General features: G+C 39.4%; 10 protein-coding genes across 11 annotated transcripts; 6 read left to right on the forward strand and 4 right to left on the reverse strand.

The window, feature by feature from the left end:
- The first annotated feature begins 823 nt into the window (after positions 1–823).
- On the forward strand, positions 824–21,167 carry LOC117816566 (cAMP-specific 3',5'-cyclic phosphodiesterase 4C-like). The gene is made up of 17 exons (XM_034688898.1): positions 824–1,127; positions 2,071–2,848; positions 4,229–4,363; positions 7,029–7,156; positions 7,286–7,468; positions 7,563–7,602; positions 7,702–7,772; positions 8,169–8,331; positions 10,201–10,294; positions 10,410–10,567; positions 12,385–12,483; positions 14,595–14,759; positions 15,526–15,625; positions 15,740–15,894; positions 16,195–16,317; positions 16,414–16,596; positions 19,133–21,167. The coding sequence occupies exons 2-17, from the start codon at positions 2,807–2,809 to the stop codon at positions 20,057–20,059; spliced, it is 2,766 nt and encodes a 921-aa protein (XP_034544789.1). The 5' UTR covers positions 824–1,127; positions 2,071–2,806; the 3' UTR covers positions 20,060–21,167.
- A 2,517-nt stretch (positions 21,168–23,684) lies between these two features.
- Positions 23,685–40,009, reverse strand: LOC117815902 (ADP-ribosylation factor-binding protein GGA2-like). The gene is made up of 16 exons (XM_034687919.1): positions 39,657–40,009; positions 37,790–37,874; positions 37,337–37,412; positions 36,643–36,741; positions 33,953–34,076; positions 31,931–32,031; positions 31,768–31,848; positions 31,531–31,668; positions 30,740–30,956; positions 30,461–30,640; positions 30,308–30,375; positions 30,121–30,233; positions 28,273–28,433; positions 25,123–25,292; positions 24,787–24,897; positions 23,685–24,539 (listed from the first exon to the last, which is right to left on the reverse strand). Exons 1-16 carry the CDS (start codon positions 39,814–39,816, stop codon positions 24,432–24,434), a joined length of 1,992 nt encoding a protein of 663 aa, XP_034543810.1. The 5' UTR covers positions 39,817–40,009; the 3' UTR covers positions 23,685–24,431.
- Positions 40,010–41,254: 1,245 nt separating this feature from the next.
- Positions 41,255–49,161, reverse strand: ears2 (glutamyl-tRNA synthetase 2, mitochondrial). Its single transcript, XM_034687920.1, has 10 exons — positions 48,764–49,161; positions 47,340–47,495; positions 47,047–47,236; positions 46,807–46,957; positions 45,773–46,094; positions 45,533–45,641; positions 45,096–45,249; positions 44,395–44,525; positions 44,168–44,303; positions 41,255–41,646 (listed from the first exon to the last, which is right to left on the reverse strand). Exons 1-10 carry the CDS (start codon positions 48,915–48,917, stop codon positions 41,551–41,553), a joined length of 1,599 nt encoding a protein of 532 aa, XP_034543811.1. The 5' UTR covers positions 48,918–49,161; the 3' UTR covers positions 41,255–41,550.
- A 3,410-nt stretch (positions 49,162–52,571) lies between these two features.
- LOC117815584 lies at positions 52,572–100,897 on the forward strand. The gene is made up of 65 exons (XM_034687389.1): positions 52,572–52,804; positions 57,908–58,005; positions 59,373–59,394; positions 59,525–59,561; positions 62,738–62,860; positions 63,176–63,375; positions 63,464–63,567; positions 64,983–65,095; positions 65,197–65,448; positions 66,485–66,559; positions 66,656–66,897; positions 67,402–67,483; positions 67,613–67,756; positions 69,798–70,000; positions 70,089–70,198; positions 70,741–70,859; positions 70,959–71,129; positions 71,212–71,243; positions 71,425–71,522; positions 71,653–71,675; positions 71,798–71,819; positions 72,400–72,427; positions 72,718–72,796; positions 72,892–73,044; positions 73,197–73,402; positions 73,589–73,683; positions 73,808–73,926; positions 74,961–75,125; positions 75,210–75,241; positions 75,334–75,431; positions 76,473–76,495; positions 76,584–76,605; positions 76,863–76,890; positions 76,996–77,080; positions 77,366–77,512; positions 77,590–77,801; positions 77,897–78,000; positions 79,448–79,566; positions 79,672–79,827; positions 80,805–81,019; positions 81,131–81,216; positions 82,358–82,488; positions 82,574–82,699; positions 82,786–82,976; positions 83,067–83,155; positions 84,829–84,956; positions 85,109–85,236; positions 85,563–85,680; positions 87,470–87,688; positions 87,805–87,975; positions 89,333–89,482; positions 89,562–89,626; positions 89,766–89,895; positions 90,059–90,144; positions 90,235–90,364; positions 91,490–91,680; positions 91,864–91,954; positions 93,318–93,447; positions 93,527–93,714; positions 93,851–94,015; positions 94,102–94,238; positions 96,196–96,338; positions 96,438–96,532; positions 96,999–97,698; positions 99,804–100,897. Exons 2-65 carry the CDS (start codon positions 57,954–57,956, stop codon positions 99,893–99,895), a joined length of 8,190 nt encoding a protein of 2,729 aa, XP_034543280.1. The 5' UTR covers positions 52,572–52,804; positions 57,908–57,953; the 3' UTR covers positions 99,896–100,897.
- A 2,142-nt stretch (positions 100,898–103,039) lies between these two features.
- On the reverse strand, positions 103,040–106,055 carry LOC117816379 (lipopolysaccharide-induced tumor necrosis factor-alpha factor homolog). Its single transcript, XM_034688606.1, has 4 exons — positions 105,942–106,055; positions 105,574–105,603; positions 105,333–105,465; positions 103,040–103,446 (listed from the first exon to the last, which is right to left on the reverse strand). The coding sequence occupies exons 2-4, from the start codon at positions 105,596–105,598 to the stop codon at positions 103,338–103,340; spliced, it is 267 nt and encodes an 88-aa protein (XP_034544497.1). The 5' UTR covers positions 105,599–105,603; positions 105,942–106,055; the 3' UTR covers positions 103,040–103,337.
- A 3,698-nt stretch (positions 106,056–109,753) lies between these two features.
- txndc11 (thioredoxin domain containing 11) lies at positions 109,754–126,216 on the reverse strand. Its single transcript, XM_034688115.1, is given in 14 exon segments — positions 109,754–110,313; positions 110,315–110,825; positions 112,403–112,483; positions 112,587–112,699; positions 112,872–113,029; positions 116,111–116,810; positions 118,420–118,623; positions 118,760–118,872; positions 119,775–119,868; positions 119,957–120,086; positions 121,805–121,902; positions 122,992–123,111; positions 123,272–123,368; positions 125,886–126,216. Coding segments are annotated over 14 exon segments (2,640 nt in total). The 5' UTR covers positions 126,011–126,216; the 3' UTR covers positions 109,754–110,217.
- A 1,580-nt stretch (positions 126,217–127,796) lies between these two features.
- LOC117815585 lies at positions 127,797–163,347 on the forward strand. Its single transcript, XM_034687390.1, has 25 exons — positions 127,797–127,961; positions 129,629–129,803; positions 129,911–130,374; positions 130,571–130,775; positions 131,133–131,185; positions 132,441–132,588; positions 132,683–132,748; positions 132,849–132,950; positions 133,046–133,132; positions 134,009–134,086; positions 134,455–134,697; positions 136,338–137,122; positions 140,649–141,010; positions 142,768–142,851; positions 143,147–143,281; positions 143,457–143,643; positions 143,785–143,941; positions 145,694–145,963; positions 146,102–146,284; positions 146,475–146,585; positions 152,338–152,457; positions 154,308–155,260; positions 158,483–158,663; positions 158,774–158,911; positions 161,777–163,347. The coding sequence occupies exons 1-25, from the start codon at positions 127,953–127,955 to the stop codon at positions 162,478–162,480; spliced, it is 6,000 nt and encodes a 1,999-aa protein (XP_034543281.1). The 5' UTR covers positions 127,797–127,952; the 3' UTR covers positions 162,481–163,347.
- LOC117815325 (zinc finger protein 391-like) lies at positions 140,698–146,980 on the forward strand. Its single transcript, XM_034686976.1, has 8 exons — positions 140,698–141,010; positions 142,516–142,620; positions 142,768–142,851; positions 143,147–143,281; positions 143,457–143,643; positions 143,785–143,941; positions 145,694–145,963; positions 146,102–146,980. Exons 1-8 carry the CDS (start codon positions 140,772–140,774, stop codon positions 146,728–146,730), a joined length of 1,806 nt encoding a protein of 601 aa, XP_034542867.1. The 5' UTR covers positions 140,698–140,771; the 3' UTR covers positions 146,731–146,980.
- Positions 163,348–166,301: 2,954 nt separating the features above from the next.
- Positions 166,302–190,235, forward strand: si:ch73-12o23.1 (lysosomal alpha-glucosidase). The gene is made up of 21 exons (XM_034688143.1): positions 166,302–166,502; positions 170,637–170,760; positions 172,732–173,307; positions 174,259–174,404; positions 174,502–174,667; positions 177,209–177,305; positions 177,869–177,988; positions 178,870–178,988; positions 179,074–179,205; positions 179,286–179,396; positions 181,006–181,119; positions 181,207–181,291; positions 181,572–181,689; positions 181,802–181,935; positions 183,898–184,049; positions 184,828–184,976; positions 185,066–185,207; positions 185,314–185,412; positions 186,849–187,013; positions 187,320–187,466; positions 188,887–190,235. The coding sequence occupies exons 2-21, from the start codon at positions 170,665–170,667 to the stop codon at positions 188,947–188,949; spliced, it is 2,931 nt and encodes a 976-aa protein (XP_034544034.1). The 5' UTR covers positions 166,302–166,502; positions 170,637–170,664; the 3' UTR covers positions 188,950–190,235.
- An 11,016-nt stretch (positions 190,236–201,251) lies between these two features.
- LOC117816238 (MICAL-like protein 2) lies at positions 201,252–227,504 on the forward strand. 2 transcript variants are annotated; one of them, XM_034688423.1, is made up of 17 exons: positions 201,252–201,700; positions 206,770–206,818; positions 209,650–209,791; positions 209,892–210,073; positions 210,293–210,420; positions 211,901–212,675; positions 212,748–213,334; positions 213,431–213,630; positions 216,302–216,356; positions 216,913–217,016; positions 217,229–217,293; positions 218,509–218,632; positions 218,755–218,857; positions 220,497–220,570; positions 220,653–220,767; positions 222,678–222,724; positions 225,654–225,730. In XM_034688423.1, the coding sequence occupies exons 1-17, from the start codon at positions 201,558–201,560 to the stop codon at positions 225,728–225,730; spliced, it is 2,970 nt and encodes a 989-aa protein (XP_034544314.1). In that variant the 5' UTR covers positions 201,252–201,557. The 2 variants fall into 2 exon arrangements, with proteins under 2 accessions (XP_034544314.1, XP_034544313.1); XM_034688422.1 differs by having other exon boundaries at positions 201,253–201,700; positions 211,901–213,334; positions 225,654–227,504.
- The last annotated feature ends 31,034 nt before the right edge of the window (positions 227,505–258,538 follow it).

Below are 258,538 nucleotides of genomic sequence, written 5' to 3' on the forward strand. Positions count from 1 at the left end.
TTCCTGTGAACTTAGCTGCACCTCTTACATCTTTGCAGTGTTTTCGTCATGCTTCCTTTTAACTGTGAAATGTATCATTCATTGTGAATCTTTGCTGTAAGATGTGTAAAATAAGGCTGTTTTGTCAGCATGCTTTAAATGAACCGACCTGACACCGAACCCCTGCATCAATCACAGACATTAAAAATGACTGTCTTGTCATCGATGCTCTTGTTTGCTTTTGTAGATCATAAAAGGCATCACTGTTCATTTCAATCTGTTTCCTAAGCAGTCAAAAACTCCTCACAGGAGCTTTAAGACTCAGACTAAAGTACAGGAAGCAGCAAACTCAAACGCCTTTTGTCCTCAAGTCCAGTTCTGACCTTTAACCAAACGACCGTCTTGTTTGTCTTTAATGCAGCAAATGTATCAAGTCAAAAAGCTTGTTCCTCTTTGCCGTCCAGTTTTGTGTCCCTTTCTCCCAGTTTGTTATTGATTTTAAGGAGAGGAGAAGCATGATTCCTGTATCTGGGCTTCTAATGGATAAAAGTACCGCATGTCCTTGAATGACTGTTTGAGGACATGGGGGGGGGAAAAGCAGAGTGAGTAACAGGAACCATGGATCCCAACCATGTGTTGTTTTATTTAATATGACCGAGGTGTTCCCTTATAAATGTGCTCTCTGTGTGGGTGTGAATAATGGAGAGAATCACCCCTGACTATCAGAGCACAGAATTGGCGTGTGGCTGCTAATAAGAGGCAAAATTTAAAAAAAAAAAAGGAAGAGGAGAGAGGAGGAGCAGGAGGCTGTTGTATGGGATTAATGGACACAGTGTGCGTCTGTGTGGAGGAGGGAGGGGAGGGGAGATGGGCTTCTCCACGGAGGCTGTTTTGGTGGAGGTGGTGGGGGGTGACTGGGGGAGACCACTGTGGCAGGAGAGAGGGAGGAGAAGAGAGGAGAGACAGAGAGAGAGAGAGAGAGAGAGAGGGAGGGAGGGAGGCTGGTGAAGCCGCGGATATTCATGAAGACGGCAAGTGTTTTTTCTCTCGCCGTGGTGACACACGGCTCGTCTGCAGAGAGAAGGAGACGGGTGAAAGCAAGAAGACAAGGCCCTGCCCATCTTTCCATTGATCTTGAGGCGATCAAGGTGAGTGTGTTTTTATTCTTACATGCTGCAGCCGGACCTCAGAGCGTGTATGTGTGTCTGTCTGACACATATCTCACGCAGTGTGTGTGCAAACAGGCGTGCTGGCAGGGCTGTCCTCATGTATGCATGGATTCACTGTCTCTTCCTCTGATATAAATATATATGTTTGGATGTTTGGTAACAGAAGAGGAGGCTGGTAGTTAAGCAGCATATTGATGCATTGCTGCTTGGTTTTATAAGCTGCTTTATCAGGAGTGGAGGTGGTCCTGGTGGCAGCCATATGTGCTCAAATTCTTAATTGCCTGTGTGTATATATGTCACTGTGTCACATTTGTTGATTCCTCCACACAGCTTTTCTTTGGCAGAGCATGTATGCAGACTGGGGTGAGAGTGCTTTCATTGAGTGGGTGTGTTCTTGTTCATGACCCCTGCTAAAAGTCGTCTCCACTCCACTATGTGTCTGTTTACCAGCTCAATCAGAAACACTCTGATATGCTGAATCTGTCCTGTCCAATGGAATTAGGTCATCTCGGACTGCTCACAGTAATTATATAACATCAGACAGCTTTGGTGTTGCAGTATCTGCTCAGAATTAGCAACAATGTAGGTACAAGCTCCTGCAATGCCAAAATATTTGATAAGGGCTGCCTCCTGTAGAGTCGGCCAATCAGATGTCAGGATGTGAGTCAACAAATTTTGTTTTTTCTTATGAGTGTATCGTTGTTCTTTTATGCGTAAGAAAACAAAGGCGCTTGTTCCTCAAAAAATTGCAGAGCCAGGTTTCATTACAGGTGGGATTGTGTTTACATGAGGTAGATATTTTTCTTTTTTTAACGATGCCCCAAAAATAATTCGTTACATAAAAGCAGGACAGAGAGTTCTGAAAGAAGATGACTCAGAAAATTAGCTAATCATTCTTGTTTTTGTTTTTTTCTTTCAACAGGGGATCTACACCAAAGACGGATTTGAGGATTCATCCCAGCATATCAGATCTGGAGTCTGACATGGGAACTCCTCTCTATGCAGAATTTGGATCCGATTGATCAATCACACGATGGGAAACTGATCTGAGACAGAGGAGACTCGGAGCAAATCTATCGCCAACCTGGAGCTGGATTATTAGAAGGATAAGGTGCCAAATTTGGAAATGTCAGGCCAACAAACCTCCAAGCTGGATAAGCATTTTGGGAGACTTGGTGAAAGGTTTTCTTCAGCCGTGACATCATGAACTCCAACTGGGATACCCCTTTGGCTCATCAGGCCAAAACGAGACAACATGCAGGCAGATTCATTATCTCCTGGAAACTCGTAGCTCATGATAAAATGGAGTGAAACTTTCATTTTTATCTCCTTTCTTCCAAAATACGTCAGATCCAAACAAAGGTCATCGTCCTCAGACTGTACCTGGAGCCTCTGTGGGGCACTCAAATGCATTGATAGCACTTTAGCGTCAGGTTTGGACGCCTGCTTTCCGCCGCCTGAGGACCGAGGTGTGGACAGAGTAAGAGGGGAGGGCTGTCTACTTGCTGAGTCAGCACCAATGGGGGCCGGTTGTGACCCGGTCTGACCCCGGTTTGGCCTTGCAGTGACCTTTGACCTCTCCGGTCCTGGCTCTCCACCTGCTCTGCTGCCTGGGTTCCGGAACGCTCCGCCCTGGGGCCCAGAACGAGCCAATCAGGATGAAGAAGAGCCGCAGCGTGCTGTCTGTGACTGGAGAAGAGGTGAGAATGGGGAATATAAACAACCAGGGGGTGTACACACAAAAATCAAATCACTGTGGGGGTAGATCGAGGCAGAGCAGATTCCGCTCAGTGAGCGTTTTCCTGAATCCTTGCAAAACACAGAAACCTCGTGACTTTCACACATCCAAGGCTCCCTTTGTTCTTGTTGTCAAGGTCTGAGGACGCACTCAGAAGTCAGAGTGGTCAGTCTGTCTGCTCCAGCCTCCACTCACTTAGGCTGCGCAATCCATTGCAATATTATTATAATCCAAATATGAGCATTTACAATCAACACATTGCAAAAATCTGATTTTATCTCAACAAAGAAGAGAAAAATATGTTAAAGGAAGTGGCGTGTTTTCACTCAGCGTGCAAACATTTAACCTGTTGGACTGAGATGATGCTTTCACAACACTGATGCTGTGAAGCTAGTTATCAGCTACCCTCAGAATAATTGATGCTAATTTAGTGGACTTGTTTTTTAGGAGGGACGTGTTGCACACACAGGTACAGTGTGAAACACGAACAACAGCAGAAAGGCACAGAGGCTGTGAGTCATAGCAAGTATGCACTCCAAAATATTTATTTAACAGCCCATAATTAGTGCAGTGTCAGGGTAACCACACATCTCATACCGTGCAGGACTTACACACAGTCAGTGTGAAGGCATTCGATGATAGCCCTCTATGTAAATGAACCCCAGCTCGATACGTCCTCTATGTAAACGAGCTATTTTATGATGAAGCTAACATCTCGGCTAAAGGACATCATACCGCACATTATTCTTTTATTCATGACGCTGAGTGGATACCAATATGTTTGTGTATGTTTTTTGTGCATACTGTATGTGTGTGTATGCGTGTGTGTGTGTGTGTGTGGATGTGAGCATCTCTCCACATCTGGGTCTGGACAACATCAAACGCAGCATGGAAGCAACACGGCACTGTTGCCTAGCAACTGCTACCATTCCCCTAGTGTTTTGTTGCTACGGTACTGCAGTGCAGATCAGCCTCTAAGAGCTCGGTCTGTAGAGGCCTTATCCCAGACACACTCACACACAGACACACACACACATGTAGCCAAACACACACCCACAGCCAGGCGCACACACACACACACAGTCGGACACGCGCGTGCACAGTCACACGTGCGTGCAAACACACACACACACACACATTTATGATTTGTAGTTTTTGTGGAGGTTTGGTTCCTGGTCAGGAGTCAACATGGTTTGGTAAACACATTAAATGACAGCTGTGTGAAGCAAGTTTCTCTCATCGTGAATCTTTATTTTAAGACACATAATGACATTTTTATATTAAATTAAAGCTGAAAAAAGGTGTTTTATGTGTTTAACCTTCCCTCCCCCCTGTCTGTCAGGGTAATGACACAGATATAACAGGTGCTGGGGAGAAGGCGGAGTCATCCCGCTACAGCCGATCTTACACGTCTGGGGCCACACTGGGGGCTGAGCTACGCAGAGGGAGGAGCAGAAGACTGTCATCTAGTCTCCAGGTACTTAAAGGAAGCAGGGATGCAGGGATTCAGGGATGCATTAACCAGCTTTGGGATGCTGGGGTTAAAGATTGCTGTGGATCCACATTAATGCCTAACAGCCAACCTCCTATGAATGTTGTAATGTCAATCAATCACTCTTTATTTATAAAGCACCAAATCACAACATCTCAAGACGCTTTTACAAACAGAGCGGGTCTAGACTGTACTGCTACCATGCTACCTATGTTGAATAATTAACAAAGACCCAACATCAAGACAGGATACGATCCAGTCCCCTCTTACAGACAGGACTCAGTCTGATCTCATCTTAATCCAGCATGAGCAGAGCACTTTGCAGCATTTAGCAAGTTACAGCAGCAAGGACAAACTTCCTTTAACAGGCAGAAACCTCCAGCAGGACCAGACTCATGTTAGACACACATCTGCTGAGGCCGTGTTGGGGCTGGACAGAGGGATAGAGGAGGGGAAGAGAGGGGGGATGATAGTGGTGAGGCGGATAGTAGTAGTTGTAGCAGCTGAAATCTGACACGTCCACAGCAGCAGGCCATCTACAGCAGCAACTTAGAGGAACCTACGAGACAAGGGAGCTCAGGGACTCCAGAAAGGTCTATGGTTAGTAACTTTAATGGGACAGGGAGACTTAAAGTAAGGGAGGGGCAGAGAGAGGGGATCCCAGTGTGGCAGTCTGGGCCTATAGCAGCATAACTAAGAGCTGGTCCAAGCCTGAGCCAGCTCTAACTATAAGCTTTATCAAAAAGGAAAGTTTTAAGACTACTCTTTAAAGTAGAGAGGGTGTCTGCATCCCCGACCCTGACTGGTACAGTTGCAAGAAAAAGTATGTGAACCTTTTGGAATTACCTGGATTTCTTCATTAATTAGTCATAAAATGTGCTCTGATCTTCATCAAAGTCCCAAAAATAGACAAACACAGTCTGCTTAAACTAATACCACAAAAATAATGATATGTTTTCATGTTTTTATTGACCACACCATGTAAACATTCACAGTGCACGGTGGAAAAAGTATGTGAACCCCCAGGCTAAGGACTTGCAATAATGCAATAATCAATCTCGTTCACCTTTAGTTTTATTCATGGTTCAACATTTCTAAACACACTCAGTCTTAAAGTGTAACAAAGCAAACCAACCCGCCTTAAAACAAAGCGTTACTTAAAGAACTGGAGAACTTACTGGTGGACAGTTACTTTCATAATGGTCTGTCATTTAAAGACACTCTTGTTATGTCTGTAATCTTCGTTGATTTCAGGGTGCATGATGTCCACTTGTTCCTTATTTAAGTCCTTCTTTACCTCTCTTAACCTTTAAACACTAGCCCTAAAATTAGTAAGACCATCACTAACGCCAGGTGTTAATATACCCAATAAAAAGTACTTGTCATCAAAATATTAAAAAAATATTACAATAAATGACAAATTAAAGTAGTGTTCTTTTATTTTAAACTGTGCCATGTCTAACAAAATGAAAAAATGTATCATGGGGGGGGGGGGCCTATAAAAATGCTCCAAAATTCCTGGAAATTTGAATTTGGGACCAAAAATTTTTAAAACAAAAAATGATGAAACTGGAAACTTTGGTGTTGGGTCCACCCATTCCTGGGACATTTTAGACTTCCCTGGTGAAGGCACAGTCTCCTTGACACTCAAACAGCTGCAGGAGAGAGAAACAAAAAAGGGTGAAAACCACCCGAACACGTGCCTGTAGGAAAAAGCAGGTTTTGGAGTGAGGAAACACCCACGCCTTCAAAGACGTCAAAGACGATGCTGAAGCTACCCAGGGACCCATGACACTCAGACAAACACAACACAATGAAAATCATGTAAATGTGTTTGCTCGGGTGAAAATCACCAGGCAATAGTGTTCTAGGGTTAATCTGATATCCCAATACATTGTGAAGCTTTTTTACCACTTCACTTTTAATGTTGGCAATATGTAGCTGAAGTGTTGATGTCTTGTTCCTTCTACTGCTAAATGATTGTTGGAAACTAATAGCTGCCTAGTAATTCAGGACAAATACACAGGCCTTGTAGCTCACCCGGTTTAGCAACACCAACAAGACTGAGTCCCATTGCAGTGACCTAAGTTTGATTCAAACTCAAGATCCTCGTATGTATGTCATCTACTTTCCATCTCCATACCTTTGTGTTTTATCTTCAGCTCTTTCGGATCTCTCCATAGAGGCAGGAGTAAATCTCACTAAAGGAAAAAAAACAAAATTCGTTATGTGCTAATTGTATTAAAAATTATGCTGCAGCCTGCAAAGCAATGGGTAGCTGTCTCTTCATCTCCCTCTATCCCTCTTTCAACCCCAACACGGTCTCTAACATGTGTCTGGTCCTGCTGGTGGTTTCTGCCTGTTAAGGGAAGTTCATCCTTGCCACTGTAACTTGCTAAATGCTGCAAAGTGCTCTGCTCATGGTGGATTAAGATGAGATCAGACTGAGTTCTGTCTGTAAGATGGGACTGGATCTGATCCTGTCTTGTTGTTGGGTCTTTGTTAATGATATGACATAGAGTACAGTCTAGACCTGCTGTTGGAAAGAGTCTTTAGATAACTTTTGTTGTGATTTGGTGCTGTATAAATAAAGATTGATTGATTGATTGAGGTGACAGGTACCTATCCAACCCTTTTTCTGACTCTACAGGTGCCCTGCTGGCTCCGCCCTCGAGACCGAACTCGTTCACCAGAGATCCTGAACAATGTGTCCCGTCCAACAACTCTCCCCCTCCGCATCCCACCGCGCATCTCCATCACACAAGCAGACTCTGACAGGTTTAAACACACATTTCAACAATCTGGTTTTTAAAATATCCTCCTAATGTCTCGCAGGTCAATTTGCAGGAAGTTTAATTTTAGTCCTCTTTAACAATCAAATGTTTCCTCTTCTTCTTTTTCCTCTAGTTATGAAACAGAAAATGGCGTGTCACCGGGTCACACCCCGCTGGGTTCTCAGAGTCCAGGCCTCACATTGCACACCTCCTTCCCCCAGGGCCAGAGGAGAGAGTCCTTCCTCTATCGGTCTGACTCAGACTACGACATGTCACCCAAGACGGTCTCACGTAACTCATCCCTGGCCAGCGAAGGGTAAGACTCATGTAGAAAGACCAAATGCATGAGGAAGAGTGTGGTTATTTTTAGTGTTAGAAATATGGCTGTCATCTCTCTTCAACTCTCTCAGGCACACAGGAGAGGACTTCATTGTCACACCTTTTGCTCAAGTGAGTCTTGGTTAGCACACTTCATCCTTTACTGAAGTCTCCTCTCAGTGCATTCTGATGTTTCTGAGGCTGCTCTGCACATTTCTTTTGATTCTTTAGGTTCTGGCAAGTCTGCGATCAGTACGGAGCAACTTCACCGTTCTTGCCAACGTCTCCACACCAACAGTCAAGTAAGTACGAACCAATTATCATAAAGTTTCAGTGACGCACGTGTAGTGTTACATTAGCTGTGTATCTAACCAGAAAACTAAAAACATCTACTTCAAATACTGATTCTCACCTTTATGCAATGAAATTACCTTGAACACTCAGAACATATCCAAAGGTGTGAAGGAGGATTTATTGAAAACATGACATGTTAATTAAACTGTTGCTTCAAGAGGATGACAAAAGTAAGCATTACTTTGGGTTTGGTGTATGCAACCCAACCAACAGCTAGATACACAGCGCAGAAAAACATGACACTCAAAGCAATCAAAGATCATAATATGAAAAACTGAAACACACAGAGTCAAAAGTGTTTGCCTCAGATCGGTCTAACACTCTGAACAAAAATGTGTCCTCAGGAGGTCTCCTCTGGGTGGGGTATGTGTCAGTCCCAGGGCGTCACTTTCAGACCAGCAGTACCAGCAGCTCGCCCTGGACACACTGGAGGAGCTGGACTGGTGTTTGGACCAGCTGGAGACCATTCAGACGCATCGCTCTGTCAGTGAGATGGCCTCTAATAAGGTACGGAGATGACACTGAGCCAACCCATGTGATGAACACATCTGCAGGCTTGTATTGGTTTAACACTAAACCTTTCATACAGAAATGACAGTTTCTTTTTACGGATTCATGCACTTTTTTCTTGAAGTAAGTTAATCTTTCAGTATTTACCCATCATTAGGAGTAGCTACTTCAAGCTGGGGTTGGTAGTCAGACTTGAATACACTTTTTGTTATACTAGTTAAAATGATCTTTATGTCCTGATGGCAATCAATACATAATGTGTTCTTAAAAAAGAGTGGGAAAAAAAGCCACTATCTACAGCCAGAGTAAACCTGGGAAAACACCAACCAATCCCTGCCATCAGGAGCCAAATTATAAAACCAATCAAATCCTGTCCTGCCGTTCTGCCCGCTTCCTGAGCGTACATTTAATGTTTCTTTGTGTTTTCAACTTTCACTATGATAATGTTTTGGTGTTTTCTTACCGCTGAGTGAGACATGAGTTGACGTAGTGCAAAACACAAACAATGTGCTGAGGACCGGTTTTGAATCAGTCGCGATCATATGTTCGCGAATCAGCGGCGCTCGTGCATGTGAGTGGAGCGTCGTTTTGGAGGAGCCCCGAGAGGAGGGGGGGGGGGAGTTAGACGGAGTCCTGAGGACATGCTACATTCAAATTCATGCTAGTTTTCCATGACTACCAACCCTACATTTGACATCATCGTATGTCTTTAGCTGTTTTCAGTCCAAACTGTCTTGGTGCTAAAGTATCTACTGTTTACTTCTCTGGATATCCATGTCAAGCTGGACTCCCACTGAAAAGAGAATTCTTGTTTCACAAGGAAATGTAACACCATTCCACCCACATAAAAACACTGTGACCTCGCCGTCTACAGGCTAATCGATACACTGGATCTTTCAGCCCATGTTCTCATCAGATGTTGGCCTTTCACTGATATATTGGGGGGGTAGAGCTTTCTCTGTCGCCACCCCCAACCTCTGGAACGCCTTACTACTAAACATTCAACCTGTCCACTTTCAAAACACTCACTAAAATCCACCTATTTTAGAACTGCTTTTAATGTATGATTGCTTTTAAATGTATTTTATGCTTTTCATTCAAGTTTTTATTAATCTGTTGTTTTATATGGTGTTTTTATCCACTATGCAGCGTCTTTAAGTACTCAGAAAAGCGCTTAATCAAATGTATTTATTATTATTATTATTATTATTATTATTATTAGTAGTAGTACTATTTTTTTGTTTTTTTGAGTTATTTTTTGGGGCATTTTTGCCTTTTATTTTGATAGGACAGCTGAAGGGAGACAGGAAATGCGAGGAGTAGAGAGTGGTGGAAGACATGCAGCAAATGTTCAAGGCAGGGTGTTGAACCTGTGACCGCTGCAACTAGGACTATAGCCTCTGTATGTGGGGCACACGCTTAGACCGCTAGGCCAATGATGTCCCATATGGGTATTAGTTTATACATTTTTGAACATTCTGCTAAATCAAAACCATTTGTTACATAAGGTGAAGTTTGTCCAGCAGAGTGTGCTCAGATTCCATAGTTTACAACCCTCAGCACTATCTGCAGCCCGTGTCTGACTCTAGTCTGTTTAATATCCTTTGATGGAGTTATTTATTTGAAGGCAGCCTACGTCATACTTTTGCACAGCTTTTGCAGGATCATATCAGAGTTAATGCACAATCTATTTAGACCATCTTTGCAATAGGTTTATGGTTTCATGTCACTGAGACTTTAAATCCTGAATCTCCAGATATTAAATGAGTTGTAGTTTATTATTTTGGAATATACAACTGTACCTAAAACTAAAGAGATCAGAACCTCATTAACTCTCATCCCTGTTTTGCTCTCATTCTGCCACAGTTTAAGAGGATGCTGAACCGGGAGCTGTCCCACCTGTCGGAGATGAGTCGCTCTGGTAACCAGGTGTCTGAATACATCTCCAGCACCTTCATGGGTGAGAAGAACCAGATTCCTGATTTCTGTCTCCATCACATTCACGAAACCCTTTCGCCAAATGAAAACGACAAACCTTTCTATGCATGTGTTTTTGTTTGTCCATCAATCTTCAGACAAGCAGAACGAGGTGGAGATCCCGTCTCCGACCCTGAAAGACAAACCGATGAGTCACATCAGCGGAGTGAGGAAACTGTCTCACAGCTCCAGCCTCTCCAGCACTTCCATGCCTCGCTTCGGTGTCAACACAGACCACGAGGATGAGCTAGCCAAGGTCTTGTTGTTTGCTCGTTTTTCACTGAGTCACTCAAAAACAAGTTGAGCAAATCAATCCCTGATCAGACTTTGACCAAGCTCTGTTAACATTGATGATATCTGTATAATCTTGTGCACACAGCATACACAAAATATCATCTTTTAGGATTTAGGAGCTCCTTGAGATTTATACATTGGTCGCTTCCTGCAGCGAATACCAGCCATTCACTGCTGAGGCTCTTTCAGTGTCACATTTACAGAAAAGTTAAAAGTATCCTGGGGGAAGTGCATTTGGTCAAAAATAAAAAGAAGCTATGTGCATGATCATTTCATCAAGAGAAACAAGAGTTTAAAAGTGTTAAAGCTTTTCTGTTTCTATCTCTGTGAGGCAATTTGAGGACACAGTCCCGACTGCCTGGACTTCTTTAATACGTCGACACTTTATATTTCCTTGTTTGTGTTAGATCATTATTTTAGTTAATAGGACTAGACCTCAACTTAACTCAACTCAACTCATTTTTATTTATATTACACTTTTCATACATTCAAACATGCAGCCCAAAGTGCTTCACAAAAGAACAAAGAGACAGAAAATATCAGCAATAGATAAAATGATGCAAGGCTAAAACAAGATGGAAATTATTACAATAAAATTAATTCAATAAAATCAGATAAATACCGTTACATAAAATAAAATAAAATGAGATAAATACCATAAAATAAAACAAAATCATTACAATAAAACAAATAAAATAAAATCAGATAAATACCATAAAATGGAATAAAATAATTACATTAAAACAAATAAAATAAAATCTGATAAATAACATAAAATGAAATAAAATCATTACAATAAAATGAATTCAATAAAATCAGATAAATACCATTAAATAAAATAAAATAAAATCATTACAATAAAACAAATAAAATGAAATAAAATCAGATAAATACCATAAAATAAAACAAAATCATTGCAATAAAACAAATAAAATAAAATCTGATAAATACCATAAAATTAAATAAAATAATTCCTAAATGATAGTATACAATAAATATGAAAATGATACAAAAACAATGGTATAATTGTAATGATGGAAATAATGCAGTCCCTAATGCAGGCTAAAAATACGTTTCTAGAAAGGTAAGTCTTAAGTTTACTTTTAAAAACACCCAGAGAGCTTGTTGTTTCAGTGTCCAGAGGTAGAGAGATCCACAGTTTAGGGGCATAAAAACAGAAAGCTCTCTGGCCGGCACTTGTGAGGGACACAAGAGGAACATTTAAAAGCGAAGCATTCAAGGACCTCAGTGGTCCTGCTGGAACATAAAATGATAACCTCACAATAATTTTGAAAACAAAACTATATTCTTCAATCATCAACCTTTAGTTACTTTTGTTTTATAAAAGGTCACATCACAATCAAATGAATTCCAAATACGTTCTCTTATATTGTTTTGTCCTTACCAAAGTCTGAACCCTTCATGCTTTTAGTTTATTGTTACAAAACCCGAAAGAAATCCTCTAAATATTCTTCATCCATACTTTCTGTTGACAAAGGGTTCATCTGATTGTCCACTGTGAGTTAATTGCTGATTGGCTTGATCAGTTTATGATCAGATCACCAGATTAACTCAGCCAGAGAGCTATAATCAATGTCATTTGTAAATATTGGTTCATTGTTTAATTCAATGTGACTTAAAAACGCCCTCTGGGCAACAACACTGCTGGTTGTGTCAGAATAATGAGCAGCATGTTAGAGTTATATTTTGTGTGTTTTAAATGTTTCTGACGCATTAAATAACACAATGTTTGTCTTTGTGTTTGTCGTGTTTGTACAGGAATTGGAGGATCTAGATAAGTGGAGTTTTAACATATTCAGAGTAGCCGAATTCTCCAACAACAGACCTCTCAGCTGCATCATGTATGCCATCTTCCAGGTAAACAAAGAGAGCGTGAGCGAGTGGGAGTGTTTGTTGTCTGTGGGATTGTTCTCACGTAAAGTGTCTGTTGGCTTGTTTACATTGTATTTTACCATCAGCGTTTGTTTATTTGTTTGTGTGGCACAGTTTGCACCTTGCAATAACTTGGATGAGAAGCATGTGGAAGCTCAGGTGTGAATGTGAGACTGAATGGCTGGGGCCACATTCATAGGAAGTCTGAATGGCCCCTTTTGTTATAATTTAACTCTTCTTTTATGTTTTATGTGAACCTTTTGGTTCTTTTGGTATTTGTGTTAGTCCAAGCATGTGAAGAATGTAGTGTGCCCATCAGAATGAGCGCTGGTACAAAATGGTGGGACAAGAAATCTGTACCCCATATTGTTTGAGAAAGGGACTGTGTATTTTATTTTTTAAGTCAGTATGACATCAAAACAAAGCAGAGATACAGGTGATATGAATCACTATCGACATAGCCTAGACAAGATTAGAGCAGGCAGGTGGCATCTCTTCACGTCTGAGTTTCCTGTTTATTGTCTGAGTATGCCAATATTTCAACAGGCTTTAGCTCTATACAGGAAAGCTGTGGATGTGAAGTAAAAGAGGCTGAACACAGTGGACATACTCTAATCCCCAAACCAAGCCACAGTCAGCTGATGACTATTCAGCTTTAGCAACTGATCTCTTTAAACAGATGTCTGCATGGTACTGCAGCAGTCTGCTCTTGGATGCTGTTTCTCAACTCCAACTCTACCTTCCTGCTCTAGTGCCGTAACATCTCTCGCCTGCGTCCGTCTTTCTCCCCCAACGGTACTGTTATTTTGGTTCACACTAGGGATGCACCGATCCTACATTTTAGGTCCTGATACCGATATCGATACCGATATCGATACCTGGGCTTTGGTACCTGTCAATATCGATACTAGCCGATCTGTTGAAACATTAGCGCTGCACATGTTGCAAGTTTTTGGTGGAGCTGTTAGCAAAAGAAGCGTGACATGCACCTAACCTGCAGAGCCTCCTAGTTATCTTCCATCATGCCCCGCCGGACAAAAATGCACAGACCGGCCGGTGCTGATGAAGTAGGAGACGCACATGGCTGTTGTAAACACAGAAAAGCATAGACCTGAGATGAAAAGATCTGCCAATCTCCCTTTTTGAGTCCAATCTGTCTGATATCCGATATCAGGATCGGATCAGTGCATCCCTAGTTCACACCCTGGTCACCTCCCGCCTAGACTTCTGCAACTGCCTTCTTTTTAATTTACCAGACAAATCCATCCATAAACTTCAGCCGATTCAAAATTCCGCTGCCTGTATCCTCACCAGAACACCCCTCCGCCAGCCCACATCACACCTGTCCTGCAGCAGCTCCATTGGCTTCCCATCAAACACTGCATCATCTTTAAGATTCTGTTTCTCACTTTCAAGGCCATCAACAACCTCGCTCCTCAGGAACAACCTCCTCCATACAAAAATACCCACCTATAGTCTCAGGTCCTCCTCTTCCACCCAACTGACCCTCCAACCTGCCCGCTTGACCACCATGGGGTGGAGAGCCTTCAGCCGCTCGGCCCCAAAATTCCACCTCTCCAACCACTCCCACCACTTTCAAATCCCGCCTCAAAACTCACCTTTTCCTGCCAAGCGTACTCACTTAAATCCATCTTTATGGGACTCATTATTATTGTATTGTTATTCTGTTGTATTTATGTATTTATGTATGTATGTATTTATTTATTTATTTATTGTTGAGTGTTGTTTCTACTATTGGTATGTTGTAAGGTGACCTGAGTGTCCAGAAAGGCACCTCTAAATAAAATGTATTATTATTATTATTGTTGTTAGTTGCCCGTCTAAACAGTGGCAACACACAGAAGAGGAAGTCCTTTATCACTACCTCCTGGCTGCACTAGAAGCTCCGAATAGTCAGCGTCTTCTCCCAGAGGCTGAATTATCTTGAGATGACAGCAGATGTGTTCCCAGATTGAATTTGAACAGACTCCGAGTTGTCCACTTGTGATCAGATCTCCCTGGACGCTGGTTAAATACCAGGTGTAAACAGGACCTGTGCGTCAATTCTGTTTCCTCTCCTCCCTACCCCCCCTCAGGAGCGAGAGCTGTTGAAGACGTTTCGGATCCCAGTCGACACCTTTGTCACTTATGTGATGACCCTTGAGGACCATTACCATGGAAATGTAGCGTACCACAACAGCCTCCATGCTGCCGATGTCACCCAGTCCACACACGTCCTCCTCTCAACCCCTGCTCTTGATGTATGTTGACAACCACACGCTCACTTACTGCCTCATAGGGTTGCAAAGGGAAGGACATTTTTTAGTAAATTTTTCATGGGAAGTTAAGCTGGGGAGTTTGGGAAATATTCCAAATTGGAAACTTTCCATGGGAATTATGGGAATTTATGGGAATTGAGGGTAATTTAATGGAAAGGTATCATATCCAAGCATTAATATTTGTTTTGTTATAAGCAGACATCCATCCAAAATAATCCAATTAAAACAGATTTATTTGTAAGTAGAACTTTATCAAGTGTTAAATATTTTATTGAACAATCCTTTCAATAAACAAAAACATGAATGTTGAGTTAAATATTACTCATCCCCCTGACCCCACCCATTCAGAAATGAACAAAAATACAATCCCAACAAAGTCCCATTCAAAATGTTAAATGAAAAGAGCCCCTCTCCCTCCAATAAAAAGTCACATTCAACATGTAAATAAAAAAGCATCTTCCCTGAAGCTTCTCAAGCCTATAGCCTCTGCAAGATTCTAGAAATCATCTGTGCATGTAATGAAGGAACGCACAGTGCATGTAGGGGGCTTGGTCTCAATAGCCCTGCAGTAAGCAGTGTGCTATGTGCGTGTGATTGAGGAATAGCAGAGATATTCATATATTTTCTTCAGATATAAAATTAAATAGAGATGAAAAAGTAAGACATTTGAGAGTTTAAGACCTGTCCTGTTTTCTCTGTTTGTCTCTGATCTTTCTTCCTCCTCCGCTGCCCTTCTCACCCCTCTCAGGCCGTCTTCACAGACCTGGAGGTCCTCGCTGCTCTGTTTGCTGCAGCTATCCACGATGTAGACCACCCAGGAGTCTCCAACCAGTTTCTTATCAACACAAGTGAGTGCAAACACACACACACACACACACACACACACACTCACTCAAAAAAAACCCCTGACATGTATCCAGATATTTGCACAAACCTCTCCTGCTCTCCTCCTCCATGCTCAGACTCAGAGCTGGCCCTCATGTACAATGATGAGTCGGTTTTGGAGAACCATCACCTCGCTGTGGGCTTCAAGCTTCTGCACCAGGAGAACTGTGACATCTTCCAGAACCTCACCAAGAGACAGCGCCAGAGCCTTCGCAAGCTCGTCATCGATATGGTCAGGATACATCGTAGACAAAATATACACAAATTTTTTTTTATGTTTATTTATATTTTTGGGGCTTTTATGCCTTTATTTGGAGACGTGACTGCTGCGACAAGGACTATAGCGTCTGTACATGGGGCGCATGCTCAAACTACTAGGCCAACAGCGCCCTGGTCTTGATTTTGATAAGCAATGAACCTAAAGCCTGTTTTGTTCCTTTACTTTGACGTCTGCAGCTTTTTATTTGTCAGAGATTGTGTTTGATGTTCATGCTTGTTTTTTTAATGCCTGTCTTTCTGTCTCTGTCTGCAGGTGTTGGCCACAGACATGTCCAAACATATGACCCTGCTAGCTGACCTCAAGACCATGGTGGAGACCAAAAAGGTGACCAGCTCAGGTGTGCTGCTTCTGGACCATTACACAGAACGAATACAGGTAAGAGCTCCTCTACACACGCCAGTGCGGCTGCTCAGTCTAGATATAAACTTGTGAACTTTGCATTGTTTGATTCACTGTATGATTCATGTGAAGGTGCTGAGGAACATGGTGCACTGTGCAGACCTGAGCAACCCCACCAAGCAGCTGCTGTTATACCGACAGTGGACAGAGAGGATCATGGAGGAGTTCTTCAGACAGGGAGACAAAGAGCGAGAGAGAGGGATGGAGATCAGCGCCATGTGTGACAAACACACAGCTTCTGTGGAGAAGAGTCAGGTAACACTCCCCTGCTCTCATCTGACTGTCACTGTTAATAACCTGAATCAGACTAATGAGCTGGACATTAGAGGAGCTCTGTCTGATCACAGAATGGATCTCTGGTCCTTCAGAGAGCAGTGTGAGAAGATTCTGGCAGGGAGAACTACACTTTCAAAACCTGTTTGATAACGCTCAAACCTTTGAGTGTGCGGTGAGACGGCTGAGTGTGTCTGATTGTTTTCGAGGCCATCGTTGGCATCACTCACAAACACCGCAAAGTGTAGTTGTGTGTAGCAGTGTGGGTAAACATGAAGAGACACCACAGAGAGGCTGTGTTGGTAAAATAGAGCAGCAGTCAAACATAGATCCTCTTTAACATGAACTGAGAGACAGTTTGAAAATATCTGTGCTAAACATTTCCAGTTGGGAATTTTATGAAGTTTATTTTGGACCACAGAGGTCAAGGGTCATGCCAGGCGCTCGCTGTATTTGGGTGCAGCAATGCTTTGAACAAAGGTTGATGTCACCACTGGTACATGCTTACTGGAAGTTAAAGATGCTAGTGTCTGTTGATATAACTTTTACAATCTCCACAGAAAAGTAATTTGAACAGAACTATAACCTGCATATTGTGGTCATGGCTAGACTACAATGCCTTCAAAGAGGGACATGAATGTCAAACAGATGCATGGCAATAATCTGAGATCTGTTGTGACATGCTTCAGTGTTTTTTTTAGTGGTAGGATGATTCAAACTTGGATCAACGTGCCGGACTTTCAGTGTCTCCTAAAATGAAAACACCATCACTTTTCAAGGATAAGCTTTTCTTTACAGATCCTTCACTTTGTTCCAAAATTCTATTTTCTATCCTTTTTTTCTCTTACAATATATTTTCTAACATGTTAGAGTTTAAAATACTTTAAAGGAGCAGTTCCATATTCTCAGAAGCGTGTTTATTCTTGCAGAAAGCTGTAACAAGATCATTCTTTCATCTCTGTCTGGTAGCATTGAGACTAAAACAGTGGTAAACAGCGGGCCCACCTCTGCCATTAATAAACAACATCTGAAATAAAAAAGCAAAATGTTTTAACAGGGTAGGTCAAGGGAAGTGCAGGACTGTGTCATGACTTCTTCCAGTAGCTGACTGACTACTCATTTAAATTTTCAAACTGATGGATCGAATACATTTGTGAGCTCTAAATCAGGGGTTCCTAAATTGTGGGTTGGGACCCCCTGGAGGGTCACGAAACACCAATGGGGGGTCGTGAGATGTCTTCTAGAATGTTTGTTTTTTAAAGTTATCTAATAATAGTTCATTTTACCCATTACAGTCAATAATATGGACAAAAATAGTAGCTAAACTTGAAATAAAACCTTGAAAATATAAAATGTAATGAGTTTTCAGCCTTTCTTTTTGCCAGATGACTCCTAAGTTTAGGGTTAGGGAACAGTTAATTATCAAAAGCATCAGTAGCAGTAGGTTCATTCATAAAGGCACAGGAAACACAGCCACATGCTCATATAGGTAGGGTCATTTTCTGCAGACCAGCTACATGAAGCCACATTAAATCACTTTGAGGGACAGTGGGGGTCGCAAGTCTTTGGCATCTATATTTTGGGGGTCGCAGGCTGAAAGGTTTGGGAACCCCTGCTCTAAATGAGCTGGTATTTGGACTTTGTTTCCTTTGGACTAGTCCATTCTCCAAAGCTTGATCCATAAGGCAACTGGACTGGTAGAAATTCTTGAAGCCGTTTCACCTCTCCTCCGAAAGGCTTCTTCAGTTCTGACCAGACTGGGGAAGAGCTCGAAAATATAAGCCTCTAACAGTCGTGGGTGTGTCAAGGTAGACATTAAAAGGTCCTAAGTAGGGACACACCCATGACTCTTGTAGGCTTATATTTTCTAGCTCTTCCCCAGTCTGGTCAGAACTGAAGAAGCCTTTTGGAGGAGAGGTGAAACGTCTTCAAGAATTTCTACCAGTCCAGTTGCCTTACGGATCAAGCTTTGGATTACCATGACCTGGATGACTGAGAACCTTCACAAACTAGTCCATTCTGTTCCCCCGTTTCTAGTCTTTGTGCGAAGCTAACTGGCTGTTGGTAAGAGCTTTCTATAAACACCATAGCAGAAAGTGTTGGACGTTTTCTCATCTAACTCAGGAAAAACAGGAAAAGGATTTGCCTGTTTCCCAAGTAGCAACCTCCAGTGATTCAAAATGAAGCCAAAGCAAAAGTGCAAAAAAACTGCAGTTCACTGAGCGTCCACTTGAGGCCTAAAGCAAAGGAACCCCTGACCTATTAACCCAATCTGAAAGGCTGTATTAGCAGCACAGTTAAACATGTCCATAGTCTGGTTTTGGTCTCTATGATTTAATATTCTATTCCTAAAAACTGTACTGGAGGTGATTTTTTAAAAATTCATTGATTTTTATTTCAGTAAGATGAAGAGTTTTGCACAATCAGGGGTGAGGCTGATTGTGCAGCCTTTGGGTTGTATGTTAGCTCTTCACAAACCTATAGGTGATGTCACAGAGACTATGTTATTCTCTTCTAGGTGGGTTTTATCGACTACATCGTCCATCCTCTGTGGGAGACGTGGGCCGACCTCGTCCACCCGGACGCCCAGGAGCTGCTGGACACGCTGGAGGAGAACAGAGAGTGGTATCTGAACACCATGCCCCAGTCCCCCTCGCCTCCCCCGGACAGACACCTGCAGCACGACCGCTTCCAGTTTGAGCTCACCCTGGAGGACCTCGAACACAACAACCACAACCACATACATCTGAGGAGCGGCAACTCGACGGACGGCATGAAAGATATCTGCGACGACGAAGATGACGACGAAACTGAAGAGGGAACAAAAGAAGACAAAGAAGAGGAAAGAGAGGAGGAGCAGAACCATGTAGAAAATGAGACAGAAGACGAGGAGAATCACAACAGTGAACAGAATGGAGTGGAAGATGAGGAGGAGAGTGGAGAAAAAGAGGGAGAAGAAGAGGGTGAGGAGGGCAAGGAGAATGCAGAGGAGGAAGAACAAGTAGAAGAAGATGACGCAGAGAAAGGAGAGGAGGAGAATGATGCAGTGGAGGATGAGGAGACAAAAGAAGAGCAGACAGAGGAGGAAGAAAACCAGGATGGAGAACAAGAGCAGGAGGAGGGTGAAGGTGCTGAAAATGAGGAGGCAAAGGAGGAGGAAGATGAAGAACAGGAAAAGGTAGAGGAGATAGTAGAAGAAGATGAAAACAAGGAGGGAGAGGAAGAGGAGGCAGCAGAGACAGAGGATAATGTAGAAGAGGAGGAAGTGGAGGCAGAAATGGAGGACATAGCTGAGGAAGAGGAGGTAGGAGAAACAGAAGATGCTGGAGAGGAGGAAGAGAAAGAAGAAGTGGAAGAAGCAGAAGAGGAGGTGCCTGCTGAGGATGAAGCTGCAGACGAGGGTGCAGAAGAAGAAGAACAAGAAGAAGAAGAAGAGGAAAGTTAGTCTGAAATAAAAACAGGAATTATCAGGGTCAGGGAGGAAAAAATAAGAAGAACAAAAATGGAGACAGAAAAGCTTTGAAAGTTTGTACGCCTGTCACGGAGGACGATAAAAAGAACCAGAGATGCACTTCTTCTTCTTCTAGACTACAAACGTCTCAAACTTCACACTCTGCAGAGGAACACAAGACGGACAGTTCAGCACTGGACACAAATACAAAAAACTTTGCCGGAGTGTTTCCGCGTCCTAATCAGCAGGTAGTGACAAAAAGACAAAGAGTCTTCATCACCAAGTATCTGTACATCCATCACTGCCGTACGGGAATAAACTAGGGGATAAAAAAGGAGGGGGAACCTGTTTTATCGATCTTTTTGTAGCTCCTGAAAATCGAAAAAAAATATCCTGAAACATGCAAATAAGTGCTACCCATCATCTCTGTGTCACCGTGTTGTTTATGACAAACACAAAACATCGACCAACAACTGTTGGAGGAAACTTCCTCTGTCAGAAAAAAATGCAAAAAGTCTGGAAAAGTGTAGTTTGTTGTCTTATATTTAATACAAGAACCCTCTGGCGTTCTGGTCTAAGAACACTTTAACCTCCACGCGTACTAACCTTGAAGCAAAAATGCTGGATTTCTTGGAATAGAAAACACTTCTAAGTAATATCTGCGGGAGGTGGGAACATTTTGCAGTCCAGATCAAGTCGTGGACCCTGTTCTAGTGTCGATGTCGGTCCATGTTTGAGAAAAAAAACACAATAAATAACACCCAGTATTCATCCCATTTTACTGTTTTCACACCTCTCCCAGAGCGTGACTTTGATTCCTGGGTGAATCGTGCCAAACTGTCCCACGACCAGCACTGAGCAGTCCAGCCGCCCTTAAACAAAAGGAGGCCACTTGTTCGTGAAGCAATGAACTGTGGGACCAGGGTTTAACGGGTGTGATGGTCTTCCACTAATTCCATGATTTTTTTTTTTGTTTAATTTTTGTAAAAAAAAAAAGGAAAAAAAAGGTATTTGGCACTTTATCTAACACCCCTGTGACATATCTGTACATAATAAACATGTATTTTAATCTGCTGATGTCATATAATAAATATGATCAATGAAATTGATGGATTTGTTCTTAATGCCAGGTCTCTGACATCTTTGTGTTTCATTCATCAGGATAAGAAGTGCTTCAGTTATTTATTATTTTTGGGTCCTTCATTTCAGATTTAGACTTAATGTATTTCCCATTTTAAAGCTAGGGTTGATAGTCACGGAAAACTAGCACGAATTTGAATGTAGCATTTCCTCAGGACTCCATCTAACCCCTCCCCTTGGAGCTCCTCCAAAACGACTCCCCAGCTCACATGTACGAGCGCCGCTGATTCGTGACCATATGACAAAACCGGCCCTCAGCACATCATTCATGTTTTGCACTACATCAACTCATGTCTCACTCAGCGGTAAGAAAACACCAAAACATTATCATAGTGAAAGTTAAAAACACAAACAAACATGAAATGTACGAGCAGGAGGCGGGCAGAACAGCAGGACAGGATTTGATTGGTTTCATAATTTTGCTCCTGATGGCAGGGATTGGTTGGTGTTTTCCCAGGTTTACTCCGGCTGTAGATAGCTCTTTTTTAAGAACACATTATGTATTGATTGCCATCGGGACATAAAGATCATTTTAACCAGTATAACAAAAAGAGTATCTAAATCTGACTACCAACCCCAGCTTTAACCAGATTGACAAAATCAATTAGCAGCATTTCAGTTCATTAAGTCAGTAACTCAGAAAATGTCAGACATTCTTTGGTCCCTGCTTTTGTATGAGATTTTTTCTCCTAACCCTTCTGATTAAAGAAATGTGAGGAAGGTCAAGTTCAGGTATTTTGACATTTTGTAAACGTACCTGTGAAAAGAACGATTACTTTCTAACAAAATATGGAGAAAACAGAGTCACTAGAGTTTAGTCTCTGTGCAGGCTACATGTAACCATATCAAGTGTTCAATGAATACTATATTGCATAGGTCACTAACTGGCGGACTGGGGTCCGGGTCCGGACAGAGAAGCCGTCCCAAACGGACCCGGACCTACAGCCAAAACAGAAGTTCTGATTTAAAATCTGATGGGCGCTTCTTTTTTAACCGGAGCAGCTTTTTTACCACTCAGATCTGAAGTGAGTCCTTAATGATTGGGACCCCTGACTACCACCGGTTTGGGAGTTTTAGTTTAACACCTCAGAGAGTGTTTATTGATTTAAGTTTGTCATCAGTTATTATGATTTTTTTTTTTTTCTCCTCTGATTTAAATTGATCTCCTTAGTTAAGAGATCTGATGAAAAATAACTTCAAATTTTACTGGAATGTAAGCTCCTTTCAGGGATTTGAATTCATTTTTTTGTTATTTTTATATCAATAATATTGTGTTTCCTTTTTCATAATTTAATTTCCGGCACAAACGGTCAACATATTCACAAGAATGCAGGAATTAAGTTTTAGATCCTCAAAATTTTCTGGGAGAGGACGTTGGCAACCCTGGTTTAAATATTTTTTTTCAAAAGTTTTTGAATGGTACTGAATTCATTTAAGTTGACAGTCAGGTATTGGTTACATGCAGATAGAGTATATCACACTAAATAGTTAGACATTATGATCTTTCGGACCTTTGCCTCAAGAAAGTTTTCCTAACTGGACCTCACCTTAGTTAAATACCCCTGCTATATTGTCTATATAATAAGCACTTCTAAGAAATGTTCATTTTCTCTGTCATTGGCAGGAGATTAAATGACTCCTCATGAGGAACCATTGAGAAGATGTCCAAAGCTCTAATCTCATAAAATATAATACATCCAAAAAATGACTAAGAGTTATTTTGGAATCTGATAATCAATACGTCCATTTTTGAAGAAAAAATATCAGAAAATTTCAGCAGTGACTTCCAACAAACTTAATTTGACAGACTGCTGCTCCTCTTAATGGATTCACATTCAAGGAAACTCAATATCTTCAAGTTTTGAAGGAACAAAGTTTAGTTGCGTTCTTTAGATATTGAAAAATAAGTGTAGTTAATTTATTAATTTGACCCTCCTGTTATGTTCGTTTCTCTGGAACAGCAATAATGTTCCTTGGTCAATTTGACCCGGGGCATATTGAATTATCCAAAAGTATCAGAACCCAAAAAAATCCCAACACAAATTTTTTTGTCTAATTTTTAACTCCATTACTAACCATTTAAATCAAGATTTAGTCCATTGGTGTTCTTTAATTCTCACAGATCATGGTTCAATGAGGATAACTCACTTGTTTTTAATTAAAATTAATGTTAAAACTTTTTTAATGTACATTGGAAAGCCCTAAATATAAATATAATAGGTTTACATGACATAGATTTATGAAGTGATGTTGATAAATTAACACGACACCTCTTCTGTCGCATGCTGCCAAGATTTTTATGATGCATTTAGCTGGTTTGGAAGGCAAATATTGCCTAAAATAGACTTTAAAAAGGGTCAATTTGACCCACAACCTAACAGGAGGGTTAACTTAAAGAATAACTTCACTCGTTCAGATTCATCATTCAGACTCAAAGGGTCAGAGTTAGCTCTTCTGATTGAACCAGGCCACTAAAAGGTGAATATTATGAAAACTTTATTCATTTTTTGAATTGGAGACCAGGAAATTTGAGTTTCTGGTGTTACAGATTGTGCTTATATTTGTTTATGACATTTAGTAGAGCAGTACAGCATTTGGATTGTCAGACAGCAGAGGATGAGCAACTAAGAAAAAAACTTGCATTCACATGCGGCAAATCCAAACCTTTGAAGCCTTCTCACATGCACACATACATTCCTTAAGGCGTCTTCGTTCTTAAAATAAATACACTTAAAAACATTTTTTAAATCTTGAGGCACTTTTGGAGTCCTGAATGTCACCAATGCACAAAAAGGAAATAAATACTCACTTCCACATGCAGGTGTCAAAGCAGCAACATGTCGGCGTACGTACACAGTGTATAAGAAAAGAACTTGGCTCTCCAACGTTCCAGAGGAAGCAACAGCAAAACAAGGACGTTAAACAACAGCAGAGTTATGACCTCTTGATCAAGTGCATCAGGTGTGTGCCGAACCTACAAATGAAGTTTTTTAAGAGAACTATAACACTTCAAAGATGTTTCACCATAACTGCAAAATCTGAAAAAAAGAGCCGACTCTACATTTCTTGGCTTGGTTCTTTGTCACTTTGTGAGAATCCACTGCAGCACAGTCACGCTTCCAACCAGCTTTCAGGGCAAGTTTTCCATCTCTCTGCTTCTTTTTTTTTAAGGTTCAGCTCCAGAGTATTGTTCATTATTTTTCAACCCATGTCCTCAAAACTTTTACTAGCCAGTCAAAGACGTCCAGTCAGGAAAGTTGTCAATCTCTCCGGTCTCGCTCAGCTGCTGGGCTCCTTGTGTCAGAGTCAACTTGTAGCGTAGACGCAGCTTTCGCTAAGATCAAGAGAGAAAGAAATCAGATGTGGAGAAAGATGGAGAAAGAGAATGAATATTTAATCTTGTATGCAAAGGCTAGCATTGCTGCTGGTCTATTTGAATATTGATTTAAGCTCTAATGATGTAATGATTTTCCAATACAAGCACAGACGTGTATTTTTTTCTGCCACAAATGCCGTGAAATACAAAGTGACTTCAATCACTAATATGCTGTTGTTTTCATATCAACACCATCCAGACTCACCCTCTGAGGATTTGCCATTAAGAGGACCTGGGAGAGGGAAGGAGGAGGCTGGAGAGGGTTGTAAGGAGGAAGATCTGTACCTGAGGCAGGCTGAAGTTTTACTGACATGTTCTGCAGAGGAGAGGAAGTGGAAAGAAATTAAGCAGACGATAAAACTAGATAGTCAACTCATTAATTAAAACAGGCCAGTTATTAGTTTCGTTCAACAATAGACGATAAAAGATGGATGAAACAACAGCTCCAATAAAGAGAGGCAAAAAAATGTGGACATCCCTAACTGGCTGACTACAATGTAGGTCATAAAACCAACCTCCTTTATTCTAAAACATGTAGTACCTTTTGGACAGCAGCTTGAAACATGAAGTCTTTCACAGCGAGGGAAGATGTGTTCACTGTAGAAATGACAAACACAGCAACATCTGGATGACCCGGAGGAGAGTCTTTGGCAAAATGAAGGGAAACATGGATCCCACTCTGATTGTATAAAGTGATGGACTCAAGATGACCTGCAGACAAACAAGAACAAAGACATTTAAAGATAACGTACAATCAGTTACAATCAGTTACAACTCATTACAATACCAGTGCTGTATGATATACGACACGGCATGACACGACACAAATGGAGCGACGCCTGCGAGCTAGTTCAGGCAGACAACTCGAGCTGCAATGCCATACACGTCACATGTCCCACTCTCTTATCCATCATCCAATCCTGCCCTCTGCCTCTCAAATTGGTGGTCTTTTAAACTGGGAAAAAATCTCCCATCTCTCCCTCTGTCTCTCTCAACGCCTCTGCTGCTGCATGCCATTGCTGATATTTTCTTCTTCCCTGCCGCCTCCCCAGCTTCCACCTGCAGGCTCCGGGGGTGTTTAGTATGTTTTGCTCATCACTCCTCAAGTCTGCATGTAAACTTATCTGCAGGGAGTGATGAGGCCGGAGCCTGGGCGCCAAACATGAATATGTATTTGCTGCTACAATAAACAATTTAAACGTGAGTTGTCTGACTGAACTCAACATCATAATGTAGAGGTTGGTAATCACAAATCATCCTCAGTATTTCTCCCATATGGAGTTCCGCAGGGTTCTGTTCTTGGACCCCTGCTGTTTTCAATTTACATGCTACCACTCGGTCATATTATCAAAAAACACAATATTAATCACCATTTCTATGCTGATGACACGCAGTTATATTTCTCATTTGACAGTAAAGATACAATTCAATTAAGCAACCTTCACATGTGCATTTTCAGATATTGATAACTGGATGGCAACCATTTTTTTTTACAATGCAACTCAGAAAAATCTGAGATAATTATTATAGGTCCAGACTTACACCAACATAACATTTCAGCCCATCTTGGTCCACTTCCATTTAGTATTACTGACTCCTGTAGAAACCTCGGTATCATCACATACATTCCGTTGTCCAACCAGCTTTTTTCAATTAAGAAAACTGTCAAAAATTTGGTCATTTTTATCCACCAAAAACCTCGAAACAGTAATTCATGCTTTTATTTCATCCAGGTTAGATTTCTTGCAATTCACTTTACTCCTGTGTCTCACAAAATAACCTCAATAAACTTCAACTAATCCAGAATGCCGCAGTCAGACTCATAACCAGGTCCAGCAGAAGAGAACACATCACACTCATTTTAAAATCGCTTCACTGGCTCCTAGTCCATTTCAGAATCCATCCATCCATTATCTTGACCGCTTATCCCATTAGGGGTCCATTTCAGAATCGATTTTTAAAATGATGGTGTTGACTTTTAAAGCTCGTAGGGGGTCAGCTCCAGACTACAGACTCCCTACAAGCCATCATGTAACCTCAGATCCTCCGGTAGGTCTTTACTAACTATTCCACGCTCAAACATAAAAACAAAAGGCGATGGAGCATTTTCTGTTCAGGCCCATAAGCTGTGGAATGACCTGCTGGAGGAGATCCGGGGAAGCTAACACACTGTCGTCTTTTAAGTCGCTTTTAAAACGCACTATTTAAGACTTGCTTTTTATTGATTTTATGGTTTATTGCTTTGATCCTTGTTTTAATTATACTGCTGAATTATGATACTGTATGTTCTTAAAGCTGGGGTTGGTAGTCTCGGAAAACTAGCATGAATTTGAATGTCGCTTTTCCTCATGACTCCGTCTAACCCCTCCCCTCCTCCCCTCGGAGCTCCTCCAAAACGACGCCCCCCCGCTCACATGCACGAGCGCCGCTGATTCTCGACCATATGATCGTGACTGATTCAAAACCGGTCCTCACCAAAACATTCTCAAAGTGAAAGTTAAAAACACAAACAAACATGGCTGCTGTTAGTACTCACAACTGTCATGCTAGCATTATCCAGTTGTACCAGTGACACGATATCAGGAGAAAAGTTATAACACATATAAAACTGTAACAACTCTACTGTTTGTTAAACGTGTTCAGTGTAGATGCTCTTAATTCCTACAGTGTTGACCGTCAGTGAAGGCATCAGGAGAGGTGTAGAGTGTGAGAGTGGGAGAGAGGAGAGGAGAAGTTCTTCATTCTTTCAAACATTGATTGTTGTTTTGTTGGTTGGCGTGATCACGGCCGACAGTGACCGGTTATTAAAACTCAACGTGTTCACGAATCGGCTCGTCATCACTACAGCGTCCGGACGGACGCTACAATACATCTACATTTTCTGTAGGACTTACTGAACGTCATTAATTATTCTGCTTGTTGGTGAGAGCTTTTTAGACTCTGATCCGGACTACAGTCCTGAGCAAAGCACCTCATCAGGTCAGAGGGGACAGGCCCGAGGACGAGCGAGAGGGGCAGTAAATAGAGTCAGGGGAAGTAGACGCAGGAGACGGGGACTCAGAGGAGTGCACGCCGGGGAAATGTACGCGCAGGAGGAGGGCAGAACGGCTGGACGGGATTTGATTGGTTTAAAATTTGGGGAGCCAAAAAACGGTGATTGGTTGGTGTTTTCCCAGGTTTACTCTGGCTGTAGATAGCAGTTTTTTTTCACTCTTTTTTAAGAACACATCATGTATTGATTACCATCAGGACATAAAGATCATTTTAACCAGTAAGACAAAAAGTGTATCTAAATCTGATTACCAACCCCAGCTTTAACTACTGCGTTCTGCTTTTTAAAATTGTGTGTAAAGTGCTTTGTAATTTGTTTTAAAAAAGCACTATATAAATAAAGTTATTATTATCATATTACATATTATTGTCCACTGAAGGAACTTGGTCTTTGGCTCGTGCTGAATATAGCTGCTTAGACAGTATTATTAATAATGTAACTATAAAAAACAAAAGCATAAAAACTGTGGCACATTGCATATTTTCTGGATAATAAAACAACATTTTGTAGAGAAATTAACACTCATTCAGGGAGAGAATACGCACATTACAGATGAATGGGTGTGATTGGTACTAATAACACCACAACCCAAAGATAAACCATTTGTGTCTCCTTCTAAATGACATTCTGAGAACTCACTGGGCTTGATGGTCTCCACTGGGACAAAGAGGTTTTTCAAGATGTGTGGAGGACAGGACCTCTCCTCTTGTTTCACAGAGGATCCCAACACCTGGTGGAATTTTTCCTCCCCATTGGAGAGCGATTCAGAGCCTGGAAACTGATGATTGTTAGAAGGTGACCTGATGGAAGAAAAAAACAGAGTGCCCTTTGAACTAACGGGATAAAAATAGCAGCGAGGAAACATCACAGTGGAGCGCAGTACAGACTCACTATCGAGGAATTAAAAGGTAGAAAACCGACGCCTCCCAGGAGCCTTTAATGACGTCAACCCAGAGAACAAAGACATTTTATTTTAACACATCTGAAAGTCTACAGCTGATAATTATACTTATCAAAGATGTAAGATCATCTAAATAAAGACAACAGTGATTCTTTAACTGTAATCATGCTTCAAGGTGTCATTATATTAAACTCAGTGTCCGCCTCTCTGTTAGGTTTCACGCTTATCTAAGAAACTAGTCTCTCTTTGTGTTCTCCTCATTAGGGAGTTGTGGGATCTTCAATCAAAAAAACAGCTGTATTATGTCTCCCCCTTGTGGCTCTTAGAAACATAGATTATGACTTTAAAGCTAACTACAGTCATGGACCAAAGTATTGGCACCCATAGGCGTTTCTAGCCCACTTTTAGGGAATTGATTATATTACACACAGTGGACAAAGGAATTTCAAGATCTCTGGAGCAGTGGCGGTTCTGGGGAGGGGCCAACAGGGGCCAGTGCCCCAGTAAAACTGAACCTGGACCCCCCTGTGGCCCCCCATCCACACCAAAATAATATTACACAATAAAAAAGGCTCCGGTATTGTGCCGATGTTACAGGCGGAACACATGCTAAATGGACTTGCACTTATATAGCACTTTTCTAGTCTTTCTGACCACTCAAAGCGCTTTTACACTACTCGTCAAATTCACCCATTCATACCCATTCACTCACTGACGGTAGAGGCTGCTACAGTGAGGGACCATCAGTGTTAGCTAATCTCATTCGTTCACATTCACACACCACTGAACAACAAAGGGAGCAATTTAGGGTTCAGTGTCTTGCTCAAGGACACTGGGATCGAACCGCCAACCTTCTAATTAATAGACGACCGACTCTACCCATTGAGCCACAGCCGCCACATGCCTCATGTTGAGTGTAAACAGCCAAACAGCTGCTGTCAGTCTGCATTCTGATCTAGTACACAGTAGTACATATGTCTAGTATATAGGGATGCACTGATGTTTTGCCAGTTTGTTCTCAGCCGGTCCTCGCCCTTCTCAGTCTCTTTTGTCAGGGTTGAATGTGTCCCTCTGACAACACCCTTGGCCCCAGCCTGCCCCCCCATTAAAATTGGTCTAGCTTCTTAAGTCCTCAGACAATTCTCGCTTTCTTTCTCTCCTCCATGCTTGGCACACAACACAAAGGTTGAGTCAACTTTTATACGTTCTAACTGGCTTCAGGTGTGGTTTCTATATTGCCAGCACCTGTTACCTGCCACAGGTGAGTTTGAATGAGCACCACATGCTGGAAATAAAATGATTTACCCACAGTTTTAAAAGGGTGCCAATGATTTTATCTGGCTCTTTTTTGAGTTTTGTGTAAAATTATGTCAATTTTGGCTTTTATCTTCTGTTTCTTTGTGTTGTTCCAATGCACATAAAAGCAATAAACATATGTATACCAAAAACATTTGTAATTGCAACAATTTCTGGGAGAAATGGTGAATTTCCTCGAAAAATTCCAGGGGTGCTAATACTTTCGTCCATGACTGTAGTTTCATTCAGGATTTCACTGATCTGTTCTCTTATCTTTTCCACATTCTTACCAGATGTTTGTCCCATTCGTTGTTGTACTGCTCCCTCCACATCCACGAGCTCTCAACACCACGCCCTCTCCTCCATTCTTCTCCAAATTCTTCACATGAAAGTCTCCATCAAGCTAAGAATAAAGGATAACTTGTGTTAAATGTTTGCACATATGCACACAGTTTCCTCTTTGTAGACCGGTCCTACCTGCATCAGTTCTTCAAAGTACGATCTTGAAGTCTCTTGAGGCCGTTTTGACACCTGATTATCTAACCCTGAAATTACAAGTTGTTAAACTATGAGAGAAATGAATCACTGTGGGTGTGAACAAACCAGAGGCTGGAGAAAATGCAGTCCTACCTGATCCATTGAAGTCCTGGTCAGCTGATGAGGTGAAGACACTTTCCAAAATGGAGGAGAATATTGGTGAAGAGGATTCGAAAGACGGAGGGGAATCAGCTTTTCTGTGAGTCTTCGGAGAGTCCAGAGCCGACAGGTCGATGAGGTGGTAGCTTTTTATCTCTCTGGGACTCTTTGGAGCTGGAGGAAGAAGAAGAGAGAGGATGAAATTCCGGAAGAACAGAGCGCTCCAAACTAAAGGTCAAGGTGCTTTCTACTGGGAGGAAAATAAGGGCCTACCATTATTTTTACCCTCTGCTTCCTCCTCACTTCGACTTCTTTCTCTTCCGCTTCCATTACACTCTTTCTTCCCCACTTGTTCTTTGTAGGTATTTACTACAAGCGTAAGCTCGTCGTTGGCCTTCAGGATCTCTGCAAGAGCTGCGTCATCGTCTGTGGTGTCACTGGCGAGGCGGAACAGGCTGGGCCTCAGTCGATCACAGCGCTCATACAGAGCCTACGACAAGGAGGGGAATAAAACCTGAGTTGCACTTCCTTCCCACACATGATCCTCTAATATCATGGGAAATACAAGAGTACACCTCAGAAAATATAAATGGAAATATGGGGCCTAAATATTATTTTCTTGCCTTAAATTTTCACAATAAAAGTCCCAATGTTGTAAAAGACAGTACCTTATATCCTCAACTAAACAGAGGGGTAAAAACAGGACTTTGATAAACTCATATTTTAAGTGTCATATTATTTATTTATTAGTTTAATTGACAGAGGCCATGCAAAACAAAAAAAAAACTGTCAAGCCAGAGTTAGCTATAAGCTAATTTTCAGCTGTGGACCCAGGGCAGGAAGATGCATGCAGTAGTACACTGCAGAAATTCATAGCAAACAACATCCAAATATAAATCAGTCGTCACATCTAAAGTGTTGGAAAAGTACTTTTACAAAGAACTCAGATGGTGAGTGCATCTTGAACACATTTGCAGTTCGCCAGTTGAGCAACAGATGAACAAGAATCCTTAGACAGGACCACAATCCAAAACTGTTCGGTGTCTGTGTGAAATCCTGAATACCTTTGTGTCATCGCTCTGCTGTAATGAGCTCCCAGTGATCGTGTGCTGGTGCAGCATCTCTCTGAGCTGTTCGGCGCTGCTTGTCACCTCCTTCAGAGTTGATTCACGCTTTGACGTTTTCTCTACTTTCTCCTGCTCCTGAAACTCACAGAGCACAAACAGAAACCACATTAATACAGTACTTGTACTTTGCACAAACTGCTTGTATCACAGAAACACCTCCGCAGCACTCCTCACCTCCTTCATTGTGCTTTTAATGAGTCTGTTGGCAGTTTCCAGGTCTTCAGGGCGGGTACTCTTCAGTAATCTGGCCAAAAGCTGGTGATACAGAAACACATTTTAGCATGGAGAAACCTAAAGTTGCATGAGCACACGTCCTGTTTTTGGCACAGTCACACACCGTGGCCTTGTCCTCCTGGTCAAAAACAGACTCTGTGGTTCTCTGTGGAGGAGGCGCCATGATAAGTTTCCCTGGCAGTTTGGGGTCTTTCTTCACAATACCTAAAATAACAAACACAAAGTTAGAGATGACCTCTAGACACACATTTTTATATATTCTATAAGCCACATAAGTATCTGGCAGGTATATGGTGAGTGCGGTTAGAATTACATGATACTTGTTAGCTTGTAACTGGCAGTAACAAGCACAGCTTAAGTTGTTGAGAAGGAAAATATCATCTGCTGTGATGATAAAGTGTTAGGTGGCAGATTGGAAGGAAAGCCCCAGGGTCCAATTTAAATCCAAACACAGAACACTCGACTGTGTTTGCTGTTAAAACTTTTATGTTGCTAACACTAATAACACTAGTTTTCTGGCCTGACTAGTCTGCACCTGTCTGCGCGGGAGGTTTCAGGTTACTTTGCCAGCACTTGTATTGTGTACACCAATTGTCTTGTTTGTTGCACAAATTAAATGTAACTTGTTTGGGGGGTAAATGTGGATCTCAGAGATTAGAGAAGTACATGTATGTCTTCCCCTTCAGCAGAGATGTCTAAAAACACTTCTCTTGTGGAAAACACTGCATAGTAAATACGTGTCAGTGAAGTTACATTTATCAAGCAAAGATGAACAATTTCTCACCTTTTTATATCTGTGAACTGAATTTGTTTGTCTGGGCGGTACCGCAGAGGCTTAATGTGTTAGCTTTGCCTCAAGAGTCTGATTGATCTAAAGAGTGACTTTGAGTTTAAGAACGTACACTACCAGTCAAAAGTTTGGAAACACCTTCTCATTCAACAGTTTTGATTTATTTGAATTATTTTCAACACTGCAGATTAATACTAAAGGCATCACAACTATAAAAGAACATATATGGAATTATTTAATGAACAAAAAAGTGTTAAACAAAGCAGAATATGTTTTATATTTTAGATTATGTAAAGTAGCCCCCTTTTTCCTTCATGACAGCTTTGCACACTCTTGGTATTCTCTCAGTCTGCTTCATGAAGTGGTCTCCTGGAATGGTTTCTAATTAACATGAGCCTTGTCAAGAGTTCATTTGTAGAATAACTTGCCTTCTTAATGTGTTTGAGACCATCAGTTGTGTTGTTCAGAGGTAGGGTTAGTACACAATGGATAGCCCTATTTGACTACTGTTGTAATCCAGATTATGGCAAAACCAGATTATTTCATAGTTTTAATGTCTTCAGTATTAATCTTGTTATGCTGCTATAGGCCTAGACTGCTGGGGGAACTGGCGCACTGACACACTGGGATCCTAGTTCACTCCCTTCCCCCCAACCCCTTCATCACTTACTTTAACTCTGCCTGTCCCATTAAAGTTACTAACCATAGACCTTTCTGGAGTCCCTGAGCTCCATTGTCTCGTAGGTCCCTCTGAGCTGCCGTAGACGTATTCCTGTTGTGGACGTTCTGGACTCCAGCTGATACGGACGTGCTGGACTCCAGCGGCAACAGCTTCTACTACTCGTCTCATCACTATCAACTCTCTCTCTTACTCCCCTCTATCTGTCTTTCCAGACCCAACTCGGTCGAGGCATTATGGCTGTCTAACATGAGTCTGGTTCTAGCTGGAGGTTTCTGCCTGTTAAAAGGAAGTTTCTCCTTGCCACTGTAACTAGCTAAATACTGCGATGTGCAATGCTCATGGTGGATTAAGGTGGGGTCAGACTGAGTCTTACCCTATCTTGAAGTTGGGTCTCTGTTCATAATTTGACATAGAGTGGTCTAGACCTATGTTTGTAAAAGCGTCTTGAGATAACGTTTGTTGTGATTTGGCACTATACAAATAAAGATTGATTGATTGATCTACAATGTTGAAAATAATTAAAATAAATAAAAAACATTGCACGAGAAGGTGTGTCCAAACTTTTGACTGGTAGTGTATATTTTAGTTTTGCATATCCTATAAAGAAAGAAACCAGGCACAGTGTTGATGTTGTGTGTTTGTTGCATATATACCTTGTTTCTTGAGCATGGAGTAGGCTTCCTGAATCTTTGGTTCATCTTTAAGCCAAAGAGTCCAGCCATAGAGGACCTCCGTCACTCTGTCTTTCACCTTCTGTGGGGTCCACGCACCAAAGTACTGCTCAGGGAAAAACAACCAGGTCAGTGATGATTGCCATTATTTTACCAAATTACTCTTTCATCAACTTTTCTCTTTTCTGTAGGTTTTGTGCTTCATTTATTTTTAAAGTTCCCACACTATTGATTTTGTTCTGTATTCGCCTATACAACACCAGACCTGCCAACACTCCTGATTTAGGCTGTAGTCTATCTCTTTTGAACTTATTCTCCCGCTGTACTCCCGAGTTGTTATTTATCCCGATAATCTCCCTATTTCACGTTGATATCAATCAAATGAGTGTCCTTAAACTTCTTTGGGGGTGGTGTTGCATGCTCATTGATTTAAAGCAGGGGTTCTCAGACTTTTTGGGGTCAGGGACCCCTTACAGGTGAGAACATTTTCCAAGGACCCCCTCATAATTGTCACATAGATTAAGCACATGCTTACTACCATTCTCACTCTTAGATGCCCTTGGAACTATTTGTATTGTAAAACTGACTTGAGCCCAGATTGTCTTATTTATTCATGTGATTCTATCGTTTTTATTGGTTGACTGTTTTCTGATATGCTTTTTAAATGGAACCTTTAGCACTTTTATCATTTTATCATATCTATTCATTTTACCATTTTTAGTGTTAGATTAGTTTTAGGATACTTTTTTGTATGTTTTGCACATTAAGTAGATTGTTCTGTCTGAAGTCTATCTTGTAATTTTGTATCGACCTAACATCTCACTGGCTGCAAAACAAGTTTACCTAAGGGTACAAATAAAGTAACCTGAACCTGAACCTGAACTTAGCAATCTAAATACTTCAGACCTGTTCCATAGTGATAAACAAAAAACACTTCACCATCTGTGTTTTCTGGCGGATGTATTCCTCGCTCTTTCACTGAAAAAGGTTTTTAATTTTGTCCTTATATTCTGGGTGATCAGATGTGGCTTTAGCTTGGCTGGCTTCATAGCTTTGTTTGCTAGCACCTGAAGACATGACGCATTTTGGTCTCCCGTCACCGTTCTCAATAAAACCAAACTCTATACCTGTCGGCATATTGTCTTAATTTAGCTAGCTTGGGCTTAGCATCACTTGACGATGTGAACTGATTTAGAAATGGCTCCATGCTCGCAAGCTTGCAAGCAAAGCTAAGTAGTAGCAGGAACAGTTGTGATGGAGTGAAGTGTGAATGAGTGATATGTGACAGATTGATATGTGTCACAATCATATCAGTTTCTATCTGCCCAAAGTCAACTAGGGTGGGAGTAATGGGCACAATATTCTGGTGTCATTGGTGCAAATGGTCCTCATCTATATATATGCTGTTTTTAATGACACAGCACAATTTTATTATTTATTATAAGTGTATTCTAATTCTAATTCACGGACCCCCACGCTACGGTTCGCGGACCCCCAGGGGTCCTAGGACCCCACTTTGAGAACCACTGATTTAAAGGACCCAGATCAATGACTTTAAAAACACATGGAGGTGTAGATTAATGTTACAGAGACTCCTGCATTGAAATAATACTATAGTGGTATTAACATCAAAATATGGTGTCAACGCAATCCACTCTACCTGGAATAGGTGTGTTACTCCTCATTGCAGTGGCTCACTCTACTCTCACTCTTCAACATGTTTATGAATTTTGTCATATTTGTAAGACATGGATTTTTTTAGATTTTGTTTTCATTTCCATATTGTACTGCAAACCTTGGAATTAAGATACATTTAAAGTATTTCACTTACATATCCATTTATTAAATGTATTAATCTGCAGTTCAGGGTCATATATGGACGGAGTTACTGGGTATAGGCAGATTTTAAGATACTCCAGAAAATCTCCCTCTTTTTTTCACAGTCCAATGTTGCCAGGTATGACAACATGATTTGTTTTTGTACATGCTAGGCACAAGGGGCTATTCTAGGATCGGATGTTTAGGGGTGCTGAGTCGGGCAAGATAAATTTCACTGTTTTGTACATTTTAATGCAATTTCATTCCCACATTTGTGAAAGAAAAGTATAACACTTTTTTGGAAAGTCTGTGACTAAACCATCAAATCTGATAAAGGTTATTTAAATGCTGAGCCACAGCAAAAGAGAAATGGATTGGAATCATAAAAGAAACATGGTAACCCTAATGTCTTAGGAAAGACAACTCATTTTGATACAGCAGCTCCTCAACATATACATAAACAGTACGTATGTTTCTTGGAGTAAACCAGCCCCCTATAGTGAGTACCAAATATTGACATTGGAGTTATTTTTTGGACTTTCATTTGAAATGCAATGCACAAAATGTAAAACGCGGTGGAGCTGCTGCATTTTTATTATTAAAATATTATGTTTCAACTAAGTACTTCATGGTTTTGAAACTTTTCTAGCTTGTTGGACATACAGTAAAAAAAATGTTACTCCCTCAAATTTTAGGGGTGCTGGGATTCAATTTAGAGGTGCTTCAGCACCCCCAAAAATGGGCTAGAAACGCCTCTGCTAGGCACTCAGGCTTACTCACAATTGTTGCCTTTGTTTTGGGTGTAGCACATGCACAAAGCATTAGGACACCTCCCTCTCTGTGATCGTTATTACCTTTGGTGTCAAGACTTTGATGAGCTCATTGAGAAATCGAAACTTGGCAGCCTCACTGTGGAACTTCTTCCCGCAGTTATTCATACAAGCCTCCAGGAGCTGGAAAGCACCAAGAATATACATCCTTACAAACAGAAGCTTTTCAAAGAAGTGAAAGTGAAAGAAAACGTATTTTACGCTCAGGAAACACAAAAGATAGAGAGAGGTTTGGTGTCTCACTGAGAGTTTGCGGTTACCCACTTTTCATTATCACATGACATGAAGCACATGAATCACGTCGAGCTTCTCTTATTTTAATTTGAAAGCTATCACAGCAGCTTCATGTGTGGATGACAAACAACATGGTGTCACAGAGGATTTGAATGCAGATTCAATTCATCATGTAATTTTCAGCATGTGAGGAGAGTTAGTCACGTATAACATTTACAGGAAAGCCTTCTCCACGGTGTCTAAACAGAGATGTTTCTTCAATGAATGCATCATGGCACTGATTAAAAACATGTGTATACTGTGTGACAACTCTAACACCAAACTACATTGTCTTTATGCAAATGACTTGTGAAAGGTTACAAGACCACTTCAATTAACAAGCCAAGAAATATCTGCTGTTTTCTGCTACATGGAAAATTTAACAACAGATCAAAATATAAAGCGTGTATTATCAGTGTATGACATGTAGAGAGGTGAGACTTACAGTGAGAGCTTGCAGAGACTCGTTCTCCTGTGGTGACTGTATTTTATGAGCGAGAAGACGGATGGCTACCTGTGGGCTGAGAGCAGAAAAATAAGATTTAGTCTCATTAAATATTCCTGAGGAGAGCTTGAGCAAAGATGATGTTACTGCTAACACTAAAAGAAACATTATTCACATAGCCTCTAGAAGTTGTAACACTTCAGTTAAGGTGCTGCTGCGTTTCTCCCGCTTCTTGTATAACATCGAAGTGGGAAGCTGAGATCGCAACATGGAAATGAAGCAACGCTTTCTCAACGTTTGCATGAAAGTAACTTCTAGAAGAAAACTTTGGCAAGGGTTACAAGTCAAAAGTTGATCTGAAAATCCAAGCAAGCATCTTGACAACAAACAACAGAGGTAAAAAACAAAACAAAAACATGTTTGATCAGGTTGCAAACAGTTTGATCTGCTTACCCATCAGTCTCCTTGTTGACGAGCTCATAGAAGCTCTGGATGCAGCCCCATCGCTCCTCTTTATTGTTTGGGTCTGTGGCCTGACCTGGCAACAACATCAGAGGAACTTTTATCAGATGAACCAAAACTATTTTATTAAATGTCAAACTTGAACAAATAAGACCTAAATATTAATATACATTTTTAAAAAAGTCAAGAACTGAAACTAGGGAACACAGACATTCACTGAAACACCTGACAACACTGTCTGTTTCATATGAAGAACACTTGTAAGGTGTGGAAATGAGATTATAATATTAGTTGCATTATAATGGAAAAAGCACTTCCTCATCTTTGCATTTATCATTTTTGGACGGTTAATTTATATTTTGAGGGACCAAAAGTTCGTTTGAACACAAAAAAGTCATTAAATAGTGCGTCTTGATTTTATCTACAGTTCAACATCATCAGACTTTTAAAACGCATCTTAAGACACACTTCTTTGTCATGGCTTTTGACCATCTCATGTAATTTGTTGTTATTTTGTCTGCTTCATTACCGTCTTATTTATTACACATTGTATTTGTCTGGTCGATATTGAAACTCTTTGAAGCACTTTGTGATTATGCTCTATGAAAGGTGCTATACTAAATAAAGTTTACTTAATTACTTACTCTCTCCCTCACTCACCACATTCAAAACCCATCTATTTAGAAAGGCTTTCAATGTATAATTGATTTTAAACAATGTCTCTGTGTTTTTATGTATCTACTCTAATTGCATATCTATTTACCGACTGAGCGCCCCTGAACATTGCTCTGGGACTTTTTTTCCACAAAGTGAGAAAATAGATAACTTGCTGTTTGCATAATCCGGTTAAGATTCATCAAGACTTGTTAGTGCACTATAAGATGATCCACTAACTACTAACACTAGCACTAAACCCCTGCAAACAACACTGTCCAGCAAACTGTTCATGCTGGAGCTAAGGGGTCAAAAATAATCAGCTTTACCTTCTTCATGATTACAATCTCTCTGTTCTTTTGATGTAAACATTACACTCTGTGTCAGGTGAATGGGTAACCTGTGTGTTTGGTGTGTTTGCAGCAGGTTTCAGTGCTTAAAGAGTAAAATATTCAGCCCACTATGAGACTCATCATGGTGAAAAATACAACTTGCTGTTTTTGTAGAAAGATAGTTCATTAAATGTGAACATTTTCAGAATGTACTTGTACTTTTTTTGCACAAAAACAAAGGGAAAAAAATTGAGGTGTCTTTATTCATAGATTATTATGTTATGATTTTACTAGTCCGGCCCACTTCAGATCAACTTGGGCTGTATGTGGCCCCTGAACTGAAAGGAGTTTGATGCCCCTGGTTTAAACTGAAGACCATTACTTATACATTTAGTGTTTTACAGCTCAGTGAGCTCACCTATTCCCTTTTTTTAGTATTTATCAAATTGAAGCTTTTATCCTACACACTGTATCTTTATTTACCTTCTCTCTGCTACGTTTTCAATCACAAAGAACCTCAAAAATGAACCAAAAGATGAAGAAATTCAACTTTTCTCTCTTTTCTTGCCACCATGCGCGCGCGCACCAGTAGGAGCGTAGACACAACATGCCTCTCGAGCGTTCGTCAAGCACGCGCACGGTGTCACTAACTTCCTGTTCTGAGCAAAACTTTCTGCACAATATCAAACTTATGTTATTTCTGTGACATTTAATGGACTTATTTAAAAGTATCTTGCAAATATGAACCTTTGTGACAGAAACACAGCCCACGAGACAGCTGTGGATGTGACGCAAACAGCGCAGTGCTCGGTAAACAAACACAAGCGGATAAAAACAACAAACAAACATGTCTGTCTCGCTCCTTTACTTACTGCACAGTAACTCCAGAGTTGCCTGATTGTCACCGGTCGCCATTGCCGTCAGTCCTCTGAGATGGTTAGTCGCTGCTCTCTCTCTCTGTGTGTGTGTGAGTGTGTGTGTGTCTGTGTCGGGTGAAGCGGAGGTGCCAAACTGCTGTGTCTGTGGCGACATGTGACACTCACGCCCAGTCACACTCCTGACACACCAAAAACTGTATTACACACCCCCTCCCCTCACTCAACACATCAGCAGAACTCTAGAAAGATTAATAAAAGGGAGGCATTAAGTTCTTTATCAAAGGAAATGATCGAATTAAAAACACTTCAAAGTTATTGAAAATAATAAGATAAGATATTACTTCAGTTGTTGCAGCAACCCAGACATTAGTACAATCAAGAAAAAGTTCCAAATAGTAAAATAAAATAAGTAAAAATAAAAAAAGATACATAAAGATAGAATACAATTTGGATATTCACAAATGTTACAAATGCATTAAATAGCAGTAATTACAGGCAGTATTAAAATGACAGGTTGACATGCTATGATTATGGTTGGTGTTTCGTGTCTCCAAGCCGCATGACATGAATGTCAGAGGTCATGGACAGGAACACTAATAAAAATAAACTTAAAACCCTCAAATACAAACAATTGCAAGGACTTTGGGGTCTAAAAGGTGGAGTGGAGGTGTAAAGCTCCACAGCCAGCCACTAAGTCTACTACAAAGAGTGCACAAACTAAGGAAATGGCCTAAACCAACTGTAATCTGCAAAAAACTCTCCTGAGAAATCAATCCTCTCTTTTAATTATCCTGTTGCCACCCTCCTTCCCTTCACAATACATCCACAAGCATACACACTGTCTCACAACACCCTCTTCAAACAAAACCCAGTGAAAACAACTGAAGGTGTTGTCTTCTCTGTTGCACAGACCTAACTGAGGGAAAGGAGCTCCTTTTATTGAGCAGCCAGGCTGATGAGCTCAAGCTGGGTGCAATGAGGGCAGGTGCTCTTAATAATAGACTCGTTAGGAGCCCTGGAGGTCACAGACTACCTCCATCTGTAACAGTTGGTAATGACAGATTAAGCAGTATAATAAATAAATATGTGTATATAATATGACAGTAGGTTATAGTAAACAACAATAATGTAATATAACATGGGCGGGTCAGTGGTCATTGTGGTGCAGTCTGTGGCCTCCAATACTGTTTAACAGTCTGATGGCGGTGGGCACAAAGGAGCGTACCATGGTGGGATGATGCGTTGTAATAAGCTTTTTCATGTTTTTATTCCCTTTCAATAGAGGCAAAAATTGTAATTTTCCACCACTTCTTTAAGTGGCTGCTTTACTTTCTTTGCAGGTTTGGAGTTTATTCAACCCTTCTATTATCCTTGGGGTCAATTTGACCCCCATTTAGTGTTTAATTAATGATTGACTTCATTTTTTTGGCTTCACATTTCATGACGTTTGCTAATTTAACAGGGACAACTAGGCAAACATGAAATTAACATGCTGTGTTTTGTCATTACACATTTAGTCATGTTGATTTCAGCAAAAGTGACAAAGAGCTGACATGATTTGTGTTTAAGTTGTTTTTTTTAATATAGTTTTTATTCAAATGTCGACACATCTGTGTTTAGTTCGTTAAGCGTTATTAACTGAAAAAATAACATTTGCATAAAAAGTCCAAGGTACTTTCCATCCTTGGCTCTGTCACCTGTTCCTATCACAGAAATAAATACAGAAGACTTTCTTTTTTTTTTTTTTTTTTTTACAAAATATTTGTTTTAATTCAAGTATTTTATTTTAAGCATATACAGTTCATTTTAAATGCATCACAGCATAACCATCTCTCAACAAACAGGACAGGTCTTGTCTGAATCAGGCTCCCATCAGTCTCTCCAGTCTTTAACTCGTCTCTGGAGGCAGCAGAAGTTTCTGGAATCGATGGCTGGTCTCGACAGGCCCCAAAGACACCATCATCTCTGCTACGCTGGGCCCCTGCTGCAAGCCAGAGAACAGAGGAAGTCATGCAATTAAAACAGACAGTAAGAAAACAGACAGTAGCCCCTCTAAAAACGCAATCAGCACCTTCTTCCTCTTTTCTGCTTTGAATATCTGCAGGGTTACTGTGGTGGATGAGTCAATGAGGGCCTTAGTCACTACTGATATTTTAAACATGCTCATTTTCAATTTTAGCAAAGTCATACGAGGGACAGAAATAGCTCATAGAGGGTCACATACACTGTAACAGTCCAGCAAGAATTTCCTCATTCTGGATTTTGAACAGTGCAGCAACATAAAATGGCATAATTTGCTGCATGTGACTCTGTTCTTAAAAATGCAGAAATGAAATTAAACCACAATTGAACTGTAACAATGAAAGAAGACAGTCACAACTTGGTTCCCAAACCTTAATAATGATATTTTGCGGTATCACAAAATGATAACTGATCACGCATGTGAAAATATGTTAACTCACTCTGACCCCCATCAAACTACTCTGCAATGCAACACTGAGACCACAGAAAGATGATTTTAAAGCCTATCTGGGTTCAGAACTCAGGACTTTGTAGTTTCTTACTAAATCTGTATTATCTGAATTTCCTTTCATCTCCTCCTCCCATGTTGATATAATTTAGACATCTAACGATACTTTAGTTTACTCTTTGTATTCTGTCAAGTTACTACAGCTGACAAGGGCTGTGGTGGAGAGATGCACACAGAAGAAGCTAGAGGCCATTCTAAATTACACAGATCATCCACTTCACAACTTCTCCGTGGACCAGAGAAACAGCGGCAGTGGACGGCTCATCTCTCTGCGCTGCAGGACTGAGAGATACAGAAAAAATCATTCATCCCTGCAGCCATTAGGCTTCATAACTATCTAGCCAATGGGAGAGGAGCTGACAGACATCTGAATTACTCGTTTTAAGGGATTTTTATAATTTCATCTGCCAGACACCTGCATTTCCCTTCGGGGATTAATAAAGTACATTCTATTCTATTCTATACCATTCTATTTTAGCATGCTGCTTCCTGTTATAGCCCTTTCAAAGTAAAGTTTTTTGGACAATGTAACACGTGGGGACTTTTGTTGAGAAGAGTTTGTGGAAAGGTGATTTAATGACTAAAGCAGCTTAACTACTATTAGCGGCGGCCGTCAGGAGTTATAATATTTTCAGTTGTTTGTTTGGCCTCAAGTCACAGCCACAGTCATCAATCCTACTCATCTTGGACTGTAAACAACCAAGTTTTAACCAAGTGGCAGCCTCCGGTCTCAAAATATGAAGCCCATGCGGAAGTGTTATAAACTGCAATTCATCGAGAATCCACTTGAAGCTGGCTGCAGAAACACCGGAAACCACATACACACCCATTCAAAAAAGACAATCTTTACAGTGTTAATAGACATGTTTACAGCCTGGTTCAAAAAACGGCTTGGCTCTACATAGCTAATCTCTCTATCGGCACACACTCTACAGGGGGTGAATTTTTTTCTGACTTGACTCCCGGACAGGAACACATAGCTGTTGGCTAGGAGGCTCACACTCTGCCTCTTCACGTCACACTATGCTTGGTTGAGTTCCCCATTTCCAATACGGCTGCCGCCACCAACTGGCTTCAAAACGGCTCTCAGGAATAGATGGGTGACGTCACGGATACTACGTCCATTATTTACACATTCTAGGGTTTTAACACACTTTCAAGCAGATACAGCTGTGGTAACAGATGAAAGTCCCTGCCATGCAAAGTCATAGCAGGGACAGACATAGCTCATAAAGGGTCACATACACTGTAACAGTCCAGCAAGAATCTCCTGATTCTGTATTCTGAACTGTACAGCAAAATAAAATGACATGATTTGCTGCATGTGACTTTATTCTTAAATATGCAGAAATGAAACCACAATTGAGCTGCAAAATTGAAAGAAGACAGCCACAACTTCCTCTAAAGGAACCAAACATGTTATAGTTCAGATGGTGAGGTAGAAAAGACAAAGCCTATTCAATCATGCAAATCATTGTTGACTTAGTGAGTTTGAGTGTGACCGGTCGCAGCTATCTTACACCAGATATGAGAGGTAGCTGAATTCATCAGTGTCATTTATTCTATTCATCTACAAAAGTGAATACAAGCCATACAATTAGCAGAGACCCCCCTATAAGAAATCTTCAAGAAGTTGAATAAGATGTTATTTAATGTCTGTATGTAGTTTGCTTGTGTTGCCAGGATCATTGCTCAGTGACAACAATATTCAGAAAGGACAAAATGTGCCCAGAATGTAGGGCAGGCCTGCAGATGATGTATTTGTTACATTTGAGGGCAGTAAAGATTGTAGCAGGTTGGAATCTTGTCAGTCAGTCAACCACAGGCGGAAACATGTGACTCAAACTGAAGACAAGGCTGTGGGTTAATGTTAGCTTGAAGTTATTTTCAACTCCTCCTCTCTGTCTGACATGGAAGCTGCACAGGTTGTAATACCATCAGTCATAACAAAAGCCAACATGATGTGTTCACGTACCTGCAGACCACTGAGAACCAGACGTAGCAGCTTCATCACTTCTCTGTACTTTGTGGTTTTTGTCTGTTTGGCCACAGTCTTCAGATCTTTACTGAGTTGATCCAATGACAGCTCCTCGCCTTGTTGAGACACTAATCTTTAACGCACAGACAGGAATAATCAACACTCTGCAAAAACATGGCTGTTAAAGTGGAATAGTAGAATGTATAGTTATTAAAACTACATACTTCAGCACTAATGACGCAATGTGCTGAGCCTCTTTGGTGAGTGCTGCCACCTGCTGGTTGGATAAGGAAGGACGCACCCAAAGGTAAGAGTAGGAAGGACCTACAAGCTCTTTAAGGAAGGATATGTGACCCTGTAAACAGAAGAGAAGAAAACAGTTGAAGTACTATAGAAATAAAAGTAGAGGCCACACTGATTTACCATTAGCTTGTCACCTGTCAGGATGAAACCCACAAAAAGCACTTTACTTTACTGACTGAATGCACTTTCTTCTTTATGGTTTTATCATGATTCTAATACTATGTTTTATGTGATTTTGTGTCCTTAAATGTTTAAGCCTGTCTTTTTTTTTAAAATATGCACTGTCATGCTGGTGAGAAACAGCGTTTCGTTTCACTATGTATGCAAATCCGAAAAGAAATGACAATAAAGTGAATCTTCAGAAAAAAGGTACCTAAGTTAGCTTAACTTTTGAGATTTGAGTATTCAAATTTCTCAACTAGATTGTTTATAGAAGGAACACAAAAATGTCAAAGTCACTCCATTCTAACAATATTTAACACACAGTAAGTAACATGTCTTGACTAAGCTAAGCTCAGTGAACCCCAGCTGTCAAAGTAAACAATCTTTAGGCACCATAGATTTAGCGTGCAAGTATGTTTAAAACATAGTTTGAATGCATGGTTATATATACATTTGTTACCTTGCGCAGATGCAGCACTCGTCTAATATAATCCTCATGCAGAACTTCTTCATCCTGGATCTCTGCTGAATATGCTTTATGGATCTGTCCCTGCAGATCTTTGATCAGCAAACAGCACTGCTCCTCATCTTCAATACGGTGCTGCAGGTGAATTCTGACACAATTAGGGAGCATCATTAGACAAGAAAATGTGGGCTTCTTAACATATTTATTTGTGCAGTGGGGACTTGTTGTCTGCACCCTGTTTCATAATGATTTATTGACTCTAACTGTAAGGATATTTCACCCTTTATAAAAAGTACTGAATCAACAGCAGCTGATATGTTTAGAAAGGGGAAACTATGAAAAGCTAAACGAATAAATAAACAAACTCCTGTTATTTTGGAAAATATGGTACAATTGAAAACAAGACAAAGACAAGAGGAGTCCTGACTCACCTGTTGAACTCTGGTAGTTTGTCCAAGTCTAACAGAGCAGAGTGTGTTGTGATCTTTGATGGATTGAACTCAGAGATCAGGTCATCTATCCTTCGACCCATCTGATTGGCTGAAAAACAACAAGGACATCTCAGTGTTTTCTAACTACAAAGCTTGTCCAATCCCTGTTTTAGGATGCAAAATATAGTATTTGTATTAACTTTCAACATATCCCTTTCTACTGTGTCCTGGCCCACTCACTGTTAAATCCAGATCCACAGTTGGTTGTGATATCCAGCAGAGCTTCAGGCAGGACTCCGTCCCTCTGGAAGCTCTGAATGAAAATATCTCCCTGCCGTTTGGACAGCTTAGTGCCGTCTTTGTTCATCAGAAGAGGCAGGTGTCCGAAAGTGGGTGGCTTCCACCCGAGAGCTTTGTACATGAGGAGGTGTTTGGAGGTGGAGATGAGCCACTCAGACCCCCGCAGCACGTGGCTGATGTTCATGTGGTGATCATCTACTATGTTAGCAAGGTGATAGGTGGGGAAACCATCTGCCTTTATCACTACAGGGTCCCCCTCCACCTAATCAAAGAAGACAGAGTTTGACAAACACAAAGAAGATGCTTTTCTGTCATTATGTCTTTTTAGGTTTAAGAAACAGAAAAAATGTGAAGACAATAAAAAAAATCTCTGGGGGATGATGTGCAAAGAAGCAATTTTAGTTTAGTTTTTAAAACAAAAACTTATTTTAGACCATGTTTGCTTCTTCTGAGACTTTGGATTTAAACAAATTCCCTATTTAATGGCAATAAATAAATAAATAAATAAATACATGAAAAAGTCAATAAATGAATAAAATAAATGCGTTAAAATAAAATCAAGTAAAATCAAATTAAATGTTATTAGAATAAATTCAATTATATGTGATATAAAAACTATGATTAATATGATTTATTATTCTTTTATCTGTTTTTTGAAGATACCCTAACTTTGATGGTGGAATATTTATTTATTCTATTATTTATTTTTCTATTTATTTCTGTCTAAATCTAAATGTTTGACCAACAATTGTTTCTGATAATCTTTCTACTGTAAAGAGCACTGTTATTGTTTTGTTTCTTTTGTAAAAATGTAAAAAAATATCAATAAAGAAAAAAAAAATTCAACACAGTATGTGGCTTGCTGATAAAGGGGGTACTGATTGTCCTCACACCTTAAACAAAGTGCAACTCCATTCCAACACCATTAAAGTAGACTCTACTAAACCAAATGAGAAAATCAGTACACATCTGACCTGGGCAACCTCATGATGATTCCAACCAAAGACCATATCCTGAAATGGCTCGACACCTTCTTCCAGACGAAACCTGATCACATGTGGAACACTCTGAGCCAGTTTCTCCTGGACCTGCTGGGCCTTCAGGTGACGACACCTGTTGTCATACCTGAGAAGAGACACAGAGACAGAATGTCTTAAAGCTGATCAAAACATCTTGAAGTCAGGCTGAATGAAAAGTTGTCTTGATATCGCCACCTTGGTGTCTGTCCACTCCTTAAGGCCTCCTTTTTGAGCAGGTCAAGTCTCTGAGGGCTGCAGAAACAGTAGTAGGCGTGTTCACTCTCCACAAGCTGCTGGGCGGTCTGTCTGTAGAGGTCAAGTCTTTGAGACTGCATGTAAGGACCAGCGGACCCACCATGGCGTGGACTCTCATCTGGAGGTATACCTAGAGGTAATGGCCAGTTTAAGTAAGATATGATCTGTTATTACTATTTTTATATGGATCTATGCACTCAATAAGCTTCATGGACCACAGTGATGTGTCTTACCAGCCCACTCCAGCATGTCCTCTATGGACTCGGCAGCTCCTGGGACCAGCCTGCTCTGATCTGTGTCCTCCAGTCGCAGAATGAACGAGCCTCCATACTTTTTGGCAAAGATGTAATTGTAGAGAGCAGTTCGAAGGCCTCCCAGGTGTAAGAAACCTGCAGCACAGAACAACATGTTGCTGTTTTATCTTGTTATGGCTATTAGTCCTTGTGCTTTAAGTCATTTCATGTTATGTATATACATTTATGTGATTCTGTCACCTAAAGCAAACCAAATTTTTCCAATGTCTTTTGTTTTTTTTAATACAATAATTTAATTCAATTCAATTCTTAAACATGTTTCTTCTCAGCTCATAAAGTACAATTCGATAAAGGCCTGTTATGTGTTTCTGTCTTGTACTCCCCCTTGGGGAAAGATGCCGAAGTTTTAATTCATGCTTTTATCACAAGCCGCATTGACTACAGCAACTCTCTTTTTACTGGTTTGCCCAAAAAGTCTCTCAAGAAACTGCAGCTTGTTCAAAATGCTGCTGCCAGAGTTTTAACACGATAAAAGAAAACTGATCACATAGCCCCTCTTTAAAACTCTGCACTGGTTCCCTGTCTCTTTTAGAATTAAAGTTCTTTTACCTGTTTTTAAAGCTTTTAACAGCCTTGCTCCTCCATACATCACTCATCTCCTGTCATTTTATGTTCCAGCACGATCACTGAGGTCCTCGAATGCTTCCCTTTTAAATGTTTCTCACACAAGCACCAGCCAGAGAGCTTTCTGTTGTTACGCCCCTAAGCTGTGGAACTCTCTGCCTCTGGACATCAGAACAGCGGGCTCTCTGGGGTTTTTAAAAGTAAACTTAACACTTACCTTTTTAATTTAACTTTTAATTTGGAGTCATTTATTTGAAGCCCTGGACTGCATTATTATTTTTATTACTTGAATTGTTATTTTAATCATTACTTTAACATTTATTTATCTTATTTAATTAATTATTTATGTATCTATTTATTTATTGTATTCATCTAATCTTGTTAATGCTACCTTATTTTTTAACTTTTCTTTCCACTATTACTTATTTTATTAATTTTACTGTATTGATTCTATTTTATTTTTAAGTATTTTATTTATAATCATGCCTTTTATAATTTTACCATTGCTGTTGTTTCCTGTCTCTGTTATTCTGTGAAGCACTTTGGGCTGCATGCTTATATGTATGAAAGGTGCTATGTAAATAAAGTTGAGTTGAGATGAATTGGTCAAAACGTACAGCTTAATCCATAACCTGCTTGTCTGTAGTGTAAAGCAAATATAGTTAAACATGCTGTTTAGAGTCCTTTGAAAGTACATTCAGTACTCAGAGTCTGCAGTTCTTAGCTGCCTCCTGGTTTGCAATACATTTGAAGGGAAAGCATTAAGGGGAGGACCTTACCTGTCGGACTGGGTGCAAACCGGACCCTCACGTCCCCATGAACCGTGGAGCAGCATCTCTGGACAGAGGCGTTCAGCTGGAGTTTAACCTGCGTGTTCCTGACCGCTGACAGACCCTGAACGCACCTCTGAGGTAATAATAATAATAACCTCATCTTATCTGTTCCAGAGGAGGGGAGCAGTCCGGCTTAGTAAAGTTTACTTACATTCAACAAAGCTGCATTTTAATTAAATACAGACAGACTACACCAATAAACGTGAATATTTAAATAAGCCCCTCATAATAATGTTTTCACTCAGCTGTAGTTTGGGTCAAATGTGACTCCATTCAGTTTCTTCTTCGTCGCAAGCGGAAGAGGAATTGAGCACCCTCCAAGCGCACACTGCCACCTAGTGGAGGGGAGGAACACAATCAAAGCCAAAAACTACTTCTTCTTCTTCTTTGTAGCTTATTGGCCTGTGTCAAACCAGCTTATAGGTGCTTTACCGCCACCAACTGGACTGGAGTGTGGAACAGGAGATTTTCAGGCAGGTAAAGAATTAAATTAAATCAGATAATCAAACAAAAGAAACAAACAAAACAAAATAAATAAATAAATAAAACAAACAAACCAGAACAAAACAAAACAAAACAAAACAAAACAAAACAAAACAAAACAAAACAAAACAAAACAAATAAACATAAATAAATAAATAAATAAATAAACATATATTTTTTAAATAAACCACAATAACTTATAAACTTAATAATCCCATTGCTTTCAGCCACTACGCTCCCAAACTATGGAACAGCCTGCCAGAGAATCTGAGAGACGCTGATAGACATATTAAGTCTTAAATGTAAACTAAAAACGTATTTATTCTTCTTTTATGTAGGGTTTAACAATTTTATTACCTACTTTTTACTATAATATTGATCTAAATGTTGCTTTATTATTTTAGTAATTTTAACTGTTATCTTATTCTATTTTATGTATTAATTAATTCATGTATTTAATTTCTATTTATCTACTCAGTTTTATTGATATTTTTAGCCTTAGTTTTTTTTTTCAACTCTTATCCTTACCCCCCCCTTTTTTTTTAAATCTACTTATTTTAACTATTTGTATTCTTAATTTTGATGCTTTAACTTATTTTAATTACACATATTTTATTTTTGGTGTGCATTGGTCTCTATTTTATCTTATTTTATTTTATTTTATTTTATTTTATTTTATTTTATTTTATTTTATGTTGTTCCTATTTCTAATTTGTATTATTGCTATTTTTCTTATTATTATTATCTTCCTCTGATATATCTTGCCTTTGTTTTATTTCTGCTTCTTTCTTGTTGTTCAATCGCTGCAAAGCACTTTGGGTTGCATTTGATTTGTATGAAAGGTGCTATATTAATAATGCTTGATTGATTGATTGATTGATTGATTGATTGATTGTTGATTTTACCTGCTGCTTTCCCTAACAACCCTGCTAATGAAATGTGATCATGCTTTGATCGCTTCAAAAATCGCAAAAAGTCATTCCTCATGACACGATATCCTATGCAATCAAGTAAAACATGTTCCACTGTTTCAGGTTGATTACAATGCGTGCATTTCCCCGTTGGGTCATGTGCAACGTGTGGTTGAGACCTGTGGGACCTATTCATAAATACCTATCCAATAAAATACGTTTCATTCTCATGTGAGTGATAATACTTTCTTCCCTCCATTTCCCTCTCACCATCCTTCTGTCACCGACTTCTTTTTGATTGTTGTGTAGGTGCCTTCTTGTGTCCACATTATCCCAGTGCTCTTGCCATACTGACTGTGCATATTTATTGATACATGTTTTGGCTTCATTTTTACTTAACAGAACTAGGAGGTCTATTTGTTTCTTCCTTAGTGTTTGTTTTGCCAAAATGTCACCCTGTTCATTACCCTCAACCCCAACATGAGCAGGAACCCACACAACCAAAAGCAAAACTGTGGTGTTACTTCATTTTGTACATAAATTGCTTGATATTTATTCGATTATTTTAATATACTATATAGGATTCATGCCATGTCTTTTTAATTATTTGTTGAAAATAAGATAGATTTTCCTAGATATAGGCTATATGTAGACTCTGATCCGTAGGTAAGGTTTGTCAAGGAGCAAAGCAGAAGAAACATAAAAGACATATAGCTGAAAAAAAGAAAATCCCAGAGAGTAATGAGGCAGGTAAACAAATGGAATATTTGTGATTGGTTTGTAACTCACAAGCAGGCAGTCAGAGACGCATCCCAGCAACTCCTGAGCTGTCAAACTCAAGTAAAACCAACACACTTAAAAAAACAAGCAGTAGGTGGCAGGAGACACCACTTGAAGTAGTCCAGCATTAGTCAGATTACTAGTGGAGGAACACCATCAAAACCAAAACTGTGATGTGACTTAATTTTCTACATAAATTGCTTGATAAAATTATATTATTTTAATATATTATATCGGATTCACGCCACTTCTTATCGAACACTTTGCCAGATATAAGTGCATTTCCTAAAATAAAAAGCTCTTCATTAACTTAACCCTCCTGTTATGTCCGTTTCTCTGGAACAGCAATAATGTACCTGGGTCAATTTGACCCAGGGCATATTCAATTATCCAAAAGTGTCAGAACCCCACAAAATCCCAATACACATTTTTTTTAAACTCTAATTTTTAACTCCATTACTAACCATTTAAATCAAGATTTAGTCCATTGGTGTTGTTAAATTCTCACAGATCATGGTTCAATGAGGATAACTCACTCCTTTTTCATTTAAATTCATGTTAAAACTTTTTTAATGTACATTGGAAAGCCCTAAATATAAATACAATAGTTTTACATGACATAGATTTTTGTTTATTTTATTTTAAATTTTGAATCTTTTCATTTTTATGAAGTGATGTTGATAAAGTAACATGACTCCTCTTCTGTCACATGCTGCCCAGATTTTTATGCTGCATTTAGCTGGTTTGGAAGGCATGTAATGCGTAAAATAGACTTTTAAACGGCTTAATTTGACCCACAACATAACAGGAGGGTTAAAAACAAAATCTTGTGTGTTTGAAGTGAACATCTTAAAAGTTGTGTACGAATCCTGAAAAACTTATAAAACATCAGATTTATAACCTAGCACGACTCACTCATAACTTTGAAGTTAAAGTCAAAAGAAGTTAAAGTTATTTATATCTACTCTAGCTGTTTTTCCACTGAACTGTCAGAGTATGTCACCTGTCATGCTGAGTGAATCACTGATGTGATGGTGAATTTCTTTTTTTTCCGTACTCTGAATGAAAACCAGTTCAACCTGATCCGTGCCTGCTTTGTCATGATGTGCTTGTGCATGTGTTTGTGTACATGCACGTGAATACCAAAGCCTCAGCTCCCCTCTCACCCAGTGTTCAAAGTCTGTCACTCCTATGTTCAAAGTGCATATTACACAATTACTTCTGGTCAATTTGAGTTTTATTTCAGAAATTTATTTCACCAATAATTTATAATAAAAAATCTCTGTTTCCATCAGACTGTTCAACCTGTATTTTGTCCTCTAGGTTGCGGTGTATCTTTTGCTTGAGTTACCTTAAATAGCTTCACAATAAAGTCCAAATCAATCCATACTAATATAACTTATATACATGTTTTACCTGCACAGTGTGAGACTTTTGTGGCTTCTTCCTGGTACACAACATTAGTGTAACCTGCTAAACATGATTTGTGTGTAACTTTATACTTTCTGTCTCCTTTTCTTTTCTGTCCCCTCTTTCACACAGGTTATTATGTACAAAAAAACTGACTCTGATCATATAAACACTACATATACATTACAAAGACATTTACAGAACAAGCCTGAAGCAGTAAAGCCGGCCATGTCCTGCCTCTTTGTTGTTGCGTGGAGAAGTCAGCCCTCATCACCTGTGTTCTCGTCGTCACAAGACAACACACCCTTCAGGAGTCTACTGCTGCACCTGTGTCTCAGGTATCAGGAGAGAGGGAGTTAAACGCTCACACTTTACAGCATCTGAAGGACTACAGATTGATTTGGTGAGTTGTTCAGCTTTGATTTTATGTCATTTTATCATTTTATTTACTGGCTAAGTGTGTCAGCTGAACCTGGAAGAGCCCTTTGTTTAATTTAACCCCTGTTTGTGTTTGTCATTGATGGATCTAATCTTGTTGTTTCATATTTACTCTTATTTAACGGCAAAGAAGGAGACAAAGGGTCTTGATATATGAATGGTAGGACATAAAATGAAAGGTGAACACGATAAGGTTTGAAATAACTGAATGAAAACAACTATATGGTCATTTTTGTTGTGCGGTGTACCTTTGGCAACAATATGCCGTTCAGGGATTTGAGCTGTGGGAATAATAAATGCTGCCTTGTTAAACTGGGTTACAGCATTTTGAGCTCAGAGTGAGCTAAACTAAAAAGAAGTTTTCTTACCACAGAAGAATATCTAATAGAAAAGTGAGAGCAATAATAACAAAATGCAGTGAAGGAGAAAACCCAGCAGGAAAATTAGTTGCTTCAGACTGCAGTGGATGAATTAAAAAAAAACATTATTTTAATAAAAACAAAAAAAGACATCATGTAAAAGTATTTATTCACCCTGGATGACAAGAAGTAACACATCTAGATTACAAAGAGAATAAAATCTACAAAGAACTTCCTCTGCAAGTTGCTTTTCCCAGGAGTGTTAGTATTATTAAAGTTCAAGCTGCATTGTTATAGTGTGATCTTTTTTGTTCTTTTGGGCTTTTAATGCCTTTAGTAAGAGGATAGGACAGTGGATACAGTAGGGTACATGAGGCAAAGGCCACTGGTTGGATTTAAACCTGGGACTGCTGCTGTGAGGACTGAAGCCTCAGCACAGGGGGGAGCATGATTAAACCATGGAGCCATTACTTTTTTAATAATTGCTATATATGCTCGTTTGCTTTAAACTGTTTTGCACTGTCTACTTTGCTGCTGTAACACTTAAATGTCCCCTTTGTGGGACGAATAAAGGATTATCTTATCTTATCTTGTCAGACCACCACCGCACAATCATTTATATTTATATCACTGAAAACTGAAGCTTCTACACTGAGAAAAATCTAAACTAAGCAGGTGTTTGTGTCTTATTTCGAGAAAAAAATGTCTAATTATACTTAATAAAAGCCTCATTCACTTTACAAGTCCCAAAAAAATATGCCCCATTTTAAGATATTACAAACCAAAAATAAGGCCTGGATTGCTTGTAATGAGTAATAAGAATCTGCAAATGAAATCAAAAAGTTTTCTTGTCAAGTTTCTTGAAATAAGAATGTCTTAATTCAAGAAACTTAACAAGCAATTTTTTCTTATTAAAATAAGACATGTTTCTGGACTTGTCAGGTGAGTGTCTGATATGACAATTTCACAAAAAGTAAGACACAAACACCTCTGAGATTAAATTTTTTTGCAGTGTATACAATACTTAGAGATCATAGTTAATTGGATGTCATTATATGTAATCAAAACCCTTTTCACAGTAACAGATACAGTTGTGCTGTTTACATACCCTGGCAGAACTTGTGATTTTTTTTGGGCATTTTTCAGAGAATATGAATATAATAGAAAAACTTTTTTTTTCACTCATGGTTAGTGGTTGGGTGAAGCCATTTATTATCAAACAACTGTGTTTACTCTTTTTAGATCTTAATGACAACAGAAACTACCCAAGGAATCATAAATTATGCCAGGGTATGTAAACTTATGAGCACAACTATAGTTACTTTTCATGTCAAATAAAAACATGTATTGAAGTATAAAGTATTCCCTCTGAAAGGTAGTGAAACACACACAGACACAAAGTACCCAGAAACTGAACCTTACCACAGATTTGGAGAACATTTTCTTTGTAATGTGTTACTTTATGTGTTATTTCTCACTTAAATCAGAAGAAAAGTAACTGACTTTAAAGTTAACCATTAAAAATATAGGAAAAAAAATCTATTAATCACAGATACAACAACATATTTAATAACCTGCAGTTCAACTAACCCAGTCTAATTCTGATTTGATTAATTTTAAATCAATATGAAGATGTTTCTACATTTTGTGATTGTGTGAGGACATTCAGAAATCCCTCTTAGTTAATATAAGTTCACCTCTTCTTATAGAACATGGACTTAAAGAAAAGAAAATGAAAGGAGTAAACGTTTTTTCATGTGTTGACCGTCATTTAACCAGCCTTATTGTGCAAACATCTTCAAATATTTTCACTCTCCTTCAGCTTTTGAAAGCATGAATTAGTCACAAAGAACCTGAATAGAGTTTCCACGTCACATGCCAGTACAAAGATTGTGGAGGAGAGACAATCCTGATCAAACACTTCAACAAAGTGTGAACTCTTTCGCAAACATCTGTGTCGCAATGTGCAGCTCTGAACCAAGGGACGGAAGTCATGACAGAGAACTGATGTGTGTGTGTGATAGTAGTCATCATGCTGTGTGACATGAATATGTTCACACAGTCATAGTCAATGTATTGATTAATTATCAATAACCTATTTCAAATACTGTTGTTCATGAGGGATTAAAGGACTATGTGAAGGCTAATGTGAGAGTAACAAATGCAATGAGAATCAAATAATGACTCTGGAGCTCTCACAGCTTCACAGACTCTTTTTGTACAGTTAGGACAGAGGTGTCAAACATGCGGCCAGTGGGCCAAAACCGGCCCGCCAGAGGTTCCAATCCGGCCCGCTGAACGACTTTGTAAAGTGAATAAATTACAGAGAAGACATTAACTGCCATTTTTCAATACAAGTAACTACTATTTTAAATTTGCCCTTAGGGGGTCGCATACAATCAAAGTGCTGACTTGGCGCACCTGAACAATGCTTTTTTTCCGGGACTTTTTTTCTCAATGTGAAAAATTACTTGCTGTTCGCATAATCCGGTTGAGATTCATAAAGACTTTTTAGAGCACTATAAGATGATCCACTAACTACTAACACTAGCACTACACCCCTGCAAACAACACTGTCCAGCAAACTGTTCATGCTGGACCTGAGGGGTCCAGAATAATCAACTTTACCTTCTTCATTATTATAATCTATCTGTTCTTTTGCTGTAAACATTACACACTGCGTTAGGTGTATGGGTAACCTGTGTGTTTGGTGTGTTTGCAGCAGGTTTCAGTGCTTAAAGAGTAAAATATTGAGCCCACTATGAGACTCATCATGGTGAAAAATACAACAGCTGTTTCTGTAGAAAGATTGTTCATTAAATGTGAACATTTTCAGAATGTACTTGAACTTTTTTGCACTAAAACAGATGGAGACATTTGAAGTTTTCATCATTTTTAGGTTATTAAGTTATGATTTTACTGGTCCGGCCCACTTCAGATCAACTTGGGCTGTATGTGGCCCCTGAACTGAAAGGAGTTTGACGCCCCTGAGTTAGGATCATCATTTTTGTTTGTTTGTTTGTTTTTTGGCTCTCATCAGCTCTGTTGAGACCTGCAGCAGGCAGCTAAGTTTGGATAAATACAGCAAACCTCTTCTCCAGCACCAGACAAATACAGATAAAGTTAATAACATATTTGTGAAGATGACGCTGGCTCGTTATCTAGATCAAGCTTGCTAACAAGCCACATGTGGATGAATCTGACAAGATTTAGTGTGTCCCATCATTGCATAAATAGAGCATAGATAGCAGAGTTTAAAAATGCGAAACAGCTGCTTATGAAGGTATCTTTATCAGATAATGTTACCTCAAATTATTGAGATTTGACATGTTAGACATCAGTACTTTCGAGGAATGCAGAACAACACAACATGCTCATTGGCCACATATTTGTGATAAGGTTCAGTGTGACAGCGTTGGTTATATTAATCTAATAACAGCTGAATTGAATCCTCACAGACTTCTTATAGCTCCAACTTTTAATAGATTCATTAAGCACATATTTTTTAATCTCTGCCAATGCAACGGATTAAACAAAGCTTGTACTGCATTAGCTTGCCAGCCAGTAGAGAAATGTTAAATAAAAGATCATTTATTCATCATCTGGTGGTGAATCACAAAGTGTCATCTACAGGTCACTCAGAGGGACATTACAGATTACAACAATATTCTTGATCCTCTTCTGAAGTGTATCTCAGTCCTCTGTGCGGCCAGTGGATCGTTGTAAAGTATCCGCTCTCATAAAGGGAGACTCTTCGTGAAGTAAAGACTAGCGTAGACAAAGTTTAAGTTTGTCACGACTGTTAGAGCAGCTGAGGTTCTTCCTGATGTCATGTACTCTGCTGTCAGAGTAGCATTACACAGAAACTATCAGTGAAAGTATGTTCATGTTTTCACTGTAACAGAAGCTGACAAACAGGAGTTCATAAAACCAAAAACATGAGAGATATAACTATCAATGTTCAAAGCTAGGAAGAAGGAATTTGAATGTTTAGTTACAGCTTTACATAATACCTGCCAGACTACTTTTTATTTCCTTGATTGTGATCATTTCTAATACTGACTCTATATCACATTGACCGACATGTTGAAAATCAGCCATCAATGAAGGGTTAAGTAGAAATATCTTGTTGTCTTTGTTCTGGTAAAATTTAAACAACCATGTATATTTCTGGCAAGGTTATGTGCTCTGTTTTCTTTGTGTTGTTTCTAGTTGAATGGTGTTGAGTTCCAGCATTCTTTCCATTGATACATCTATTGTTTCTTTATCTTTGCCCGCTATGTTAAAGGTCGCTGTATTCTACCAAGTGCAAAACCTCAAGCAGACACACCCTGATTCCTATCTGCCAACAGATCAACAGATTTAATGATCATTTTAACCAGAAGACTAAACAGCAATGACAGACACTGGTTTGGTCAAAGTAAAACTGTGTTAAAATACAATGACCGTCTCGTGCACAATAATGAGCTTTAACAGATTATAATTTATAGAAAGACAAACACGTTCTGCCTCTTTGATAATGACATATCATCAATCATCTTATGTCGTACTTACTGTTCTCATACCAAAATGTTTGCTGATGTAGTGCTTTTGTTCCTGTTTGAGTTTACCTTAAAAGAAAGGTAACCACAGTTCAAATCTAGTGTGATATAGGCTTTAAGATGTGTTTTTGTGTAATGTCTGACTGTTTTCTCTGACTCTCTCCCCAGTGGATTTCATCATAAAGCCCTCTCGCCCCATGAGACTCGTCACATCATGAGATCACGTAACCTATTCCTGCTGGTCTACTTTCTGTGGAGCTGCTCCGGTAAGAGCACATTTTGTATCTTTTCTCTATTGTGAATGAAGTCAAAGAGCAAGTCGGCCCTAAAAGGACAATGCTGGTGATATTTGATATATAAAGAGATTAAGACTGTCAATTGACACCTCTTGGTATCAAATGTATTCAAAGCCATTTTTTACCAGAGCCTGTTCCCTATTATGAAGTCAGAGTTTTGGCAGGGCACAGCCTCATGTTGTGAGAGATGTTTGGTAATTAAGACAGGTTTGACTTCTAATCAAGTGGCAACCTCCAGTGTTGAGAAATGAAGCCAATGTGGAAGTGCAATAAACTGCAGTTCCTCCCATGTCCACCTGAGGCGAGAAATCCCCATTAATACTGATGATAAAATGTTAACAATCTTGTTCAAAAACAGTTTTGGTCTCAATTTCTTTATTAGTACACTCTACACAATTCTATTTATAACTCATCTACTTTGAATATATTAAGACTGAGATATTAAGAGTTAAGCAAAGATTTGACCTGGCATGGCTGAGATGATGTATAGGTGGAAAGTAGCTGTTTCCCAGGAGGCTCATGGTCTGCCTCAGCTCCACCTCTTTGAATGAAAGTCAGACTGAGTCAGCATTTCCAAAAATGGCGACCACCATCATATGGCTGAGAACCACTCCTCAGAAACTAACTGATGACATCACTAAGACTATACCTCCATGTTTTATGCAGTCAATACCCCTAACCCAGATAGCAAAATCGGTCTGGCCCGGTTCTGGCCCACAATACACTTAGACTCGGCCAACATACCGCAAAGCAGGACAGCCCTTAAGTGGCCCAGATATAGTTTGCCAGAGACGGCCCACACATGTACCAGCTTGATCACAAGCTCAACCTTAATCGGCCCAGATGCGGCATTGACAGTTCTGGGCCACATAAACCAAGCAACAATCGGGCAAGATGTGGCATGCCATCATATACAATGCCATCATTGCCAGACCTGGTCCTCATCCAGTTGATATACCACTTGCCCTGCCAGCAGTCAGCCAGCCAGCAGTGCCGGCTTGACGCCAGATCTGGCCCAGACCTATCAGACCAATTTTGCTATGTGGGAATTTGATGAGTTGTACCCACACCAACATAGCAAACTATATCCGGGCCGCTTAAGGGCCATCATTCTTTGCGGTATGTTGGCCGAGTCTAAGTATATTGTGGGCCATAACCGGGCCAGACCAATTTTGCTATGTGGGTAGCCTACCTAATTGCAGCAAAAGGTACCGATGACTTCTGATCTCTATTTTACATCAAAGTATGTGATAGAACTGCCTCTTAATTTGTCCAAATCTAGTGTTATATTCTGTTGTCAGCTCTAATCCTGAGCTTTGTCTTCTTTTGTTTTCCAGCAGAGGCATCGAGTTCACAAAGGTAAGATCAGGCTGGAGAGAAATGTCATAAAGGAGTTATTTTCCACTTCCTTTGATGTCTGCATGTTTGTTTGTCAATGAACCGTGTCTTCTTACTCTTGATTTGTTGTTTTCGCTGATTTAATCTACAGAAAGAAACTCTGCACTTCAAATGAAACATGTGGTCAGGTGAGTGAGTCCTAATCTGCACGTAGAAACGTGTTCTTTAAAATGTGACGTCTGTATGAAACAACTGATTACAGCTACTGAACTTTTCATCCTTGATGTTTTGCCAGAGCCATGTTTTTAGCGGACTAAAATGCATGTAGAAAAGACCAATCAGTGTGAAAGAGCAATACAAAAAGACCAGCTGTGTATACCTGACCTTGGCCTCTAACCTGCCCAAACATTTCAATTAGTGGTCCCAAATTAATTTCACATTTATTTAAGTCAACATTTTTCTACTTATTCAGCTCTCCCGTTTCTGACTCTTAAGACCAGCCTGAGATGGAAAATATAATTTCTGCCACAGTGTCAACAGGCAGAAGAGAAATGTCCCAGACGCTTTTAATCAGATTGATTTGATCGACATGTGTCCCATCCCAATGCTAAATGAGTTGACATCATACATTGATTATATCTGTGATGCAGTGCAGTTTTGTAATAGCAGTCTTGGATGGACAAACAGCAGAGGGCGGTCACCCTTATGCAAAGCACGCATCATTTACCAGGCTGCCATGAAACCCTGCCTGTTGCTTCGCCCTCAGGACTCACATGCCAAGAGTTGGCACGTGTTTTGTGTTCAGTTTTCCATCTCAGGTGGATGAACTAAACCTGGTCAGAGATCATCCAAATATCTGGTGTTGAATAGGTGTGGCCACTTTTGACAACTCAAACATTTAAGCGTTTACACGGAAGTCGTTGAACATGACATTAGGCAATTAGACATGTGTTTCAGACTTTAACGCATGTCAAGGGAAGAAAGAGACTTGCTACTTGCTGAAATATAATAAAGGTAGATTAATAACCGGACATTTTAACTCATCATAGCAGGAAAAGCATGGGTGAAATGAATACCACTGATGTTAGCTCTGTTTGATTTAAGTGAGTATCACAAAGGCATGTAGAAGAGCCTGAAACTGATAGTGTTCTCATGTGAAGTTAAAGCTTAATGTATCACCTGCTTTGACATTTTTGATTGACAGCTTTTAAAAAAAAAAACCCTATTAATTGTTTTTCCCACGAGACACTTTCTCTGAACTTAAGCACTAAACATGCCATTCAAAAATGTTTCTCAAAGTTAATCTGATTTCAGGTTAATAATCAGGTTTCCCATTTTGTGCCTCTCAGATTATCTCTCTATTATTTGTACCATGGTCTATGTGAAAGTTGAAATTAATTTAGTTGCATGTTTTAATTAAAAATGTGTTGACATAGCTAGGCTAACTTAATAAATAACCTCAATGTGTTATTTTTTTACTAGTTAAGTAGCTAACTAACAAAGTTAGCTTTATTTAAAAGCAGCATTGCTTGTTAGCTGATAAACTAACTCCATTTAGCTTGTGTTTGTACATAAAGTCAACAGTAAACTGTATTGATATACATAATATAAACAGTTAACAATATAAACAATAATCTATTGTAAATAAAATACAGCTGAGACAGCCAGGTTTATAACCAGAGAGTGAATGGTAAACTTCTTGTATTGCTAACCGGTTGAGTTAGCTTTCTTCATAAAGAAAGTTACTTGTTAGCCAGCTAACATATTTAACAAACCACATTTATTAGACTTTTATCTGACTATTATTTACTAACCTTTCACTGAGAATAAGATTTACACCTGTACTGAGTTCTGTATGTTGTCTGTATATTCAAAATTGTTAGGTCAAAAAGCAGCTAAAATCTAGCCTGTTTGGTTGCAGATTAATGCTTAATGACATATCAAATATTTGCTCTGAAGGGTAGGTTCTCTGGAGTGCAGGTCTGCTGATGTGAAGTAAATGAACCCACATAAGCTCAGGACTGCTCCTAAAAGTGTAGCTGATTTTGCTGCCCCCTTTGTGGACCTGTTTATTCCTATGGTACTTGAACTTGGAGTGTACCGACAACAAGCCTTCATTTTTCCATATAAGCTGGAAACCAACTGATAGATATTTTTCCCACTTTGAAAATATTAGTTTATAAATGCTTAAAATGTCTAAATCCAGAATGCTTAGAGTCTGATTTTTTTAAATACCAATGCTCTAGAGTGGATCCTAATGATAATAAGATAAGATAAGATGCTCCTTTATTCGTCCCACAACGGGGAAATTCATGGAGTTACAGCAGCAAACAAAAAGGTGTACAGTACAAGAATTTCAACAAGAATATACATGGAAAAGAAATGTTCATCAAGGAACAAGATAAGAGATTCCTTTATTCATTCACAACAGGGAAATTTAAAGTGTTACTGCAGCAAAAGACAGTGCAAAACAGTATAGAGTAAACAAGAGCATATGAAATAGTAATTATTAAAAGATGATTAGCAATCAAAAAAAAGTAAATTAGCATATGATACCATAAGAAAGGTGCACAAAGGTAACATAGGTGAATAAAAAACAACATATAGAACTCAGAAGCTTTGTAAAAAAATGTATTGCACAAGTTAGGAAAGGGATGGAGTGAGATGAAGTAATAATTGCACATTCATAAACATACGGGGGAAATATTGCACTTGAGTCCGTTTTGGTGAGATTATTGATTATAAAGTACTTGGATGTTTTCCCTAAATGTACCCCTAGCCTAGCACTAAACAAAAAGGCGCACAAACTGAGTCCTAATCAAGCTGTCCGGCAAAACAGAAACAAACTAACACAAGCAAAAGAACCAGTCTACAGTGATTCCCTGGAAAACATATGTAACAACAGACCACAAACTGCCTTTGCTGACTGTTTACATGCTGATAGGATTTATTGATGTGTTATTATGAAGCTGACTTACATAGATCTTCATGGGCAGTGATTTTGCATTTCTGTGAAAACTGAAAAAGCGAAAAGTGGTTTATGTCCGGAACACATTTGGATCCATAAATTAATACTGTAGTTCTGTCGGGGGGCCTTCTAGAGTCATTTGAGGACAGTTATTTGCCAGAGTGTTGATCACATCAAGCCAATACTGAGCCAAAGGATTTAATCCAACAACAATTTAACATGAAATCAAACAAACAAAGAAACCTCTAGATGAATTTGGCCAGATGTTATGACCTATCATATCACCTAATAATTTAATGCATTCATGAAGTTTCTTATTTGTAATAGATCAAATATAAAATTGGTCGGAAAAGACTTCTTGTTTATTTCAATTTCTCTTTTTCCATTCATTTCAAGGAGCCGAATTCCACCTCACACTTTCTCCAGTGTGTGGGATTGCCAGAGACAGACACAGGAAAAGACCACTTGCACAGGCTGAAAGGAATGCTTGAAGCGACTATGGATATATACACCTTCATGGTACGTCTGAAAGTTAAAACAGGTTGACAGGAATGTTTTCAGGAGACACACAACACAAGGAATGTTGTCTCAAATACCAACCTGACCAGTTGGTTTTGAAACGCTGTTCTTGTTTTTTTCTCTCATGGGGTCACATTTAAAATTAGCAGACTGTGATAGATGAGTCGTGTGGGTAATATTCCTTTACTGTTTGCTTTTGACTTATCAGCCTTACAGCAATACACTTTCACCCACATGACATTAATACCTTACGACATCTTTCTACCACTCCCTCATTCCGTTCTTTTATTCACATACTCATCACCTTAATCACAGAGATCCAGCATGTCAGGAGTGCCGCTTCTCAGCCTGCAGGGAGCGCTGGAATTAAACCCCCTAGCAGACCCTTATGAGAACAAAGACCTGGTCAACATGTGGTTGGAGGTCAAGATGAAGCCGCTGTTGAAATCCATCAGCAAACACTTCCTGTCCTGCCTGAGTACTAAGAACTTCAGCTGCTCCACCTACCAGACTGTGTATGTCCTCCCTCTGTCTATTTGTTTATTTCTGTAACCTTTAAGTTTAAACAACTACTCACACCACCGTCTCTCTCTTTTCATGCAGGGTGCATGAGCTCAGCCAATATTACTCTGAGATGGAGCCAGTCAGACAAAAGTGGATCTACACATTCTTCATGTACCCGTTTCTATCTGGACCCAGAGTGGCTGGTAAAGTTTCTATTCATTACAACTAAGCAGCAACCTCAGGGGTTGAAATGAAACCATTCAAGCAGTGCCAGAAAATGTAATCGCTTACTACCTGGCCCATTGCTTTACTCAAGACAACTATACATGAATTAACTTTTATAGCACATAAATTTTGAATATATTAAGATAAAGATATGCAAAGATTCGCATAATAAGGGGTATTGTTGAGTTGACAGACAGATGGGAACACTGTGAATGAAGGGTATTGTAGGGTTAAGCCAGAAGGCCTTAGCTACTCCTCTTTGTCAGTTTTGATATATATATCAAATAATTTTAATCAAAGAAAGTAATTAATAAGATATAAATGCAAATGCAATGGAAATAATGATAATAAAAGTATGTATAGAAGACAAAATAAGCTATGTAGAAAAGAAATACATGGTTGAAGTACCCGGAGATCGGGAAGAGGGCACTCTGGGTGGTCTGTCTGGAGTCTGGCTATGGTAGATGTATGTATGATACAGCATTTTGATCCAGGTTCACATCAGTGTCTTGTCTGACCCTGCCGGGATTCTATTTTGCATAGCCAGCCGCTAACCATACATTAATCCATACATGACCTAACCTATCATATCATATTTTATCATATCACATTGTATCCACTTGTATCTACTCATATCTATTTGTATCGTATGATATCATAGCTATTTGGTTCGTATTGTATAATAGCTATTTAATAATTATAATAATGATTTTATTTGTAGAGCACTTTTCAAAAACCAAGTTACAAAGTGCTTCACTCTAAATGAATAAAAATCTTTAAAATACATTTCTTGAAATAAAATAAAACCAATTTAAATAAAATTCAGATAAAATCAGGAAAGGCTCCAGGATAAAAGTATGTTTTCAGAAGAGATTTAAAAGAGCTCACTGTCTCAGCAGACCTGATTTCCTCAGGAAGATGGTTCCAGAGTGTCGGACCCCTCACTGCGAACGACCTGTCCCCTCTATGTGTATCATATTGAATCGTATCATAGCTATTTTTTAATGTAATCTATTATATCATCTCTTGTCATAGCTATTTGTAATGTATCATATTGTCTCACTATAGCTATTTGTATGGTATGGTATGGTATGGTATGGTATGGTATGGTATGGTATCCTACATGGGCAGTAACTCATTACCTACTTATTTTTTAGCTGGCACACAACTCATAACTTTCAGTCTCATAGGGTTAAGAGCTGAGGTGCTTTATATGACCACAAACCTGAGCTATCTGTTGTTTTAAACTCCTTTTTTGTATTTAATTTTAAGTTCAATGTCCGAGATGCTTGCCAAATCCTTAACTGAAACATTCAAGAGGTCTAGATTTCTTGACATGCAACATGATCTATCACTTTCTGATGAGTGCATGTTTGAATATGTTTGTGAATAGGTTGTGTGAGTAGGGAGGAGGGCAGCGAGGAGTGGTTAATGAAGAATTTTGGCGCCTTCAAAGCCATGGCCAGAATGGAGGACCTTTCCAAACTCAACATGGTCTTCAGTGGAGTGAGTACACTTGAGTTCAACTTTAAGTGCTGAAATCAAGTGACACATTTAATGACTTTCCTTTTGTGGCTTATGCTTCATTGTTTTTTTTTCTCCTACAGCTTGAGGTTCTTCACCTGCTGTCTCAAGCGCAGAAGGCAGATTTGCTTCTTCAGCCTGAGGTTGCAAGTTTGGACAATGGCACGCTCACCCTGATCTTCCACAGTTTAATGACGGGGGGCCCCGGTCCTCACCCAACAGCTCCTCCTGGATGGGGCAACAACTGGACGACTCCTGGATACCCTCCCAGCTATGCTCCAAAACCCACACATGATGCTTACCGACCACCATCCCCACAACACCAACTCAGAGAGGTACTGTGATGTAGCATGGATGTTTGAACTTTTGTATGGACTGTTTTGTATTTGTTGTTTAGTTCTGGATTTCAAAAGCACATCAAGAGGCAGGGTTAGCTAAGGCAACAAAAGTGTTGTGTCTGTAAAAACTTTAAAAATGTGCAAATTTGTAGGTGCTACTTTAACTTTAATGCTGTATAAATCAATCATCCAACTCCTGAGTCAGTATTTCATACACAACAACTAACCCCCTCCCCCCAAAAAACCTAAACCACAATATACTATTTTTTTTATTATGGTCATTATATCATAAAAATAACCAGTAAAAGCTCATAATGCTGTATCATGTTGGCATATTGTTATTTGCCAACATGTTTTTGCCAAAGATCAAATCTGTTGGAAAACAGCAATGGGTAGAGGTATGGAAGAAAAGTTTGAAAAAGAAGGAAAATAAGGTGAAAATTAGCCTTGATCATTAAAAAACCCTGATGGTTAGCGCCTATTATTATACAAATATGTAATTATCAACTATTTGTTAACCAATATATCATATTACCTTAATGTAAATGATGATGATAAGTCAGTGTTGTATTCATATTAATTTAGTCAAATTAATGGAGGTACGTAAAACACTAAATGTGCGACAAAGAACTGTTTTTGGAGTTTAATAATAATAATAATAATAATAATAATACATTTTATTTATAAAAGCGCTTTAAAGATTCTCCAAGACACTTTACAAGAAAATAAATTATAAAATAGAAAAGCAAAGGAAAACAGTGTAAAAAAGAAAAGAAAAGCAAGACAGGTGGTGGTGAGTGTGGGAGAGAATCTGAGGTGTTGGGGGAGAGAGTTCCAGAGGGTGGGGGCAGCGACTGAGAAGGCCCTGTCCCCCCAGGTTCGGTGCTTTGGTTGGTGAGAGGGGTGAGGAGGTTGAAATTGGTGGAGCAGAGGTTGCGGAGGGACTATATGGCTGCAGAAAGAAAGTTTAAGAAGTTTAAACAACAGAGTGCATCTAACTTTGGACTAATTACACCTTTTATCACTCTTACAGGTTGCACAGGGGTTCATGGCTGTCTTCAAACCCATCGGAAGCTTCGTTCATGACTTTGTCTCTGTGGTACATGAGGTATGAGCCTTCACACTAACTCATATTAGAAACACATGCTCACACAGTACACCTGCTGAAATATGAAATGACCCCTGGCCTGTTGTGTTTTTCCAGAGACACGAGTCACACATGACAAGTACCACCCTGACTCAGTTCCTGCTAAACTGGACTCTGGGTGAGCTGGCAGACATTTACAGGACAGAAGAAATGCCCCTTCTTCCACCAAGTCCAGAGTTTGACGTCACAAATGTAGAGGACTGGTACCAGCAGATCGTGATGCCGCTGTTACTGAGGTTCCTGCCAGACGGAGACTACCTGGAACACCACAGCATCAAAATGGCCTTCCATGAAGTCTTGTATGTCACTTTACATGTTTTATAAGAATCCCAAACTATTGCATTTTCTACATTTTATTTGGAGTTTGGAAGAAAAGATCTAGGTCGTAGAATTCTTTGTTCATAATTTGAAACAGTTTCCACCAAGAGGAAAGCTGAGATATACCCACAACATGCTAAGAGTCAAATACAAAAGTGATGACAGCAAATATTAGCAGCTAGCAAGTGAATCAAGAGGACTATCTTGAAGCTAAACAGCCTCATAAGTTTCTCAAAAGCTGGTTGAGACCAAAACAGAGTTAAAAGGAGAATACAATGTATTTACCTTCATCAGTTGATCAGATACAAACATGAATTGAATTAATGCTAATGTCACTTAATTTCCTGTATCTGTGAAACATCTCAGCCCAAGTTATATCACAAAGCTTAGTTGTTTCAAGGTTTAATAAATGTAGCTTTAGCTAGCGAAGGTCAAACGACTCCAATCTGTGTGTTTTGAGTTTACGTTTGTGTCTTTGTGCGTAGCTACCTGGACCACGGCATGAACAATGACACCTCTGAGGTCCCAGATGTCTGCAGCATCACCCTTGATAGGAGCCCTTGTGGGGTGAGGGTTCATGGGTTTTGATTGTTTAATAATTAGTGTAAACATTTACATTTTTATTTGAATTGATTTAAATCTTTGGTGTGAAATATCTGTGTTTTAAGAGCTTCTCATTGTCCCATGTCCTACCAGCTGACTGATGCAGTGGAAAATGTGGCCCACATTATGCAATGTGCCGCCCGTACCCACTTTGATCTGTCAGAGAAGACGATCGAGAGCTTGATGGTGGAGCTGTTAAAACGTCTGAACTCACTGATCAAAGAGTTGTCCAAAGCTGTGAGTATTATCAAACTTATAAAAAAAATAGAAGTTTCCAAAAATATCCTGAACTTTTTGAATTTTTTTTCTTCAAATCATGTCACAAAGTGTGCCTGGAAATACACAGCTGTTCCACCTGTCAACTTTTAGCTGCATCCTTGTACTCACTTCCCACTGGCTGGATTATTGTAGTGAACCAGATTCATGCTGGATGGCAGCCAGAGAGCCTTGGGGCTTAACACTGTAACCTCAACCTGTCAATCAAAGGTTACAGAATAGGTAAATTTAAAGTTTGTGTAAGAGACAAAAATAAAAACTGCCTTTAAACTTTTATAAATAACTATGAAAGAACTCAAACATAAAAATGGAAATATTCAGACATATCATATCTTCCTCATTTATACAGATTCTGATACCTTTAATTATGTATTGGCCTATACCGACCCCCCAATAGTATCCCTCACATACATTTGTTCTTCCAATATTATCACTTAAAATAAAAATAATAACAGCTTAAAACTGCTGACCCTGAATGGACATATGATAATATGATACAACTATTGTTGTACGGCTTGGGGAAGTTCACTGAATTGATCCCTAGCCAAAGAAAACAAGCTAACCTAAAACTGAGCTAAGCTAGCTTAGACGGCAGCACAGCTAACGCCACTTCTGATATCCTGTGTTTGCCAAAGAGAAGTTGAGAAGCCCTGTTTTTTATGGAACTGCTTAAATAAGTAATAGTCCCCATCTTTGACCTTCACCGTCTACAAATTAATATTTTTGTCTTTCAAAACACTCACAACTTACTCCCTGCAAGCTTTCAAGATTCATTTCAGTTTAACTCTTAGATCCATCTTTACCAAACAAGGTCTGCAAACAAACTCCCACCAGCTCTCTTGCGGACAACCTTTTCTCAGTTTTCCATCAGATACAGAGGCCCTCACTTTTGGAACAGTTTACCTGGTCACATAACAAGTAATACACATTTCAACTCATTCAAGAAACAAACCATACACTTTCTATTAGGTGTGTTAAGTAATACAACATGATACAACTTTTTAAGGCTAATTTACAAACACATACTCTCCCTACTTTCCTAACTTATAAATAAATGTTTTGATTTTTTGTTTTTTTGTTTTAACTTTCCCTTCTTTCCTTTTCATCGTTGTTTTGATTATTAATCCCTCTTATTAATCTTTTTTTGTTTTGTATGTAGATATTCTGTTCTACATTAATACTTTGTCTTTGTCTTGATTGTTTTCTTTGGAGGGCCGCTCGACAAGCCTGTTAGGGTTTTTTTTTGGCTCCTCCTGCACATAACATGTTAGTGGTTAGTTGTATTATTGAATTTACCTGTTATATCTTGGCTCGTGTTATTGAACAGCAATGTTTTGTTTTGTTCTTTTATATGTGCAATAAATAAAGCATTTTTTTTATTGATATAAATTATCTTTCACATTGTCATTATCACATTTAATTAAAAAAATAGCAACAGAAAAATGTGTGATGACAGAAACATTGTTTGCTAAGATCTGCTAGCTTGTACTAATGTTAGTAGCTGGTCAGCTAATGCTCCGTTTGATTTCCCATGTCTATGTTTTGAAATGGTTCTGTAACTTTTTTTTTTTTTTTTACACATTTAGAGACTTATATATAATAATTGTGATTGGAAAACCTTGACTGTGAACACTTTAGTTGCTGACTAATGTATTTTGTTCCCCTGGCACTTTTGTTTGTTAATGTCACCCTATTGACCTCCAGTCAGTTCTTTGGTCTCAGACACTGGTTGATGTACGCAGCAGAGTATTTTTGCTGTGTAAGCTTCTATTTTGAAGAAATGTGTGTACTGGGTGACCCTTTTGGCTACATCAGACGCATTTCAGGCACTGGCACCAGTTTTGGGAAACCCTACCTTGAAATTTAAACTAGTAAGAACTATTTGACCGATGGGAAGTCTGTGTGCCTCAAATTCTAACTCGTACCCTCTAACTTTTTTTGATGAAATCCACTCTGTGTATGAAAAAGCAACAGCAATGTTTTCTTACTTTTATCCCTGTAGAACTTCCATGATTTGGCAAAAGATTTCCATGAGATCTTCCGCCAGCCAGAGTCTCCAGCTCTGACCCAGGAACACCTGAATGACCCAGAGTTCATCAAGCTCTGGTTCCAGCTCAAACTGATGCCCCTCCTGCCCGAAGTACCCACAGGCCTCCTGTCCTGCCTCAGCACCAAAAACTTCTCCTGCCCAGTTTTCCAGACCATGTGAGTTCACAGGTTTGAGGAGATGTTGAGTTACTCTCACACACTTTGTTTGGTGTTATAATGTGACTTCTCTTTTATTTTTACATAGTGTGGCAGCACTCAGCGACGAAATGAGTTTCATGCATGCTGATCCAATGTACAGTCACAACATCTATGAGCACTTCATCTTCCCCTTCCTGCTGCACCACAACACCTCTGGTAAGTATTGTGAAGTAGCAACCTTTGAACACAAGCACAAGTGTGCTTTTATTGGTTAAAAAAGATAATAAGAATCTAAAACTCCTTATCATGCTACTATTGTGCAAGGAAAATACGGCTTCAGTCTTCATATTAGGCAAAAATAACCCCTGAAATGTGATAAAATCAAATATAATCAGATGATTTATGTAGTAAAAAGAAAATGCATTAAAAGTACCTGTAGGTATTGAGTGCTGGAAAATATCCCCTTTTTATTTTGTGAGATGATCAGGTAGGTGTAATCAGAATTATGGGGTTTAGTTGATTGAGGTAAAGCCTCTTGACTTCTTTATATTGTGTTTTTTTAAATCAATCTGAAACAAAGGATTATATTTTTAGCAAATTGATGCTTTGAATGTAACATTTTTATTTAAAAATGTAAACACAAAGATATGCTTTTTGTTGTGACATTCTCTTTAACATGATTAAACAATGAAGTCAAGATAAAGGTTTAACACATTGTTTCATTTAAATGAATTCACACTTGAGAGTTTATGTTTCAGACCCTCAGTGTGTTGCCTCAGCCAATGGCAGTGCAGAATGGCTGCAGGAAAACTTTGGTGACTTTTCAAGATTTGCCTCCATCACTGACTTCTACCAGCTCAACCCGATCTTCTCTGGAGTGAGTTTAGAAAACCTGAAAAGCTGAAAAAACTGACTTACTTAAAGCATTAACTTCATGTTTTTTTAAATTCTCTCATCCTGTTTGTTTCCCGTCCAGCTGGAGGTCCTCGACCTCCTGACCCCCAAACAGACTGCAGAGTTGCTGCTCTTGCCTCTTCCCACTCCACCTGAGAAAAATGTTGTCATCGACGGAGTGTTTCACTTTCTATTGGAGTCACCTGAGGAGTTACCGAGAGTCCTGCACTACCTGGTCGAGCTCGCCGAGGAGGTAACAGCTCGGTGTTAATATGATAAATACTTTTGTGAAACTTTTAACTGGATGATCGATCTCTAACTGTGACATTTCTCAGGTTGATGTACCCTGCAGAACCTACATACAGATGTGAGTAATCAAACATTGTGTTTTTACTTCAGGCTGTGTTCGTTATGTTATTTTTCATTGTTAGTTTTGCACAGCAGGAACTTTTCTGTGTATTTAAAGCAGTTAAAGAGGTTCAAGTTGACCTCTTCCAATTTTGTTTCTTGAAATGTATATATATGTTCTTTTTCCATTTGTACGTCAGTTTCGAGAAATTGTACGAGGCCATCCCATTACTGCCAACACGCTTTGAGCCTGTCACCTGGGAAACCATAAATGACCTGATAGACATCGCACCAAAAGGTCAGTCTCTTTTTCACACACACATACACACACATATAAAATGCACAGGATGACAAATAATACCAACCCACACTCACTTATTCAACCCACAGAAGTTAATGAAATGTTTTGTATGTTTCTGTTTGGACAGATTGTGTGCCCAACAACATCACGGTGAGATTTACCTCCCTTACATTTCTAAGAATCTTCTTCACCTGCATTTTTTTTATCTCATGTTCAAATTTGAATACGTTAAATGAGTGTTACTTAAAATGTGTTAAATCTGTCATTCACAGTGTCCAGTAACGCACTTCAATGGTAAGAGCTACACATCAATGTGGTGCTTTACTCCTTCATACATTACTGCAGTAGCGAAGTATAACTTAGAAACTGTATTATGCTGTAGTTTGAATAGCTGTGACTTTTTTTTTTTCAAATTTCAACCCTTTGTTACACTACCACTCTGCTGCTTATCAGAAAAAAACATGTCTTATTTCCCTCCTTACATTTCTCATAAACCTATAGAGTACCTTTTTTTTTTTACCCCAAACAAACCTAGTAGGATATATTTACATGATGCACTTACATGACATGATGGAGCTCTAACCTACTTGAATATATTTGATAGTGCACAAAAATGGCTCCAGATTGATTTACTATAACAAAAAAGCACATGTAATTGTTGGTATTTAAAGAGGGGAAAAGTCAGAAGTCAAATGTCTGTTTTCTTCCTTCTTTCCTAGCATCATTTTCAAAGCTGGAGTTTTAATTTTAAAATAGTTTATTCATACTTTAGTGTCTTATTTAGGTAAATAATTCGAGTAATTCCTCCATCACATCATTGCTGCAGGGTAACTATGTTTGTTGCTCACAAGTATTTTTTTCTGCTGTCTAACAGATGCTCTGATCTGCAGAGGATTTAACAGGTAACTCCTTTGTTTTTGATTGATATCACTAATTAAAAATGATCGTGGTGCTGTTTTGGCTCAGTTGGTGGAGCAGGCGCCCTGCACAGAGGCTACAGTCCTTGTTGCACTGGTTGAAGATCTTGCTGTTATTTGCATGCTCACACTCTATCCTAAATTTCCTGTCTCTCTTCAGCTGTCCTATCAAATAAAGGAAATGTCCAAATAATCATTTTGAAGAAAAGCATTTTAATGGCTGTTCAGAGAGTCTGTGTGTTGACTTTTTTGTTTGTCTTTCACTTATGAACCAGCTCCAACCTCCACTCTTACATGAACTCATCAATGGAAGTGTCCTGCAGCATTCCTCTGGAGGCATACGCATGTGCAAAGGTGACTGCTGAAAGTAAACAAGTCAGAATTGAAAGATTGGAAATACAAATAATAAAATACAAATGACCTCTTTCTGTGTCTCACTCTTTGTACAGCTTGAGAACTTCACCGCCCATCAGCTGGTGTCTCTCCTGAAGTGCGATCTGCCCGGGAACAGCAGCCACTCTAAAATGCTTTGGAAGATGCTGCTGACTAAACTATCCAACATCTTGGACCCAGCTCTGGACATATTGGCAAGCATGAACATGGTCAGTATCCTTTGATTCCTCTGATGGACACACGCATTTTTGACTTCTGTTCAGTATTGTTAAGGCGGATAAATCAAATGCAGCAGTCCAAAAAAAAAAGGAACACCCGGCTCTTATTCCTGGGATTTCTTTAAATCTGTATCTCTCTACAGTCCATGGTTATCCCGTCAGCCAGAGAGGTTCTGGATGTGATCGGAGAGATCAGAGTGTCGATGCTGACAGATGAGGAGCTCATGAACAGCAGCGTCATCATGAAGTGGTTCTCAAACCGCCTGAGCGCGTTCCTGCCGTTTGCCTCGCCAAGGTTTCTGGACTGTGTGAGCAACAGGAACATCAGCTGTCAGTCATACCAACTGATGTAAGTTACTGTCCACAGGCTGCCTAAACTTCAGATCCTCTTTGATACAACAAGCATGTTTGTTTACCACACCTAATCTCTTTAGTCTCTTTTTAGAGCAGAATTAAAGGTTTTTGATCATTTTTATCACCAAGCTGCGTCCAGAGAGATTTAAAAACAGACTACATTAATCCTTTTTTTTATCAGACTGCAGCAGTTCATCAAGCGTTTTGATGAGATGTCCACAAACCAACGACACGTGGTCCTGAAGGAGTTCGTCCTCCGTTTCCTGTCACATTCAGGTACTCGCTGCGCAACCTGAGTGATAACAGTGATCTCAAATTTTAAACCTTGTGTGGCTGTAAAGGTTTAAAAAAATATGTTAGTATTCACAGGTGCTTCATTGTCTTCTTGTTTTTTGTGCAGGTCCGAGCTGTGTGTCCCTCTCCAACAGCAGTAAGGTGTGGCTGATGCAGAATCTGGGACCGTTTTCTGCACTTTTGACCGTCTTTGACCTCATTGGTCTCAACCCAACCTTCAGGCCTGTAAGAATGAAATTATTTTAACATCAATAACTTGGTAACCAGGCCCATGCTTTTTTTACTATCTTGGATCAGTTGTTAAAAAGGTTCAATTTAAAATCCTCTTTCATATCCAGGATCAGGTAATCTATTTTACTTCTGTTTGGATTGAATCTCCAAATCTGGACAACCAGTGCTCTTAATAAGACAAAACCAACACAAACTAAAACTACTTTTAATTAATTATTGTACGAGGACTCAACTCAACTCAACTCAACTTTATTTATATAGCACCTTTCATACATGAAAACATGCAGTCCAAAGTGCTTCACAATAACAGTGAGACAGAAAACAACAGCAATGGTAAAATTATAAAAGGCATGATTATAAAAAATATATACTTAAAAATAAAATAAAATCAATACAGTAAAATTAATAAAATAAGCAATAGTGGAAAGAAAAGTTAAAAATAAGGTAGCGTTAACAAGATCAGGTGAATACAAGAAATAAATAGATAAATACATAATTAAATAAGATAAATATATGTTAAAGCAATGATTCAAATAATAATGGTTAAAATAATAATAATAATAAATAATAATAATAATAATAAGGACAAAATCCTTAATTTTTTTACATCCCTAATGCCAGCTCTATGTCACAGGAACAATTCAACAATCCATGAGCAAAATGAAAAAAGTAATGTCTAAGTGATGGACATGAATGTAAAAATCATGTTTTGTTTGACCAATTTATACATGTTATTATATTTTGTTACTTTATTCCAGCGTGAATCCTCTCTTCTGCCAGGATCAGATTGATCCTTACAGTTCCGATCAAAGTTACCCCAAATTGAACAACAATGTCTGGAGGTTTCATCCAGGGTTACCTGATCAAATCCAAATTCATCCTTTTGTTTTTTTTTCTGAACATCCAGATTTCAGGATTTGATCCAGCTTCATATCTTCAATGTAATCAGATTACTTTTGAACAACTTGGACCTGTTCTTTTTTTCCATCATCAATAAAAATGTGTTGTATTCTCTCCTCTCCTGTTAGCTGGAGGTCCTTTCAGTCCTGACTCCAAAGCAGATAGCAGAGCTGCTGGTGTTGGGTCTTCGTCCGGAGGAAGAACTCATCAATCTGCTTTTTGATCACCTGTCTGACTCTAACCCAGACGATTTCGTAGAGTTCCTGAGGCACCTCGTCTTCTTCATTCAAGATGTAAATTATAATCCTTCTTGTTAAGATAATTAAAACTGTGTCCTGTGTGTTGTTAGTAATAATCTTTGTTTTCTGTGTTTAAAGGGAAACCTCTCCTGTTCATCATACAGAACACTGTGAGTTCATATATCTTTATTTTGATGTTAAATAACTTCATTATATATAATTTATGAAGCTTAAAACTGTGATGTAACTCTTCCTCCTGTAGGTTCACCAGACTGGACTTGGCTCTGGGCACAGCTCACCCTGATGTAGCATCCTTCATCACATACACCAAAGTGAATTTATCCAAGCACATACCAGCAGGTGAGAGGAACAGTCCGGAAAAACACTGACCAAAACAAATTCCTTCATGTCAATGAATCAAAGTTGTGTCCTTTTAATCCATTTCTTCCAAAATATTATGAATGTTTTTTTTAACACCGTTAGTTTGTGGAGAGGGTTGGTTTGAATCTGTTTCAGCTTTGGATCGAGGCAGGACTTAAAAGGTTAAAACCATTTAGATACCTGATTATGAACATGTCCTCCATCTTATTATGTAATCAGATGTTAACTTGGTGGAGCGCTGGTTGGAGCTCACTTAGTATAGCAGGCATCCGTATACAAACGATATGATCAGTGCTGCACATGTTACCTGCTCCTACAAAAATCACCACAATGACACAAGAACACATAAATAAATAAGAAACAAATACAATAAATAGTACACATTCATACAACACACAGCAGACTCTTAAATAGAGAGCACCATAACACTGTCCCAACCCTAACAGGCTATTTACTATTTAAAATTCTGATAGAGATTGGCACAAAGGAGTTTTCAAAACGATTCAATTTACACTTGGGGACTCTGTACCGTCTTCTAGATGGTAAAAGTTCATACTCAGAGTAAAGGATGTGCAACAGGTCTACAAGTATTCTCTGAGCCTGCCCAAGAACAGACAGCTCATAAAGGGCCTGTAGGGAAGGGTTTCCAGTCTATGACCCTCATGGCAGTCTGCACCAGGCGAGAGAGTTTGGTTTTGAGCTGAACAGAGAGGTTACCGTACCATGCTGTCATCCCATACCTAATGATACTCTCCAGTACAGCCTGATAAAACAAAAATATAGCCTGCTGATTCACACCAAACACCCTGAGCCGACGTAAAACAGAGGGAATACTCCTCACTGCATTGGTCTCTGGTGTGACAGCTGGCCATGACCTTTTGATGCATGTCTACTCTTACTCTCTTCTCCCCATATTTCCTGTCTCTATTCAGCTGTCCTATCTAGCTAAACATATTTATAAATGTACATTTGACTATGCCATTTGATCTAATCAATATGTAACTTGCATTTTCTTCTCAGATTGCATCATCTACAGTGGACAGGTAATTATTTATGACGTCCTATTCCCAGTATATACTTTTTCTCATTCTGATAAAAGACTTATAACCATCTTTATTTTTTTCCCCTAAGTGCAACTTCACCATGACAAACGGTAAGATTTCTGTCTCACTTGAAAAAATGTAATGGGATACTGGTGGCGTAGTGGTCTCAGTGTGCGCCCATTGTGCAGAGGCTATAGTCCTCGTCGCAGCATTCACAGGCTCGACTCCTGACCTCCACCATTTGCTTGTGCATGTCTTCTCCCACTCTCTACTCCCTACATTTTCTGTCTCTCTCCAGCTTTCCTATCTTTCTATATAGTTTAATATTCACATTTTAATCTTCACCATTTGTCCTGTTTATTCACAGAAACGGACATCTGTGTCGGAGTGAACAGGTGGGATTTTTTATTCACTCTGAAGTGTCACTTTTCTTTAAATGATTAGTGTCTTCACATCCTGACTATAAATCTCTGTTTTTCTTTTGTATGTTAATATTTTAGCACGATGCTGCAGCTCCACCTCAGCAGCGGACAGATAAATGGACGTGTCTGCGACTTTGATCTGGAGGAATATGCATGTGCTTCGGTAAAACACAGAAACATCTCAGATCGATTTCTGCTGTGTGACCACTGTTTTGTGAAACAGTTTCAACATGAATTATTTTCTGATCTTCTTCTTCTTCTTCTTCTTCTTCTTCTTCTTCTCTTCTTCTCTTCTTCTTCTTCTTCTTCTTCTTCTTCTTCTTCTTCTTCTTCTTCTTCTTCTTCTTCTTCTTCTTCTTCTTCTTCTTCTTCTTCTTCTTCTTCTTCTTCTTCTTCTTCTTCTTCTTCTTCTTCTCCTCTTCTTCTTCTGCCCTTTTTCCTCCCACAGCTGTCAGATTTAAAAGCCGAGGATCTGACAATGTTGCTGACATGTAATCGCTCCTCTCACTCAAGTGGCTCCAGATCAATCTGGAAGCTCATCCTCTCCAAAGCCTCTCACGTGCTGGATGAAGCTCTGAATCATCTGATCAACATGGTATGAATCTGCTCTACTCCTCACTTCACCCTCTCTCCTGATCAGAATAAGACACAGACTCTTTTTTTTTCTTGCAGACTCTGGACCCCAGAAACCCTGCAGTGTCCATGATATTGGACTCCATACGAGAAATCCGATTGGACACACTCAGTCCGGCTGGCATCAATAATCCCTCCCTCATCCAGCTGTGGTTCAACCGCCGGCTCCGCCCATTCCTGCCTGCTGTGACCCCTGACTTTCTGTCCTGTCTGGTCACAAGGGGTTTGAGCTGCAGCACCTTCCAGCACCTGTAAGCAGCACATTAAGAAAGCCTCTCACACATTTCAACCACATTGATTTGAAGTGCATTCATCTTATCATCTCGTATTTTGTTTTTGAACGCAGGGTGCAGATTCTGAGCAGCCTCATGCCGCACATGTCACCATCCACGCAGATGACTGTTTACACTCACTTCATTGAGGGTTTCCTGACCATGAATGACACAGCAGGTAGGTCCCTATGGTTGTTGAGTGAAACACAAGGTGCTTGTGCTGTAAGAAATAGAAAGAAATATTTTGCTAATAATGTGCTGCTATACTACACTATACTTAAGAAAATGTTACCTACTACATTAAGGAGGGATATCCTTAACTGGCTTAAAACTGAGGACTCTTTCTCCTTAGGAATAAATATTCCCTCTCTACACCAAGCTTCTGTTTAAAAATGTATTTCATAGTTTTGAGATATCTTCCTATAAAGAGAAATGTCTGTTAAATGATAGATTTTTAATCTGTGGGTATGAGCTAAACATTATTACAGGTGTGGTTGAAATGCCTCTTAAACCTCCTGTTACCCTCAAATTTACTAACATCTTTTATCCATGGGGTCAACCTGACCCCAGCAATTTAAACCTCCAGAAACTGATTGTTACCCAGGTTTATGTGTCAGGTACTCTATGTTTTTTTTGTTGACTACCTAAATAGCTCTTTAAATAAGATATAATTCACCTTTAACAAGTTTTTTATTATTTTTTTACAATCTAAAATGTAAACAAATACATGCCGTTTTCCAACATCAACAATATTATTTCCCTTCCCTCCCGCAAACCCACCCCCCAGCTCATCAGCTGTCCGTATGATGTCTTTGAGAATCTTATATCCAGTCATTATGCATTGAGAGAGTGAGAATTCTCACCTCTGTATATGGAACAGCAGATCTCACTTACATTACATCAAACGTATTGTCACACTGGAGGGAACTGATAATATCACACAGAATCTGAAGATTGTGATAAAATATATTTCAAACATAAACACAATTTAAAGCATTCAGAAGGACTTTATTTGTTAAACAGAACATCAAACTGCTGCGAGTTTGTCATGCTCTCGTCGGCTCTGCCTTGTTTCTATGTTATCAAAACATATGACACAGCACACATCATTGAATATCTTAAGAGACATGGTGGCTGGAAATATTATATCTCAATTTAAAGGTTGGCGGTTTGATCCCAACTCCTGCAGTCACATGCAGAAGTGTCCTTGGTTATAGTGACCTCAATATCATCCAAAACAACCAAAACAAATGTGTGTAAAATGTTGATATTTCTTATGTTATATACAGCTAAAACAGCCTGGGGTCAAATTGATCCCAAGGAACACCGATGTGTAAAACAATTTTCAGGAAGTTGGAATATATCAACATTTTAACTTTACTTTTTCCCAGTTGTCCCCATTCAATTTGGAAAAGTCATGAAATATGATGTTAGTCATTCATTTAGAGACATTAAACATTGAATGGGGTCCAATTGACCCCAAGGATAATAGGAGGGTTAATGGCACTGCAGATGTGATGCACATGTTTGTTGTCAGTTCAGTTTTCTTTCTCTGCATTGAGTGAGGTTTTCTGTGCATGACCCACAGCACAGTTGAGTTTGATGCATTTGTTTTTGTGGTTCAGACCCCGGCTGCAGATTGGGTATCAACAACAGTCAAGAATGGGTGCAGAGGAACTTGGGAACTTTCGCCTCCTTTGCATCTGTCGAGGACATTCAAAGACTTTACCCCGACTTCTCACCGGTACTTCCGTTTTATTTTTCCTCTGTAACACTCCCTGTTTGATTTCTTGTTTTGTTTTTTTTGTCTTCACAATATTGTTGAACATGAGTTTGTGTTTGCATGCAGATGGAAGCTTTGGAACAGCTGTCAGTGGAACAGCTAGCCGAAGTGGCCGCCGCACCTGGACGGCTCACTTCCGCTGCGCAGGTTAACAGGGTGATGTCTCACGTCCCAGACAGGGACTTGGACACCTTTTTTGATGACTTCTCACCTGCTTTAATGGTGAGTGCTCGTCTAAAAATCAAGATGTCGGATAAGTTTTCATGTGTTTAATTTCCTTGATCGCCACCAAAAAGTCAAACAATGTTAGTCTGCGTTTCTGTGGCAGAAAAGAATCAGTATTTAAACTCTTCCTGTAAAGTGTTTTGACTTAAGTTGACACAGGAGAAGCTCCACTCTTTCAGCAAAGTAAAATCTTAGTATTTGGTTTGATAAAACATCTCAGTTAACCCTCCTGTTATGTTTGTTTCTGAGGAACAGCAATAATCTTCCTGGGTCAACTTGACCCGGGGCATATTTAATGATTCAAAAGTGTCAGAACCCAAAAATATCCCAATTTACATTTTAAAATCGTATTATTAACTCCATTACTAACCATTAAAATCAATATTTAGTGCATTGGTGTTCTTGAATTCTCACAGATCATAGTTCAATGAGGATAACTCACTCGTTTTTTATGAAAATTCATGTTAAACCTTTTTTCATGTACATTGGAAAATGATTGGGGTGAAATATGTCACACAGTCGCAAAGAAACATTTAGTATTTGACACTTCTGATCCCTTTTAGCCTCCACTTTGACTGCAGGGTCAAGTTGACCCACAAACTAGTATCTATGTAATATAAACATGCAAAGGTGGTTGCAAATGTGTGAAATTAACCATTTTTATTTTAGTTTAGTTTCATAAGGAAATAATACTTTTAACTTTTTATTTTTATTTTTGAACTTTAAAATGGGTCAATTTGACCCGCAACATAACAGGAGGGTTAAATATAAAAAAGAATCGATGTAACCATCAAAATCTTATTTATGAAAGTTCCACATTGACGTTGCTTTGCAGAAAAATACCTGTTATAGTACTTCCACTCTTATTAATAAAGGATTTCATATATGAATGTAAAAAAAAAAATACAAAGATAGCCAATTCATTTCTCTCTCTTTCCTTCCCCCCCTAATTCTTGTTTCTCTTTTCCCTGCAGGCTCATGGGAACATGTTTCCCCCTGACGCGAGGTCAGCTATGCTGCAAGTCGTGTATGATCGTGCAAATCTCTCGAGTCCCTCAGTCAGGGATTCAGAAGTGTTGGTGTGGCTCCACATCCGAATGACCCCCCTGCTGGTCAACATGCAAAGTCGCCATGTCTCACTGTACTTCTTAATAATAGCTGGAAGAAGCTGCAATGTCCAACAGCAGGGGTCAGTGCAGAGCGAGGACCTTTTCTTTAAGTGTCATTTGATTAACATCGTCTCTGGAGTTGCCGAAGAAACAAGAATGATTCATCTCTTTATGTTCTTCTTTTTTTTCAGAGTGGAGATCCTGAATCAAACAATCTCAACTTTCAGTAACATTACGCAGGAAGAGGTCCACAACCACATCATCCAGTCTCTAAGAGGTAAAAAACAAAGCCCTCTGCAGGATAACGGTCAGCACAATTACCACAATCACACCCATTTTCTTAAGAGTTAAATATGTTTTAGGAAATGGTTCTTTGCTAACAGAGGAGATGATGTTCAAAGGTACACTGTGGTTTCTTAGAGGTCTTCAGAGATCAAAAATAAGAGACCTTAACTTTGAATGAGCCAAGACTTCTAACCTGAGATCTCTTAATTGCGAGAGAGACCTATTTTTTAAAGAGCAAGATTATTTTTGTTCAACAAAAGACAGAAGTCTTGCTCTGGAAATTTAGTTTCAGAAAGGTGAAGGTGGCTAAATGAGTCTGAGTTGATAAGGAGAGTTAAAGAAAAACAATCCGACCCTGACAGTGAGAGAAAAAAAAATCGGACTTTGGTCAAAGATCATTTATGGTTTAGATATCCAGAGGATTATGTTGCAGCCATTTGGGGCATCAACTGAACCAATTCAGAGTCTTATTGCGGACCGCCTGTTTGTAATTCAGACCCTAAATGATGTTAATATTGGGCCCATGGTTAATAATCCCATTACTACTCTTTATTTATAACTCTGACTTTTGGAAATACTCAAATCAAGCCCATTCATCAGCAGTATATCAAACCTTTGGTCTTGTGCATAGATTGTATAAAAAGATGGACGACCTGACAGTTTCCCAAAAGTGAAAATGAAACAATTGGAGCTCCTCCTACTGACTGGAGGCAGTATGAGTAACAAGGCCTGCCTCCCCATGTTAACAGATGGGACATCGGTCAAAAAGAGGGCTTCTATTTTGGCTTCACTTTTGAACAGTTGCTGGTCTTATGCCAATGATCCATCAGGAAACCTTACCTCAAAAAACCATATGCGTTCACATTGCATGCCATACTAAGGTGGGATATTTAAATCCCTGTTACGCCTCATCTGCAATGCATAACACACAGAGGAGGGATGGTCGGGCAAAGTCGTTCAGCCTCTGATCATCACTTGGAGGTGGGCACAGGGGCAGAAAGGGGGGAAGATATCAGCGATGTGTGTCTGTGCATGTCTGAGTGTGTCTCCCTGTGGAGCTCCAGCTGCCTCTCGTACTTCTGTAACGCTGTAAATTCAGCCGGTCAAAAGTTTGTTTCTCTCCATCTTTCTAGGACCGAGACCTCTGGAGTGCTACAGTCAAAACACCAGCTTCTTCACTTTCCTCCAGCTTTCATTCTTACAATTCCGGTTCCCCAACCTGACCACCTTCCAGACTCTCCTCCCACACAACATGGAGCACCAGGTGTGTACTCATCAATAGTTTCAAGTGTTAGCTGAAGTGCTTGAGTTTGACAAGACTGTGACTCATATGAATGTTTCCCATCTAGCTGGTGAACTCCATATCTCCACAACAACTTGGGGAATATGTCCGTCACGAGGTTGTTGTCGACAGCAACACCGTGTTCTGTTGGCTCTTAGACGAGTACGAAGGGATAGAGCTTTTCCTTGAGACAGTATGTACCACACTTATTAACACAAACACATCAAAGTCCAAACAAATGTGAAGATATCGTAATATTTCTGTGTACATTCCTTCTAGGTGTATCTTCCAGAGGATCTGCAACGGCTCACACTGTTCTGCGTCTGGCCCAACGCTCTCCTGAACACCAACAGGACAGAGGTCGACCGCTTCTTTGACCAAAGCCTCAGCAATTACACAAACTTCCTCACGATCGATCAGATCAGCCCTGGGATCACACACAACGCCTCCTGCCTCGCCTTCCAAAAAGTGTACGTATGATGTCACAACAATTCATGAACACTATAGACAAAATGTGTTGCTTTCATACGATGTGAACTTGTTTTTGTTGTGTTGTTCAGTGTTCTAATTCTTACTCGATTCAACTTCAATGGTGCAGACTTCACAACGTCAGATGTGTTCATCACCATCAGGGATTACCTCACCACAGGTTAGTCTCCAGGATAATCCAGACTTTATCTTTGATCTCTATGTCATCCCTCTCACATGTGAATGCTTCCCATATTTTTGATTAACCCTCCTGTTATGTTGCAGGTCAAATTGACCCTTTTTAAAGTCTATTTAAGGCAATGTATGCCTTCCAAACCAGCTAAATGCAGTATAAATATCTGGGCAACATGTGGCAGAAGAGGTCTTGTGTTAATTTATCAACATCACTTCATTAAAAAAAAAAAATCAAAATGTAAAATAAAATAAACAAAAATGTATGTCATAAAAAACTATTGTATTTATATTTAGGGCTTTCCAATGTACATTTTAAAAAGTTATAACTTTAATTTAAATGAAAAACGAGAGAGTTATCCTCACTGAACCATGATCTGAGAATTAAAGAACACCAATGGACTAAATCTTGATTCAAATGGTTAGTAATGGAGTTCGAAATGTATTGATTTGAAAATGTGTATTGGGATTTTTTAGGGTTCTGACACTTTTGGATAATTGAATATACCCCGGGTCAAATTGAACCAGGAACAGTATTGCTGTTCCAGAGAAACAAACATAACAGGAGGGTTAAGTTACCTCTCTGTTATAGACTTGAATATGAAAAACATAAATACTAACTGGGGTGCCAGCGTGGCTCCACGCACTGAACCTACACTCCTTGCTGCAGCCGATGCTGGTCTAACTCCCAGCCATGACCCTTTGCTGCGTCATTCCCACACTCTCTACTCGGCACATGTTCTGTCTCCATACAGCTGTCCTATCCAATAAAGTCACCCTAAACATAACTTTAAAAAACAAGTAAAGAAAAAGTTAAATGCTTATAAAATAAATACTCCACTTTCTTTATAGAGCACGTTTCATACATACAAGCATGAAGCCCAAAGTCCTTCACAAAAGAACAGAGAGACTGAAAACAACAGAAGTGGTTAAAATAATGATAAATATTACTTACAAATAAAATAAAATAAATACGTTGAAATTAATTAATTATTCAAGAGGAGAAAGCAAAATTAAAATCAGTTCAAGTTAAACAGATCAGATAAATACAAGAAATAAATGGTGAATAAATAATAAATAACAGAGAGACAGAAAACCACAGAGATGGGTAAAATAATGAAAGACATTATTATCAATAAAATACTTAAAAAAATTGATAAAATAAGATCAACATAGTACAATTGATAAAATGAGTAAGAGTGGAAATAAAAGTTAAAATTAAGGTAGGGTTGACAAGATCAGATGAATACAGGATATAAAATAGATGAATAAATAATTAAATAAGATAAATTAATGTTAAAGCAATGATTAAAATAATAATAATGCAGTCCAGGGCTAAAAGGGAAATACAATCCAAATCCATCAACCACCACAGCCATAAATATAAATATGGTCAGGAGAATTCATCATCTTTTAAATATTCTATGGATTTCAGATTCTGATCATTATATTCCAGATTAAATTTTTTTGTAATAAAATGTTTATGATCAGTTTTCTATGTCTCTACTGTTTCTACCTGCTCATGGCAGCTGGTAACAGTAGCAGTTAAACAGCACAACTATCTGTTTCTCCACTTAAATGAGGGTCAAAAGTTTGAGATATTTTTCCTTTCCTTCACACCTTGAAATCTTCACTGTTAATATTTGTTATTTGTCTTTTCAGATTCATCCCCAAGGTGCTACGATCCCACCAACCCAGATCTGAGCTCTACAGCCTGGTTTGTGCTGTACATGGGCCCTTTCATGTCTCACCTCACTCTGCAGGATCTGGAGAATTTTGGATCTTCAGAGGTACTGAGTCCAACATGACAAAAGATAAACTGCAGCTCATTTTTTTTTGTTCACAGAGAGAAAAAATTAAGAGTTGAAATGATGGGCAGATGGATTAAAGATTTCAGACCAACCTCTACGTGTTAACATCTTCCTCTCTCCCCTCTCTCTAGGTGATCCAGCAGTTCACAGTGAACCCCGAGAACATCGCCCTCCTCCGAGAAACCCCCTTACCTGCCAATGTCACCAATTACTACATCCAGCTGATTTATCTGCAGGACATTAACTTCAACCCCTTACAGTGAGTCTATAACATGTTTACCAAATTTAGTGAGTGGAAGAAACCAAGTACCTTTACTGTAGGAGTACAAAAGTGCAAAATGAAGCATACATAAGGAGTGAGTTACATTCATTAAAACACAAATGATCATAAATATAACGACTGACAGGAAACATTTTCCAGCATGGCAGCTTTCACTGTTTAAACTTAGTGTACATTTTCCTGATGACACATATTTTACAAAGATAAAGCTTTGAATGCACTTTTACTTGTAACAGAATACTTTCAGATTGTGATGTTATGACTTATAATCCAGTAAAAAAGGACTTCTCTTTCTCTCCCTGCAGACTTCCTGCAGAAGGCTTCTGTGTTGCTCCTGGTCCAGCGTTCAGCCAGCTGACTGAAGCACAGAGTATAACAGTTCTGCACAATGTGACCAATATCTGTACAGACCTGGACCCTCAGGTAAGAAACACAGTAACAAGACTGCTTACCGTTGAGGGATGGAGTTGTTTCTTTTAGAAAGAAGTGAGGTGTAAGGTACAATATCTTTCCCAAATCGTTGTTCCATCAGACTGAAGGTGTTCAGTCAGCTGATTGGTCCTGGTAACTATGCTGGCGGTGAATCACACAATCTGATGTTTTTTTCTTATTCCAAAATTATCAGAGAGTCGTTGTCCTCTCTCAGGAGGACAACCACAGCAGGAGGAAAAGTAATGAACTAAATAATTGAGATCTTGCCGATTACTTTTTTTTTACTTCTTGATCCACCAACCGAACGCACTTATGAGGGATTACTTTTGGAAACTGAGGATCATGTCTTTGCTGCTGAACTAGTCTGAAGCATACATCTTTTGCACTGTCTTTTATTCTTAACCATAAATTTGACTGAGTCTCATTGAGACGCCACCTAGGGAATTTAACCCCAGGAAATAAACAAACACCTTAATAAATAAAAAGGCAACACAGGTTCCACAACTGAATTGAGACAGAGACGTGGTTCAAAAGAAAATGTAAATTTATTGATCATTTAAAATGAGAGTATCTGTGAAGAGAGGGGGGTTAGTGATTGCGGCAAGGAGGTAAATTAGTCAGTTGGGGGAGATTTATTTCAGTTTATTATAATATAATTGGTTTATTTTATCTTAAAAAAGACACTTCCAATCCAATGTGATTTGAAATTAGCAAAATGGGAGGGGGGAGCGAGGGGTGCCGGCAGAGGGGAGGCAGCCTAACGTCAAGGGGTGTGTTCCAGGAGTGCAACTTACCCACCACTCGTGAACTCACAGCAAACACGGCAAACTGGTGCAAACTATTGTAAACCAGTTGGTTCAAAATTAAATAAAAAGGCAAAACAAAACAAATCAATAAAGGCAAAGCAAAACAGAAGCTGATAAAGGTCAGTTAACTGGCTTCACAATGACACAAGTGGGCAGCTACCAAAGACGCCACAAGCAAAGGACCAACGGGACAACAGACACTTATCAAACCAGACACCAGTTCACCCGAGGCAGAGAAGCAGACAGGGGGCTCAGTGCTAGGAGCATGTGGCAACCAGCAGGCAAATCAGACAAAAAGGTAGCCATGTTGCCACAGGTGCTATATATATGGTCTACCTGATTAAGGGGCTGGACCAGGGGAGGAGTTGACCAACTTCTAAGAGGCTGCTTTCAAGGCCAACAATGAAAACCAAGACTAGGAGCACTGCTCCCACTACATACAGGGGGCTGAGATAGCAGAAAGCAGTACATTCTTATTAAACTTTCGACACAAACACAACCCTCTGTCGTGATTAGAAGGCATACGAAAGATGCAGGACCCAAAATGCAGACAAAAGGTTTAATAAACAAAAAGAGATAAGCTAAACTTACTGATAACAAAAAGTCCAAAAACACAAAATCCCAAAACCACAGGGAGAGTTCTGAGTACACGAGGGAGACGTACAGTGAACTAACACAAACTAATGACCGCAATTTAAAACTGGAGGACAACACACAAGGGCAGGAATTAATACTAAACCAGACACACAGGGAGTAAGAACTACAAAATAAAACAGGAAACATGATAGACTAGAAACACACATATGGAGCAAGAACAACAAAAGGATCACTAAGAAACTAAGAGACTTAAAGATAACATATCTAATACACAGAAGGTACAGAACAAGACCTGAAACACAGGTTCAAACTACAAAATAAAACTGAAAATCAAAGTCCAACTCCACTTCATAACATCTTTTGTCTTTCTTCTGTAGATTTCTGCAGCCTTGGCGGGTAACCTTGGGAATAACATTGATGCCACTAGCATTGCTGCCCTCGGCAATGAAAGCACCGGCTTGTCCACGGGTCAGATCCAGATGATAGATCCTCAGGCACTTTTAGCTTCTCTTTCCACTCTCAGTACAGTGCAGGACTGGAATCAAGGGCAGGCCCGGGCCATTATCATCGCTCTGGTGTCTTCAGGGAGAATGCAGGTAGGTTGTCAGTCGGTGCATGTCTTATTAATTAAGATTTGATTTGTGTTTTAAGCACACCATTCAGAAAAAGACTCACTTTTTTGTTGTTGTTTGTCTTTCTTTCATCCCAACAGATCAACAACGCCTCAGCATTGTTAATGCTGGGTTCTCTTGTCACGGGTATCTCCTCTGCAACTTATGGGAGCATCAGCGGCACAGAGCTTATCGCAGCTGGTCAAAGTTCTTCATTTGTGACACACTTAATCTCTGCTCCAACTACTGTCCAACATCAATTTGTAACTCAGGTATGACAGCTTGTGAGAAATAGAATCTAGTCAGTAACACACTCAACAACATAGATTTCACCATTTATTCCAAAGTGGAAATACTAGAAGCCAAGCAGCATACTATGGGTTTGCAGGGAGTGCATTGCAAAATTACCTGCAGGGGAAGAAACAAGGCATTTAGACTGCAGAGCAGGAAGCTGGGTGGTGGAGGCAAAGCTTTGCCAGCAGCAGAGGGTGGGCAGCATTGATGTGGCAAGGATCATTGAGCAAGAAGACTTTTTTAAGTGAGTGATTAGAAACAAAGAAACTACCAGCAGCCTGTCAGCTGATTACAGCAGGGCGTATGACTCCTGTGTCCTGCAGGAACTAATGCTGAGCTTCATATTTCAAGCAGGAGTGTTGGTTTTAATTATGCTTCCAAAAATCACAATTTCACCAGAGCAAATTCTTCTTTTATTCTTTTTTTCTCATAGGATGCTAATTTTTCCAATGCATGCTTATAAACTGGATGCTAACCAGATACATATTTCTTTTTGTGTGCTTTCTAGGAGACTTTAGATTTGTATCTGTTCAAAAATATAACCTGTAAACACAAAAGAGATCTAATAAATATGTTAGACATAAAAAATGTTTTTACTCATAATGAACCAAACCTATTTCAGAGTCAAATACAACTTTAAAATGATGGATGAAAACATAATATATTATACTAATCTGTAAGATATACTTTATTAGTCCCCCATTGGGGGAAATTCTTTTGTTACAGCAGCTTACAACATGGGACAGGGGAATACAACAATGTACTAATATAGTTAAAAATATAATAACAATAATAATAGCAATGATAAAAATAATGATAAAATAAAATAAAATAAGATAAAATAAAATAAGACAAAACAAAACAAAATAAAATAAAATAGAATAAAACAAAATAAAATAAAATAAAATAGGATCGAATTAAATAAGATAGAATAAAATAAAATAAAATATGGCAACTATTACAGATGTATACACACTATGTACACTTCTATCTGATAAATAGATAAGGTAAGTTATTGCACAGATAAAATTGCACCAGGTTATTTTAAAAAAACATACACAGTATGTGGTTAAAATGTAAACATGTTGAAATTAGATGTCAAGTAATATGAATATAAATAATGAATGCACATACACATGCAAAGAACTGTTCCAAATTTTACACCACAAACATGTTTTATTGAACTGCAGAGATTTATTCATTTTATCACATGGGCCTCAGTGGGGACTGACTCACTTTTGGAGTCAGCCTCTAGTGGCAACCTTGAGGAATTACAGTTTTTATCAAGAGGGAATTGAAACTCACATTTAGCTCACCTCCAATATCCCCTTACAGATCATACAAGTAAACAGCAACAGTGAGAACATCATTGAGAACGTTCCTGATGAAGTGGCCACAGAGATCCCCCGTATTCATCTGACCAGCCTCACCAGTAGCACCAAAGTGATCCAGATAGTCAACAGGAAGAAATGGAGACGGGAGCAGGTAGGGGGAATGCGACACTGAAACACGTTTGTGCTTTTTCTACACGTGTGTGTTATTTCACAATGTTTTCTTTTTCCAGGTTGAGTTGTTCTTTTCTGAAATAGCCACTGAACAATCAACTACAGAGGTGGGAGGTACAGACAAGTGAGTTCATGAGGCTGTTAGTAAAGCAAAATACACGGTCAGGAAAGACCCTGCAGGGCGGCTCTAACATTGTGTGTGTGTGTGTGTGTGTGTGTGTGTGTGTGTGTGTGTGTGTGTGTGTGTGTGTGTGTGTGTGTAGCTTGTCCTCTTCAGTGCTCCAAGGGTTCACATGTACCACAGTGGAGGGCATTCCAAAGAAGCAGATCAGGAGGCTGATCAGAGCCTGTCGGAGGAGGGGCAGTAACAGGGTCAACCTGGACGAGACACAGGTGAGACAGCAAACGTGTGTGTCTGTGTGTGTGTTTGCGCGTGTGTGTGTTATTACAATACAGCTGAGTTAAAGCGTCCTTGTATGGAGCCCACCTTGGGATCAGCTGAGTTGTAATGTTTATACAGCTGATAACAGGTGATAACATCCTGTCTCACCAACAGCTGACCTGCATGTACAACCACATTCGAGGAGAAGCAGATGCCAACAATTTCAATGAGCTCCCTCACGATATGCTGCTGTACTACGAGTGAGTTTCATTTATGTTGGAGAAATTTAAAATGAGGTTTTGTAACCGTCTTAGCAGTTTGTTAAGTATCTCCTCTCTCTTTCTCTACAGTTACACCCAGGTGCCAAGGAGCAGCTGCAGGTCGTACTTTCAAGAGCTGGCAGAGGCAGACTTCTCTGTCATCTCCTCCGCCCTTGGCTTCGTACGGACGAACCTGTTTGATAATGCCAGGACCTGCCTGGTGAGTCCCAGGACAACAAAACATCACTTTGTTTACTGACCGAAGAACCAGATTATTATGGGAAAATATATATATATGGACATAGGATTTCTTTAATGTTTTTTGGACTGTTTTCCATGCTCCATTTGTCACCAGAGGAGGCATGATTTATGACTCATGCTGCAGCCAGCCAGTAAATGGAACTTGTTTGTGTGTTTTGGCTTCACTTTTGGACAGCTGTCAGTCTATAGTATAAATGAAGAGTTAATTTGCAAAAACAGATAACTCACTTTTAAAAAAAAATCAAATTGTTTCAAAAAACATATTTTTTCTATTTCTAGCTTTAGGTATAATCAAGCAACCGAAATTCGGTGGCTTTGACTAAGTCAAAATAACATTACTAATAAGAGGTATCTTAAAAATGTAACTTTATTAAATATGTTTATCCTCCTGTTATGTTCGTTTCTCTGGAACAGCAATAATGTTCCTGGGTCAAATTGATCCAAAAGTGTCAGAACCTCAAAAAAAATCCCAGTACACATTTTTTTAAATCAAATTTTTAACTCCATTACTAACCATTTAAATTAACATTTAGTCCATTGGTGTTCTTTCATTCTCACAGATCATGGTTCAATGAGGATAACTCACTCGTTTTTCATTCAAATTAATGTTAAAACTTTTTTAATGTACATTGGAAAGCCCTGAATATAAATACACTAGTTTTACATGACATAGATTTTTGTTTATTTTATTTTTTTTTATTTTTTATGAAGTGATTTTGATAAATTAACACGACACCTCTTCTGTCACATGCTGCCCAGATTTTTATGCTGCATTTAGCTGGTTTGAGAGGCATATATTGCCTAAAATAGACTTTAAAAGGGTCAATTTGACCCACAACATAACAGGAGGGTTAAAAAGAATTTATATTTTTTGAAAATGTATAAAAACTGAGTTATTTGTTTTTGGAAATAAACTCTTCAAATACTTAAGTCACAAACATGTGATTTCAGCTCATTCAACCAAACAAAAAACTATACGTTTTTCATAAAGTTTATAATATCTGGAAATTCAAGTGGTTTTTAGTCTTCTCTTTATAGAGCATTGAATTCTGTCCTGACCTGTTTCTTTCTGTCATTTTCAAAGGGCATTACAAACACAAGCTTGACAAAGGATAACATAGCTGTGTTGGGGAACATGTGCTGTACTCTGGATGCTTCCTACATTGAGAACTCTGACCCATCCATCTTGGAACAACTGAAAGGCTGCTCAGACCTCAGTACAAGTCAAGGAGCTGCAGTCGAAACTCTTCTGCGGAGCGGGAGAACACAGTTTGGGTATGTCAGCAACAGTAAAACACCTTTACCTGACGACAAAGATAATGTACCAAAGATTTATTTTAGATCAGCAGCTTTGATATTTGATATTTTTGTATAATCCTTCACAAAAAAAAGGTTAGGAAGTGAAAAGTTAAAACATTTCAGTTTATCATCCTCTTTTTCACTCTTTATAATAAACAGAGCTCCAACAACATGGAATCAGGACACTCTGACAGGCCTCGGCATATTAAACTTGTATTTACCTTCAAGCTTCTATGATGCCTTCGACAAGGTGAGACACACAAATAAAACCCCAATTATTCCATAAGAGTTAGGACGTTGTTTAAAACATTAAAAAAAAAATACAGGTTTGATTGTTTTTTGAAATTATTTAAATCCTACTTAATTGAAAAGAATGCAACAACAACATAATATATCTTTGCTGTAGCTGAGAAAATTGATTTTCATTTTAAAGGTGACATATCATGCAAAATTGACTTTTTAATGGTTCTCTACCTGAAATATGTTTCCCTGTCTACAAACCCCCCGAGAATGAAAAAAATCCATTCTGCCCCTGTTCTGATTTCTCCACCTTTCTGTAAATGTGTGCTGAAACGAGCCGTTTCAGTTTTCAGTGTTTTTGTTACGTCACAACAACATCCGGTCTGTAAACGGATGTCAGAGCTCGGAGCTTGTTCAGCCCATAGACTGTATAAAATACAACTCAACCCCTCCTCCGTTTTTCATTCCCTGCACACGTGTGCTAACAAGGTGCTTAGGAGGGAGGCATGCTAGTTGTAGGCTGTCTTAATAAACACAAATGTCAGTTTTACTCCCCACGTCTGCAGATTTGAAGATCTAGTGGATGGTTTTTATTTTTCATGGAAAAGTGCTAGCGCTAGTTAGCATAGCCACATAGCTACATGCTCGTAGCTGTGTACCAAGACACACGTCAATATACTGACAAATAAAACAACAAGAAACACTAAATCTGTTACCAATCGTTCAGAAAGGTCCTGCTGCAGGCGCCTCTCCTCCAGGATCAGATTCTGGATCAAATTCAGAGGGTTGAAGTAACACGGGTCTGTAAGAAGCCGTGTATATTCAACCAACATGTAAACATTAGATCAACATGATGGACAGCCGAGGTCACATCCACTTCCTGAGGGGGCGTGGTCAGAGAGCTCATTCTCATTTAAAGGCACAGACACAGAAAACAGCCTGTTCTGAACAGGGCTGAAAAAGAGGGGTTTACAGGCAGACCAAAATCTGATTTCAAAGTTTTTTTTTGAGCATAAACTTTAAAGACATGTTTTGGGGACCTCTTAGACCAATATATTTTGATGAAAAAGAGCATAATATGTCACCTTTAAATTTGATGCCAGTGACAAGTTTCAAAACACTTGAGGAAGAGGCATGCAACCTTTCCAGATTTTAAGATAATTTCAAATGGATTTGACGTACGATATGTCATACAAAAGTTCAGCAATGGATTCAGAACAAATCCTAAAAATATCACACAGAAACTGTTCTATTTAAACAAGCATGAGCGTAACTAGCAGGTGATTATTGATGGTACAGGTTACTGCAGCAGCGACTGCAGTTGTGTTTTTTATTTTAAAATGTTGTGTTTTTTTTCCTTCTCCTGTGAGCAGAGAACAAAGAGGATTTTCCTTAGATTCTTCCAGAGAGTACTAAAGAGAAATAGAGTGGGCAGACAGAGGAGGAGGAGGTTCAAGCGACAAATAAGGATTTCCATTAGATCACAGTCAAAGCGCGAGTCAGGTGAGTTACTCACAGTTTGCTACTCCTCTGTTTTTCATTTTCCTTTGCTTCCTCTCTAAACTTTTTCTCTGTGTCTCAGAAATCCATTGCACTGTTGGAAACATCACCCAAGTGGCGATAAGCGACGACGCGTTCCCCATCGATTACGATGAAACACAGTTCAACATCTGCCTCAGCCCTGCTGCCGTCAAAGAAAATTTGGCTGCCATCACTGAGAAGGTCGACCTGGAAGGCTTCTCCCGGACTGTTCTAAAAAAGCTGAATGCGGTAAGAGATGGGAGCCTGTTTGCTTTGTTTGGTTTGTAGATGTTTATCTTTTAAAGGAGCATTGTGTGTTTTTCTTCTATCCCAGTTCTGATTTTGTGTTCCTCTCATGTCTTCTTGCTGATTCTCATATTAACAGGCTTATGCTGATGGCTTCATCCCAGAGAGTCAGGTTCAGCTTTTGGGCCCAGTGTCCCGTTTTGCCACTACTGATGAAATCAGCAAGTGGAATATCACTCAAATCGACACACTCGCTTTCTTGATGGACACTTCAGACGGGAACGGGGATTGGGACCCGGTGCTGGTGAGCAAACCAGTAAATGAAGGCGTGTTTTCCATGTCCGTGTAAAATTGCCTTTGTGAATGAATGTTTTGAATCTTGTCATGCAGTCGAAAACAATCATCATCAAATATCTGCGTGTGGAAGGGAACACACTGGGCAGTGCTGAGCTCAACTCCATCGGAGGACCGCATCTGTGCACGCTGGACGTAAACGTGCTGAACAATATTACCCAGCAAAGCATCAGGTAGAAGATTGGTACATTAGTGTCAGGATATATGAGTCCAGCTTCTGAAACAACGTGTTCATCATAAAACTCATATGTAGGTTTTGTTTGAGAGTTTAAGTTTCGGTTGAGTCGCCTTTAAATCATGTTGATGCTTATCCTGAATTTATTTCACTTCACCTTTTTTGCCTTTTATTAAAGGTAGGAGAAAATTCAGAATACATCCCTGGACTCAGAGTCATATATATCATGTCTCAATGCTGACTAAATAGTGCAGCTATATGTTTTTACTTTCTCCATCCCAATCTGACCGTATCAGCACTCTGAGGGAATCTCTTCAACCTTGTCACAAAGGTTAACTGGGACTTGAGGGTTAACTGAGGGAGCCCTGGTTTACCTCAGGGGTTAAATTGTACTTTACATGTACAACCAACTCTGGATTACACTCCCACCCTTGGCCAATCGCCGCTTGTCATTCCCTACTCTCATCCCTTTTTCTGATCCTGATACTCCAAATGAATGAAAAAGTATCCAATATAATCTTGAAGTCCTCTGTTACTTCAAAAATCATGTGTGTTCAGTCAGTATCTTTTATGAAGAATGAGTGCAGTAAACTTTTGTATTACAAACTAGGTGCCAAGTGGACACTAATGTGAAAAAAATATTGTGATTTCTTCTGGTTTGGGTTTAAATTATTGAAAAGGATGGATTGAAAATAACAGAAAATGATGAAATGAGAAACTAAGAAATTCAATTTTAAAAGATGATGCAAATATACTGTTCTGATCTCCAAAAGAATGACATCCAACAGCATACATGAAATGATCCTTACAGGTGCTGCCCTGAAAAAGAAGCTGAGATCTTTGCACTGCAAAAACTCCAAAATCTTACCAAGTGAAATTGTCTAATTTTTAGTCAAAATGTCTTCTCCCACTTGATTTAAGATAAACTTACTTAACAAGTAACATTTGAGCAAGATGGAGTGACTTGTTTTAAGACAATGCATCCTAAATATCTTGTAAAGTCAAACAATCTTGAAATGATCTTGTTTTGAGTTGTAATTTAGAAGAAACATTATTTATTATTATTTTACATTTCATACATTTTTCAGGCTGAGATCTTATTTGTAGAAGACGGATAATCTTGATTTAAGACAAACCCTTTACTTGATTTAGTAAATGCATTTTATTGAAGAATCTATCAGAAAACAGATCCATTGATAAAAGAAAGAAAGAAAGAAAGAAAGAAAAGTTGTTTTTTTAAGGGTGGGTTTCAGTTTTCAGGCAGTGTTTCTATAAAAATATACATCCTCAAACTACATGCACACAATGAAACACCTACTTTAGAGCATAGCTGGCTTATCTTAACAAACAACATGACTGAATATTATTATATCCAGTTCACTATGAGAAGACATTATATCTCAAAATGCTCAAATTAAACTTTGTAATCTTATTTCAAGTACAAGATGGTCTTAAACCTAGAGAAGTGCCACTATAATACAACTCAAACTAAGGTGGATATATCTCAAATGAAGAAGTTGACATGAAATTCATTAGTGCAGAAATTTTTTATGAGTGAAAAAAATACTAATTTTTAGCAGTCCTGTCTTATTCTGAGACACTAAGCTTTAAAATACTGGTAAAATATTACTTAAAATAAGTTTTCCATGCTAATTTTAAGATCACAGTTTTCTAAATATTACATCTTATTTTAAGAAATCTTACCAAGCAAATTTTAACTTGTTCTATTGGCATAATTTTTTGCTTATTTCAATGTATTCACAATTTCCTTGAAATACTTTTTTTTTTCTTGTTTTTGGAGGGGCATTTTTTCCAGTGTGAGAATCCAACATTCAAAGATCTGTTGTTTACTTGTTGATATTTCTTTGTATCCATCTCTCGATGTAAGCTGTTAGATTGTTTGTTTTTACAGTGATTATTCTCTCTCATTATCACTTTGTTTCTGTCCCCTGCAGAGACGCAAATGCTCTGACTATATCCAACTGTACCTTGGAAAAAAAGCAGACTTTGTTCAACACCGCCAGACAAGCATTTGCCACAAACACCCGAGCAACAGCTGTCACCCCCAACACCTACCAGCTCATAAAGTCATACACAGGCACGCAAACACACACTTCATACACAATCATACAGCATGCTGAGCAACCTGAATTGACATGTTTTAAGACAGACTGTATGTTCTCTTTCTGGCCTGCAGGGGGTGCTGATTTAGATTATGTCCAAGGTTTGGCAATCTCAGGTATCAACATGGACCTGGCTACCTTCACTGCTTTGGATGAGAATGTAATACAGGTCAGTGATGTGTGCACATGTGTGTTTTCCAATGATTGTAGCACGGCAAAAAAAGAGAAATGAAGAATTTATTTTGCCACATTTAAACAGAATGACGCTACAACCTTTCTTTATTATGACTGTCTTATTTAGATGGTGTAAGTTAATTTATTTACATTGTATGTGGTGCTGGATTTAAAAGGTAAATGAATGCATTACTATTTTTTAAAGTCAATTTTGAGTCACACTCCTGTATGTTATAAAGAGTATGATTAACAGTTGTTTTCTGTAATTATTATGGTCCTCACAATCTTATTTTAATTTTTTGAGACAGCAGTCATATTAAGAGAGGGGGCTAGTGTAGGAATACAGAGCCCGAAATCTAGCTAATTAGCTAGCCAGCAGTCTTTGGACCCATTGCCAAACGGGTGTGTTAATCTGAACATGGATACAAAATATACATATTTTTCTCCTCTGCTCTTTTTAGGACCTGACTGTTACTAATGTCAAAAACCTTCTTGGCACCAACTTGCCAGAACTGAAGTCTTACGAAAACCAGACAGTGGTACAGAACTGGGTTCGTAGCCAGTTCCAAACAGATATTGACACACTTGCTATTGGGCTGATAGGAGGCAGGGCTGGCTCCACCAGCTCTCCTTCCACTTCCAACCCTGCAGCCACCACCGCGGCTGGAGCCACCACCAAACCTGGTGCCACCACCACAGCTGCAGCCACCACTAAAGCTGGAGCCACCACCGCAGTTGCAGCCACCACCAAACCTGGAGCCACCACCGCGGCTGGAGCCACCACCAAACCTGGAGCCACCACCGCGGCTGGAGCCACCACCAAACCTGGAGCCACCACCGCGGCTGGAGCCACCACCAAACCTGGAGCCACCACCGCAGCTGGAGCCACCACCGCAGTTGCAGCCACCACCAAACCTGGAGCCACCACCGCGGCTGGAGCCACCACCAAACCTGGAGCCACCACTGCAGCTGGAGCCACCACTGCAGCTGGAGCCACCACCAAACCTGGAGCCACCACTGCAGCTGGAGCCACCACTGCAGCTGGAGCCACCACCAACGCTGCAGCCACCACCAACGCTGCAGCCACAACCAACGCAGCAGCCACTACCGCAGCTGCAGCCACCACCAAACCTGCAGTTGCCACCACCAACTCCACTACAGGTAAGGGTTAAAAGATTTACACTATACAAAATTGATCATCTTAAACCTTGATGTGGTTTTTAAGACACACCTCACACTCTGAGAGATATAGTGACGACCACTCAAACTTTGTATAACTTAAAGATGTTGCATTACTAAGGCCAGACAGCCTCAATTAGCAAAGAAAATGTAACATAAAAAAGGCAATTTCAAAAATGCTTAAAGCATTATTTAGTTAAAGCTGGGGAGGACTGAACAAATTAGAGACAGAAGAGACTTTGGTAGCTTTAACAATGGAGCCTTTTCTTGAATTCAATAAGACCTGTTATCTTAGCCCTAATCTTTAGCATAATGTATTAAGGTACAATCTCCGGTGTTTGTTGAAGCCCAGACAGACAGTTTGGATATTAAAAAGTTAGTTGCAAATAGAGTCATGTAAAACACTCACACAACTAAAATTCATCCTTACAGTTGTTTTTGTGTTATTAATCTTTGAATGAAAATTCACATATTTTACAATGACTTACATTTATCTTGTCCAATTTGTTTTTCCTTTCTCTGGACTCAGCTAGCTAGCTTTCTCAACACTAAGCTAAACAAGCATCCATTGTTTTTAGTTGCCATTCAATCAATACGGATCAATACAGTTTCTCCAAATCACAACATTAATGTCTAAGAATCTGAAACAACAGTAAGACGTTATAACAGGACAAACAGGGCAGTTGTGACAGCTATACAATTTTTCGCTGATCTTACTAGTAATACATTTCATTTCTAATTCAAAGCTGCTGTTGGTAGTCGTGATATAAACATCAGTTCGGAGAGATATTTGGAATGTCAACACTACCCCTCCTCACCAGATTTCCCCTACTTCTTGTGCACATTCTATGAAGAAGTAGTGCCACCTTCCCAGCCAATCAGGGCAGCGTAGTAGGGGCCGCCACTCGACCAATCAGGACAGAGGGTCGAAGAGTAGCTCTGATTGGTCCGTGATATCGGGAACAAGGGGAATAATAACATTGCTTGATACAAAAGGCTTGGGAAAACACAGAGATTTTGCCATAATCTCAAATTACTTCAATTACTGATGAACACCAATGGGTATAATTACTTTTTTTCCAAACCCAGCTCAAAATGTCACGCATTGACTACTACAACTCTCTACTGGCAGGCCTCCCCGCATGTACGGTTAAACCTCTGCAAATGATCCAGAACGCAGCAGCACGTCTGGTCTTCAATCAGCCTAAGACAGCTCATGTCACTCCCCTGCTCATTTCGCTACACTGGTTTTCAGTTGCAGCTCGCATCAGATACAAAACTCTAATCATGACTTACAAAGCAGTAACCAAAACCGCTCCAGTTTACCTGGAACCCCTCATCCAGGTCTATTGCCCTTCTCGCCCGCTACGCTCAGCCTCTGAAAAGCGTCTACTGTAGTGCTTCCAGCACATAAGGCCTCAAAATCACTAGCTCGACTCTTCTCTTGTGTTGCCCCTAAATGGTGGAATGAATTGGCCAACTCCATTCAATCTGCAGAGTCCCTCTCTACTTTCAAAAGACAGCTAAAGACCCAGCTCTTTAGGAAGCACTATGCACTTAGCTAGACTGTTCTCCACTGTTGTCCCCAGTGGCAGATCATGTCTTCCAGCTACAGTTGACTCGCACTGTCCTGCTCTACTCTGGGAATCTGTGTTCAGCTCTGGAGTGACCCAGCACTTGGTACTTTGTTCATTACTGTGGTGATGTTAATTGTTGATGATGATAACGGAAGGTCTTAAATGGTTTGGCTGCTTCATTGTAGATGTTCCTTATTTTACTAAAAAAAAATCCTTACTTACTTTTGTGCATTGCCTTTACATTGCTTGGCAGTACCTGCACCCAAATGGACTTGAAGCACTTTGTTACTCTTACTGATCTTGTTTCCTCTGGTCTAGATCTTTGCTTGTGTTGTTCTTGTTCTCATATGTACGTCGCTTTGGATAAAAGCATCTTCTAAATGACATTGTAACATTGTAAAAAAAGTACAGTTTTTTACTCCATTCCTACCAACTGCACCTTTTAAGTTGGTGAAGTAAATGAACTGACACTGTTTTCTAAAGCGAGTTTGTGTTTGTGTCTGTCTTTAGGTGGCAGTGGTGACCGCGTACGAGCAGACCCTGGCCTCTCCTTGCTTGTTCTTCTCACGCTCCTCTTCGCCTCTCAGCACATTCTCGCATGAAGAAACACAGATTGAGATTACTGAGATGTCTCCACTCACAGAAGGAAAAGTGTTAAAGAGATGATGATGATAATGAAGATGATGAAGATGATGATGGCGCAGCCCGTCAAGGTTACCTCAAATCAAAAGTAATGCTAATGCTTCCTGGGGAGAAAGTGCAATTTATGTACAACATCATAGCAGTTTATGTAAATAATGTTTTCTCCTTAATTTACAAGTATCTACACTGTGAAACCTTTTCACTGCTAACTTGAAGGCTCATTTATTCACTTGTCTTTTTCCTGCTGTCTTATTCTATTGGTAGTCCCTTTTTTTAAAACTCTTAACCCATCTGACACGACATCTTTGTTGTAGGTCATAAAATTGATGCAATTCAAGTTGTTTAACACAGAATATCGGTCAGTTGACACATCTCTTAATACTTCTTCTTATATCACATCATCCCATAAATAAGAATCTTTTTTTATTCCTCAACTAAGTTGGAAGTTTATTTGTTATTACATGCTGGAGCTAAAAGCTGCAGCAATTTTATGTTATATTATATTTTATCAAAAATGGACACACTGGACTTCCAAACATGAAACAATTAGTGGTAAAAAATAAAGGCAAAATTGTTGAATAGACCAATGAATACGAACGTGTCGTTGTTGTTCTGTGATCGACTTATTTTACTCTTAATAATCAAACATTAACTTGTGTTTTGTAAGACTTGTTTGATATTGAGCTGGATTTGTCTGAAACTATCTGGCGTACATCATGCAGTAAATGTCTGTGTTAAGAGTTTAGAAAATGTGTCTTGAGTATGGAAACTTCTTCACACTTGTAAACTACTGTGACAGAATAATGAAGGTGGAAGTTTCTGCTGTATCTGATTTCCTGTAATTGTATGTAACTATGTTTTAAGAAGCACTTATTTTAGACAGGCTTACCTTGAATAATGAACTGCATGCCTGGAGATGTATGATTCTTAATAAATGTACTTGTGTGTAGTCGCACAATCAAGACAGCTTGGTCACACTTTATTAAAATACAAGAGTTTTAACCCATAAGGACCCACGGTGACATGGGTGTCACATACACTTTAAATACCCTGAAATCTTCCTCATAGAACTTTATGCTTCACCTTAACTCATTAAGTACTTAAGTGATATATAATGAATCCTGGTGTGGTTGTCATGTGACAGTCATGTGACTGGGACAGGATGTGACTTCCCAAAAATGGTGGTGTGACTTCTAAACAAAAGTGAAGGAACTAGCTAATTTTAAAAAGCTTGTTTTTTTGATACTATAGGTAAGATCAAAGCCATTTAACAATTGTGATGCTTTAATAGTAAGTCCTGTATTATAGTTGTCCAGTTCTGATCATATTTCTTCAACAAATTAATATCAAACAAGTTGGGAAAAAATCGCTGTGACACATATGTCACATCCGGCCTTTAGACTTAAAATTTCATGAAAAATCTGATAAGATTAGATAAGATAAGATAGTCCTTTACTCGTCCCACAAGTGGGAAATTCAAGTGTCACAGTAACAAAGTAGACAGTGCAAAAAATATAAAGCAAACAAGAACCTATAAAATATCAATTATAAAAAAGTTAAAAGCAATTAAAGTTAAATTAAAATTAAAGAGGGTTAGGGTTAGGGTTAGGGTTAGGGATTAGGGTTAGGGTTAGGTGGGTTAGGGTTAGGTGGGTTAGGGTTAAGCGTTAGGGGTTAGGGTTAAGGGTTAGGGGTTAGGGTTAGGTGGGTTAGGATTAGGTGGGTTAGGGTTAGGTGGGTTAGGGTCAGGGTAAGGGTTAGGTGGGTTAGGGTTAGGATTAGGGTTAGGGTTAGGGGTTAGGTGGGTTAGGGTTAAGGGTTAGGGGTTAGGGTTAAGGGTTAGGGGTTAGGGGTTAGGGTTAGGTGGGTTAGGGTTAGGTGGGTTAGGGTCAGGATAAGGGTTAGGTGGGTTAGGGTTTGGATTAGGGTTAGGGGTTAGGATTAGGGTATAGTGGGTTAGGGTTGGGGTTAGGGTTAGGGTAAGGTGGGTTAGGGTGACCTCTGTGTCACAATAACAAAAAAAGTAATAACCCACTCAATTAATTTAGCTGTTTTAACTATTTTCTTAATTTAAAGATGTTCTGTTTTATAGTTCAAAGTACATTTGAACAATATAAACACAAAACATTTTTAAATTATGTTTATATTATATAAATAGATAACAAACATTTTTTCATATCTGTAAATCAAAATCAACATCATTTTACTAGTCCCATTTTAATGTAACTGTTTTATTCTCATTATTTTTTATTTATATTTCATTTCTAGTATGTATAAGAATACGCTCTACACTCTTTAGAAGGTACTGGAGGTCATCTTGGGAGATGATAGTGAGTCTGAGGGATGTGACAATAAATGCCCAATGTGACATATATGTCACATTTCAGATCTTGGACATTAAAAGGTAGTATTTAAAAAAAACATCAGAAATGTCATCTATGTGGTCCACTTGGCCTGTGGTATATTTCCTATAATTTTCCTTTCAGGGGAAATGGGTCCGGGTCTATATGGGTTAAATTCAAGAGAACAAGCCTTTATGAATCACATCATTTTATTTGTGCAGTGACAAAAACATCCACACCATATTTAGTAACACAAGTAGCATGAAGATACAAGTAAGTTGAAGCTTGAATTAAGGGAAAAATGCCCGCTGATCCAGTCTAACTTTGAGGGACCTTTTAAGACAGCAAAACACATCTGAATTAGAAGGATGAGTAGAAATATAAAATGTTAGTTGCAACTATTTTCTACCGTCAAATTCAGTAAAATTACATTTTTTAAATTCAACTGTAGTTAATTTAAAAAGCTGGTTCCTGTTATGAAGTGGGTTAGGAAGGAAACCGTATTGTTCAGAGCTTAGTCTGATATTTATTTACTCAATTAGACTTTCTGTTAATAAAATGACAAAATTTTAAAACTATAATAATTATCTTTATTTAAACTTGAAAATCACTGAGATCGAAGCCCTCATTTACAATGATGTTGAGCATAGAAAAGAAACATTAAAATGCATGACAAGCAAATAAAAGATAAAACCTTAAAATAATGATGATCAATTAAAAACAGACAACAATAAAAAAGTAATGTTAAAACCATCGAAAAGTAATGTTAACTCAAAGTCAGTGCAGGTGCAATCAGAGGTTAAAAAGTTTCAAACTAATTATTAAAAATGACTAAAAGAAACAAATGCATTCATTTTTAAAGTGCTTTGAAGGGAGTTCCATGCAGATTGTGCAAAAAAGCCAAAAGCAGATTTTCAAAAGAAGCTCTTCATCATTTCTCTGAGTTCAAGCTTGTCCAAATGTTTGAAAATCAAAATCCAGTGTATGAGAAAAAGGAAATCAATTATATCTTGAATTAAGCAAGTAACCAGCAAGTTTTTCTTTGGAGCCCTAATACGAGTTATAAACGTTTGTAGACGCCAAATTCATTCTTGCAGGTAGGACAGGAGTGCTTTGCATTTTTCAGCCGGTCCACACAGAATGGGATGAGGCAGCAACCTAAAACAAAGCTGGAGAGGACGGCAGGTAATGTTAGGATCATCTGCTCACACAACAAATGATTTCAAACAATATTCAATTATCTAGGCTTTAGTGGGCTAAGCTGAGATTGGTGGTGCTCTTGCTTGTAGCTGAACAGTAAATGCACACACCTTAGAGTCAGATTTCAAGTTTCATCTTTTTCCCTTTTTAAGAACAGAAAATGTGTTTCTATAAGACACTCAGAGTTCTTTTGTTCTTACACTTTCACTTGCATTTCAGCATCAGAGAGATATATAAAAGTATGATTGTTAATAAGACCTACTTTGAGGTTGTAGTCAAGTTAGAACATAGATTCAACTTCTTCTGTGCAACTTGATGGGACATTTAACACTGACCACAAACATCAAGTCAGTCAATCTTTATCATTTCTTACCATAACAACACATGGACACGTAATGTGGTTCCCTAAGAAACAAAGCTACTGATACACCCCAAATCAGTGGTTCAAATTCACTTAGACATGAGATAATAAAGCGATAAATCTACAGTACATAAACCACAACTACACTGCAAAAAATCTAAATCTTACCAAGTGAAATTGTCAAATTTTTAGTCAAAATGTCTGATCCCCCCTGATTTAAGATACATTTACTTAACAAGTAACATTTGAGCAAGATAGAGGGACTTGTTTTAAGACAATGCATCTTAAATATCTTGTTAAAGTGTAACTAAACCCCACACCACTTTTTTTTAGCTGAGAAAATATTTATATAGGGATTTAGTAGTGCTGTTAATCAATGTAGGTTTGATCCCAGTAGTTGAGCATAAAGTATTAAAATTCCTCAAATTGTGTTGAAAATGTGTGTAGAGACTGCCAACTGAGGTCGAAACCTGAATACTGCAATGGAGTTTTTCTAATGGCTGCCTGAGTTCACGGTGACATCATGTGGTACATGCATCTGTCATCGTACCCTATATAACCTACCTCACCACATTTCACAAACTCCAGCCCTGTCCAAATTTATACATTGACGTTCCAATGGCATTTTTTTTTAATTCCTTGGTAGATGCTCTCAAAGAATCTTGAAATGATCTTGTTTTGTAGTCTAATTTTGAAGAAACAAGGTTTATTTTACATTTCACACATTTTTCAAGCTGAGATCTTATTTGTAGAAGACGGATAATCTTGATTTAAGACAAACCCTTTACTTGATTTAAGTGAATGCATTTTATTGGAGAATCTATCAGAAAACAGCTCCATTAATAAAAGAAAGAAAGAAAGAAAGAAAGAAAGAAAGAAAGAAAAGTTGTTGTTTTTAAGGGTGGGTTTCAGTTTTCAGACACTGTTTCTTCTAAATCAGATAAAAATATACATCCTCAAACTACATGCACACAATGAAACACCTACTTTAGAGCATAGCTGGCTTATCCTAAAAAACAACATGACTGAATATTAGTATATCCAGCTCACTATGAGAAGACATTATATCTCAAAATGCTCAAATTAAACTTTGTCATCTTAATTCAAGTACAAGATGGTCTTAAACCTAGAGAAGTGCCGCTATAATACAACTCACATTAAGGTTGATATATCTCAAATGAAGAAGTTGACATGAAATGTATTAGTGCAAAAATCTTTTTTTGAGTGAAAAAATACTAATTGTTAACATTCCTGGTTTATTCTGAGACACTAAGCTTTAAAATACTGGTAAAATATTGCTTAAAATAAGTTTTCCCTTCTAATTTTAAGATCAGAGTTTTCTAAAAAATTACATCTTATTTTAAGAAATCTTACCAAGCCAATTTTCACTTGTTCTATTGGCAGATATATTTTTCTTGTTTTTGGATGGGCTTCTTTTTTCCAGTGTATTAATCTGGATTTACAACCATGTAAAGAAGTGTTTCTCCTCCTTACCCACAGAGAAAGAGACCTCCACAGAAAAGGTACGTGAGCAGACCAGAGGAGTAGTCCACCTTAGTGAGGACTGCCTGGTTACACTTTGGACAGAAAACCTGAACCGGACCGTCTCCCAATGGGCCGATTGTGACTTGATGATATGAGGACATAGAAGGGATCAGAATCAGGTTACAGGATTAGGAACAAACACCTGGTTTCTGGTTGTAAGTGATTAACAACAGAGACTGTGCAGACTCACCAACAGGCACTTGTGAGTTGGCCATTGTTCCTATGAACCAATCATATTAAAGATGTACGTTAATACAGCTGCATCATGTAAGACGAATTCATGATGCAGAAATGATAACATTTAATAAGTTTGGTGCCTTTTAAATAACTAATAGTGATTACAAATGCAGCTTCTCAGTTCAGTGATAGTCACTTTTTAAATAAAACATTATTTTAAAACATTTGGAAAGTTATCCTGAATGTGAACTTTAAAAAAAGTCCTAGCATAAGAGAGATAAGAGGGTTTAAAGTTGATACTTGATGGTGAAAACAAGAAAAAAAACACTAAATGCTATAAATACTCACATAATGACCTCAAGGTATGTACAATGTACTTACAGTTCAGGTCGGAGACGGTTTGACTGAAAGGAGGAGATTTTTCCCTGTCCGACTTCAGCGTCCCTGCCAACCTTGTTTACTTCCCCACAAGTCATAAGATTGCTGAAATTGCTGTGCAGTGTTCACTGACCCAGCCCTGCAGCAAACCCAGTGAGCGAGGAGATAATTTAGAACAGCAACCTTCAACAAATGCAAGTTTGTCAGGGAACTACTCTCAGTTTGACGGTCTCTTAGATGCATCCAACTTAGAACTTGATTAGGAGTTATTCTTGTCTTATATGGGTACAAATGTGTCACTTTTGTCGTGCTGTCACAGCTTTTTTAAAATGTTACCAAAGGATAAAAGATTGATTTGTTGAACAGTTTATGCAGTTAATGTTTTTAATGAGTGACACAAATATGAATGATGAGGTGTGTTAGAAAGCAGGTAAAACATCTCTTTGTTTTAGAGTTCTGTGATGCCTGAAACTAAAGATGAATCTCCTTCAATCAGCTGAAATGAAAAGCACATGATCCTGCTGCTCCAAATTAGATCTGGTGTTTAACTCTGAACATAGTGGAACGGGTCACAGTGACACAGCGGCAATTCATGATCAGTCTGCTTGTCCTCGCAGGGTCAGATTGCTCTTTTTAAAATTCTAGTTCACAAATTCCTTGAATTGAAGTCGAACCAAACCCACATTTTTATAGCAAATAGTTTGGTTGAAAAAGTCACAATCCAGAGACAGCTTGGCTCTTAACTTTTTAAACAAAACTGATTTTTTTTATCCTTTTGTTTTACAAGTTAAAACAAAGTTGAATTATTTTTGTCTTAAAATGTTTCTGCAAAAAAAAAAAACCTTCACCTTCACAAAGCAGAAAAATCAACTTACTTTTTTAACTGAACATCCTCTGAAAGATGAGAGGATTTTACCTTAAAACTTGTCACAGGTAAATGTAATGTTACCTCTAACTATACAGAAAGCTCTGTTTCATGCATTTTCACTTTTATCATTTGGATATTGCCGTCTGACAGTCCAGGTTGAGGACCAAGGGTGAGCCTGCCTTTTCTATCAGAGCTCCTTGAGATCAGATTGGTACCTTCTGTATCCTCTTTTAAATCTCTTTATTGAAACACATTTTTATTGATGTGCTTTTTACAAGGGGATGTCACTTGAGTGTGTGTTTTGGTCCAGATGTTTTCATTCTTTTTCAGGCAGTATCATAAAAGAAAACTCAAAACTTTTTTTGTCTTGCTTTCAACTTATTTAAGTCGTATTCCATCTTTCTTAAATGATTTTTATCTATTTCAAATTTTAGTCAAATTTTAAGTATATACTGTCTTATTTCAAATGATCATAGAAACATATATATTACTTATTCACTCAATTTTTAAATTTAATTTGTATTACATTTTTATTTCTCGTCTTTTTAATTTATTGTGGATTATTTCTTTTGTTTTTTTTATTTTTAATTTATTCTACTTTATTACTCCTGTTATTATTTTTACTTATAGCGCAGGCTGTGCCTTTTGCAAGATCATCGCTGTCAATACGAATTTGTTCTTAATGACTTACCTGGTTAAATTAAGGTTAAATAAATAAATAAAAAATGTGACAATAACATTGTATGAAAAGTGCTTCACAAATAAAGTCTGATAGATAGATTGGCAGGATTTTATAATTTTATATTTCAATATTTCTGATCTTCTGGTTGTTTTTATCTTTCATCCTTTGCTAATTTTATTCCTCCAACATTGTTTTATTTCCTTTTATTTGTTGGTGGTCATAACCTTTTTATCTTCCTTTCTATCTCTGTCATTTCTTTTTTCTGTTAACTCCCTCCAGCTTTTTCTTAAACTTTTAGTCACTGTCTTCCTCACGTTTTTTTTTATTGCTTTAATCTTTTGTTGTTTTTATTCTTCCCACATTATTTTATTTACTTGTATTTGTCTTGCTCACATTTGTCTTTTAGTTTCTTTCTTCACTTTGTAACCCTGTTTTGAAAAGTGCTATATAAATACAGATGATCATATTATTTTTTGTAGACATGCTCAAAGTAGAAGCTGAAATTTGAGAAAACACATCAAACAGATTTTTCAAACAAGGTCCAATCCACTCCAGACATCAAGCTCAGGGTCACTCAGGAGAAGAATTAAATGAAAGAGTTTTAATCAGTAAAAACAGGTGCAATATTTCACATGTAAACAATTGCAGCATCTCATTCTTAATACCTGAATAGTAACAAAGAAATAATATTTTAGTGACTCAATGATTCCTGTAAGAACAGTCGACAAAAGAATTAAACCCCTTTGAAAAAACAAAAGAAAATCATTCTGATCAGTTCAAGTGCTCTTCAGAAAAGTGCCTCGTCTTTAATCAGCCTCTGCTTCATTAGTGGCCCTCTCTCTCCCCTGCAGCCAAACTCTACATCACTGACCTGAAGTCACTTAAAGGAGTTAAAGGACTGAGGGACAAACATCAAAAGCACCTCTAACCTCACCTGATGGAATATAACAACCTTTCAGATAGTGGCATTGATATTAAACTCAGTGGCATAAAGGTCTTTATTTTTTACATTTCCTGTTCCCCTCTGGGAATGCAAACTCAAAACTTTCTTTATATATAGTGTAGAAAACAGTTCATAATTCATTCTGTTTTTAGTGTCTTCCTATCCAGCAGGAGGGCTGGGACGAACTGGAGCATGAGGACATCACTTCTGATTTAAACTAAGAGCTGCAGCACAGAGGAGACTTTAACACGACCATGTTTTTCATCTGATGGTGCAATGCTACTTTTAGTTTTTGGTACAAAGTTAGATCTCATTTGTACGTGAAACGGTCGATACAGTGCGCCAACCAAGCAGCAACATGTGGTTCTAAAAATATGAGTCCAATGTGGAAGTGCTAAAAACTGCAGTTCATTGAGGATCCGCTTGAGGCTGGGTCCAGAAGTACCGGTGACCACATACACACCAATTCAAAAAAGCAGATCTTTACAGCAGAAATAAACATGTTTACAGCCTGGTACAAAAGACCAGTGTAGTCTGGATAGCTCATTTGTACGGGGGGTGAATTTTTTTCTAATGCAGCAATTACAAATATATTGAGATTACTTGTCTTCCAATGAGAGGCAGAGCTGACTTGATTGACAGGCGGGAACACTGTAGCTGTTGGCTAGGAGACTCAAAGCCCGCCTCTTTACGTCACAATCGCTTGACAGCAGCACTATGGCTGCCACCACCAATTGGTCTCAAAACAGCGCTTCAGAAACAGATGGGTGACGTCACGGATACTACGTCCATATCTTATACAGTCTATGGCGCCAACATGATGCTGGTGCAACATGGAAGAATAAGACAAGACCTGTGTGGATGTGCTGTGACTGCTTTCAGGTGAAAAGACACAGAAGAGCTTTATCTAACTCGTATGAATCAACTGTAATGTTAGAGCACGTTATCAGCTACTGAGGTACTTGTAGTTTGTGTTGGTTTTGGTGCCCCCTTGTGGACAAAGTGATACCTTTTATACAAAAATATCTCATCCTCCTTTCTTTTCAAATTACAACATTTATGGACTCTGAAGGAGAGAGAAGCAGAACGTAATATGCTGTAATGCAACCCCTTAACTAACTTAACAAGCGTCCACCAGTGCAGCTAACAGTCTGCTCTAGGATGTGATGTCTCAAAACTAACTCCAGTCCTCCTCCTCATGCAGCTGGTCGAACTGTAAGAAACTTCCACAAAGGGAAAAGGAGTCTAAGTGTTGGCTTCACTTTAAACCGGGAAAAGTTGATCATCTAGGATTGGTATCAGATCAAATCTAAATAGAAATGTACATTATACTGAATTTATTATGTAAGTAGTAGTTGTGTTTTCACTCAGCCTTTATTTGTTAATGTCATGCACAGTGGGGATGAGTAGAAAGTTTGGCTGCAGGGTCTGTGTAGTACGTTTAACTCAGGTTAAGTCTTCACAATTCAACAGATATTACTTTTTTTTGCAAGCACAGCATCAGAAATGAGGTGTTTGGATTGGACAGTTGGCACTTAATTCCCGTACTAGTGTGTTCCTCTGTGTGGATAAGCCCACTGTAATCACAGCACTTCAGAGTGTTATGTCTACCCTTGCTACTTTGCCTCCTTTGTTGTCTTTCAGTTGTTTCCTCACTTGTTTCCATACTTAGCAGCAGTTTCAGTAATTCTTCTGACAGATGGAAGCTGTCACTTCTTCCTCAATGACAAGGCTGTGGGTTCTACAAAGGCCTCATTTTAACCTCATCTCAGGTATGATACAGCCCTCAACCGTTCAGCTCTCCTTTCCCTCCCTGGCCGTCTCTCCTCTCTGCATCAGGCTCAGGATTCCCTGCAGACTTGATGTCATGAGGCCATGTGGCTGCTTTTCTGTTCTGCCTCTGTCCTCTCCACCTCTTCCTGCTCTCTGGCCTCCGTCCTGTCCTTCAGCGCCCTCAGCAGGACCCTGAGCAGAGTGTTCTCATTCAGCAGGCTTTCAGAGGTTTCAGCCAGCTCCTGAAGTCGCCTCACTGCCTCCCCGAGCTGCCGGCTCTTCTCCCGGTGCTGCTCCTCTAAGCTCAGCCTCTCCCGCTGCAGCTCTGCGTTCTGCGCTTCCAAGCTGTGGACATCAAATGTCAGTCTGCGGTTCTCCCGCCACAGCTGCGCCAGCTGTTGAGAGAGACGTTCGCGAGCGTGATGAAGCGCTTGGACCTCGCGCTGGAGAGCCAGAAACTCTGCTCGGAGGACGGCGTTCGCTCCAGGACCCGCGGCTTCACTGGGAGCGGTCACCGGTTTGTCTGCGTACTGCACTGAGCCGGAGTGCTGCAGCAGGAAGCGCAGAAGGTTTGGAAGAGTGATGGGCAGATCGTCAGGAAACTTCACGCTGAATTGTTTCCTTCAAAAAAACAAAGAGACAGAAGAGGAGGGAGTGAAAACATGTCTTCTACAACGTGTTCCAAATTATTATGCAAGTTGCATTTTTGTGAATATTTTAAAAACTATGTTAACAGTCTTTTTCAAATTTGTCAAGAAGTCAGATAGTGAATATATTTCTTCAACTATGTGGTTAAAATGATGCGTCGGCTGTATTTTTAGATACATGCAGAATCTGCAGAAATAGGCGTGCCAACTAATTATGCAAGTTGGTGATAAGAGCATATAACTTTTGAAAATTAAAAACTAGGCACCATTTTTAATGTTCCATTGATTGAAAATAATAACATTTACTACAACTGCATTCAAACTTCAACAAAAACAACAGTTTTCTTTACATTTGTATACAAAATAAAACTGTTAATGTCTTTGAAACATTTCAAATCTTAAGTGTTTCTCAAATGTCCAATATAACCTCCTTTTCTTTCAGTGAGGGTCAGAGGTCACTGGTAAACTGATTTAGTGAGGTTTCTGATGACTTCTCTGCTGACTCTGTGTGCTGCACCTTGTATGGCTTTCCAAAGAGGCTCTTTTGGGATGTATTTCTTGCCATTACTGTAAATTATCTCCTTTATTATTGACCACAAGTTCTCAGTCGGGTTGAGATCGGGTGAGCAGGCAGGCCAGTTCAAGTTATATGCTCTTATCACCAACTTTCATTATAATTTGGCACACTCATTTCTGCAGATTCTGCATTTATTTAAAAATACAGCCGACGTACTTTGAAAAGCAACATTTTAACACACAGTTGAAGAAATATATTCACTATCTGACTTCTTGACAAATTTGAAAATAACTGTTGACATAGTTTTTAAAATATTCACAAAAATGCAACTTGCATAATAATTTGGAACACGGAGTAAAATTTAATTAGAATACTGTGAAATAAATGTGTCTCAGGGGCCATGTCCAGTTAGGCGTGTTTTTGTGCTAGGGGCGCTGATGACCTCAATTCTCCCCGGCGTTTACTGTTGCTTGGTTTCATAGCACTTCTGTTTCCACAAGTAGTGACCGTTAGGTTGCTTTCATTCAATGGCATTAAACAAGAAAGTATAAAAATGTATAGATATCATGTCATAGCATTAGCAGCAGCTTTAGATATTAATTGTACCTTGAAAAAACAAGTGTGATAACTTTCTCCTCCATACGGACCTCCGCCTTTTTTGTTGACAAAGTTTATTCCAGAAGTCTCGCCCCTACTTGATTTTGATTGGTCGGTGATCAAGAAGTGACATCAATGAGAGCGGCAATGATCCCAAAAGTTAAACTGTTTTCAACTGAGAGCGCTGCAACAAAAATCAACTCACACTGAGGACGTTTTTGCACCGAGTACACTTGGTTTGAATAGAAAATAGAAAATAGGTGCTGCCAGTGAACAAGGCACCTTATTTTGTTTGCTTATACAGAAAATCTACTTCCCTCTGAAGATCACAAAGCTTATTATTTTACCAGTTTCAGGTCTCAAGAGAATTATTGTCATTGCTAAGTAAAGGTCCTGCTGTTAGTGCAAAATGAAAATGTATAAGGTGTCATTCTTACCTGTACTTGGGAAAGAGGAGAATGGAGGGAACGTGATCCACCATGAACTCCCACGGTAGATCATTACGTGCAACATTCACCCTGCAAGCAAAACGTGGGAGTGTTATTTTGTTATCATGAAAAAAAGGTTGACATAAAAACACATAACACCGCCTCAGTCACCAACACGTAGAAGCTGCTGTACCTGGCCACAGTGATGCTGCTGTTTCCCTGCAGTAATCTGGCCAGCTGGATGATGATGTGGTTGAGAGAAGAGCAGAAACCACACCACTGAGTGTAGTAGAACAGCAGAACATCCTGCAGGATAATACAGAGGTTACTTCAGATAATCTTCCAGAACATGAACCAAACTGTAAGAATATAACAGAGCTCAGAGTCCTGCTCACTCTGTCTGGGTTCTAATCTGCTTTAACAACCCGCTCACTCACCATACACTGTCCCTTCCTAGAGTCTAAAATCTTTTCCTCACCTTTTGGAGGTCCATGACGGAGGGCAGGAAGGAGGAAGTGGTCAGTTCTGTGATGAGGAGGGGTCTGCTTGTTTGCTTCTGGTGCTGCTCTTCGTCTTCTCCCACCAGATGTCTCTGCAGCAGGCTGTAAGGTGCACTGAAGTTCCTGATGAAGGCCTCTTTAATACGACACATGCACACACACAACCAAAAAACAAAGAACCGCCGTTAAGATCATACAACACAAACCTCAACCAAGACAAATACTCTTATCTGTCAATGACAACAAAAATAACAACAGTGACCTCTCTGAGGGTCTTCTTGTAAGTAGTTGAGAACACCGATATGTTTACACAAGTGCTGGAAAAAGCCAGATAGGCATTACAAACAAGTTGTGTTTGTGTGTCAGTGAATGTGTGCAGCATATCAAACAAACAAGGGAACATCCAGGACCTTTACCTGAAGGATTTATAGCATGTGAGTAATGTGAGGGCTGCAGTGTTTCACTGGAACTCTGCATTTCTGTCTCTAATGAGACTCTTGGTGTCTTACCAATATAATGTTTTTCTATTTGACGGTTAGACATGTATTCTTTTTTATTTTTGTGAAAGGACATGCTTTTCAGTTTGGAAACATGTGTGTCACTATTTAGAATATTCTACCATTTACTGTTCTGCTTTAACTTCAGATTCAGATTCAGAGAACTTTATTAATCCCAGAGGGCAATTTGGTTTGCAGTGTACCAGCTTGTGGATAAACATAATGAGAGGATGAGTGGGCACCAGGAAGGTGAAAGGTTTCCAGGAAATGTCGGAATGGAAAGGACAGAAAGCAACATGAGGACACCGGGACTGTTTAGTAGACTCAAAAGAAACAGTATTTTGCCTGGATCTTGACTTTTTGATTAGTTTGATCAGGTCACAGGGTTGGGAGTAAAGAAGAGAGGAGAGAAACAATACATAAAATACAGTGACAGAAAGTTTAAAATACCAAGTTTACTAGATAAAGCATGAGTCAGGGTTCCCACTTTTTTCCAGAGATCATTTTCCAGGACATTTTCAGTGATGATCAAGCTGGTATGACAGTCTAAATTGAGTTCCTAATTTAGTTCCTAAATAGTCTAATATGTTCCTCTCAGTGGAAGTCTACAATGAAAGACTTGCAGTCTATGGCTATCCATGAAATCATCTCTTACATGCTTAAAAATGATGGCAAATTGATTATAGAATAATGCAACCACAGATGTAAAGCACTTTATTAGTGCAACCAAGTGTCTACAACTTGAAGTTTCTGTGTCACTCTTTTTGTTCCGTTTTTTTTTTAACTATCGGGAATTTGCACTCCTACTAGCTGCAATACGGTAATTGGGCTCTCAGCCTGCAGGGAAAGTTGTGAGGCACAGACCCCCAAGCTCTCTGCCGGACTCCACTGGTCACTCTTTAACTTTATTATAGGACTCTTTGAATCAAATGTCACTCCACAAGGTTCATTTACCATAAAAGAGACAATATAGCCTACCCCCGTTTTCTGTGAATGCATGATTATGACCAAGTGAGGGAGAAAAGCCGGACCGGTCTTTTCTAGCAGTGTACACTCAGCTTTCAATTAATGAGGATGTGTTTTTTTAATCGTGCCAGGTCGCATGCAGTCATGTTGGAATAATAATAAAAATAATAATAATAATAATAATTTTCCAGGACAATCTGTGATTTTCCAGGACATTTTACTTTTTCTCCCATTTTCCAGGTGTTTTCCAGTACTGAAAAACTGGTCAACTATTTTCCAGGTTTTCCAGGTTTTCCAGGTTTTCCAGGACGCGTGGGAACCCTGATGACTGTAAAGTATACGGGGAAACTAGGGTGCACTTTCATTGAAGTGTGGGGCAGGCTGAGGATTAAGATAGCCGATTTGTTTGACCATGTGTAGGATCTAGGGATGCAAATTTCAATTTTTTTCCATGATCGATCTTTGGAAATGTTAACCATCAATTATTGATTAATCATAAAAAAAAAGGAAACATTTTCCATGTCAAAAACAATGCCAAATGTGTTTTTTCCCGGACACAATGTATATAACTGACGGTATTGAATAGCTACGGATCAGATTGAGGTGTTCAAAAAGTTAAACACACTGAATATCAACATGTGGAGCAGGCTCATAATCTCTGCAGACTTACAGTCATAAAGTGAAGGCTCAGACTTCAACAAGGGAACTGAACAGAATCATATTTTAGACTCACAGTGTCCAGTTTTCTGTCTACTCGTTCTGATTGAGAAAAATAAGCATGTGAACGCGGTCAGGTGTCAGCTGGGAGCACAACCTGGTCATAATCAGACCGGTGGCGGAGAAATTAAGCGCTCGTGGAGACCTGTCACTCAGCTGCGGCCCCCAGCTGAGCGTCTCCGCTGTGCACAACACCTTCAGTCAGCTGATTCACATCGAAACATGCTTTAAACTTTAAAACACCTCCCTGATAGCTGAACCAAATATGAGACCAATCGATAGAGATGAATCCATACTCAATTAATTGTTGACATCCCTAGTAGGATCCACTTTTAAAGAGCCCCAGTAGTCAGTTTGTTTTGAGCATCTTTTTCTGTTAGTTGACATGACAAAATAAAAAATTCATTTGAAATAAAAGTCTCATATTTTAAAGTCTGAAAGGGCCACATTGAAGCAGTACAATTCTAAATGTCCATAATAAAAAGGGAGTGATTGTTCTTATGATGCTTATCGATTGAATTGTTCCCAGGACACAACATCCTTTGAAGAAATCATCGCTCTGCTCTGAGTGGTGTCAGTTTTCTGAAAAACATCTGTCAGATACAGAATGCAAATCACTGAGAGACTAAGCCTCATTTGCAAATCCCCTCAAGTTGACAGAATGCAAAACTTCTATCTTTGGTCATGAAGTGTGTTTTACAAGACGTTGTACTCAGAGTTGTATCATGTGCAGAACAAGATAAGGTAATTGTGGCTGTCTGCTTAACTCTGGATTTTTGACGAGGACACAACCTCTCTTTTAAGCAGGTTCATGTCATCCAATCAGCTTTCTGCAATAAATGAGTGTCACTTAAAAGCTGATTTATTCGGTGTTTTTTTCACTGGTTCTGTATCTTTGCTTTTGCTTCTGCAGCTCTGTGCAGATTAAGGCTAAAATGAAAATGACAGAAAGGTGAGTCTGACGTAATGACTGATACTTAAAATCATCAACCTCTAAGTGGAGGCCACATATGGATGAAACAGAGCCCGAGTCTTACCCAGAGATTCAGTCAGAGTGTCTTCTGGCCTACGATGGAGAACATAATGAGCCTCATCCTTCAGGTTCACAATAGCTGCAAACGACCCATCACTGCTCCTGCCGCCCTGTGCACCAGTCCCCTGATGAAGAGAAGCACTTCTGTTGCGTGTTGCTCCAAGCCTCACCGCCAGAGGCCAGTTCAGAGCGACATCCAGAACATAAAACCTGAGCGTCCTGTTTGTCTGACACCAGAGCCCTGTGATGCCGTCTCCTTCCTGCAGAGGGACGGACGTGGAATGAGGCATGAGGGGAACTCTTTGAACGTCTGGCTCCTCTTTGGCTTGTGATTCGTTGTTGAGTTGAGGTTCTACTGTTCTGCAGCAGGCACTGTAGCGACTGAACGGGCTGTAGCTGTCTAAAAAGTTGATGCAAGGAAGGGAGTCTTTGATGGATAAGGGGGAAGGTAGTTGGTGCAGGCAGCAGTGTCTGAGATAAGGCTGCAACAAATCTCCTTCCTGAGCCATTAAGGGGAAGGAGCAGCGCGCAGAGGAGCTGGTCAGGCTCAGCTGTGACAGGCTGAGGCACACCTCGCAAACACTGGAGCTGGACTCGGACAGAAGAACTGACTGGCAGCATGGCGAGTGGGAGGTGAAACTTTTGTCCAAGTTGGAGTGGTTATTGTGGTCACAGGAATGATAGCGCACAGCGATGTCTGCAACCTGGAAGAGAAGGGAAAGAAAGATATCACTGTAAAAACAATACAATTGTTTATTCTTTTGCAGCATTTTGAACCAACTACAATCATTAGAACTTGAGACATTTCAATGTGTTACTTAAGTCTTTTGTTGTTTGTTGTTTGTCATTGACTAGCACAGCAAAGTCCACTAAATTATGCATAAGAGCTAAAATATGAAATACTATCTAACCCACAGCTGACGTTCAGCATCCTGTCTAACAAAGAGACTGGAGACAAAAATACAAGGACCAGTCATAATTAATGGATAAACAGACGTCTCGGTGTAAGGATAAAAAGTGGAAATACAAACCTAAGGAGCATTTAGTGATCTGCAGAAGGGATGAACGATTATGAACAGTTGGTTTTACAAGCAGGTAACATCGATATCTTGATTGCAGCACAGAAAGAACAGCAGATGACAGAGCAGATCTCACTCTGCATTTTTCATTAAGATATAAAGAAAGGAATGTGTAGCTTTCCTTTCTTATCTTGAGCATAAAACCGAAGCTGCTGTCAAATAAGACTCCCAGAATTTTAGAGACAGGCTTGTTGTCAGGCTACAAAGTTTTATATAGTAACCTGGATGGAATGGCCAAAATTCTATGTTCTCTATTTTAAATATATATTGAGCAGGGATGTTTTAAAGTGACCAACTTTGTAGTCTTTTAAATGGAAATTTTAATTCTGACTTAACAACTAGCCGAAAGGTCAGAAAAGACCCAGAAAACAGTCAAAATTGAGCACAATTTATGAAACATGGCTAACACTAGCAGAGCTAGCACCCGCAAATGTAAAAATGTATGTTTTAAGCCCTGTTTCAAAAGGTCTGAGTAGATAAAAAATGTTTATATTTGTTTTTTTTATAATATTTGATCAATTAATATTATGTTTGTTAATAATTCCAACACAAGAAGCATGTTAACAGGAAACAGTTGGGGACTTAAAACTGAGCCCTGTGGCACACCTTGGGTGAGAAACACAGTAACCAGTTTGTTATCTGGTTAGGGCAGGAGAGATTTAAGCACAGTCAGTGAATCCCACTAACGTTAGGACAACTAAGAAAGATGTCACGGTCTCTGGTCAAACTAATGTAGCTCTTGCAAAAGTTCAGACTATAAAGCAATCACAGCAGTGGTTTAACTCTCCTCTCCCTCGTTCAATAGCCCAGCTGCATGCTCCAGAGCTGTCATTGGTTAATCAGCGGTGGCTGTCATCCAATAGCTCAGATGGAGGCCCTTATCACCAGCCTATCAACTATCTGCTGTCTTTTTAAATGCGTCTCTCTCTCAAGCTAGTTCCTTCTTGCATTGATTCAGCGCACCCCTCCACCTCCCCATCTCCACCTGGTCTCTGCAAAGTCTTCAATTCCTAGAATTCATCAACCACCACCACCAGAGTCTGGACTCTAGGGAGATTTCTTCTGCTGCCAAATTCACACATCCTACGCTCACAAAATTATCCCCATGGAGTTCTTAGGCTAAAGATTTTTGTCAAGTTTCATTATTCATTCAGTTGTAATAAATAACATTTAATATTCAAATTGTGTCTCTCCTGATTGAAATCTCTACAAGGAAGTTGTGGAAGTGCCTCACCTGCTGTAGAATTGGACTAGGCTGTACGGCGAGAGGATTGTGTGGCAGGAACAGCAGCAGTGCCGGACCTTTGCTGAGCTCCTGCTGCAAGATGCGGGACTTTGTTCCCGGAGGCTGCAGCCAGTGGAGGACGGTCTCACGGTGTTCGAACACCCAGCTACAGATGGCCTCTGATGTGAAGTTACGTTCCCTTCGTGGGAAAATCTAATGAAAGAAAACATACAACACATACACACACAAAAAAAGTTTTGTTTCTGCATTATAAAAAAGCCTAAAATAAAGTACTCCAGTAAACAAGGAATGTATGCAAGATGTGTCAATGTCATGCAAACTGACTTACCAAAGAGGAGTTTAATCTTCTGTAAAGATAAACCGTCTCATCCTCTTTAAGTGAAATGGCCTCCGCAACCTGTTTGTTGGTCACGACCCCAAAACGTATAGCACCACGGAAATCTGCACCAAAGATGGAGAGAGTCAGAGCTGAAGGCTGAAACGTTTCTGTCTTTACTCGATGTATTTAAAGACACTATACACGACTGCACATTCTGCAGAGATATTAACCCCTTTTTAACCTTCATAGTACATCAATAGAGGCTGATTTATGTAGCGCCAATTCCCAACAAATGTTATCTGAAGACGCTTTAAAAACAGAGCAGGTCTAGACCGGACTCTATGTTCTATATTAACAAAGACCCAGCATTTAGCAAGTTACAGTGGCAAGGACAAACTTCCTTTAACAGGCAGAAACCTCCAGCAGGACCAGACTCATGTTAGACACACATTGCTCATGCATGGAGATATTGGCTGAAAGAACTGAAACATAATCTATAGGAAAATGAAAACAATCGAACATAAGATTTAATCTGGTTTATCTGCAATGTGATCAGAACACGGTTACTTTCTGTCATCTATGACTCAAACAAAATAACTCCATTTAAAGGGCACATATCAGTGCGCTCAGGACTCAATCTAGGAGCACAGACGTCACTATCAGATAACTTTCAGTTGAGCTTCATTCACCTTGATTAAAAAACGAAGGCAATTAGACACATTTCTCTAATTCTATATTAGTATTTAGTAATTAAAAATATAATCAAACTCAAGTATTATTTTCACGTTTCCTTTCTTAATTAAAAAAATTAGAATCTGGCTCCAACAAAATCTCCATCTCAAGCTCATTCATCACTTATTTATTACTTCTTCTATTAATACTATTTGATATTCTTAATTATTGTGTATAGGAGCAACTTTAATGATGGAATTTCCCCCCAGGAGAAATAAAGCATTTCTGAAATTTGATTGGACAAACTGAAACTTGAATGACTTGGCTTCAGTGAATCCTGATCATTCCTCACCTCTCTTCAGGGCCTGCAGGGCGGAGGACAGAAATGTGACGTATCCTGGCGGCTGAGGAGAGGAGTTAAACTGAAAGAACCCCACCACTCGAGACTACAAATACAAGAGAGACACAGAAAATGAGAAAATAAAATTCAAAGAACAGCTGTGCAAAAGACACAACCGATCAGCAACGCTTTACCTCGTGGTAGGAGAGGAACTCCTCGAGCGTGGCTCTAGATGGGAGGTAAGTGAGCGGTGTGATGACTCGGAGGATGAAGTTTTCCACATATGGAGCCACGAATGGACCTTTGTACTCAATGGGCCCAAACCTGCAGCAGCACACAATTACAAAGAATACATCAATAATGGATACATTTGATGAAATCCTACTCTAAAAGCTTCATCATAAACCTGAAGACTGGTGTGGTATCATTTAGAGAATGGATCCTCATCTTCATGAGACTTCAGAAAACCACATTTGATGACTTCATATATTTCCCCACAGCCACTTATGAAAACAGTGACACTGTACCTTACATTAGAGGATACAGAGTTTTGATATAAACTAAGATTTAGAGGTTCCAGCTTCTCTTATGAGACTTTCCCTGCTTCTTCCACCTTTTACATCATTAAAAATTGAACAGTGCTGGATTCTGAGGTGTTGTCAGACATCACCAGTATCTTTTTCTTCAGTTTACAAATGAAGCTCAGCCAGGACGGTAAATTATAAACGAAACCAGTACTGAAATTAATGGTTGTCCCGAGGGATGTGACATTTAGAAACAGAAAATTATTCCAGTTTTACTGTAAGTACCTCCATAAACACAATTAATGATCAGAATAATGTCTGCTTATCAAAGGGTTTACATTTAGCATTTCTATTCCTTTCCCCCGGGAAAATAAACACAACATATAAACACAACATAAATACACTGTTTATGCTGTATATATGTTTCTGTCTCTGTATCCTTCAGCACTAACTGTGTTCTAAAAGATGATTAACATACATAGTTTACTCACATTCTTACTTAAATAAAAACTAAATTTTTTATGCTTGTCATACAGAGCTGAGGGGATAAACGAGACAATAAAGTGAACTGAGTTAAGCTGAATGTAGGGGTCAGCACCATCAAACTAGAGACTAACAGGAGGCCCCAGCTGTGGGTGGTTTCAAGAAAACAAATGACCCCAAATAAAATTTTTTTTAAAGTTTTTCTGTCACATTTTCAACACCACTGTTAGTCAACTGTTAGTCAACAATAACAAAAAAAAACATAATGAAGGACAAGTGCTCTTGATCCCTGAGGAGATAAGGCTTGCAGAGTCAATACATCTTTTAAATCCCTTCTGAAGACTCACTTTTACAGACTTGCTTTTATGTGACCTCACATTTTTGACAGCTTCTTTGTTTTTATTTTTTATTTAACTAATTAATTTGAATGTATTATTTAACTATTTATTATTTCCTTTTTCATTTATTATTTTTATTTTTTTAATTTTTTTTTAAGTTATGTTTTTGGGGCATTTTTGCCTTTAATGACAGGACAGCTGAAGAGAGACAGGAAATGTGGGGAGTGGAGAGTGTTGGAAGACATGCAGGAAAAGGTCGACCGGCCGAGAATTGAACCGGCAACCTCTGCAACGAGGACTGAAGCCTCTATTCGTGGGGTGCTTAGACCGCTAGGCCACCCCATTATTTTATTATTTGAATGTTCTTAATCTATCCTCTTTTTTTTTCTCTGATGTGATGTCATCGTCTTCTTAAAGTCTTTTTATTTTAATTTAATGCTTCTATTAATGTCTTTATTTAGTTTTTAAAAACCTCTACAGCAATGATTTAATGGTCTACAGTTTCATCACTTTATTCTGTTATTTTCTGTTTTGCATTGTAAGAATTTCTACACTCCTCTCTCTCTGTGAAATTTTTATTCCTTCATCTGAATCCTGCCATGCTTTGTCAAAGCACTTTATAAATTTTGTTCTTGAAGGTGCTTTCTAAATAAAAGTTATTATTATTCGTGTTTTTTCTTTATTATTATTATCTCACCTTCTATAAAACAGATGGATGATGGGGTACTGGTAGAAACGGTTCTGCTTCCTGCATTTCCCCAGACTCCACCAACAGTTAACGGCCAAAAACTGCACCTGTTTGTGAGAGAGAGAGAGAGAAACAGAGTGTAACAAACAAAGCAGTTTGGGGAGCACAGACAGGATTAGTGTGTAGTGTGATTCTAAGCAAATGAGAGAGATAAGACTTGTACAGTTTCAGTTTCATTCCAAACAACCCCCAAAATCAATCAAACACACTACCTCCAACCAGGGCTCCCTGAAAACATGGTGCTCTGCCCGGAGGTGGGGAGACCAACAGTGTGTTCTGAGCCCAGAGTGTGTGTTCTTGTAGGCTGAAGGGGGTTGTCTCTTCACTTTTTTTAGACAAGTAAAACCGTGACCTACAAAGTTGTTTATTAACCTTATCTTTGCCCAGGTTATCCTCAGTTAAACCTGGAGAGACCACACAGAGTTTTAACCTCAAACAGAGACTGTTTTTATTGTATTAGACAACAAAAACAGCTGTTTCCTCCACTTAACAGCTTATGATATCTTAATGTGTTTCTGTATATACTTATTATTAATCCAATTTATATTATTTTATTTATATCTTATGTTATTCCTTCTTTCTATTAATGTTTTGACAGGAATTAAGAGCATTCTGTAGCAACTGAATTTCCCCCAGGGATAAATAAAGTATTTCTGATTCTGATTCTGATAATCTCCAAAACATCTGACAGGAAAATATGTACAACTAAACGTGCTGGGCTAAACTTGTTTTATGTAAAGGTCACTATTTGTTAAGTTTAATGTGCCAAGAACTCGGTTAGGTTTATGAAGTTGTAGTTTGGTTTTACAGGATCACAATCATCTGTTGATATTACAGCCACTGAGCTCGCCAAAGCATGCACCGCTAATCCCTGCAGAACTATGCTCAGTCTGGGAACATAACCACATCCTGTTTTTCAACAACAAGACAAATTCCTATTAAAACTCTGCGGTTCATTTTAAAAGGTTGATTTATTTTTTCCATGACTTCAACAGTTCCTTTCAACCTCAATATTTACTCAGTATCTCTTCACGGCTTCAAATTTGCCCACGATCATGTGATGGCTCGTCAGCAAAGCTTAGTGTTTGGCATTCAAACAATCCAGTGTGTTTGTCATTTACACAGGTGTACTGTACCTGTTTGGCCAGCTTCTTAGCTACCTGCTGCACCTCCTGCCTGGCAGCCATAGAGTGAGCACACCAGGGTGCATAGAAAAAGATAAGAGACACCTCTGCCACACTCCTGAGACGCTCCACCTGCAGAGAAATGTTACAAGTTGAGACTCAGCCCTGCTACCTGAGTGTGTATTTAGCATCATTTTAAGATCATCACAACCAGGCACCAGGACTAGTTTGAAGCATGCAGATCTTCGAAGAACCAAATGTTTAGCATCGTGTCTGTGTGTCTGAATCTTACCTGGTCCAGCTGACCCAAGTAAAGGTCCACTACTGGGGCCTCGGCAGAGAAGAACCGCACAGGAGGCCGAGCTGCTGCCACCACATTCTTAGCACGGCTGCAGAGCGAGAAGAATTCAGTGAAATCAACACAAATCATAGCACATCAATTTTATATTTCCTGCATCACACTTGACACTTGGGACTCTCAGGAGGAGAAAAGCTGCAGGAGGGAAGAGCCAGGGTGTGACCGAGATCACTTGTCTGCAATTTGCCTCAAATCTCAATCTTCAGCGGGCGTAACTTTCCTCTTGCAGGATCGTTGGAGGTAACTCTGTGTTCTCAAAGGCTCAAACACTTTGATTATGAAGTGCACAAAGAAAGTTAATCAACAACAGCTGTGAAAATAAGAAGTTGTGATATGTTTTGGAGAATTTTTCTGTTTTTCTCAGTTGTAGGTCTTTTTATTGTTGTACGTGTGTTTTGGACTTATGCTGAGAGAAAACCAAGAAGTATCTGATCATGTATGGCTCTTGGAACTTGGAATGAAAGCAACTTTTTTTCTGTTTCTATTAAAAATATGTATAATTATTCTTTTAAGATGAGCTTTAAAACATGTTGGAGACTCCAGCTGGTTTAACACAATGATAAATGATATTGTCATCATTAGTGATTTCCATTCCAGGGTCTGTACAACAAAAATGTGACATGATCTAAAAACACATATGCAAATCAAACAAATTTCTTCCCCGAATTCTACGTCACATCTTGTTTATCTAGAAATCAAACATCCATTGTTGCACCGCTAGGATCTGGTATTGTTCCTCTTGTCACTGAGGTCAGTCGATATGAAAATATTCCAGGAGAATCAGGCTTTGTGAGTTGTGGATGAAGTGGAAGCTGAGTCCCATTTCCTTTTTCACTGTACAAACTACAATGACCTGAGAGAGTTATTGTTTCATGAAATTCCTCATCAAAACCCTGAAATACTGTAACGTCCAGAAGAGCAAACACTGAGTGTCTGTTTAAGTTTGATGTGTTTAAAGCTTGCTCATTCTGAAGAAGATAGTCTCTTTAATTAGTGTTTATTTGATTTTTATTCCTTCTTCTGGTCCATAAAAATGAATAGACCTGCTATGTGATCTGACCCTGGACTCAGGCATATAAATGAATGTATGAATCAAAAATCAAATAAAAACTTCAAACTTTTGTTTCAGCATTCAGTTCTAGAAAAACATCTCCTTATAAGTGTTGCTCTGAATTTTAAGATTGACATGACATTTTGACTGATGACTTTTTTTTTTTTTTTCTTACAGTGGTGTCAATGTGGAAACTTTTATCCAGTGTCAATATTTCTTTAACCACCACAGAGCAGCAAGGAGGACGTGTCTGGAAACCAGCTGTTTGCTTCAGGGATTAATGTTAACCTGTGGTGGACAAAATACACGTCTTCATTACTTAAGTCAAAGTATAGATCCTCCTGGTCAAATATTACTCCAATACAAGTGAAAGTTGTTCTGTCACATTATAACTTGAGTTAAAGTCCTGGAGTACTTGCTTTTAAAAATACTTAAGTATTCAAAGTACTCAAAATATCTCATAATGTTGTATTTTCACAAAGCATAAGTGCTGTCAAGAATACATAGGAGTACATTCTGTTACATTATGTTTATTTAGAAACCATTACTTGAAATCTTTAAAAACTATACCATGGAATAAAAACAGAAACTTAGATTGAAATGTTCATCTGGAATGAAACAAATGTCACATAGCTCAACACACTCTCTCAGGTTGGACTGTGGATGTTTGTATGTTTGGGCAGAGTGGGAAACAGGGTGAACATTTCAAATGATACGTATCCTTCTTCATTTCAAAAACCTCTAACACACGCTGAAGATATGACCATGGGTGCTCAGGTAGAGAATTATAGCCATCATTACCACCTCTACATGAACTGCCTGATCTGAGTGAAACATGCTCTGTGTTTGCTCCACATTCAACCCTGGAGACGCACGATATACAGGTAGGACTAAACCACTGAGACAAACAGAACTACACAAACACATGTTACTGTCTTAGGGATCAGATTTTAGAAAAGAGAAGGAAATTCATGAGCTGACTTCAAAGCAAAAGTAGTGAGTAAGTAGAGCACTGATAGAAATGTAGTGGAGTCAAAAGTACAATGATTGTCTTCTGAATGTAGTGAAGTAAAAGTAATAAGTTCCCCAAAAATAAGACTCAAGTAAAGCACAGATACTCAAAAAATTTACATTTGCTCTGTTACTGTCCACCACTGATCATCTGTAACATTCACAGGTAAGAACACTGACATATGATGTTGTTTACTACAGATCTGTGGTTGTTATTCTGTTGTCTTCACAGAAACAACACATGGATAAAAGCCTGACACTGGAGTTAATACAATCTGTTTGAGAGGTTTAGAGTATGAGTTAATCCTTTTGTCCAATAGTACACGTCACTTTAAGATCTGCTGCACAGAATAATGAAGACCTGATAATAAGATTACTGTAAAGCTAATTTGTGATGCCAGAGAAGCATTGTTCTCTGACTCATGCAATAACTCCCATTATAATATGAACAGAATCTGTGCATGTGTACAGTTCTGACTGTTTTACCTGCATGTGAACTTGACGGCCAGTACGAGCAGGACGCCGAGCACGATAGCCCCGCAGAGAACACCCGGTCTCCGGGCCATCAGAAACAGCACCTGCCGGAGAGACCGCCGAGCCCGGCGCAGCATTACAGGCTGTCGGCGGCTCCCGGTTCCATTTATACGGCCCGGCGGCGGCTCAGCGCTTCCATCTGCCTGGAGGGGCGGGGAGGAAGAGTGGTTCGACACTGGGACGGAGCTAACCTGGATTGGACATCGGTGCTGTTGGTGTGTAAACGCGGTCAGACCAACCTTTCTTCCCCACGTACACTTTTCACTTCCGCATCAGTGAGAGGGAGAGGCGTTCACGTGCTGTCAGAGGGTTACACGGTTCTTATACTTTTGATGTCAGCACGAGAACAAACCTACAACCTGGGATTAGTGTTTTTATAAACTTACATTAAAATGAAAATTAATCAGTTAAATTAATTGACATGTTCTTATCAGTTTAAAATGAAAGTGTTTGGAGTTATTTGTTCGTTTTCTTTCTGGAGTGTTTTTGTGAGTCAGTCCCTGCCTTTGTATGAGGACAGCTGCAGATGCACTAGTTGAACACTAGAGGGAGCTCGTTCAGAGAAATGAAACCAACTTTATCTGGAGAAACAAATGAACAGAAATAAGGAAGAGAATAAGGGCCCCTGAAAAAAATAAAATAAATTAAGGTCAAATTCATTTTTTTATTAATATAATTCTGAGAAAAAAGTCAGAATTCTGAGATAAAAGTCAGAATTCCGAGATAAAAGTCAGAATTCTGAGATAAAAGTCAGAAAGTCAGAATTCTGAGATTAAAGTCAGAATTCTGAGATTAAAGTCAGAAAGTCAGAATTCTGAGATTAAAATCAGAACTCTGTCTACTTTTAGTCTAAACTGAAATTTATGGAAGTGGAATAGGGCCACTGAAAAAAAAATCAAGATGAAATTTCTTTTATTATTATCATAATTCTGAGAAAAAAGTTAGAACCATGAGATTAAAGTCAGAATTCAAAATAATAATAGTCAAAATAAAAGCCATCTGAAAATCTAAAAATGTGTAATATGTTTTGATTCAGACTGAAAGGAGAAAACCTCAAAATTCAGTTCAGACTAAAAGTAGACAGAATTCTGACTTTAATTAATTTTTTTTCAGTGGCCCTAATCCTCTTCCGTACAGAACATTACTGCGTACTAGTGTGCTAGCCATAGACTAGCACAGCTCGATCTGATGTGTCATTTCAAAAATAAAGATGACATTTGAAATTTTAGAAAATTTGGGATAATTTCAAAGTTAACCTAATTTTTTAAAATAAACTCAATATCTTTTATTTTGAAATGTCACATATAAGGGTTATAAGTGTTCATTTTTTACTTGTTTTGTTGTTTTCTTTACACTTTAGAATCTGTTGCCTTAATTAGGTAGAAAACGTAGGCTAGGCTTAAATAAGCATTTTGCTTCTGCCTTTTCAGTCATCACTTAATACATTACTGTTGCTTTGTTGAAAGTGTCTGTTCTGTGAAAGTGATTGTGTTATTATAATGACTGAATAAATTATACTACTGCATTATGTATTTTGAGATTGCATACTTTTTTCCCTACTAAATATCAGTGTTGTTACCATTTTATTAATGCTCTTTTAAAATAAGAAAACATGCAAAACATATAGCTGGATGTTTTTTTAAGTATATATGTGATGTGATTATTAGTGGAGTTGGTTAAAATCTTGTCTCATTCACCAAGTCGGTTTAGGCCGACTCTGAATGTGTGACACCCATAGACTGTATAAAATATGACAACATAATATCTCTACAATAATCAAGTAGTTGCTGTTTTATTTCAGGAGACACTTGCAGTTTCTAAAACCGTCCACTAGGTGTCGCTGTGTGCACTTCAAAAACAAATCAAAGAAGAAGAAGTGGTGGCGCAACTACCTACCTAGCAAGATCCTCGGGGTTAGTTCATGACAGCTACCCTCACCAGAACCCTCGACTGAGCTTATTTTACCCTACAGCCTGAGTCTCTGATGACCTCGTTTAAACCTGGACTCCCCATCCCACTATGTTTGAGGTAATAAACACACAAAGGGGTTATTCTGGATGAGTAACGTGCAGCTGTGACGTTTGGTTTTCATTTAGCTTAATTGTTGTAGTTTACTAGCTGCAGACACAGGTCGTTAACCTGGTCTAAATGAGTAGCTTGATCCAGGCAGGTAAACCAGGTGATGTTGTTTTTATCCTTTTTATGTCTACCATCAATACTTCTTACTAACATCATCAGAAGCGTGTGTTTGTTGGGGATTACTTTCACGAGGGCCTCTTATGTGTCCTTTTGTAGTGTTGAAGAATATATTAGATAGAGTTCACAGAGCCAGAGAGTGTATTGAAACATTTAAGTTTATTAAGGCTGTTAAAGTTCTCTATAGTTATTAGTTTCATGCATTACAGATATGCATCAGGTAACTGTATGCATCGGTAGATTGATAGAATAGAATAGAATAGAATATAATGTACATTTTTTGAGTGAGCTTGTCTCTTTAAATGTTTTTAAAAGCAGACTGAAGGCCCTTGAAGATGCTTCAGTATGTAGATGCTTTGGCTGATGACTTTTGTTCTGAAACCCATGATATGTTGTAATGTTTTAGAAGTATGTGTTGTTTGTCTGTAACTTTTCTGGAATGTTGCTGCTGCTGATCTTGGCCAGGACACACTTGAAAAAGAGATTTTTAATCTCAATGTGGTTTTCTCCTGGTTAAATAAAATAAAATAGAAATAAAAATTATTCATCCTCCAAGGGGGAAATTCAGGTGTCTGGCAGATGAAATTATAAAAAATCACATAAAACAATTAGTTCAGGTGTCTGTCAGCTCATCTCCCATTGGCTAGAGAGTTATGAAGCCTAATTGCTGCAGGGATGAAGGATTTTATGAATCTCTCAGTCCTGCAGCGCAGAGAGATGAGCCGTCCACTGCCGCTGTTTCTCTGGTCCACAAAGAAGTTGTAAAGTGGATGATCTGTGTAATTTAGAATGGTATATATAATATAATGGTATATATAATGATAGATCAGTGACACTGAGCAGAGGGATAGAATAATTTGACAACTTCATCGTGAAATAATCCCTGAAATAGTGAAAAAGAAAGGAAGGATAGAACCTCAATAAGCCCTGCACACGCATTAGGCCAAAAGACATGCTGTTCACTGAATGTAAATATTGTATATACATGCATTACTCACACAGAGGTGAATACTGAGGTACCCAACATTATTGCAGTGACTACAAAACAATGGCACGACTTGGTATCCGATAAGTAAAGTCAACATTTGAGAATGTGAGTTATGATTATTATTCATAGGAGTTTGCATCATTGGAGTTTGTAACGCACCTGTCGACCAGGTGAATACTGGGCTTCGTCAAAGTAGACATTTAGTGTAACACATCAGGACTGAAATGTGAGTCCCATCCTGGAAAATATACACATTTGTGTAACAGTGAGAATGTTTCACTTTCATTCTGTAATAAATTGCAAAAATTGTGATACCCAATCTGTTTTTATGCAGAAAGCTGTATGCTTATGTGCTAGTATAACTCTATGCATTTACAGAATTAAGAAAACATGTGTTTTAAATGATCTCTGCCAGATGAAATGTATGATTTGATGAATCGTAGGACCCCTGGGCCTCTGATGGACTCGCATCTCTGAGGTTTTGAATGTGTGTCTTTGTCTGTTTTAACAGGATCCTGACCTCCAAGATCCGTTGTCGCTGAGTCTAAATGAAAACTACAATGATCAGCATTCCCAACATCATGATTCAAGAAAAGCACAAGAAAGCCCCGAGTACAGCTGTGAGACTCCGGAGATCCACGTAGTCATCAAAGAGGAGGAGGATGGCTGGACTGTGAGTGAAAATCGTGAGTGCGACATCTTCTCAGAGATATCAGCCTCTATTACTAGTTGAGATACAGACACTTACTCAGTTGTGACTTTAACAATGTTTGTTTTTCATGTTATTGTTTAGCAGATGAGAGTTTCAGCTCAGACAGAGAGAAGGAGGATACTACCACAGACACATTTCATCCCCATCTCACTGACTCCGGCAAGGAAAGCTCTTTTTCACATGAAGGACAGAGACAGCAGAGAGGATGTTTGGTGGAGAAATGTTCAGAGGAGCTGGGTGGTCCTGCTGTCTCTGGACAGAGCCCCTCTATGAGAGAGGAGTGGCAGAGAGGCAGGCTTTTGGACAGTGAAGAGAAACCGAAGATTTCTTTCGTGCGTAGAAAAGATCCTGGAAATGTGCATCAGTGCAATAACAGCGTACCAGAGAGCACCTCCAGTGGCACGGGGAACATAAAGTCCCGTCAGCGTACACACGCAGGGGATGAATGTTGCATGAAAGACCAGAGCATGGACATGACACAAAGCACATCCAGGCCAACAGAAGCAGAACTGCACCTTACCAAACAACTAGCACCTTACCAAACAGTAAGTCAAATTATATTTAAGACTTGTCATATTAATATTAAAAAATCAGTATAAATATATGAAAATCATGTTTCTTAATATCTGTTTCTGAATATATATAATGCCTGCTCAAATCAAGATACCACTGTTCACTTAACTCCCAGTTAAAGCACAAATCTAACGCCTTTTTGACCCTGTGCTCTTTTTTTTTTTTTAGGATTCTCCTGAAAATAAGTCCCTGACGTCACATGGACTCAAGAGGATGTCAACAAACATAGAGGATCAAACTCTCCATTTGACTGTCAGGCTGCAGGCAGGGGAGGAGGAGGAGGAGGTGGAGGAGGAGGAAGGGGAGGAAGAACAAGATGAAGAAATTGGTGGTTTAATCAACTCAGATGGAGAAGTGGTTGAATGGGATTCCAGTAAGTGATTCATAACTTCTACTGCATGAAGTTATTTACTCATGAGTGGTCACTCTTGTTTATGTTAAGCCTCTCTGAGCTTTGAGTTTATTTGGGGAGATATTTTGATTCTCCAGAAATTGGAAAACAGTTTTATGTGAGTGCATCTAAACCTGATCTTTTTAAGCTCTTCTGTACGAAGCTTCATGTCTTCTGTTTACTGTTCTCATGTTGTTTAAAGTTTAAAGTTTAAAGGGCAGTCAACTTACAACCTCATTAGCAAAAGATGTATTTACTTTGTAGTTTTTAAATAATGCTGAATATCAGTTTTTATGTCAGGCTTTTCTGATCCTGAGCCAACTATGTTGACTTTTCCAGGAGACAGTCCTGATCGAGGCTCGGATTGCACAGAAAGTCCTCAGCCGAGCAAGGTGATTTGTCTTAAGACATAATTGATCAACTTTGAACTACAGAGGTTTCCTTTCAGTCCAGATTAACCTCTAGTATATAATACAGCATGTTATTAAATTTAATGTTAAAATAATGATAATATTCAACACAAAATATGTCAAATATAAAGTCCATGCAGGAAGAAACTGCAAAGAAAAGTTGAAAACTTTACTGTCTGAAAGGAACATTTGCACTATGGAGTAGTAACCTTATCAATGACTGACATTAACCCTCCTGTTATGTTCATTCCTCTGGAACAGCAATAATATTCCTGGGTCAGTTTGACCCGGGGCATATTTAATTATCCAAAAGTGTCAGAACCCCAAAAACTCCTGATACACATTTTTTTTAAATCAAATTTTTAACTCCATTACTAACCATTTAAATCAAGATTTAGTCCATTGGTGTTCTTTAATTCTCACAGATCATGGTTCAATGAGGATAACTCACTCGTTTTGCATTTAAATTAATGTTAAAACTTTTTTTTTAATATACATTGGAAAGCCCTTAAAATAAATACAATAGTTTTACATGACATAGATTTTTGTTTATTTTATTTTATATTTTGAATTTTTTATTTTTATGCAGCGATGTTGATAAATTAACACAAGACACCTCTTCTGTCACATGCTGCCCAGATTTTTATGCTGCATTTAGCTGGTTTGGAAAGCATATGTTGCCTAAGATAGACTTTAAAAAGGGTCAATTTGACCCACAACATAACAGGAGGGTTAAAGAGAGTGACTTTTTGCAGTGTTTTGGTCAAGTTCAGTAGTCAGGTGTATTTATCAGTGCACAGGCTGCAGAGTTGCAGCAGGGTAAGACCAAGGCCTGGGCTGCTCCTGCTACAAATTTAGGTCAGTGTAAGCACTGACAACACAGCTCTACTAGCAGGAGCACTCAGCTTTCACCATTATTGAAGTGTGTACTGAGGAAAATATGAACATCCATAGAAAACAGCAAAAATCCCTTTAAAATGTAGCCTCAAAATAAATAGTGAAACTAAGACTTAGTGATCTCTTCGGTCAAACTACAGGAAGGATAAACAGGCAGGGTTACTAATTGGAAACGAGCATTTCAAGACCATGCTAGTCTGTGCTGCACCAGAAAAGAAAATCAACACCTGAGTGCCAAATACGGTTTAAATGCTCTGTTAGATACCCAGGGAGAGTTTTGGGGGGTTATGTTTCTGATGTTTTTACATGAGTATTAACACAGGGTGTCATCCTGTCTCAGTCTCAGATGCAAAGCCAAAACCAGAGAGACAGCAGTAGTCCAACGCTCATCATGGAAGTTGTGTCTGTGGGGGAGGATGAAGAGGGGGAAGAAGGGGAGGCAAAAGACAGAGTAGTAAAGATGGCGTCTGTCTCGCCCTTATATCGTGGTAAATACAAGTCAAAAGAAAACAATTAAAACTGTATTTAAATCTTTGTCATGATTTAACTCCTGTGATGTCTGTTTGCACACAATGTCAACAGGAAAGAGACAGAGGAGAGAGAAGACTGCTACAGATATAACAGAGAAAGAAGTTCCCACTGCTCCTGGTGAGAATGTTTTTACAGTTTACATTCAAAATGTCAGTTTTGCACATCCTTGGCATTCAGAATTCATCATTAAATCTGTGTTTCCTTCAACATGGTGAAGTTTCTGCTGTTTGTTCCCAACTCAAAGCAAAAAGACGAGGCAGACGGAGGAGTTCAGAAGTTCCCTTGTTGTCCGTGGAAGAATTGGAGGCAGAGCCTGGAAGTAAGTGTTCTTCTTGTTTATTTTTTTAAATTGGAGATTGAATGAAACCTTATCCATATTGATGTGTTATTCTGTCATCTCTTTTTACGTCACAGTATCGAGGCGTACCCGTGGGAAAAAAAATGCCCCTATCATAGAGGAACCCGAGGAATCTGACTCAAAAACTGTCCGTGGAGTTTCTGGTAAGACTAATGAATTATGTTCAGTCTCAGAGCGAGAGCTGAGTGTAGATATCAATCTGCTTTTTGATTGCAGTGTATATATTTTATATATTCGGCGTGACAGAGACTCCTTAAACCTTTATCAAGCAATCAATCTTTATTTGTATCACACCAAATCACAACAAACGTTATCTCAAGACGCTTTTACAAGCATAGGAGGTCTAGACCACCCAATACCAAGACAGGGTAAGACTCAGTCTTACCCCACCTTAATCCACCATGAGCATTGCACCTCGCAGTTTTTAGGTAGTTACAGTGGCAAGGAGAAACATCCTTTTAACAGGCAGAAACCTCGAGCAGAACCAGACTCATGTTAGACAGACATCTGCTGAGACCGAGTTGGGTCTGGAAAGAGGGATAGAGGAGAAAAGAGAGAGAGGGAGAGGTGATAGTGATGAGACGAGTAGTAGTAGCTGTTGCCGCTGGAGTCCAGCACGTCCGTATCAGCTGGAGTTGGGAACGTCCACAGCAGGAGGACGTCTACGGCAGCTCAGAGGGACCTACGAGACAAGGGAGCTCAGGGACTCCAGAAAGGCCTATGGTTAGTAACTTTAATGGGACAGGCAGAGTTAAAGGCCACACATCCATCCTTGTCTTTTCTCTTATTTGAAGAAAAACCTCCTGTACCGGGTAGATCTGCTGAGTCTCAGCCACTCGTTTGGGTCCTAGGCCGTCGCTCCCATTTTGGAAACAGTGATTCAAACTGAAAGACACATTTCCTACCAATGAGATGTTCATGAATGTTTCTAGTCCAAATTTGGACTGCTCAGTGCAGGTCAACAGTTATATAAGTCTGATGTATTTGAGTGGATCAATAAACTACTTCTTTGTTTTCAGCAAAGCGACCATACAGAAGAAAGAAAGAACCAAAACCATCTGTTAAAGAAGAGGGAGAGAAAAGTGGACGCTCTGTGGGTAAGAACAAATGAAATGTTCCACCTGACTGTCCCTCCAGTCAGACCTGCTTCAGTGTCAGAAAAAAATAAAAAGAAGCATGGATTTGGATGTAGACAGACAACCTGTGTTATTCATTTTCTTTCATATACATGACCATGGTTGGGATATGGAGGCCGGAGATGGGCAGATCTGCATGTTTTTACACATGGAGTCAGTTTGTGATTGTGTTAAAGCCACTTTTAGAAGAAAGATGAAGCTCAGAGCTAACTGACAACACAGATATTCTATAAAGAAACAGTGTCAGATATGATATTTAGTCTGCAAACGTTTGTAAACAGTCAATGCACAGCTTCATTTGATCATTTATTCTTCTTCTGTCAACGCAGTGAAGAAGCGCCCCGGCAGAAAGATGGTTCAGTATCCAGTTGAAATACCTCCTGAGCTCCTGAAGACGCCCAAAGAGAAGCTAGAGTACCACTGCTCGGTTTGCAGCAAAGAGTTCCCCCACGCCTACAAACTGGAGCGGCACGAGCTGATTCACACGGGAGAGAAACCGTACTGTTGTTCCATCTGTGGTCGAGGGTTTAACCAGAAGGGAAATCTCAAAACCCACTACAAAGTCCACTTAGGTATGACTCAGTTCTTCTTCACTGTGCTCTTGCAGGATATTTTAACCTTCAAAACATATACTTGTAATGTTTTGTATCTATTATGATTTTAAATAAGGTGTACAAGTGTTACATCGATGATATATCAGCTTTGGAGCTCCTAAACGAAGCCTCATGATTGGCAGTAAAAAATTGGCCTGTTTATCTGCTACGTCATCATATACAGAGCCATACAAGAAAATAAGGTAAATAAAGTCTGTCAAACTTAGTCTTATTCCTAAATTAACTTATTTATTAACATTTTACCTAATGTTAAAACATGATGCACAATATCTGATTCATTTTGAAACCCATCATAACAGGATAAATCCTTGGTCTTCAAAGTTTGTCGAGCTTCGTGTTATCTCCAAACTACCTGACTGCATTGGTGATGGAAACAGATAGCAGACAGAGCAGCTCAACAGAGAGCAAAACATATGATACAGTTCATGTTTGAATAATCTTCCCGTAACTGGCAATAGGGCTGGGCGATAATTCGATAACTAATAATTTTTCTTGATATAAATATAAAAAATGTTCGATAAAAATTTGATATAAATAAACATGTATTTACATATCCCAGCCACTTAACATGGAGGGGGAGGTAATGAGCCTTAAACGCTAGATGCCACCCAACATTGGACAGAAGAAGAAGACGGCATTGAATAGCCAATCATGGCTCAGGGTGAGAGGAAGGCAGGGCTTAAAGACAGGGCTTATACCTGCCAGCTCAAGGCAGAGTTGTTGACACTGACACTGTGCTGACTCTGCGTGAACTATTAACTTAACACACTTCATTAAATAAACTTACAGGATGTGGGTAAAGGAAGAGCATGGAGACAACATCTGCAGAGCGGTGTTGTTTCCCACAGTGATGCATTCACTGCACTGTGGGAAACAACACCGCTCTACCCATAACCCTTAGTAATCTAAAAGGGGAGAGCCCAACTCAAAACAGTACTCTACTAAACTCACACACAGGAGACAATTTGATACATATTTGTTGGACATTCAAATCAAATTATGGAAACGAGCTCAATCTGAGAAAAATAAGAATCTACAAACAAAAATTTCACAAAAATCTCATTTTACATCAAAGACCTGCTCCCTGTTAGCACTGTCAGAAATGATCGATTCAAGAAGCGTATCAGAAAACTAAATCCAGATACAAACTAAAAACTGTCTGGTCTCTTCAACTTTCACTCAGGACCAAAAATCAGCATTTATATTTAAATGAAATAATGATTTGATATTGAGGTTTCCAGTTTCTGTGCTGCTCTTTCTAGTACCATCCGTTGTCGCCATCCTGCAGCTATCCGTACGATAGTCAAGTACAGCCTTGTAGCCTTGATAGATAGGACAGACCTGCTGTCCGCTACCAATTTGCTGAGACTTGCACCACCGGCCTTCCCTGGTTGCTTGTTGTCTTAAAATGAAGAGACTTTTCAGTCAAATCAACACTCCTCAATGAACAACCGTTTTCTTTAAATACATGAGCGCCATCTTCTGGGGGAAATACAGTAAGACAGTAAGTAAAGCCAAACCAAAATCCTTTAAAATGCAAAAATGAGGATTCTTGAATTGTAAAACAGGATTTGTCTGGGTTTTTTTTGTCTCCTCAGGTCGCAAAGGAGCTTTGGAGTTTGAGGATGAGGTGAACCCCACAGCGTCGGAACTCTCTGAATACTTGAAGTCCTTACCCGGAGAGTCCAGGATCAGACTGTCCCTCCGCTGTCTTGAATGTGGAAAAGAGTGTGAGAGTCAATCAGCTTTACAAGCACACCACATCACCACGCACTCGGGAACAGCTCCTGAATCAGACGCAGCCGCCGAGCAAACTGCTGAGCAGCTTCTCTTCTGTCGCCGCTGTGGCATTCAGTTCAGTGACAAAGAAAAGCTGGAAGAACATCTGAAGACCCACATCAAGGAGAAGCGCTATTCATGTCCAGACTGTGGGAAGAGATTCATCAATGAGAGCTACGTACAAGTCCACCAGCGCATACATACTGGGGAGAAACCATTCCTCTGCTCCCAGTGTGGAAGAGGCTTCCACACGGCCTCTTCTCTCAAGCTGCACGAGATGCAGCACTCCGGGGAGAGGCCGTTCGCTTGTGCCATCTGCGGGAAGTCCTTCCGTATAAACTCATACCTAACAGCACATTACCAGACTCACATTAAAGACAGGCCTTTCATCTGTAGTGTCTGTGGGAAAGGTTACTCCAGGGCAGAGGAACTGAAGGTGCACCACAGGTTGCACACTGGAGAGAGACCCTACGAGTGTGCAGAGTGTGGGAAGAGCTTCATTTACCGCCAGGGTCTGCGGCAGCATCAGCGCACACACGCCGGGAGACGCATCGGGCCGACCAGACAGCTCGGGAGACCGAAGCAGGAGGCCAGGCTGGACATCTGACAGCAGATCTATGGATACATTCTCTAATAGTCCACTGTGTTTAAAATGCACCTTTTCCTTCTCTTCTTCCCTCCATTCCTCCCACCTTAAGGCTGATTTATACTTCTGCGTCTCCCCTACGCAGCAGGGGCTGACGCGGACATGAGCCCCACATACTTGTGCGTCGGTGTGTCCGTGTCGCGCAGCAATTCTCCGCCGAAACGCCTGAGGGCAGTGCGGTCTCTCTGATAGCCGGCCGCCTGCTTCCGGTCCCGCTACGATCTGTTTACTTTTCCACAGAGTTTCAGAGCATGTTATGTTAATCTACAGCTGATACATGTTGCTGTTTATCATACAGACATGATTACATGAAGAATAGAGAGGAGGAGATGAAATACACGGCCGATGTGCGGCCGATGTCCCGGAAGTGTTGTAAATGCGGGAAAGACAAAGCCGCCGAGCGGACCAATCACAGAGCTTGCGGTCCGCGTCGGCTCTACGGGGAGTTACATTTTGGAGGAAGTGCACGTCAGCTACGTGCGTAGGCCTCGGCGTAGGTACGGGAGCTATGCGGACCCCCGGCGTAGGGCACGCCGTTGATTCAATGCAGAAGTATAAATCAGCCTTTACAGTAACAATGATTATTGTGTCTGAAGATTTGTGCTACAAAGTCAGTGTGGGTCACCAACAATACTTTGGCTAACTGTGTTGTCTTTCTTGTACTCATGTTTTGAACTTTAGTTTTTTTTATGTTTACTCTTCTTTAGTAGCCCATCTGTACAATTTCAGTGCCTTTGTATCTTGCATGCCAAATATTAATATTTAATGTCAAAAAATATGCACAATATTATTGTTATTTTTAAATTCATCACCACAAATTACAGATTTTTTTTATCAGAAAAGTGTCTGTTTTTTTCTACATGTCTGATAATACATCCTTACACTACGCAATTGAAAATGAAGAAAGCAGAGGATGTGTAACTGATAAAAGAAAATATCTGATTTTATGTGATGGCAGTCAGTCAGTGAGATGAAAAGTAGTCCTTTATTTCAAAGATTAGAACAGTGAGCAGAGTGGATGACATTTCAAAACATGGGAATGTTTGGTGAGCAAATTCTTGTTGAAGTAAGATAGTTTAGGACGAGAGCTGGAAAGGTTATGATAGTCTAACGAACTAATCAAGTTTCTGAAGCAAGGAGACAGACACAAGAGAGACGTGTCTGACACAGGATATCTGCATCATGTGTTCTACAGAGTAAGGCCTCATGAGAAAGCTCTTATCAGGTGTTTTTACTGTTAGGAGTATGGACATGCTGCTGCTGTGTGTTGAGGGGAGAGATGTGGGAGATGCTAGAAAAACACCTTCTATTATGAGTGAAGATCAAGCAACTTGTGTACGGTGCAAGGTAAACCACACTGGATCCACAATGTCCAAAAAGGAAAGTGAACAAAATCAGAGCTGAGAGCGGACTGTCAAGGCAAGGCAAGTTTATTTATAAAGCACCATTCGTACAAAGAGCAATTCAAAGTGCTTTACAGAGTTAAAAACAAAACAAAAACCAGAACAGCAAACACTTCAAACATTTGAATTTTATATGGGCCAGTTATGTTACATCTACTCTCTCTCTCTGTGTATTTATGTAACTTAACGTACATAGTAAACAGTGTTGGGTCTTATTATTTATTTAAATTAGGAGGGATTATTATAAATGATCAGCCCCCTTCGCTGCTCTGAAGTCCGTAACTTGCAGAGTCTGACTGTCCTGCCGGACACAGAATCACAACTGATCTCGTCTTAACCAAAATGAACCCTTTAATTATTCAATTAATCTCAGAACTTCTTCCATATGATTCAGACTCACACATTGAGTCTTTTTCTGTGTCGAGTCGCAGCCTGAAGCTGGCTCAGACCTCTTGACACCCCTGCAGGATGCCAGTATGCCCAACATCTAATTGTAGATCCAAAATCAGGTTAATTCCATACTGACACATTGAATCTTTTCTGTGTCGAGTCGCAGCCCGAAGCTGGCTCAGACCTCTTGACACCCCTGCAGGGTGCCCGTATGCCCAACATTTAATTGTAGGTCCAATATCAGGTTAATTCCATAATGCCATACTGTGTCAGAAAATATCCAATTTAATATTTAATTATCCAAAAGTGTCCGAACCAAAAAAAATCCCAATAAACACTTTTTAAAATCTCATTATTAACTCCATTACTAACCATTTAAATCAATATTTAGTGCAATAGTGTTCTTTAACTGTCACTCATTTTCATGAAAATTCATGTTAAAACTTTTTTAATGTACATTGGAAAGCCCTAAATATAAAACCAATAGTTGTACATGACATAGATTTTTGTTTATTTTATTTTACATTTTTATTTTCTTATGAAGTGATGTTGATAAATGAACACGAGACACCTCTTCTGTCACATGCTGCCCAGGCTTGTCTGCTGTATTTAGCTGGTATTTAGCAAAGAACCTCTGAATGCCTCTAGCCTTTCATCCACTGTGACATTAGGGCCTGGGTTAAAGAGTAGTGGAAGTTGTTCTACCCACTTGTCCCTCACTGTTCTAATGGCTGCCAGCTTGTCTCTATTTGATCCCAGCTTCTGCAGATATGTCAAATATGTGAAATTAACCATTTTCATTTTATATGTTGATTACGCTAATTAAGCAAAGCAGAAGACATTTCATACTGAAAAAATACTTGTAACAATGTTTTTTTTTAGATTTTTGAACTTTGAAATGGGTCAATTTGACCCGCAACATAACAGGAGGGTTAATTAAAATAATTTAGAGGTTTTTATTTATTCATTCATTCATTCATTCATGCATTCATTCATTCATTTATTTATTTATTCATGTATACACTTATTTATTAATTTATAAATTCATTCATTCATTTATTCATTTATTTATTTATGTATTTATGTATTTGTTCGTTCATTCATTTATTCATTCATTTATTTATTGATTCATGGATACATTTATTTATTTATGTATTTATTTCTATTTGTTCGTTCATTAATTTATTCATTCATTTATTCATGCATTTATTTATTTATTCATGCATTTATTTATTTATTCATGTACACATTTATTTATTTATTCATTCATTTATTCATTTATTTATGTATTTATTTATTTATTTGTTCGTTCATTCATTTATTCATTCATTTATTTATTCATGTATACTGTACATTTATTTATTTATGCATTTATTTATTTATTTATTTGTTCGTCCATTCATTTATTCATTCATTTATATATTTATTTATTCATTCATTTCTTCATTTCTTCATCTCTTCATTTCTTCATTTCTTCATTCATCTCTTCATTCATTCATTTGTTTATTAATTCATGTATACATTTATTTATTTATGTTTATTAATTAATTAATTAATTAATTAATTTGTTCGTTCATTCATTCATTCATTCAATCATTCATTCATTCATTCGTCCGTCCATTCATTCATTCATTCATTCATTCACTCATTTATTACTGCCTAAATCTCCTGTTCCACACTCCTGTCGGTAGGTGGCGGTAGTGCGCCTTAAAGCTGGTTTGCCAGCCTTCATTAAACCACAGAAGGTGTACAGATCTGATGCAGACCCAGCAGACAGACCCTATCCAGACTGTATAGAACAGACCTGCAGACCGATGGCGGAGATCCCGGCGGGAAAAGTTGCTATTCCAGCTTTAGCAGTAACTGCATACACAGCAAAGAAATCCAAACACTTTAAGACCTTAGCAGCAAAACAAGAAGCTAAGAAAGCGTTAGACGACAAACGATCTAAAACACGTGTGAACATCGGGAGAGTGTTTGATAAATGGAGGGAGCTGAGGGATCATATGGGTCTCAGGCTGGACTGCGAGCTGGCAGTTCTTCTCATGGACAGGTAAGCTGCAGACTTCATGCACATATATACATGTGATGTATTGGTAGGTGAAGTGTGGAGGAAGGTAACTTTTGTTTACTGTAGAAGCAGGTGATTTGTGACTGTGTTGATGTTGTTAATACTTAAGCTAAATGCTAAAAGCAGTCCCACAGCTTTGTTGTTATTACTCAGTAGTTACACAGTGTTCCTGTTATAATGCTGTTGTAGTGGATGATCAGCTGTGACTATGTTGAGTGTTGTAAACATTAAAGCTGCTGTTGGTAGGAATGGTGTAAACAACATTACAGTGTTTCTGCTGGGTTTGGAGAAAAGGTCATAACGCCCATCTGTACTCATCAGTAAGTGGAGTAATCTGAGACTATTGTGAAATCTCTGTGTTTTCCAATCCCTTTGTATCAGGCATTGTTATCATTCCCCTTGTTCCCGTTATGACAGACCAATCATAGCTAATCTCCAATCCTCTGTCCTGATTGGTTAAGAGGCGGCCCCCACTACGTCCTCTGATTGGTTGTGAGTCCGGCACTGTCATGACTGCATATGCCGATCTGTGTTGGGGGGCTAAGAGGAAATCTGGTTGGGAGGGATAGTGTTGACATTCGAGGTCTCTCTCTCAATTCAATTCAATTTTTCAATTCAATTTTGCTTTATTGGCATGAACAAAGAAATGTTATTGCCAAAGCACATAAATTCAGACAATACATTATATATACTCATAACACACTACACTCATCACATATACATTAATCACACACCATATTCATTACATATTAAATCATCACATACATATCAATCACATATTACATATATTACATATTCTATACTCATTAATGAACGATGGTGTCACCCATACAGCATATCTCAATGTCCTCACCCGATGTGGTATGCTCATAAAACCTTCACCTAAAATCAAATATTATGGGATGGTGTGTCCCTCAGGCTGTGATAGGCAGACACATATTTAGCAGTCAGAGGAGCTGCTGACCTTTCCCCCAGGAGAACTTACAGTTTCTCTTCTGGGGTTAATGTTGGGAAGTTTGGTACCATTTTAGTAATTTCCATGTGGTGGGATGGCCAGGCAGTACCACCCATGGTGACCCTTCTGGACACTCCCCTGCATGACTGTGGCTGACTGTGGATGTTTCTTCTCTCTGGTGTATTGGTCGAAAGAGTTACCCTGTTAACTGGTAACTATCAGCTGAATACGTCTGTGGTTGTAGTAGTTACACAACCATGGTTTCAAACATCCTTGTGATTACCTCTTTGTATAATATTATTATGAAATATGATATGTGACATATGTGATGCTTTATGATTCAAACTTAACAGAGAAGCAACAGCAAGGACTCTTTCTGTGTTTTAAGAGCTGTCGTGATCACGTTCAGATGAAAGTTACTAGATAACTGGGTCACTATAAACTAAAACTCAGGTATACTTTGTCAAACCCTACTTCACCATGGCATGTATGATGAAAAGCTTTAATAGCATCGCATGAATGTGTCTTGCAGTTATGAAAGAAACAAGGAAACGTCTTCACCACACGACAGTTCATCCTCTGACACAATGTCAAACCCAGCAGCATCCAGTTGTTTGGCTGGCTGTCTCTCTGACCTGTGAGTCCAACTTCTGTTTGATTGTTATTTACACTCCTTTCTGTTGTTTGTTTTCAACAAGAAGAATAACCAGGAGAGCAGCGGACGTTGAAGACATGGTTATTTTTAATCTAAACTTCATCTTCTTCTCATTATTTTCATTTTCAGAGATGATGACTCCTCTGATGCTTGTGTTGATGAGCAGGTTACCAGAGACAATAAAGACATGCGGTCACAGCGACTTGATGCAAGGTATATTTTCCAATCCAGTTACATGTATTATGATTTATGTTCGGTGAGACGTCTCTGGATTTGAACACTGATGTAAGATTTAACAAGATTCAGAATTCCTCTGAAGTGCTCCTGTTTGTGAGTTTCATTTGATATCTGTGGACATTAGGGATGGGCATTTCAAGCCAAAATACTATCCCATAATCATTGGCACCTATTTGACGATTATTCGAAAATCATTGCCCATCCCTAGTGGACATGTGCCCACTGTTATACTGGCTTAAGATGTCACTAACTTATTTTACCCCATCTGTAGCAGCCCACAGGTAGACGTCACTTTGTGCTCCAGTGACGAGACTGAATCTGTCTCATCTTTGGAGGAGGAGGGCATGGAGGGAATTGGTTGGGACAACGAAAGCGACAGCGATTATGAGCCCCCCTTTTATGTTCGGTAAATCACTCTCTGCATTTCTACTATGTCTGCAATGATCCATGCATTCAAATGTTCTCTGTTTAGTCTTCTTATGAGTCACGGGAGAGGTTAAGAGGGACATTCAGAGAACACAAGGATGTGGTGTAGCCGTTTGAAAGTGCTTTGTTTGTAACACCTGATATGTCCTCAACAGAATTGGTGGAACTCTCCGTACCAAAGCTCGCTGTCCTAAAGCTGTCCGTACGAATAAGAAACTTCCAGCTGTAGGTATGGAGGACACATCAGATTCCTCAGGTGTGCTGGACACTCACACAGTCACGTCTATGATGCCTGAAACGCTTCAGGACGTTACCATATCTGAGTCCCCTGGACCATTTCATGTAAGGGTCAAACTGAGTGGGAGGGTACTTGATAATGATTTAACCATGATTTAAATCAATCTGAGCTTAAAAGTGTACCATTAGTGTTTTACAGAGGTTAGCTACTTGATGCATTATCGTGACTGACTCTTGTTATCACAGTATCAGGAACACTTACAGCAGTGCTGTGCAGCAGAGCAGGCCTCTGAGCTTCAACTCACTTCATCAAAGGAAATGCCCTCGAGCGAGATGTTCACGGAGGTGAATCATGAAGAGCACAGAGCTGTAACACTGGAGCAGGATCAACAAACATCTACAGGTGAGAGTAATGAAGACTAGGGATGGGCATTTCAAGCCAAAATACTATTCGATAATCAATGATAATTGGCATCTATTTGAATTATTATAATACGATTATTATACGATTATTGGAATCATCCCCCCGACACACACAGATACCTGCCCATTAGCAGCCCATTTGTGTGGCAGTCGCGTTAACCAGCAGCAGGACAAGGTGCTGCTAATAGCGGCACTGACAGCGTCTGTCTCAATCTTTATGTCGGTGTTTCTCTGATGAAGCAGCGTGGCGTGTATGTTCAAAATTTTACAGCCATGCTCAGTCTCTTGAAATGCGTGTGTAGTAGTGTGAGATTCAGAAACAGAAAATCGCTGCGACTGTCGCAAATGTTTTCTTCTTCTTTTGCTATTTAATGCATGTAGTATTCCTCTTCTTCTGTTTGCTAATGCTGTTTGCAAACAGCTTTAAGTGAAATTCTTTTCTAACATGGCGGTTCAGAAGATATCAAGATTACGAGTTTTTGCCCAAATAAGGACATGACTAGGGCTGCAAAGGGGTGGAAAACTTCTGGTAAATTTCCAGAAAGTTTCCAGTAAATTTCCATGTGAAGTTGAGCTGGGGAATTTTGGAAATATTCCAAATTAGAAACTTTCCATGGGAATTATGGGAATTAACCAAGCGGCAACCTCTGGTCTAAAAAAATGTGTCCAATGCGGAAGTGTTAAAAGCTGCAGTTCATCGAGAATCCACTTGAGGCTGGCTCTGGAAGTACTGGAAGTCACATACACATGAATGGGAAAAAGACAATCTTTACAGCAGAAATAAACATGTTTACAGCCTGGTACAAAAGACGAATGTAGTCTGAATAGCTAATTTCTCAATGTCCTCTCAGTGTGAGAGGGGTGAATTTTTTTCTAACGTGGCAATTTCGAAGATATTGAGATTACTAGTCTACCAATGAGAGGCACAGCTGCCTGTGGGAACACTGCAGCTGTTGGCTAGGAGGCTCAAAGCCCGCCTCTTTACGTCACACTGGCTCGACAGAAGCAATATGGCTGCTGCTGCCGATTGGCTTCAAAACAGATGGGCGACGTCACGGATACTACGTCCATATTTTATACAGTCTATGGAATTAACTGGGGATTGAGGGTAATTTAATGGAAATGTATGATATGCAAGCATAAATATTTGTTTTGTTATAAGCAGACATCCATCCAAAATAATCCAATTAAAGCAGATGTATTTGTCAGCAGAACTTTATCAAGTGTTAAATATTCTATCAAACAATCAATCCTTTCGTTGAAGAACAAAAACATGAATGATGAGTTAAATATTACTCATCCCCCCGACCCAACCCATTCAAAACAATTCACAATAAGCTTGGTTGAGTTCAGCATTACCAATATGGCTCCCGCCGACAATTGGCTTCAAAACAACACTCAGGAACAGATGGGTGGTGTCACGGATACTACGTCCATTATTTATGCAGTCTATGATTTCAGCGCATAGTTACAATTTGGAGGTAGTGAACGTCCTGCTATGTGTGAAGGCTTCTGTGTTATATCTTCTTTACAATAAAGAGAGAGATGATGCAGCAATGTGCAAACACAGCAACATAATCATAGCATCAATGTTTTGGCTAACTGTGATCAGTGTCTCTCCTCTGTGCACTCTTCAGCAGCTAAGGGAACACCTGAAAGCTGAATGGAGAGTTAGTATATCTTACCTTACACTCAACATGTCCTCATTTTCACCTTTGTTTACCTTTTTAAGGAGACTCTTCAGAATGGCTTGATCCTGAACACACCAGCTCCCACGAGCAACCTCAGGAGAAGTCGTCTGAGGAGCAGAAACAACACCAGTTGCCTCTAAGGCCCAAGAAGACTCTCAACTGTCCGACCTGTGGAAGAGCTTTCCCTTCCAGCGGGGCTCTGCGGCGACACCTCGTGATCCACTCTGGGAAGAGACCTTACAAGTGCTTCATATGTGGGAGAGGATTCACCCAGGGAGGAAACCTCAAAACACACATGAAGACTCACAAAGGTCAGCATCAACAAGGGCAATATTTATCTTTAATTAGGTGTTTGTTTTTTAATCAGAGGCTTTTTGATTATATGAATTTATTGCAGGTGACTGTTTGAAAATAAATGACTCTGAATGTCTTGTTTTTGTTTTTCACAGGAGAGCTATCAAAGTGGGCATTGATTCAAGAGAAGAGTCCCCCTAAAGAATCTCCTCTAACAGTTCATCTCTGCGGGGAGTGTGGGATGGAATTCCCTCAGAAAGAACAACTTGAGGATCACCGACAGACTCACATAAAGCCTTACTCATGTCCTGACTGTGGCAAGACGTTCAAAAACGAGAGTTACATTAACATACACAGACGCGTTCACTCAGATTACTCACCTTTTATGTGTTCAAAGTGTGGAAAGAGCTGTTCCACTGCAGAGACTCTAAGAATGCATGAAATAACACATACTAGAGAAAGGAACTACATCTGTTGTGAGTGTGGGAAGGCCTTTTTACAAGCCTCCCACCTCAGTGTGCACCTCAGGACTCACACTGGAGAGCGGCCACATCTCTGCCCAGTTTGTGGTAAAAGCTACTCTAGATCGTTTCCTCTCAAAGTTCACCTGCGAGTTCACACCGGAGAGAAACCCTTTCGGTGCGACAAATGTGGCAAGTGCTTCTATTACTCTCAAGGTTACAAAGCTCATCTGAAGGTTCACGACAAGAAGCCAAAACCTCCGACTAAACCTCTGGGGAGACCCAAACAACAGCCGTTGTTGGACAAAGATGGGTCATGTTGAAGCCATGGCCTCGTTTCCCATCATGCTTTGCGCTGGAATGAATGTTCAGTTAGTGAGTCCTATCATGTTTTAAATGTGCAATTTTTACAGATGGTTTGTGTTGTTGACATATGTGTTACATAAAACAAAATGCCAATTAACTGCAAAATCAAGATCTTCCAAAGATCGTCTTTGGATTTGTCTGAGACTGAGGAGACTGTTTTATCTCACCTGCAGTGTGTTCCATTAAAGGTGTGACGTTGTAAAAAGATGTGCTCTGTCTCTCTTCTTTTGAATGGTGCTATGACCGAAGTTTCTATCTTCCAAAAGTAGGACATAACAATATATTTAATGACTTCAGTCAGTGGTAAACTGTGAACAGGCAGCTCCTAAATTACTTGAATTGATCTGCAGGATGTTTCCATTTTTAGCTCTGAATTTTGTATATCTTAAAGGGGTAGTGTGCAGAATTTAGCTGCATTTAGCACACTTGACTGTAGAGCTGGACAGTGGTGGACAGCAACAAAATAAATGTACTTGAGTACTGTACTTAAAGCTGCTGTTGGTAGGAATGGTGGGTTTGGAGAAAAGGTCATAATACCAATCAGTACTCATCTGTAAGTGAAGTAATTTGAGATTATGACGAAATCTCTGTGTTTCCCAATGCCTTTGTATCATGCCTTAGCATTAATTAATCAAACTGCCTTGAATGAAAATTGTAGGAACACTGTCAGAAAGGTTCTGTCCTGTTGTCCACTACAAAGGGCATATAGAATAAACTTGTGGGACACTGTTGGCCAAGCGATCTAAGTGCCAAACATACAGAGGATGCAGTCACAGAGGATGCAGTCCTCGTCGCAGGGGTCACCGGTTCAATTCCCAGCCGCAACCATTTCCTGCATGTCTTCCCCCGCTCTCTCCCCACATTTCCTGTCTCTCTTCAGCTGTCCCATCAAATAAAGGCAAAAAGCCCCCCCCCCCCCCCAAAAAAAATATAACTTTAAAAATAAAAGAATAAACTTGCAGATTTAGATCTATGTTTTTCTTTACCAAACATGTAAAAAAAGAAGGAATACAAGAAGTTACATAATATGTCGACTTTATTTCAAACTCAAAGGTCCATATCATCATAAAAGGTATACAAAAAAAACCCAGATGCGATACCTACAGTTTACATATTCATCATGGTTAAGACAAAAAGACATTTCTTCCAGTGTTTCAAGAAACAAGAAAAATACCTTGTGTCACTTAATGTATAACCCTAGGGTTAGGGTAAGGGTTGTGATTAGGTTTAGTGTTAGGGATAGGGTTGTGATTAGGGTTAGTATTAGGGTTAGGGTTATACTAAGGGTTAGGGTCAGGATTAGGATTAGGGTTAGGATTAGGGTTAGGATTAGGGTTAGGATTAGGGTTCGGGTTAGGATTAGGGTTAGGGTTAGAACCAGAACCAGAACCAAACTCAAGCAAACAGAACCAGATGGGCTGATCCGATTTCTCCTCTCAGTGAGTATTTGCCCTGTCTTTCAGAAGAACCCTAACCCTAACCCTAACCCTCTCAGAAGGAACAGATGAAGCCACAATACACAGCCTCCCCTCCATCACCTGTATCTCCTATATCCTCACCTGTGATTGGCCGCATGGCCGCAATGCTGACCATTTAAAACAAAGTTATGCTGTGAGCAGAGCTGGTGCTGAGCACCTCTCTCTCGATGCGAGCCGGCTCTTCAGACTCACTATAAAGCATCGGCTCTCAGAGCTTTTGATCATGACACATCACTAATGTGCTTAATCTGTGTTACAATTATGAGGGGGTCCTTGGACAATTTTCTCACCTGTAAGGGGTCCCTGGCTCCAAAAAGTTTGAGAACCCCTGACTTATATATATATATATAATTTGTTAACTTGTGTTGAACAAAGAAATACTGAAAACATGCAATAAAAAGTTGAATGACAAAAAAAGAAAAAGAAAGAAACAGATTCTGTGTGCATGGTGCATCATAATAATATGCACCCTGAAGCTTCGGTGCTTGTGTTTTATTTTGAAAATCCAAGCGGAAGTAGTGAAACTGCTGTGATTCGCATCAAGCAGCTAAAGCTAAAAACGGTCATCTTCAGCACCAAACGCTGATTTAACTCAAGTCATTAGTTAGTTTGTCATTGATTTGACACTGTCTGAACACAACAAGCACGAAAATGAGAGAGAAATAGATAAACTGCCAAGTCGTTTCAATAAACTCTTGTCGAAGGACTACTTTTTTCCTGAGGGAAAAAATCTTTGCTGAGGTTGGTCAAAATGTCTATTGTCTGTTGTTAAATGTTAGCTAGCTGAGTTAGCCAGCAGAGAGAGTTTACAGCTGAATTAATGTTTTCTTTTATATGTGTGAACCTGCTTTATAACGAGGCTGCTGTGTGTCGTGCATGACTAGCGGCCACAGCTTAGGGGGGCGGTTATTGTTAGCGGATTGCTTTTATCAGAGAAGGTAGTGAACGCCATGTCAGAGGCTAGCTGGCTAATAACAGCCCCCTTAAAGGAGGCAGGGTGGCCGCTGACCAGAGCCCAGAGCTGGTCACCTCACGACCGAGACATCTCCTTCAGAGGACAGACACTGCTGTTTGTGCTGCAGGGCGTGCTGGCTCCTGTTGTACTGACACTTTTAAAAATACCAACAGGTTAGTGGAGAAGGCTGATGTCTCACTTCATCCACAGTTCTGTGTGAGAGATGTCATTTAATGTGCAGAAATGAGACCAAGCTAATGCTACACAGCTAACCTCCAGGACTGAGGCATGTACTAAATGAGGAAACCTGGACAATAACAATGACTTTAAAAAATGAAGTGTGATTACTTTTAGGTCTTTTTGAATGACCCCCTGAGGGCTTGGGAGACAAATGAACCTTTATTTTGGATAGCATTAGTGGGCACTGTTAAAGCACCCCAGGCCTTCAGTACACTATCTATCTCTGAGCTCAATTTAATTCATACAAATTTACTAAACAACCAGTAATTTAACCCCCTTATAATAATAGAAATGATTAAAAAAAAGCTATCTGTATTAATTATTGAAGTATGAAAATAGAGGAAAATAAACCATATAAATGTGTGTATTTTAAGTACATAAAATGAAACATTAACAACTGTCTCTTTTTTACTTTGTGACTTAGGTCTATTTCCCTCATATATTTATACATAACAATAAAATCTCTTATTTTTAAAGCTGCTGTTGGTAGGAATGGTGTCAAAAAACTTTACTTTTTTTCTGCAAGGTTTGGAGAAAAGGTCATAATACTATTGATGCACGATATTGGATTTTTTTGCCGATATCCGATATGCCGATATTTTACAACTCGTTTAGCCGATTATCAATACCGATATTTTTTTCCACACACCTAATTGCAGGGATCATCAATTCTCTTCTGTATTGGAATTAGCGTACAGTATTATGGTGATACTCTTATCACATATGTCACGTAATATTAATTTCTTGTGCAAAATAAGAAAAATACTTAATACTTAAAACTGCATATTTATTTATGACAATTGCTTTCAAACAAAATTCATACAAAAAGATACATCCTACTTAAAACTTGGATGATGCTCTCCCTGAGACAATCATAACAATTCCCACAACCAGGGCAAATTTGGCCAATTTCACATTTAAGTACAAGACATAGTAAGTAAACCTAACCTCTGTTCACAGGGAACATGTGAAAAGTGCAGCTGTACAGTAATTAAACCCAAATTAAATAAAATGGTTTACTCTTATACAGTAAATGTGCCTAAATTAGTCGGTACATGTACCTTACAGACTGCTGCTTAAATTCAAATCTAACTTAAAACATGAGCCCAACATGTGTGAGCCCATTATTATATCAGTTAATCATATCGGCGGATATTAGCGTGTTGGCCGATATCCGTTAGTTAATTTTTTTTAAAGCCAATATCGGCCGATTCCGATAATGTGCCGATAATACCATGCATCACTACATAATACCCATCGGTACTCATCCATAAGTGGAGTAAGTTGAGACTATCGCAAAATCTCTGTGTTTTCCTATGCCTATGTATAAAGCAAAGTTATTATTCCCCTCGCTCCCGTTATGACGGACCAATCAGAGCTACTCTCCAATCCTCCGTCCTGATTGGTCGAATGGCGGCCCCACTACGTTACCCTGATTAGTTGGGAAGCCACTACTTCCTCATAGAGCGCACACAACAATCTTTTGTGGGCGGGGTTACGGGAGCATAGAGGGGAGTGGTAGTGTTGACATTTGAAGTCTCTCTCCGAACTGATGTTTATATCACGACTACCAACATCAGCTTTAACACACTTAGTTTATCTCTTAACCATTATATCGGACACTAGCCTGCATGATATGCAATTACATTGTTCAATATTGTGATATCAATGAGAAGTGTGGTAAATAAACAAATACTAAATCGTGCATTTTAGCTTCAATAACAGTTTATATGGTCCATCTGCTTTTCCTCATGTTACCTGTGTTTGCAACATGTTTTTCAAGTGACATCCGAAAAGCAGTTTCTCATCCGTAAATTATCACTCATGAATCTGAGGTTAGCTGACAGCTGGCTGAAGCTTCATTTGACATAAAAATGTGTTGAAGCATAACCATAATAAAAAAAACAACAGACCTTCATCTTACTTGTGAAATACACATGCTGAAGGAGTAAACAACGAATTCCTCTCTAAATTAAGACTTTTGTGATATGTTCATTGCAAATGCTCATATTGTGATATTGATATCACAATATGAGCATTTGACAAATAACTGTTTTTTCTTCTAAACATAAAAACTGTTTTGTCACAGTTAAGTTAAATGCATGAACTGGTAAGTAGAAAATAAAGAGGAAAATGGATTGGAAAGAGGATATTAAAGGATTCTAAATATTAAGCACTGTAAAAAAAACTTCTTTGATTTGTTATGTAAAACATGTCTCCAAAGTTCCATTTCAGTTGTTCTCATATTGGTCCTTTATTTTCAGTAAAAGCCAACTAGCACAGAAAACAAAAAATTTCAGATCAGACTTAAAGAAAAACACCCAGACAGAAAAAACAAACTAGTTCACACTCATTTAAAAAACGGAATACTGAAGTTTTAAGTTTGGTAAACTTCCTGCATATCACATCACCGCCACCAACAATCTGAATCACCAGTGTGCTACAAATGCTTGAAGTTATATCGTCAAAACCTCACCAGAAGAAGCCCAAACAGGAACTCTAGGATCAGCTAATCAATATTAGAAAATGAGTTTGCATTTCTTTGTAAGCCTCACAAAGTTGAATTTAATGCGTGTTAAAATACAAAGTCATACATCTGAGCTTAACCTGTAATAAGACTAATATTGACACATTTATCCTTATTAAACACTCTGTGTAAATATCTCAGTGATCACACCTCTACAACACTCGACTCAGGAGGCTGAGTCAACGTTTGCAGTAGTGTGATTAGGAGCTTTTATATTGAGCTCTTGTTATTAATTCACCTGTTTTATTTAGTTTCCATGTCGCTATGACTTTCCAATTTCCTCTGAGTGCTCCGTAAAGAAGTCCTGAGCATTATCGCTGGAGTTAATTCCGTTTGTTTACCTCTACCAGGCTGCAGGTTTAAGAGATGGGCTCTGAAAACCCGGAGGACCTCGGACCAGCTGTGAACCTTGCTGAGGAAGATCCGCAAGAAATCGGAGGCCTGATCAACTCTGATGGAGAAGAAGTGGATTTCTCAGATCTCAGTAAGCAGATAAACTAACAACAGAATACACACACACACACAGATATAGAAAAGTTTGTATTTTGTAACACATTCAACAGGCATTTTATAAATTTGATTATTGTAGAAACAAGTTTTTTGCAACAGTTGTGCATTCCTACCAAAGATTTGCATCGCCTGCAGTTCCTGAGTCTCTAATGTGAATGCATTAAGGTACCTGAATGCACCATATATTACAACTTGCAGCAACTAATGGATTAGATTTCAACTATTAATTGCCAACTTAGTTGATACGAATGATTGAATATAATAAATAGAATGATTGGTTGGAGTTATTCCAAACAGCAAGTCCAAGTTTTCTGATCCTCTGTCTTTTTGGAGCTTTCGGAAATATTGATTGATATTTTCACTATTGTTGAACATTTTATTGACAAAACAACTTGAAGTAAGGCGAGATAAGTTTCTTTATAAAGCACCATTCCTACAAAGAGCAATTCAAAGTGCTTTGCAGGGTTAAAAACTAAACAGTAACATTAACAGCAGTAAAATATATAACATTAAACAAACATAAGCATTAAAACATACAATGTTTTAGAATATAAGATCAAGAAAGAAAGAAATCAATTCCAATATTTCATTAAAAAAATCATTAGATGGGCGCTGGTGGCCTGAGGTCTAAGCGCCCCACATACAGAGGCTACAGTCCTCATCGCAGGGGTTGCCGGTCGATTCCCAGCCGCGACCATTTCCTGCATGTCTTCCCCTGCTCCCCTTCCCCCACATTTCCTGTCTCTCTTCAGCTGTCCTATGGAATAAAGGCAAAAAGCCCCAAAATGTATATATAAAAAAAAACATTAGAAATTATGGAAACTGCAAAAGTTTTTAATTGAAAGAAATGTTTGTTTTTATTTTAAATTTATTTGACATTTATTTAAAATTAAAATAATCACATAAGCATCTATTTTCTCACGCTTTCTCTCCAAATGCTGATTTCAATATCACAGATATCTCATGCTGACTTTTATTATATATACACTACCAGTCAAGAGTTTGGACACACCTTCTCATTCAATGTTTTTTATTTATTTATTAATTTATTTTAAGTTATATTTTTGGCCTTTTTGCCTTTATTTGAGAGGACAGCTGAAGAGAGACAGGAAATGTGGGGAGTAGAGAGCGGGGGAAGACATGCAGGAAATGGTCGACCGGCCGGGAAATGAACCGGCGACCTCTGCAACAAGGACTGTAGCCTCTGTATGTGGGGCACTTAGACCGCTAGGCCACCAGTGCCCCTGTTTTTTATTTATTTTAATTATTTTCAACATTGTAGATTAATACTGAAGACATCAAAACTATGAAATAATCTGGTTTGGCCATAATCTGGATTACAACTGTAGTCAAATAGGGCTATCCATTGTGTACTAACCCTACCTCTGAACAACACAACTGATGGTCTCAAACACATTAAGATGGCAAGTCATTCTACAAATGAACTCTTGACAAGGCTCATGTTAATTAGAAACCATTCCAGGAGACCACTTCATGAAGCAGACTGAGAGAATACCAAGAGTGTGCAAAGCTGTCATGAAGGAAAAAGGAGGCTACTTTACAGAATCTAAAATATAAACATATTCTGGTTTGTTTAACACTTTTTTGTGAATTAAATAATTCCATATGTGTTCTTTCATAGTTTTGGTGTCTTTGGTATTAATCTACAGTGTTTCAAATAGTTGAAATAATTAAAAAACATTGAATGAGAAGGTGTTTCCAAACTTCAGCATCACTCTTGGCCATGCTTCAGGATTCCAAAGTGTTCCTTAAACCGTTCAGTTTTCCTAAATAAAACACTTCCTCATCTTTCTTCTGTCACAGGAGATGGAGGTATCCCAGGCATGCTTCCTGCAGAGCCTCCCTCAAAGACATTTGTTCAAAGTGAGAATGAAAAACCCCCGACCATTCACAGCTGCTCAGTCTGCGGAAAGGACTTCCCCTATGCCTCTAAACTCCAACGCCACCTACGCACTCACTCAGGAGAGAGGCCTTTCCCCTGCTCCATGTGTGAGAAGAGATTCCCTGAGAAGGGGCTGCTCATGATTCACGAAAGGGTCCATACGGGGGAGAAGCCGTTCCCGTGCACTTTCTGTGAGAAGAGGTTTGCCAGTCAGGGGGAGCTCAGGCTGCACCGGCGGACGCACACCGGGGAGAGGCCGTACCACTGCTCTATCTGTCTGAAGAGCTTCTCTCGACACTGGCATCTGAAGACTCACTTGGAGGCGATGCACTGCGAGGTGGTAGCAGGCTTTGTGAGGAAGAAGTTCCCGTGTTCGGACTGTGAAAAAAGCTGCAACTCAGCCGCTGAGCTGAGAGACCATCAGAGGACTCACACTGGAGAGAGGCCCTACCAGTGCTCTTTCTGTGACAAAAGGTTCGCCTTGTCGGGAACACTCGTGAGGCATGAGCGGCTCCACACGGGCATCACGCCCTACCACTGCACCGACTGCGGGAAGACTTTTGCTCAGCAGTGGACCCTGACCACACACATGCGGACTCACACGGGAGAAAAACCCTACAGCTGCACGCAGTGCGATAAGTCTTTCGTCGCTCCAGGAGAGCTTCGGAGGCACACCAGGATTCACACTGGAGAGAAGCCCTACACCTGTGCGGACTGTGGGAGGCATTTCTCACTGGCAGGGACTCTGAGAAACCACAAACGATCGTGTACGCAGAATAAGAATGTCTCTGTTACAGGGGTCCTCGCAGGTGAAGTGCAAGCTGATGTTGGAGAATCATCCCAGCAGGACCACAGCAATCCGAACAGCTCTGAGGTAGGGATGACACATTTAAAGGAAAACAAACTCTCCTTCTGTAGTTGGTTGAATGTGTTTTTATCTTTATCTTAATTAGGGTTGCAAAGGGGTGGAAAATTTCCAGTAAATTTCCATGGGAAGTTAAGCTGGGGAATTTTGGAAATATGCCAAATTGGAAACTTTCCATGGGAATTTATGGGAATTAACTGGGTAATTTAATGGAAAGGTATCATATCCAAGCATGAATATTTGTTTTGTTATAAGCAGACATCCATCCAAAATAATACAATTCAAACAGATTTATTTGTAAGTAGATCTTTATCAAGTGTTAAATATTTTATTGAACAATCAATTCTTTCATTGAAGAACAAAAACATGAATGTTGAGTTAAATATCACACATCCCCTGACCCAACCCATTCAACTATTAACAAAAATGCAATCCCAACAAAGTCCCATTCAAAATGTTAAATGAAAAGAGCCCCTCTCCCTCCAAAAAAACCCCATTCAACATGCAAATAAAAAAGCATCTTCTCTTTTAACTTTTTTTATTGAGTTTTCCATAGATTTAATCATGATACATTTTTCTTGCAGCATACATTGCTGAGAAACACATACAAAACATAGATCAGCTGCTGTAGTATTTAAGGTTGCCATTCCCCTTCCATACCCCACCCTATCCCACCCATTCCCACCCCAGCCCTCCCTTCAACCCCACATCCCAGATTTTGCATAATATATAAGCAAAAAAAAGGGAAATAAGATAATTCATTACTAGAAATATAAACAACAATAATAAATAAGTAAACACACACACACACACACACACACAAATGAATAGTAATCAAGAAATTAGAAAAGGAAGAGAAATAGATAAATACAATAAAAAAAAAAGAAAGAAAAAAAACATCTTCTTTCATGAAATCTGGTTGTTTTAGTCAGGATTATGCTAAAATACATTTTCACCAACTATATTTAAGTTCCCTATTAAGAGCCAACCTTCATTTTAGTAAATTCCTGGTTTATTCCCATGGAAAGTTTCCAGCTTTGAAAATTCCTTCGAATTTTGCAACCCTCATCCTAATCAATCCTAAGTGAGCTCTCTCAATGTCAATCATCAATATCAAAAGCTGGATCTTTGACTGCAGTCCTTTTACTCTTCAACCACGCCTTTGAGTGTACATCCAGCAGTAAAACAACACCACAGAGATGACACTGTGCCTGTCTAATGCAGCTGAACTTCAAAGACACTGTGTTCACTGCCTGAGTTGTTGATGACAGGGACACTACAAACACGAGTTCACCAGCGTGTTGAATTCAGATTCTTTGTACTTCCCCCTGACTCTCAACAGCACGTTAAAACCAACATGTTTGCATGCACAGAATATTCCTGCTTCATCCTCTTCTCTGTAAGAACAGACTCTTTGCGGGCTCTTGTTTAGTTGGCCTATAAAAAGTTATACTCAGCTATCATCCAGCTGTTCATACTGTGATAACCTGAAGCTGTACAAACTCTCTGTTCGTTGGTTTGTTGACAGGAGGTAGTGCTAATGACTGTGTTTAAATGCACTTAATATAAAAAGGCAGTTTTATTCCTAAGCTCTTGTTTACATGGCTAATAAAATAATTATACTTCCATTATTCTGTTTATATACAGCTGTTTATATAACATTAACCCCAGGCCTTAGCAAACTGTCTGATCATTGGCTTGCTTGTAACACACAGAGCTGGGGAACCTTTGGCTTAGCAGTTTAAGCGCCCCATACAGAGGGTGTAGTTCTCGTCGCAGAGGTCGCAGGCCCCACTCCCGGCCCCAACCATTTGCTGCATGTCCTCCCCCGCTCTCTGCTCCCCTCATTTCCTGCCTCTTCTCAGCTGTCTAACCCTAACCCTTAAAGGCAAAAATGCCCCAAAAAACAACACTTAAAGTGAAAATAACACGTAGAGCTGCCAGATTAGAGGAAGTGTGTTTCAAACAGCTTTAAAAAATCCAACTGAAACTCATAATCTGACTGGTCTTTGTGCACCATGAGATCTGATAACCTCACCTTAATTATGTAGGTCGATCCCTGAGTGTCCATCAGAAAAAAATCACCTTTTCTGATTGGCCTATTTTGGAATATCCCCAATTTGATAGGCTGTGAACCTGTTGTACTTTATGCTGCTCATGTCATTGTTCTGCTTGAACTCATGTATTTATCTGACATCTTCATCTTCCTGTATCCCAGCCTTCTTGCTTATTTACATTATTTCTATTATACACCATCTCTAAGGTGTGAGCTTAGAGCTCCTGTAAGGAGTTTTTTTTATCTATAGTTGTGATTTCCACTGAATGAAGCCTTAGTTTTGACACTCTCAAAAATCCCTTTCTTGAATTTCCCTCAAAAAAGAACTCAACAGAACCACGCAATAAAAGTTGAAGCTGTTTACTTGGCACTATGAGGAGTTTATAACCAGCTGAGAAACAGACTGAAACTCATACTGATGCCTCTTTATGATCCTCAAAGGCAAAACAAGACCCTCCACAACAACACTGATACCTTCTCTGTTGTCATTTTAATGCCTGAAACTGCTCTGAGGGGGTAGGTGTCAGAACAGATGATTGACGTCTCGCTTTAGAAACACCCTTTTTTGGCTGTTTTCATGGCAAATAATCACATAGTGCGATATATCTAAATGTTAAAAGACAACAGGATGAGGTTATTGTCTGAAGACATTTATTTTGCATGTACAGGACAAGACATAAGAGGTATCACTTTGTCCACAAGGGGGCGCCTGAATCGATACAAGCTAAAAGTTCCTCACAGCAGCTTTAAATTAAAAATAAAACAAATACAGACAGGTGTGCATTCTCCATGTTTTTATCCACAAATCCTTCAAGAAACTAAAAGAGAGTGAGAGAGAAAGAGAGGTCAACTCTCTCCTTGCCTAACTGCCACCTCATTAATTCAAAAATGATCTTCTATGGAGATCAACGAACCTTAACAAGGGGGCGGAGTTACAGCATGCATGATTCAGCCACCCTTCCAACACATGACCTTCTATGTCACAAATCCAAATACCTTTTTAATATTATGAGAAAATACTTACAGCACAATGAGCTTTAACCTTTTATCATCTATTTATAAATATACATATATTTATCTCTATCCTTATAAATGATTACTTTGCACATGAACTTAATTATTATTACATCTCCATCACTGCCTTCAATTCTTCTTCTTCTTTTGTTGTGTTGAAGGTGTCTGACAGTCAGAGTTCGCCCTGTGTGGCTGAGCCTCATTCCTCAGAGAGTCTTAACTGTGACCAAGAAGCTCAGAGTGAAGATGACCTGAAAGAAGAAGAAGACCCTCCAGATGCCCCTTCCAGTCCGCATATGAATGTAATAGTGAAGGAGGAGGAAGAGGAGGAACCTTTGTGTGGTATGTGTACATGACACTCAACATGTTCTAGTCAGGCCCTTTATTAAAAGAAGAAAACCTGCATTCCATCATTTAATATTTCTCAGTTGTTTAAACTCTCTTTTCTTCAGTAGGGGACGCTCCTGATCCGGTTTCTACGAGTCAAGATCGCACCATGGAGGAGGAAGATGAAGAGCAGCAGGAGGAGGAGGAGAGCAACACAGACATCAGGATAACAGTGAAGGAGGAGGAAGAGGAACCTGTTAACAGTAAGGACATTTATAACAGCGCAAACATCACAAACACAACAAAGATAATGTTTGTGTCTTTATTTTCATGGTGAATAACTGCTTCTTATATTCTTTACTATATTCTTTGGCATCACGTTTAAAAACAGGTTCTTCCTCATGGGTATCTCTTCTTTTTTACAACAAAGTGGGATTTAAAAGAGAAAAAACAAACACATTTTATTTATTCAAACATCAGGTACTCTTCATCCACACAGAGCAGGATATTGTGCGTTCACTTCAGCATGTTCAGGTAGATGTTAAAGACCTCTCTTTAGTTATTTCAACCTTGAAGAAATAGCTCGCTCAGTGTTTCTCACATGATAATAACTGAACCTTGGCGATCATCTTGGGTAAATAAACGGTTGCCAAAGTATTTGCCAAGCCATTCGTGTTTATTTTTTTTAACCTGTCAGAAAGAACTGTCACCTGTGACAGTTTAATCAGTTGACTTTCTCTCTTTGCATCAGTTGAAGTGGTGCCGCTCCTGTTTGATGTAGACCTACTTAAGCTATCTGTGTTTTTAAGGCTGACACGTAACAATGATGTTATCTTATGCCAAGTGTTTCTTTTTTAAATTGATTTAATCATTTGGCTGCCGTGCAGAGCTAAAGGTGACATATCATGCAAAATCGACTTTTTAATGGTTCTCTACCTGGAATATGTTTCCCTGGCATGTCTACAAACCCCCCAAAAATGAAAAGAATCCATTCTGACCCTGTTCTGATTTCTCCACCTTTCTGTAAATGTGCGCTGAAACGAGCCGTTTCAGTTTTCAGTGTTTTTCATACGTCATAACGCCATCCGGTCTGTAACGGAAGTCAGAGCTCGGAGCTTGTTCAGCCCATAGACTGTATAAAATACAACTCAACTCCTCCTCCATTTTTCATTACCTGCACATATGTGTGCTAACAAGGAGCTTAGGAAGGAGGCATGCTAGTTGTAGGCTGTCTTAATAAACACAAAGATCGGTTTTACTCCCCACGTCTGCAGATTTGAAGATCTAGTGGATGATTTTTATTTTTCATGGAAAAGTGCTAGCGCTAGTTAGCATAGCCACATAGCTACATGTTCGTAGCTGTGTACCAAGACACACGTCGACATACTGACAAATAAAACAACAAGAAACACAAAATCTGTGACCAATCGTTCAGAAAGGTCCTGCTACAGGCGCCTCTCCGTCAGGATCAGATTCTGGATCAGATTCAGAGGGTTGAAGTAATGCGGGTCTGTGAGCAGCCGTGTATATTCAGCCAACATGTAAACATTAGATCAATATGCTGGAGAGCCAAGGACTCATCCACTTCCTGAGGGGGCGTGGTCAAAGAGAAAACAGTCTGTTCTGAGCAGGGCTGAAAAAGAGTGGTTTACAGGCAGACCAAAATCTGAAGTGTTTTTTTGCGCAATAAACTTTAAAGACATGTTTTGGGGACCTCTTAGACCAATATATATTGATTAAAAAGAGCATAATATGTCACCTTTAAAGCTGGGGTTGGTAGTCAGATTTAGATACACTGTTTGTTATACTGGTTGAAATGATCTTTATGTCCCGATGGCAATCAATACATAATATGTTATTAAAAAAAGAGTGAAAAAAAGCTATGGGGTGAGACGGAGTCCTGAGGAGATGCTACATTCAAATTCATGCTAGTTTTCTGTGGCTACCAACCCTAGACAGTATAAGATATGGTCGTAGTATCCGTGACGTCACCCATCTGTTTCTGAAGCTCTGTTTTGAGGCCAATCGTCGTCGGCAGCCATATTGCTGCTGTCGAGCGATTGTGACGTAAAGAGGCGGGCTTTGAGCCTCCTAGCCAACAGCTACAGTGTTCCCGCCTGTCAATCAAGTCAGCTGTGCCTCTCATTGGAAGACTTGTAATCTCAATATCTTTGAAATTGCTGCGTTAGAAAAAAATTCACCCCCCTCACAGTGTGTGCCGATTGAGAAATGAGCTATCCAGACTACACTGGTCTTTTGTACCAGGCTGTAAACATGTTTATTTCTGCTGTAAAGATTGGCCTTTTTTGAATTGGTGTGTATGTGGTTTCTGGTACTTCCGGAGCCAGCCTCAAGCGGATCCTCGATGAACTGCAGTTTTTAGCACTTCCACATTGGACTCATATTTTTAGACCGAAGCTTGCTGCTTGCTACCAACCCTAGCTTTAAGTGTAGGCGTAAGTGTGTAAGACAAATATTAATGTAGCAGATGTTTTAAAGGTTAGAACAGGCACAGTTGTTTGCACCTCTCAGCATATTATCTTGACCTGAATTCAAAAGCATTAACACAACACTACACTGTGTATTCACCTCAAGTGTACACACTTGCAGTAAAAACTCCATCACATGTCTGCTCCGTTAACAGCCGGCACACTTAACACAACACTGAGCAGCACTGGGGTGACATGTAGCTAGTCATCAAAAGCAAAACACCCACTCAAGAACTGTCTCATGACTGAACGTCTGCACAGATCCTCCAGCCGACAGCTTGTGACAGCAGCAGCAGAGTCTCATGCTTGTTTACAGGCTGGTGACACAGACTGTGCGCACACTGCGGTCAGTTCACTCTGTGATCTGGTGAGGGTCTGTGCTAACGTGCTTTCTGATATTTTCTGGTAGATTTGTTTTGGAAAACAAACTATGGAGGTTGATTTTTAAAGCATCAATGACCAATGAAGTAGTCTCATAACTTGTTTGACTTGCTAGACATTGTTTGTAATGCAGTGTGACTATTGCACTCACGCACCAGGCAATGGTAATAGTTAAACATTGTATAATTCAGCTTGAGTTAACATGATTTGTGTTTTTATTGAACTGTTTCTCAGTATTTGTCATGTGTGTCTCCACAGTGTCTCGGGACGTCGCCAATCACGTCACTCAAAGTGAAAACGACTCTCCCTCTCCATCCTCGCCGGATCACAAAACGCTGAACAACAATGTGAAAAAAAGCTCCTACTGCTGCGGGCTGTGTGGAAGAGACTGTCACAAGATGTCCGCTCTTCAGATCCACATGAGGATCCACTCGGGAGAGAAACCTTACCAATGCACTGTGTGTGGGAAGCAGTTCACCCAGAAAGGTCAGCTCAAAGGCCACCAGAAAGTCCACACGGGAGAGAAACCGTTCTCCTGCCCCGACTGCGGGAAGAGCTTCGCCCACTCGGGGGCCATGAACAGACACAGACTCACACACACGGGCGAGAGGCCGTACCACTGCTCTGTGTGCGACAGGAGCTTCAACCAGTCCGGACGCTTACGAGAACATGAGAAAATCCACTACGGTGAGAAGTTTGACTGTCCAGAGTGTGAAAAGAGTTTCACGCGAGCTTCAAGCCTCAAGAACCACTTCAGGCTGCACACAGGAGAGAGGCCGTACGGCTGCGACATCTGCGGGAGAGGATTCAGTCGCTCTCAGAGCCTGAGGCTCCATAGACGAAAACACGACCTGAATCAGACTGAGGAGGAGTCTGCCTTCAGTGGGAGGAACGATGACTTATCACAGAGCGACGATAACTCTCCCATTAATATGTGTATAACGGAAAGAAACGAATCATAATGTATTTATATAAACCATGAAGATATGTACCAGTAGTAGTATTTCAATACAAGTTTTAAGATGGTAAAACCTTAAGGGAACAAAGGGACTACCTCTGTCAATAAACCAGTTGACCTTAACATGGTGGCTGACAAAAAAAGGGTTAAAAAGTGAAAATATTTAACTCCCAGAGGGTTAGAGAAAGTGAATAAACAGACAGGATGAAGGTGTGGTTCAGCAACTAACAACAAAGTCTCAGACAAAACGACCAAACAAATTTGAACTACAATCTCCACCTCTGTAAAATCTTTGAAACTGTCTAGCTGATTAATTTTCAACATCATATTTACTCTCATTTAAGACTTCATTAGTTGCCTCACACTCACGTCAGTATTTATGATAGATCAAATGACTCTTTTAAGGCCTGTGATTTCACTTTCCCATCAGTATTCCTCATTTAAGCTAATCGTGTGTGTGGAAATCAAATATGTTTTTTAATCAGAGCTCATGACGGCCAAGGAGCAGTTCATTAATCAGGTCAAAGTGGAATTCATTGTTGGGACCGAAGTCATGAAACAACGGGAACATGATATTCATCAGGTTGTTTTTGTTTTTGCCTAAACCATTTTGCCTTAGTGGTGACAAGTTTGTGTGTCTTTCTCTGTTTTGTGTAGCAGTTTTTATATAACCAAATCATGAATCAGGCTCGCCTGGTTTGTGTGACTCCTAAAGGTCAGATTGTGAATAAGGGAAACACTCTCCTGAGGCTGTGATGCAAAAAGCATTAAACGTATGTATGTAGGTGGTTAGTTTGGCCTAGCACTGCCTCTGTCTTATTGTATGGGACATGTTATACTGAACAATAAAAGTGAAAGTACTAAAGAATCATTTGCTGGGAGATTAATGATTCAAGGAGCAGATGCATGAGGGGCTGATTTAGCTCAATTGATAGAGCATGCGCCCCATGTACAGAAGCTGCAGTCCTTGATTCCCTCGATTCCTGGACCTGGTATGAAGTGGTGTGACATCATCATCTGTTGCCCCACGTTTCCTGTCTGTCTCTTAATCTTTCCTATCAAATAAAGGCATAAAAGCCCCCCAAAATAATCCTAGGAATATAAAAAGGTAGATATTTTGAGAGGTATGATGTACACTACCAGTCAAAAGTTTGGACACACCTTCTCATGCAATGTTTTTTATTCATTTGAATTATTTTCAACATTGTAGATTAATTAGTGGATCACATGATGGGACTAATAGTGATATTAAAGTGGATACATGGGATAAAATGCTAATAAATTGCTGGCAAATATGACAAAGAAGTTAGCGTGACAATACCATACAGTAAAATGGAAACAAAGACCACAAGCAAACACAAGATGAAGAAAGGATGGAATAGATAGAAGGGAACTGGTAATAAAGAACTGATAATAAAATACCTTATTTTTATAAATAAATTATAGTGATAAGTGTTTAGATTTTTTGTTTATTTGAGATTCTAGTCTTTTTCTTTCAGATTTAGTAGTTAAGTTAGTGAGAACAGCCTGTAAATCCCTGTCTACACCTTATACTCAACTCCACTTGGTGGCGGTAATGAGGTATAAAGTTGTTGTCAACCACCATTAAAAACAGAGAAGAAGAAGAAGTTGTTATTGCAAATCCCACTCCTGCCAGTAATTTAGCCCCCTGGCTTTACCCTGAGGTTGAAGTGGACATGAGTGTCCTAGAAATGAAGAGAGAATGGAGAATGAATGAGGTGTAATTATTATAGTTACCTTAAAATATATACAGATGGATCCAAGAGCGCAAGTGGTTGTGTGGGAATTGGTGTGTGTATAACAGAACTTGAAATTATTTTGTCTAAAAGGCTCTCTGATCAGTTATCAGTGTATACAGCAGAAATGGTGGCAGTAATCATCAGTCTTCAGTGGGTGGAGGAGGTCAGGCCACACAGGGTGGTGGTGCACAGATTCAGTGGCAGTTCTGGAAAGCATTCACACATCAAACACTACACGAGAAGATTTACTCATTGATTTACACCCCACAGTTTGCTTGGACTTCACAGGGGTGGTGTGGATGTACAGTTCTGTTGGGTGCCAGCACATGAGGGGGTGAAAGGAAATGAGGATGCACTGGGGAGGAACATAACAGTCCAAATACCTCTTGGGACAGGGGAAGGGAAAGCAACGATTAAGAAGAAAGGAATGGAAATATGACAGAAAAGGTGGGAAGAAGACCGGAAAGGAAGGAGTTTTTACAAAATACAAAAATCAGTAATAACAAAGAACTGTAAGGAAAGGAAAAGAAGGGAGGAAATTATCATAATGAGACTCTGAGTGGGGCATACAGGGCTAAATGACACTTTGTATACATTAGGAAAAAGAAGTAATGATTGGTGTGAGAGGTGTGGAGTATGTGAGTATATGTGTATGTGTACATGTATGTATATATGTATGTATATGGATATATATGCATATCCTTAATTTGGGATAGCGATTAATTAATTTTTCACTGCCAACTGTACTACATATATAAATACTTCTGTGGGGAAATTGGTTTTGTACCTATGTGTCTGTCTGTTTGTTTGTTTTTTGTTTGTCGCTTTGTGATTATTATTTTTTATTTTTGTTATTTTTTATTCTTTTCCCATTAACTTATCTCATGCTATGCACCCCAGGTGAAGTACTGCATGTGGGGATGAACAATAGAAAGGGTGGAGTATGATAAAAAGTTTATGTATCTTTTGTGTGTGTAATTGTCAGTACAAAACTTTAAATCTGTCTATCTGTATGCTTGATTAATCTGTCTTGTTCCTTTTGTTGTTCCTTTTGTTTTGTTCTGTTTAGGTGGTCTACTTTGTTACCATCCATCCATTACATCCATTTTCTTCCGCTTATCCGGGGTCGGGTCGCGGGGGTAGCAGTCCAAGCAAATTGACCCAGACATCCCTCTCCCCAGCAACACTTTCCAGCTCCTCCTGGGGAATCCCGAGGCGTTCCCAGACCAGGCGGGAGATGTAATCCCTCCACCGCGTTCTGGGTCTACCCCGGGGCCTTCTCCCAATTAGACGTGCCCGGAACACCTCTAAAGGGAGGCATCCTTATCAGATGCCTAAACCACCTCAGCTGACTCCTTTCGACGCGGAGGAGCAGTGACTCTACTCCCAGCTCCCTCCAGATGTCCGAGCTCCTGACCCTATCTCTAGGGCCGAGCCCAGACACCCTTCGCAGAAAACTCATTTCAGCCGCTTGTATCCACGATCTTATCCTTTCGGTCATGACCCACAGCTCATGACCATTGGTGAGGGTTGGAACGTAGACCAACTGGTAAATCGAAAGCTTTACCTTCCGGCTCAGCTCCCTCTTCACCACAATGGTCCAATACAACGTCTGCATCACTGCTGACGCTGCACCAATCCGCCTGTGGATCTCACACTCCATTTTACCCCCACTCGCAAACAAGACCCCGAGATACTTAAACTCCCCCACTTGGAGCAAAGTCTCGCTCCCCACCAAGAGAGAGCAATCCACCGTTTTCTGGCAGAGAACCATGGCCTAAGACTTGGAGGTGCTAACTCTCAGTTACTTTGTAACTGTTTTGTAGAAGGAGATTCCCTTGCTGTATGTCACATTGGTGTAACACACTTGAAAAATAAAGGTATTCAAAAAATAAATAAATAAATAAATGAATTGCCTTGTTGCTGAAATGCGCTTTATAAATAAATTTCCCTTGCCTTGAGGAATTGATATGATGATACACACTCTTGTACAGTAGGTGGCGGTATGCACCTAAAAGCTGTTTGAAATCCGCCATTAACTCCAAAGAAGAAGAAGAAGTTATTGCAAAGCACATAGAACGGGAGTTGTCGAAGTTCCGAGGTTCAGTGAAGGCGCCATGAAGATAAACAGACGCACACCATGCAGACGGAGGGGTTAACAGAGACACGAATTACTCAACCAGCTCCCTGAAATAGTTTCTATTTGAAGGAAAACCTGCTTTTAATCTTAATTTCTGTGTGTCTACAAACCTGAAAGGAGGAACAGGTAAGACATGGTGTTGCCAACGCCCTTGTCAGCTAACGTTAGCTCTTGTAGGCTAAAGTTAGTCTGCTGTTAAAGTTAGCTAACACAATGTTCTCATATGTTGTGTTTCTAGAATAAATTAACTCTCTAGAGGTCTCAGAGGAGTGGTTAATGTTTTATTTTAACTCTATTTACCTTAGTTATTGCATAAGGTGGTCAAATGTCTATGTGGTGAACTTTGACATTATGATAATGTCCTATAATGTCCCAGCTAAGAAATTCACCACAACATAATGTGAGTTTAAAATGTACTAAAACACTATGTACAAGCATAGGTCTTCATAATAACTCAAGCTTTGATGGTAATAACGTTAGAGGAAATTATTGTGCTGGTTTCATACTTTGTTTTTAAGTACACAATGAGGAATATTTATAAAGCACCATTTTTCTCCAATATTATTTTTGTTGTTTTCATTTTTGCTTGCAAAACACTCACAAAAAACCCTTTAACCCCCCACCCCTGCATCTCTTCGCTTAATAGTAATAATAATAATAATAATAATAATAGTAATAATAGTAATAATAATAGCAATACATTTTATTTATAAAAGTGCTTTAAAAGTTTCGCTAAGACACTTGACAATATATATATATACATACATACATACATACATACATACATACATACATACATACATACATACATACATACATACATAGGGGAGAACAGGGTTGGTTGTTACACGGGTTGGCTCAAATTGGGGTATGGACATTGCCAGAATCAGAGCTCACCTACATAGTCTTCTCTGGAGTAAGACAGCTGAACTTGAGGTGAGAGGACTTTTTTGTGGTTTTAATGTCAAATTGTAAATATTCAGCTCCTCAGTATTTTTCTTCTCAGCTTTTAAACGATGGGTTTATAACAAAACAAGTGTTACCCTTACAAAGTGTGAGGGGAAAGCTATAGTTTAGATTTTTATTAGCTAGCTAAGTAGTTGTTAGATGGTTGTTAGCCTTGATGCTAGCAAAAAAATCTAGTTGGGGTTGGTCGTCACATTCTCTTTGGAGTTAGTTGTCACATGTAACAACCAACCCCTATGTTGGCAAAATCATGCATGGTGAAATTAGTTGGAGTGTGCAGACCCTACATTTGCCTTCACTGTAACTCAGACAGTGACTGCATGTAGCCTAGTTGAGTAGACCATTATTGTTCGGCATATTTGTTTTGTTCTTTATGTTGTTATATAGGCTGGCCTAATGATGTGTTTCCTCTTCATGCTCCTTGCTCATTTTATGTTAAAATGCAAAGTTATGTAGGCCTATCACTTGTCAGTGCAATTAAACTTTCAAATTTAATTCTGCCTTCTTGCCTTTTTAAAAAGATTTTTCCCATTGAAACACCATTGTGACAACCAACCCCATAGTGTGTGACAACCATCCCTGTGATGGGGTTGGTTGTCACAATGTGTCAGAGTGTCTTTGATAGTTAATTGCCTCTTTGTTACAATGAGTTGGAAAATGAGAGGGATACACATTTCAAGCCAACACCTTAAGCATCAATTTAAAGTAGGAATGACTATTGAAAGATGCTTTGATGATGAGCAATCATCAAAACAGTAAAAAGTGTGACAACCAACCCCGTTCTCCCCTACAATAGATAAGCAAATGAAAGCAAAGCAAAAAAAAAACAAAAAACAAAAACAGAAACAAACAAACAAAAAAAGAATCAATCAATTATACATTGAAAGCCTTTTTAAATAGGTTGGTTTTGAGCCCAGATTTAAATTTGGTGGGGAGAGAGTCTGAGGTGTTGGGGGAGAGAGTTCCAGAGGGTGGGGGCAGTGACAGAGGAGGAGGCCCTGTCCCCCCAGGTTCGGTGCTTGGGTTAGGTTAGAGGGGTGAGGAGGTTGGCATTGGTGGAACAGAGGTTGCGGGTGGGATTGTATAGCTGCAGAAGGTCGGTGAGGTAGGAGGGAGCTAGATTATGGAGGGCTTTGTAGGTGATGAGGAGGATCTTGTACTGTATTCTGGAGGTGATGGGAAGCTAATGGAGGTTCTTGAGGACTGGGGTGATGTGGTCTCTGGAGCGGGAGGGAGTGAGTGCAGCTGAGTTTTGTATGTATTGTAATTTGTTGAGGAGGGTGTTGGGTGTACCATAGAGGATGACAGAGTATGCATAAATAAAGTAAGAAAAACGAGCAAAAGAAGAGAGAAAAAAAAACATAGGCCAAAAAGAGATAATGTGTTCATGCACCTGCAAATTCCATATGTGTGTCTTTTAAAAATAAAGCATAACATTTTATAGAGGGATAAGCAGCCCGTAAATTCATGATGTAGTTAAAAAGAAGACTAGATAAATAAAAAATAATAATAGCAAAGTAAGAAAAGATTATATACATATACACATATTTATACAGTACATATATACACACATGCATACACATATATACAAACACATATGTAAAAAGAGAAGAGGTATTTCATATATTTAGACAAAGTCAAAGTTCAATTTTCAGCTAATCAACAAGCACATTGCACAAATCACTTCATTCCAAAAAATTGCACATAGGGTTCCCACAGCTTTTCACACAGTATCAGTTTTCTTTTGTGTATGTATGTTATTTTTTTCCATAGACATGCATGTTGCCATATTTTTAACCCATGTCCCCAATGCTGGGTCTTTCTGTTTTTTTTTCTCTCCAGAACAGTCCTATCAGCCGTTTTGCTTGCAGGATGCACAACTTAGTAAATGTAAATTCTTCCTTTCTCCATGAAAGGTTGAGAGGATAAACCCCTAAAATAACAGCCTTAAGTTCCATAGGAACCTGAACAAGCAGAATTTTGTGAATAATAGACATCACTTCACCCCAAACAATCTTTATCTTGTCACATTCCTTTATACACCATATATAAAGCACCATTTAAAGTGCTTTACAGTAAAAAAAACAAAAAACACACACACCAAGAGCCTAAGAGAATAATGAAATAAAGCAGGAAGAAGAAATGACAATTCAAAATATTTAAATTAAATGTAAAGACAAAAGAAATATGACATAATGTCAGCTAAATAAGACGTTAAAATTCAAAATATGATATAGGATCAATTGAAAGGTAAATAAATATATTGAATTAAAATAACTAAGTAAAAGTAGATGGAAAGTTTTTGAAGTTGAGGTAAATAAAAAAGTTTTCACATTATTCTGTCTTCTGTACATACTTTTTGTTATCATTATTTGTATTGTATTTGTATCTTATTAATTACTTCTTCTATTTATATTATTTGATATTCTTAATTATTGTGTATAGGAGCAACTTTAATGACTGAATTTCCCCCCGGGATAAATAAAGTATTTCTGAATAACAACAGGCCAATTTGCAGCAGTACTTTAATATCATTAAGAACATTAAGCAATATGATTAGAGTCTTACTTCACATGCAGTTATGAGCTTTACTCCAGCTAGTGGAAAGTATTTCCAAAAAATTGGCAGAGGAGCAGAAGGTTCAGAGTTTGGGGATGGATTTTGCAAGGCAGAAGTTGCACGCTGGCATTGATTTGAGAGTGTAAACATTGTTTACATTTCATATAGATTAGTCCTGACCTGTTGATGTGTCAGCATTGGCCTACAAGGTTCAGGGCTGACTGGAAAAGTAGAAAGCATGTGTGATATTTGAAGCACTACATTTTCAAATACATCTGGTTAGAAATGGAAATATCAACACCAGCAACTTAGACTTAATGGATCTGTATTGTTTAGATACAGTATGTTATAACCTTGTGAAAGCCTAAGAATATGATGAGTAGCTAATATGAATAATAGATTACAAACCTTATCCTAATGAAAGTGAAAATTATGTATGAGTTAAACTACGACTGAATCCCTGTGACTCTGAGTAGATTGAATTGGATTAGATTGAAGTGTGTGAAAGAAACACCCTCTTTCATTTCATTCTAATCCTCCAAATCTTTGTGTTTGGCCAAACTTCTGCTTTATGTTACTGTAACATAAAATGAAACCTTTTTAACTTTGCCCCCCCATCTCTTCTTACGTCATGTCTCCTGACAAATCCCAGCGGCAGGAAATGAAATCTGAATTTGTTGTGAACTTTGTGCTGCTGTCTCTCTGTCTCTGTCTCTTTCTCTCATGTGTGTTCAGTCTCCCTCTCTGACAAACACACACTGTCATGATGGTGTCGTACAAGCGGCTGAACCCTGAAGATATTCAGTTTTCTGGTGCACTGCTGTCAGAGGAGCCTCGTCCTGTCCGCGAGGACATTTCAGTAAGTTCATTTATTAACTTTTGACTTCTTCAGTGTCGAGGATGTTTTTGTGACTTTGAATCTGTGCTGCAGGGAACTCTGTCTTTTTCTTTAGGCTGCCTGAGATTGTGTCAGGTTGGTCCTCTTGAGAAGTAAAGGGACGAGTCAGTAGTCTGATAGTCTGATGAATAATCTGCAGCTGTTTTGGAAACAGAGCTATTGTTTGAGTTCCTTTAAATGAAAGTGCAAAGCTTTCTGATGTATTGTTTATTTTCTGTGAGGTCTCTGTTTTGGCTTGTTTATCTGACTAAATAAAACTCCTCAAGACGTCTCTATTTGCTTCAATAACCATTGATTAACTCTTTTGCAAGCTTGGTTTATTTAAAGCCATTTCAAGGTGAAAATGTAAAAGTAACAAAATTATAAATCATACACAAGGTAAGAAGTTGTTGTTTTTATTCTAATAATAATATAATAATAATAATACATTTTATTTATATAGCGCTTTTTCAAAAACTCAAAAGACACTGTACAATTGTTAAAATCAATACAAGCAAAATAAACAAATAACACAGATCAAACAAAACAACACAACAGTACAATCACAAATGAAAAGCTAACTTGAAAAGGTGAGTTTTTAAAAGAGATTTGAAAGCTGAAGGGTCAGAGCAGTTTTGTATAAGGGAGGGGAGTGAGTTCCAGAGGGTGGGGGCGGCTACTGAGAAGGCTCTGTCCCCCCAGGTTCGGTGCTTGGTTCTGTGAGGTGGGGACAGGAGGTTGGCATGTGAGGAGCGCAGGTTACAGGAAGGAGTGTGATGGTGGAGGAGGTCAGTGAGGGAGGAAGGGGCCTGGTGGTGGAGGGCTTTGTGGGTGAGGAGGAGGATTTTAAACTGTATGCGGTAGGGGACGGGGAGCCAATGACTACGGACTTAGTTTTTTCTTATGTAGTTATGCATTTACTTATTTTAAATATTACCAATTTATTTTTTTGTATTTTCACTATTGTCATTTTCTTTTTTCTCTTTTTTAAAATGTTCTATTTTAGATTTATATAATATTAATTATTATGATTATCATTCTTTTTTTCATTAATGGATGTATTTACCTATCTACTGACTTAGTGGCTAAAGCAGAGTTTACAGATATCTATTCTTCATTTGAGTATTTATTCTTAGTTTTGATTTTTTCTTGTCCTGTATATTTTAAACAAAGATTCATTCTTTCCTCTGCACACATCTCTAAAACTTTTCTGTCATCATTGAACGCCGCATTCAAGAAGACCAGTGTGACCCTACTTTATTAGTGCAGTAACACACAAAGGGCAGTCAAAATACAATGCATATCATTCATGAAATATATAACATGACAGACACAATATTAAAGATGTTTTAAATCAAAGTGGGAGACTTCACCGCAGAGAAGAAGAGTACAGTGACTGTGATCTCAGAACTTGAGGAGGACTTTGAAGATTAGATTTCCTTTCCAGCTGATTTACACATTAAATACATTTTAATGTTCTTTTTCCCTTTCTGTAATTTTATGAGATTAGTTTTGTGGCTTTTTGTGCATTTATCTAGAGGATAGGACCGTGGATAGAGTGGGACACTGGGAAGAGACTAGTGGAACATGAAGTAGTAAAGGGCAGCAGGCTGGATTTGAACCCGGGCTGCACGATTTGAGGACTATAGCCCCTGAATTGGGTGCATGATTCAACCTCTGAGCTAAACCGGCACCCCACTTGTATGAAACAGTTCCAGGCTAGAGTTATTTAATTGTAATTTCAAATAATGTGTGTTGATTTGTTATTTCTGACAGTATAAGTTTTTGTTCAAATCTTGCTTTCTCTTAATTTAATCCTCAATAGACTATTCCATCATGTGTAGCCTCGAACCCCTGATGTCTGCAGCTCACTGTGAACCCTGGCATGTCTGCGTCACTCTTTAAAAGGAGATGTTTTTTAAATCACTAAGACTATCTTGTGTTTGTTTAAAGGTGCCAGAGCAAGAGGACTCTACTCTGCTTCCCCGTCGGCCCACATGCTCCGTCACCACAGGCCTCCTGGTGCTTGGCTTCCTGCTGCTGCTCCTCTGTGGAGGCTGGCTGCTGGGCACCATGTTCTGGCTACACAGGCCGTCAAATCAAGAACCGCGTAGACCTCCAGCACCGGCTGCTTCACCAACACTGGAATACAAAGAAAAGAAAGGAGTGAACAACACTGAAGCCGCGGCCCGCCGTGTGGCGTGCTCTCTAATCCCCGAAGCGTGGAGGTTTGATTGTTACCCTGAAAGAGGCGTGGTTGTGACCCAAGACTTGTGTGAGGCAAGGGACTGTTGCTTTATCCCAGCATCCTCTGCCTCCTCCTCTGCCAGCAGCCCATCCGGGAGGAATGGTATCCCCTGGTGTTTCTATCCGCCAGATTTCCCCTCCTACTCACTTGTGTCAATAAACGACTCATCGCTGGGACAGAAAGGGAAGCTGGTGAAGGATGTGAAGACCTACTACCCCGCAGACATCCTCACTCTGGATCTGGAGATCCGTTATGAGACAGACACACGGCTACGTGTCAGGGTGAGTGAGCCTCCAGGTGTATTTAAGGCACACAGCACTGAGTTCACGTCTTTGGTGCTAGAACATAAATCTCTACACGTGTACAGAGAACTTGTGGCATCATAAAAAATCTTTCAGCTGCATGTTTGAGCCTTCTGACTCTGAATCTGAAAACTTCAGAATCAGGACTTATATCATTTATTAGTTTTATCACTCCGTAGTCCCGGAGAAGCGGAGGCTGAAGTGTAGTATGTGGAGCTCGGCTCCGGATGTCAGACGGAGCTGTTTAGTTAAACTCTTAGCTGTTTTGGGGAAAGTTAGTGAACCTGTCCTGGGGAAAGTTAGTGAACCGGTCCTGGGGAAAGTTAGTGAACCTGTCCTGGGGAAAGTTAGTGAACCGGTCCTGGGGAAAGTTAGTGAACCAGTCCTGGGGAAAGTTAGTGAACCTGTCCTGGGGAAAGTTAGTGAACCTGTCCTGGGGAAAGTTAGTGAACCTGTCCTGGGGAAAGTTAGTGAACCTGTCCTGGGGAAAGTTAGTGAACCTGTCCTGGGGAAAGTTAGTGAACCTGTCCTGGGGAATGTTAGTGAACCTGTCCTGGGGAAAGTTAGTGAACCTGTCCTGGGGAAAGTTAGTGAACCTGTCCTGGGGAAAGTTAGTGAACCTGTCCTGGGGAAAGTTAGTGAACCGGCCCTGGGGAAAGTTAGTGAACCGGTCCTGGGGAAAGTTAGTGAACAGGTCCTGGGGAAAGTTAGTGGACCAGTCAGTTGTGAGAACACCATAACTATACAGACACATCACAATGAATAGAAATCTCATCATCTCCAAAATACACAAGTGCCAACGACTGATTTTAACAATGAAAGCTCTGTTATTGTGGACAAAGGTTTCCTCTGCACACAGGATGAGTGTCAATCTAATGATCTGCTCTGTAATGTAATTAGAAACTGTTTTTTTCCTGTTCTTCCCTCCAGATCACTGACCCCTCCAGTTCTCGGTATGAAGTGCCAATCTCTGTCCCAACTGCCACCAAGAAGGCAGAAAATCCAGATTACGTAGTTGAGCTTTCAAAGACGCCGTTTGGTCTCATCGTGAAGAGAAAGTCTACAGGAACAGTTCTGTGAGTCTGATACGAAGAGGCTGTGATGGGTTAGATAAAGGACATAAATCAACGTATGCTTTCATCTCTTTAATATTCGATTTTTTCCCCCTGATAGTCTGAACACCACGGTGGCTCCTCTCCTCTATGCTGACCAGTTTCTCCAGTTCTCCACCTCCCTGCCGACTCAGTTCATTTATGGTCTGGGCGAGCACCGGTCCACCTTCCAGCACGACGTCCACTGGAACACGCTCACCATGTGGGCGAGGGATGTGCCCCCTATGGTATGGACATTATTAACGCTCACATTAACCCTGATGCCTCCACATTAAGATGGTTCAATGTTTAAAAAGGGGGATGAGATTTTGTCAACAGTTCCTCTCAGGAGCCTCAAGTGTCTCTTCAATCTTACAAAAACAACAGAGTCTGTGTCATAGAAATTCTATGCATTCCTATGGCTGTTTGAGTCTCAGAGTTGTCTCAGTGTCATGTGGACGGAGTCAAGGGTTCTCTATTTGAAGACTAGCCACAGAAGGTAATGGTTTCAGAATGAAGTGATGTATGATCTGCAGCTGTTTGTGTAGGTTTGAGTAAACCAGGAAAAGCTGAGGCCTGTATAACAAAGAGTTCAATATACCCCGGGTACCTTTTGGTGTCCTTTCCAGAGTTTCTCTGAGTGTGTTCACATGAACATGTCTGCTGCTGACAGATCGTCATCATAGATTATAAACTTGAAGAAGGCTGGAAAAGCTAAAGTCTGGATGTGAACGCCTACATTTTAGCTTAACATATCTCATTCTTGTGATTAGTTCTGACTATAACTCCTGACTAGGGATGTAAATTTCAAGTATTTTCCATGATCGATCTTTGGAAATTCAAGACACAATGTATATAACTGACAGTGTTGAATAGCTACGGATCATATTGAGGTGTTCAAAATGTTAAACACGCTATATATCAACATGTGGAGCAGGCTCATAATCTCTGCGGACATACAGTCATAAAAGTGAAGGCTAAGACTTCAACAAGAGAACTGAGCAGAAACATATTTCAGACTCACAGTATCCAGTTTTCTGACTACTTGTTTCTAGTGAGAAAAATAAGCATGTGTATGTGGTCAGGTGTCAGCTTGGAGCACAACCGAGTCATAATCAGTCGTGGAGACCTGTCACTCAGCCGCAGCCCCCAGCTGAGCGTCTCCGCTGTGCGCAACACCTTTAGTCAGCTGATTCACATCGAAACATGCTTTAAACTTAAAACACCTCCCTGATAGCTGAACCAAATATAAGACCACATGATGTTTGTTCCATGTTATAGAAAATCAAACAAAAAAATGTGTTCGAGTAAGTTCTTAACAATCAATTAATCCATTCTCGATTAATTGTTGAAATCCCTACTCCTGACTTTAACTCCAGACAGTTTTAGATGTAATGTTTCAGCTGCAGCACTGACAGTATGGAGACGACAAAGATGCATATGAAAACATGATTCAAAGCAACAGGTAGGGGTCATTTTAAATCAGATAACTACAGCTCTAGTTATTTTCAATCTCTGTTAAAGGATGACATCAGTAAAGTAGACCGTGTCCTGCTGGTCTCACTCGTCCTCTCTCGTCCTCTCTTTGATCAAGTGAATGGATCAGTCATTGGGTTTTGTTTTTAGAGGATGGTCTTGATTTATCTTTAACATGAAACAGGTGTGTAGCATAAATAACAATGGGGACCTACTGCAGTATGAAGTGAACCATCTTTGTCGTCCCAGAGTTAACCCTGAACATACCTCTCTGACTCCAAATCCATCCTCTTAGAACAGGCCCATGTCGTCTGTTTCTTCAGAAGTTTTCACAGCATAAAGAAAGCTTGAACAGATTTCTTAATGTTTGAATCATAAGACACTCAGGTGATTAATAGGATGTTCAGGAAGAAGTGTCGTGTCAGCTGGTTGCACTTCTGTGTGCTTTATTTGCACTGAAAATGAAAAGGAGAAAGAGGTGCCGATTAAGATTAGGCAAACTAGACTGACTCAGTGTGTCATGCATTTTGCAATGTGAACTGCAAGTAAATAAAAAATAAATCCACTCTCTTGCTTTTAACACCTCCTTTTCATCAATATTCCATTACTACATTTGAATGAAGTCAGTCATATTAAGATTATGCTTCAAACTTCTCTTTCTGCAGGATTATGTGGCTGATAGTTTGCCTCAAGTCTGAGAAGCCAGCATGCATACTGAAGTTTTCCATAGCATACATTCTTACATACCATATCCAGGAAGTCACATCTGTTTTTAATGAAGAAAGGCTGCGTTCACCTCAGAGGACCTGGGATTGTGCAAGCTGGATCCCTGGAGTACCTCTCTGGTGCACATAATTGAATGATTCTGTTAAACGCTGCTGAGTTGATCCTGTTGTGACGTCAGCATTTCTTGTTATGCCTGGGTGGAAATGAATAACATTCATGATTATAACACTTGTGGCTTGATATCTGCTGACTAGTTGGTTGTCCTTAGATGAAGGTCAAAGCACGAAGGGAATTAGGTTAGAATGAAAATCTGGAACAACTTTTGAAATCTTGTGTCAAAGAAAAAAATCTTTATTTCTTGGCGACAGTCAGTATGAGAGATGTTTTCCTTTTATTTATGGTATGTGAAGACTTCTTCTGGTCCGTCTGTGGGAGACTCTCAAGGGCTTTATATTACTGTGTTCAGCTGTTGCTGTTTTTAAATGTGCTCTCTGGATGTATTTGGATCAGACTGAATGTGTTTGTCATCTTTGATCATATAAGGTGTGATTGGTTGTAACACCCTCCTGTTCCTCTCTTCAATATAGGAGAAGACAAACCTGTATGGAGCTCATCCGTTCTACATGGTGATGGAGGACGGAGGGAGCGCGCACGGCCTCTTCCTGCTCAACAGCAACGCCATGGGTCAGTCTGCCAGTCGCCTTGAAAACTTTCACTTCAGGTTTCACTTTGTGCAATAACACACGACTGAGCCGAGAAAAGGAGGAGATTAATGCAGTGTTGCAACCGTCCAGATTAAAACTGTAAGCAATATTATGAAAACAGAAGTCCAAAATAGGAGTTACCATCAGGAATTTTCTGCTTCGTCAAGGCTGTGTGACCACGGTGTCAGAAAGTTTCCACTTCACAGTAGTTCACTTGGAGTTCAGGTTGTATAAGAAGAAACTGAGCTTCCGGGGATACTCATAACTCGGTCTCAGCAGATGTGTGTCTAACTAGAGTCTGGTCCTGCTGGAGGTTTCTGCCTGTTAGAGGAAGTTTGTCCTCTAACATCTTTATTGATAAAGATGAAACTTTGCTGTTGAAGTTATACTCCAGGTCTTTGAACGTGTCCTGTTTTCACCTGTTACTCTATCATTTAAAAGTGTTTCAGCAACAATCAATCAATTATTAGTCATCTTACTAGTTTAAGGTCACTCATTCTAAGTAAAACATTTGTATCTTCATTTTTCTCCCCCTCTCATCAGACGTGGCCCTGCAGCCCGCCCCTGCTCTCACCTGGCGTGCTATCGGTGGAATCCTCGACTTTTACGTTTTCCTCGGTCCTGATCCCGGTGCAGTGATCGAACAGTACGTGGAGGTCATAGGTCAGTGGATGTTTTCAGTTTGAAGTTTTTGCTTTATTATTGTGTCATGCATACAATCATATGCCCAGCCCGCATGGGCTTACAAGACACCATAAATTCGTACTGTCCAGGGTCAGAGCGCACAGCCTGATCATTCCTTGTAAGGAAACTTAAGGAGAAAATCATAACAGAATAAAAGAAAATAATAAAAATAAAAATGCACACTACTTAAAAAGACTATCTTGTCTTCTTTTCCAGGCTTTTGATACAAAATTTGCAAGTTTGAACACGTCAAAATAAAAAAAAACAATTTAGTTTTTGCACATCTGTCCACCGAAACATTTCAGGCTTTTTACAGGCAATTTGTTGAAACAATATTTCTCTGAGGTCATAATAATTTTTACAGTACAAAAGAAAATTGGACTCTGTTTCCACTTCATTCAAATCACACATCTTACAGAGTCTGAATACTGAAGTCGGTTGATTAAAAGATATCCCAGAAGAAAACAAAGACAAAAAATGAAACCCCCTTTACAGCAGATATGTGACGTTATTCTTGATGTATGCGAGCGAAAAATATCTGCACAGCCTGCTTCTTCAAATGTAGTACGACACTAAATACAGACCCAGCTGTGTAGGATGCTCTTAAAGGTTTTATCTGTAACACTCCGGACTTAGTGGTTGTTTTCTTTCATTTGTTCCTGATGTGATCCTCCTGCATCATTCCCGGCACTGGAGCAGCTTCTTCCCCCAGGCCGTATCCCTCATAAACAATCACACTGTAAACCACTAAAGACTCCTGTGACAGATCACATACATGATTTCCAGTGCAATATCTCAATAACCACGTGCAATATTGTAATTTATTCCTTTACTCTCTTCACCTCTACACATTATCATAGGCTTCCCAGCAATGCCCATCTACTGGGCCTTAGGCTACCATCTCTGCCGCTGGGGCTACAACACCAGTGATTCCACCTGGGAGGTTGTCAAGAGACTGAGGAATAATGGGATACCCCAGGTAAAAATAACCCAACAGACTATTAGTTTGTGTGTGTTTCTTAAAAGATGTCTTATTAATGATGTGTTTGTTGATGCATTTACAGGACGTCCAGTGGAACGATATCGACTACATGGAGCACGTCATGGACTTCACTATTGATTCCACAAAGTTCGCCACTCTGCCAGATCTGGTCAAAGACCTGCACGCTCACAACCAGCGCTACGTCATGATCCTGGTACACTGGAGTTTTTTTGCTCTCTTGTATGTGTTGTCTCATTTGGATGGTTTGTGTGATACGTGTGCCTCCGCCTGCAGGACCCCGGCATCAGCAGCACCCAGCCTGAGGGCACGTACTGGCCGTTCGATGAAGGGCTGAGGAGAGACGTTTTCATCAAAGATGCTGAGGGAAAAACACTCATTGGACAGGTGAGAAACTGGATCCTGAATACAGTTTCATGCACAGTTTCACAAACGAGATTATCCTCAGATAATAACAGCTTTTGCTGTTTGTGTGCGTTATTTCAATCTGAGTGGGATTAGCCAATAACTGGGGGTTTACATTCTGATAGGGCAAATCATTCAGAAGAAAGGACTCAATCCAATTATATTTAAATAAATAAAACAACAAATATGCAAAAAGAAGTTACATTTGAAGGAGGCAATGCCAGCTGCTTTACTTACAAACACAATATCCTAAAGGTCCAAGGGGCAACCTACTCCAGAGGCATAACTTTCAGGTTTGATCAGCACCAGCCTCTGTGCAGCTCTGTCGCCACGTTAAGCTCCATTTTCAGTCTGCATCAGTCCTTTGTTTTTTAACAACTGAGGCTCAAGATTTTACGCCTCTTTCTAGACATTGTTATCAAATGTAATGTTAAGTGGTAAGTCGTTCCAGAGGGTGGGGGCGGCGACTGAGAAAGCTCTGTCCCCCCAGGTTCGGCGCTTGGTGTCAGGTGTTAGGGAGAGGAGGTGGGCGTTGGAGGATCGGAGGTTATAGGAGGGGGTGTGGTGGTGGAGCAGGTCGGTGAGGTAAGAGGGGGCCTGGTTATGGAGGGCTTTGTGGGTGAGGAGGAGGATTTTAAAATGTATGCGTTGTTTGATAGGGAGCCAGTGGAGGTTTTGGAGGACAGGGGTGATGTCAATTCAGGAAACAGCTAACATCAGTTTTAGCACTTCTTTTACTTTACCTTCCAAGACACCCATCACTTAATAATAATATAATAATAACTTTATTTATATTGCAACTTTAAAAACACTTTAAACTTTACAAAGTGCTTTGACAAACAAAGCATGGTTCAAATAACACAGCAAAGATTTCAAACGACTGGGAGGAGGAACTTAAACAATGCAAAACAAAATGAAACGCAAGAGGTTAAAAGGAATACATGTCAATTAAACAGAATGAAGTAGTGGGTCAGTAGACCAGTAAATTGCTGTTGAGAGGTTTTTCAAGGATTAATAAATAAAATAAATAAATAGAAAAAAAAAAAAAAAAATGGATAAGTAAATAAAAGCATTAAAAAGACAATAAAAGAGGTTTTTCAGGATAAATTAGGAACATTTAAATAATAAATTAGAAAAATGAATATAAATTAAAACAATAATTAATCAAATACAATTTAAAACAATTAATAAGTTGGATACAATTTTTACCTAATAATAAAATTGAAGTAAAAGCGGTTAGAAAGATAAAGTCACATAAAAGCAAGTCTGTAAAAATGGGTTTTAAGAAGAGATTTAAAAGATGTCACTGACTTTGCGAGCCTTACCTCCTCAGGGAGGTCGTTCCAAAGTCGATTTATTCAAGCAACAACCACAGCTTCATCTAAATCATGAGTTTTATTTTTCACATCTTTTAATGTCGTCTCAGTTTTTGCTGCAAATTACCCAGAAAATCAAGATGAGTTAACAAAGTTCCAACATCAGTTTTAACAAAGCGTTTACAGCATCCATCCCTACTTCTCTCCTATTCACCCCCCTCCGTCAGAAAGACATCATTAAGGGGGATTTAAAAATGACATGTCTCTTCCTGCAGGTGTGGCCCGGTCTGACAGCATACCCGGATTTCTCTGATGAAGTGGCGCATGAGTGGTGGTACGACAATCTCAAGATCTTCCATGAGAAGGTGCCGTTTGATGGACTGTGGATCGTAAGTGTTGAAGAACAGACTGTAACCATTATAATCACTGCTTGCTGTGTTTCATGAAATCGTCTCAGTGACCTCTTTTGTTTTCAGGACATGAATGAGCCGTCAAATTTCCTGGACGGGTCGACAAATGGCTGCCCAGCCAACAGCCTTGAAAATCCTCCTTACACACCCGGTGAGATTAAAGCAAACACTCACAGACCTGACCTCTATTTCCCATACCTGCTCTTTCTGAATCAATGCTGCTACTCATTTTCAAAACTGGTTTGTTGATTCTGCTATTTGTTGTTATGCTCCTGCTGCCTCCTGAATATGCAGTTGAGGTTTACCTGGCTGAGTGTTCTCCTACACTTCGTATTTATGCATATTCAAAGTGGAGTTTTTGTTTGATAAGTCATATTTACAAATACTTCACAGTTTTGAACACACTTTGAACCTTGAATCCTTGCTTTCAGGTGTATTGGGAGGTACGCTGAGAGCCAAAACTTTGTGTGCCACCGCTCAGCAGAAGCAGTCAATGCACTATAATATACACAGCCTCTATGGACTAATGGAAGCTAAGGCGTCTGCAAGGTAAAGACTTGTAACAAGCAAAAGAAAAAATGCTGAATATTGTAGAGTTTTTAGAATTTAGTCCAACCGTCTTCCTTTCTTGTCTTTTACTTTATTCTGTCTTCTGTTTCAGTGCTCTGAAGCGGATCATTGCAAAGAGACCATTCATCATCTCCCGTTCCACCTTCCCCAGTCAGGGGATGTACTCTGGTCACTGGCTGGGAGACAACAGGAGCCAGTGGAAAGACCTTTACTCTTCTATAGCAGGTTTGATCATTTAGACTCAACACAGTTTTTCAGCTGAAAAGAAGTCGTGCCAGTTCTAGTAGGGATGTTAGGATGCAACTCATTTTCTTGTCATATAGAGGCACTCAAGAAAATCAGTCAAAAACTAGCCCAATTTATTTGACATGGCTAAACACTGGGGTACAGAGTCTGCAGGTAAACAATGTCAAAGTGGTTGGCCAACTGTGGCTAATGTGAGCAGAGCTAGCACCACCAGCTTTGGTCTTCCCTGCAGTGTCACAACCATAGACTGTATAGGATATGGACGCAGTATCCGTGACGTCACCCATCTGTTTCTGAAGCGTTGTTTTGAGGCCAATCATTGGTGGCCGCCATATAGCTGCTGTCAAGCGATTGTGACGTAAAGAGGCAGGCTTTGAGTCTCCTAGCCAACAGCTACAGTGTTCCCGCCTGTCAATCAAGTCAGCTGTGCCTCTCATTGGAAGACTCGTAATCTCAATATCTTCGAAATTGCCGCGTTAGAAAAAAATTCACCCCCCCCCGTACAGTGTGTGCCGATCGAGAATGAGCTATCCAGACTACACTCGTTTTTTGTACCAGGCTGTAAACATGTTCTGCTGTAAAGATCTGCTTTTTTGAATTGGTGTGTATGTGGTTTCCGGTACTTCTGAAGCCAGCCTCAAGTGGCCACTCGATGAACTGCAGTTTTTAACGAATCCGCACTACCTTCAATTCTTGTGGCCGGTGGTTGCAATGTATGAGATGTTCCATAAAATCTGGAATATAAGTTGCTATCATTTCGTTTCATTCAGCCAGCCTCAAGCGGATCCTCCATGAACTGCAGTTTTTTGCACTTCCGCATTGGACTCATATTTTAAGACCAGAGGTTTGCCGCTTGGTCACAACCCGGCTCAGAGATTGTGGCAAAAGGGGAGACAGATGCGAGTTGGCACAACAAAAAAGGTGTAAATGTCATTAACTAGAGCTACTGCACAGCCCCGGCTAGTGGCTGGAGGCTGTGCTACAGCTTAGACACGACATGTGATTAACACTAGGGGTCAACAATAATAAAAGTATACATAGTTTGTTTACATGACTAGTGATTCTGTTGTAGATTAGCAAGGGTGATTATGCTTAGCTGTTGATTAAAAGCGTGCATCCCTAAGTTCAAGTCAGTGTAATTGATTTGTCACCTTACAGCACAGTAAGTAATAAAACAAGTGTTAGCCAAACTATGCTCAACACAGGCTACCTTAAAAACAATATCTAAATCAAGAATAGACTAAAACAGAGACTTGTGTATTCTTGTCATGTTTGCTCAGAATGAAATCTGTTGTGCATTTTTTCTATTTCTACCATTTATTATTTATCAATAAAGTAATATCTTATCTTATCTTATCTTATTTAAGTTTTCATATTAACCCTGTTATTGTTTTGTATAAATATCATAACTTTGTATCGCATTGGCACAAATGTATCAAGTACTGAAAAACATTTGCTCAGACACACATTTTTTAAATCCTGTTTAATCTGGCAGAAAAAAAACCCTCTTTCCAATCTTAGTTCAGACTTTTCAAATGTTGTTGACCCAAATCAACCAAAGGGTTTTACCAACTCTGCAGAGGTTTCTGACCTCTCACGACATGAAGCCCGTGAAAACAAGCGGCTCAGCACAAAACGTCTGCCAGCCGTAGCAACCAAAGTGAACTACTCAGCAATTAGAAATATATTTAAAGAGGTTTATGAAGCATTTATGTTGCCGTATAACTGCTTATTCAAGGCTTGTGTGAATTTAAAGATGTGTAGTTTGGCTTTATTTGGCACATCGCACACACTGCTATATACTTATTCTGTCGACAACATTACAATGAAGCGTTCCAGTGCCACTTATTTTTATCTTTCCTACAGCAGTGTGTGAAAGCTTCCCTTAATTTGTTTGATAGTAGTCCTCTCTGATCACAACCTCTCTGTTGTCCCCTTCAGGTATGTTGACCTTTAACCTCCTGGGCATCCCATTAGTTGGAGCAGATATCTGTGGCTTCAGTGAGGAGCCACAAGAGGAGCTGTGTATCCGCTGGACACAGCTAGGAGCTTTCTATCCCTTCACACGCAACCACAATGCCATTGACATGATGGTAGGACCCTAATATCACCACAGATTTGTAGTACAGTTGATGCCAAAATTATTAGCCCCCCTTCTGAAATCAGATGAAACCCTTGATTTCTCCATGAACATGACCATTAACAAGTGTTTTTAGTTAAAATAAAAAATGTTCACTAAGTTTGATAAGGATATTATATCAATGCAATTAATTGAAACAAGAAAAGGTAAAAATGACACGTCAAAAATGATTAGCCCCCTGGCCATTAGTAGTCAATAGTTCACCCTTTCTGAGCCACACCTGACAACAACCTCTTCAAGTAGTTCTCCACAGGTTGGCACATGTCTCCTGAGGGATTTTGGCCCATTCTTCCAATGCAAATTAATCCAGCGGGTCCAAAGTACATGGTTTCTGAGCATGGACATTCACTTTGAGCTCCCGCCACGGATTCTCCACAGGATTTAGATCTGGGCTCTGTGCGGGCCACTCCAGGACCTTGGTTTTGGTGTCCTTTAAGAACTGTTGGACAAATGTTTACTTATGCTTTGCGTCATTGTCAAACATGCATCGGTGCTAAAAATGTATTCCAAAATTCACCAAAGCCACCAAATAGCACCGATGCATGTTTGATTATATTAAGTTTTATCAATGATGCAAACATTGGGCAGAATTTAAGGAAAATCTTCCATAATTCCTGGGGGGCTAATCATTTTGGCCTCTACTGTCGTTGTTTTCTCAACCTAGAGGTCACATACTAATGACACTCAGGGATTAAATGTATTAAAAGATGTTTGATGTGTCACATTTTCAGCCTCAGGACCCGACAGCATTCAGCCCCTTCGCTAACACAGCCATGAAACAGGCCCTGCTGCTGCGTTACTCCCTCTTCCCCGTCCTCTACACACTCTTCCATCACGCTCACATTCACGGACACACTGTGGCACGGCCGATCATGTTTGAGTGAGTACTGCTGTCTGATTTATCTTTAGCTGATCTTCTGACCGGGGTTGATGTTTGACACGCTCTGACTGACTGACTGTCATCTTCAGGTTCCCTAAAGATGTGAGAACGTACGGTATCGACAAACAGTTCCTGTGGGGGAAGAGTTTGTTGGTGACACCAGTGTTGGAGCCTGGAGTTGATTATGTGATCGGCTACTTTCCAGAGGGTCTCTGGTATGACTATTATACGGTGAGATACACGCTCATTCTTGTACAAACAGAGTGTTCAGCATTGAAGGGCAGAGGATGTGAAGAGTATTTTTAAACTTGACCTGATGTGATTGTTTGGCTCTCAGGGCGATGCTGTGCACAGTAAAGGTGAGGAGCTTCGTCTGGAAGCACCTCTTGATAAGATCAACCTGCATTTGCGTGAGGGCTCCGTTATACCAACACAGGTAAAAGGAATACACTTTTTTGTCTTAATGCAAGAAAATAGCATGAAGTATTGAAAGTTGCACATTTGACTAATAATGTTTCCAACGTCTGGAAAATGCATGTATTCATATAAACATAGAAAAATGCTTGTTTCAACATAACTCAGTGTTCTATCTTTACTTGAATTGATGTACACCGAAGAACTTTAAACATTTGATACAAAAAATCCTGTCATTGTGTTTGTTTGTTGTCTCCTGGTGTTAAACCTGGAGGAGGAGCAAAGTTAGATGAGCTGATATTGGGGGTGAAATGAAATGGGCTGCTTTCTGTCCTGCTCCTCATTACATGTAAGCTTAGTTTCATGAGCTCCATTATCTAAGAAATGTAGTATGCATAATTTCCTTTATAGTTTTTTTTGGATTTGGATTTGGAAAATCTGTATTGTCCCATAGGAGCAATTTGGTTTGCAACAATAGTCCCCACATATTATAAAGTAGTAGTAGTAGTAGAAGTAGTAGTAGTGGTAGTGGTAGTAGTAGTAGTAGTGGTAGTAGTAGCAGTGGTAGTAGTAGCAGTGGTAGTGTTTTATTCAGTCATCATACATAACACAATATTTTTACATTACAGAGACTTTCAATAAAGCAACAGTAGTGCATAGTGATGACTGAAAAGGCCTAGGCAGAAGTTTTTATTTATGCCTAGCCTACTTTATTCTTTATTCTTTATTGGGATCCCCATTAGCTTCCACAGTGTGGTTGCTAGTCTTCATGGGGTCCACACAACAAAACAAAAATAAGGAAAACAATTATTTAAAATCACACATTAACCATAAAACAAAAATGCTATAGCAGCCAATTATAAAAATCAAAATTGAAAATGCAAAATAAACAAAGTATCTGATCAAATAAATGATGAGTAGCATTAAACAACAAAATAATGGAAACAAAAACACTCATTTTTTGGCACCAAAAATTAATAAAACTGAAAGTTACATAACAATGTCTATGAGAAATTCATCAGCTCATTAAGAGCTGTTTGAACCCTGTGAATTAATTTAAATCTCCTCACCTGTTGGTCTATTCATGCTGTGTGATTTTGGGCTTTTACAGTAAAACAAGGGTTAAAACTTTAACCCCAAAGTCTACCAGTTATTCTGATTTGATTATACAATTTTAATGCACAACTCTGCACAGTAACTTTTGTGCTTTTATTTTAAATCTGTCTCATTAAATTTGAATCTGTTTTACTGTTTTTATATTAACTTTTCTTTGCTCTGATTTTAATTGGCTTGTTTTAAATGTTTATTCCAATGTGTTGTTGACACTTGTAATGATTCTTTTACGGTCTTGTGTGAAGCACCTTGAATTATCTTATTGCTGAAGTATTCTCTATAAATGAACTTGCCTTTCCTTGATTATGTTATAATAATTAATGTGATATTTTATTTCACATGCAGGCACCCAACCTGACCCTCTGGGTGAGCAGCGGTCAGCCTCTCCATCTAGTCTCCGCTCTCTCCGATGACGGTTCGGCCAGCGGAGATGTGTTCTGGGACGATGGAGAAAGCATCGACACCTATGAGAACGACAAATACGCTTACATCATCTTTAATGTCGCAAAGGTGCTCAAACTCGACTAGTTCTGCCTCAGAAGTAAAGATAGCCACCCTCAGTATCTGTCAATTGACTTTCACAGATTCAGCTTGGTGATAGTCTAAAAGAAACCACTGTAGACTTAATTTGACCTTTGTGATGAAGTTTAGGGTTCAGGATAAAGTGAGGGTGTTTTAAATGGCATTTCTTACCTAATGAAGATAACTTTTGCGGGCATGTCTAGGCTAAGGTCTTATACGTTACTACTTTTTGTGTCAGTTGCCTCATGTGTTGTTTTAACTCACACCACTCCATCTGTTCTTTCTTTTTGCTAGAATGTGATGACATCCGAGGTGCTCCACAGCAATGTGGAGGCCACATTCATCACGGTAGAGACGGCCTCATTTTACGGCGTGAAGAAGGAGCCGAGCAGAGTGTTGGTGAATACCCAGGATGCAGCGTTCACCTACAAAGCCAATCAGGTGAGGACATTAAGTCTGGTGGTCTGGTGTCTGGTGGATCAAACATAACGTACAGGACTCTACGTTTGAGAGTTCATCCACACCAAACTCTCTCATCCATGTCTTTATGGACCCTGCTTTGTGCACTGGTGCACAGTCATGTTGGAACAAGAGGGCTGTCCCCAAACTGTTCCCACAAAGTTAAGGAGCATGGAATTGTCCAAAATCACTTGGTATGCTGAAGCATTCAGGGTTCCTTTCACTGGAACTAACGGGCCAAGCCCAGCTCCTGAAAAACAACCCCCCCTTAAATAAAATGAGGATTAAAGAATACGAAAATAAAAACCACTACCAGAAAATGTATGTAGTTACTTCCATCACTGTGTGACAGTAACAGCCATTGGAGGGAATTCAACATAATGCTAAATACACTGTGTTCCAAATTATTATGCAAGTTGCATTTTTGTGAATATTTTAAAAACTATGTCAACAGTTGTTTTCAAATTTGTCAAGAAGTCAGATAGTGAATATATTTCTTCAACTGTGTGGTGAAAAGGATGCTTTTCGGCTGTATTTTTAAATAAATGCAGAATCTGCCGAAATGAGTGTGCCAAATTATTATGCAAATCATAATAATAATTCATAGAATTTATATAGCACTCTTCTTAATACTCAAAGTCGCTTAACATAGGGTGAAAATTAAAGAAAGAAAATAAAACACATAAATAAAACAAACAAAACAGGGACAGAGGTGGGGCGGGGGGAGAGGTCATGTGTGGTATGCTTTTTGGAACAGGTAGGTCTTGAGGTGGTTTTTGAAAGAGAGGAGAGAGTCAGAGTTATGGATGTATGGAGGGAGAGAGTTCCAGAGAGTGGGGGCAGCGATGGCAAAGGCTCTGCAAGTTGGTGATAGGAGCATATAACTTGAAACTAAAAACTAGGCACCAATTTAAACATTCTATTGATTGAAAATAATAATATTTACTACAACTGTATTCAAACTTCAACAAAAACAACAGTTTTCTTTACATTTGTATACAAAATAAAACTGTTAAGGCCTGTATTTCTTGCCATTGTTGTAAATTATCTTCTTTATTATTGATCACAATTTCTCAGTCGGGTTGAGATCGGGTAAGCAGGCAGGCCAGTTCATGAGGCGATCTGCATTTATTTAAAAATACAGCCGAAAAGCATCATTTTAACCACACAGTTGAAGAAATATATTCACTATCTGATTTCCTAACAAATTTGAAAACGACTGTTAACATAGTTTTCAAAATATTCACAAAAATGCAACTTGCATAATAATTTGGAACACGGTGTACAGCTAACTCAGTACGTTCACGTTGGTAAATGTGTTGCTGTAGTATGTTAGCATGTTTTGTCTGAATGGTGGAAGTCTTCTTATTGAAACTATCTTTTCCTTTACCTCTCTTTGCAGGTGTTGACAGTTAAAGATCTAGGTCTTAAACTCAGTCAGAACTTCACCATCAGCTGGATGTAACCAGTCCGGAGGGTTACTTTTCATGGATTTATTTCCTCTTTGCTCATCTAAGTCAGTGTTAAGACAGTGATGTTTTCACTCTGAGACATTGGACGCTAAAGGAAACAAGAGCTATGGTAAAATATTTATTTTTAAACCGTGTAGGAAGGGTACACCTTTTTACAGTAGGGGACTGCAGAAGTGAAAACACCTTAAAGTTCACCAAACGATCCAGCTCTCTCTTAAAGTTATTGTTCCTATGTTGTCTGATGATGAGCTTGAGTTCAGAGACAAAAACAAGCTGTCCAATAAACAGGCGAGACTCTGGAGTGATGGGATCAGGTTTGTTTCCTCCATATTTGTAGTGCTACGTTTGAAGCATACAACATACACTGACATACAGCTCGAGCACTGCTTTGAATTTCTGTGTCTTGAAAATGTCCTGATAGTAAAACGAAAGCTGAACTTTCCCAAGAATCCAACAAACAGCTTTGCTTTGGTACTTTTTTTTTTGTTTCAAATCTGCTTTAAAAAAAAAACGTCCATCAGCAGAGAGATGATGTGCAATAAGTGAAAGAGAGGATGATGTGCTTTCTTAAAATTGAGTCGCTTGAATACAGCTCAAAGTGTAATATATTTTTTGTGATTGAATGCTGATTAAAGCCTATTTTTTGCACTCATGAGTGCTGCAGTATTGTAAAGGTAGTTACAGGTGCCTTATGATTCCTGTTTGTGTGTGTTCCTGAGTGTCCCTGGGTTTGTTCCAGATGTTTGTTTATTCAGCTTTTTGTTATCAATGGTGGAAACCAGAGTTTTGCTATGCACTAAGATTACTTTAATGTAGAAGAGCAGTCAACTAGATCATCTGCGAGTGTCCTGCAAACATTTTACTGTGAATATTCACTGACAATCTGATAGTAGAATACAACTAGAGAGCCAGTAGACCCACATTATGTTTTACATGAAGATCACTGGAGATAATTAATTTAAATTCGACCTTAATGCTGTGAAAATCTGATTTGAATTGATAGCATTTCTCACAGAACACCCACTGTGAAAAGATTGCACCTCTTAAAGCAACTTTCTTTAAGCCAGAATAATTAGTTGAAGAAGTCATCGATGAATGTGTGTTGTAAACTACGTAAGAGCTCAAAGTATTTTAAAGCATGTAAAGATAATGATAGAGTATATTTTGCTGCCATTTGTGTTGAAACTGTAGCTTAATGTTTGCAACATTTCATGATGAACTCTTGTGTTTTTGTTTTTTCATTTGCTTAAATTTAAATAAACAAAGAACATGAAACGACTGAGGTTTCCTGATTTATTTCACTTTCTTTTTTTCAATCAGTATATTTATTGAGGTTTTTTTTTTTACACATTTTAGTGACAAAACAGCACATTGATGTGTGCCTCAACCAAAGCACCCACCAACATTAAACATTAAAACAAACTTCTTCTCAGACCAAAAGCCATCTTTTATGCAAATGTATGTATAAAATAAAATAACATGAAACGGTAGTACACAGTCAAAAAATAAAGATATCATATTATCTCCACAAGCTTCAGTCAAGATGTATTGAGGTTTCTATCAGAGATAACTCAATACTTCTCATCATCTGACAGCTCAATACTTTTCACCAAGGCAGTAAAGGGTCCCCATATTTTTCATCCCCATCATTTGTCTAACCCAGTATGATATACTTTGTCTGTTTATATTTTTCCAAAACATTGCAATGAATTTTTTGGCATGCAAAAGACACAGATCTATCATTACCTGGTCATTTTAAGTAAACTTATGATTATTTGGGTAAAGTCCTACAATAAAAAGCCTGGGATCCATCGGAATATCTTTTAAAACAATTTTTCTAGCGTCTTTTTAATCTCTTCCCAGAACATTTTAATCTTAGTACACTGCCAAACACAATGAAACAATGTCCCCTTCTCCTCAGAACATTTTGTGCATAAATCTGGAATATTCTTATTATATAAGTTTAATTTAACTGGTGTGATGTATGTTCTCATCTCTAAGTTGAGAATTGATTGATTGAGTGTGGACCTTAGTGCAGACTAACCCCCAGTCCTCAGCTGTTATTTAACTTTCTTATTTTGAAAAGACAACTTAAGAGAAGATTATGAAGAGAAAGAACTTTGATGCATCCCTTACCTCAGGTTAAAGTCATAAAATGGGTGCAAAAAGCAACATACTACTTTAGCCCTGTTTCAATCAACAGATTTAATTGCATCAATTTTAATTGGTTGTCCCCAACACATATATATGAAACTGAGGTGCTGGACACCCTGTGCCACTAGAGGGCATCATGTCTCCAAACTATGAGGTGTATCATTCCGGTCACTTTCTAAAAAGGCTGCAGAACTGGGATGTCAGGATTTTTTCAGGTGTGTTTTTGCCTTTATTGATCGGACAGCTGAAAAGAGGCAGTAGTACAGAGTTGGGGAAGACATGCAGCAAAGGGTTGCAGTCTGGAGTTGAACTGGTGTCTGCTGCAGACCACAGCCTCTATACATGGGGCACAGGCTTTTAACCACATGGCCAAACCAGCATTTGGCCTAGTATCAAACTCTGCAAGTATTAAACTCTGCAAGTTTAAAAGTCTGTAACTGTCCGCCAACCAGCAGTTGCAGAGTATTAAACTAAAAGAGGGTGAACAAGGGACAGCATCACTGTAATCTTCAAAATTACCATCTTATTTACATTTTTATTGTACAACAACCACTAATGTGTTACCAATTTAAGATACGTTTTCTAAACTATTTTCTGACACACCAACACGTCTTTACAGTTTGTCAAATAGTTCATCTTCTGCTCTAAAACACTTCTGCTCATTTAAGAAAACCCTGATCTCAACACTCAACACCTGGTGCATTCTTTTTTTTAAAGATATTGGCATGTTTTTCTCAAAATCTCAAACACAAGCCACTGATGGCAATACTTTCTGTGCATCAAATGTGAGATCAGTAGATGAATCAGTTCCCTTTGACTACACAAGAATAAATGAGATGTCCTTATTTTACAGGATGAACAGTGACAGAGTGTAAAGGTTTTCTCAGCTCTGTTAAAAGTGCATGTTATTAAAAGAACTTCAACAAGCTGTGACAACTTAAATTTGAGTTCTGTCAATTTTTAAATGTTTTCAACTGTGCACCAACTTTTAAAACAAGCAGACGAAGACGTTTATATGAACTACACTTCAGGTTTTGAACACTGTTTTTGTTTCTGACATGGTGTGTGAGAATTTGTAATAAATAAGATGAGAAATTAGCAGTGGTGGACAGTAACAGAGTAAATGTACTTGAGTACTGTACTTAAGTACATTGTTCGAGTATCTGTACTTTACCTGAGTATTATTTGTGGGAGAAACTTATTACTTTTACTCCACTACATTTCTATCAATGCTCTAGTTACTCACTACTTTTGCTTTGAAGTCAGCTCATGAATTTCCTCCTCTTTTCTTAAATCTGATCTTAAGACAGTAAAATGTGTTTGTGTAGTTCTGTTTGTCTCAGTGGTTTAGCCATACCTGTATATCATGCGTCTCCACGGTTGAATGTGGAGCAAACACAGAGCATGTTTCACTCAGATCAGGCAGTTCATTTAGAGGTGGTAATGATGGCTATAATTCTCCACCTGAGCACCCATGACCATATCTTCAGCCCGTGTTAGAGGTTTTTAAAATGAAGAATGATACATATCGTTTGGAATGTTCACCTTGTTTCCCACTCTGCCCAAACATACAAACATTCAAGTAATTAAATCAAGTAATCTGACAGAGCAACTTTCACTTGTATTGGAGTAATATTTGACCTGGAGGATCTATACTTTGACTTAAGTAATGAAGCTGTGAACTTTGTCCACCACTGGAAGTTAGTATGTTTTAGTGATGTGTTAGCTCATGTGCAGAAGAAAACTAAACTACATGAGAAAATTTGAATTTGCTTCACTGATTTTTAAAAATGTTGTGTTCCTGTCAGTAATCAGCAGACAGATGTGCAGATTGTGTTTATAATTTTGAAAATTTGCTTACAAATTTGACTAAAGGTGTCTTTTTATAGAGAGTAATAAACCTCTGTAGGAAAGCGCTGCATCTGTTGTTAATCTTTAACTTCTCCTTTTACTAGTGTAACTCTTGAAGTCATTAACAAGGTTAAACTCCTTGTGTTTCTTGGCTCAGTTTAACAGACGTGTATTGTTTCCTTCTTTTTCAAAAAACTCCTGTTGTTTTACATCAGAGGAGTTTCTGCATATGTTTCTGTCTCTTCCTGCCTCTCTGTCTACGTTTCTGTCTTTAATCAGCTCTCCATCAAGCCTCTGTGGCCTCTCTGTGTTTAGGGCCTCCACTTTTAAACCCAGCTGTTATTATGTAGATAAAGAAGCCTCAGGATGTCTGTCGTTAAAGACACGCTGTGTCATCTGAACGCTTCTTAAAAATTAAATAACTTGTGTGAATGTCTTCTCTGCTTTCCGTAGAAATTAACCAGAAAACAAGCTTTTAGTCTGTGAAAGAAGCCCTGAAGCAAAGCCAGACCTTTATGTGGATCTCATGAGTCATGACAGGAACTAATACACACTGCTTCAAAAGGTGAAAGCAAACAACTCGTCCCCTTTTCTCCTCTGATAGCTTGAATTATCCTTCACTACTGATAGGCTCAGGATGGACGTGTTTTTATTGGCTCTGTGCAAACGTTCACAGGCTAACTGTTTCCAGATGGCAGTTTGTGGAGGGCACATATATCATTCAGTGAGGGGGAGGAGAGAGAGAGAGAGCAGCGGGGTCTGTCAAAAGCATTCTGCTCTACTGACGAGGGCATTTCCTGTCTGGATTTGGGAGGATTAAGTATTTGTGTGTGGGGTGTTTGTATGGCCGGCATGTGCAGAGAAGGACAAAGTACGAGACTTCACTGGACTTTTTGGGGGGATTGTGCACGTTTGATTGGAATAAGCATGCTCCTCATACGTATATGGGAGGAATAGAAACATAGAAATCAAAATAAAACATGATTTAATGTCTGCTTTTACAAGTTTATAAAAGAAACATTGATGCCAGATTGTTTTCCATTCTTGCCTTTTTGAGGTTCCATTTTTGGCCGAGTTGAATCTATTTTGGTTTCATATCATGAACAGAAGGCTAGCAATATGTTCACAAAAGATAATATTGTTTGATAGTATTGCAAAATGAAATATGTTCAGTTGGAGTTGAAGCATTTATGACAGATGGTTATTGTGCAGGAGAGTCTTGGGGGTTGTAAAAAAAAAAGAGAGAAAAGAAGCTAAAAGCGGCCTCATTGTTCCCAAATCTGTGTGGGTGTATTTTGTAAAATGAATAAATGGTCTCAAACAGCAACACAGAGTACAGCTCTGTTAAAGTCTGTGCATGTGTTCCTTGCTTCTGTTCATTGATGCACCGATTTTGTAAGTCAGGTATCTTTGCCAAGTCTGAACTATCCTTTAGGACTTCTTTTAGTAAAGATGTAGGTCAAAGGGTCAAGGCTTTGTCTGCTCTGAGGTTACCTAAAATCATTGCTGTTTAATGTCAGAACAGGAACAGGCTAAGTTTTGGTCGGTCAGACGGCTTGTTACGGCAGCTCATGCAGCACACTTCAAATGGGCAGCAAGTAGGGTTGCCACCTTGGATTTGTGAAAAAAAGGGACACTCGACCAATTGTTTGGGGCGGAGGGCTCGGCCACTATTACCAGTTCAGACTGACCAAATGAACATAAAATTCAGACATAGGACACTGGTAAGCTCTGCCGCTGCAGTCTTGTCTTCTTCTGGTGAACCTTTTTTGGTCATTAAAGTTGCAATGGCTGCCTGTTTTTGTTTGTTTGATACCACAGCTTGATGCTTTTAAAGTTATATTTTTGACATTTTGGCCTTTAATGGATAGGACAGCTGAAGAGACAGGAAATGTGGGGAGTAGAGAGAGGGGGAAGACATGCAGTAGATGGTCGACCGGCAGGGAGTTGAACCGGTAACCTCTGCGACGAGGACTATAGCCTGTATACGTGGGACGCTTAGACCACCAGCGCCACAACTTGATGTTTTTTTTGTTTTGCGTGAATTTCCAATGCGTTTTTCCCTTTTTATTTTACGGAGAGTTTCACTGGACACAAAACGCATGTGGCGGAACAATTGTTGTCTCCCTGGGTGGACCGTACCCATTCAAACTCTGACAGTGTCGCCCAGTCAGGATTGTAACTAGTATATCATTTTTTTCGTGCTGGTGGCTTGCTTGTATTTGCTCCATCTCCTTCCTCGTCAGTCGTCTCTCCTCCCATTTCAAATGGAGACGACAAAAGTTGGTGAAAAAAAGACCTCAGCACGGAGTACGTCGGTCAATTCAGCTTGCTGTCTCTCTTCGGTCAAGTTTCTCTCCCTGCTTGAGCCACTTTGAGCACTAGGGCGCGCGCGTGTGACATACGCATAGATGGGAAGAAAACAGAGACAATTTTAAATAGCTGCAGAAGCACATGGACCTTTCTAGACTACAGAACTAAGGAAATCAAATAAGGTTTTTGTATATTCCCCAAAAAGAGGACAAATTGTGTCCCGGGAGAGATTTCTATTTTCCCGGGACAGCTGGTGAAAAAAGAGAACAATTCTGGGAAAAAATGGGACGGGTGGGAACTCTAGCGGCAAGTAATATTAGCACCTAAGCTAACAAGCAAGCTCGCTCCAGAATGTACAATGTTGTTGTCTTGTTTGAACATATTAGTAAATGACATTTACCCACTCAGAACTTATCTCAACATCAATGTTGTGCAAACAGAGTCCATAGAAGGTGAATACAGGCGTTGTTGTGTTTCTTTATGCACATAACAGTGCTGTTCTCGCTACTAGCTAAGCATAACGGCTGCTAACCGAGTATCATACAACTGTGGGAGAGTGTCCTCAAGCCATAGATACAATGATACATAATACATACATTAATTTCACATTATAGCACGTGGATGAAGAGGCATTATAAACTCTTACACTTCCCTAAACTTATTCTTAAAATGAAAACAGTCCAAGTCTCGCTGGTAGCTCTCAGACACATTCAGTGGGACTTCAGCTAAATGCTAGTGTCAGCTTGTTGACATGTTATTATACACTATCAAGTTTTTGCATGTTGGCACAACACAGAAACACCAGGGAATTTAAAGTTTTATTAGTATTTGGTCACAAACCACAGCATTTGATTTTCAAATTGAAATTTGACCTCATTGTGTTGCAACAACAGAAAAGGGAACCCCAAAGTGCTAATAAATTTACCCCGGAGGAGACTGGCTGCATCAGAATGAAATGCAATTTGTTAAACAGGATTTACAGCAATCTTGTTGTCAAACTCAATGAATAAAAGATAAACAGGGATCATATGTAGCGGACAAAGTGATGCAACTTTTGGGGACCGTGAATGTCTGTGCAAAAATGGAAATTTTAAACTGACAAAGGTAGCAGATCATAGACTCTAAAAAATGATTATAGCCACTAAAACAAAACGTACAGCCTCAAAACGCCAGTGCTTTACTGAGATGATTTAGAAGTAGATGTAAGGCACATCTTGTTTTTCTAGTAATCCTGTAGGTTGTTCAGGCTGTGTTACTCTTGTTAGTTTATATTTGGCCTCCAGACAGTCATTTATAGTCTTTGTCAAAGGTTCCAGGTGGTCTGCTGCTCCGACAACAAGACAAATATTTATCCTTTCATCACTTGTCCTCATCCTACTTTTGCTTTCAATTTACAATTTCTGTTTCATTTTTACTCTAACCATCATAATGTGTGTATTTGGGTCATTGCTGAATCTGGTTCTTATTTCTAAGTCGAGTACATTTCTGTGATGGTTATCAAGACTTAGTTTATCATTGATAGTTTTAGATGTGACTGTTAATCTGTTAAGGCCAAAACCTTAGCCTCGGACGACAAGCATCATCTGACTGAAGGTAATAATGGTCCTGTGACCTGTGTAAATATAGAAAAACAGTAGTTCAACCCATTTAAAAGAGTGGCAAATGATGATTCAGAGATATCTGACAAAAAAAAGTGTCACAGTCACAGGATCCTAGAAGAAGTTCATGCAAGGAATTATCCGTATCTAATACAATATAGTGTTGTGAAGCTGGACAAAAACATGGGGGCAATTATCTCTGTCGAGGTTGCACAATCCTTAATTTATTCTATAATTTAATAACTACAAGTTTTAATTTGTCATTTATCTAAAAACTATACAAAACCACATATGGATTAACGGTTTTACCTTTAAAGTGAAAACATCAAAACAAGCTGAAAGACAACTGACTTCCTTGTTTTGAACGTTTGGCCACACCCATTCATGATGTCACAGTTTACTGGCCACACCCAGGAGTGCACTTGTACATTTCATTCACTAGCAATGCACTTTAAAGTTAATCAGCAGATTTATAAACTCTGTGGCCTCTAGGGTGGCGAACAAAGCTTTAAATCTTCAGTATAACTTTGGTGAGGGCAATGTGTTGACAAAGTATTGCAAACTAATCTGCAGATTTATAGCAATGTGAGTATTAAGTCCACAACTTACTCACTTTAGTCCTTAAGTATCTGCAAACTCCTTATAGAAATATCTGTCTTCTAAGCTGCTAAATAATGTAGCTATGTTCACCAGCTATCTGCAGCTACGCTAGTGCTGTCAATCAGTCCCCTGCCTCACTTCCAAAATTACCTGAGCCCAGTCCATACCACTTTGCGTATAGAGGGACCTTTATGCAACATTTTGGATGCAAACACATAATCGCACGGACAGCATTTTCACTTTGCACCATTTTAATTAAGTTGCCTAACTTGAGCACATAAGCACATGTTTAGCCTACCATTACTGCCAATGATTAAAGACAATGATGGCTTTCCAAGTGCAACGGAAGGCGCCTGTAGTTTCAGATTCCATAGGTGTTCATGATCCTCTGTAATGACAGATTTAGAGACAGATATGCTGTGAATGACTTAATCGGGTGATGTGACCTGCAAGCATTAATCAGAGTTCACAATAATGCAGCACGGTTATGCGACAGATGTTTCATAACAAGAATCTGTGAATCTGTAATGCAGATCTTTGGTTTGTTTATTTCTTTTTCATGGTAAAAAGAGACTGGAGAATGCAACATATTTTTCATATTTCTCTGATAATCCACTACTTCGCTAATTTTCTGCAGCTTGGTCACATGGTGCACTTCTTCCTTTCTCTGCTGTGAGCCTGCGTCATGGTTTGTCATCTTTATTATGAATTTAAAAGGGCTACAAAGGTAAATGAGGCTCTGTGTTGATTTGCATATGAGACAGGAAAGTCAAATGATTTGTGTTTTAATAATTTATGCAATAAAGTCTTCATATTAATTGCACGAGTTAATGTGGACAATCACTTAAAAGTACAAACTGTGAGTGAACCACACAGCAGAAGAAAAAAGGACTGAAAGACTGAAAAATGTTTTGTAGAAATGGTGAAAACTGCAAACTGACTAAATATTTCTCCATGGGTTCATCGCCAATAGATGTCCCTAGCATATACACAAAGTGTACTTATCAAAATATTAATATAATTTAATATTTATGTGTTTAGTTTTAAACTAACACATCTGTGGATATCCAAAGAGTCACACTGCTGAAGCACCATCTATAAACAAATACTGCAAACTCTGATTGCTGTGTTTTTCAAGTTGCCTAAACCTGTTCAACAGTAAGACAATTGATGGCAAACAGGCAACAGCCGTGAGCATTTTGACAGCAAATTATGGGGAAATGATGGATCATCAAAACATAAATAAAAGACTCTCAGGGGGTTTTCCTGGCTCTTTACCTTGATACGTTGGTGTTTGGTTTTGGGTATTAATGGTCATATTATGCCGCTAACAACTACACTACACACACACACTTTATGTGTCTTCTTCATAGTTGATTCTGCAATCAATCAGACAATTCACACAACAGAAACAAACTTTACACCGCAGTAAGGAGGGTATAGTAGAGTGCAGGTATTTGCAGGTCTGAATCAGGTAAACAAGCCTCTGTCTGCTGTGGGCTTTTATGAACTGAGCACATGTTCAGGTGTCAGGTAACTCAGAGAACAGACACCACCCAGCCGACAGGACTGGACAGGCTGACTTAGACAAAACACAACCACACCTGGTTAACTGGTTTAACACTTAACCCTTCATTAGCTTAAATAGTGCTATTCTATTATCCTTGAATCAATATCACATTCTCCTGTAATAGCTCAGCAAAAAATAGAAACATCACATGTGAAAAATGTAAGGCTGTGGAGGAGGACACACCTTCACTTTTGTTCTGTGGAGGTTTTTAATAGGGGGAAAGAACATGACATAATACCACACAGATCTCGTGGTGTGGTTTTTGGAAGTATCTCTTCTTCCTGGTTCGTCTTTAAATTATTTAATTTGCTGAAAGAAAAGGAAAAAAAAGTCAAATAAAAAGATTTTAAAAAATGAAAATAGGCTATTCTTGACACGATAGAGAATTGGACATGACCAATGCTATATGGTCAATGTGCGATGTATAATTTGTGTGTTTTTAAAAAAAATTGAATTTGATATAAATACCACTATGGAGACCGCTGAATATGTTCAGCATTCAAGTGCAAGATAAAAATATATTAGACGACTATTAAGCATCATATTGGCTAATATCATATCCTATCTTATTGTATAATTTCATTTTGTGCTGGATCACACTGTATCCTATTGTATCCTTCTCAATCATATCTCAATTTAACATAGTATATATTTGAGCCTATATAAATGGATGTATAACCTGTATTATTGTGTGGCATTGTTTGATATTGTATCATAATATCATCTATCGTAATGTACCACACTATGTCACCTCATATTGTATTTTGCTGTATCTGTTATCGTACCTTGTATTCCATGGTATGTTTTGTATATGTAACGGTGCGTACGTCATGTTATGTTACATTATGATCCGTGACATTACGTTACGTTACGTCATGTTACATCATGTTACGTTACGATACGTGACATAACATTACGTTACATCATGTTACGTTATGTTACATTACGATACATGACAACATTACGTTACGTCGTGTTACGTTACGATACGTGACATAATATTACGTTACATCATGTTACGTTATGTTACGATACATGACATAACATTACGTTACGTCGTGTTACGTTATATTATGATATGTTACATAACGTAACTTCATGTTATGTTGTGTTACGTTACGCTACATTATGATACGTCATGTTACGTCATGATAAGATACGTGACATAACGTTACTTCATGTTATGTCATGTTACGTTACGATACATGACATAACATCACGTTACGTCATGTTACGTTACGTGACATAACGTTACATCATGTTATGTTACGTTACGTTACGATACATGACATAACATTACGTTACGTCATGTTACGTTATATTATGATATGTTACATAACGTTACTTCATGTTATGTTGTGTTCGGTATGCTACATTATGATACGTCATGTTACGTCATGATATGATACGTGACATAACGTTACTTCATGTTACGTTACGTGACATAACCTTACGTTATGTCATGTTACGTCATGTTACGTTACGATACGTGACATAACGTAACGTATGGTATCGTTTCATATCATATATCATTGTTTCATTTAATCTAAAACCCATCCTATATACTATTGTGTTGTATCCGATGTTTTTTATTTGTATATGTAACGTAACGTAACGTAACGTAACGTAACATGTATGGCATTATTATTTCATATCATATCCTAGTGTTTTGTCTCATACCCCATCTTATATATTGTGCTGTATTGTAACTTACAATGTAGGCCTATCCCATATGTTTCTCTTACATACATACAAATGTATTCAAAGTTTGGTGTGGTGTTGTTTTATATTGTATTGTAACCAAATTACCTGATATTGTACCATTTTGTATCTCATCATGTCATTTTGTATCTTATCATACTGTATCCTAGTTCATAGTGCTTCCTACCCTGTTATATCCTACTCTATGGTATCTGTCACTATTTGCCTTGTCTAACATCACATCCTGTTGAACCCTTAAAAACCACATGATACAGTTTCATAAAGTATCCTTTCATTGTATCACATCATGTAAAACTGTGTTGTAAAATTTGCAGGTTATTTTTAAAGTCATGAATTAAACTTTCAAGAGAATCTGAACATGAACATACTGATCCATAGTGATGAGTCTGCAAACAGTATGTAGGCCACACACACACACACACACACACACACACACACACACACACACACACACACACATAAGGAAAGGGTTAAGAAACACAAAGGCGGACTGAACTCCACCCACGCCGCGTCACGATCAACCTTTCACAGGTGTCACATCCACTCTCCTTCCACTTTCCCAGTCATGAAAACTTGAATCTCACACAAACACAAAACCACACACACACACACACACACACACACACACACACACACTCCTTCAGTCTGTCATTTCCTGGATCCAGCGTGTCCTGGCTGCTGTGGAAACTTTCATCAGAGTGTTTCTGAAGGGAGGAGGGGGAGCTGTGGGAGCTGTGGGAGCCTCCAGCAGCCTCACACACACGGATCAAGTCCCCCGGCTCGGAGCTCCAGGATGTCGGCCGTGAAGGCTCTGCAGCAGTGGTGCCGGATCCAGTGTGACGGGTACCGGGATGTGGCTATCACCAACATGACCACGTCGTTCAGGGACGGCATGGCTTTCTGCGCTCTCATCCACAAGTACAGACCCGATCTCATGTGAGTAAGACACCAAGAAGAAGACAGACAGGCAGGAGCTGACAGAAGTTTAGGAAAGTCCGATTTTGTGTAAACACATCATGATAGTTCAGTTCTATCCCACTAAAAGATAAGAAAAAAGAAGTGTATTGGTTTTCTATCACAGCTTTCTGGGAGCTTTCAGCTGTTCTTTTCAGAAAGGGAACAACTTCAGCTTCATGGGTGTGCATGAAAAGCAGGAACAGAAGCTCAGCTGTGGACTGTGAGCGCCTGCATGGGCTGATATGAAACTAGACTGGCCCCCTGCAGGATCAGTCACCACATTTTAGAGATAACAAGATTTAATCTTCCTTTACAAGCAACCTAACTATAATGTATCTGGACATGTAAGTCCTCTCTGTTAATCCTGTTCTCAAGTATGAGTGTTACAAAGTGCAGCTTTTTGACTTCTCCACCAAACAACCTGAATTGGGATTTAAAGTTAGAACTTCATGGCAAACATTTTGACAATCTGTGAATGGTTGTTGAAAGTTCTTGAGCTAAAGTGTCAAGATATGGTGGTTCAGTCTTCTGAAATGTAAACATCTTGCTTTCACAATCTGTACTAACTAACTGTAGGATTGGCAAAGAAGCGATCCGAAGACATTTCATAAACAAAGGGATAATAATGTACAGTGGTGGACAGTAACAAAGTAAATGTACTTGAGTACTGTACTTAAGTACATTTCTTTGAGTATCTGTACTTTACTTGAGTATTATTTTTTGGGGGGTACTTCTTACTTTCACTCCACTACATTCAGAAGACAATTATTGTACTGTTTACTCCACTACATTTCTATCAGTGCTCTAGTTACTCACTTCTTTTGCTTTTGACATCAGCCCATGAATTTCTTTCTCTTTTCTAAAATCTGATCCCTCAGACAGTAAAATGTGTTTGTGTAGTTCTGTTTGTCTCAGTGGTTTAGTCATACCTGTATATCGTGCGTCTCCACGGTTGAACGTGGAGCAAACACAGAGCAACTTTCACTCAGATCAGGCAGTTCATTTTGAGATTTTCTTTGACTTACTGTAAGTAATTAAGCTGTGTACTTTGTCCACCACTAGATTTAAGGTTAGAGCTTCATCAAATGTATGGCAAACATTTAGTTATTAATGTTAACCTGTGGTGGACAAAGTACACGTCTTCATTACTTCAGTCAAAGTATAGAAACTCCAGGTCAAATATTACTCCAATACAAGTGAAAGTTGCTCTGTAAAATTATTACTTGAGTTAAATTCCTGAAGTAATTTCTTTTAAAAATACTTAAGTATTCAAAGTACTTCTTAAAAGCTTTGACATCAGCTCATGAATTTCCTCCTCTTTTCTGAAATCTGATCCTAAGACAAGGCAAGGCAAGGCAAGGCAGCTTTATTTGTATAGCGCATTTCATACACGAGGGCAACTCAATGTGCTTTACATTAAAACATTAAAAGCATTGGAGACATTCAGACAGGCATAAAAGAACACAATTAAAATGACAAATATGATAAAACAGAAAAGAAAAGGAAAATTAGAAATATATTAAAAATTACATTACATTTTTAGACAGTAAAATGTGTTTGTGTAGTTCTGTTTGTCTCAGTGGTTTAGTCGTACCTGTATATCGTGTCTCCAGGGTTGAATGTGGAGCAAACACAGAGCATTTTTCACTCCGATCAGGCAGTTCATTTAGAGGTGGTAATGATGGCTATAATTCTCCACCTGAGCTCCCATGGTCATATCTTCAGCCCGTGTTAGAGGTTTATGAAATGAAGAATGATACGTATTGTTTGAAATGTTCTCCCTGTTTCCCACTCTGCCCAAACATACAAACATTCACTGTCCAACCTGAGAGAGCGTGTTGAGCTATGTAACGTTTGTTTCATTCCAGATGAACATTTCAAACTAAGTTGTCTGTGCTTGGAGTAACTTAGTGTCTGTTTTTATTCCATGGTATAGTTTTTAGAGATTTGGAGTAATGGTTTCTAAATAAACAGAATGTAACAGAGTATACTCCTATGTAGTCTTGACTGCATTTATGTATTTGGAAAATGCAATTTTTTAAGATTTTTTTAAGAAGTACTTTAAATACTTAAGTATTTTTAAAAACAAGTACTTCAGTACTTCAACTGAAGTAATGATTTGACAGAGCAACTTTCACTTGTATAATATTTGACATTGAGTATCTATACTTTGACTTAAGTAATGAAGCTGTGTACTTTGTCCACCACTAGATTTAAAGTTAGAGCTTCAGCAAATGTATGGCAAACATTTTGACAGTCTGTGAATGGTTGTTGAAAGTTCTTCAGCTTAAGTGTCAAGACATGAGGGCTTAGTCTCTTGAAATGTAAACATCTTGCTTTCACAATCTGTGCTAAAATTTGGACGTGAATCGAAATGAAAAGTCAACTAACTGTTGGATTGGCAAAGAAGCGATCCGAAGACATTTCATAAACAAAAGGATGATAATGTATAAATAAAGGAAGTGATAATTGGATGAATCTGTACTTTCATTCAACTACATTTTTTGAACGTGGTGGAAAAAGAATGACTCTGAGTTGGTGCTTACAGAAGGAGACAATAGTCTTCTTTGTGAAGTTGAATCATTTCAGATTTCTTCATATTTGCGTCCACTGGATTTATAAGGAAGTCAGCAACTGCTCTGGCCGCCAAGTAGTTTTGAAAAGCAGCTCGTATGAATATATGTGGTTTGATTTGTTTCATCACTCTGAAATTCCGGGACACCAAGTCTTAGCAATCAAGCCTGAGTAGAGCAATCATCATTTGTTTCCATTACTGCCAAACATCATGCACACATCACTGTTATTAGGCCTGTGGACTGACAGGCTTTGCTTGAGCGATTTAAAAACACAGAACAGCTTTGAAGGAACAATGTTCAGCAATCAGTCCTGAAAGAGACCGAGAGATTGCTTTAAAATTGACTTTTTCTCTTTTACAGAAAGGCTAAAGTCATGCTTGGTTTTCTTTTATATTCTTGAAAGTTTGAATCAAAATAGAAAAAGAAAACTCCTCTGCTCTCCCTTAGAACGTTTCCAGTTCACAGCTTCAATCAATGACGTTATTGTAGGTATATTTACTTTGCAGCACAAACACGGCTGCAGCAAAACTAAAAACAACACAAACAAACTAATACACTGACTCACACTACAACTAAGGGAACACAGTTTCCTGTTGGTGTGCAGTATAAGGGCAAAGACATCCCGATAGGTACAAGTTCCTTTAACAAAGACAGGAAAAATGTTAAAAAAAACTATAACAGCACTATTTTATTCATCTTTTCTGACTTTAATAATTTACTGAGAAACTCTTGAACTATTGAAGACTCTAGTGATTAATTTTTAGTCCAAGTTATTCTTTATTTACTGGCCAAAAGGTGAAGCTAACACAGGAAATCTCTACTTCTGTGAGGCCATGAAGATGTTTTTACATGTTCGTTCTGTGTATCAAAACTTAAAGGTGGGGTTGGCAGTCAGATTTAGATACACTTTTTGTTATACTGGTTAAAATGATCTGTATATCCCAATGGCAACCAATACATAATGTGTGGGAAAAAAAGCTGCTATCTACTGCTGGAGTAAACCTGGGAAAACACCAACCAATCCCTGTCATCAGGAGCCAAATTATGAAACCAATCAAATCCTGTCCTGCCATTCTGCCCGCCTCCTGCACGTACATTTCATGTTTGTTTGTGTTTTTAACTTTCACTATGATAATGTTTTGGTGAGGACCGTTTTTTTATCAGTCACGATCATATGGTTGCGAATCTGCGGCGCTTATGCATGTGAGTGGTGGCGTCGCTTTGGAGGAGCGAGGGGAGGGGGGGTGGGATTAGATGGAGTCCTGAGGAAATGCTACATTCAAGTTCATGCTAGTTTTCCGTGACTACCAACCCTAGCTTTAAGAATTAATGTAAAATGATATAAAAACGGATCACAGCAGCAGATCATCACATCTGAGGAAGAAGGAAGAAGGAAGAAGGAAGAAGGAGCCAGTGTGTGTTAGGCTTTAAACTTCTCTTGAACAAGTGCTTAATGATTAACAATGTTCTGAATTCACAAATCTTTTATTCCCAGATCAGTGGTTTATGTTTAAGTGTTTGCACATGGAGCTGAAAGTGAAAGTGTCATTGGGTCTCACAGCTTGTCTCTGTGTTGGACCTCCTCTGTTGCTAGGTGTGTTGATGAGTTTTCTACAGGAAAGTGAAACACATCTCTCTTTGTTGGATTCCCCTGAATTTCCCGATAACTTCCAGAGAATTTCCACTGTGGAAATACAGTGATGATTGATATTCTGCTCTTGAAGGGTAGTAATACTCACATCCCATTGTTGCAGGGCAATTAAAAATGAACAGCAAGAGACCAAAGATTAGCCTGCACACTAAGTCAACACCATAAAAGTTTATTAATCCCATTACAAGGTTAAACTTAATGTGGCGTTCAGTAAATAAAGTGTGCAGGCTGATCTTCTTCTTCTTCTTCATTGTTTGCTGGCAGCTCTTCTATCTTTCCATGGAAGGCTGTTGTTTAATTCTTCAGATATTCAAGAGGCTTGACTCACTATCTCTGGTTGAACTTTGGCCGCTTTCAGGCTTGGTTCTATTCCAGAGAGGTCATGAAGGCAGATGGACCAACATTAGTTTCACTTTCAGATGCGACACAGCTGTTCCAGTTGTTTTCCATTCCAGTTTTCACTCTCAGCCTAACCAGCGTGGCGGCACATCTCATGTTTATATGTTCTGTAGCACTAAGTATTGTGTAAGTGCTTCTGTTTACTGAGTTTAAACGCGTCCATGCTTGTGATGAAAGCAGGCTTCTGTCAGTCTCTGTATGACACACTGAGTGTAGACATGAGGTCTGTGACAGCGCTGTGGTTTGTTGTGAAACGAACTGATTGGACACCCTGTCTGTGTCATGATGTATGTTAAAGTGAGGAGCTGTGCATGACTGAATAACACATGTTCTGTGTGTCATTCTGCTCATAAGCAGATAAATTAGGAATGGGAAGATGGGTCACATGTTTTCTTACTCATTTTTTTTCTCCTCTGTTGCAGCAACTACGATTCTCTGAAGAAGGAAAATGTCTATGACAACAACAAACTGGTAAGACGTGTTCTGCATTTTATTGTCTGAATGTTTGTTTCACAGATATTCCCAAGGGCTGCTGCACACTTCTTAAAATCAGAGCTACGATTTTTTTTAAGACCAAGACAAAGAAAAGCTAATCCTTTCCGGAGCAGCAGAACAAATAACAGTTTAACTGGTGTGGCTGATTTATGTGGTACAAAGGAGCAGGGCTGACTTTACTGACAAACAATGAAACAAATTCTCTTAAAGATTTTGTGACGCAAAAGTATGTCTTCTAATGATGTATAACAAACAGCCCAAGAATCTGATGAAGTTAGATATACTATACGGAAACACATCTTTCAATCAATCAATCAATCAATCTTCATTTATATAGCACCAACTCACAACAAATGTTATCTCAAGACTCTGTCCAAACAAAGCAGGTCTAGACCGTACTCTATGTTAAATCATTAAAAAGACCCAACATCAAGACAGGATAAGATCCAGTCCCATCTTACAGACAGGACTCAGTCTGATCTCATCTTAATCCACCATGAGCAGAGCACTTTGCAGCATTTAGCAAGTTACAGTGGCAAGGACAAACTTCCTTTAACAGGGGGAAACCTCCAGCAGGACCAGACTCATGTTAGACACACATCTGCCTTTGTATTCGTGAGTTTGTGAATGCATAAGTAGTACTTTCACTCAAGCGGCAAATCCACAAAAAAAATTAGACAGAGAAATTATCTATTTAGACCAAAACTGTTTTTGAACCAGGCTGTAAATTTGTTAATTTCTGATTAAAAATGGGTATTTTTTGGGTGAGAATGGGGTCTCCCAACCTTTAGAAAACAGCCTCATGTGGACACTTGAGGAACTGTGGCTTTTAGCTCTTCCATATTGGTTTTGATTTTCTACTCCAGAGGTTGTTGCATGTGTAGATCTAAAAATGTTTCAGTTAGGGGTGCCAGTGGCTGAGAAGTCTAAGCATGCCTCATATACAGAGGCTGTAGTCCTTGTCGCAGCAGTTGCTGGTTTGATTCCCAGCTTCAACCATTTCCTGCATGTCTCCCCCCGCTCTCTGCTCCCCACCCTATCAATAAAGACAATAATGCACAAACATATAAACAAAAACAAACAAAAAATGTTTATTTTAGCTTATGCTGCACACAGTCTGTAGCTGCTAAGATGATTTTTGACACTCTCTGCAACTTAAAGCAGTCCTTGATTTGGAGATGTATGAGAAGTGTTTTTTTTATTATGCCATCCTGCTTTCCTTTTAACAGATAAACATTTCACTGACTGAGAATCTCTGCTGTGAAAAATGTAAAAAGTTTGGATTTTTTGGCAGCATTTGGTTTATCACTTTATCTATCAATTCTGTCACTTATCGTCTGGTTTGCTTTTGTAGTTCCTTAAGAGACGTCAGTATACATTTCGGTCATATTCAAAACTATCTTGAAACTCTTCACTGGAGCTTTCTTTTTATTTCAGTGTTAATCATTCATGGAGCAATGTAAGACAAATGTTGATCAAAAATGGAAGTCACTTTCACCTTCCGCCTCGTGACGACTGTATGTATGTGTTCACTCTAGATGTTTCACCTCCTGATGTTAGCTAACAGGGAAGTCCTGAGTTGTAGATGTCTGTGTTCAGACGTAGCTGAGAGGCCAAATATAGAGCGTCTTAATCTGGCACTTTGACGCTGGCTGCTTTGTTGCATTCTTTTTCTTTCTTTTTCTCCCTGGAGCTTCATTTTTTGGACTCTTGAGTTCGTGGACAGACACAAACTGAACACAACGTTTTGCTCTTTAGGGTAAAACAAGCACAAGCTTTTTCATGAGACTATTCATGATCTGAACTGAGACTAAGGGAAAGGTTGATTATGAAAACAAGTTCAAACTGTAAGAGAGGAAAGTGTGTCAGGGCGCAGCAAAGTAAACTGATCTTTTATTGCTGCCTTGATAGTCTGATTACTGATAAAGGTTTACCTCTCCAGCAGGTTGGCATGCCTCTTCTTGTTGTTCTCTTCTGCTTCCTTGGAATCGCTGACTGAGAATCAGGATTCTTGACTGACTAAACACAGAAGGTGTAGATTCAATCTGTGGTTTGAAGTTTTCCTTTTGAATAAAGGCTTTTATGCATTTCTTTAGAGAGGAGAGGACAGGAAAGAGAGCATGACACTGGGAGAGAGAGAGGGGAGTGACATGCGGTAGAAGGCCACAGTTTAGAACCAAACCCAGGCCGTCTGCTTTGAGGGCTTCAGCCTTTGTACATGGGGTGCACATTACCAGCGCCCCAAACGTTTTTTTTGGAAACAGTGCAATTTTTTTTTAAAACAGTGCAAATATTTTTTTGAAACAGTGCAAATTTTTTTTTGTCATACTGCTTCTTAAAAAAGAACCCTTATTTTGGGCTACTCAAGGAAGGGATATTTAATTTGTAGTGCAATTCAGCACAGGCAATTCAACGTTTTTTGTATAAGACAGCAAATGTATCATAATAGAGGGCAAAAAAAAACCCATTATAAGAGTATTTTTAAAGATTCTTGAAACATGCCACTAAAGAAGTCAAGATAAGACATGTTTTTAAAAAAGCTATGAACATATATACCAATCAGGATCCTTAAAAATAAAGATTTCAACAAAAGAGGAAACTTTCTGCAGGACTTTTGGGTTAAAATATACCCTTGTATACAGAAACCAAGTCGTATGAGCTTGTGTAAAGTTTGTTGCCTTGTTTAAAGACTCATAAAATCAAACTATCCACTTTATGTGATTTATTAATCCATTTCTATCCTTGTCCACTAGTTTGAGAGTTTCCGTTTCTTCTTACTTGTTTCATAAAGTCATAATTTCTTGCAGGCGTTCAGTGTTGCAGAGGAGGAGTTGGGAATTCCAGCGTTGTTGGATGCAGAAGACATGGTGGCTCTTAGAGTTCCTGACCGCCTCAGTATCCTGACATATGTCTCCCAGTACTACAACTACTTCCATGGACGCTCCCCAAGTGAGTGTCACTGTCATACTGTGTCCGGCTGTGGTTTTTAACTTCTATTTCCTCGTCTGGAGTGTTTATATGTGTCTGTTTATCTGTGTGTTTTCTGCAGTTGGTGGTTTGGGAGGTATTAAACGCCCTGCTGAAGCCCCCACAGGGGAACCATCAGGGAAGAAGAACCAACCGGTGATGGCTAAGGTGTTTCCCTCTTCGAAACCTACCAGAGAGAACAGCCCTCCCCCCTCCGCCAACATCACACGGCCGGCTCCTTCCCCGAAACAAACCAAAAAACAGGTAATCTTTACAACCTGAATACTTAAAGTGGAGAAACTTGTAAAGTCAGATGTATTCCAGATGACCCACTACTTCCATGAGTTCTGTTGTTGTGTGTCTAACAAAGTAAAACCCACATTGCCTCAGAGTTCTTACAGCTATAACTCATGCAATGGAATAAAGTCACCTGCTTCCTGAAACCCTCTCTGAATGGCCTCTTCTTCTCTTTTTCTCTTCTAGGATGTTCCTGTTGCGAAACCTCATCAGACAGGCACCCTGAGTAACAAATGTGTGTCCTGCAATAAGCACGTTCACCTGGTGCAGCGACAGCTAGTGGAAGGGAAGCTCTATCACAGGCACTGTGCAAAGTAAGTACCATGTATCATCATCCCTGATCCTGATGATCCAGAGTGTGCAGCCACAGTGGAGAGACTTCATTAGAAGCGATAATAGCGATGTGTTCTTATAATATTTTACTACATAAAATAGGCGCTGAAGAAAATAGAACGATCAAGATACACTACCAGTCAAAAGTTTGGAAACACCTTCTCATTCAAGGGTTTGTATCTATTTTAATTATTTGAAACATTGTAGATCAATACCAAAGACATCAAAACTATGAAAGAACATATATGGAATTATGTAATGAACAAAAAAGTGTTAAACAAACCAGAACATGTTTTATATTTTAGATTCTGTAAAGTAGCCCCCTTTTTCCTTCATGACAGCTTTGCACACTCTTGGTATTCTCTCAGTCCGCTTCATGAAGTGTTCTCCTGGACTGGTTTCTAATTAACATGAGCCTTGTCAAGAGTTCATTTGTAGAATGACTTGCCTTCTTAATGTGTTTGAGACCATCAGTTGTGTTGTTCAGAGGTAGGGTTAGCACACAATGGATAGCCCTATTTGACTACTGTTGTAATCCAGATTATGGCAAAACCAGATTATTTCATAGTTTTGATGTCTTCAGTATTAATCTACAATGTTGAAAATAATTAAAATAAATAAAAACCATTGAATGAGAAGGTGTGTCCAAACTTTTGACTGGCATTTTAGATGCAGCAGAAGCAAACACACCTAACGCTTACATTACCCACCATGCAACTTGATTTCTGAAAGTTTGATCAGAGATTTGAGTTTGTTATGTTAGTAGCTGCAAATGTAAACCTTGAGATGTGAGCACTGAATAGAACAGAGAAGCAGGCAGCTGCTATGTGGTTCGACTTGAATTTTGAACCCTGTAAAACCAAATTAGTTTTCAGCCTTAATATGCAGTGACTCAAAAAAAAACCTTTATATGGTTCATAACATTTAACACACCAAAAGTGGTGCACAATATTATCCCAATGCTGCTGTATCAGCCTTTGTGTCAGAGTAGTGCACTTCCCCTCTGAAACATTTACAAATATTAAGATGATTATCTTTGGATAATGATAAAAAGTATTTCAATATTAAGTTAAAATGTTTGTAACATGTATTTTTCATTCCATCAACCTGTGACATTCTTGTCATGATTAATTTGTGTCATGTGTTAACATTAACAATTAATTATAATATAATAAAATAATATCTTTATGCATTTTTATGGTTTTATAAATAATTATTTGATCGCTTCAAGAAACATTTGAGGCATTATGACCTGTAGACAGGAAATTTCAAATGTTGTAACTCATAATAAACAATATAATGCCTCCTCACCTGCACACACTGGAAATCTAGGTGTTGCACACTCTCTGTTATATGCTCAAGTTATAAAACCTTTGATTCAAGCTGTAACCTCCAACAGAGGATCTGATTGGCCAGGTGTTGAATTTCCTAATTTCAGCTTTCTTTTTCTTTTCCTTTCAGGGCCCTGATGCCGTCAAACACACTGCTACCTTTCAGAGATTTACCCACAAACACTTCTGCATCAAAATACACTCCCCAACCAGACACCACCAAAACCAGCACAACCACTCTCACCCCCTCCAGACCAGGACCAGCATGGCTGTCGGAGAAACCCAGCACTCCGTCTACCTTCTCCAGCACGATCTCTTCTTTCACACCTTCCAAAACGTCTTCAAGTCCTTCTCCTGCTGTGAGAGAGACTCAGACGTCTTTTGTTGTACCGAAACCCACACCTGCAAAGACTACCTGGGAATCTTCGACCACCTCTATGGACACCAAGCCAACTCCTGCTCCTCGTTCCTCAACCACGGCGGCAAAGACTCTGCAGTCCAAGCGCATGTTTTTCCAATCGGATGACACCGCAAAGGACGAGGACAAAAAGACCACAACCACAAACACTGACGTTAAAAAAGATACGAAAGTGACAGAGAAAGCGAACGCCGCTGACGAGAAAGACAAAAAGACAACAGGCATAAACTTTGACTTGAAAAAAGACACAAAAGTGTCAGAGAAAGCTAACACTGCCAACGACAAAGAGAAAAAGACTGGATTCATTAACTTTGACTTCAAAAAAGACACTAAAGTGACAGAGAAAGCTAACGACAAAGAAAAAAAGACTGAAGCCATTATCACTGACGTCAAAAAAGATACGAAAGTGACTGAGAAAACCAACGTTGCTAACAACAAAGAAAAAAAGACTCCATTCATTAACTTTGGCCTGAAAAAAGACACAAAAGTAACTGAGAAAGCTAACGACAAAGAAAAAGAGACTACAGTCAAAAACTTTGACTTAAAAAAAGACACAAAAGTAACTGAGAAAGCGAACACTGCTAACGACAAAGAAAAAAAGACAACAGGCATAAACTTTGACTTAAAAAAGGATACAATAGTGACAGAGAAAGCTAACGACAAAGAAAAAAAGACTCCATTCATTAACTTTGGCCTAAAAAAAGACACAAAAGTAACTGAGAAAGCTAACTCAGGTAACGACAAAGAAAAAGAGACTACAGCCAAAAACTTTGACTTCAAAAAAGATACAAAAGTGACTGACAAATCGAACGCGGCGAACGACAAAGAGAAAAAGACAACAACCATAAACTTTGACATTAAAAAAGATACAAATGTGACTGAGAAGGTCCCTGACGCCTCACCTGGTCAGGCTGTCACTGTGGTTGTAAATATTGGTGGTCTTGGCAATAAAGACACAAATGTAAGCTTGAGCACAGGCGGGGAGAAGGCCAAAACGTCTGCAGGTGGAGATTCAGGGAAAGTAAGTGAGAGCAGTACGACGAAATCTTCAGCAGCTGCCTTTATATCTAAAAAACTGACCGAGGAGAACAACAATAACAACAGTAAGCCATCATGGACGACTGTAGCACTGAAGAAAACTGATAAGTAAGTCATCTAATCACACAACACATGTCCTTTATAATATCTTGCTTTAGCCTGACCCCTGCTGGTGAATAATGGCATGTACTAACCTCTCATCAGACCCTCTGAAGTGGAGACTCCAAAGAAGGAGCCGGAGAAAGTCAGAGGGAGAGTGAAGCTGAGAGTTGACCGATCAATCCTCGCTGATCTGGAGACTCCAGACCCTCCAGCCTCAGCAGGAGCCAGCAGGACTGGACTCAGAGCCAAAAGTCCAGAGAATCGGGGCTCAAAACCCAGCAGCGTCTCTCCAAACAGATCAGGTAAACACTTCAGTAGTATTACAGAGAGAAGTTTAACATTCATGTTTTCAGTGACAAATCAAAAAGTGAAGAAACTTAGGATCATTCTTTTTAAAATGTTACTCTCAAGTTTATTCTGATATTGATAGAAAATGGGAAATGAATGTAAAGTCACATATTAAGTTCTTAAAATGATCTAAACAACTAATTTTATTTTCCTGAGAAAAAACTTGTAACAAGTGCAGCTAACTTTTAACTAAGTTAAATCCTCCTTACTAATATATGATTCAAATGTAGTGGACAACAAAGAAAAACTATCTTTTCCCACATTTCATCCCCAAACTAACATTTTGAGTTTTACAATCCAATTTGATTTAATTCTATACCATACCATACAATATGATATAAAACATTATGTCACAATAATATGATGCGATATGTAACCCTATATGATACAATATGAAATGTCATGAAACGATACAGTATGATACATACAATATGAAACGATACTATACAATACCATACGAAAATATGTGATACGTTATGAAACGATACGATACGATGCGACACGATACGATGCGACACGATACGATGCGACACGATACGATGCGACACGATACGATGCGACACGATACGATACAAAACAATACGATACAAAACAATATTAAACAGACAATAAAGTGGGCTGTATGTTTGGTTTAGAAATAAAATGCACTGTGGGGAAAAAATCCTGACATTAATGAAAGATAAAGGTTTAAAGAATTTCTGCATTACTTTCTTTGAATCATCAGATTTTCTGAGAGCATAAAATGCTGTGAAAACTCAAGTACTGTCTCTCTAGTGCAGGGGTGTCAAACATGCGGCCCGCGGGCCAAAACCGGCCCGCCAGAGGTTGCAATCCGGCCCACAGAACGACTTTGCAAAGTGAAAAAATTACAGATTAGACATTAACTGCAAATTTTCAATAAAAGTAACTACTATTTTAAATTTGTCCTCTGAGGGTCGCATACAATCATAGTGCTGATGGAGCGCACCTGAACAGCACTTTTTCCCAGGACTTTTTTCTCAAAGTGAGAAAATAGATTACTTGCTGTTTGCATAATCCGGTTGAGATTCATTAAGTCTTTTTATAGCACTATAAGATGATCCACTAACTACTAACACTAGCACAACACCCCTGCATACAACACTGTCCAGCAAGCAAACAGTTCCTTTCGGAGCTGAGGGGTCCAGGATAGCCAACTTTACCTTCTTCATTATTATAATCTCTCTGTTCTTTTGCAGTAAAAATTACACTCTGTGTCAGGTGAACTGATAACTTGTTTGGTGTGTTTGCAGCAGGTTTCAGTGCTTAAAGAGTAAAATGTTCTGCCCCACTATGAGACTCATCATGGAGAACTGTTTTTGTTGAAAGATAGTTGATTACATTTTCAGCACATACTTGTACTATTTTGCACTAAAACAAAGGGAAAAATGTAAAGTTGTCGTTATTTATAGGTTATTATGTTATGATTTTACTGGTCCGGCCCACTTCAGATCAACTTGGGCTGTGTGTGGCCCCTGAACTGAAATGAGTTTGACACCCCTGCTCTAGTGGAACATTTATTTTCGACTTGAAAGTATTCGTCTTTCATCAAGCAGATTTGTTTAGGGGGCAAGTTGGGGCATTTTCACAATAAAAGAGCTTCATGGTTGTTCCGGTGTGTACCAAGATGGTACACAGACTCAATAGTGGAGACCGCAAGATACAAAAGCAGAAGGGACGCCACACAAAGATGCCAATCAAAACCCCAAGCTTTATTTGAAATAGAAACCCCTCCTAAATTAAAGAACCAATGAAATCAAAAGAAATAAGGGGGAAAAAAAGGGAGGGGAGACCCCGGCCAAAAAGAACAAAAGATGGAACGTTGCTGGGCCAGCCGTGCAATGGACCATCGCTCCCAGCACCTAACCTTAAACTAAACTGGGAATAACAAGAATCTAAACCATAGGGGAAAAGAAAACTGATAACTAAACTACTGGAAATCTCCAGCCCAAACTAACACAACAAACAAACATAAGCTCCAACCAACTAACCATGTTTGGAAAAAACAAAAAACAATGGGGAAACAACCCAAACCCTTCCTCGTACGTGTGCTGTCCTGTCTCAGAGAGCGACCAGCTCCCTCTGCCCCTCTTTTCTTACCTCCCTCCTACCTGAGTGCTAGACGCACCCAGGTGCACAGCCAGCAGAGGAGGCAGGGCCAGAGAGACAGGAGAGACAGAGAGGGAGAAAGAGAGAAACATGAGGAGCCGTACATAACAATGGTTTAAAAAAATTCAATTCAGAAAGTAAAAAATAACCATATTTATAGTTCAAATTGACCTTAAACCACCACAAGCTCAATTCCTAGATCTATTTCAGAGCCATTGACCCACTTCTCTTGTTATTCCTAAGGAAATACCTCACTACTCTGTACACGAGGAAGACCTTGCCTTTAGAGATACAGTTTATTGAGATTATTTGGTCACACATACTATCTCCAGAAGTAAAGACTGAAACTGCAGACTACAGAAGTGTCTTTTGTAATGGTTTCCTTGCAGGCTGTTGATTTGTATAAAACAACAGTAAAAATGAGAACTGAAATGGATAGTGGTTAGGACTTTGGTTTGATGAAGGAACTGAAGCTAAAGGATTTCTTTGTTTCAACAGCAACAGAAAACGAGTCTCCTGCAGACTGGAGGTCAAAACTGAAGCCTGTATCCAAGTAAGACTGGTTTTATGACTCTATCTTGTTCCATTTTGTCACAGTATCATGGTTCAGGTTAATTCCTTGCCTTCTCTGGCTCAGTGCCTGATTTCATACCTCCAGCAGGGAGTATCTGTACGTGAGCATGCTCACAGCATATCAACATGATCAAGTGTTAACTGTGTAAAGCTCTTTTCTCCCGATGTCCTGTCCATCCATCCATCCTATGATCCCCTCTTTCATCCATCTATCCAACCATTCCTCCCACAGGAAGCCTGTACCTGCTGCTCCTCCAAATGTCTTCGCCGTCATTTGTAGTCAGAGCTTTCAGTCTCTTCCCTTCCGCCACATGCATGTGATCTCCAAATGGTGTCAGGACTGAGTAGAGTCCTCCGTGGTGCAACATATGCTCGCTGCACAGTTCCTTCCCCCAGATGACCTTTCCTCCCACTCTCATGAATCAAAACTAAGAAACACAGCAAGACAGGAAAGGAACTACCTGTTTGAGCTGAAATGTTGCCATTTATTAAACCCTGCCTCTCTTTGTCTCTGTCTTTCCCTCTATCCATCTCAGGCCAGCTGGTCCCCCACAGTCCTCTCCCAAGCTTAACGTCAGACCTGCTCCCTCCCCTCCTGTCCTCACCCCGGGCATCGCTGTCACTCCACCAGCATCAAAGGGTAACATGCTCACCTGTGGTCTCATGTTTTGTCATATGATATAAGAAAACGTGCGCCCAATGCTTTTTAAAAAAACACTCCACATGTCATTGTTTCTTTAGCGAGGACTCTCACATGTCTTTTCTATCCTTCATGTCATCAGACCTCTCTATCTTACCTTGGTCTTACAGATGTTTTTACCTGTGTCTGATATTTATCTCTTTCTTCTGAAGGATTCCTGAATGGACAGAAAGACCCAACTACAAATGGCTCCCAATCAGACACAAAGATTGTCAAGGTGATGAACGTTTGGTGGAAAATTAACTTTTCATTTTGTTATGGAGTGATTTTTATTCATTCTTTAAAAGGAAAAAGCATTTTGAAGATGGCTGTCCAAGCCAGCTTGTAAATCTTCCTCATCCAAGACTCTAATAGCCAATGCTGATTCAGCATCTAACTTTCTATCAACAAAGCAACAGACATAGTGGTAGAGCTGATGTGGGCTTTTGTAGCCTCCTGCCAAACAGCTAAAACCTGCCTGACTCTCCTCCAACTCGACTGTGCCCCTATCATCCAAATGTATTCATAATTCAGACGGATGTGTCGTAAAAAAAATGCATCCCCTGTACAGTGCGTACACACACAAACCTGAGCTGTTAAAATTAAAGCGTGTTTATTTCGGCTGTAAAAAATAGCCTTAACATGGTGTTTATGGGGATTCTTGGGATTTTTAGCCAGCCTCTAGTGGACACTTGAGGAACTGCAGTGATTTCGCTCCTGCGTCAGCTTCATCTTTCAGCACCAGAGGTTGCTGCTTGTTTCAGCTTCCAGTTCAGGGGTGAACCCATTCACAGACTTCAGTTTTATATATCTTTATTTTTTTATTTTTGGGGGCATGTATGCCTTTATGGATAGGACAGCTGAAGAGAGACAGGAAATGCGGGGAGCAGAGAGAGGGGGAAGACATGCAGTAAATGGTCTAGGCTGGAATCTAACCTGCAACCTCTGCGGCGAGGACTATAGCCTCTGTATGTGGGGTGCTTAGACCGCTAGGCCACCAGCGCCCCAGACTTAAGTTTTATAATAAGAAATTCCTGAAATTGTCAAAGCTTTATAAAAGATACTTTTGTTGAATTTTGGAGTGGTACCATTTCATTGGGGTCTCATCATATGTTGAATTAGGGTTTGTATAAATAATGATGACATAGGTTTCATCACTGATTGGGTAGCCTGGTCACAGACACTTGCATAATAAAATTAATAACAATAATTAATAACAGTATAGGCACCACACTTTATTTTAACCATATGACCAAATTAGATTTTTTTTAGCTGTTATTTTTGTTGTTTTGACTTTACTCATTTAATTTAACTGCCTCATTTAATTTTAGGCTTCAAACTAAGATAATCAAATGTAATAAAGGCACTGAGATCTTTGAGTTATAGGTTCCTTGATCTAGGTTTTTGTTCTCTTCTTCCACCTCACTTTCCTTTGTTTGGATTACATCTGCAGACTAAGCCAGACTACATTGAGAAAGACGAGATCATAAAGGAGCTGCAGTTCATCGAGGATAGTCTGAACGAGCTGGAGAGGAGGGGAGTGGAGCTGGAAGTGAAGCTTCGCAGCAGTGAGGAGGGTGAGATAAACACACACAGACTGTATGAGCCTCCTCTTCAACAAAAAGAGGCAGATTGACAGGAAGTGGAGGAAATGGGATTAACTGTGAGTGGATTAACTGTGTGTGCATTTGTGTCTCAGACGGTGAAGATGACTCTCTCATGGATGAGCACATGGTCGAGTGGTTCAACTTGATCAGGAACAAGCAGGTGGCCATGCGCCGGGAGTCTGAGCTGGTCTACATGTGAGTACACACACACACACATAAACAAACACACACATGAACACTTAAAAAAAGGGCCATGCCACTATTTAGCGATTACTGAAACAGACTTGCAGCCAGAAGGTTGACAGTTTGAATTCCCAGTGTCCTCCCTCCTCCGGCCCCCAGCAGGACGTCCTGGAAAAGAGACAGCTCACCCCCTGCTGGCTGCAGTGGACTGAAAGTGAGCTGCAGGATGCTGCTGAACACAACATGCGCAGCAGCTATTGCTTTGATTCATGAGTGTTAAAGCTCTTCATCTTTGAGGACAAATTCCTAAAAAAAAGTTATGTATGTGCACAAAAAATTAGTATTTAGAATAAGTGCTGCATTTGATTTTTTACCTGATTTTAGTTGGACATTTAAAACTGTTACAGTATGCATATATATACAAGGGTTAAATGAACATGTGTAATGTGAAAGCATGGTTTCACCCACTTTCCATCTGAGTGTTTTCAGCACATTCCAACCAAATTTATATAGTTCATTTTAAAAACAACAAAGTTAACCAAAGTGCTGCACAGTGAAATGAAATAAGCTGAAACACACAGAACATAAAACACTGTAAAAAATAAAATGAATAATAAAAAACATAAGAAACTTCAAAAATGATAAAACACATACAAACATTGTAAAAACAAACAAACAAACATAAAACACTGTAAAAAATTTTTTAAAAAGACACTTTAAAAATAATAAAAAACACATAAAAACCATGTAAATAATAAAAAAACACTAGACACTATAAAAACAAAAAAAGCCAAAAAGAAACACTGTAAAAAAACAAACATAAGAAACTTAAAAAAGAATAAAAACCCTGAAACACTTTAAAAAATAAATAGCAAACAAAACACACTACACTTGAAAAGTAATAAAAAAACACAAAGAACAAAAAAACAAAACAGAAACAATTAAAAAAAAGAACAACAAAAAAACTTAAGACACTTTAAAATGTATAAAAGACACAGAAAGGTTTTATATACTTGAAAATAAAATAACAGACAAAGACAGAGACCACACAACTCTCATGCTGGGTCAAAAGCTGAAGAATAAAACTAAGGTTAAGACATGATTTAAAAGTTGGTAAAGTTGGGGACACTCTAACGTGAGTTTTAGTTTAATATGCCACAGACAGCGAGGTGTGACAAAGGCATGACGGGTTTTGCATAAAGGGTTAAAGATATTAATTCAGATCTGAATGAACAGTGCAAGTGCAACTTTCACCAACACATTTGCTGTATCAACTTTACAGAGCAATCAGAGCCAAGTTTTTTACGACGCTCATTTCTGCTGATCACATTAGGCCAAACTCTCAGTCAATGCAGGCTTAACACGTGGTTTAAATTCATTATGGTGCTTTTATGCCTCCTGCTGTATTTATGTGTAGGATGTAGAAGGGATTGACCCTTTATCTACAGTTTTGGTGTTTGGTCCTCAAATACCTCAACTTAAGTACAAAAACAATCTCTGATGAGAGGCCTTCACTTTCCTTCTTGTGTTTTATATCTGCAGGGATGTTTGATGCATCATGAGCCTGACTGTGAAGGACTCTAAACTCAATGGCAAAAATCTTCTGATTAATGAAAACAGTATGATTACAGTCTGTGTGTTGTCATTTCAGTGGAAAAACTCAGGACCTGGAGGAGCAGCAGCCCAGTGTGGAGCAGGAGCTCAGGAGCCTGATGGAGATACCAGGTGAGGGTTTGGAGGAAACCACATGAGCAGAGTATGAAGTGGATTAAAGATCAGGAACTTAACAGTGTTTGTGTTTGATCAGAACGTCGGAAAACATTGCGGGACCGGAAGAGGGAGGCGGAGCTGATGGACAAACTGGTGGAGATCGTCAATGACAGAAACGCTATCGTTGATGTTCTGGATGAGGACAGAATCAGGTGTGTATACAATTGTAGTGAATTGCCATATTGCAGTATATCTGAACCACACAATGTTACATTTACAAGAAGAACTTAAATATCAAAAAGTCTTTGGTGTTTGTTTTAGAGAAAAGAGCCTAAACCTGCACACGAGAGATTTCTATAAACTAATACGATTATTGGTCCTGACTTTTTCAAGTCAGTGTCTTGATCTAAATTTGATTATTAGTGTACTTAAAGCTGCAGTTGGTAGGAATGGGGTAAAAAACTGAACTTATTTTGTGCTGTGTTTGGCTAAAAAGTCTTAACACTCATCAACAGCCATCAATAAATTAGGTATTTTGAGATTATGGCAAAATCTCTCTGTTTCCCCATGCCTCTGTATCCAGCAATCTAAAAATTACAATCGCTCCCGTCAGCTCTGACCAATCAGAGCCACTCTCCTGATTGGTCCTCCTACATCGTCCTGATTGAGCGTGCACTACGATCTGTTTGTGGGCGGTGCTTACAGGAGCAGAAAGGGGGGGAGACGGACGTAGTGAGAGGGGAAATCTGGTGTGGAGGAGTAGTGTTGACATCAAAATCTCTCCCTGAACTGATGTTTATTCCAGGACTACCAACAGCAGCTTTATTCCAGGACTACAAACAGCAGCTTTAACTCATTTAAAATTAAACTGAGGACAAATGATACAAAAAAGTAAAGCTGGCTGCAGCAGAGGAGCTTTAGTAAAGGATGTACCAGTGAGACTCCAGATACTCAGAGGCTGCAAATGTTGAGTCCAAACATCACATATTTAAATTCACTGAATCACTTTGACCTATAAAAGTCCCCTGAACCAGGGGAGTTATAGTTATTATAAGTTCATATGAGAGATTAAGCTTCTGTGTAGTTCAGTATCAAGCTTAAATGCTAAAAAGTGTCTGTCTAAAGACTCTAAAGTACAGGGTCCTGTAGATAAAGACATTAAGTGTTTGGGATTATAAATTCCACATATCCGGCAGCTTAAAGTTCCCAAAGCATTTTTGACCATAATGTGATTTAAAGATTGAATTATGAGCTGATTTTTTGCCTGTTTTGTTGAAGTCATGACTCAAAACAGGGATTAATAACTCTTGAATGAAGACCTGTTGATATAAATAAGTGTGGAGGATGACTGTACCTTACAATGATGTGACATTACACCAAGGTGAATACAGACAATTTGATAAACAAGACAAAGTCAGTTAAATCTGTAATATATGCTTTATGTCTGGGAGGAATCAAAGTGTTGAGGATTTGGAAACATTGCAAGAGATTCTGTGAGTTCACTGCACTTCTACTCAAAGCATGCAGAGTGTCATCCTTGTCTCATGCTGGCTTTTCAATTTCAAATCCCATAAAGTTGAGTAAAGGCGTTTTTCCACTGCAGGAACTTTACCCCAGAACTAGGGACTTTACCCCTGAACTACATGCGTTTCGACCGGGGGAACCAGGGTCTAAATTGAGTTCAGGGGTAGATAATCTCCCCCCTGAAAAGCCCCTGCTTGGGGGGGGTAGTACTTTTCAAAGGTCCTGGGACTTTCGGTTGAACGTAATGGTGTTTGTGGAGTTAACACAGTTGTTGAAACACAGAGGGAGTTCCTGGGAATGCAACTAGTTTATTTTTTTATTAAGATTTCAAAATGTTATTTAATATCATTTTTTTTCTCCATACGTCACTGGCCTGATTTGCACATTCTCCCTGGGACTTCAATGGGGGCAGAGGAACCTTTTAGTTCTGGGGAAAGTAGCTCTGGGGGCTAAAAGACCCGGAACTCTTGGTCAAAATGCACCTTAAGAAGTCACAACAAAACATCTCCCTGCCTGTTTGACTCTGATGCAGTGTGTGTACTGATACAGTGAACTGTTGGTAATCTGTGATCTGTGTGTTCTTGCTTCGTTCTCTCAGGGAGGAAGAGGAGGACGAAGAGCTGAACAAGATGATGGAGACTTTCAGTGAGTGTCTCCAACACCTCCACGGTCCATCTGCCCCCCCCACTCCCTTCATTAGTTATCACAACCTCTGTGTCACTGAAACTTAGCTGCTTTATGAATTATCCAGTTGAGGATTTCCATCATGGACGCCTCTAATTGAAGTAGATAGAATTCTCTTTGTGGTTTATGGACGTGTGTGTGTGTGTGTGCTGCATTTTTAAGGCCGCTGTTTTTACTTCATTTGATCTAATGACTGCTAATGGAAAAAGCATCAAACAAAAATGCCCCCCTCTTTCTGTCAGTGGTGTTTTCATTAGACAAATGGATAATGTAGCTGGTTAATTTGACCCTCTGATAGAGGAGAGTTAAAGCCAGCTTCATTTGCAATTCATGACTAAAAAAGCAGGGCTGAAAATTAGGAGATTTATTGAACCTCAGTGAAAGGTCATTATGCTACAGCGGGCGAATGCAGACTGTGGGCTAAAGACCGGCCATTTTAATTTAATGTATTCATAAAGTTAATGCCAAACTTTCACAGTTCATTACAACTCTGAGCACAGTCATGTGTTAGTGTACACTGGTGTTGAATCACACAAGGTGAATTACACTTTATACTGCCAGGGGAAATACTGCTCCATGATTGGCTTTGAGGTGTTTGTGAAATCTTATACCAGACACTTTACACCTCCAGGTAACTGAATAAATCAGTCCCCTAAGAACATTTAAATACAAGTTGTCACAACAAAAGTGTTCCTCTAACACTCACTCATACCAAACTTTAAGCACAACTTGGAAACAGAGCTCCTCTTAGTGCTGTGGTGTCAATAATTGTATCGTTAAATCCTGTCGTGTTTCTGCAAGCTTAGCTTCAGTGTCATGTGACAGACGATGAGTGAGGTATGATTTACAGTGAACAGATTGTGATCTCGTAATGGAAACCCAACAAGGTGAGCCTCTTCTCACAGCTTTCACACTTCAGGTGCTCTATTCAACTTAGTACAGTAGATTGTCCTTCTGTACACTCTCATGTTCGTCTAATCTTGTTTCTGTTGAATTATCAAAGATAGTATTTACAGCTCTTCAACATCTCATCTTCGTCACAGAAAAACAGTGGTCTCTCTTTTCTTTTTTCCTCTCTTCTGACTGGGATAATGTCTGTGGATTGATGCGATCGCAGTTATAATAATATAATACTGACTTTTATTTATAGAGCACCTTTAAAGTTATATTTTTGGGGCATTTTTGCCTTTATGGATAGGACAGCTGAAGAGAGACAGGAAATGTGGGGAGTAGAGAGAGGGGGAGGACATGCAGTAAATGGTCGAGGCTGGAATCAAACCTGCGACCTCTGCAATGAGGACTATAGCCTCTGTTTGTGGGGCGCTTAGACCACTAGGCCACCAGCGCCTTTAAAAACTATTGTTTGACAAACAAAGCATGGCAGGATTGGGATGACAGAATAAACCTTTAACACAGAGAGTGGAGTGTAGAAATTTAATTTAAAACAAAATACAATGGTATAAAGGTATACAAAAATAAACGCAAATGAAGTAGAATAAAATGATGGAACGGTAGAGCAATAAATCATTGTTAAAGAGGTTTTAAAAAATCAGAAGCATTAAAGGACAATAAAAGATATTAAGAAGAAGATAACATCACATCAGAGAAAATAGAAAAGGATAGATTAAGAACATTCAAATAATACATGAAAAAGGAAATAATACAAGAATAAATTGTGAAATTAATCAATTTAAATTATTTAGTTAAATAAAAATAAATAATAAAAAGCAGTTTAAAAGGTGAAGTCATGTAAAAGCATATCTATAAAAGTTTTAAAAGACGTCACTGACTCTGCAAGTTCAAAGTTTGTCCTCTGTGTCAGTGATCACATCTGTATTCATGGCAAAAGTCTGCTTAAGAGAAAAAGAAGGCAGAGGTGTGTCGTTAATTACCAATCAGACTCAGGTATACAACATACCGAGCAATAACAATCAATGAAGTTGAAGTTGAACCAAAATGATGAGCCGAAGGACAAAAAGATTCTGTCAGGGTCAGGTGATCGTTCTCTGTGGCTGAGTCGTTAAAATGAACTCTTAAACAGCTGTTTGATTTGGGGCTTATAGATGGATGGATGGATGGATGGATGGATGGATGGATGGATGGATGGATAGATAGATAGATAGATAGATAGATAGATAGATAGATAGATAGATAGATAGATAGATAGATAGATAGATAGAGGACTTTTTGCACAGACTCTTAAGACCGGACACACACTGTAGTTTTTGCTTTACTTGATGTAAGGGGGAAATGTGGAAGTGTTCAGGAAACAAGGTCCTCTTGTGATTTTATGGCTCAGAAAATTCTTGGGGTCGTCGCCAAATTGGACAAAACTGGTTATCTGTTTGAACCCAAATATTCAGTCAAGCAGGTCACTAGAATATTGATAATAAAAGCTAATAGAAATGGGACACTAATGCAGAGTTTTGGGCTGAACAAAACCGCTCTTCTGAGATTTGGATTTGGCCTTTCAAACTAAGATAAAAGGAATAGTGCTTACGATTTCACACGAGAACTCTGGCTGTAGCGTGGCCCTGCTGCAGTTTGGTGGTGGACAGAAAATAAACAATTGAAATTAATAGTATAGCTGCTAGATTTAGCTTCAAAACCTGGATTATTTTATTGCTTAATGTTGGTTGCTAGTTTCAGGTTCAGATCCCATCAGACCCGGATTATATATTGTAACCTATTGTATTGTCAGCTGCTAATCTACTGCAAGATCAATCCCAGAATACAAAGCTTTCAGTCTGAGTTTATGCTAAAAGGTGGTATTTTTCAAATCAGATTTTTATGATTTGAAAATACGACACTTGATTTAGTTTGATTGACATTTGAGGGAATACTTGTATCTGTTGTCACCTGTCGTATTTACTTCTTCTTCTGCTTTCAGGCAAAAAGAAAGACAAACCCAAGAAGAAGTCTCCGATGTCCAAACTGTTCAACTGGGGAAACAAGAAGGAGGAATGATGCTCCGCAGAAACACAGCGCTGCTACTTCTCACTTTGATGTTTCTTTTACTGCTCTTGTTGTAGTCTTAATGTCAGCGTACTCAGCCTGTGATTCAGGGGATAACACAAGAGACTCTGTGTGTGTGCGTCCGTGTGTGTGTGTATGTGTGTGAGTATGTGTGTTCCTGTATGTATGTGTAATCTGTCATTTTAAGCACTTATAGTAGAATGCCCTCCCTCTGTCGACTGCATCAATCAAGATCTGACATTCCTCCTGCCTGCGAGTGCCACACACACACACACACACACACACACACACACACACACACACACACACACACACACACACACACACACACACACACACACACACACACGGGAAGATGATGTTGAGGGGTTAATGACTCACCAGCAGTGATGTGATTGGGTTCAGTGCTCCAGTTGTTAGCTTTAATACCCTTCTAGTCTTAATCTGTCTACTTAACGCTGTCAAACACACACCCACATCCACACACACACCCACACACACTTATATATACACACACACACTCCAGATGCTAATACAAGTTGAAGCACAGAGGTCAGACAGCTGTTTTGTGCTCTCTGGTCATGTCTTAGTCCACATTACAAATCTCCAGTGACTCCGACGAACTTCAGGGTCTGTGTCCGACCCTGTTGTTGTAAATTTCTCTTTTTTAATCTGAAAGTTCTCTGTGTGTGTGTGTGTCGCTTTTCTGTCAAATACAGGTCTAATTCAGCTTAATGCGACCACTGCCCTTTAAGAAGGCCACATGTTTGTGTTTTTTGTAGGAGCAACCTTTGAACTAGAGGTTTGTATCTGGGATTACAGAGTCATGTGAGGGTTCACAGGCAAACAAAAAGAAGAGAAACGTTAATTCATTGCAAACAATTCCACTTCTTTTCAGATTCTCCTCTAATCCCAACCCTTAAAGAGCTTGAGGTGGATTATAAAAGGGCATGGCTTTGTTTTAAGAAAGAATAAGCTGGATACCTCCTCTGCAGAAATGCTCTCATTGTTGCTTACACTCTGATTGTAAAGGAAATGGCCTCAAAGGTTCACGTACTGATAATTAAAAGCTTCCACCTGCACATTCAGGTCTTAACTCAGCGACGCACTCCTGTAGAAATTAAGCTAAATACGTTTATTGGAAAACTCCACATTATCAATAAGTGTTCCTTTGAGCTCAGATTATCTGCTTAGCATGCAAGTTGATTTATTTCCAGTCATAATAACTCCTCTTATATATTTTTAACGCTCAGATTTGTTGGTTTAGGTTTTCTATTTGTATTAACTTCACATTTGAGTCTTACTCTGCCGCAGATCAAAGTATTTTCTGTTCCAAACAGATGAGTGAGTCTGTTTTCGTGGCGCAGGCTCTAAACTAAACACTGCCTTGATGTTTGTGAGTCTTTCAAATACGAGAGCTGGTCCATATTGGATCTGGATTTGTACATGTTTAATTATTTTTTAGCTTACTGAATAAATGACGTTGTAATCTTCTTCCTCTTTAAGTTGTTATTTGAGATCACCGAAAGCAGACTTTTATTTTGTAATATTTGTGATGTGACAGAACTACTCCCATTTTAAAAAGTAGTAGCCAGTAGGAACAACATGTAATGCGACTTTGTACATAAGCTTATGTCTTTGTAATTGTTTCATAACTCAGCTGTATATTGTTGTATAAAGTCATATTACTCATGGACGTAGAGGTCTGGATTTAGGAAAAAATGCTTTAATATAAGGACTACAATTTAATAAAAATATGATAACATTTATTGATCATTTTGCTTCATATTTACAAAGTGATATTTACACGTAACAGTGCTCACATTAATGAGCTGAAAGCTTAACACTTCATTTAACTTATTTCATTATTTGCACAAACAGGATTGAAGTTTTTTCCTTCCTTTTAGAAAAGCTGAACTGTAGCAGAGCGGGTGCATTTTCTCTGCAGGACCACTAGGAGGCAGCATGAGACTTCACAGTCAGCTTTAAAGCAGCTCAGTATCTTTGGTCTGTGGTGCTGATAAAAACCCTAAAGGTTAAACCCTGAGATAGACTTAAGGACACAGGAGTTCAGCCTTTTCTTAATTGACTCTCCAAAATAAAAGTCAGGATTAGAGAGACAGATTTTTGTCTCATAACTGCAGAAAGATTGTACAAGCTGCTATATGAGACACATTATTTCATTGTCTCATGTCAGACTTGAAATGCAGCTCATAATTTAAGTTAAATTAAAAGCACGTTTTTTAATCTTTAGGTAAACTTTTGATTCAACAATTTCACTCCCACAGAGGCTGCTTGTTTTTCATACCACAAATTCATCAAACTCCTAACAGAGCGAGGGGAGAAGAGGTTTATGAGATTTACAGAATTGTACAAAACAGTTTTAAGTCAAATTAAGCAAAACAGATTTTATTTAAAGGTCAAAGGTAAGGTCACATATTTTAGACTGACTCACAAACAACATACAATCCCAATCTATACTGCTTAAAAATCCTCATGCCGGGTTTGATTCTTTTTGTCGAAGATCAAATTTCACAAGATATTTCTGCAAAGAGACGAGAAAAACATCACATTTTTATTAATGAATAAAAATGTTATGAAGAGGAGAAAAAAGCAGACATTTTAGTAAGTTTGTTGTCCCACCTTTTATAATTTTTTGATATGTTTCCCCTGCATTTACTTGGATTCCTGAGCCCCCTTTACAAATATACATGACATCACAGATGAAGTTTTACCTTTTTTTTTAAAAGGCTGTGTATGTCCGCTGTTATTTTTAGTCTGTTACTATTTGAAGCACTTGAGCTGCATGTTCGAGTTGAGTTACAATAATAATAATAATAATAATGCATTTAATTTATCACGCACTTTACATTCTGAACAAATTTCAAAGTATTACAGGACATATTAAAAGGGCAGTAAGAATAAAAACAGGGTTAAAAAGGAGTTGAGGTGCATGCCTCTAATCCTGTGATATACCAGAACTTATTTCCAACATCATGAGAATAATGTCAAAATATGGATGTGCTAGGTTTCTACACTGGAAACATTTTACACACTAACCATTAATTTGTGAAAATAAAAAGCTCCTTATTGAGATGTACACATGAAAAAATGTAAATATAGAATAACAACACTTATTTAACAGTTGTTTCCAAAATCTGAGTACAAAACATATACATTTGGAGTCAGATCTTGTTATTTAGACACATATCCTGTTCTGTTCTAATTTGTTCATTATAACTGGTTAAATGTGAGTCCAATCCGCTGAGATGATTGGTGGGATCTTCCTTTCATCGTTCAAATAAAGGCATCAGACTGATAATTTAGCAGAGGACACAATCTGTTTTATTTATGCTATTTGTAATTTTTGATATTTCAAATAGCAAAGAGTATACTAACGTCTCTCAACTTTCTTTGAACCTCAGGATGTATAAAATAGAAGCTCACCTGGAACACTTGAAGCGTGGACTTAACAAGATTTTGTCCTACATGCAGAAAAAGACAGTGTGGGAAAGCTGCAAAAACAGCTGTTTGTGTGATCTGCTGCAACAAAAACCACAGAGGGTCAAACAGACACACATGTTCATGCAAACACAAGAACAATTTCTCTCTGCTGCTGCTGCTGTTAAAATATCCATTTACAAAAGCGAAGAGGAGCAGGGAGAAATAATACAATAAAAGGGGGAAAAAGCTGGGAAATTGACTTCTAGCTCCAAGTTGTTGTTTCCTTTATTTCTTTTGGTGTGAAAATACAAAACTGTGTAATCTTTTCTTCTCTAAAGGCGACATCTGTTCCTGTTGTTATGTGTGAAAGTGTTTGTTGACTCCTTCTTTAAACCATGATAAAATGTTCCATCACCGCGCCGCTGTGTGTCTGAATCAATCATGTCTCTGCTTAACTTTGGAACGTGTTTATCTTCAGGGTGAAAATGTGCCTTAAAGTCGACTCAATAAGGTACATTTATAACGTGGGAGACCGAGGTTTCGGTACAGACTGTAAATATACCTTTGAGGTGGTTCATCTACATAACACAGAGGGCCTCAGATTTTCTTCACACAGACTTTTAAACATTTCCCTGAGATTCGCTGAAGCTCGACGCCGCTCTGAAATAATGTGATCCAGCTTTTCACAGCTTGTAATCTGTGTCAAAATAATACAAACTCAATATTTGCATACACTAAACCTATTGGTATTGTAATTCCACACGCCTTCATAATTTCTCTGTACTCTTGTAGGGTTTAAAAGGAGGCTGTGTTCATAATTTGACACACTTTATACTTATTACTGCTTTGATTCATCCCTTTACAAGAGTAGAGCTTGGTCTTCCTCACACAAACATTGCTTATACTGTCGTTTTATAGACTATTTAAGTTAACTTCTTACTTGAATGGAATACGTAAGTTCTCTGACACTTTTTCCCTTCCTGATATGATATTAAATCTGATTTTCACTTCAGGAATGTATGTTATCAGGTTGCCTGTTTAGAAATCTAGCAGTAAGGAAAACATTAACATTCATTTGAGGTTGCGTCTTATACTTAGTCATTTTCAAGCTCTGGTTTTGTCTCATCCCACTCCTGAGGGAAATGTCCAGTCATATGGTTGCAAAGTCCGACACTGTGTCAACTGGCTAGCTGCTAACTAAGAGTGCGGAGCATAAACTTAACTCAAAGCTAATTACCATCTCATAATGTTTCAAGCTTTATCTAAAAAAAACAACATTGGTATTATTTCTATGTACGTAAACATGGTTTTCATGTGGAAAAAGGACGTACAAGTACAACTAGGGTTGCCAACTGTCCCGTATTAGCCGGGACATCCCGTATATTGGGCTTAAGTGGTTCAAAATTCAAATTCAATTCAAATTCAAAGGTTTTTATTGTCAGTTTTCACTGTATATATGAGACACACAGGAAAAACGAGATGCTGTTTCTCTCTTCCAGCTTTTAAATATCTAAAATTTAAATATAAAATACAATAAAGTATAATAAAATACAGTTATATAAAAACAGCCTATGTACACAGTGCAGGTAGTGCAGTGACAGTTTAAAAATGGACAATGAAAATGAAAATAGATAACAGTGCAAATGATATTAGGGTGCAGAGTGTTTCATACGGGACCTTAATTGTCCCGTATATTGACTATTAACTCTTGTAAATACAGCAGACTGCACTCTACAGATCCTAGATCAGATAAAACGGCAGAGGCAGATCATGTGCCAATCACACTACCTGTCATCCAATCACAGGCCCCCTCATGCACATCAGTTGTATACAGTGCAAATGCACCAAGTCCTGCAAAAAAGTGTGGAGAGGATTTTCTCTCTGATGGCCATTAAATGGTCAGACTCAATAAACAGATGCAGCACAGAGCCGATCAAAAATGAACTTCAAATATCTGTAAACTGTGACTTGTCATGTAAGGATTTCTCTCTGGCTGTGCGAAAGGACAAAAGACTGCTTGAGTCAGTCAAGAGCAGCAAAAAGTATCCATGGAAAAGTACATTTGGGGAGTCATACTCCTCTTTTGCATTTAAGTTTTCTTTTGCCTGTTTTTTGATGTTAAGAGCCAAATTGTGGTTTCTTTGAGGTTTATTCATATGAGGTTACATAATGATACAGTAAGGATTAAAGGGAATATACACACTTTCTGCATTTCCAGTTGAATCAGAATATGAATGCTGAATTCACACATCATGCTCACACCACCATGGCTCAGTGTACCTGTCCCTTATTTAGTAGTGAGAAAGTTGGCAACCCTAGAAAAACCCCTTTAACTTTCTCATTGAGGAAGTCCTAATCAGGCCTTGTGCCTCACCCACCACTGCTGATAGTGTTAGCATGACCAGTGAAAGAGCAGTGAGGATCAAGATGGCTACCATGAACACAGAGAGATCAGACTGAGTGATGTTTTAACCTCATTCAGATGTGCAACAAAACTGGAGACCAGCAGAAGTTTCAAGGTAAGTGCAGATAGCATCTTTGTCTTTTTTGTTTGTTAGCTTGTTGGCGTCTAACTGGTAGCTGTTTGGACAGCATGGTTGATGTGAAACATATGATACCAAGTACTGCATGTAATACTGCTTAAAAGTGGATTGTTGAAGAGAGCGTCAGGGTCCAGCTTACACCAAGAAACTCTGAATATCAAAACTTTCCACAATGCTTTAACTAACCCTATAGCTCTCTCTGCTGACCTATACTGTTGTCTGCACTGGAGGTGTTAAGTTTTGTGCATTAGACAGCAACTGGCTTTCAAAAGATTTTGTATCCTATAATAAAGCTTTCAAGCTCATATTTAAGGGTGCCAGTATAGTTAATGCTATACATATAGGCAAGTTAAATACCAAGACACTTTGCATCGAGGAGATCATTAATAAGACTCAGTGTTGTTATATTACATCACCTGGAGCAACCCTAAAAACATACACCTTAATGATTTTCTTTGAATATCACATTAACATAGTCAGTGGGTCCTATGGTTCGTTGCAACATTATATTAAATATTATTGTGTATGCATTATCAAGAACAGGAAGGTGTGGAGTTATTCTGGCAACTTAACTTTGAGTGTGTTATGTCTACAGGTGTTGAACACTGTGTTGGGCTGTAGCTGCAATTAGATTTTACTTGAACTGACAATGTTTTTGCAGACATCATTTACTTTCACACCTCTGTCCTTTAGTGTGGTTATAGTCTTGGTGTCTTTTCTTGTTGACTGTGATATGAGCCTCTTAGTTCTGTATACCAGGGGACTCAATGATGTTTTAATGTGTCAAACTTTATGACACTTGCAAAGATCCCTTTCCTTTAATTTCTATACGCAGTCTAATGTTTTGTTGTGTTGGTTGTGGGAGTTCGTCTTTCTCACTCTCAGTGTTTTTTGATGGATTTCATAGATTTTATAACCCAGTGAGAGGTCATAAAGTAGAACAAATGAGGATGTTTTCTAGTCCTGTAACCTTATTTTGAAAGCTGCTGTATTACAGAATACCCGGACTGTAGATATTTAGTCTGTACTTTAATAATATCTTTGCATCATTATGTGTTCTTTGAGAATATATGATGTTAAAGTGTGGACTCATTTATGCATGCAGGAGGAGTTTATGACCTTCTGATTGTTGGTGGTGGATCTAGATCTCTAGGTTTGAGAAGCTGCTTTCTGATTTGTTTGCTTGTATTCTGGTGTCGCAGCTCCTGTCACTGTGTTTTGACTGCTGTTTGAGTATAAGTGTGGTCTTTGTGATGACAGCACTGGAAAAGCGATCACAGCCCAGGGGAACCCCTCAAGAACCACTGGCTGTCGCCCGTGGAAACCCTTTGCATGTGGTCTCTGCCTACACAAACACACACATACACATGTACAGTGAAGCGTACACACACCTTCGTGGTGGTGACAGGCGGGAAAATCATCTCAGGATTTTTGTTCAGGTCCCTCTCTTTGTGTTTCTCTAAGTGTCTGTGACAAGGCAGGGTAATGATCTTTGTGTGTGTGTGTGTGCGTGTGTATGTGTGAGACAGGGAGAGAGAGAGAGTGATGTGTGCAGACAGATTAAGCTCCTCCATGGATGGATACTTGTGTTTCTCTGAATGAGTAATGTTAAGGACAGAGAGGATATGCGCTCCATGAATCACAACCTCCATCTGTCAGAGTGAATATTTACACTTACATTTTGAAACCAACACTTTAATCAAGAATAAATATTGATCTTTGAAATAGTCTGTTTAATGGCAGAACCTGAAAGTAGGTGAAAAGTCCTTGAATGTCTCTGATTTCTTTTTACTTCTGTAGGGGATGTTTTGTGGCCGTATTTATGACAGAAAATAACACAAACTGAAAGTGCTTTATAAAATGTTCTAAAATCAAATATAAGCTAATAACAAGCCAGTGCTCTCATACAGAAGAAACCATTAAAACTAAGAATCTTAACCAAATGTTCCTGTAAATTGTGAAATTGTTGTAATGTGTTAACTTTATTATAAAAAATAAGTATATCCTAAAGTTTAGTTTGCAAAGTAAATTAAAGCAGTCTTTGTTTTTTTGTTTCTAGGACTTAATTGGGAATTTTCTGAAAGTTTTTATAGACTTCTGCAACTTTCAAATCTCTAATTCATCACTTTAAAGGTAAAGTGTAGCAATGAGAAGAGATAGCAATATCTGGCACACACTTTCTGGTCCCATGCTCACCCCTCCTGTCAGTGAAGCAACAGTGGCTTTCAAGGACAAGAAGCTCCTGTGATCCATTTTTGAAGTTTTTACCATCAAAAATATCCACTAGAACAGATTATTTTGCGCACAACAACCCCCACTCTCTTCTTCTTTGTCTTCTAATCCGGTGCATTACGTGCAGCCCCTCTCTAAATACAAAAACAAGTATGTTATTAGTGTGTCCGTTCTGTGCTGCTGTAGAAACATGGTGGGGCAAGATGGCAGCCTCCGTTGAAGGGGACATGCTCCTATGTAGATATAAAATGCTAATTTTAAGTTAACAAATACTTTTATATTATATTCCATTTCTACTAAGTCTGTTTGGTGAAATGCAAAAGAACTACACACTGTACCTTTAAGACCCATTATAGGTGCGCTGAGTTAACTTTGCCTTCCTCCTGCATTTTCTTATTTTGCGGTGCCTGGGATGTTTTTAGATTTCAGCTTTTGCACAACCGAGCAGATAACTGTGTGCATGTTAGAACAAAAAATCCAGTAAAGTCAGGTTTGTGAAAAGCAGTAGTAGTAGTACCTGTGAAAACAGTCAGAAAATAGAGCTACATTTAGATTTAAAGCTGGAGCCACAGCCACCCTGTTAATGTAAAAGTTACTAACCATAGACCTTTCTGGAGTCCCTGAGCTCCCTTGTCTCGTAGGTTTCTCTGAGTTGCTGCTGTGGACGTTCCAGACTCCAGCTGCAACTACTACCCGTCTCACCACTATCATCTCTCTCTTTTCATCTTCCTCTATCCCTCTTTCCAACCTCAAGTCGGTCAAGGCAGATGTGTGTCTAACATGAGTCTGGTCCTGCTGGAGGTTTCTGCCTGTTAAAGGAAGTTTGTCCTTGCCACTGTAACTTGCTAAATGCTGCAAAGTGCTCTGCTCATGGTGCATTAAGATGAGATCAGACTGAGTCCTGTCAGTAAGATGGGACTGGATCCTGTCTTGATGTTGGGTCTTTGTTAATAATAGAACATAGAGTATGGTCTAGACCTGCTCTGTTTGGAAATAATCTTGAGATAACGTTTGTTGTGATTTGGCGCTATATAAATAAAGATTGATTGATTGATTGATTAACATACATTGTAGTGGTCCTGCATAAGTCAGTGGCCCAGTTGGACCAGCCCAGTCAAGAAGTCTGGACATTAGTATAAAATCAAACATCACTACTAAGCTGCACATCTGTGTTGCAGTTTTTGATAAGATGGGAACTACACCACATGTAAAGTTTTTGAAAACTACACGTCTGTGAATCTTGCTCTTTTAAAATAATTATCAGCTTCAAATAGTGCAGGAACTGGGACATAACATGCAATTATGCAGACACCAAAGATCAAAATGAAACTAGCAATGAAAATTTCACAACTGAGAATAATGTAATGTTTCAAAATGACTTCCCCTGCCCCTGTACCTGCGTATGTTCCCTACTGCACCTTGATCTCCTAACTCGTGTATATTTGAAGGTCAGTGAAGCACACTTAGACGTCGTCTGCACTTGTGAGCTCATGTGTGAGCATCAGCCGCAGCTTAAAGCAAGAAATAAGAGAAGCACTCAAGTGGCTATCTGTATCATAAAGGAACAAAAGTGACGGAGGAAAGGAGAGGAGAGAGGGAGGGAGGGAGGGAGGGATGAAAGGAGATGATTCACAGCGTTAATCCAAATTGAATTACTTTGACAACATCTCTGTTTCTGGCTTTATTTTCTATATTTTTCATTTCACTTTATTCTTTGTCGCTCCACTTATGAGTTCTAAAGGACGATATGAGACAGTTTGTCTTCGGACAGAAAACAGCTGTCTGGTTTCTCTGTGTACGACACTTCTTTTTAAAAAAACACACCAACTAACTAATGAACAAACAGCAATCAGTAGGTATTCATTAGACTCTCTCTCTCTATCTGTTAATAGAGTGAATTAGCATATAAATGAGAGATAGCATGTGATAGAATCCGCTCTGCTTCAATCTGTCCATTGGGACTTATGATTATGTCTTTCTCCTCTTTTTTTCCTCCCTGCTTATTACTCTTCTCTCCCTCTCTGTCTGCCTTTTCCGTCTCTTTACAGCCAATTAAATCCTCTCCTGCTTCCATTCGACGACTCCTTTTGCTTCATTTTGCTTTATTTTATCGTCTGATACTGTTAAAGTGAGTCCTTTGCTCTGTTTGTGATTATTTGTTTACCTGCATGTGTGTTCAGGCAGCCTCTGTTGTGCGGTTAGTTTAAGCGGACTTAATTGCTCCTGACTAATTAGCAGATGAGTCGAGGCTTCTGGGAGATAAAGTGCACACACACACACACACACACACAGACACACTTACACACACACACACACACACTTACACACACATACACACTCACTCACAGGGGAGGGACATAAATACACACATTTATAGCACCTTTTTGGTTGGTGTCCTGAGTGTGTGTCTTTGTGTCTCCAGACGGTGGAGGCCCCGGCGGTACGCAGCAGGAGGTGTTAATGATGTGAGCGCTCTGTGTTCTCTGCTGGGAGCGAGCTGTTGTGTGTTAGCTGCTGTCTGTCACCACACCAACACCAAAACATCTTCATAGTTCATGTGTTGTGTGTGTCTGTGTGTGTGTAGCACTGAAACTGATGTCTTACTGTACTGTGTGAGGTGTGTGAGGTGTGTGAGGAGTGTCTGTGTGTGTGTGTGTGTGTGTGTGTCTGGTTTTCCACTTTTCAGTTCCTGTGCATATTAAAAATCATGAATCTCCCGCCTGCGCTCCGTGCCAAATAACACTCAGACAACTTTATTAGAGAGTGTGTGTCATGTGTGTGTGTGCATGTGTGTGTGTGTGGGTACGTGTATGTGTGTGTTTACTAATATATTTTTGGTAATGAGGCCTGTAGTTTGTGTATTTATGGTTTTTCATAATTCAGATTTTTTGAATAAACATACGCTTTGAGTGTTCATGTTTTCTTTGTGTTTGTGTGTGTGTGTGTGTGATGTTGGTGTGTGTTTGTGTTACCGCCCATTTTTGTAAATGAGACCTGTGTTGTGCGTCACCGTTTCCCTTTATATAATTCAGCTTTTTGGTGGTTCATATGCTTAATGTGTGCACGGGGAGTTTGTGTCTGTGTGTGTGTGTGTGTGTGTGTGTGTGTGTGTGTGGATAGTTGTGTGAGATCATGCTGGGCAGGGAGATGTTTGACGTAATGCTGCTGTACTCAATCATGAGAGACTATTTCTGCAACGTTTGTCAATATAATGTTGTTCTTGACTTTGTTCATGTGCTGCCTTCTTGTATATAAATATGGACCATGTGCCTCTCTCTCCTCCAATTGTTTAAAACAATGAAGCCAAAATGCCACTCGATGGGCACGGATTGCATTGAGGACATATTTTGGATCCAGGATGTTCCCAGTAGGGATTACAGGCTGCAGGATTGACGTCCACCGCAGAACACAGTCTGGAAAAGTGTCTGCAAAATGGTGACCTCGGTGCACCTTGATCCTACACATTGTACCTTTTAAAGGTCACTGAAAATTCAATGACTCTTGTGTTTTGTGTTTGTGACGTTTTCTCTCGTCATTCCTTGCCCACTCTGCTAATCTGGTAAAGAATAACACAAGAGCTTCATTTTTCAACAGAGCTGTCAATCATGACATCATATCCCCTTTTTTTTACGTCTCCAAAAATCGAACAGCATAAAAAACAACTGCTGTGAAAGAAAGCATGTCTGAAAATAAAGTATTTGACGTATATTTAAATATTCTAAATTAGTTTGACCAATCTGGTAACATTTAGGAGGCGGGGCTTTATGACCTTTACTGCATCCAGTCACCAGAGGGAGCCCTAAATATTTTGGCCCCACTTTTGGTTGGCTTATACCGTCTCCTGAAATCATTCACAAATCATTAACAGCAGCAACAAGCCAACTGAGTGAGCTTTAATTGGGTATCAAGTCACTTCCTTTACATATTTCATTATTTAGGAAATGATGAATATTTCATTTTGGGTGCTAAAATGATGACAGCACAAAGACAAGAAACAACTTGTCTCTTAGAAACGATTCAGTGGGACGTTAGTGGCCTATCAGTCTAAGTGCCACACGTATCAAGGCTATAGTCCTCATCACAGAGGTCGCCGGTTCAACTCCTGGCCGGTCGACCATTTGCTGCATGTCTTCCCCTCTCTCTACTACCCACGTTTCCTGTCTTTCTTCAGCTGTCCTGTCAAAAAAGGAGAAAAAGCCCATAAATATAATAAAAAAAAAACCGATTCAGTAATCTTTGGTCTTGCTGTTGATTATTTTTGTTGAACCTCTCTCTGCTGTAAAAAAAAAAACAAAACACTGAAAGCAGCCATTGATGTGTTCAGGTCAGTAATGTAGAAAGGGATTACTTTTAAAGTTACATTTATGGGCTTTGTCGCTTTTATTGACAGGACAGCTGAAAAGAGACAGGAAATGTGAGGAGTAGAGAGTGGGGGAAGACATGCAGCAAAAGGTCTATGCTGGGAGTCGAACCAGGGACCTCTGCGATGAGGACTATAGCCTCTGTTCATGGGCGCGCCAAGACCGCTAGGCCACCAGTGCCCTGAAAGTGATTACTTTAATTGTAACTTCTGAAACGGAGCCATTAGAGAGTAAAAGTGTTTTTTGGCTTTACAGTAAATTAAAAGTTTTTGTTATATGCATATATCAGACCGATGGAAGCTTGCCAACACTCAACCATCCAGTCACCGTGTCTTCATTGGTTGCTGGGCAGTCAGCACACAGATGCTTTGGGCTAAAAACATCGACATGTCTTTGCTAGAAAACGTTGGCGGGTTATGTCGGTTTTCAAACAAACTAACAATAAACCCTAAGAAGCTTATATTTTCATCACTGGCAGTGTGAGCCACCAGGATGAGATGACACCACTAATTTAACTACAGCTTGGGCTCCATCGTGTCCATCATTAGGAGAATCCGTCTTTGCTAATGTTGGTACCATTTTCTGCTGACTCGCCATTTACTTTGGATACATTTTCGTTGGCTTCACCCACACAGTTGCTAGAGTAAACGTTTGCATAGTCTTAATTATTGCCCTGTGTGGACATTTTTCCTAGAACCCAGAAAGTGCAGCCACTCCAAATGAAACACACTTTGGCGCTGTGGCTCCGAGACAGAAAACCATGAAGAAGATTTATCATGTGGAGGAACACTGGCATCTAAAGATCTACAGTCGACTGCCATCTTTTTTCAATTTATGTTCTTTTCAGCCTCCTGCTTTGCTTTTTCCCAGATTCTCTTTAGTTTCAGCTGCCTGGTGATATGAAGTCTACATAAACCAAAACAAAACACACTCAGACACACTCACACACAGAGGACGTACAGCACTGATGAGGATGGATGACACTGGACTGAGTGAATTAAAGTGAATCTCAGTTTGTTAGGCTTCCCCCCCTTGCACAGGAAGAAAATCTCAAGACACACACTCCAACACACACCGAACCCTTAAGGTCTGACACCCTTTCAGATATCCGCATTAGAGCCTGTAATCTCATTCCTGGCTATCGTTTTACAAATCGAATCATGACACACCACTCATATTCAATATCACCAAACCTGCAGCCTTTTAGTTTGGCCTCTCAAACCAGCGTGTAAAAGCTTCATCACGGGCCGCGCTGATGAAATTACCCTCTATTATCCGCCCTCTCTCTTTCTCTTCTTCTCGCCAACTCTCACTCCCTCCACTCGCTCTTACTTGAAGGAGTGTGCAGATTTAATTTGCAGCAGGACTCATGAGCCACTTAGCGCGATCTCTCTCTGTGTGCAAGGATTGATTGATTAGGTCTTATCTTGTTATCTGGGTCTGTGGTCGTTTGATAGGCCTGTTTGTTCTCTCACTAGTCTCTCAGTCTTTCTATCTGTATCCCTTTCCTTTTATGTAATTTCATGCCTGCCTTCAGTGTAGAGTGTTTGTGTGTGTGTGTGTGTGTGTGTGTGTGTGTGTGTCTGGGCCTGCAGCGTCTCTGTCTACTTTCCCTCCGATGTGGGAATCAGACACTGATAAGAACGGATTGTCTTGCAGGATGAGAATGAGAAAATTACAAGCTTTTCCCCATCGCAGACTTACACCTCCCTCCAGCTCTGCTGTTGGACTGTGACCTGATATTGTTTCTTAGAATTTGCTCAAATCATTTGTTTCTAATGCCTGACTAAGTAAATACTTAGCTGCTGTTTCATCCAAGAGGCATCAGCATGTTGTTGTTTGACCATTGAACATTTTTTTGCATCTGAAAAGATGATTTTTTAGTGTTGAATACAAAATATGTTAACATAGCACTTTACCCATACACAAGTCTCAGTGTCATACATGAACAAATACAGTGACTTGGAGCAAAGAGTTACTTTTTTTTTAAAACACTGATTTGATTACCCAAAACACTATGGACCTTAGGGCTCTAGTCACTGGAAAGGTAAGATATTTAGGTATGATGATTAAGTCCACAGTTTTAAATACCACAATGAGCTCAGGGTGAGAACTTCAGCAGTGTCTCGTACAATCTGAAAGAAAGTGACTAAATGGACAAGAGACTAACGGCCAAATTCCACCAGATCCGTGTCTGGTCCGTCTCCGATCCGTCACGGCACCAGATCTGATAGGTTACTATTCTAGTTAATGTGTTAACTCCCACTGGATCCGCTCCATTGCGTTCGTCTCAGAGACTCAAGACTTCTATTTTTGCCAGATGCCGGGGCACGATGCATCATTCAGCACAGAGCAGATCGAGCAGGACAGGAAGTCAGGCACCAAAACAAAATAAAACATCTGTTTAATTTTCAGAATAAAACACTCTGTGTTAACTTAACTATGATAACAAAATGTAATTTTGAGCGAAATAAGGCCTAGAGTCATCAAGTCAGAGGTTTTCAGAGGCTGATAAAGACAACATGGATGGGGAGAGGAGGATAATCCTTGATTCAGTGATTGCCACGGGAAAACCTCAGTCACATGACTCCAGCTGTGTGGCGGTCCTGCTCCGTGCTGCCTTCTAAAAACACAACCGGTGGGTGTTGACGGACGAGAGAATACAGAGCCAGACCTCAGCTGATGGGAGACGGTCCAGACACGGATCTGGTGGAAGTCCTGTGTTAGTTGTATGCGGGCACTTTCTCTTGAACAAGTCAATACAGGAGCAGATGAAATTGCAAGTACAAATCTTTGATTACACCAACGTTAAGACTGCTAAAGTAGTTCAAAAAATCTGTATAAATATTAAAAGGTGTGTAACATTGTTTTCTGCCTGCGTCGATGATACAGTTATGACACGGAAAACTACAGTGAGCTTGAAGAGAGAAGTTTAGTAGGGATGAGAATGGAGAAGCTGCTCCAACTAGTTTGAGACATAATTTGCCTTTATGTTTGATGGTTCCCTTATCGATGCCTTCCTGTAGCCTGTAGTTCTATTTGCCCTTCGAAATATTGACTGCACACATCGTGAGAGGCAGTCGGCACTAAAACCAAGAAGTGCAGGGTCAAATCATGGTGGATAGGAGACCGAAGCGTCCAAAGTGTGGCTCAATTTTATACAAAATGACGGTTCAATGGGTGATGTCTGTGGTAGTGGATTACAAGCGACAGGGGAAACACCCACATGCTGAAACATTTGTTGAAACAGCACAACATTGAATATCAGGAGTGCTGTGTTTGATGCTCCATGACACAATTGTTTCAGTTAAAAGGGAGACCATATTACCTGTCGACTTCAGCCAAATACATCACTCACAAATGCCTTTAGTTTTTTTTAAGGCATACTGTGTACCTGATAAGTGTATTTTGACACAAAACACTAAAAAAGGATGCAATTGGGAGGATTCTTTCAGTGATTCAAAGGCTTGTAAACACACAACTATTGACACTTTTGAATAAGTCACCAGCTAACACGGTCACTCTTTAAACTGGAACACCGGTCTACGAGAGCTTCCCTGTGTCAGCAGAGCAGTGGAGGTACGTATGTCTTGTGTTGTCACAGAAAAACATGTTTAGATTTACCTTTTTTTCACACAATATCCACAGGGATTGATGAGGGAGTTGATAAAGAATCGGATTGATAAACAGACTTGATAATGGCATTAGCATCAATAAAATCCTATCAATTCACATTGCTTGTAACAGTGTTACTGTGATAGAACTGGTGTGTTTTACAGGTCACAACACACATGGGTTAGCTTGTTTGCTCCCCTGAAATGTAGTAATAAACACTTCAAATGTTTTTCTCATTCAAGCTTTATTTCCACACCTCCAAAGCAACGTCATCGTGTGGAACCCTGACTTTGATAGAAGACATCTTCAAACTTTTCTTGACATTTTTCCAAACATTTCAAGCTCCCGTTTCGCTCAACAGCCACCTCTTGGACTAAACTCTAACCTCCTGCAGCGCCAAAACCAAGACCCTTCCTCCTCACCCCTCCACCCCCGTGTCCTCCCCCCCTTCCATCAGTCCTGACCACCTGCGCTCCTTCTCCTCCTCCTCACCCGAGCTCCCTTCCTGAGCTCCACCTCCAGCCTCTCTTCCTCCTGTCTGCTGCACTTTTCCCACCGTCTGCCCCACTCTGACTCGTAAACACACACATCCGCACTCATACACACACAAACACACACAGTTGGAGCGGCAGGTTCTCTCTAATGACGTCCTCGGAGTATAATTAGTCTGGCCAATTAACAGCAGTAACGATGCTTGCATTCATTATGTCAAATTACAGTGTGCTGACAAAGTGTCAACTCAGCTCCGCTCACCTGCTGAGTGTGTGTGTGAGACTTTATGTGTGTGTTTTTGCTAGTTTATTAAATCCTACTTCATCATTCCAGTAATAAAGAACACACGTACACACATGCAGACACACACACACACACACACACATACTGTATACATGCATTCAATTAGCACACTCGCAGTAGATCTGTTATTCTGCTGCCTGGTGTCGTGGCGATGCTCTTGTGGCCACGAATAAGGCCTGTGAAACCATTTGGATCAGTACATTGCGTTATTAAATCATGGATATTGATTTTCTGCAAGAGTGTGTATGTGTGTGTGTGTATACACTGTGTTATTAAATGCTATATATTACTATGAGTCAGATGGGATGTTGGTTGCTGTGATCTGTGGGGCCCGAGATGCCATTTTACACGCGCACACACACATATTTGCATAACAGTGATGAATTGGGGGGTTGCTGGTTGGGGGTGGACACGAGGTGGATTCATCTTAATTAGCATCTTGGTCCTCTAGAGGTAAAACACTCGGCTGGGAACACACACATAGACAAAGACGCACAAAAACACAGGGAAAAAGTGGAAGATCTTGCGTCATATTTTATGAACTTATAAGAACAACATGTTTTTATGTTTCTGCAGGCGTCAAAGAAACACAGAGTAATAAAAACTGTATTTACGACTCCGTTAAAGAGCTGTAAAAGGAAGCATGGAATTGAATTATCTTTAAATTATTTTCATGAAAGGACAAGATACTAAAGCCGGTTTACAGCTACTTCCTCTTTAGCTACAGCCTGATAAAACCTGTGTTTTCATAAAAACAAAGTTACTGTGTCTTTAATTGTATTTTTGGGGCTACTCTTATTTCTATGGTGCTACCAGTAAATTTCTCTCCCCCTACCTCTGCACCTCCTCAGCCAACTCAGCTCACCTGTGCACGCAGCTGCTTTCCATCTGTAAACCTGCTCACCCACTCGCTGCCAGATTGTTCTTCATCTTTGTGAGACTCTCAGTACTCATTCTCAAACTGATTGAACTTTGCAGACCTTGCCTACCTCTGTGCCCCGTCGTATCGCCTCAGCGACCTGTACATTCATGAATAGACCTCCCTTATTTTGGTTTCATGGGTTCTTATATACAGTCAGACAGCTCTAACATACACACACCTCCTAATTGTGGCATAAACAGACCCAACATATCTTTTGGGTATTGAACCTACTCAAATAGAATCAGTCTCACTTCTTATCAGATCTGTGCAAACCTCTAGCTCCTTTTTCTGTCGGTCCATAGTTCCTTATTATCAAACATTAAAGTTTACTGTGCCAAAAGCTAAAAAAAAAAACATGTTTTGGTGGAACACCAATTGCGACACTCAAAGTCACACAACCTTTATATAACAAACAGTTCAGACACAACTCAACAGGAGTTCTACCTTTGTTCCTGGTTTCAGTCTGACTCTCCTCCCGGGTGTTCAGCACCCCCTGGAACAACACCGTTGTGTCTGCTTACCTGTGGTTTCCCCTGGCTTTGGGACTCTGAATCATATGAGAACTTCTCTGCTCCTCAAATCTCCACATGGCCCAGACTTACCTCCCTCCTGCTTCATCCTGGACAATCAGCTTTGATTTGAGTTGAGTGCTAACCTGGTTCTGGACCTGCAGCGCCCTCAACCATCTTATGTCTTCCCCCTGCTCCTTCACGGTACTGTTGCCCATCTATGAACTATTGTGAGTCAGTGTGCTGCCACCTTACTGCACTTGCCTGTTTCCCTTACAAAGCCTGAGCCCCAGACCCAGTCCTTACACTCCAAACACTCTAAGAATATAGAGTTGAACCATGTCAGACCTCGCCTGTTTTAAAGCTGCAATATTCTCACCAATAGTCCTTGTTGCCAAGTGTGCTGCATTTGAGACCAAACTATTGACTGTATAAACATGGAAGTAGTCTCTTCAGCACAACTCAATGGTTTCTGGGTAGACATTTGAAGCCCAACAATGGCAGCTGTCATATCAGAGAAGTCCAAAAAATTAAGTCCTTTCTTATCCACATTTCTTAACCCGACAGAAAACGTCACAGGGTTAAGGAAAAGTGTGTATATGGAGTTAGGAAAAGACAACTGCTGCGTTAGGATGATCAGACTGCTCTTACACTATGTGGATGGTTATGATGTCACATGATTCTGCTGTGTAAAAACTACAATCTACAGCAGATGGACTACAAAAAATGAGGTGTGTTCTTCCTGTAGTGTTTCATGGAGCCACATTGATGATGAATACTGCAGCCTCCATGTTGACAGATGGGATGTTGGTCAAACTTTATAATCATTATAAATGAAAATACTCTTTTTAAAAAGTAGTTTCTGTCATTTTGGTTAGTTTTATCAAGTGGGCACTCATGTTTGTTAAGTCTTAATCAGTTATTTGAAGGTAAAAATGGATATGATGACATGATTGACAGCTCTCTTGATGAATCTGGCTCCTGCAGCATCATCCATCGTTATGTACTCACTGGTTTTACAATAACGTCACTGCTGTAAAAGGTTTGCTTGTCATCCCAGCTCAAATATAGATATTTTCAAGAGTTTGAACAAATGACCAATGCTGGCTTTTGTTTAGTTAAAGCATAACCCTTCATTAGCAGCTAAATAGAAGCTGATGTTTCCTCTCAGGTTGTTAAACAAGTGAAACAATCCAAGCCAACATTTTTAGAGCGCACAGTTCTACCGTCTAGAAAGCTTGATAGTACAGTAATGAAGCTGTCCCATGCAGGTAACATTGACTGTGTAGAGAAGTATCATGTCAACCAATATAATGTTCACTTTATGCATTTTAGCAGCTTTTGTGCGACATGAGTTTGTGGTTACGAAACAAGAGACTGTGGTTGCTGGGTCATTGTAAGCAGGGTGAATTTATTGTTGGTCAAAGTCCCCTCAGAGTCATTCTTTAAAATGCTAATTAAAGTAATATCACCAGTGTTATTGTTTAGGAGTTATTCTAAGTAAGTGTATGTTTGTTTCTTTCCACCACTGTATAAGAACACATTCATATTTACGCACATGGACTTCATCCTGACAAAGGACAGGGACCTGAGTAGTCCTCTGATAGGCAATTAGCTCATGAAATGGCATAGACACGCACACACAGCCACAGACAAACACACAAATACAAGTACACACACACACAGACTCATACACACAAGGCAGAGCTGGCTTGCTCTCTTGATAGGCAATTAACTTACTTCAGACACCTCATCAGCAAGTGAACAAAAATCCCCCTCTAATCGGACACACAAACACGCACACACACGTCCTCACAGCTTTGCATATGCAGTGTTCACTGAAGCATTGATATGCAGCGCGAGCAGGAGAATCTGTTCCCTCTGCTAGCGCCTTAGCATTGCTAAAAATTCAAATGCACATACACAAACACATTCAAACACACACAGACACACACACACACACACACACAAATGCACACTGGCGTACACTCATCTGAGGGATCAGGGGGCAGATGATTCGTCAGGAGTCCTGCGGAGTTAAGTAATCACACTCGGGTGTTTAATCACTAACGAGAACCTGATGATGCTCTTTAATTAACACAACACTAATTGAAGAGGGCTGGCGAATCACAGCTCACAGTCCTGTCTGCTATTTGAATAATTAGAGAGCAAAGGATTATGGGCGAGGAGCTCCCGGCTGTAGGTGGGTCAGAGGCAGATTATGTAGTCTGGACATTTATTTAGGATATTCTTGCTTCTTCAAGAAGTAGCTGTGGTTGTGTTGAGTTTCAGGATCCAAACACAGGGCAGGAAGTATTTCAATACCAAGCACCACTGAGTCTGTTTTCCTCAGCTGACTAACACAATGAATACTGAAAGTATGGCGGCTGACAAGGCTCACTAACCAATATGCAACGGCCTGAATGATCTTGATTAGGAGAAACGTGTTGCAAATTCTAAAACGATGCACAGTCATAAACACAAGCAAAAAGACTAAACAGATGCATCAACAGCAAACAAATGAGCCTGAGGAAATGATGCACAAACACTGAGAACAACTGCTGAAGATGAGCTCTGCAGATCCAGACACGGCAATGGGAACGCTTCAGACCTCTATGGGGTGCTGGGACAGTTTCTAAGTGTTGTAAACAGTTTTGAAGGTGAGGCTGAAACCTGGAGGTTTTTGTTGCTGTAACAGTGACCTGCAGTGTGAGGATTTGGGCTCACCTCCCATATTGACAATAAAGCAATATAAATATAAAATTGCAGTTAATTTTATTCTGCTTGTTCAGGGACCATTGCCGGCTGTGGTTAATGTAAACAGATAGAGGTCGATCCTCTATAAGCTCTTCAGCAAACATCACTGTTGTTGATTTTGTTCTGTCTTTTTTAATATAATTAGCCGGTTTAATTTTTGCCCAAATAAGAGGCTCTGGGCTCTGCATTGATAACCTACTACAATAAGTGTTTCTAAATGTTGGATGTTGTATGGTCTTAAATATGTGATTAAAATGAAACAGAATTGAGTTACAGGGAGGATTACTTTCAACCAAAAGCTACAACTGAAAGGAAGGAAAGTCACCAAAGAAGAATCCCAGTAAAGTCTAACATTATCGTTAGCTTGCTAACAGTAACGTAAACAGTCTCAGTTACAGGGTGCATCCTGGACAGATGTCTGTAACAGTTTGAGGCTGTCCCCACCTTCCCCTTGATGCCTAGCATACAGCACGTGTTGCACTGCTCTGTTTGCGTCTACTGTGAAACCTTTTGAAAGAATAAACTATGATTTGTGTTTTCTCTTTGGGCATCCTGATGCTAGCTGTTACTCAGCAGGGCGACACATGAACATGCATTCAGGTGACAACATTGACTAATATCAAATCCTCTGTATGTCTGGTGCATACTGCAGTTTTTGACAATAAAGAAGACTTTGACTTTGACTAAATGAAGGCATGTTATCTGTTTTATATACAGCCAATGGTGACCACATGTGAAAGCCCTCTGCTTGTAACTAAAATGCAACCTGCTGTCTTAAAATATTAAGCCCATGCAGAAGTGCTAAAAACTGCAGTTCATTGAGTGACCACTTGAGGCTGGCTGCAGAAACACTGGAAACCACATACACACCAATTAAAAAAAGACGATCTTTGCAGCAGAAATAAACATGTTTACAGCCTGGTTCAAAAAACGTTTTGTGTCTGAGTATTACAAGTTTTGCCCATTTAAGGACATGACTGACATGACTGACAAGTGGTCACCCTGTAGCTGTTAGTGAAAAGGTTAGTTTGAAAGACGTTAGGCTGTGTTCACCATTTCAAATATGGCACCCACCGACGAAAGGCTTCAAAACAGTGCTTCAGAAACAGATGGGTAACGTCATGGATACTACATCCATTAATTATACAGTCTGTGCTTGTAACTGAATCAATTATCAGGCCTTACATGAAAGAACAAACAAAACAGAAACTGTCTTAATCAATGAAAAACTCAGAGTCCTCCTCTCAACTTGGACTTATGCACTGAAGACTGCTGAGTCCTAAAACTCAGGACTCAAGTCGCACTGGATCCATAAAAATACGACTTCTAAATGATTCATAATTTACCATGAATATACAAACATACAGAAGCATCCGTGACATCTGTGAGCCTGTTGTTAACAAGAAGCAAACATGCAGAAAACTTTGTCGTATCCTCTCTGTGTCAGACACCATGTGGAGAGTTAACACGATTCTGATTCGACTGGGTTGATTAGAGCGTCTCTGTTAAAGTGGGGCGAGAAGTTTTTGCGGAGTTCTGTATGACAGAGAGATGAAGGGAGGATGGGTCCAAACATGGCAACATGGAGGGAAGGATTAGTGTTTTGTTAATGAGGATTACTGCACAAACCGGTGAAAAGCAACCGAGCTGAGCACCATCGTCATCAAACCGATTTAGCTCCTGGCTCCTATTTAGAAGGATTAGCTCACAATGTTATTGTAATTACAATTGTTCTAGCAGTGAGACTGTTGAAGCTGTTGTTTCATATACAGTAACGTTAGCGTGTTTGCTCTGTTAGTCACAGTGTCGGGTTTTACATGACCAGGAGACCTTGCTGTGTAAAGCGTATGTTGTTTGAGCATAACTAGTAAAAGCCAGTGAACAAAAAAGAAGAATTAGAAATGATTTAAAGCTAAAACAGCTAAAAATTCTTCCTCTATGTTTGCAAGAGGAAGATTAACCTGAGAAGTGCTGTTCTGTTTCTCCCTCTAACTCTTTTTCCGCCAAGAAAGTGGCTGCATTTTGTCTGTTTATAGGCTCCACTTGGGAGAAGGACAAAGGTTTAAACAGAGGGGGGATTTCAAAAAGATAATTAAGGAGGAAAAAACAGAAAACTATTGAAGGAGGCATGGAGGAGGGATTGGGAGCAGAGAGGATAACAGAGGAGCGGAAGCTACCTTTGTTGTGTTTGGAACAAGTGGATCAACTCAACTGCTTCTCCAACGCCATGAATATGTATTATATCAGGTTATTCATCCGCCGCCATTGTTCCACCTCAAATGATGTCCCAACAGAGGAACAGTGAGGGAGGACAAAGGGAAATTTGGGCAAAATAAAACTGTTACAAAAACAAAAAAAGCAGAGGCAGAGCTGTTCTTTTTACGTCCACGCAGGTTCTTTTGTGGCATTAGAGGAATCTTCAGAGATGACTCGCTTTTATTGAACTGAATAATGCCATCTTTTGAAGAAACGGCTCTAATTAACATCTATTTGAATAATCAGATTATTCTACATTCCTGAAAGCTGCAGGAATATATCGCATCAGTATGTCTTTTGGCATCGTGCACTAATACAGTAAAGGTAAAATGGAAAATACTAAACGTTAAACCTCTTTTTTTTCTGAAAGATGTAGAAAACTAATTAAGGGGCTTTATAGACGGATGATTTCTTACATACAAATTTGTAAGAAGACTGCACTGATACATATTTCAGATTCTGTCTGCTGACATGAAACATTTCTTCAAACATTTTCAGTTTTCTTTAACTATTTAACTTTTCTATTAAACTGTTGTCTCCATATTTTGGACACCTTTTTAGCAATGCTCTATCACTGGCTATGGAAAGGTTTAATAAAATAAATGATGTCACTTTAATGAAAGTTTTTAATCATGACAATACAGATGTAAAATCTCAATAACCTCAATAACCTCGCCCCATCATACCTGACCGACCTCCTCAAACGCCTCTCCCCATCTCGCCACCTCAGATCATCATGGCTAATCTTCTATCCCCCATCACCAAGTCCAAGCACCGCACCTTGGGGGACAGAGCCTTTGCCGTCATTGACCCAACTCTCTTGAACTCCCTCCCTCCACACATCTGCATCTAAGACTCTCTTCACTCTTTAAAAATCAACCCAGACCTACAAAGTGATGTGTCCCGTTCTGGTTCTGTTTGCTTGAGTTGGTTCTGTTTGCTTGAGTTGATTCTGGTTCTGTTTGCTTGATTTTGTTCTGGTTCTGTTTGTTTGAGTTTGGTTCTGGTTCTGGTTCCGTTTGCTTGACTTGGTTCTGGTTCTGTTTGCTTGAGTTTGGTTCTGGTTCTGTTTGCTTGAGTGGGTTCTGGTTCTGTTTGCTTGAGTTTGGTTCTGGCTCTGTTTGCTTGAGTTGGTTTTGCTTCTGTTTGCTTGAGTTTGGTTCTGGTTTTGTTTGCTTGAGTGGGTTCTGGTTCTGTTTGCTTGAGTTTGGTTCTGGTTTTGTTTGCTTGAGTTTGGTTCTGGTTCTGGTTCTGTTTGCTTGACTTGGTAATGGTTCTGTTAGCTTGACTTTGGTTCTGGTTCTGTTAGCTTGAGTTTGGTCCTGGTTCTGGTTCTGTTTGCTTGACTTGGTTCTGGTTCTATTTACTTGACTTTGGTTCTGGTTCTGTTTGTTTGAGTTTGGTTCTGTTTCTGTTCTGTGGATATCTGTGCAGTTTTTTGTTAATTTGTACAATAAAAAAGTTTGATTTAAATACTTACCAAAAGTAGGTTGGTTTTGTAACAGAGTAATGCACAAAATTGGGCAAATCTGTTGCCTGTGATCTCTCATTAGTTGTTTGCTTTTTCTGTTTTCTAATATTGTATATTTTGTAATATCTGCCCAGTCCAAGACCGAGACAAGACCAAGTAAACATGCTTTCGATTCCGAGGCGAGGCCTGAAATAAGTGGTTTCGAGACCAAGACCGGTCTCGAGTACTACCACACTAGTGTGAGCTAATGACATGTCAATGTTTTTGACTCTCTTGCATGACAAATACAAAGAAGCTAAAACAAACTTTCTTGAACAACTTGGATAATAAAGGTTGATCCGCTTCCATGCATGATGAACTCTGCATGTTTACAACTATATTTGGGTATATTTCTTAACAAATAAAACACTAAAATACAAAAAAACAAAAGTATGATAACTGTGAAAAAAGATGATGTGCTGCTTCTCTCGGCTCCACAATAACACGAAAAGAAGAACAATGAACAGAGTGTCTTTGCTTTGGAGGGACTGTTATTACCAAATCAAACAATGAACATGACACACACACACACACACACACACACACACACACACACACACACACACACACACACACACACACACACACACACACACACACACACTCACACACACACATTCACACACTGCACTGGTGCAAACACAATAATATAGGTAACACTCACCTGGAGGGACCAGAGGAACAAGGGGCTAATTAGTGATGATGAGAAGTTAATTTAGTCAGACACCTCAGGTAATAGTCTCCCCCCCTCCTGTCTTCATCTCTCTCTTCTCACCTCCCCCCTTCCTCAATCATTCCCCTCTCTACATATTGCTTTTTACCCCCCCCCCCCTCAACCATTTTCATGTTTGAAAAAAAGGTGTCAAATGTTCTGTTTTGTGCTTTTTTTTAATCCCCTCGGTATGTTTCTACCCCTCTGTCTGTCTCTCCATCAAACACACATCCTCGTGAATCCTTCAGAGATCTGAGTCGCTGCAAAGCAGGTGAGATTGTCAAGTCGTCTAAGTGGGAAATTACATTATCTTTCCCTTTGACATTGCTGAATTGTGTTGCTGCGTGTGTGTGTGTGTAGCCGTGTGTGTGTGTGTGTGTGTGTGTGAGAGAGAGATGGGAGCGAGCAGGCGAGATGGTTCCTGAGCTAAATGTTTGCTAGCAGGTGAGCCTGTTGTTGACAGATGGTGTTTGTGAGAGAAGCTTGCTCCCTGCAGAGTCTCACCCCAGGAAAACGCTCATGCTAACGCAGACAGGCCCACTGTACACACACATACACACACAAACTGTACTTGTGCATAGGCGGAGCATGAACACACAGTCACTAGGTCTCTGAGTGGATTATAACCTGTTCAATTTGTGTTGTTCACAGCCAGTTCACAGCACAACCAGGTGAGACAGAGCACAAAGGGGAAAAGAGTGCAGGATAACTTTGTGGGTACAACATGCTTCCTGTTTATAGGAGGAAAACAGGAAAACACAAAAACTTACAAAGCTTTTGTAATAAAGAAAACATATGTGACATTATTCATGTCTTCAAATTCCTTTATGATGCTTTACAGATCAGCCACAAGCTAGTGAAAGCCTTTGACAGAGGCTGTGACCTTAAGCTTTACTTTTGTACAGTCCATTTCCTGTTAGCTCCAGATATTCAACAATGATGCTAACATTGAGGAAGCAGGCTTTATGACTGTTAACTGCAAGTGAATCTTTTTTTTTTCTACTGTAGCTGAAGTTAGCCTAAGTGCAGCCTCTGTGTAACCAACTATTTACAGTGAAGCTGAGACTATGGTTGCCAACTTTCTCACTACTAAATAAGGGACAGGTGCACGGTGCCATGGTGGTGTGAGCATGATGTGTGAATTCAGCGTATATTCATATTCTGATTCAACTGGAAATGCAAAAAGTGTGTATACTCCCATTAATCCTTAGTACTGTATCATTATGTAACCTCATATGAATAAACCTCAAAGAAACCACAATTTGGCTCTTTACACAAAAAAACAGGCAAAAAAAAAATATATATATAAAGCAAAAGAGGAGTATGACTCACCAAATGTACTTTTTCCATGGATACTTTCTGCTGCTCTTGACTGACTCAAGCAGTCTTTTGACCTTTTGCACAGCCAGAGTTTTTGCAGGACTTGGTGCATATGCGCTGTATACAACTGATGCGTATGAGGGGGACTGTGATTGGAGGACAGGCGGTGTCATTGGCACATGATCTGCCACTGCCATTTTATCTCTGTAGAGTGCAGTCTGCTGTATTTACAAGAGTTAATAGTCAATATACGGGACAATTGAAGTCCTGTATGGAACAAACCAATTTAGGCCAATATACGGGATGTCCTGGCTAATACGGGACAGCTGGCAAGCCTAGCTGAGACTCACCTGAAACAGTCAGTCCAGGGAGCTCCAAATGTTTGGCTTTACTTTTGGGAAGCTGTCATTTTATGTCTTTTTATACAATCTAGTCACAACCAAGCTGTAACCTCTGGTGTTTAGAAGTGAAGCCATTGCAGAAGTGTTAAAAACTGCAGATCTTGGTGTCCACTTGAGGCTGACTGCAAAGGCCTCAGAGGTTACACACACACACACACACACACACACACACACACACACACACACACACACACACACACACACACACACACACACACACACACACACACACACACACACACTCTCTAAGAAGCTTATCTTTACAGCAAGATTAGACGTTACAGCCCGGTTCAAAAAAATATTTGGTTTCATTTCTCTGTGTATGTAGCTGTTAGCAAAGAGGCTAAAGGCCCGCCTCAACTTGACCCCTTTTCCTCTAGCTAGGTCGACCAAAGGTTAGGTTGAGTCAGCATTTTCAATATGGCCACTGCCGTTGATTGGCTTCAAAACCAATTGGTGACATCTTTCAGATCAAGGCCATGTTATATACAGTCTCATAAACCACTAAATCATTATGTATTATCACAAAGTGGTATGAAATGAGATAAATGAACAAATTAAAGAAAGAGAAATTTACATTCATACTTGTGAACTCCAATAACTTGTTTAGTATTCAAATCTTCGACCACCTCACACAGTCAGCAGCCATTTTGTGCCTCAGAGGTCAGATTAGCAGTCTGGTGGTTTTCTGTCAGCAGGGTCTGCTGGAGCGTGGCGACTGTGGAGGGAGTCACTATTAGAGCTAATGGCAGACTAAACAGCCTTTAAGCTGGGCCTGTTGAATGTAATGAGACTTTAAGTGTGTTGACAAGAGGAAGGAAGAACACAGAGACACTGACGACTTGAGATTTAAAAACCTCTTAATGCCTCAGTAGAGCTATACATCGGGGGTAAATAGGATAACCAAAACAAACATAAAGAGGGGCAACTAAACTGTAAGGAAGTATGACAAAGTTGTGTCTTAGAAAGGGTCAAATAACTGAGTCGACAGAGAGGCAGACAGTGTTAGAAAGAGAAGAGAGATAGAGCGAGGGGAGAGGGAGCCAGTGAGAGCTCCTGTAATTAGTCAGTTAATTACATCTGGATGATGATCTGCTCGGGGGGATGGATGTTGTTTGAGCTGTGTGCGAGTGTGTGTGCGTGTGTATGAGTGCATGTGTGAGTGCATGTGTGTGTGTGTGTGTGTGTGTGTCTATCCTTGGCGGCTGTGTACACTCCAGAAAGCGTTTACTGAAATGGGAGCTAATTCTCGCTGTCTGAGGCCATTACGGTATTAATTTAATTTGGGTTAGCTGTCGCTAGCTCATTAACACATCTAATTAATTCATTGACATCAGAATTAAGTTGTTTCACTGAAACTGACACCTCTCTCTCCTATAAGAGAGAGTGGGAGGAGAGGCAGCGACAGATTGAATGAGAAACGGAAGGAGATGGAGAGGGATGCTGGATTGAATCACATCCACAAGGAAAATACTATTAATATTTACCGTTAGCCGTGTTTAGTGGAGTGGGTTATGTAAGAAATAAGGAGGAGGAATAGAGGATAAGATAGGGGTTTTTAATGATAGAAAAATAAAGAGAGTTGATGATTGGGTCTAGTTTTTTGAAAGATGAGGTTTTATTGAAGAGAGCAGTCACTGATTTAATAAATTACTACAGATCTGTGGAGGACAAAACAAAAGACAGCATGTCTGTGGCGTCTGGTGAAGATTTTTAGATCCTACATTGAATATAGAAGCTTTAGGCCTCTATTTAAGTACGGGAAGTGTTATTGTTTATGTTTGCAGTACGTTTGCATTGCTAGCCAATCACACATCAGTAGACTTTGCTTCACGGCCACATTCCAGAGTATCCGTGTCCGGTCCGTTTCTGGCCCGTCACGGCACCGGAGATGACAGGTTTCTATTCTAGTCAATGTGTTAACTTCCACTGGATCCGCTCCGTTGTGTAGCAGCTGTGTCTCTGAACCAGCAGGTCTGAGCCCTCTGGATCAGAGACACAAGACTTCTATTTTTGCCAGATGCTGGAGCACGACGCATCAATCTCAACAGAGCAGATGGAGCGGGACAGGAAGTCAGGCACCAAAACAAAATGAAGACATCCAGTTAATTTTCAAAATAAAACACTCTGTTATCACCAGATTGTATTTCACTTCACTACAACAACAAACCATCATGATGAGCGGAGCCAGGCCTCGAGTCAACAGGTCAGAGGTTTTCAGAGGACCATAAAGACAACATGGATGAGGAGAGGAGGAGGAGAATCGTTGATTCAGTAATTACCGCTGGAAAACCATGGTCACATGACTCTGGTGGAAATCTGCAGTTATACAGACAAAACAGTCCATACAAGGCCTCCCTGCTCCTTCAGGTGGTAATCAGATGATAGTTAATTAATCTCTGTAACACAAATGTGCATTCAACTCCAGCAAACAATCTGTGTAGGTCAGTAGTTTCAACTTTCAACAAGCAGTTTGAACATTTCCTTCAACTCTTGAGGACAGACCTGACAAAGCTTGAATTTTTATTTTACAAATAATAATACTAATAATAATAATAATAATACATTTTATTTAAAAGCACCTTTCTTAACACTCAATGCTACTTTACAGAGGGATTAAAACACAATAAATAAAATAACACGATAAAATAAATAAAAACAACAAACAAAGTAGAAAATAAATAAATAAGTAAGCATCATGATGTCATTTCAGCAAACTTAAGACCTGTTATCTACAAGTAAATCTTTAGAAAATGAAGGGTCTTGGGCATATTTCAGCAGGTATGTATGAACCCAAAAAACAGAGTGAGAGCCTTTAATTTATAATGAAACTGAGACTCACAAAAAACAGGTGAACAGTCACTCCTTCAAGGAATGTAATAAATCAAGAAATGACAGCAGTTATTTTGCAGACATGTCTGTTTGTTTTTAACAGAGGTGTACAGCTTAATTGCTGCACAGTGTCACTGTGGAAATAAACAAATATAAATAAATGTCTGGAAGTGCTGACTTTGCTTCCCTTCTGATCTCAGTTTATGATATCACTGATTAATCTCCTTAAAGAGCATAATAAACCTTATACTCCTTCAAGAGCATAATAAACCTAATACAACACAGCTACCAAACACTTGTGGTTCCCTTTCCAAGTCAGAATCAGGGGCTGTATTTCCTAATTATACTCAATGATGCTGACTTTGTAGCATGGCAACAGAGGAGGAGGCTTCTGGAGAGCTGTTGAATCAGTGGAGGTTAAAAACTTTGGGATTCAGACAGAAGCTGAAATTAGTTTTTTCAAAGACACCAGCTTGGGACAAATCAGGTGTTTTCAGCTGTAAATCATGAAAAGCTGCTGCAGAGGAATCAGAGGGACAAAATAACACCCCCTCTTCAAGAACCAGGCAAAAAGGAACAAGTCAAGAAGTAGTTAAAGGCCTTGAAAACAAACAGATACCAATGTTTTTGTGCCCCTCTTCAAGAGGAGGCCAACCAACCCTGTCATACAGTATAGGACACAATGATGGATGTCAAATGTACAACGACTGAATTAGAGCAGAGTGAGGGAGTCCAAACACGTGCATAAAACAAACACACATTCAGCTTATGCTCCCAAAAAATCTGTTCTTCTAAAACACTGCAAACAAAATGTGCAGAGAACTTTTGTAACTGCATTAATCAAACTCTGTGAAGTTTGCTCTCCAAGCCTGAGAATAATCTGCAGATCAATCATGATTTGTGCCTCAGTCGAGTCCTACAGTAATTTAGGCAAACACAGATCATAATTTACAGCATCCAAAATAAACTTTTGGACGGAGACAAACTGCCAACCTGTGACATCCACAATATAACAGAGGATTCTTCATCCAGATTTGATGGATTTTGTGGCACGCCTACAGTTCACACTTACTGCCATGAATATTCAGGAGGCTGCACAACCTTTTAAACCAGATCCAGTTTTGGTGTCCACTGATGCACCAACTTTGATTGTCTTCCTGAAACCCGTTTGAGGGCTAATGTTTTAATTTATTCCTCTCATACTGCAACAACAACATCTATTGAGACACTTCACAGATGCTTGACTTTTGTTAAATATAGTTTTAGAGTCATTATTTCCTGAACCCACACAGCTAAACCATAATGTTGTGATATGTAATAAACCACATGATCCAAATATCCCCATGCAGGAAGACATGATAATACCGGCCAGTTAATTAGAGTTTGGAGGGAAGATTAATTCGGCACATCATGGCGTGGGTGTGTATTAGAGGTGGGACACCTTTGGAAGTGGCACGCAGTGAGAGCCTGGCTAGAGGTAGGGATTATTTGGATGTAACACACAGTGGGTTTCTTGTTAGAGGGGGGCGTCGTCACAGTCTGTCTCTGTGGTAAATTTGATTAAGGCTGGCGGGAGGAGGTGGTCCCACCGTGAACAGGTGCCCCTCACAGCTGAATCGGGTTCAACCCTTGGTCTCCTTCTCTCTGACATCGTACTTCCTGCTCCTTCCCTGCTCTTTGTTCTCCCTCTGTCTATGTGTGTAATCACTCTAGATTTCCGCTGCTGTCTCCCCTCGCCACCGCCGTCCCTCTGCTTCATCTGTCTCTGTTTGTCTTGTAATCAGTCGCGGGGGATGGAGGCCTCATACAACCTCCATCTTGAAAAGCTTCTCCATCCTCAGCTTGTCTTCTCTGCTGCGTGACTTTCACCTGACCCTCACAAACCTCAGGAGCCTTCTCCCCCATCCTGTTTATCCCCTCTCCCAGTGTCTCCAGCACCCCCCCTCTGAGCTGCCCACCTGTCTGGATCAGTTTGGTCAAACTCAGAACACTGGATCAAACCCTGTTAACAAACACCATCATTCATTAAGCTTATTGTACAGCTTATTGTGTCGATTCCATGCATGAGACAGAGTCTGCTGGAATTTAAGTTTTATGAACAAACAGCTGATGGTCCAGTTAGTTTTTCTGCACAACTTAGTTCACTTTGATATGATGTTGTGCTACATTTTGTAACAGAAATGTGCAAATTCATAGCAAACCTTTCATAGAAGTTGATCGTAACCTTTCTGATTCCTGAACTTTGCATGCAGTGTACTTTACCTTATGAGAGGACAGATAAACTGCCTGTCTTTTACTTCCCCACAACGAGAAGAGAAACAATGTTCAGTGAGAGAGCATTTAGTTTTGCTGCTCCTACTGCTTGGAATACGCTCCAGAAGGACTTGAAATTGTCAGATCTTATCTCACTTGACGCCTTTGGCTCCATCTTAAATGAAAGACAGACCCCAGAACAGTGCCTGTGTTTTTAAATGCTGTTTTTGTGATCACAAATTGCACTTTATTTGCAAATTAGTTGCACTTTTGAATGATTGATTGTTTCTACATACTGTCTGTATATATGCTCCATGTTGTTGAGTTGTGCTATTTA

Source organism: Notolabrus celidotus, chromosome 7 (genome assembly GCF_009762535.1).
Source record: "Notolabrus celidotus isolate fNotCel1 chromosome 7, fNotCel1.pri, whole genome shotgun sequence".
Lineage (NCBI taxonomy): Eukaryota > Metazoa > Chordata > Actinopteri > Labriformes > Labridae > Notolabrus > Notolabrus celidotus.

Bases quoted from the DNA above. Each gene is read 5' to 3' on its own strand.
- LOC117816238 (XM_034688422.1), top strand. From the start codon at position 201,558: ATGTCGGCCGTGAAGGCTCTGCAGCAGTGGTGCCGGATCCAGTGTGAC. The intron at 216,357-216,912 runs GTAAGACTGGTT...TATCCATCTCAG, and splicing joins AAACTGAAGCCTGTATCCAA to GCCAGCTGGTCCCCCACAGT. The intron at 218,858-220,496 runs GTGAGTACACAC...TTGTCATTTCAG, and splicing joins GAGTCTGAGCTGGTCTACAT to TGGAAAAACTCAGGACCTGG.
- si:ch73-12o23.1 (XM_034688143.1), top strand. From the start codon at position 170,665: ATGATGGTGTCGTACAAGCGGCTGAACCCTGAAGATATTCAGTTTTCT. The intron at 184,050-184,827 runs GTAGGACCCTAA...TCACATTTTCAG, and splicing joins ACAATGCCATTGACATGATG to CCTCAGGACCCGACAGCATT. The intron at 187,014-187,319 runs GTGCTCAAACTC...TCTTTTTGCTAG, and splicing joins TCATCTTTAATGTCGCAAAG to AATGTGATGACATCCGAGGT.
- LOC117816566 (XM_034688898.1), top strand. From the start codon at position 2,807: ATGAAGAAGAGCCGCAGCGTGCTGTCTGTGACTGGAGAAGAG. The intron at 10,568-12,384 runs GTCTTGTTGTTT...GTGTTTGTACAG, and splicing joins ACGAGGATGAGCTAGCCAAG to GAATTGGAGGATCTAGATAA. The intron at 14,760-15,525 runs GTATGTTGACAA...CACCCCTCTCAG, and splicing joins TCTCAACCCCTGCTCTTGAT to GCCGTCTTCACAGACCTGGA.
- LOC117815325 (XM_034686976.1), top strand. From the start codon at position 140,772: ATGGCGGAGATCCCGGCGGGAAAAGTTGCTATTCCAGCTTTAGCAGTA. The intron at 143,644-143,784 runs GTAAGGGTCAAA...TTGTTATCACAG, and splicing joins AGTCCCCTGGACCATTTCAT to TATCAGGAACACTTACAGCA. The intron at 143,942-145,693 runs GTGAGAGTAATG...TACCTTTTTAAG, and splicing joins GGATCAACAAACATCTACAG to GAGACTCTTCAGAATGGCTT.
- LOC117815902 (XM_034687919.1), bottom strand. From the start codon at position 39,816: ATGTCGCCACAGACACAGCAGTTTGGCACCTCCGCTTCACCCGACACA. The intron at 25,293-28,272 runs GTGAGTTCTCAG...GTTTGTCTGCAG, and splicing joins AGTGGAGACCATCAAGCCCA to GTCATCTTGAGTCCATCACT. The intron at 24,540-24,786 runs GTGAGTCTGGAT...TCTTGATCTTAG, and splicing joins TAATGGCAAATCCTCAGAGG to CGAAAGCTGCGTCTACGCTA.
- LOC117816379 (XM_034688606.1), bottom strand. From the start codon at position 105,598: ATGGCCAACTCACAAGTGCCTGTTG. The intron at 105,466-105,573 runs GTGAGTCTGCAC...CATATCATCAAG, and splicing joins CAACTCACAAGTGCCTGTTG to TCACAATCGGCCCATTGGGA. The intron at 103,447-105,332 runs GTAAGGAGGAGA...CGTCCTCTCCAG, and splicing joins GGAGGTCTCTTTCTCTGTGG to CTTTGTTTTAGGTTGCTGCC.
- LOC117815585 (XM_034687390.1), top strand. The intron at 130,375-130,570 runs GTAAGTCAAATT...TTTTTTTTTTAG, and splicing joins AACTAGCACCTTACCAAACA to GATTCTCCTGAAAATAAGTC. The intron at 134,087-134,454 runs GTAAGAACAAAT...CTGTCAACGCAG, and splicing joins GAAAAGTGGACGCTCTGTGG to TGAAGAAGCGCCCCGGCAGA.
- ears2 (XM_034687920.1), bottom strand. From the start codon at position 48,917: ATGAGGTTATTATTATTATTACCTCAGAGGTGCGTTCAGGGTCTGTCA. The intron at 45,642-45,772 runs GTGAGTGGGCCA...GTTGTTTTTCAG, and splicing joins CTGTGGATCTGGATTTAACA to CCAATCAGATGGGTCGAAGG. The intron at 41,647-44,167 runs GTACGTGAACAC...TCTGGCTTGCAG, and splicing joins TGGTTCTCAGTGGTCTGCAG to CAGGGGCCCAGCGTAGCAGA.
- LOC117815584 (XM_034687389.1), top strand. From the start codon at position 57,954: ATGAGATCACGTAACCTATTCCTGCTGGTCTACTTTCTGTGGAGCTGC. The intron at 75,242-75,333 runs GTGAGTTCATAT...TTCCTCCTGTAG, and splicing joins TGTTCATCATACAGAACACT to GTTCACCAGACTGGACTTGG. The intron at 94,239-96,195 runs GTAGAAGATTGG...TGTCCCCTGCAG, and splicing joins ATTACCCAGCAAAGCATCAG to AGACGCAAATGCTCTGACTA.